The sequence below is a fragment of the Monodon monoceros genome, unplaced genomic scaffold (assembly GCF_005190385.1).
Source record: "Monodon monoceros isolate NGI ecotype Baffin Bay Population unplaced genomic scaffold, NGI_Narwhal_1 Super_Scaffold_15, whole genome shotgun sequence".
Taxonomy (NCBI): domain Eukaryota; kingdom Metazoa; phylum Chordata; class Mammalia; order Artiodactyla; family Monodontidae; genus Monodon; species Monodon monoceros.
The window spans coordinates 58824123-59103844 of NW_021703771.1; the positions used below are offsets into that span (position 1 = coordinate 58824123).

The 279722-nt window shown below is 38.4% G+C and overlaps 2 protein-coding genes, 3 non-coding genes and 4 pseudogenes across 9 annotated transcripts; 8 read left to right on the forward strand and 1 right to left on the reverse strand.

Annotated features, from left to right (window-relative positions):
* Positions 1 to 2982: 2982 nt before the first annotated feature.
* Positions 2983 to 6185, forward strand: LOC114895905 (annotated as a pseudogene).
* A 3749-nt stretch (positions 6186 to 9934) lies between these two features.
* On the reverse strand, positions 9935 to 37281 carry SLC18B1 (solute carrier family 18 member B1). Of its 5 annotated transcripts, none has more exons than XM_029224099.1 (14): positions 37078 to 37281; positions 35747 to 35886; positions 28447 to 28542; positions 28054 to 28127; positions 27185 to 27332; positions 25119 to 25275; positions 21000 to 21136; positions 17798 to 17899; positions 16408 to 16499; positions 13898 to 13993; positions 12126 to 12200; positions 11340 to 11433; positions 11191 to 11243; positions 9936 to 10964 (listed from the first exon to the last, which is right to left on the reverse strand). In XM_029224099.1, the coding sequence occupies exons 1-14, from the start codon at positions 37118 to 37120 to the stop codon at positions 10898 to 10900; spliced, it is 1374 nt and encodes a 457-aa protein (XP_029079932.1). In that variant the 5' UTR covers positions 37121 to 37281; the 3' UTR covers positions 9936 to 10897. The 5 variants fall into 5 exon arrangements, with proteins under 5 accessions (XP_029079933.1, XP_029079936.1, XP_029079935.1 ...); XM_029224101.1 differs by having other exon boundaries at positions 9937 to 10964; positions 36402 to 37281; XM_029224100.1 differs by lacking the exon at positions 16408 to 16499 and having other exon boundaries at positions 9935 to 10964; positions 12126 to 12241.
* Positions 37282 to 56425: 19144 nt separating this feature from the next.
* LOC114895869 (40S ribosomal protein S12) lies at positions 56426 to 59100 on the forward strand. Its single transcript, XM_029223521.1, has 6 exons — positions 56426 to 56520; positions 56650 to 56700; positions 56881 to 56997; positions 57946 to 58048; positions 58498 to 58599; positions 59007 to 59100. The coding sequence occupies exons 2-6, from the start codon at positions 56687 to 56689 to the stop codon at positions 59067 to 59069; spliced, it is 399 nt and encodes a 132-aa protein (XP_029079354.1). The 5' UTR covers positions 56426 to 56520; positions 56650 to 56686; the 3' UTR covers positions 59070 to 59100.
* On the forward strand, positions 57222 to 57295 carry LOC114896409. The gene has a single exon (XR_003793789.1). It is a non-coding gene; the product is annotated as a small nucleolar RNA SNORD101 (small nucleolar RNA).
* LOC114896418 lies at positions 58341 to 58417 on the forward strand. Its single transcript, XR_003793797.1, has one exon. It is a non-coding gene; the product is annotated as a small nucleolar RNA SNORD100 (small nucleolar RNA).
* Positions 58756 to 58885, forward strand: LOC114896417. The gene has a single exon (XR_003793796.1). It is a non-coding gene; the product is annotated as a small nucleolar RNA SNORA33 (small nucleolar RNA).
* Positions 59101 to 59123: 23 nt separating the features above from the next.
* On the forward strand, positions 59124 to 165226 carry LOC114895867 (annotated as a pseudogene).
* Positions 86677 to 89589, forward strand: LOC114895868 (annotated as a pseudogene).
* Positions 95292 to 96085, forward strand: LOC114895870 (annotated as a pseudogene).
* Positions 165227 to 279722: the final 114496 nt, after the last annotated feature.

Consider the following 279722-nt stretch of genomic DNA (forward strand, 5'->3'; position numbering starts at 1 on the left):
GTACATGTACTATTGATAAGATTTAATGTCAAATTTCAAAAAGACAAAATTCAAATATAGTACAATTGTACCCTTTTATTAATAGAAAATAGTAACTAAATTAACTCTCATGTGAAAAACCATAATACAACAAATCTCATTTATTAAATTACAAAAACTAGATAATAATTTTTTTCTGTTCTGTTGACAGATCTACATCATGTTTATTTTTAGAAGAGAAGAAAAAATTTAAAAATATTTGCTACTAGGAAAATGCAATACAGGGCAATATTGGGAACAAAATTCACCCAAGTCAACACTCTGACTTACCTAGTAAAGACTCTGAACTTGCACTCCATAAAAACAAGATTTTGTGTCCGGTTTGCTCACTGCTGCATCCTTAGTACCCAAAGAACTGATCCTCCGGGTGCTGGTCCCTGGTGTTTGGCCAGAGGAGAAATCAAGTATTTCTGCTAAGGGGACCCTAGCCCTCCGGGAACTAAGCTTCCTTCCTCCCCACTCCTTTCCACCCCATCCCTCTCTCCTTCCTCCCTTCCTTCCTTCCTTCTTTCCCTCCTTCTCCCCTTCCTTCATTTCTTTGGAGATAGATGGAAGGGAAGGGAAGCATCTCACTCCGGCTGGTGATTATAAAGATCATCTCTATTATAACCCAGATAAAATGTAATTTTCATTTTTGTTAGAGGCAAATAACCACATAAATGAACTTTAAAAAAAAAACGCATGTTACGTGACCTCTGATAACCTCCTAGGACATCCATATTCTCCCTTCCCCAGTCCCAATCCTATCACACAAGGGTTTAGTGGGGTTTTTCGGTTTTTGATTTTGTTTTTTAATCTGAGTCTCTTCATTCAAATACTTTTAGATGGCATAGAAGAGTAGAAAGAAATGAATAAAATTCTTTTATGTTTTCTCTCATACTGAGATAAAAGTCTTGATATAGGTGAGATCTAAGGGCTATAAATGAGGTCTGCTCAAACTTTCTGCTTTGAATAGAAATTTTTAGTAAAGAAATAACTTCTTACCTCTATAGAATAGAAAACTGAAAATAATTTTTAGAAAAATGGTCAAGGCTTTTAGTGGATAGTGTGAAGGGAAAGAGATTTTTATAATCTAGTTTTATATAGTAGATTATGAGTGCCTTTAGAGTCTACAGAGCATGTAACGCAAACGCCCACACTTTACAGGATAGGAACCTGAGGCATAGAGAGGAAGAGTGACTTAGAGCGGGGCGTAGGACTTTTCACTCCTGATTCCAGAATCTTCCCCGATACCCAAGACATCATGCGCGAGTCTGTACTCTGCTTTAATGTCTGCATCCAAGTGTCTGGACACTCACTTTCATCTTTTTAATTTATTTTTTGCTGCATTGGGTCTTCGTTGCTGCACACTGGCTTTCTCTAGTTGTGGAGAAAGGGAGCTACTCTTCGTTGCGGTGTGCGGGCTTCTCATTGCGGTGACTTGTCTTGTTGTGGCTCGCGGGCTCTCGGGCGCAGGCTCAGTAGTTGTGGTGCACGGGCTTAGTTGCTTCGCGGCATGTGGGATCTTCCCGGACCAGGGCTCGAACCTGCGTTCCCTGCACTGGCAGGAGGATTCTTAACCACTGCGCCACCAAGAAAGTCCCTCACTTGTATCTTTTAAGGAACCCCATTCAAAATGACCACCTTAGGAAGACCACAGATAAATCTAAATACTGAGTGAGTACTTGATGCAATTGAGAACTGTAAGCTCTTTCATTTCTACAAGTATCAATATAATTTGGATCATGATCTACTTCTTTGTGATTTAATCTCACCAATTAGTAATACTTCATTATCTCTTTTGCTCGTAAGTAGTTAGGTAAGCTGGTGAAGATAAGCTAACATCTTTACTTTTGCAGGGTAAGAACAGAAACAATCATATATGTCTCTCGCATCTCAGTGTCCCCAAATTTCCTGGACGTTTTTCTCTCTTTGTGGCTATAAACAAGAGAAATAGTGTCATGTTTATTCAGGTTTTTTGGCTGGAGGGCGAAAGGGGAAATGGTTTCTGATGCGAAGGCAAGGTGATTAAGCTCCTTTTTTTCTCTGCAGCGTTTCGAAATTGTCTCATAAAAACTGAGAATCTGAGTAACAAAGACAATGGCATGGAAGAGTCAGAAGCTAGTAAATGAAACAATAATTTAAATATGGAAAAATCCATAAGACATAAGGAAAAAAGTGAATATTTTTTACATACATTTGTCATAGAAGCAGTTGGTATTGTTTTAAATCTTCAGAGGTAAAAGACTAAATTCAGGACATAGAACTTTAAGAGTTTACATTTCTATGCTCATAAAGGTGGTTGATTAAGTAAGGCTTAATTAACTTCTTTAACTCTGTTATACAATAATGTTACCTGGCCACAGGGTACATTGATTAAGTATTAGTCGCCGCTAATAAGACCTATTTACTAATTTACCAATTTGTGATTAATGGACTTGATTACAAGGGTGAAAATTCCAATCAATTCAAAATTATATGGTCAAAGGGTCACTATAAAAAAAATAGACATAGTTCAAATATTTGTTTCTAACTGGGAATCTGATCATCTCTTAAAATAGTATTCAACTGGACCTGGTTTTCTGGCTGTAATAAGTAAGAAGAGTAGAAGTATAGTTTCTGCTTTGCACTCCACTTCTCTGAAACTCTATTTCTCACCTAAAAGTTCAGGTAATCATACCTGCTCCATCACCTTCACAAAGTTATTCTGAGAGTCAAAGACATATGAAAGTCCTCTGCAAGATTATGATGGGATGACAATAATTAACAAAAAGGGGAGACAATTTAGTAATGTAATGATCCTGACTCCATAATTCATCATTAGGTCCACAGAGCTACTATTGTTCGGCTGGACAAATCTGGTCTATCTGCGGCACTGTGCTGAGGATGGGATGGGGAACACAGCCCCTGGGCACTTACTCCTGGACCATGCCCAGCTGGGCCTGGCAGATGTACATCCTCGGCATGGCGAAGGCATCGTAAGAGCACCAAGGCCCCAGAAAGGCAAGGGGTGGCTCCCGGCTCTGATTCAGGCCTCAGGGCTTCCTGGTCTGGTCCCTCTCCCAGGTGTGAAATGACATTAACAAAGAGTTGGAAATAGCATGTACAGTCACTGATGGCGTTTCCTCATAAGCAGCAAAGATGACATCAAAAAATAAGTAAGCAAAAGAGAAAAACCAGGCCCTACTTTTTTCTTTTTTTTGCAGTACGCGGGCCTCTCACTGTTGTGGCCTCTCCCGTTGCGGAGCACAGGCTCCGGACGCGCAGGCCCAGCGGCCATGGCTCACGGGCCCAGCCGCTCCGCGGCATGTGGGATCTTCCAGGACCGGGGCACGAACCCGTGTCCCCTGCATCGGCAGGCAGACTCTCAACCACTGCGCCACCAGGGAAGCCCCAGGTCCTACTTTTAAAACTATTTTCTCTTAATACTGTATACCAACTATAGGATGATACTGTACCCCTCCCCCACCCCCAAAAGTACTTGGTGGTAAAGAACAATATTTCTGTCCCTGTCCGCATCGGAGACTTGCATTGGTCTTTAGCAAGCCTGTCTGAGTCAGCGTTTGAGAAAGGAAATGGCTGCTTGAGCAGAACCAGCCTGAGCTTTAACCATCTTTTGGGGCCACATCCCAGCCCAGGTGAGGTGCTCCTCCAGCTCTGGACTTGGATTGGTGTTCAGCTCTTCAGACAGTTCATGCAACTCAAACCAAGAGAGAATCTGAGAGAGTAATGATACATCACAGCCTGCTGCTCCCAAAATGGATGGAAAGGGTTGTGCCATAGGAAGTTGCTAATCGCCACCTGTTTTGGACCTGCGGCAACAGTGATTTCGTGTGGTTCAAACTACCCTTCTACTTTCTGCTGTTAGAAGTTTAGGATCGTGGTTTGCTGGGCTGCAGAAGCCCCTTTGAACTGGCAGTATGCTCCCCCATTGTCTGAAGGTCCCCACTTTCTCAAAAGAAAAATAGGAACAAGCTCTCTTCCTGATGATTTCACTTGCAAATCCTTTATTTTGTTCTGATCCAACTCTGCCAAAGTTCATTGACTTCACCAACAGGAGCTTCTGAAATGTCTGTTAGTTGGTGTCATAAACTGACCGTTTGCGTCCACCCCCCCCCAACAAATTCATATAATGAAATCACATCCCCCGTGTGATGGTGTTAGCAGGTGAGGCCCTTGAGAGGTGATTAGATCCTCAGGGTGAAGCCCTCCTGAATGCGATTTCTGCCTGTATACAGAAGACCGCAGAGAGCCACCTGCCCCTTCCACCATCTGAGGACACAGGACCACCATCTATGAACCAGGAACTGGGTCCTACCAGATCTGAATCTGCCAACACCTTGTTCTTGGACTTCTCAACCTCCAGAACTGTGAGAAAGAAATTTCTGTGGTTTTTAAGTCACCCAGTTGATGGTATTCGGTTGTAGCGACCTGAACTAAGATGATATTGGGTGATGGTTAGGGGTATGGACCCTGTAGCCAGAATGCCTGGGTTTGAAACACTTCCTATCTGTGTGGCCATGAGCAAGTTATATGTCCTCTCAGGGCTGCAGTTTCCCTCACCTGCAAAATAGTGATAAAATGTGCTGAAGGGGCTTCCCTGGTGGCGCAGTGGTTGAGAGTCCGCCTGCTGATGCAGGGGACATGGGTTCATGCCCCACTCTGGGAGGATCCCATGAGCCGCGGAGCGGCTGGGCCCGTGAGCCATGGCCGCTGAGCCTGCGCGTCCAGAGCCTGTGCTCCGCAACGGGAGAGGCCACAACAGTGAGAGGTCCGCGTACCAAAAAAAAAAAAAAAATGTGCTGAATAGTTTTTGCTGTTATTATTATCTCACGCCCACAAGATGGAGGCCCTATTGTGAGGGCACTGCCCAGTGCAGTGTTGACCCAAGTCTTTAAATCTCTCTGGTCAGATGCTCACCTGTTCTTGGCCACTAACTCACTAAAAGAATGTCAATTAGTTCACATTCTCTATTTTCTCATTGTTCTGTCGCTTTCCGCAAAGTCCTTCATGTTTCCTGTCTTCTATGTCAATCTGACCTGAATGGCTTCTCCAGGGATTATTAACTTAAAGTCCATTTCTACGAGCTCATCTGGATGGCTTTTCCTCCAGCAGTCCCACAGATTCACCCTCTGATCAACAACTCTCCCTATTTCACACATCATTCTATTTTTTTAAACCTCACACACACACACACCACACACACACACACACACACACACACACAAAATTTACCAAGAAACTGGGTTATTTCTGCGTTGCTGTTGGGAAGATTGTGAAATGATACAGCCACTCTGGAAACCAGCTTGGGAATTTCTATATGAGCTGCTTCTTCAGGTTCTTATAAGCTGGGCCATTAACCAAAGTGACTATATTCAAAGACAGAGAAGAAAAGCCAAAGTCTGCGTTTGTCTGCTTTGACCATCCAGAATCCAAACCTTATGCTTTGCTAAATGGAATTTGTTCATATGGAAGATCAATTCATGTGCAGCATCTGTTTGGGACTTCTTTTTTTTTTTTTGCGGTACGTGGGCCTCTCACTGCTGTGGTCTCTCCCGTTGTGGAGCACAGGCTCCGGTACGCGCAGGCTCAGCGGCCATGGCTCATAGGCCCAGCCGCTCCGCGGCATGTGGGATCTTCGCGGACCAGGGCACGAACCCGTGTCCCCTGCATCGGCAGGCGGACTCTCAACCACTGCGCCACCAGGGAAGCCCTGTTTGGGACTTCTTGCTCTTCTGAATCAACTAACCAAAGTCCTGAGAGCTGCATTAAGACACATTCACCAGGTACAGGAATGGAAAAGTGTGGGCAGATCTTCCTTTCTTATGCAGTTTTTTTTTCCAATTAATAATGCTGTTTCACCTCAAGAATATTTGCTCTTTCAGAGAGTTTTCAGTGACACGCATGAAATTAAATCCTGCAGCTTCCTTACTACCAGACGGCAGTGCCACTTAATGCACACCCCTCTTCTCACACTATTCGTGTTCCAGATCTAGAGGTTGGACCCAGCTCTTAGGAATGGACACATCGACAACCAGGTAACTCTGATCTTTATCAGATAAGTAAATAAAAGAGGCAAAAGCAAACCAGTAACAGCAAGAGAAAACAACAGAGGAAATGAATATAGCCATTCATTTCACTTAAGCTCTGAAAGTGAAAAGTATTAGTGTGATGTTTGCAAAAAATTAATAAACGGAAATCTCAATAAAGTTGGGAGACCAGAGAGGAAGCTCTCACACCCTGCGAGGATAGCAGAGCCCAACAGGGAAAAGAAAAGTTCATCTTCTTTCCTGGCAAGAACTCAACCAACGAAACACCATGGGCTGTTTGTTTACCAGAGCCCTCCCAACTTCCTTTTTCCATCTATAAAAGTGTTCTCCTTCCCTTGCTGTGTGGGCACTTGTACAAACCCTGAATTGCAATTCTCTATTGACTCTAAATAAACCCATCTTTGTTGAAGAAATATCTGGCTGTCTATTTGTTTCAGGTCAATATGTTCAAATGAAATATATACCTACACTGGTTTTAATTCTCAAAAGAAAAAAACCCTATTCATATTCATCCAAAAACTGATTTCATGGCTGTCATTTTTTTTTTTTTTTTTAGCCTCAATGGGCAGCATGTGGGATCTTAGTTCCCCGACCAGGGATCGAACTGGTGTCCCTGCAGTGGAAGCGCAGAGTCTTAACCCCTGGACAGCCAGGAAAGTCCCTCACGGCTGCCATTTCTGAAACATATAATAACGTGACTTAACTGATTTGGTATTCAAATTTACCTTAAATGACAAAAACTTAAAAAATGATAATAATATACTGCTTTTTGTACTTGTGCTACTGTTGACCATGATCAACCAGAAATGCATTTGGCTTATTTTAGTACTGTTGTTGCAATTGCACTAAACTATAAACCAGAAGTTATTACTGAACATCATGCTTTCTCAGATTGTCACCTATAAATAAACTGGGATTCGAAGTGGAGCTGCGGATTTTCTGAAAGAAACTACTGCAAATATTTTAAGAGTTGCAAGTTGTTCCTAATGAAAAACTGAATAAGTAGGCTTTTGTTTCATTTGTTAGTACTTTGGATAACATTTTATTTTTTCTGTCTTAAGTATGTTGTTTCTTACTCTCCTGCGTGTTTATTTCACAAGTTGAGGACATATGACAGTGAGACCAAAGGAAAGCTAACTATCATAGTCTTTGGATCATTTCCTTTTGCTATGATCGTATATAAATAAAAGATATAGGTTTTACTTCTCACTTATTAATTGTACTTAATGAAAATTAGTTGGCTATGTCAGTATTTATTACCCACCTCTTTTGCCAGCTAGATATGAGAAGGTATGTTTAACATATTTAAATCCTGATAACTTAATAAACAATAGAATATTGCATTGATGTATGATATTTAATATTTATTGTCCAAATCAAATTTCCCTTGTAAAATATATGGGTTATTTGGGGAAAAAAACTAATCATGCAATTACCACACAACTCAGCAGTTGTATTCCTGGGCATTTATCCCAGAGAAATGAAGACATCTTCACACAAAAACCTGTACATGAATGTTCATAGCATCTTAATTTGTTTTACCCACAAACTGAAAACAATCCAGATGCACTTCAATAGATGAATAACCAAGCCGTGGAATACTACTCAGTAAGAAATGAACTATGGACACATGCAACAATGTGGATGGATTTCAAGAGTATTCTGCTGAATGAAAAAGGCAATCCCCCAAAATAACATACAATAGATTCCATTCATGCAGGATTCTTGAAATGACAAAATTACAGAAATGGAGAACAGATTAGTGATGGCCAGAGAGTAAGGAGGGAGTGAGGGTGAGAGAAAAGTATGGGCATGGGCAACTGAAGACTGGGAATCTTTCTTTATCTCGACTCTACCAATATATCCTAGTTATAATATTGTACTGTTAAATGTTGCAAGATGTTACCATTGGGGGAACCTGGGTAAAGAGGACAGATGATCTCTGGGTATTATTTCTTACAACTGCATGTGAATCAACAATTACCTCAAACATTTTTTAAAAGTTTTAATTGAAAAAACGATTTGTGATTTTAAAAAGTTTGCCCTTTTTATTTTTCCTTGGGATTAGTCTGTATGTCATATATGTATAGGCTGCAACGTGACCTTAACATAAAAGATACTTTTTAATTTATTGTATTCTACATTCAGTCTCATTTTTTAAAAAGTGCTTTTAAATTGGGCACTTTGTTACATTTAGATGAATATAAATATATATAAATATAAACACATACACAGGTTTCCTTTGATAATTTTGACCTACCTTTTGGTTTCAAAAGGTTCAAAGTTCTGCTATTGTTTCTCATATTTTAAACTTTTTTTGTCATTTATCTTAATACTTCAAAATCATAAAATGAGGAAGGGGCAAAGTTGTTTTTGTACAAAGCGGCTTTAAATACACTGGCATCCACAGTAGGTACTGACAGCGGCGTGTTCGGAGGGGGAACAAAAAGTTCTCTAGCCAGTAAGCCTGGAATCTTTGCGTTGACCTTGAACTAGTCTCAACAGTCAACAGCGCTGGTAACGGTAATAGGCTGACAGCCCTGAGTGACTCCGGGACGCCGGGTGGGAACGGTGCGAGCTCGGGCGCCGCGGCTCGGCTTTGAGCGGCTGGATCCCCGCGGTGCTTTAATAGCGGCCCCACGTGGTACAAATGGGAACTACAGGCATTCGGCGGCATCCTCGGCCACTGGGCGGACGAGGGGCGGGCCCGCATTAGCCTGCATCCTGCGCCCGAGGAATTAAAGCCCTGGAGAGGGGCCAGGACGATTTAACCCGGGAGATCGAGGCCTGGCCCTTCCCGCAGTGCACACGAGTGCAGGGGGCTGGGGTCACACTCGTCCTGGTGCCGCTCCGGTAAGCGGGTGACAGGCCACTTGTGCTTGGCAGGCAAGGGACCAGCCTCTGGAGTTCTCAGGGCGAAGGGACTTGGGGGGAGGAGGAGAGTGAAGAGTTCATGGGAACTGTGAATATTCAGTTTGGGGAATTAATGCCAAACAGTCTTCCGAAACAGTCCGTGGTCCAGTTGCTGTTCATCTTCTCCAACCTGAGTATTGTGATCCTTTAAATTTTATTTATTTTTTCCTTATGGTGGTGTGAAAGGGCATGGTTTAATGTGCCTCTTCCAGATCTGTTTCTCTACCATTCTTCCCCGTTTCACTAAGAGGCACCAGTTGACCACCCATGCCCTCAAGCCAAATCTTAGGAGTCTTCCTGAATTTCTCTCCCTTTCTCTGTCCATTATCAGCAAACCCTGTTGGTTCTACTTCCAAACACATCCTTTTCTCTACTTCAGCACCACCTTCCTGATCCAAACCATTAATGTCTCTCTCAAAGCTTCCAAAGATTTCCCTCCACCCCTGGTAATCCGCATCCCCACTCACCTTGGCCATGCAAACACAATGACCTTCCTGAAATATGAATCAAATTCTAGAATCCTCCATTCAAAAGCCAGCTCCTCTCCCCCACCCAAATTCCTCAGTTTACTAGACTCCAGCCACGTGGGCCACGGCCTTCTCTTTGACCACGTCAAGCCGTTTTGCACATGCTAGGGAGGGCTCTCCCCTCAGAATGGCTGCCTCATTCTCATCCTTCAGAGCTCAGTTCAAGGCCTTATCTAAATGAGGATCCTCACATCTGATCAGCTCCAGCCAATTACTCTTTCATATCACCAGGTTTTTGTTTTTGTTTTCCATCATAGCATCTCTGCAAGATAACTAGAGATTCTGGTATTTATTTCTTGCTTGTCCCTTCCACTGGAATATTAGTTCCATAAAGACTAGACTCTGTTTATCTTGATCACAGCTAAATCTGTAAGATCAAGTGCAATGTCAATTCAGAGAAGGCATTCAATAAATATTTTTGAATTAATAAACAGATAAAAAACATTTATTCTACTAAAAAGGGGTGGGTGGGTAAATGGGGCTACTACAGCATAAAAATGGATCAGGAGGTATGAGAGTTGCACAGCAGAGATTCACTCACTTCAAACGAGAGCATGGATTTTACCTGAAGTCAGAGGAACCCCTTCCCTAACATAGAACAAGCATTCCTGGGGGCTCACTTGCTCTGGGAATGGGATACATCTATTGGGAGTATGTTTTTTTTTTAAAATGATAGAACTAAAACAGAGACATTAAGGGAAATGAATAATATTATACCAAGCATTATTTATAAATCCAGATCCTAATTCACAGCATGTTACAAAATTGGAAGTGTTAAGTAATATTATTCTTGTATCTTTCATACAAACAAAAGTTTTAGAAGAACTGATGGCCAGGGTATGCAATAGAGTTTTTCCATGGTAGGCTGGAATTTTGCCTTTTGAACAAAAACAAAAAAATCTTAGGACACAGAGAAAGCAAATATTTTAAAAACTGATTTCACAGTAATTATTCTGTATATTTTGAGTTATCTTTATATTATTGTTAAGCATCTCAAATCATTTCTTTCCCTGTTAATAAAAAGGGTACAGTCACAGAATCAGTGCCCTCAGAATAAAAAGTAAACAGAGGAAACAGGACACCTAGAGTCAGTAACATCCTCAGGGCCACATCTGGTCACTCAAAACCAAAAACTTTTGTTGATTTTCAACAACTCTTTGCATACTTAAGGTTTCAAATACGGCTGGTTCAGCAGGCCAGCTCTTCAGGACAACAGTATGTGCAGCCCAACACAGGATCATCCAAAACTATGTTAACAATTTCAGGATGCTGGTGTGGAGTCCATGGAGTTCTGTGTGTAAAAATTAGGAAAATCCTTCCAGCGATGAAGTTCAAGGCCAGGAGCATCCATCTCCCAGCCCCGTTTCAGTAGGCATCCCTAAGGTAAGGCTACATTTCATCAGGCAAGAGAGCAGTCCGTTCCTCCTCTGTGCCGAGGCTATTTTGAAGTTTAGATCTACGTTGAAGGAAAGAAGAGGCCAACCTCAGTATTTCTCACCTTAAAAAAAAACTCAGTACCTACATCTCTATCCAACTATTTCCGTAAATGTGTTTATAAAGTGATGAGGCTCAGAGTGCCCAGAAATCTCCAGAGTGGAAGAATGGATGTCAAATGGTGTCTTTTTTCCACTCCCACAAGCCAACTTTTAAAGGGAGAAAAAAACCTCAAGAGTTGACCATACCTCCTTCTTCTCCTTGAATGCTCCAGTAGATAAAACAAGCCCATCACTAGTCCCTTTAACACAATGAAAGGTACTGGTTAATGTCAATTATCCAAGTCACATTTCTCCATAAACATAAGGAAAATGAAAGTAAAAGACTAATTACTCACACTTGTCAGAGCCCAGAGACCCTGCAGAGCAGCTGCCCATTCAAAACCAATTTTCTCATACAGAAATCCTCCCAGCGTTGGTCCTACAAAAGCACTAACAATGAAAAGAAGAAAGAGGATTATAGTGCAAAAAAAAAGTTACTCCTTATAGGCTGCGTGACTGCTTCAATTCATTATATTGAAACTATAGACACTAACGAAAAAAGCCAATTCCTGGACAGAGCATTAGGTGTAAGAAAATAATTCTACCTGACAGTGATGTTTAAAATTTTTAAACAATCCTAAAATTATAACTGCTTCTGAAAAGTTGGTGCCTTATATGAAAATTTTTAAAAGATGATATACATTCAAAAGAACCTTTATATTATTCTCTCTACTCTTCTAGATATTTGTATTTAAAACAACTCAGTACACACTTATTGATGATAGCTACATGGCCAGCATACAGTTATCCCTCTGGTATAGTAGAGAGTTAAAAATAAATACACAAATGAATGAATAAATGAATACATTTCAAAACTGAGACAGGCTCCTGTTAAAGGAACTTTAAAATATCACTTAAATAAGACAAAGTATATGAGACCATTTTGATTATGTATTAAAACTGCTGGTATAACCATTGATCTTGAAGTCAGACAGCTGGATTAGAACTGTAGCTCTGCCCTAAGTGAATTATGTGCCTTCTGGCAACTCATCTGACCTCTCAGTGTCTCAATTTCTTCATCTGTAAAATGGGGATAGCATTTTCCAACTTGCAGGTGTGAACGAAATTCAATAGCTACTCACCCAACTGACCACAATGCACCAAAGAGACCTGACACAAGTCCCAAGGTACTTAATCCTTCTTCAAATCCATTTTCACTGCAAAGAGAAACGAGTGTGTCTGTGGTTAAAAGGGAAACCTGCATGAAACAAAAGAATAGTGTATGGTATAAAAATAAACCAGGGATAATCTGGATAAACCCAACAGCAAGAACACTCCATTTCTAAAATAAAAAGCTAATCTCATTTGAAGATATTACTCTAGTAATATTTCCTCCAGGGTTTTCTAAAAATACTTCTACTGCATATATAGGATACAATATTAAGAATTGCGACCCACTTGCATTAAATGTTTATTAAAGTATATAATTAACTAAGAAATTCTTCAAATGAGATGAACAGGTAGAGAGAACGATGGGCAACCTTTAGAAAATACAGAGGCAGCTCCTCATTGCTTTGAGGCTTGTTGAACTGACAACAGCAGAGCCATCAGTGTTCTCCCTGCTCAAGTTCACTTTGTGTTCTTCATCATTATGCCTATTAAACAAAAGACTGATGGCCAAGTGACAAAGATACATTTGGTCTTCTTCCCCATTTCCGGCACACAGCTCCTAAAACCCATGGAATTTCTTAAGTGATGAAAGCCATAAAAAAAAAATGTCTTTTGTTATGTTAACGAGATGACTTTGGGACTAGCACCCACGTTGCCTGGAGAACCAACATATGATTAGAGGGCTGGAACTTCAAGCCCCACACATCCCTCCCCCATAGAGAGAGGGGGTGGAGGTTGAATCAACCGCCAATGGCCAATGATTTAATCAGCCATGCATATGCAGTGATGCTTCCATAAAACCCCAGAAGGACTGAGTTCAGAAAGCTTCCAGCTTGGGAAGCCAGAATGCTTCCATGTGCCATTGTGCTGGGCCACAAACTCCACAAGGACAGAGGCTCTGCTGCTTGGGACCTTATTGCCCTATATATCTTGTCATCTGGCTGCTGATCTGTATCCCTTAATATCCTTTGCAGTAAGCCAGTAGCTAGTGAGTGAACTGGTTTCCTGAGATCTATGAGCTGCTCTAGCAAATGAAGAGAACCCACAGAGGGGGTCGTTGGAACCTCCGGTTTACAGCCAGTCGGTCAGAAACATAGGTAACAACCTGCATTTGAAACTGGCATCTGAAACAGAGGGCACTCTTGTGGGACTGAGCCCCTAACCTGTGGGATCTGGTGTTATCTCCCGGTAAATAGTGTCAGAATTAGTTGAATTGCAGGACACCCAGCTTGGTGGTGTGAGGGAGGAAAAACCCACACATTGGAATTGCTACTAGAATCCATTTACCTGGTCACTCTGTGCCCTTGTTGGACCTCCTCTATGAGAGGGAAATGAGGCTGAGGGCTTCCCACTGCGCTTTGGCTTTTTTTTTTTTTTTTAATTTATTGAAGTATTGTTGATTTACAATGCTGTGCTAATTTCTACTCTATGGCAAAGTGCTTCAGTTATACATATATATGCTTTGGCTTTTTAGAAGTATACCTATACCGAGGTGTAAACTAAGCCAAGCCTCTATCCACAACCCATTTTACCTATCATTGTATTAATATTACTATATATTATCATTTATATTATTGTATTTTTGCTTATACTATTTATAATCACAATATTGCATGACATGAAATCATGAAGATTTAGTATTGTAAAAAAATATCCAACATCCTACAAAATGAGAAATTCAAGGAAGCTTGTGATGTTTATTGCTAATCACGATACAGTTCTTCAAGCCATGGAAGTAACTTACTGTGCGCAGCTGAGAATCTCTGGGAAAGTTGAAATTAAACTCATTCCAGCAGAGGTACCATTTATGACTAATATCAGCACCAACAACCAGAGCTGACTGCAAGAGAGTTTGGGAGAAAAGTTAACATTTAAAGAGACAGCAAAGCTTCACGCCAAGGAGGGCGGGCAGGATCTCAGACAAGTTCGTTTCACGGATGACATGACTAGTCTGGTCCTTACCCCCATCTGATCCCATTTTGTTCAGTGAAAGCACCTTTTAACTCCTTACGTTTTTGAGGGGGGCCAATGATCAATTTCTCCTGCTATCCCAATATCTTTGGTCACACACGTCACATGCCCAGAGTCGACCTGCCTTCTTATCACCATGTAAAAGCCTTTCAAAGTTGGTTAAAATGTCAACGTTAATGTTGCTCCTTCAAGCACTTGGCTTTGAAATTCCACTGACTGAAAAATGGCACAGAAGGAAAATGGTAAAGGAAGTGACAGGAACCTGCTACGTGTTCCATGTCGGGCCCTACGTCAGTTACTTCATATCCATTATTCTACTGAATGCTTGCAGCAACCCTGCCATGTAAGTCTGTTAAAAATGATTAAGGAAGACAGTCTAGGTGATACAAACAAACTTTATTTAACACTTCATGAAGTGGATGGTCTCATTTTGGAGAACTGAAAAATGGGATAGAAGGCAGGAAGTTTTTACAGGATAAGGAAAAAAAAACAAGGAAGAGGGGCTTCCCTGGCGGCGCAGTGGTTGAGAGTCCGCCTGCCGATGCAGGGGACACGGGTTCGTGCCCCGGTCCGGGAAGATCCCGCATGCCGCAGAGCGGCTGGGCCCGTGAGCCATGGCTGCTGAGCCTGCGCGTCCGGAGCCTGTGCTCCGCAACGGGAGAGGCCACAACAGTGAGATGCCCGCGTACCACACACACAAAAAAAAAAAACAAGGAAGAGAAAAACAGGTAATATCTGATTGTCTGGGGCTACGCAGTCCATCTTGTTTGGGGTGAGCGGCCCACAGTTGGTGGCTTGGCGTTTGGGGGTGACTGGGTGACAGGATAGACTGCTTTTCTGGTCAAGAGGAGCATTTACAGGGACATGAAAGTTTTCTAAGTTTTGGTTTGCTGACATGGAACCCTGGGCTGGAGTCACTCTATCTTGAGCCTAGAAAATTATTTCAACAGTACTATTATTGGCTTTTTTGGTGGATAAGAAAACTGAGGCTCTTGGAAGTTATATTATTTGCTCAAGTTCACATACCAAGGAAGGGGCAAAGCCCAAATACAAACCCAAATCTGAAAGACTCTGAAATCATTCCTTTATCCATATCATGTTTTGTCCCAGAGGTACCTAAAAAGCTCTAAGGAGCTCATTTTATTTTAGAAAATAAATGATAATAAACAAGCTTGGGCTTCCCTGGCGGCGCAGTGGTTGAGAATCTGCCTGCTAATGCAGGGGACACGGGTTCGAGCCCTGGTCTGGGAGGATCCCACATGCCATGGAGCAGCTAGGCCCGTGTGCCACAACTACTGAGCCTGTGCGTCTGGAGCCTGTGCTCCGCAACAAGAGAGGCCGCGATAGTGAGAGGCCCGCGCACCGCGATGAAGAGTGGCCCCCGCTTGCCACAACTAGAGGAAGCCCTCGCACAGAAACGAAGACCCAACACAGCAAAAATAAATAAATTAATTAATAAACTCCTACCCCCACCATCTTCTTAAAAAAAATAAAAAATAAACAAGCTTTATTAAGTAGCTACCATATGCTAAGGATGATACAGAAACAAAAATGATTTAGTTCCCTCCTCAAGGGGCAAGAAGGAATAGAGAAAACAAAAGTATATTCTAAGAACTATCAGCTAAAGGTAGATAACAAATGCTACTTTTAAAATAAAGTGCAGGACTTCCCTGGTGGAGCAGTGGGTAAGAATCCGCCTGCCAATGCAGGGGACACGGATTCGAGCCCTGGTCCAGGAAGATCCCACATGACGTGGAGAAACTAAGCCCGTGCGCCACAACTACTGAGCCTGAGCTCTAGAGCCCACGAGCCACAACTACTGAGCCCGGGTGCCACAACTACTGAAGCCCGCGTGTCTAGAGCCTGTGCTCCGCAACAAGAGAAGCCACCGCAAGGAGAAGCCCACACACCACAACAGAGAGTAGCCCATGCTCGCCACAACTAGAGAAAGCCCGCGTGCAGCAACAAAGACCCAATGCAGCCAAAAATAAATAATAAAATTTTTAAAAATTAACTAAAATAAAGTACAAATGTGCAATTGAAATACAAAGGGAGAATAAGCATTTTTATCATTTGATTCAGATGTTATGCATTCCTGTTTGCCTAGACCACTGCTAGCATCCAGTAATACTGTCAGTAAAACAAACAATTCAATATAGTCCTAAATCTGGTAATTATTTAAATAAGATTCAAAGATACTAAGCATATCAGTGTTACACCAAAAATTTTTAAAATAATTCCTAATGTTATTTTGCCACAAATTCAAAAGAAGAAAAAAATTACCTCTTAATGTGCAAGAATGGGGCAGGTCCTAAGAGAATGTAGCACCCTGCTGTGATTAAGTTTCCAAAAACAAGAAGCCATTTCCTTAGATGCTGATAAAGAAAGACCACAGAAACTCTTAGAGGTAAAGATCTTCCATAGTTCAGGAAAATAAAGAAATCATTGAAGAACACAAGTCATGATATTAAAAAATCCAAATACATTGGAGAAAACAAAATTTTACATGTAAGAGAAAACACAAAAGCAAGTGCAATATACCCCAAGACAGGGGTTGAGCAAAGGACAAGTATTCCTTGGAAAGGGAATGTATTGTAGATTTTGCACGTGATAAACTGTTCCAAATATAACAATTTAAAAAGCAGTCACCACAAGGAATGACCAAGTAGATGCACTATCTAGGAAATTCACATTATTAAAAAGTACCAAATAAAATGTTTCCTTATAAACTACTCAAACACAGGCTAAAAGTTATAGGGGTATGGTATCTGTTCAGTTATATAAGGTTATGCCTTAAAACTAAGTTACAAACACTGTTTAAGACACTTGCTTTTTTCCACCTGGATTACCAAGTAATCTCCATGTAATAAGTCTTCATAAATATATACCCACATCTAATTAAGAGGGGAAACACAAAAATAAGCACTAAAGTCATAGAAGCTTGAGACCTGGCTAACAGTACTAGCTCTGTATACTAGTCATCTGGACTGAATGGTTTAGACCTAGTTAAAGGAGACTAGAAAGGATTTTCTGTCAGGATGGCTATGGGATAACTGAGGCATATTTACACGACCAATCCTTTCACTCCCACAGAAAAACTAAATTCTATCCTCTCAACTTGGTCAAGTCCTAACTACTTTTGGGGCTCTGCCCTACTTATTAAGGTCAAACCACTTTTTTGCATCAAGGGAACTTTTTCCTTTAGAAAGTCTAATCCAAGAGTTTTTCAACAGTTTTAGCATAAGACTCCTCCTCTCTTCCCAGATGAAGCAATTAAAAAGTGAACCTGTTCAGGGTGATGGCGGGTTGGCACATACTGAGACCTCACACTGGAACCTCTCCATCAGCTTAAAAAATTGAATATATTAAAATTTAAATGTTCTCACTGCTCTCCACCCCCCCCCCAAAAAGGTAACTGTGGTGATGGATATGTTAATTCACCAGGTGGAGGGAATCCTTTCTCAGGGTGTATGTATACCAAATCACCATGATGTATACTTTAAATATCTTACAATTTTATTTGTCAACTATACCTCAATAAAGATAAACATTTTTTAAAAACTGAATATTTTAATTCTAATCAGTGGACCTCTAGAGTTCAGGAAGTACAGTTGGACAACCACCAGTCTAGACATACAAAAGTAACTCTTAAACATCGATAAAGCATACATACTGGCATTTTATCACTGAGTAGGCCCACCAGTGGTGAAGAAATGGTGTAGGATAGTGCCAAACCCAGGAATACCAGTCCCACATATCCAGCTGGTAAATTAAACTGTAAAAGAAATCCTGTGTTAAAGTTACATGGTTAAGTCATTTTTTCAATAAATATCTATCTTTTCCTTCTACCATTTCTTCAGCTCTTACTATCTGCCATGAGGCTACTACTAACAGTCAGCAACCTGCCTAATTTTTGTCTTACTCTTCTTTTTTTTTTTTTTTGGTACACGGGCCTCTCACTGTTGTGGCCTCTCCCGCTGCGGAGCACAGGCCCCGGACGCGCAGGCCCAGCGGCCATGGCTCAAGGGCCCAGCCGCTCCGCAGCAAGTGGGATCCTCCCGGACCGGGGCATGAACCCGCATCCCCTGCATCGGCAGGTGGACTCCCAACCACTGCGCCACCAGGGAAGCCCTGTCTTACTCTTATAAACGGATTACATTTTCTCTATAGGGGAAAAAGCCTAACTACAGGTCAGAAGTCCTGGATGTTTTTGATTTGTAGCATTTGACATTAAATATAGTATAATTATCCTTCTATGAATCATAGCATTTTTACATGTCAATCAGTGCTTTGCAAACGTTAGTATGCACAAAAAATTACCTAGAGAACTTGTGGGTTTTTTAAAAAATAAATTTATTTATTTTGGGCTGCATCGGGTCTTCGTTGCTGTGCACGAGCTTTCTCTAGTTGCTGCGAGCGGGGGCTACTCTTCCTTGAGGTGCGTGGGCTTCTCATTGTGGTGGCTTCTCTTGTTGTGGAGCACAGGCTCTAGGTGTGTGGGCTTCAGTAGTTGTGGCACACGGGCTCAGTAGTTGTGGCTCGTAGGCTCTAGAGCACAGGCTCAGTAGTTGTGATGCATGGGCTTAGTTGCTCCGAGGAATGTGGGATCTTCCCGGACCAGGGCTCAAATCCGTGTCCCCTGCATTGGCAGGTGGATTCTTAACCACTGAGCCACCAGAGAAGTCTGGAGAACTTCTTATAAGAGGTTCTTGGATGCCAGCCCTTGAATTTCTGATTCAAAAAGTCTGGGATGAGGCCTGAGAATGTGTATTTCTAACAAAAATCCCAGGTATGCTCACTGCTCGCAGACTGAAGTGCACTGGTGTAAAAAACACTGACAATAATATCTATTCTATCCATCTCAAAGAGATATAAATTTCTAATTAAAGAATTAGATGGTATGACACATTTTAAAAGGCTTCTAAAGTAGTAAGCTACCTCATAACTCTGCTACTGTTACTGTTACCAACATGATATAAATGCCTTTCTTGGTTATCTGAGTTGTTCTCATTTTCCTTAATTTCCTTAACTAATCCTTAATTAAGCCTATGAGATCTATTTATACATCAGTATATGTTTGAATAATTTTAATGACATAACTCAAGCTAAAAATCAGCCGTTTAAAGACAGTTGCAAGATACAGAAGTCAGAAATGTCCTCTTCTGATTTTACAACGGGGGAGACAGGGTGGAACCCTCCTTCCCTAAAAGGCTGAGCGACTGGACAGCAAACAGCCAATACAAAAAACTGTTAAGAAGGCAGAAGAAGGGCAACAGGAACAAAAATTGGATAGAAAAACCAGAAAGTACCTTTCTAAGGATTTTTTTATAAGTTAGACACGAGCAACTTGGGTTTATGAGAGATTGGTTACAAATTTTTTTTTCATTGTTTGGACACACTTCTTAAAGGAACAGAAAAATGACTTAAAGAAACACGTTGTTGGGCTTCCCTGGTTGTTCAGTGCCTGCCAGTGCAGGGGACACAGGTTCAAGCCTTGGTCCAGGAAGATCCCACATATTGCAGAGCAACTAAGCCTGTGTGTCACAACTACTGAGCCTGTGCTCTAGAGCCCACGAGCCACAACTACTGAGCCCATGTGCCACAACTACTGAAGCCCACACAGCTAGAGCCTGAGCTCCGCAACAAGAGAAGCCACCGCAATGAGAAGCCTGCGCACCGCAATGAAGAGTAGCCCCCGCTCTCTGCAACTAGAGAAAGCCGCGTGCAGCAATGAACCCAATGCAGCCAAAAATAAATAAATTTATATTTTAAAAAAAGAGACACGTTGTTGATAATGTGAATGGAATGTGTCACCATAAATACAAAGTATTTTTCTTATGCATTACCTCATAGATGCTCACTTCTTAAGTGTGATATTATATTATTTTCCAAAACTTGGGTCCGGCACTAAATTAACAGTCCCCAAGTTTACCTGTGAAATACCCAAAACTGTCTTTACTGACTTGAAGGGGTTGTGTTTCTGGTAACAGTGCTTTTTTCATTCTAGGGCCTCAAATAAAGTGAGTATGGACTGCAGGTAGTAGATTTCTATCTTTATAAACACAGATTAATTCTCCAGGATAATTAACTATCAGACTTAGTAATTTATTGCATTATTTATTAATAATCTTTTTTCAAAAATATCTAAGAACAAATTGCTATAACATCAAACTTTAAAATTCAGTATATAATTTTCAGCATTAAGAAGATGGAGGGCTTCCCTGGTGGCGCAGTGGTTGAGAGTCCACCTGCCGATGCAGGGGACGCGGGTTCGTGGCCCGGTCCAGGAGGACCCCACATGCCGTGGAGCAGCTGAGTCTGTGAGCCATGGCCGCTGAGCCTGCGTGTCCGGAGCCTGTGCTCCGCAGCGGGAGAGGCCACAACGGTGAGAGGCCCGCATACCGAAAAAAAAAAAAGATGGAGAGAGATTCTTGGTTCCTTTCTCTCATCTCAGATTAATATAGCCCACAGTCTTTTGAATATGTATGCAATAGACTAAAAAGTAAATGGACCCAGAAAAGAAGGGACACCTCACGTTAAATGAGCCACTAAGTATCCCGAATGCCTCACTGGAATCAAAACAGAGGAAAGTATCCTTATTAAGCAGCCAGGATGTTGCCCAAGCCAGACCTATGATGACTCGAGCAAGGCCTTGGAAAAAGGAGACCAGATGAAAGGCTTCTTTCATTTACACCAAATCAGACCCCTAGTTATAGGGACATCACAGAGGGAAGGTACAGGCTGTCTTGGTGAGTAGCTCTCATTCTGCCTCCTTCTTGAAGCCACTCCTAGGATTTTCCATCAAGCAGGGCCCAAGAGCAAGCAATTATGTCCACCCGCTACAATGTGGAGGTCTGCATCACCAGGCTACTCACCTTCTCCAAAACAAAGAGGGACAGCGTAGGATCAAGGAAGCCAAAACCTGAGCTGAGTGAGGTAATGACGAGGGATATAAAGGCAACCTTGGGTAAAATGATGAGTTTCCAGAATGAGTGTTTCCCTGGATCAGACTCTGTGGGGTAAAAATAAAAAAAGAAATTAGAGTAATGAAAATTGCTTAACTTTATCTTTCAATCTATTTTGAAAAGTAAAATTGGTAAGGTCACCTTTATCCAGTAATCAAAATAAACACACGTTTGAGTTTGCCTAAAATTTGCATATAAGTTATTCAAACCTAGAGGCCATTTCAGTGTTCTTAAAAATAATTTCTCTAGTTCAAAAAGAATCAACTGGAATCAGAGTGTGAGGAGAAGAAGCAGTCTTGGTTACGGGTCATAACCTAGAAGTCAGTGAGGCCTTCCCAGATGGGGTAGAGAATATGTAAAGTTTGATTTGGTGCATAGGAAAAGCCAGACGCTTTATCGGGGAAAAATGTGTGTGTGCTGAGGAGGAATCTGAGTTAATCAAAGAATACAAAACAACTTTTTTCTGCTCGTGAAAAAAAAACACTGGATTGAAAGGGATGCTCGGGACTTCCCTGGCAGTCCAGTGGTTAGGACTCCCTGCTTCCACTGCAGGGAGCATGGGTTCGATCCCTGGTCAGGGAACTAAGATCCTGCATGCCGTGTGGTACGGCCAAAAAAAAAAAAAAAAAAAGAATGAGATGCTACTGAATCATGTGTACATTCCATTTGGCAGTAAAGGTCAGTTGAACAGCAACCTCATGTCCTGCCATTCCAACAGCAACACAACTTCTGCACCGTCCCAAGCACCAGGCATGGTTGTTTCCAAGCCGCCAATCATATCCTACAACTCCCTTCTTTTTCCCCTGCTAATTTTTCAAGTTCTATTCACTCTGTAAAGTCTGGCTGTGACTCTAATTACGCCACAAGTTTTACCTGTTTCCTACTGCACTTCTAATCTATACCATGTAATTTAGCACTTAAACTGTATTTCATTTTACGTGGTTTACTACTGTTTGATGACTTTCCTGTCTTCCAACTAATTTACTGAACAAAATCTATGCTGAGTCAGATACCATGCAAAATGCTGGGCAGACAAAGGCAAAGGAGACAAACCCAGACCCTGACCTCACAGAGAAGATACAGTAAGGCGTGGAGAGAGCTAGGATGGAGCTAGGAGGGTATGGATTGGAGCATATGAGAGGGTTGCCTTAAAAAAACAGGGAAAGCTGTTTAGGAAAGAATTTCCAAAAGTAGTAATATCTAAGTTCCTGCCTAAAAGATGAGCTTGAGATGAACAAGCAAAGAAGGAGGAAAGAATAATCCAGGCATATTATCCAGGAATGGCTCATTCCAAGACTCAGAAGTGAGGGAAAACTATTCTGTTTGAGGAAATGAAAGAGCAGAAGCAAAGGTGGAGGACGGAAATTGGAGGGTAGGGAAGAGAGATCACATTGGAGAAGGATGTAGTGATAAGATTATGCAGCACTTGTAAAATAGGCTAAGAAGCCCGGGAAATCACTAGACACTGCAAACAAAGACTGAGAATCAGATTTGTGGTTTAAAGAGACCCCTCCGTGGTCTCCTGGGAAATGCAGACAGGGGGACGAGTTAGGAGACTGTGCACTGAGCCAGGCCAGGAAGCTCTCTGAGGGCCAAATCAGCACTGACATATCCTCATTTCTCCAAAAGCACCCACCACAGTTCATTACTCAATAAATTCTTGGTGAATAATGATCCAGTAGGGAGCAAAGTACCAAAAAAGCATAAAGTGTGGTTCAACTATTTTAAGTACTACACTTGGACTTTGGCAGGATATGAGGGATAAAGTTAAACTGTGGTGTTAGTTTCTTAACTATTAGCCAAATATTCAATGATGAACCAATTGTGAGCCCAGCCTAGGATGTTTAACTACAGATCTGACTTAGAACGGGGATAGGCACCACCACGTGGCTCAGTGTGGCAGTGCCAGCAGGGAGACTTCACTGGGTGTGGATTTTGGACTGTATATTACAGATGTTTATTAGTCACCTTTAAAATATAAATGATAAAAGATCAACTGTAATCAATTACATTTATTATGCATATAGAAGGTATTATGGATGTATGGTATAAGACAAATTATTATGGCATAAATGGTCCCTTTCTCTAAATCCAAAGTGGGAAAGGGGATTATCGCAATAAGAACATACAGGAATGTACATGAAAATGAACACATAATGAGTTTAACTAAGCTGTTGATGAAGCCCAAGTAGGTGATACCTACTTCCAGAGGCACTTGACAAAATCACCTGGGAAGCTTTTCCAAGCTACTCAGGTATTCTCTCTGCTTCCTCCAATTCTGATACATTCTTCTTGGAGGGACAGGACTCCATGGTTGACAATGCCTGCCACAGGAAACTGCTCTTAGAGATGAGGAAGTGGTGTGGCCCTCAGGTGTGAAGGGGCAGGAAAAATGCAGAGCACTGTGGCACTAGTGACTTAGCATTTAGATCATTGATTGAGAAGGTTCAGAAAAACCTCCCAGAAGAGATCATACAAATTAAGTTTTGAAGGATGAGTAGGAGTTAGGTAGAGTAGAAATGGGAGATAGTCCAGCTCATGTGACTCCTCTGCTGACACCTAACAACAGCTCCTAGCGGCTTTCAGGATAAAGCTCTCATTTCATGGATTTAGGGATTTTTATTAAGAGGATTGTCATGTACTTGACTGTGTTTTAAAAATATTTCTTTAGTGCAGTATGGAAGAGGTGACTTGGTGAGCAGATATAAAGGATGAGAGAGAGGGAGGGACCGAAGTTGACTCTTAGACACCCAAACCTAAAGCTACATTGTTCATGGGTCTAGAAGCAGTTAAATGAGTGAGGTGGAACTTATAGAACAAAATTCTGCCAATATCATCAAAATAAAAGAAAATTTAATTTTCTAGCTTCTATCTATAAGCTTTCCTAAAACATTAATATTTAAAGGTACTCAATGGGAACCCCTAAATCAATATTTATACCCTTAACATTATCAATTTTTGAGATTTAAAAAAAATACCAGATTTTTCCATTCAATCTAAAGAGAAGATCCTTCTTTTGTTTTTTGTTTTGTTTTTTAGAAAATCCTTCTTTAGATAAACAGAAAGTTTGCCAAACCATTTTTAATGGGCAAAAGATCTAAATAGACATTTCTCCAAAGAAGATATACAGATTGCCAACAAACACATGAAAGGATGCTCAACATCACTAATCATTAGAGAAATGCAAATCAAAACCACAATGAGGTATTACCTCACACCATTCAGAATGGCCATCATCAAAAAATCTACAAATAATAAATGCTGGAGAGGGTGTGGAGAAAAGGGAACCCTCTTGCACTACTGATGGGAGTGTAAATTGATACAGCCACTATGGAGAACAGTATGGAGGTTCCTTAAAAAACTAAAAACAGAATTACCATATGACCCAGCAATCCCACTCCTGGGCATATACCCTGAGAAAGCCATAATTCAAAATGAGTCATGTACCACAATGTTCATGGCAGCACTATTTACAATATCCAGGTCATGGAAGCAACCTAAGTGTCCATAGACAGATGAATGGATAAAGAAGATGTGGTACATATATACAATGGAATATTACTCGGCCATAAAAAGGAACGAAATTGGGTCGTTTGTAGTGAGGTGGATGAACCTAGAGTCTGTCATACAGAGTGAAGTAAGTCAGAAAGAGAAAAACAAATACTGTATGCTAACACATATATATGGAATCTAAAAAAAAAAAATGGTTCTGATGAACCTAGGAGCAGGACAAGAATAAAGATGCAGACGTAGAGAATGGACTTGAGGACACAGGGCGTGGGGAAGGGGAAGCTGGGACAAAGTGAGAGAGTGGCACTGACATATATACACTCCAAACGTAAAATAGATAGCTAGTGGGAAGCAAACGCATAGTACAGGGAGATCAGCTCGGTGCTTTGTGACCACCTGGAGGGGTGGCATAGGGAGGGTGGGAGGGAAAGGGAAGAGGGAGGAGATATTCGTCTCCTACAAAAGCATAAAAATACTTAAATTTAAGGTTCTTAAAGTGAGTAATATATGAGGCCTTACCATAATTAGGTAAAATACACATGTTGAGGGGAACCATCAGCAGAACTATGCATCCCAGAAGAATGAAAGGCACCTCATAGCCAAAGGATTGATACAAGAAGCCACCCAAAGGAGGCCCTAGTACTAGACCCAGTCCAGAAAAAGTCTCAAGACTTCCCTACAAATGGGAAAACAAAAGAAAATTGAGTTAATATATTTTGTTTGAAAAATGAACAAAGATTTAATGGGCAGGATCTGAAAAAAATTCTATCCACTTTACAATTTATACACATACCACACACACACCCAAGATGGACCAAAAATTTAAACATACATATTAAAATCATATAAGTACTAAAAAAATTAAAAATGAGAGTTTTTTGTTTTCTAATCCTTATGGTGAGGTAAATTTTCTAATTATGACATAAAAACTTAGAAGACACAAAAGAAAAGACTGATAAATCTGATTACATGAAAATATGAAAAACTATGAATGGCAAAAAAAAATCAAAAGACAAATGAAGAATGGGGAAAAAATACTGACAAAGGACTAATTTCCCAAATGCATCATAAGAGCAACTACTAATCAATGAGAAAAATCAACAATCCTATGGGAGGAACTTCCCTGGTGGTGCAGTGGTTAAGAATCTGCCTGCCAATGCTGGGGACACGGATTGGATCCCTGGTCCGGGAAGATCCCACATGCCGTGGAGCAAGTAAGCCCATACGCCACAACTACTGAGCCCACGAGCCACAACTACTGAGCCCGCATGCCACAACTACTGAAGCCCACGCACCTAGAGCCCATGCTCCACAACAAGAGAAGCCACTGCAATGAGAAGCCTGTGTACCACAACAAGCAGTAGCTATTGCTCGCCGCAACTAGAGAAAGCCTGCGTGCAGCAACGAAGACCCAATGCAGCCAAATAAATAAATAAACATATTAAAAAAAAATTTAGAAAAAAGAAAAAACACAATCCTATGGGAAAATGTTGTAAATAGACTGTTGACACATAAAATGAAATACTCTAATGTGAACTGGCCATCTCTAAGTTGCAGGACAGCAAAGGCACACTCCAAACATGTTTTGCCACAAAACCTTGTCTTACAGAGCATGTCAATGGATTAGCATCCTTCTGAACCCTTCTTGAGAAATGTAAACAGTACACCTGTTACAGTGGCCACCACTGCATGGCAAATGACTACAGAACCTAAAGTGAATCTATACAGATATATATACATACATATATATATATACTTACATGGGTGTATAAATATATGTGTACATATATTTAATAAAAGTGTGAAGATTTATATTTATACAGCAAACAGTTTACCTGAGTGTCAAAACTTTCAAACTGTAGTATTAATATGGGTAAATGGGAGAATCCTTGGTACTGAGCTGATTAGACCCTGAGGTCTCTGAGGGTGGTGCCTGCTCTGCGATGCAAACCAGGAGTCCTTTGGGGATGTCTGGGTCCAGAGGAGTGAGCTATGGGAAAGGCTAGTTGGGATCAGGGAGACAGCAGCCAAGAGCTAGGACAGGAACCTGGTATGTCACTAATACCTGGTGTCGAGGCGCGGAGGCAATATATGAGAATGTACGCCAATACGATGCTACCAGGCTCTGGATTTTTTTGGTAAAATAAGAGGGCGCTCCTCAGACTGACTGCACAGAAGCATTTATGGACTTCAGAATGATCTCTAAGGTCCTTTCCGTGAACCTGGGAAAAGTGGAGGAAGGACTCTAGTATAAATCTGCTTCAGGCGGCCTAGCTACAATCTAGGCTATAGAGAGACAACAAAATACTATTAGAGAGGGTTTTTTTATTTTTTAAGGGGTAAAAAGAACATTTGGTTTTGCCCATTCAGGGGCTTCTAAGCCCAGGAAGAGCACCTAAGTAGACTAAGGGTATATTTATTGACAGCCTGCTGCTACAGGCAGAAATTGGGGTAAAAGGTAACAAAAACAGAAAGTAGAAAAAAGGCAGGTCTAGAAGAATGGGTCCCAGGTTTAACTTGAAAGGCCAAATAAATATTTTAGCCTACACTAAAAGGAAAATAGGAAAAATGTATAAAATACCTACCATTACTGTAGCCACGTTATTTGGAAAAGCCTTTGCAAGGATAGAAGAGGATGCGGTTATTGCTGCAGCAAAACTGATTGCGTCAATTATTCTCACTAGAAAACACATAGCAATAAACACGGGTCCTTCTGGAACTTGGTCCAATACACTAAAAAAAGAATAAGATGACTCTCAAGCGCCAAATTGATTTTGATTTTTTTTAAACTGTACTCACTGAAAACAATAGTACCTCAACCACAGTTATTAAAATAAATCTCTTTAGAATACAAATTTTTTAAAAGTTTCTTTGTTATATTTTTAATAGGAGGAATCTGAGTCATAATGACAGCCTCATTGCGCTTTTTTACTGATATATTTGATGCCCTAAATAATAATACTAAATAGGCCTTTTGAAAAATGTAGAGTCACTCTGATAAGAACATATGTAGAAAGCCTTCTCAGTTTTAGGTCTCCCCCCAAACATAAAAAAAACACAGGAAGAGGAAAGCAAAACCAGGAACCTGAGAAAGATTTCTGATGACATTATCTTAACATTTGTATCCTTATGTTCTTCAGCTGATTCTTTAGGTAAGAAATTCACCTTTCTGCTTAAGCCAAAAAGTTTTTGTGACTCAGAAAAGGGAGTTAAGTTTCTGTCTCTCACGATCACAGGAGTCCTAAAGAACAGATTCAGCAGCCGGCTTAATGGTGATCCCCTAGAGGACTCTTTTCTTAAGATCAATGTCATTCATTCCATTCACTGTATCATTCAACTCCCTTCAACGTTAGTCACATGGTATTGACTGATTTACATAAACCATTAACATTTTAAACTGAAGATAAATTATGAAATCTGTTCAAGCTCCCAAACATATCAGAACATGACTTACCCAAAGAGAACTGTAACTCCTCCTGAGACAAACATTCCTGCTACAAACATAAATTTTGCTCCAATATGTACAAGCTATAATAAATGTCAAAGAAAAGTGTAAATTGATGACTGCTACAAGTCTATAGTGACATAAACAAATCCACTGTATCAGGAAACAAAAGATTTGGGGAAGATATGTACAGTTAATAAAACATTATAAGTCTTTAATGGAATGACAACATGCGTTGCTTACAAACATGGAAGAAGTTAAAAATCAATCAACTTTAAGAATGGAACTGTCAACTGAAGCACGATTCATAAAATACAATGGTGGTTATTTCTGTATCAGTGGAAGTTCTAGGATAGTAAATTAGAATAACTCATTACACAATTTTAAAAAATTAATACTTACATATTTTCCAAATACCAAAGATGCCAGCAAGTTAAAGAAAGCATAACATCCAAAGATCATACCAATAACTGTATTGCTGGCTCCTTTCTTTTCAGCCTTTAAAGAAACAGAAAAGAAAACAAAGTTTGAAAGGCAAATTAGCACCAATATAGAAAAATGGAGCTATTAGATCAGAGCATCATCTTCTTGTAACCTTTATCTGTAGAGTAATTTCAAAGATTATTATTTTAAAATAAACAGGGTGAGGAAGGAAAGGAAACTATTAAACCTAGTCTCTGACATGAAAGTAATTCACCCACCAAGCCTATAAAAAATTTTTAGCTTTACAATCTTGAGAGAAAAAGGAACAAAGCTGGAGGAATCACACTTTTTGATTTCAAAAATAAGTTACAAAGGTACAGCAATTAAAACAGTGTGTTGCTGGCATAAAGACAGACATATAGACCAATGGAACAAAATAGAAAGCTCAGAAATAAACCCACATAAATATGGTCAATTGATCTTCCACAAGTGTGCCAAGGACACACAATGGGGAAGAGATATTCTCTTCGACAAATGGTGTTGGGAAAACTGGATACCCACATGCAAAAGAATGAAATTGGACCCCTATCTTACACCACTCACAAAATAATCTCAAAGCAAATTAGACTTAAACATATAATCTGAAACTGTTACGCTTCTGGAAGAAAACAGGGGGTGAGGGCTTCTTGACATTGATCTTGGCAATGATTTCTTGGATTTGACACCAAAATCTTAGGCAACAAAACAGACAAATGGAACTACATCAAACTAAAAATCTTCACAGCAAAGGAAACAATCAACAGACTGAAAAGGCAACCTACAGAATGGAAGAAAGTATTTGTAAACCACCTCTATATAAGGGGTTAATATCCAAAATACGTAAGAATCTCCTACAACTCTATAGTCCAAAAAACCACCACAAAGAACCTGATTTAAAAATGAGCAAAGAACGTGAACAGACATTTCTATAAAAGAGATACAAATGGCCACCAGATATATGAAAAGCTGCTCAAGATCGCTAAGTGTCAGGGAAATGCAGATTAAAATCATAATGAGATATCATCTCGCACCAGTTAGGATGGCAATTATTGAAAAAGACAAAAGATAACAAGTGTTGATGAAGATGTGGAGAAACTGGAACCTTATACACTGTTGGTGGGAATGCAGAATAGTACAGCCACTATGGAAAACAATATGGAGGATCCTGAAAACATTAAAAATAGAACTACCATATAATTCAGCAATCCCTCTTCTGAGTATATGTCCAGAAGAATTGAAAGCAGGGTCTCAGATATATTTGCACCCCCCATGTTCACTGCAGTATTATTTGAAATAGCCAAGATGATATAGAAACAACACAAATGTCCATTGATTGATGAATGGATAAAGAAAATGTGGTATACACATAAAATGGAATATTATTCAGCCTCAAAAAGAAGGAAATTTTGGCATTTGCAACAACATGGATGAACCTTGAGGAAATTATGCTAAGCGGAGTAAGCCAGTCATAGAAGAACAAATGCTACATGATTCCATTTATATGAAGTATCTTGGGGCTTCCCTGGTGGCGCAGTGGTTGAGAATCTGCCTGCTAATGCAGGGGACACAGGTTCGAGCCCTGGTCTGGGAGGATCCCACATGCCGTGGAGCAACTGGGCCCGTAAGCCACAACTACTGAGCCCGCGCGTCTGGAGCCTGTGCTCCGCAACAAGAGAGGCTGCGATAGTGAGAGGCCCGCGCACCGCGATGAAGAGTGGCCCCCGCTTGCCACAACTAGAGAAAGCCCTCACATAGAAACGAAGACCCAACACAGCCAAAATAAATAAATTAATAAGCTCCTACCCCCAACATCTTCTAAAAAAAAAAAAATGGGCAGAAGACCTAAATAGACATTTTTCCAAAGAAGACATACTGATGGCCAAGAAGCACATGAAAAGCTGCTCAACATCACTAATTATTAGAGAAATTCAAATCAAAACTACAATGAGGTATCACCTCACACCTGTTAGAATGAGCATCATCAGAAAATCTACAAACAACAAATCCTGGAGAGGGTGTGGAGAAAAGGGAACCCTCTTGCACTGTTGGTGGAAATGTAAATTGATTCAGCCACTATGGAGAACAGTATGGAGGTTCCTTAACTAAAAACAGAATTACCATATGATCCAGCAATCCCATTACTGGGCATATACCCAGAAAAAACGATAGTTCAAAAACACACATGCACCCCAATGCTCATTGCAGCAGTATTTACAATAGCCAGGTCATGAAAGCAACCTAAATGCCCACTGACAGATGAATATATAAAGCCATAAAATGGGACGAAATCAGCTCATTTGTAGAGATGTGGATGGACCTAGAGACTGTCATACAGAGAGAAGTAAGCCAGAAAGAGAAAAACAAATATCGTATATTAATGCATATATGTGGAATCTAGAAAAATGGTACAGATGAACCAGTTTCCAAGGCAGAAATAGAGACACAGATGTAGAGAACAAACGTATGGACACCAAGGGGGGAAAGTGGATGGGGGCATGAGCTGTGAGATTGGGATTGACATATATACACTAATATGTATAAAATAGATAACTAATAAGAACCTGCTTATAATAAATAAAATTAAATTTTAAAAAAGGAGAAACACACAGGAGGAAGGTTTGAATGCAAATCAATTAAAAAATCACTTTGCTGGTCAAAAAACTCAAGAACAGGAAGCTCCTTAAGCTGGCACATGAGTCATCCCAAGGACTGCTCAGTGTGGTTCTCTGTTTCTGACACCCACTCTCAACTACCTGACAGTTCAGAGAAGATGAAGTTTCCTTTCCTGACATCAATAACACAGATGAAAGAAGCTCCCCCAGCTCCCGACATTCTCTCTGTTCTCCTGAAACATTTGGAGTAGTTTATTGCCCATCAATGATCCCTATTAATATTTGTAGCCTATTCTATCAGTGAGCTCCTAAATTTGCTACAAATGATATAGTATTTATTCTAAATCTACTTCTTTTGAACTTCAAATGCTACTATTAGTTGTGATGTACAAATGAATAGACAAAAGGTTTGAAAACCTTTTTAAAACCCTGGAACTATGGTAGATCCTTAGATCAGGTTCTAGCTATAACCATGTAAGGGGTTAAAATATGAGTTTAATTTCTTAAAGATAAGATCGGCAACTTGGCATACCATGAAGCACTAAGCCTGAAACACACATCTGTCCTCTCAGGCATTCAGGAATCATTTACCGAGCACCTTCTATGCATCACGCGTGGTACCCAGAAGCCAGCAGTGAATAGCTATGGTCAGAAGATCCGACTTAGATTCATCCTTCTGCCAGAGCTTCAGCTCTTCCACAAATCACTTTACTCTGAATACAGAAATGCATGTGCATACACACACTCCCTTTAAAATCCGTCCTCGACAACAGCCATAATTCTATTTCTTTACCTTTTCTCCCTAACTACAATTTTAAGATAAAAATTTACTTTATTGCTTCCCATACGAAGTTATGATCATCATTCAAACCTTGTCTTTTAAAGAAAATGTTCTTCTTATGTTATTATGTCTCTAAATAAACCCTACAGTTCTCAAAGCAGCATACCACAGGAAATCAGATAGGTGAACTCTACTTTTCATGGCTAAACTATAGGCAGGAAAGGTCCCCTCACTCTAGGAAGCACCCCCTACCTCTGAAGTGTGGTCCCTAAGTGCCTGGTGGTGGGAGACAGTGGAGAAGTTGAACCCAGAGCATTGTAGAAACTGCTTGGGCAGGATTTCAGCCCATAATTCTATGAGACTCAGGATTAGCCATTCCCCTTCCATTACTAATCACCACATGAGATAATGGTGTGGAGAAAAGAGAGATCTCACTATGAACGATGCCTTCATTGGTATCCTAGCAAAAGGTTACACTGTGTGTAGACAGGAACACAGAGTCCACATTTCTACTACACAAAGGTCAGGTGGTGTTACGGGGTTCATTGTGTCCCTCAAACTTCTTATGTTGATGTCCTCTCAGTACCTCAGAACGTAACCTTATTTGGAGATATAGTTTTTGCAGGGGTAATCAGCTGAAATGAGGTCGCTAAGGGTGGAGTCTAATCCAATATTACTCGTATCTTTGTAAAAAGGGGAAATTTCTTCACAGAGACACGCGTAGAGGGAAGATGGTATGAAAGGACACACGGAGAAGTTGGCCATCTACAAGCCAGAGAGAGAGGTCTGGGACAGATCTTCCCCTCACGGCCCTCAGAAGGAACCAGCCTTGCCAATGACACCTTGATCTTGGACTTCTAGCCACCAGAGCTGTGAGACCATAAATTTCTGTTGTCCCCAGTCTGTGGTACTTTGTTACAGCAGCCCTAGTAACATAAAACAGGTACCTTGAAGGGAAGGTATCAACAAAGGGGTGAATTAAGATGTAGAAAGAACATTCATTGGTCAAGTCACATCCATGTTCTTTGCTTAATAGCTCTGAAAGGTATTTAATTCTAGAGTCTGGCAGAAAATATATAATAGTCACAGCAACTAACATTTATTGAACCCTCACTATGAGCCATGCTGTTCTATACGGTTTCTAACAACAATTAAATAAGGGATGTATTTTTAGCTGGCCCCATTTTACAGATGAGAACACAGACTTGCAAAAGTTACTTGTGTCATGGTCCCAGCAGTCATGACAGCTTCCATCTTGCACGGGTTCCCACATTCTCTGTGGAAGCAGGATGGTGACTTAGGATGTCCTAGAATCACATACCACAGCAGTAACTGAATACCACTTCTGGCATGCGGATCCTGCTTCACATTAGGACAGCAAGAACAGCTATTAAAAGCAATTTCTAGTTCACTTCTAATCCTCTGCCAAAGAAGGAGGGGCCAGAAAAAGGCTGAGTAGAAATAAGAATCCTGTGCCAGAAGTTAGGAAGGGCCTTGGGCTTCCCTGGTGGCGCAGTGGTTGAGAGTCCGCCTGCCGATGCAGGGGACGCGGGTTCGTGCCCCGGTCCGGGAAGATCCCACATGCCGCGGAGCGGCTGGGCCCGTGAGCCATGGCCGCTGAGCCTGCGCGTCCGGAGCCTGTGCTCCGCAACGGGAGAGGCCGCAACGGTGAGAGGCCCACGTACCACAAAAAAAAAAAAAAAAAAAAAAAGAAGAAGGGCCTTGCTCTCCCTTGACCTAGTTAGCTCTAGCTAATAGGAAGGTTAACAGAATACGAAGGAGAAAGAGCAAGTTTTGACAGTGCGTTTGTCAACCCTAAGGCTGTTATTAAAAATGAAAAAGAAGAGCCCACTCTTCAAATCTACACCTATTAAAGTTAGAACGCTCTCTCCCCTGCCTCTTGGATGCCAAAAACTAAATCAAAAACTTCAAGAGAAACAAAAAACAAAAAAGGCACACAGCAACAGCCTCCTTTTCCTTTGTCTGTACTCCACTAAGAGGAATCTAACACTAGGTGCCCTTGCTGAGTTCCAGCTGAACCGGGATACCCTTCTAACTTGATGGCCCACTTACTCCCGTTCTTCTCCATCGTAATTCTACAGGCTCCATCCATCACTATTTTTTTCCAAAACCGATATCTACTCAGTCTACTTACTCTGTCTTGCCCAAGCACCTCTGATGACTTCTTACTGACTACATCTTTGCCCTGCGTGGAAGGACCCTTGCATTCGAGCACCAATCTGCCTTCTCAGATCCTCTGCTCCCATCGGACCTCACTGAACCCCAGGCCCAAGCCCCACCTTCGTCTGTGCTTCCCTAAGAACACGCTATTTACTTTGCTAATCTCGTGACTATCCCCTGCGTGTTTCTAACCTAGAACACCTCTTTGACTCACCTTAGGGTTATTCGGCCAAGCCCCTTTCAGTATTACTCCTTCTCTCCTTCCCTTCCACACCAGCCAGCCTCTCCCGTGGCAAAATTAACCATTCCTAACATTTTGGACATCCTCTTCAAGGAGATCCAAATACTCTGCAACTTTTTTTTTTTTTTTGCGGTACGCGGGCCTCTCACTGTTGTGGCCTCTCCCGTTGCGGAGCACAGGCTCCGGACGCGCAAGCTCAGTGGTCATGGCTCACCGGCCCAGCCGCTCCGCGGCCTGTGGATCCTCCCGGACCAGGGCACGAACCCGTGTCCCCCATCGGCAGGCGGACTCTCAACCACTCTGCCACCAGGGAAGCCCCTCTGCAACTTTTTGTTGTCATACTTTTTCACTCCCAATGGACAGACGAGAGAGGGACATTTTCCTCATCTTTTTTCCAGCCCTAACACAACCAACGCCTAGCACACTCTAGGGTGGGAAGTCGTTAAACCTCCCATTCCCGTTCAGTAAACGGAATTGAACTGGGCCAGTCACTTAACTTCGGAATCTGTTTCTTCATTTGCAACATTATGAGATTCTGGCCATTCTGCCTATCTTATGGAGTTGTTATGGAAACCAAATGGGATAATGTGTGGGAAAGTACACTGAAAACTAAAAAGCACTTATGGCTACAGAGCTGTACTGCTTCTTTAGCAGAGAAGCCATGTTTCTCGTCTTTTGTAGCACACAGAAGGAAGGACCACATGTTATCAAAGAAGTCAGAGGACTGGGAGGGGCCCGTGCATCATGAGGCTTTGGCAAAGAGCATGAAGCAAAACACATGGGCAGGTTATCTCCACTCAGCCAAGTCAGTATCATTCCTTCCATACTATACCTCACCAACCTCCAGATTCCAGGTGGATTCTCTAGGGGTTATTCCTTCGAGTCTGTGCCATTATCCATAGACCCTAACACCACATAAAACACTATAATTAGAAGGACCTAATCAATACTAATCAGAATTCCTCCTTGGCACAAACACTGCCACTAGATTCCATATGAAATTCAAGCCAGAAAAGGGCATTTAGTGGACCATGCCTTCCTAATTCCAAAATATTAATAAACCCAAACTCCAGGAAACACTGTCTTCACGTAGATCTTTTGCAATAACGTTAAAATCTCAGTTATTCAGTGCACTTCCTTTTTTTTTTTTTTTTTCAGTTGCAGAAACCAAACAGATGAATCAAACTACATGGTAGGCAAAGTAATCCTCAGAAGGTCAATTATACTTAGGTGAATTACTTCCCAAGATGATGTAATTTTTACTGAATTTTTTTTCTGGTATCATATATTCTCTAAGAAGTCTTCTGTTGGCTGAAGTTCTATACATCATCTTTGCCATATGCAGATTTTTACATCCCCCAAATGAAATATTTCAAAGGCTTTTTAAAAACACTAATAGTTCATAAGGATATAAAAATGTCTTACCTCCTTGGGGAAAAAGGGTCCAAGGATAGAATAGCACATCATGGAACCTAAGTTAATGGAAGCTGCTGATATCAGTACAAAAATCTGTTCTCTTGAAAGCTGCCTGGATGTCTCCCTTGCACCTCCTGGAGGGCCATCACCTTGAAGGCAAACATGCTGCAATTACAGACATGTAATTGGGGCTACTGATCAAAGTACAGAAACGTCACTTCTGTGCACAGAAATGCACTCAGGATAACATCTGCTGAGCTAAGGGCTATTTTGAATACAGCACATTTGATCAAATGTAACACAATCCCTGTATATCACTGCAATTTTCAAAATATATCACTTTCATTTACATACTATTCCCTATTAGGATTTCAGTGCACAATTTATCAAACCATCTGCTTTGTTTTGCCTTCACCATAAGGTCTATTTCTTTCACCTTTAATAGATTCCTTCAAGAAGAATGAGGCCACAGGGTGCTCTCCAGAGTACTGTTCTCTGAAGTATAGTGTGCTTTCTCAAGTTACTAGCTTCATATGCTACACGGACTCAATCACATTTTAAGCATGTGATGTTAGCGGTTTATTAAGAGGGTACTATTGAAGTCAAGTGAAGTGTAAGTAGGAGAAAATAAGCTAAATCATTCAACTGGAGAATTAATACTTACAATGGCAGCTCCTGGAAAGACAAGTGCCATAAATCTGTAAATCAGTGTTTTACAATAATTACAGGTCTTCTGCATCAATTAATTTAATACTTATTCCCAGGGCTAAATTTCCATTTAATTTAAAGACACGAGGTCATTTACTCAGTTCCAAACATCCAGTAAATAAATCTATTTGCTATTTTTAAATTAAATGGTTTTGAGATAAAAGAAATTTAAGTAAGAAAAGTATATTTGAATTGCTCTATTTTTTCAGAGGTTGCTATTGCTGTCTAGAAAAAGAAATCTGTGCAACAGGAGAAAGTCTTAAGAATCTGTGTAAAAATTTTGGTAGTGGATGAGGAAGGGAACTGAGAGAAAGTTAAAGGGGCGAGAGGGACAACAGTGGGGCTCGTTTTCGTTTGTCTAACAGGCACACTTACTTGAATGCATTCTTAAACACATAGTACTTAAAAGTAGAGCTACAGAGAGAAAGTCATTAGAGGCCACATCCGCACCACCCCAGTGCGCAAATTTTAACCCTTTCCAGAGAGAAAAAACACGCTGACCCGAGCCCCACCGCCAGGCCCCTCCTTTTCGAATCTCTCGCAAACAAACCACGCTAAAGCTAATTCAATTGCTGTTAAAGAGACACGACCCAAGCCACAGAGGTACATCCGGCCTCGCTGCTCTCTGTAACCTCCTGGGGGGCGTGGGCCTTCGGGGTCCCCCGGCGAGTCCATGGGCAGTGCGCGGACTCCTGCGCCGCAGCTCCCAGGTCCAAGCCCGCACCCTCGGACTCGACCTTGAAAGAGCGGAAAGGCGGGCGGCGATTGCTCAGCCGGGCCCAGGCATCCCGGATTCCCTACGGGTAGCGCCCCCGGGAGCTCCACGCGGCCCTAGAGGATAGGGAGGAGCTCCGGGAGGCGGGGCGAGGGCGGGGCGGGGGCGGGCGGAGGGCGGAGCAAGGACTTTTGTTTTAAGGCGTAGGCTGTTTACGTCCACCACTTAGGATGTGCTGTACTTTTTCTCTCTGTATGAGAGGAAAAAAAAAAAAAAGGATGAGTCTATATTTCATATAGTTGAACCCCCTACCTTAAAATGAGTAAAATTTAGGAATACTAAGAGTAAGAAAGGAAGCTAGGTAGACACAGAAAAGATAGGGAACACCTAAACTTAAAAACACAAATGTGAATTAGAAAATTAGGTTCATAACGACCCCCTTTTTTTTTTTAAGTGAAAGCAAGTTTATTTAGAGAGATACACATTCCATAGGCAGAATGCAGTCCGTCTCAGAAGGCAAGAGCAGCCCAGATTTTTTATTTAAAGTGTGTTATTCTTCGTAGTGGGTAAACGATGTGGTGTTTGTAATCACCGAAGCCAGACATTAGTAACCTGGCAATGAATTAACTGATGTGAAGTACCCGGATTAGAAAAATATTTGCGGGAATTATAGTGAATGCTGAAGACGCATGGCCATGGCGGAGTGGCTGGGAGTATCCCCCTGGAGGCAGAGGCTTGAGGTTCAATTCAAGGCACTAGTCGGCCCTCTGTATCCTGCTTCTGCATTTCTCGAATTCAACCAAGGAAGGAGGGGACTGAAAATATATTTTTTAATTTTTTTGGAAATTTCCAAAAATCAAAACTTGAATTTGCCAAGCAGTAGCAACGATTTACATATCATTTAAATTCTGTTTACAACTATTTATACATCGTTTACACTGTATTGGGTATTATAAGTAATCTAGAAATGATTTAAAGCAAATGGAAGGGTGTGCTGTAAGATATATGCAAATTCTATGCCATTTTTTATAAGGGACTTGAGAATATGCACTGGGGAACCGATACCCTCTGTTACCAAGGGATGACTGTACTAGCTGTATGTGACTTTGGACCACAGGTCAGTTTCTCCATCTGCGTGACTGGGATTATAATGCCTATCTTGTAAGATGGCTGTGAGCACTGGTGATAAACTATGTGAAGGGCTTGGCACTCGAACATGACGGCTGCTCTGTTACTCTCACCCTCACAATTTTCTGGCACAAAAAAATAAGAGGCTTCACTTATCTTCAACTTATTTACTATTTGGGAAGGGTTAATGTTTGAAGACTGGGAAATTCTTAATTTGGGGCCAAGGTAAAATAAAGTAACTCAAGACCATTGAGTTACTACCTAGTGCCAAGCATTGCAAGTTCAAAGATAAGTGAGCCCCATCCAGCCTCTGCCCTTAAGTAGCATACATACCTCCTTCTAGCAGATAAAACAGACACTGATTAACAATTTATTATAATGCAATGAGTTCTATAAGAGAAACATATTGGAAGAACTGTTTACTTTGGCTAAATGAGTCCAGGCTGGCTTCCTGAGGAAGTGATGTTACAGTGGGTCTTGAAGATTATGTAAAAATTCCTGGGTGAGCAGGCAGGTTAGAAGAGCTTTTAGAGCCATTCTAAACAGGATTAGCTCTAGCAAAGGTTCCTTGAAGCGGCCTCCAGAATCTTTATGATCTAATCCCTTCCTGTTTCCCCAATCTTATTTTATTCTGCATTCTTGCTCCAGTCTAACATCAAGTCATAGAGGAGAATTTTTTTGAATTACTTCTTTGATGACTACACCCCCTTTTTTTTCTCTCTCTTTCTGGATTGCTCTTTATGTAGCTATTGCGTCGCTAGACTATTGGGTCCTCTTACTTATTACTCTTTTTCTCTTCTACTTTTCATCTCTTTCTCTCTTTGCTTCATCTTATTGGAAGTTTCCTTAACTTTATGTTCCAATCCTTCAACTGAATTTTTCATTTCTGTTGTCATGTATTTCCCTCTATCCCCGTTCCCATTCCCTCCCCATCAGCAATCCTTCTTGCATGTTTAATACAAATTTTTTGTTTTTATGTATTTTAATAAAATGCATGTTCTTGTTTTGCATCCATCTACTTTTTTTTTGGGGGGGGGGGTATGCGGGCCTCTCACTGCTGTGGCCCCTCCCGTTGCGGAGCACAGGCTCCGGACACGCAGGCTCAGCGGCCGTGGCTCACGGGCCCAGCCGCTCCGCGGCATGTGGGATCCTCCTGGACCGGGGCACGAACCCGCGTCCCCTGTATCGGCAGACGGACTCTCAACCACTGCGCCACCAGGAAAGCCCACATCCATCTACTTTTAATTTACAATAAGATTTTGTGGTACACATATTCATACTCCTATCTTCCTCTCACATCTAACCTCTCTTTCCCATCCTCCTTCCAGATCCTTAGTGTTATGGTCGAAAATATTATCTCATTCGTCTTCTGTGGCTGCTATAACAAATAACCACAAATTTGGAGCTTAAAATAAGCTGCATTCTGCAGGCCAGCAGTTCAATATCAATTTCACTGAGCGAAAATCCAAAATGATCTCTTCATCTCAAGATCTTTAACTTAATCACCCTTTTTTTCCAATAAGGTAACATTTATAACTTGCAGGGATTAGGATGTGGACATATATTTGGGATCAATTATCAGCCTACCACAATCATCTATTCATATTTTTATATGTTCATGTAGACATATATACACATGTGAAACATTTTTTCTTTACGAACTAAAATGGAATAATATCGTCTCTGTTTAAATGTCACTTCCTCAGAGTTCATTCTTACCCCATATCAAAACACAGACCCATAACCCTTTTTTTTAACATCTTTATTATAGTATAATTGCTTTACAATGTGTGTTAGTTTCTGCTGTATAACAAAGTGAATCAGCTATTCATATACATACATATATCCCCATATCCCCTCCCCCTTGTGTCTCCCTCCCACCCTCCCTATCCCACCCTTCATTTTCTGCTTAAATGAGCAAAATTTGTTTCTTTTAATAGCAACAGGGAACCCTGATTGCTACAAATGCTAGGAAGAAAAATAAAGAAGGATGAAGGGACAAAGGGTTACGGGAAACAACTTTTGCTCATTTAAGCAGACACTGAATGTATCACAGGTTATTAGGTAAGGTACAGGGTTATCAGGAGGATTATGCACACCACTTAGAGGCTACGTGCCTAAAATCACAGCACAGGAGCGGCCCAGTACCCAGACTGCATCAGCACTGCTGGAGGTAGGCACCAGACACTACAGTCAGAATCTCATCCCTACTCCCCTGGAATGCTGCCCTCCCTGCACCGGGGGGATTTCAGGTGAGGCCATCTACTTCCACTTACTTGCTTCCATCACTTGTCAAAGTCTGGTATGTTTGAAGTCAGGGAGTGAAAATTCTCCAACTTCGCTCTTTTTCAAGAGCAGTCTAAATATTCTGGGTCCTTTGAATTTCAATAGAAATGTTAGAATCAGCTCTCAATTTCTCCAAAAAAACCTGGGGGGGATTCTTATTGGGATTTTGTTGACTCTATAGATCAATTTAGAGAGAACTGACATCCAATTAATATTGTCTTTTTATTCATGAACATGATATATCTCTCCACTGACATCAATCTTCTTTAATTTCTTTCAGAAATGTTTTGCAGTTGTCATTGTAGAGGTATCTATGACATGCCTCACGTCAAGTTACTCCTAAATATTTTGGTTTTAGAAGTTATTAAAATGGATTTTTTTACATTAACTTTTCCAATCACTTGTTAATTATATATAAAAGTAAATTAATTTTTATATTAATTTTGTATCCTGCAATCTTGCTAAATTTCCTCATTAGTTCAAACAGTTGTTTTATAGATTCTTTTAGATTTTCTGCATAATCATGTCATATATGAATGAGTTTTACTTCTTCCTTTCTGAAGTGTATGCTTTCATTTTTCACTTACTTTATTGCACTGACTAGGATTACCAGGAAAATGTTGAATAGAAGGGTTGAGAATGGAGATACTCACTTTGTTCCCAATCTTAGGAAGAAAACACTAGGTCTTCTACCATTAAGTATGAGGTTAGCTGTCGATTTTTCATATGTACATTTTATCAGATTGAGGAAGTTCTCATATTTCTAATGTATTGAGGGACATTAACATGAGTTGGTGTTGGATTTTTATCAGAAGTGTCTTTTGAATTTGTTGTAAATGATTTTTCTTATTTATTGTTTTGATATGATAAACTGATCAATTTTCTACTGTTAATCCAACCTTGCATTCTTGGGATAAACCCAATTTAGGACATACAGTATTATCTTTTTTATATAAGGTGGGTTCAATTTGCTAAACTGGATAAGGATTTTTCTACCTATGCTTATGAGTAACGTTGTCCTGTAATTTTCTTTTCTTTTGTCAGGTTTTGGTATCATGGTAATCCTGGACTTGTAAAACAAGATGGAAGTTTTGCCTACTGCCAATATTTTCTGGATGAGTTTGTATGAGATTAGTGTTATTTTTTCCTTAAATGTCTGATAGAATTCACCAGTGAAACCACTTCTTTCACTTTCTTTTGACTTATTTTGCCCTTATTTTTTATACTTTAGAAACATATCATTGATGTTAGCCCTTTCTTCTTTTCTAATATTAGCACAAAAGGTTTTAAATTTCTCTCCATGCACTGCTTTAACTACATCCTGCAAATTATCATATAATTTGAAATATTTTCTAATTTTCCTTATTTATTTATTTTTCCCATGGATTAATAAGAAGTGTGTTTCTAATTTTCAATTATTGGGGGATTTTCCAGATATCTTTATATTATTGATTTCTGATTTAATTTTATTGTGGAATATTTCTATCTTGGAAATTTCAATCTCTTAAAATTTATTGAAAGTGTCTTATAGCATGGCATGCATTCCATCTTTGTAAACAGTATCATGTGCACTTGAAAATAATAATATTCTACTGTTGTTGGATGTAGTATTTTATAAAAGTTATTAGGTCAGAGTGATAGATTTTTTCATACCTTCTATGATCTTACTTATTTTGTCTAATTTTTCTGTCAGTTGCTAAGAGGGGGATGTTCAAATCTCCAACCATAATTTTGAGTTTGTTTCTCATACCGTTTAATTTCTGCATATATATATATATATATATATATATATATATATATATTTGTTATGTCTCCCCAATGAACTTGCTCATTTGTCATTTATGATTGTGAAATACCTCTATCATTGGTAATAGTTTGGAAGTATATTTTATTTGATATTAACATAGTCACTAGAGCCTTTTTGATTATTGGTTGCATGATATATCTTTTCTCATCCTTTTACTCTTCAACTATTTAAAAATGCATCTCTTCCAGTTTCAAGATTGGTTCAAGATGGCAGATTAGAAGGACATGTGCTCACTCTGTCTTGTGAGAGCACCGGAACCACAACTAACTGCTGAACAATCAACAACAGGAAGACACTGGAACTCACCAAAAAAGATACCCCACATCCAAAGACAAAGGAGAAGCCACAATGAGACGGTAGGAGGAGCGCAATCACAATAAAATAAAATCCCATAACTGCTCGGTGGGTGACTTACAGACTGGAGAACACTTATACCACAGAAGTCTACCCACTGCAGTGAAGGTTCTGAGCCCCACGTCTGGTTTCCCAACCTGGGGGTCCGGCAACGGGAGGAGGAATTCCTAGAGAATCAGATTTTGAAGTCTAGCGGGATTTCATTGCAGGACTTTGACAGGACTGGGGGAAACAGAGACTCTACTCTTGGAGGGCACACACAAAGTAGTGTGTGCATCGGGACCCAGGGGAAGGAGCAGTGACCCCGGGGAGACTGAACCAGACCTACCTGCTAGTGTTGGAGGGTCTCCTGCAGAGGCAGGGGGTGGCTGTGGCTCACTGTGAGGACAAGGACATTGACAGCAGAAGCTCTGGGAAGTACACCTTGGCGTGAGCCCTCTCAGAGCCCACCATTAGCCCCACCAAAGAGCTGGGTAGGCTCCAGTGCTGGGTCACCTCAGGCCAAACAACCAACAGGGAGGGAACCCAGCCCCACCCATCAGCTGACAAGTGGATTAAAGTTTTACTGAGCTCTGCCCACCAGATCAACACACAGCTCTACCCACCACCAGTCCTTCCCATCAGGAAGCTTGCACAAGCCTCTGAGATAGCCTCATCCACCAGAGGGCAGAAAGCAAAAGCAAGAAGAACTATAATTCTGCAGCCTGTGTATCAAAAACCACATTCACAGGAAGACAGACAAGACGAAAAGGCAGAGGACTTTGTATCAGATGAAGGAACAAGATAAAAACCCAGAAAAACAACTAAATGAAGTGGAGATATGCAATCTTCCAGAAAAAGGATTCAGAATAATGATAGTGAAGATGATCCAGGACCTCGGAAAAAGAATGGAGGCAAAGATTGAGAAGATGCAAAAAATGTTTAACAAAGACCTAGAAGAATTAAAGAACAAACAAACAGAGGTGAACAATACAATAACTGAAATGAAAAATACACTAGAAAGAATCAATAGCAGAATAACTGAGGCAGAAGAATGGATAAGTGATCTGGAAGACAGAACGGTGGAATTCACTGCTGCAGAACAGAATAAAGAAAAAAGAATGAAAAGAAATGAAGACAGCCTAAGAGACCTCTGGGACAACATTAAATGCAACAAGATTTGCATTAGAGGGGTCCCAGAAGGAGAAGAGAGAGAAAAAGGACCCGAGAAAATATTTGAAGAGATTATAGTCAAAAACTTCCCTAACATGGGAAAGGAAATAGCCACCTAAGTCCAGGAAGTGCAGAGAGTCCCAGGCAGGATAAACCCAAGGATAAACATGCCGAGACACATAGTAATCAAATTGACAAAAACTAAAGACAAAGAAAAAGTATTAAAAGCAACAAGGGACAAATGACAACATACAAGGGAACTCCCATAGGGTTAACAGCTGATTTCTCAGCAGAAACTCTACAAGCCAGAAGGGAGTGGCACAATATACTTAAGGTGATGAAAGGGAAGAACCTACAGCCAAGATTACTCTACTCGGCAAGGATCTCATTCAGATTCGATGGAGAAGGAGAAATCAAAAGCTTTACACAGAAGCAAAAGCTAAGAGAATTCTGCACCACCAAACCACCTCTACAACAAATGCTAAAGGAACTTCTCTAAGTGAGAAACACAAGAGAAGAAAAGGACCTACAAAACAAACCTATAATTATTAAGAAAATGGTTATAGGAACATACATATTGATAATTACCTTAAATGTGAATGGATTAAACGCTCCAACCAAAAGACAGGCTCACTGAAAGGATACAAAAACAAGACCCATATATATGCTGTCTACAAGAGACCCACTTCAGACCTAGGGACACATACAGACTGAAAGTGAGAGGATGGAAAAAGATATTCCATGCAAATGGAAATCAAAAGAAAGCTGGAGTAGCAATACTCATATCAGATAAAATAGACTTTAAAATAAAAAAGGTTACAATTATAAATATATATGCACCCAACATAGGAGCACCTCAATACACAAGGCAAATGCTAACAGCTATAAAAGAGGAAGTTGACAGTAACATAATAATAGTGGGGGACTTTAACACCTCACTTACACCAATGGACAGATCATCCAGACAGAAAATTAATAAGGAAACACAAGCTTTAAATGACACAATAGACCAGATAGATTTAATTGATATTTATAGGACATTCCATCCAAAACCAGCAGATTACACTTTCTCTTCAAGTGCACATGGAACATTCTCCAGGATAAAACACATCTTGGGTCACAAACAAAGCCTCAGTAAATTTAGGAAAACTGAAATCATATCAAGCATCTGTTCTGATCACAACGCTATGAGATTAGAAATCGATTACAGGGAAAGAAGTGTAAAAAACACAAACATATGGAGGCTAAACAATATGTTACTAAATAACCAAGAGATCACTGAAGAAATCAAAAAGTAAATTAAAAAGTACCTAGAGACAAATGACAAAGAAAACATGACAATCCAAACCTATGGGATGGAGCAAAAGCAGTTCTAAGAGGGAAGTTTATAGCAATACAAGCCTACCTCAAGAAACAAGAAAAATCTCAAATAAACAATCTAACCTTACACCTAAAGGAACTAGAGAAAGAAGAACAAACAAAACCCAAAGTTAGCAGAAGGAAAGAAATCATAAAGATCAGAGCAGACATAAATGAAATAGAAACAAAGAAAACAATAGCAAAGATCAATAAAACTAAAAGCTGGTTCTTTGAGAAGACAAACAAAATTGATAAACCTTTAGCCAGACTCATCAAGAAAAAGAGGGAAAGGACTCTAATCAATAAAATTAGAAGTGAAAAAGGAGAAGTTACAATGGACACCGCCGAAATACAAAGCATCCAAAGAGACTACTACAAGCAATTCTATGCCAATAAAATGGACAACCTGGAAGAAATGGACAAATTCTTAGAAAGATATAACCTTCCAAGACTGAACAAGGAAGAAATAGGGAATATGAACAGACCAATCACAAGTAATGAGATTGAAACTGTGATTAAAAATCTTCCAACAAACAAACACCCAGGACCAGATGGCTTCATAGGCGAATTCTATCAAACATTTAGAGAAGAGCTAACACCTATCCTTCTCAAACTCTTCCAAAAAATTGCAGAGGAAGGAACACTCCCAAACTCATTCTATGAGGTCACCATCACCCTGATACCAAAACATGATAAGGATACTACAAAAAAAAGAAAATTACAAACGAATATCACTGAGGAGTATAGATGTAAAAATCCTCAACAAAATACTAGCAGACAGAATCCAACAACACATTAAAAGGATCATACACCATGATCAAGTAGGATTTATCCCAGGGATGCAAGGATTCTTCAATATACGCAAATCAATCAATGTGATACACCATATTAACAAATTGAAGGATAAAAACTATTTGATAATCTCAATAGATGCAGAAAAGCTTTTGAAAAAATTCCACACCCATTTATGATAAAAGTTCTCCAGAAAGTAGGCATAGAGGGAACCTACCTCAATATAATAAAGGCCATATATGACAAACCCACAGCCAACATCATTCTCAATGGAGAAAACCTGAAACCATTTCCACTAAGATCAGGAACAAGATAAGGTTGCCCACTCTCACCACTATTATTCAACATGGTTTTGGAAGGTTTAGACACAGCAATCAGAGAAGAAAAAGAAATAAAAGGAATCCAAATCAGAAAAGAAGAAGTACAGCTCTCACTGTTTGCAGATAACATGATACTATACACAGAGAATCCTAAAGAAGCCAGAAAACTACCAGAGCTAATCAATGAATTTGGTAAAGTTGCAGGATACAAAATCAATGCACAGATATCTCTTGCATTCCTATACACTAATAATAAAAAATCTGAAAGAGAAATTAAGGAAACACTCCCATTTACCATTGCAACAAAAAGAATAAAATACCTAGGAATAAACCTACCTAGGGAGACAAAAGACCTGTATGCAGAAAACTATAAGACACTGATAAAAGAAATTAAAGATGATACCAGAAGATGGAGAGATATACCATGTTCTTGGATTGGAAGAATCAATACTGTGAAAATGACTACACTACCCAAAGCAATCTACAGATTCAATGCAGCCCCTATCAAATTACCAATGGCATTTTTTACAGAACTAGAACAAAATATCTTAAAATTTGTATAGAGGCACAAAAGACCCCGAATAGCCAAAGCAGTCTTGAGGGAAAAAAACGGAGCTGGAGGAATCAGACTCCCTGACTTCAGACTATACTACAAAGCTACAGTAATCATGACAATATGGTACTGGCACAAAACCAGAAATATAGATCAATGGAACAGGATAGAAAGCCCAGAGATAAACCCACGCACCTATGGTCAAGTAATCTATGACAAAAGAGGCAAGGATATACAATGGAGAAAAGACAGTCTCTTCAATAAGTGGTGCTGGGAAAACTGGACAGCTACATGTAAAAGAATGAAATTAGAACATTCCCTAACACCATACACAAAAATAAACTCAAAGTGGATTAGAGACCTAAATGTAAGACTGGACACTATGAAACTCTTAGAGGAAAACATAGGAAGAACACTCTTTGACATAAATCACAGCAAGATCTTTTTTGATCTACCTCCTAGAGTAATGGAAATAAAAACAAAAATAAACAAATGGGACCTAACGAAACTTAAAAGCTTTTGCAAAGCAAAGGAAATTACAAACAAGGTGAAAAGAGAACCCTCAGAATGGGAGAAAATATTTGCAAATGAATCAATGGACAAAGGATTAATCTCCAAAATATATAAACAGTTCATGCAGCTCAATATTAAAAAAAACAAACAACCCAATCCAAAAATGGGCAGAAGACCTAAATAGACATTTCTCCAAAGAAGACATACAGACGGCCAAGAAGCACATGAAAAACTGCTCAACATCACTAATTATTAGAGAAATTCAAATCAAAACTACAATGAGGTATCACCTCACACCAGTTAGAATGGGCATCATCAGAAAATCTACAAACAACAAATGCTGGAGAGGGTGTGGAGAAAAGGGAACCCTCTTGCACTGTTGGTGGGAATGTAAATTGATACAGCCACTATGGAGAACAGTATGGAGGTTCCTTAGAAAACTAAAAACAGAATTACCATATGACCCAGGAATCCCACTCCTGGGCATATGCCCTGAGAAAACCATAATTCAAAAAGACACATGCACCCCAATGTTCACTGCAGCACTATTCACAATAGCCAGGTCATGGAAGCAACCTAAATGTCCATCGACAGACGAATGGATAAAGAAGTTGTGGCACATATATACAATGGAATATTACTCAGCCATAAAACGGAACAAAATTGTGTTATTTGTAGAGACGTGGATGGATCTAGAGACTATCATACAGAATGAAGTAAGTCAGAAAGAGAAAAACAAATATCGTATATTAACACGTATATGTGGAATGTAGAAAAATGGTACAGATGAACTGGTTTGCAGCACAGAAATAGAGACACAGATGTAGAGAACAAACGTATGGACACCAAGGGGGGAAAGTGGTAGGATGAATTGGGAGATTGGGATTGACATATATACACTAATATGTATAAAACAGATAACCAGTAAGAACCTGCTGTATAAAAAAATTAAATTAAATTTTAAAAAATTGCATCTCTTCCAAAAAAAAAAAAAGGGAAAGTCCTGGCCATCTGCTTTCACTGCAAGGGCATGGGTTCAATCTTCAATCCCTAGTCGGGGAACTAAGATCTCACAAGACTTGCGGCCAAATAAATAAATATGCGTCTCTTATAGACAAAATATAGTTGATGTTTTAAAAATCCATTCTAATGATCTCTGTCTTTTAATTTGAGCAGATAGTCTATTTACATTTAAGATGAGTATTGACATGGCTGGATTTAAGTCTACTGTTTTATTGTTTTATATCTCCCCATCTGTTTTTTTTTATTAATTTCTTCTTTCTTTTTATTTAATTGAAAACAAGTTTTGGAATTACATTTTAATTTATCTGTTGTGTTTTTAGGTATGTCTCTTTGAATTATATTTTAGTGTTTGCTTAGGGTTTACAAAACACATTCCTAACGTTTCTGATCTATTTTGAGTTAATATTGTAGCACTTCATGCAAAACATAAGAACCTTACTCCCATATAGGTCCACTTATGCTGTGCCAGCTTCTAATCATTTATATTCTAGTTTTCATAAGCATTATGTCTAGAAATGATATAAGTCCATAATAAAATGTTATAATTTTTGCTTTAAATGTTTACATGTATTTTTTAATTAATGTATGTATTTAATGATACATTGCAGAGACTCTGGATTCTCTTTTATTCTTTCAAAGAATATTGATTTTTTTTTCTTTTTAAATTTCAGCAGAGGTAATCCACCTTGACTCAAACTTTATAATCCGTTTCTCCAGTGATGGGAAGTAGCTGAAATCTCTGTGTATTTTCTTTAGCTTTAATTGTGCTGCTTTGAGTTTACCCCATGCATGTGTAGCTTGGGGCCAGTCAGAGATTTAGCTGGGTCTATACACAGAATATCGGTCTACTCCTCTCTGGCTCTCTCCTTTCTGGGATTTCCCCCCTGCCCTCCATTTTCAGCAGCTGTGATTGCTCTAAACTCTGTCCTCTGGTTTTCAGGGCAGTAAAACTGAGGACCTCTGACTATTAGTTGTTCCATGTGGCACTGGGGGCTCCCCTCATACTAAAAGCCATAAAAATGGGAATTCAGCCAGTGCCATTCCTTTTCCCCGCCCTCCAGTTCTGTCTGCTTTCGGTCATTCTCCAGTATCTTCAGGTAGTTGTTTCTAAAATGTTTAGGCTTACATTTATTATCTGCAAGAGCGTTAGTCTTGCAGAACCAGTAGTAATTAATATTTATTGTATTTTATTAAATTATCTGTGACGGACTGGGTGAAAAATCTTCATTTAGTCAAACAGTTAGTCAGATAGTTTGAGAAGCACTAACTTAAGAGACTTTGTAAAGGTTCCTGTAACCAAGATCCCTGGAACTATCCTGTTTCTACCATTCCCTGAACCTGATTGCTCAGTAAACCCTTTTATTTCCTGAGCCACTTTTTTTTGTTTGTTTAATGTTGACCATAGGTTATTCTGTTCCATACATAAGGACTATAATTGATACAATATTATCCAAGTTTTCTATAATGAACATGCTTACTTGTCCTAATATTAAAAAGCAGCAGCTGGGACTTCCCTGGTGTCCAGTGGTTAAGACTCTGCCCTTCCACTGCATGCGGTGCAGGTTCAATTCCTGGTCAGGGAACTAAGATCCTCATGATGCGCTCACGGCCAAAAAAAAGGAACAGCTGTACTTACAAATAAAGAAATCACCTATAACCTGGAGACACAGGAGGGAAGCTGGCATCAGCTACAGCTCAGTGTCTTGTGGTTGAAGTCATATGATATCAGAAAATGACTATGGCAGACCACACAGATGTTCAACATTTACTAAAAGTTAAAATTATTGTTTCAGGGCTTCCCTGGTGGTGCAGTAGTCGACAATATGCCGCCAATGCAGGGGACACGGGTTCGAGCCCTGGTCTGGGAAGATCCCACATGCCACGTAGCAACTAGGCCCGTGAGCCACAACTGCTGAGCCTGTGCATCTGGAGCCCGTGCTCCGCAACAAGAGAGACTGCGACAGTGAGAGGCCTGCGCACCGCGATGAAAAGTGGCCCCCGCTCGCCGCAACTAGAGAAAGCCCACGCACAGAAACGAAGACCCAACACAACCAAAAATAAATACATAAATTAATTTAAAAAAATTATTGTTTCAAAGTGATGACACAGAATATCCAAACCAAAAGAGTGTTTAAAAGCATCTCATTCAATTCTCTACTTCATTTTACAGATGAAGCACTTGAGAGGCAGAGACTAGAAGTGTTTTGACCAGAACTACAGAGTCAGAAAACGGTAGAGAAGTGATTATGGAACTAGGACTTTTTTTTTTCTTTAATATAGCTCTAGTTTTAAGCACAGCAGTGGTCCTGGCTTCATTTCAATGATTCTGCAATAAGAACTGCAATTGTCAAACACATGTTAGATCATAAGGACCCATTTTTCAAAAAAAAGTTACACAGATAACAGCAGAGCTGGTCTATAGGAAGTAGCATTGGGATCCGGAATCCTGCACACCCAGGTCCTCCTTGTACCCCAAGTGAATAAATTTAATGTTAATTTAGGGTTTTCTCTATTAGCCACTATTTACTTCATTTATAAATTGCCTGTGTTGTTGGTTTATAATTAGTTTATTCATAAACTTTAAGTATTGCCTCTAATTATCTTCCTCGGTACGTTTTGTTCCTACACGTCCCGAATCAGCCCTGTAGTGAGCAGCCATGGTGCCCAGAGAGCTCTGCGTAGCATCTGGTAGCAAGAAAAACAAGGGCTGAGGAAACAATGTTAGTAATACTTAAGAACACTTAGGTGAGAATTACACAAAAACCTCAAAATATATAGGCTTCATACTTGGCAATACAATAAATTAGCCCCATTGTCCCGCACAGCCTTTTTTTTTTCCTTTAATAAACTGGGTTTTCAATGGAAGGCTTTAAATAGTAATTTTCCAAACTACTACTTACAGCCTTTATTAATCTATTCCACTCTTATTCGTCTACTTTATTTATTTTTTATTCTCTTCCCTCTCACCAACTTTCTCCTTTTCCTTTGATTCATCCCTTGATATAATAGGATTCTTTTTTCTTTGGCCCAAACCTTTTTTCAGCTACAACTATTTTTCTTCACTATGTTTAAAACCATATACTACATAAGCCAAGGCTAGACCTATATGTTCTGGAGCTGCAGCAGGATAATATTTTTGAGTTTTCTCCTGTTTCTTAACTTCCATTTCCATCCATTATATTTATTTCTACCCCCAAAAGTAGGAACATTTTAAAAGTTTTCAAATTAAAAGCGGTTTCCTGGGATGCCCAAAGCCTCCAGCTAACTCACAACAGGCACTCATTTATGACAATAGTTGCCAACGTGTTTTTATTGTTGGTGTGCCGACTACACAGATGCTTAATCTTATTTCATTCCATGAATTCATTCAGTACATGTTGGTTTAATGACTCCAAAATGTCAGTCACTGTATTAAATGCTAGATGCTTTAGGACAGGAGGAAGGTAATATTAAGAACCTTTCCATATATTCTCATGTGAAGTTCTTTATAAGGTAAGTAACTACTTAACAGGCACAGTGGCAAACACTTTCAACAACTATCTCTTTTTACTCCTCACGATATTCTAGTATTATCACCACTTTACTGATTCGGAAAAATAAGTCATTTGCCAAAGGCCACAGAGAGGGCTGGAATTGGAACTCAGCTCAACTGGACCCCACCACCCCATGATATAAAATCTTTCGTGTGTACTGGTTTAGCTTCTGTTACCAGTGCTGGTCTTTCTTTCTTTCTTTTTTTAAGTTAGTTTTTATTGGAGTATAGTTGCTTTACAATGTTGTGTTAGTTTCAACTGTACAGCAAAATGAATCAGCTGTACATATACATCTATCCCCTCTTTTTTGGATTTCCTTCCCATCTAGGTCACCACAGTGCATTAAGTAGAGTTCCCTGTGTTATACAGTATGTTCTCATTAGTTATCTATTTTAGACATAGTATCAATAGTGTATATATGTCAATCCCAGTCTCCCAATTCCTCCCACCCTCCTCTTCCCCCTTAGTATCCATACATTTGTCCTCTACGTCTATGTCTCTATTTCTGCTTTACAAATAAGTTCATCTATAACATTTTTCTAGATTCCACATATATGCATTAATATGCGGTATTTGTTTTTCTCTTTCTGACTTACTTCACTTTGTTTGACACTAAGTCCATCCACATCTCTACAAATGACCCAATCTCATTCCTTTTTATGGCTGAGTAATATTCCATTGTATATATGTACCACATCTTTATCCATTCCTCTGTTGATGGACATTTAGGTTGCTTCCATGACCTGGCTATCGCAAATAGTGCTGCAGTGAACATTGGGGTGCATGTGTCTTTTTGAATTATGGTTTTCTCAGGGTATATGCCCAATAGTGGGATTGCTGGGTCATATGGTAGTTCTATTTTTAGTTTTTTAAGGAACCTCCATACTGTTTCCCATAGTGCCAGCTCTAGTCTTTCAAGTAAACTTTTTGCAGTTCAACTCGAAGATCTTTCCTATCATTTAATCTGTTCTACATCCCCTTCTTCTTTCACATCTGTCGTGGGTTGAATTGTGTCCCCCCAAAATACAAAGCTTAAAGTCCCAACCTCAGCACCCCATATCAAGACCTTATTTGGAAATAGAATTGTTCTAGATGTAATTAATTAAGATGAGGTCATACTGGCATAGGGTGAGCCCCTAATCTAGTATAATGGTATCCTTATAAAAAGGAAAAAATTTGGACACAGAGACAGATATGTACACAGGGAGAACATCATGTGAAGATTGGAGTTACACTGCTACAAGCCAAGGAACACCAAGTTTGCTGGCAAACCTCAGAAAATAAAGAGGAAGGCATGGAACAGATTCCCCCTCATGGCCTTATAAGTAACCAATGCTGCAGATACCTTAATTTCAAACTTCCTGCCTTCAAAACTGTGAGAGGATAACTTTGTTGTTTACGCTACCAGTTTGTGATACTTTGTTCCGGCAGCCCTAGCTAACTTATACATCTACACTTGGATGATTCAGAAACCCAAATTTCTACTGCTCTCTCTTTTTCTAACACTCCAATATTCCCTTTCTCCAATTGCGTGACTTTTTAGCACAATAAGGTAGAACCAGTCATACCGTTGCCAAATGTAAGGTGCAAAGAGTTATCTTTGAAATCTATGATCTCCCTCCCACAGTTGGGCAATCATCCAAATGGCTGAAGGGTTAGAAGCACGATCTTTGAAGTCAATTGGGCTCAAATATCAGTTTCCACATTTACCGGCTGTATGATCTTGGGCAACTCTCTGAGTTTCTTTCCCTGTTAAAGGGGGCTAACGCCACACTACCACATGGAATTTCAATGATTAAGGGAGAAAATATATGATAATAATTTAGCACATAATCTGGCATGTAGAAAGTACTAAACAAAATTACTTATTATCATTATTGTTTCTAAAATAAACTTTAGAATTTATTTTTCATATGTATTTCAGATACACATTTGTGTACATTATGTAAGTATTTTTTTGATTATGTATGTAATCATTATGTAAGTAATATTATGATCTGCTGGTATGAGAGTGACTCTACCTATTATGTTCTATTTGGTTTGTCTTTCACCTTTGGCAATATCTAAAATGGAGAGGGTGTGACCTTAAAATAGTGAAGTAGGAGAATCTATATTAGAGAATCCTTGAATCACTAGTGTGCCCTTTAACTTTATCCCTGAGATTAGAACCAGTTATATAACTAGGACATCAAAACAAAAATGCAGCTCCAGTTCTAAGAAGGGAAGTTTCAAACTGATAGAAAAAGCATTTATTAAGGTGAAATATTAAGGCCCATGATACCTGAGTCTAAAAGGTATTTAATCATTTTTCCCCTATATAAATACGTTGTTTGGCAATGATTATTTTCCCATGTCTTTACCAAATTCCGTGCCTCCTCCTTAAGATTTTTTTGGGGTGGGTGGGTTAGAAATCTACTAATATGCTTAGCATATTAACTTTTATTAACTTCAGATGAAAAATTTGCTGAAACACTATCACATTTCCTTTCAAAAATACATGTTAAGGTAAAAAAGACAAGGGGGTATCCATGCCTTTGGCCTTACTCTTTTCTTCACTTAGAATAATTTCTTTCCTTCTACCCTTCCTGTTTGAAATCCTTTCTCTTTTTTCTTTTTTTTTTAGACAGTTTCTAACGCTGCCACAGCCTAAAGGCCTTCTCTTACCTTCCCACTTTGTACATCCCCTGAGGCCTTTAGGTATCCTCATCTTTGGCTCAAATCTTAATCCCACCACAAACATGAGAGCAGCAGAAATAAACATTCTCATCTTCATAAACTCTGCAGTATTTTTTAAAATTAATTTATTTATTATCTTCGGCTGCGTTGGGTCTTTGTTGCTGCGCATGGGCTTTCTCTAGTTGCGGCAAGTGGGGACTACTCTTCGTTGTTGCGGTGTGCGGGCTTCTCATTGTGGTGGCTTCTCTTGTTGTGGAGCACGGGCTCTAGGTGCCTGGGCTTCATTAGTTGTGGCACACAGGCTCAGTAGTTGTGGCTCATGGGCTGTAGAGCACAGGCTCAGTAGTTGTGGCGCACGGGCTTAGTTGCTCCGCGGCATGTGGGATCTTCTCGGACCAGGGCTCGAACCCGGGCTCGAACCCGTGTCCCCTCCATTGGCAGGGGGATTCTTAACCACTGTGCCACCAGGGAAGCCCCTGCAGTATTTTTTTTTTTTTTAAAGCAAAAGTTCAATAGTTAAATGAATAGGTAAAGTGAACAACTTTTTAGGATGAGTCATGGATGGAAAGAAGCAGTTTCAACACTTTTAAAATGAAAACTTAATAGTTAAAAATGAAAGATATTAATTTATTAGAATTCCAGTATATCACTATTCTGGCTAACTCTACCTCACACTCTTACCACGTTACACATTTTTGCCTTCTTCACAGCACTCAAGAATCTAACGTTATCTGTTTGCTCTTGGCTGTTCACTGTATGCACAGTGCTGGCACCTATGAACTGCTTAATTGCTGTCTTGGAGACTTGTCAGAAGAGGAAGACAAAACACTAGAAGAAGGACGGTACTGATTACATTTGGCTGTATTTCATGTGTTTGCGTTGCAAGTGCTGGTAGGGGAATGGCCAATAAATGCAAAATTCAGAATGTTGCTTCCCGGGAAAATCAGAGTTAAAACTGACTTCTCAGATTGCACTAACTCCGTCAGTCCTGGAAGGCGAAATTAACGCCGGATTTCTCAAAGACTACGTTTTCATCTCTGTATTTCCAGACCCTGTCCCTACGTATGGTACATTGCAGGTGTTTCAATGCACCTGTTAAATCCCGATTTGGACGGGGTTACGAATCCAGGGGACAATTTAGTGTTAAAAAGAAAACAAACAAACAAACCTTCTTTTAGAACGAACTATATTAGGAAACCGTAAACAACCACCGGGCTGGCCAGAGGTTCCACTTAACTAACAGTCGCCGGGAAAGTGGAATTTGCAATGCGCTCAGAAGTAGCGAACTTTGGTTTCATGAAAACAGACAGACGCGCGCGCGGACGAAGATCACCCACAGAATGAAAAATTCATGAACATTCAGAATGACTTAAAATTGAAGGGAGAGAGTGTGCAGCTCAGGGAGGCCCAGTTGGTGGGGTCGATAGGAAATTACAATTACAGTGTCAGAAGGGGTTAAAACTGGTGTTCCGACAGAGCCTGGGCTCCGCGGGACTTACAAGATCACGCAGACAGGAGAGCTTGGCCCTTCTCGCGCTCCGTAGGACGAGTTCTCTGGGCCTCCGCGGGCCCCGGCTGGGAATGACGTTGGGAGGCTGCCCGCGTTAGTGCCTGTTGTGCGGTCCAATGACCGCCGAAACAGAGTCATGACCGGTCCTGCTAGAAGGCTAGCAGGACCCCTGTCTCAGAACCACCTCAATCCGGAAACAGAAATTCTTGAGACCGGCACTGCCAGAGCCAGCTCTTGCACGGAAGGGAGTGCACATGCGCCTAGGGGTCCTGGGAAACCCTTAAATACCGTCTTGAGGTTACGTTCGTTCTCTTTTCCTGCCGCCGCGGAGCCGCGCGGAGGCCGAGGCGCGGGGTGAGTGGAGGAAAGGGAGGGTGGTGTTTGCGAAGCGTGGCTCGCTGTTTTTTGTCTGGAATTGACGATGAATATTTGCACTTAAATTGAATCTATTTATCAACCACTTTTTTGCTTTTTGTATTGTAGCGCATTCAAGATTCGGCTCCACCCGTAACCCACCGCCATGGCCGAGGAAGGGTGAGCCCAGGGCCCGGGGTGGTGGTGCGGCCCAGGCATGGGCTTCGAGCCGGTAGTGCGGGCTCTGGGTCGGCCGTGGTGCCTTAAGCGCGTCTGACCTACCTCGCTGATGACTGCCAAGTGCAAGGCGTTAGATGGTGTGCGGGAACATATTAATAGCTTAATTTTTTTGTTTTTCAGCATTGCTGCTGGAGGTGTAATGGACGTTAATACTGCTCTGCAAGAGGTGCTGAAGACCGCCCTCATCCACGATGGCCTAGCACGTGGAATTCGCGAAGCTGCCAAAGCCTTAGACAAGTACGTGTATCAGTCTCAATACGGTGGGGTGTTGGAACCGGAACAAAACTGCAGCCGAGGGAAGAAAGCGTGAAGTTCATGGTGTTAGCACAGAGGTTCTGAATGGCATCCGTTCTACAGGAAACCTAGGAAAAGGTATCAGAACTCAGATCTCTAATGACCCACCTAAAGCGTGTGGGTTTGGAATGGGGATGAGCACTTGATTCCTAAAGTGAAACTACAGTGTTTGAATGATGACTTAAAATTGTCGGATACCCCTTCACTCCTTTTATGAGTGAAAACTAATAGTCTGACAAACCTGTAGCTTTTGGGGCTAATTTCACTGTTATTTAGGGGATAGGTGGGAACTTTTATTTAGCACTTTGCAAATTAAAAACATTATAATCAAGTAGCAGAAACATCTGGTTTTGGTATGAACTTTGTATAGTAGCTGTGGAGACCAATGTGGGTGTGGGATAACTGTAAATTTACTCAGTGAGGTCTCTGGGTGGGTAACATTGGCAAAACAGCTGTTAACTATTAGAGCTGAACTTAAATGTCGTGAAAGGGTTATTAAGTTAGGTAAATTTAAGTCTATTCAATTTGGTGTAGGTTGGCCAGTTGAATCCAGTGAAGACAGCACTTGTTGGAAAGTTCCTGATACGAGTCTACTATTTGTACCTTGAAAATACTCTGCAATATTAAGGGTCTGGGCTAGTAACAGGTAACAACTTAGTAAACTAGTTCCTATATATAACATTTGAAGTTTTAAGAGTTACTGAAGACAGGGTGATTCTGTGGATGAAGTTAAGGAACATATGCCTGGTGGTAGCTACGTCAAACTAAAGTTGTATTCTTCAGTGGCTGCTTATGTTTTGCCAGTGTAGCCAGTGCAAAGATAACTCTTCTAAAGCACAGTAGTGGATTTAGATCTGAATTTTAACGTCTACTGTTGGATTTGCATTTCAGGCGCCAAGCCCATCTCTGTGTGCTTGCATCCAACTGTGATGAGCCTATGTATGTCAAGCTGGTGGAGGCCCTTTGTGCTGAGCACCAAATCAACCTGATTAAGGTAAGTTTTTCATTGAATTTGGTTTTTCTGAAAGCCAAAGTAGCTTAATGGAAATTGGGCCAGTTAGGGACATGTGTCCACATACATGCTATCCATAATGGTTTTTGTCATACCAGAGCAAATTTTGTAACGAGCTCTTTGTTTTTTGCAGCTGTGAAAAGCGTCACAAATTTGGCATTGTTGGCTACGATAAAACTAGTTCTAGAGACATTTTTATTCCTGCAGATTTAAATGCTAATTTTATGTTGGTACAGAACAAAAGATAGGTAGGGTGTTGATAGGGGGTCTTGGTGCTGTGCATGATGACAACTGGCTCCCTCTACTGAACTGATATGAGGAAACTGCCATGTCACCCTCTCTGACTACAGCTACCTTCATATAATGTACTGTGTTACCAATAGCATTAAAGCCTTGGAGTGTGGTGATCTTTGTTTTTATTCCCCCGATAGGTTGATGACAACAAGAAACTAGGGGAATGGGTAGGCCTCTGTAAAATTGACAGAGAGGGGAAACCCCGTAAAGTGGTTGGCTGCAGCTGTGTGGTGGTTAAGGTAAGTCGGTACCGGTGTGCGGGGTGAAGGCTGCGCTGGGTAGACGCGCTTCACTGTGAGTTAAGTCAAGAATCTCTTCGAAGCAAAAAATGCGTAATCCTCAGCAAACTTAGAAAAAGTTTTCTGCCTTGCAGAAAAGGGAAATAAGACATAATTAAGCCAGCCAATGCATCTGCTTACCTGAATGTGTTTCTGCAGAAATTTAGAAAATGCTGGCAATAGGAAAGCCGTGTTACGAGCCTTAAAGACATTGAAGTCTTTAAGGTCCCTGAAAATGGCTACAAGACATTTTAATGGTGGGAAGCATTTTCATGAGGCGTGCTGATTTTTTTAAAAGCTTCATTATAACTAGTGCTAACAATTTAGATGAGTTTCTAAATTAGTAAAATCACATATGTTTTTTTTAGGACTATGGCAAAGAGTCTCAGGCCAAGGATGTCATCGAGGAGTACTTCAAATGCAAGAAATGATCAAATAAAAAAACTAGGCTCTTGTTCCTCATCTCTGGTTTTTTATTTGGGGCAGTAAAGTAAGGTCCCTGTTAATGAAGAACAAAAGACATTCATTGCAAAATAACTGGAAGCATGCTCTCTGTCGCCTGGTTCTAAGTGAAAGCCTTTTCTCCCAACCAGTAAGTAACTTCAGTGTTGGCAAGTAGAAGAGCCCAAGTGAAGATAGGCTTACAGTGAGGTATTGGTGACAGGGTTTCTTGGGTGTGGACATTTATCACGACTATGACGAGGCCATCCTAGGACCAAGAGAAATGGGTTGAGGCTAGTCAGGTGTGGGTGTCAATAACTTAAAATCCTAAAGCTGGATTGGATTTAGGCTGTGGGACACTAGAAGGTACATGAAGTCCAGGTGCGCTTATGCACATGCCCATTAGGGAAGGTCAAGAGTGTCTTATTTACCTAAATATTAGCCACAGAAACAAGATGTGTTTCTATGTATTTCTAGTCCCTCTAAAAACTCAGTAGGGAGAAGTAATGGTGACCCATGTACTTCAAGCCTGGATCAATTTGGGTTTGTTTGTGTGAGTACGAAATGTTGAGCCAGGTAGGACTAATGGAAGTCTTAAAATTGGAATCCCTCGTAAATTGCCAACTGGGGGTACTTTTGAGTTTCTCTCCCCTGGTTTGCCTGTCCTACTATACAGTTAGAGGGCACATGTGAAGGGAAAATGAATTTAGTTTGCTTTTAATTGTGATTTCTTTATATCACTGTCTCCTTAACATTTTGAGTCCCTATGCTGTATTTGGTGCTGTTTGAGTCTGTTGATGCAGTGGAAAAACCATACTTTTGTTTGATCCTTTATGGGAAATTGTGTAATCCAGGCTAGGGAAAACTGTTGGATTACAGCAAAGTGCATTTTCATATTCACCCCTTTTTGAAATTAGTGCTGGGAAGACTTTTTGAAGTTAATCTGTTTGCTGAATGTTAACTCTGATTTGGGATTACATCAGCATTGGTTTTTCGATATTGCCATATCTGCTGTCAGCTGAGCTACAAAACACACTTAAAGAAATATTCTACCCTTGACCTTATCTTACTGTAGATACTACCTGGCTAAGTCCATTGTTGAAAATTAACTTTCAGTGTGTTTTCTGGCTTCTGTCTGCTAGAATGTTATGGTCACCAAGACACTTATGGTCAAACTAGCTTCTTAATGACCTTTTTCTTTCGCCCTCTTCCTGACTTCTTAGAAAATTTTATTTGTGGTCTACTTTGGCCTTTGCCATGCTGTACCTCAGTCCCTCTGTACCTCTGCCCACCCCTTCTATTGTAATAGTTCCAGAGTTCAGGCTGGTACTATTTACTTCTCTAAGGCCAGCCTGGGACAGTTTCCACTTCGTTTGTCTTTGATCAGCACTACACTAATGGTGCACACTAGACAGCACCCTGTGAAAACCTTCAAGTTTTGTGTGCCTCAGTGAATTTTATCTTCCCCTTAAGGTCAGTGCTTTTTGTGAGAGGAAGGGGAAGAGCTGTTGACCTGCTAATGTATGCCAAGCTCTGCACCAAGTTTTAACATTTTTTTGTGTTACTTCCTGTCGATTTCCCAAGCCAGAGCCCTCGGATGTCCTCTGCCCCACCTCTGCCTTTTATAGCCTGTAGACTCCAGGTGGCAATGGCCCCAGTTTTTCATCCGCACTGCTCAGTTGCAGAGAAGTGATAATCCTTTTTCTCATGACTAAATCTATTAAGGTCTTTCTGCCTTTGCCTGAAGTACCTTTCTTTTTTGTCTACCTGGCAGTCTTAAAAACCCAGCTCAAAGGAACATAGCTTTAGCCTTGAAATTGTGACTTGTCTATAGCTTCTATGGGATTCATCAGGGAGGCCATCCATGCAAAGGTGCCAGGGCAGAAGCAGATGTCTTCATTCTCTTACTGGGGAAAATAATAGTTTGAGGGCATCCCTCATGAGACTCCCCTTTCACTGGGTTGCAAGAAAACCTCCAAGCCAAATCCATTTTCTTTGTTCTTAACTCTTATACTTAAAAAATTTTTGCCTGGTCCTGATTTTATTAAAATTTCTCTTATGTGTATTTTTGGTAAACCACTTCAAATTCTTTTAAAAATAATCAGGACATCCATAGAAAAATTGTAAAAACGCTGTATTAGGTAGGTGTCCATTAAAAACAAGAATTTGTCTATCTTAAACTGGGTTGTTGAGGCAATGAAAACATAGGCAGAGGTGTTATGAACCCTAGAAATGTGGAAACATCTGTCTTACTGAAGACTAGCCCTTTAAATGGAGCTTGAATTTTTTTTCTTTATGGATGAGAGTGCAAAAAGTTGGGCTCAAGGAATATGTTAAGCACAGGCAAGCTTTGTGTCTTCCTGCCCTCTTCATAGAGGAGGAAGGAGAGGATATTTAACCAAGGAGGGGAAGTAAGAGCACAGCCTTCATTCCAGGCTGAGGGTGGGGCAGGGTGATGGCTCAGTGGGGTAGGGCATTGTCCTCCCAGCTGGGGTCCTCATAAAGCCCAATCCACAAGGCAATATGGAATTTGCAGGAGTAATTTCTAGCAAGAGCAATGGAGGCATCATGGCTGGGCTATGCAGGTACCCAAGAGATGCCACCAGGCTTCCCCAGCCTCCCAGAGAGAAACTTGGATGAAGTCTGACTCGTTGCCGGTGGCCAGGTGCTGGGGGCAGAGGGGGATGGTCACAGTCAAAATTGAAGAATAATTGTACAGAGGGTGATCAGGTATTTAGGGCTTGGGCTACATAAATATTAACACATCAGTGTTCAGAAGGATTGGTGGTACTGGTGCTCCCCAGGCAGAAATCAGTCCTTTTTAGACAACAGTGGCTTACACTTCAAATGGCATAAGCACACCTAAATTCAAACTTTATCATACCACAAGTGAGATGTCTCAGCCAGTTTTTTTACCCAAAACATAACAGGGCCGAGTCTGCTGATTAAAGTTGCATTACAACCTGGCTTTTGCTTGAAAAGGTTAGAAATGAGGGAGGTGGGTGACCCTAGGAATTATTAAGACCTGCACTAAAGGGGCAATCTTTTAAGCTCTCTTAGTTCATATGAAACATGCCTTAAGAATGTCGTTTCTTGACATTTCTTTTGCCTCTTGTTCACTGACCACTTTCATCACCGCATTCCTAATTTGTTTTCAGTGGCAAATTGGCTTTGGGAACGGGATAAACAAGAGTAGGGAAGTGCTTTTATAGGTAGAAGCTGAGTCTCGGGTTTCCTCTTTGGGAACTAAACTCAGTTGTGAAACGTGAAGGTGGAGACTGGTGGTTATTTTGTGGCCCTACCAACCCGGGAGGTTCTGTTAACCTTTCATTTTCTGATAAAGGGTGAGCAAAATTATAAAGCATCAATTTAGTTAACCCATTCATTGACCAATTACAAGTGAAAGAATGGTTATAGCTATAAGTATGCTTACTACAGAACTCTTGGTAGGACTTGGTTGAAGGAGGGGAACAATTACGTAAAATGTGATACATCTACATAATGGGGTATTATGGTGCCGTAAAAATGGACAGAATGGAAGGGTATTTGTCAGTGTATTCTTAAAGCAATAGTTAAAACGTACAGTAAGACCACATTTTGTAAAAAAAAAAAAGCATATGCTTTCAGAGAAAAGAGGTTGGAAGGATATACATTAAGGTTTTTTAATGGTCACTTCTGGAAAGGTGGGTATTTTGGTTTTCCTTTTTTTTTTTCTTTAATATGTATTGCTTTTGTAGTAAGAAAACATTCTTAATTAAAGAAATGAAAGAATGGGACAAGATAGTCTTAGGATTAATTTTAAGTAGCATTAATATAAAACTAAAAATTTTTGTATGTTTTGTGAACATGTGAATTTACTTGTCTAGTAAAATAGCACTTGGATACGACAGGGCAGCTTTGAGAGTTCAGACCTACCCAGCAGAGGGCAGTAAGAAGCTAGTGTCAGAGGGACCCATCAGTAAAAGAAGTGGAGATAAGCACAGACTATACAGCAGGCTCCCCTTAGGAAAAGATTCTCCTCCCACTCCTTGAAAATTGTTGGGCTTTAGTTTACTATTTCTCATTGCTCTTGCTCTTTGTCTTGATATTGTAGAATCCACACTCCCCAGCTGGTGAGGTCAGTTCAACTTGTGCTTTGGGAGGTTGTCAGTAGAGGTGACTAGTTATTTTATATACAGTTAAGAAATAGAGACTACATATTCCTAGAGGAAAAGGTTTTGCTCTGTGATAGTGGACTGTATGTTCTTGTTAGGCCCCTTTCTCTTCCACTAAATGAGAATTTGAAGCTACCTGAAGACTAAAAGGTTACAGAGCAGGCCTGTTCTGGAAAAATGGGCATAATTTGGAGAGCATCAAGGCAACAGCCATACTCTGGAGATCATAATCCACAGTATAACTCCATGGAAGCACTGACTTTGTTCTGTGCTGTAATCTCTGGTGCCTAGAGTAGTGCTTGGTGTAATAGGTACTCTTATTATCTGTTGGATGAATAGATTTGACCTGCCTATTTGTTTAGTCATTTAATTTGTGGGTTTCCTTCTCGGGCTTAAACTCCCCAGCCTCTTTTGACACTTGAATTTCTCATGTTCCTTTTTTTCTGGCAACAAAAGTGAATCTCAAGCTGGGCCTCTTCTAAACTAGAATGGTGCCAAGTTGTCTCAACTTCCTGTCCCTCCAGCTCTACTCTAGGGATCAGGGTAGAGAAACGTATCCTATCACAATATGGGGTACACAGCTCTAAGAGTCTGAAAATTTAAAAGCCAGTATGAGGCTTGGGAACAGTAAAAAGCATGTGAATTCAGGGAAACTCTTTTTACACTGTAGTAAATTTCTTTCTGAAGCTTGTTTATTGAGACACATGCCAACAGCACAGTATTGTATGAGTGATATGAACTAAACCTTACACAAATGTAGTATTTGGCTTTTTATTTTTCCTTCTTTCAACTCAACTGCTCCCAACTAAAATTTACAAACAGATAAAAAATCCTGTTTGTACCTGGTTGGCTTGTTAGAGAAATATGGGGTAAAAGACCTGTGATATATCACAGTGCTGCCACCAGGTTAAAAGGAGCAAAATGCACATAAATACGAGATCCGTAAGGGGAAAATAAAGTATTGACATACGGAATGCTGCAAATTAAACATTCTGTCTTCTCTTAGATTTGATGCTTGCATATACTTGGTGAGTTCCGGGGTTCAGCAGATGTTTTGCTAAATAGGTGCATGTTGTGTCTTGCTGGGAGGTATTTACCCACACATACGTCATAAAGTGTTGCAGTTACACCAGTTTCAGGAGGGAGTACATGTATAATTTTTAAGCAGAAATAAAAACCTTTTCTATCCCCACCCACAAGCTAGGGTTTTGAAATTAAATTATCCAATTCAAAATTTTATATTCCAATTTTCTGTCATGTAAAAAGTCAGAAATTTAATTTTCAAATAAACATGAAAATGATAATGTGGATGATACTAACATGCATAAGCAAAGTTCAGAGCCCTACGTGGAGAGGAAACAGTTTATGTGAAATTTTTTACATTTTAAAGTAACTTACCAAGGCATAAATATACTTATTACCTTTATTGTTGCCTAGTGTCCTGTGAAGTGAGGCTCATTCGAAGTGTCGCAGGTTGCATTGCTGCCATGTGGAGTCTTGGGTAATAGACTGCAGGGCAGATGGAGATTTAGCTAACGTTCAGTTACAGTTTGAAACTTTCCTTTTGGGTGGTAGTAAAAATAAAGCAGGTAAGAAATGAGCTGCTCTTCAAAGAAACTTCTGTGTTTTGGTAAAACTGCTGAGGGTGTTTCTCCCGTCAGAGCCGTATAACAGTGCGCAGCAGGTTTCTTCAATGAAGCAGAAACCTGCCTGCCTGATAAATCCCAGGACCGTCCAGGGCATAATGACCATTTGCAAGTAAGAGTACAGATTATTTGTGGGAAGTGAAGGCAACATTTTAAAAGCAAGCTGTATTTCTGAGGGGTGGGGGAGAGGAGTGGGGGGAGGAGAGGGAGACAGGGAGAGAGAAGGAAGGAGGGAGAGGGGAGGGGAGGGGAGGGAGGGAGAGAAGACGTGTTCAGTTGCCTATAAACTAGTACAAAGGATTGATTTATTCTACACATTATTTTCAGTTAAAAAAGAAAATGTGAACATTCACCTTTGATTTTGGAAGGTGAGCGTTCACAACATTATAAATCAGTCGAAAATAAGTATAATTGAGTTGAATATTAGCTGACCAGTTATCTTTTATTGCATTGGATAGAACCCCAGTAGTTATTTTCTTTGGTGAGTCTCAACTGAAATGTTATACTAATCAAGTGAACGTGCTCGTAATCATTGCCAGTCCCCAGATTTGTACTTGTGTGTTGAAATTTTTTCTCAGCAGCAAAGTAAAATATTTTACCCTACCTATACAGTTTAACTCTTGTCTTCCTAGTAAGGCATTCACATTTAGAAATTAACAGCCAGTTTGGATAAGAGATGCAAACTCTTATTTAAGGGAGAAGATATATTTAATAAGATTTATATTGCTTTATGTAGAGTAGAAAATAACCAAAGCAAAATCTCCCCAACATATAAACAATATGTAACAAACAAAACCCCTATGTAGCGTTGAGTGGAAGAGCATGTAAACTGTTCCTTTAACCCTATAATTCTGATTCCTTGATTTCTGCTTTGATACTTTGATAATGAAAGGTAAACAGTTGTGCAAAGAAATACAGCTATTTCTTTTAACATTTTACTCTCCTATGCGATTCCCAAACTGCTTCATGTTTTTGGTTTTGTTTTTGCCCGCACCACGGGGCATGGAGAGCTTCCCACCCACGCCCCTGTCCTTCAACGTGCTTCATGTTTTTTGTTTTCTGTTTTTTTTTTTTTTAAATTAATTTTTGGCTGCGTTGGGTCTTTATTGCTGTACACGGGCTTTCTCGTTGCAGTGAGTGTGGGCTTCTCATTGCGGTGGCTTCTGTTGCAGAGCGCGGGCTCTAGGCGCGTGGGCTTCAGTAATTGTGGCTTGCAGGCTCTAGAGTACAGGTTCAGTAGTTGTGGCGCACGGGCTTAGTTGCTCCGTGGTATGTGGGATCTTCCCGGAGCAGGGCTCGAACCTGTGTCCCCTGCATTGGCAGGTGTATTCTTAATCACTGCGCTGCTAGGGAAGCCCAACCTGCTTCATGTTTGACTGTAGTCCTTGGAAGAGGCCCTACCAGGAAGGGGCTCTTATGTAATTCTGGGCTCTGTGTAAAAAGAAAGTATGTTTCTATAATATCTACATGATTACCTCTCAAACTTAGTTTATTGCTAAATGATACAAAGTTTAGGGAATTAAAACAAATGATTACAGTCTTCTACTTAATAACACAAGTGATATTCTTTAATACTGTCATCTAAAGTAATCATTAATGATTATTGTGGTAAATTACTTTCTAGAGTTAGTAGTATCATTACTGGTTGTGTTATTTTCTAGAAGTAACTGACCTGACCAAAATGTGGCCTTGCTACTTTCTTGCTGTGTTTCTGGAGAAGATGCTCTGTCTTACCCAGAGAGAATTGGGCTGGGAGTTTAGGCCTGAAGTGATTGAGTCTCCCATTGCAGACTCTGCTTGCAGTTAGAATCTGAACTTTTCAGTTGGAAGGACCTGAAAAATGATCTCATTTGGTTCCCTCATTTTCCGGCTGAGAAGACAGAGCCTCCACACCCCAGGATATGCTCCAAGCAGACTTGGACATGTGGGTAAACTGATATAGAATTTGTCATTTTGTTGAAGATTAAAATATCCTATATTTAATATATGTGGAAGGAATATACTTTGTAAATTGATACGGGTGTATTGGTGAAGAATATCAGGGATGAGACTTAAACGTACTATGAGTCCAGAAGCACTTTTTTTTTTTTTTTGCGTTACGCGGGCCTCTCACAGCCACGGCCCCTCCCGCTGCGGAGCACAGGCTCCGGACGCGCAGGCCCAGCGGCCATGGCTCACGGGCCCAGCCGCTCCGCGGCACGTGGGATCCTCCCGGACCGGACTGGGGCACGAACTCACACCCCCTGCATCGGCAGGCGGACCCCCAACCACTGCGCCACCAGGGAAGCCCCAGAAACACTTTTTAGTGCATGAAAAATAAGCTAACAAGGGCAATTTATTGGCTTCCACAAGAGGTGTGTACAGATGTGGAAGAATGTTTATACAAAGCCAAAATACATAAGCATCATCTCCCACAGGTCATTTGCATTGTGCACTTTGAGTTTGTGCAGTGTTTTCCTGATCTGTACTTGTCCCATTAATTTAGGCCACCAACAGTGATGTAGAGCGATGAAGTCTCCAGAACTAGGGATCTACCACGGAACCCTTGTTGGGCCCCTAATACACAGGTGAACTAGCAGATCCGAGGATGTGTCTTTAAAGAGAAGGGAAGACAAGGGGAGGCATTTGTCCATAAGAGCGTGATTTGAAGAAAACCTGTCTCAAAGTGAATAATGAGTGTATTTTACAAAAGATTGCAGCTAGTTCTTTGCCTTGCCATTAAAGTTAATAAATTAATGTTAATTTTCAGAAGCAGTTATAAATAACTTTAAAGGAGTATCGTTATCTATAGTTGGTTGGTAGGGGAATTGGCCTTAAAAATAATCCTGGATTAGGTATCCATTCTATAGTGTTGGCAGAGAAGAACCTGCTTCTTAAAGATCTCTTTAAGATGAATGAGCATAAGATGCAGATTCTCTTCCTAGACTACAGTGCAGTTCCTGTCCACAAAAATCTGGGGAGACAATTGCATTAACACGCCAATGTTGCTGATTTATAGTTGATTCCGAGAGCAGAAGAAAAACTACTTTTTGGAGATACGGAATTCTGGTGGATATGTTTTCAGATTCTGAAATTTAGAGATGAACCTTTTGAAAACTTCCTTTATTTTCTTGTATGTGTGCTTCGGTAAAATTCCAAAGGAAGACTAATTTCTGTTGTTAGCTTTTGTCTTCCACTTACTTGCGTTTTAAAAAAAAAAAATGAACCAAATTTATTTTTGGCTGTGTTGGGTCTTCGTTGGTGTGTGCGGGCTTTCTCTAGTTGCGGTGAGCGGGGGCTACTCTTAATTGTTGTGCCCAGGCTTCTCATTGTGGTGGCTTCTCGTTGCAGAGCACGGGCTCTAGGGCTCGCGGGCTTCAGTAGTTCTGGCTCGCGGGCTCTAGAGCGTGGGCTCAGTAGTTGTGCACGGGCTTAGTTGCTCTGCGGCATGTGGAATCTTCCCGGACCAGGGCTCGAATCCATGTCCCCTGCATTGGCAGGCGGATTCTTAACCACTGCGCCAACAGGGAAGCCCTTACTTGCTTCTTTTTGAGTGTTTCTAAATTTGGACTCATTGGAGAGAAATCAATTTCCTGAGAATTCTTTAGCTAATATTAAAATTTAACATATATGATTGTTATTTTAAATGTTTTAAAATGTTTTAATGTTTTAAAATATTTTATTGTACAAAATAGATCATTACAATTTAGGTAATATGAAAACAATATTCAGAAAAGTCAACTACTACTTTAATGCTTAAATAAAGACTTCAGAACTTCTCTGGAATAGCTTCTATCTAAAACAAACCAAATTTAAAATTACTATGGCATTGCCATCTTGATTAAAATTGGTTTTAATTTACTGGCTTAAAAAAACCTTTATAATAAAGAGTGAACAATCTCTAGTTGTTAGTTTTATCCAACACCACTTTGCGTTCCTTTTGAGCGTCATTTCAGTACATTCTGTGCAGTGAACAGGAGAGGGCAGCATAACCTCAGCTGTTGGAAAAGCAGTGCAAACCAGTCTTTCTGAACAGAGAAGGCTGGGAGCTGATGAAGAGCAGAGTTATAGCAGCAGGTGCTGCAGTGTGTCTATCAAGCAGGATACACAGGAAACAAATGTGAAGTAAAACTGTTTAATGCCTCTGAATGCTGCGGAGTTGTACGCGTATTTTCCAGAGTAATAGCCCCTTCCCTTGTAAAAATGAAATGGGTCAGATGTTGAGATTTTTATGGGATTTAGAAAGCTGTACATGCCTAACAAAGAAGTTGGCTCTACAGCTGTGGGTTTTCTGATCTCTATTTTTTTTTATGGAGTAGTAATTTTCTAATAATACTAGACACACATCTTCCTTATTTCTTCTCAAATTTCTGAACGAATTTTAATAATAATAAGTGACCAGATCTCAGGTCAGTAAAAGTACATATATGCACCTGAACTGCTACTGTCTGTTTTGTTGTAGTATTAGTGCAGGAGAGAAAAGGTTAGATTGGTAAATCCATGGATCTCAAGGTCTTAAGACCTCAGCTTCTGTTTAACATCCAGTTTGGTACCTCTCCTTGAGGAGGCAGCTTCCAGGGAATACAAACCTGCAGTGTGCAACCTGGATATATTTTGCTGGAATATGTGTATATATGTGTGTGTGTGTGTGTGTGTGTAAATTACGTATGTGTATAAAGAACTTGTATTCTTTCTTAGCTTCCTTCAGGAAATTTAACCAGCTATTGGAAAAGTTCCTGGAGAATCAACATGTATTGGCTTTAAGAAAAAAGAGGAGAAAATGAAGGCCTAAATATGAAAGTTTTCTTGCTGCTTATGTTAGGTCTTTACCCTGGTTAGGAAAGAAAAGATTCAAAGGATTATTTTAAATTGACGAGTTGCATTCCAGCCTCAACTTTCACTTAAAAATTCTATATTCTTAGAAATCTCATTTAGGAGATAATTTCCAAAAATCTGACCTCTAAAATATGGATCTCTGTTGCTCATTTTCATTAACTTTTGAGCTTTAATTTCCTCATGTCTGCATATAATCTGCTTTGGGCAATGCTTGCTGTTTCTTCCCACACCCCACCAATTTGAGAAAGCAACCCTTTTGTAATGGCATAAATTTGACTTTTGTGCACTGAACAGAACATTTTTAATATGCTCACTTTCCATTAAAATCCTTGGTTAACAAATGCATAATACAGCACTTATGGATTCAGCAGAGATCCAAAGGTGAACCTGAAATTTCATCTACCGCTTGGTGGCTTATATCCCTGGCAGGGTTACTACATCAGAAATAATGACTTGAGTGTGAATTTGAATGAATGAAAACCATAGATGTTGAATCACAATGCAGTCAGAGGTTTATCCTGGCCTCCATACATAGTAGGGAGGGAATATCTAATTTTAAAACCCATTTCACCTTTTTTCAGTATGCTAGGTCTCATTAAATAATTGTGAACAAAGACACTGGTACTAATTTTCATCCCTTTTGACATACTAAGGACTTCAAAATGGGATTTGACAGGTTTTTGGTGTGTCTGTAGGGCCAACAGCTGGGCATCAGGTTGGTTACTATAGGTTGTTATAGTGTCTATACCAATCCCCTTGAAAAGGGGATGGCAGTGGTGCACACATGTGCGCGCACACACACACACACACACACACACATGTTGTAGTGGTTGTTCAGCCCACACTGGCTTTATAGTCGGGTAAGTGGGTGGGATCCTTGGGTGTGAATCCTGGCTTTGCCAGTTAGTGATTATGAGACCCTAGAAAAGTCATTTAGCTTATTTATTTATTTTTGAACTTATTTATTTTTGGCTGTGTTGGGTCTTCGTTGCTGTGTGCGGGCTTTCTCTAGTTGCGGTGAGTGGGGGCTACTCTTTGTTGAGGTGCACAGGCTTCTCATTGCGTTTGGCTTCTTGTTGTGGAGCACAGGCTCTAGGCACACAGGCTTCAGTAGCTGTGGCACGTGGGTTCAGTAGTTGTGGCTTGTGGGCTCTAGAGCACAGGCTCAGTAGTTGTGGTGCACGGGCTTAGTTGCTCCGTGGCATATGGGCTCTTCCTGGACCAGGGCTTGAACCCGTGTCCCCTGCATTGGAAGGCGGATTCTTAACCACTGCGCCACCAGGGAAGCCCTATTTAGCTTATTTAAATCCCAATTCTTTTTCTCTAAAATAGGAATACTAATACCGTCTTAGAGTTTTCTTGTTTTTGTGAAGATTAACTGAGATAATGTGTAAAGTGCTTAGTCCGCTGTCCAGAACGTAAACGATGGTGGTTATTATGGTGATAATAGAATTAGCACAGCAGATTTAAATACATATAGCAAGTATAATCAGACTACTTTTTCCTTCCAAATCCCTAACCTACATAAAGATAGTTTAAGATCTGTTAAAAACTCAGGTATCCCCTAAGGAATAGGTTATAACTTTTTGTTACACAGTGCTTGAGACAATATATTTGTGTAACCTCAGAAAAGTTTTATAAGTAGCTTTTATAGGCCATGGACTTTATTAGGGTCCCAATCCTATGGGATTCGTCGAAGCTGGTCTAAAGATTATTTAGGAAGATTGTAGAAAACTGTTCTGCCCAGTGGGAGTTTATGTCTGTTCAGACTCCTGTTCTTGGCTTCAGCTCTCAACTGTGGCTTTGTGCCTCCATAGATAGCATGTTCATTTAAGAGCATTGGTTGTGGCCATTTGGAGCTTTTATCCTGAACAATATTTCCCAAACAGGAAACTTTTGCACTATGCTAACATACTCTATGTTTAACACAATGTGTTCATTTTAATTCTATTAGAAGAATCTCTTTGTTGTTGTATTTACCTAAGAAACAAAATGAGTTTAAGTATTTTGAAAATCCAGGTCTTTTTACTTGAAAGCTCTTTGATTTTGGGTCCTTTGTGCTTTCTTTCAATTACAATTTAGGTCTTTGAGCAATGAGGTCAGATAATCATTCTTTCCCTGCCCTTCATTCTGGTTGCCCATTTGCACTGCCCATGTTAGCTTATAGATTGCATACTTGAGTTTCTTGAAGGTAGGAAACACTCTTCTTATGTGCTTTCCCTAATGCCTAATAAGATGTTTTGTTCAAATGGTGCTTAAAAAATGAGGATGTGAATATGAACTGTATATTTTGTGTATTAGGAATGTGAGCACCGCCAAAGATCCTGGAAAGATGACAACTGAATACTATGATAGGGAATATGTATGGTACAGATTAACAAACACAGTCTTTAATTTCAGCTAATTTAGAAAAGAAATTAAACAGCTACTTTACATATTGAGTAGATAACATGTTACTCCAAGAGGTGATATGGGCTGAAAAGAGTAAGTTTGGTTAAGTGTAGAGGCAAGATGTAGAAGGAATAGTTGAGGGAAGCTGTGGGTTTTAAGAAATCTGAACTTTAAAGCTAATGTGAGCTGCTGCCATCTTATGGCATTTCTGCCAAGATTGAGTCATTCTATTAAACTGGCAGGACCCTGGCTTTGACAGTAGGACAGTTCTTATATTTTTAGGAATCAAAAAGAAGGTATGTTATAATTGTTTTGTTCTTGTCCCCAGCACCCTTCATTCTCACCTAGCAAAACCCCAACCCTGGATAATACAATACTTCTCCTGGTCCATCCCTGCACCCACATAGCTAAACACCATCACAGAACAGCACACAACCAAACCAACTAGTTTCATGTTGAATATGGATGCAGGTAGGAGGTTAGAAATTGTGGTGGCAACTTGGTGTAATTCTTCCTGATTGTTTCTGTTTTCTCTCATTGAAATAAGAAAGCAAAGTTACCAGCTAGAATCAGCATGAGGGGAGGCGGTGATGAAGATTTGAGGTGAGAGGAGAGTGAATGGGCAAAGCATGTGATCCCACATCCCCTTCAGATACTGTCCCCATTTCTCAATTCCCATTTACAGCGAAACTACCCACAAGAGTTGTCTATGCTCTCTGTCTTCAGTACTGCTTCCACAGTTCATCTTAAAACCACTCTAATCAGGCAGCCACTCAAAATTCCCCTGAAACGTCTCTTGTCAAGGTCACTGGTGAATTAACATGCTGTTAATTGTCAATTCTCAGTCCTTAACTTTTTCTCAGTAACATTTGACAGTTGACCACTCCCTCCTCTGAAGTACTTTCTGGTCTTCTGTTTTTTGCTACTTCATTGGCTCTTCCTTCTTGGTCTGCATTACTAATTCTTCATGGTGTCTCTGACCCAGCCTTGGAGAGCTCAGCTTTCATTCCCTGGATCTCTTCTTATCCACCCACTCTCTTGGTGGTCTCATCCATATAGATGTGGAGGGCTTCCAATTTATGTCTCGGTCACAGACCTTTCCCTTGAACTCCAAAAGCATTTACCCAACTGCTCACTTGACATCTCTACTTGGATATGTAACAGGCTTCTTTAACCAAGCTTCTGATATTTCCTCAGAAAACTTACTCTGCTCCTGATTCCTCCCCATTGCAGGAAATCACAACTTTATCCTCTTAATTGCTCAGGATAAAAACTTGGGAGTCAAGCTTGCCTCCTCTCTCTCCTGTATATTCCACATTGAGTTCTGTCAGAATATCCTGTTGTTTTTACCTTCAAGATACAGTCAGCATGTGGTCATCTCTTACCCCTTCACATAGAAAATAGAGCAGCCAGATGTCACATGGTCCAAATCCATGCTGATCATCACAAAGGTAGGAACATGAATTAGGATACATTTTGGAGAAGTTGATAGACCGATGTTGCCTTTTTTTCAATATCAAGCTCCAGCCAGTCAAATGTTCACAGAAAGGTGATGATAATAACTCACTTTTTCTATTTCTTTGGCATCTACACTCCCCAACCTTAATATCTCCTTCATTGTTACATTTATTTAGCATGTCCTATGATTGCATGATATTGATTTGTAAATAGGATTAACAAACAGGCCACCACCAGTTCACCTGTGTCAAAATAGCTCTAAAGGAGAAGCCATCTGCGGAGGATAAATGAGAGGCACTTACATGGCCAGAGGAACCTAAAATAAACAGAAGGAAAAAAAAACGTGAGATGCTGCAGAACTTGGGAAGCAATTTTATATCAGTTCTACAAAGTTAGAGGGAAATTCAGGAGAAAATCTCATATTCACCTGTGATGGGGACAGCAGCAGGCTGGGCACTTAGGGGATCAGTAGGTATAGTTTTTCAAGTATGTGTGTATTGGTCTTGTGTTTGTATTTGCGAGTATGCACAGTGCTCATAGACTGGCCATAAAGAACAAATGGTTTTTTATTATGGGACTTTCCTGGTGGTCCAGTGATTTAAGACTCTTGGCTTCCACTGCAGGGGGCACGGGTTCAATCCCTGGTTGGGGAACTGAGATCTCGTATGCCATAAATAAGTACAAAAATATTTTAAAAATTAAAAAGAACAAATTGTTCTTTATTATAATTTTAACTTAGTACAGCACCTAACAAAGGGGTTTGCATATTAAAAATGCAAGCACTAGTTGAATGAATAAAAATCTACTGAAAAATGAGCATAAACTACAGCATATTAATAAATTGACACTTGTTCTCAGTGTAATGTTTTGCTTATTTAACTGATTGCTGTCTTGATTGAATCTGTTAATTGAAAATAGTCAATTAATAGTCAATAATTTGACCTATCCAAGAGATACATTGAGATACATATCTGTTTTCTTAGCTAAAAGTTAATTGCTGTGATTTCAAACACCTTTTGGATCTATCCCTAAAGAAGTTACAGAAAAATCTATTCATTTGTTAATCATTAATAATACAGCCATTGTGACTTAGGTGTATAAATATACAAACTAGATGCTCATGTTGTCAAGTTACTGCTTATTTATAATTTGGATCCAGAGTTTCCTTGGCCACTTCTAACCTGAGCAAAAGTATAGATGACAGAGCAGTGAAAATCCAATGCCTCTATTGGATGAACGAGTAAAAGATGTGTCTCCAAATGGAGGATCAATAACATCATTTTATGTATTTTTGAATTGGCACGTTAAAGAATTGTTTTAAACTGAATTGTTAGAACTTTATCATTGCCTCTGTGGTTGCTCCAAAAGCTGATTTTGTGCCGTCTGAAGTCACTAGGTAAGAGGAAAATGAAAAAATGTATTTCATGTTAGATTCATACGTAAATTGAGTGCAGTTGTAGGCTTCAGAAGAAACACTTGGCTCCTATAGAATTTTTTACATGGTGTATAATAAAAGTCTGCAGTATGATACCTCACACATCCCCATTAACCTCTGACACGGAATTTGTTCTATTCTGATTGTTTTTTCATTGATACAAGTGTTTGGTGAGGACTTAAGGAGCTTTCCTTCACAAATGTTTTGTTTGATTTACAGCATTTTTGGCTGTGATAGTCCTGGTTAGAATACTTTACTGTTGAAATCTTTAAAAAAAAAAAAAAAATTAGTTAAGTTCCCAGAGGATAATGCGCATCAGTTCTATGTTAAGCTCTTTGTTCAGATTTATGATTTCAGCCTCCAGAATGTGTTTTCACTAACATTATAGCGTGATAGATGAAAAAGTGTGTGCACAGCTTAAACCATTCGGAAATGCTTCTATAAGTTACTTTTATGCTGGGCAGTTTACTTTTTCCATAAAGGTATTTATTCCATACTCTACTGTTGCACAGGTTTCTGAAAGGTGAACATGAATTCCGTAGGAATTCTATTTTTGGACTTAGAAACTGGAGTTGTGTGGTAGACAGTTTTTACTCTTGTCTAATTGAATTGTCCAGCTTTTCCCCTTCTTGCTTACACAGGCACCAGTTTTATTTGTTTTTCCTTGAATATTTATGTGTGCTTCCTTCACTTACAGTACAGAAACCTCCCAGTTAAAGAGTTAAGTGTCATATTCATCCTTCATTTTTCATGCTGTTTCATTCTCCTTTTTGACTTTTCTAATCACCTTCTTTCCTCCATCACTTAGTAGTTGTGAACTATCAAAGTATAGTACCATCACCAAGACAGCGTACATCGCTAAGATGAATACCGCTTTACACCCCGGATCTGTTCTTCCCAGTGTGGCTGCCGGTAGCCCTAGGTGGCTGTTGAGCACTTGCAGTGGGGCTGGTCCAAACTGAGATGCGCTGAGTGTAAAACACACACTGGATTTCAAAGACTTAGTACAAATAAAAAGGACGTAAAATATCTTATTAATAATTTTTATGTTGATTACATGTTGAAATATTTTGAGCTTATTGATTTAAATAAAATGTCTTAAGAAGTTTTCTTTTTTAAATGAAGCTACTAGAAAATCCTTTGGAAAATGTAGCTACCAGAAAATGTGGCTTGCATTATATTTAGGTTAGACAGTACTGCTCAACATCAATTTTTCTCAAACCTGGTTACCCATCAGAAGCATCTAGGAAACTTAAAAAAACCCCACAGTTTCCTGGGTCCTACCCCAGACCTACGATTTCCAAATACTGGACATGGGTCTTAGGAATCTGTACTTTTAGAAAGCTCTCCTGACAGTTTTGAGGATGCCAGTTAGTAGAGCAGCGCTTGTAAACTTCTATTCCAAATGCCCCTCTTTTGCTACCTCAGGGCAACACTTCTTGGCCTGGATCTCATGTATTACAGGAAATCCTATTTTATGTGACTGAATATGGTGTGGGTAAATCACAAAAACAAGTCCCTACCTACTTGCTGAAGTAGTTCCCTTTCCCTAATGTATTTAAATTTAGAACTCTGAAAAGCGGCTTAGTGAGTAAGGGTACTTGAATAATGCTATATCTAAGTCAGTTGGGACCAGCAATGGTCATTTACTTTTCGTTTTTCTTTTTTTGTTTTTAAGACTTTTACTTTTTTAAGAGTGGTTTTAGGTACACAGCAAAACTGAGAGGAAGGGACATAAATATCCCATATACTCCCTGCCCGCACACATGCATCGTGTCCCCCGCTTTCAGCATCCGTTACCAGAGTGATGCATTTGTTACAATTAATTGATGAACCTATAGTGACACATCATCATCACCCAAAGTCCATAGTTTACCTTAGAGTTCACTCTTGGTGTTGTATTGTTTGCTTTCAAAAATAGCAACTGGGTAGGAGGGGAATGATATATTCACACACCAAACATTTTAACTTAGAAAATATGTACAGACATTCCATTGTCATCTTTTGATGTAGGGCCAGAGTGTTTTCTTGACATACTGGTCTGCTGATTAGAGCTCTCCAGTATCTTTCATAAGCAACATCCAAAATGCCTTCTTTACAATTTCCACTTGTATTTCTTTAAAATGTAGAATGATCTTAAATATACATATGAGGCAATCTACGTGCAGTACTTTCTAGATTATTGTGATCTTTTCCCCTAACCTTCTGTAGTTTTGTCACTTAATTCGGCAGAAATTGTTTTTCTACTTATCTTTCCAAAGCATTTCACTTAGCTTCCACAGAGATAACAACTCTGTTTTTGCTCTTAGGCTTTATAAGTTTACATAATATTTATTAAATTACAAAATTCCAATAACTATTACAATGGTCACAATCAAGTTTGGCAATAAGTTTATGTGGCTTTTGTTAAGCATAAAACTCAGTGTACAGGTTTCCGAGATGTAGGTTGCTGTTGAGAGCATTCAGAGTGCTGTGGGCATCAGTCTGTATGCTTAACAGAAGGAATGGATAGTATGGTGAATTAATCTGGCAAATCAGTTAATGGAAGGTCATTGAGAGAAGTTCTATTATAAAAACAGTGGTATTAATAATAGTAATAGTAACTGATATTTATTGAACATTTACTATGTGCCAGACATAAACACATATATATATTATCATACCTCACTTTAACTCACAAACATCCTTTGAGGCATGATTTATAATTAGCCTCCTTTTACGCTGGAGGGAATTGAGACTTGCAGAGGTTAAGTCACTTAAGGTCATACAACTTTCAGTTTGGAGATAAAATTCAAACCCAAGTCAGCCTGATCCCAGAGTCAGGGACCAACTTTTAGCTTCAAAAGCCTAACCTTGGCGAGAGGGTTCATGCTGTCCCTTTCTGGAGATCTCACTTGGCCTGACATTGATCTATAGGACTGGATCAAGGGCAGAGACTCTGCAAAGCAAACAGTCACCATAACAAATAACTTGCATGTGTGTCTTAGATCAGAGGACAACTCTATAAACCTTTTTTAGAATATGATGAAGCATCATGTAATTAATATATCTAATGTCTTAAACCAATGAGTAGATTTGGGTATTTTGAAGCAAATTTTGCTGAGAATATTATTTGAGCTAGAGCCCAGGCTTCAAGGAGATAAATTCTTATCCTCATTTCTGGACACTCTATCCTGGGATCCCAAAACCAGGTATTTATCATGCTGTCTGCTTCGTGGTGCTTTTCTTTGGTGTGATAAATGTGGCTTCCTGGAAAGGCTGCTTTATGCCAGCCTTGAGGCAGAACACTTTTAGCTCAAAGAAAAATAAACTGGCTTCAGAAAAAAAAAAATCATTGTCAACCTTTTAATCCTTCCTTTTCCATCTTCTTTTTCCTGACTGTGGCACCATGCATAGTTCAGTCTTCAGGGATCCATTGTTCATTTCTGGAAGAGCGTCAGGTGACCCACACGTGCACTTTGAGTGCCTTTTACATGCTTTGTCACACCCATATTTGTACGTGATAATTAATCATGCATGGATCAGTCAGCTACAACACTGCCCCAGGTTATCTCTGCCCCCACCACCACTTTCCTCCCCCAGGACAGCAGGGTGGATAGCTTTGCCAAGGTGTCATTTGGTAATAGAAGAGTTTTCCAAGATGTTTTCTAGTGAGCTGTGGAGCACTTACAGCGGTCTGCACCTATTTTCTTGTCTTTGCAAGCGAGTAATAGCGTTTACTTTCTTTGAAGTATAATTATGCCCGAAGAAGTCACTCTATTAATTTGGTGGCTCTAGATTTTCTGAGACTTTACTTTTGAACCTGCCCCACTGGAAATCCGTTTTTCTAATGATAATTTTGATCTGACCAAAAAAAAAAAAAAAAAAACAAGCTGTGTAGCTTCTTTTTTGCACTGGTAAGAGTAATCAGAATTATTCTGTAAAGTTTTCAGTTCATAAAAACTTGCTAGGGAAGTGAGCAACTTTGTGCCTTAAACTCGGTTGGACATAGATTGGCCGTGCCGTGTCATTTGAAGTTAAAAATTTCTGAATGCCAGAAAATAAGCAGCTGCCACACGTAGGTCCAAAGGGAATAAAAATACTGAAATTTCTCTTCTTTCAAGCCTGTCTCTGGGTGTCTGTGAGACAGTATTAAACATCAGTTTCATTTAATTTCAAAAACGTTAACTTTATGGTTAAATAGCCGTCACGATGAAAAGAAATTCTGTCATTGTTTTTCGCATTTCAGGGCTGCAAATCAAATTGAATATCAAGAGTGGATGGGAAGCTTGCACATAGCTTTGTAGATGGACAAACTCAAACAATTTGCAGAGGGCACCAGAATTTGGATAATGGCTCACATGTGTTTTGTAAAATAAATGCTGCTTGTGTAGTAGACCAGCAGCCCTCAAAACTGTGGTCCCTGAACCAGCGTATTAGCATCACCTTCATCTGAGGAAGGCAAATTCTCAAGCACCACCCAAATCTTCTTATAGCAAAAACCCTGGGGAATTCCCTGGCAGTCCAGTGGTTAGGACTCGGGTGCTTTTGCTGCCGGGGCCTGGTTCAATCCCCGGTGGGGGAACTAAGATCCCACAAGCTGTGCAGTGCAGCCAAAGAAAAAAAAAAAAACAAAAAACCTCTGGGGGTGGAGTCTAGTGATCTGAGTTTAAACAATCCCTCCAAGTGATTCTGTATACTAATGTTTGAGAACCACCGCTGTACACAATTATTTTGTTAGGAAGGAAATTTTGGCATCCTCTCTCCAAACTCGTCATTTAATAGGTAAAGATTTAGGCTCAGAGAAGTTACATAGTTCATCTAAGGTGGTGTTTCAAGTTACAAGAAACAAAGTCAAACAACGATTTAGTTAATGGACATTTTGTGTGGTGTCACTGATACCAAGTCTTAGAATCTATTGCGTGGACTCTGGCATCTTTTCCACTGTCTCTGTTATTTCTAATACTTCTGACTAAAGAAGGACCTTCTCTCTTTCTACCTCATGGCTTCTGCTTACATCTTTTCTTGCCTAACTGCTTTTGCTTAATGCCTTTCCTTTCCATTGGTAGTTTTGTTTTGTTTTGTCTTGTTTCTCAGGTTCTGCATAGTTCACGGCCTGTATCCCACTCTGTGTATTACTATTTAAAGTCCCTAAGAGAGATGATCTGGTAGACATTATAGAGTTCTTCCATTAGGCAGAGCTCTAGTGCCAGACCATCTCATTCATTCATTCATTCATTCAACAACTGTTTACTGAGATTTTGTGTCTGTCATTATTCTGGACTTTGGAGACACAACAAAGAAGATAAACAAAATATTCAGGTCTCCACAGCTCTTAAATCTTAGTTGGGAGGCTGGACAGAAAATAGACAAAGGATAAATATTTACAAGTCCACAATCTTTTATCTGCAATTCTGAAATTCAAAAAGCTCTTCAAACTGAAAGGTATTTCCTAACTCGGTTGGCAGCAAAACCTGACCTGACTTGAACTCCTCTGGCAGCAGAACGTGACCTGGGGAAAGATGAAGCTATTTGTAGTCTTTGTTTATCCCTCTTGGTATGAATTCCCGTGAACCGCATTGAAGAAATGTTAATGTTTGCTTATGAGGAGCTGTCACGAAACTTGATGGGAGTATGCCATAAAGCCTTCCTAAAAATTCTAAAACAATTAAATTTGGAAGCATAGATGGTCCCAAAGATTTTGGGTAAGGGATACAGATCTGTGGTCAGGGTTGCTAAGCGCTATGAAGAAAAATTACAAGGGAAAAGGATGAGAGACAAACACGGAATGCTATGTAGATCATAAACATTAATGATTGCTGTTGCCCTCAGCATGCATCCAGCTCTGGGAGCGCTCACTAACGTGCAGGGAATGTAATCACCAGTACAAGACAGAGGGGCTTTTGCAAATAAGTTATGCGAAAAGAACATGCTAATTTTGAAACTTCTAATCCATTCCCACCAAGTAATTCCTTAAATACAGTGGAAAATATTATTAAAATTACGGCCTGATGTAGTAGGACATTAATGCTTTTAAAGCATGTAGAGTCCAAGGAGATGGATTTAAATGATGCCCTTCGATAGTGAGGGCATACATATGTTTAGATAAATGATGACTAAGTGGATTAATTAGTGACATGGAGAAGAGATTATAAAGAGCAAGGGAATTTGAATTATCCCTCTGTGTGTGTGGTCCAATCTAAGCAAATTTGTGACCCTTTTTTATATGCAGAAATAGCATATGGAAATCTCCTATGCAATGTTAGCGATAGCATCAGTCTTGCCAACTTCAAATGCTGTGCCACTGTTTAAAATTTTTTCTCATCTTACACTGCATGCAATACAGTCTCCACCTGCTAGGAAGTATTGTTACTAAGCTGTTATCAACATGTTTCAAAATATAAGTGCTGTTGACTCGCCTTTCCTTATTATTTTATCTTAAGTGTATAAGTTGTAACAGTATCTAATGTGCACTGAACTGTATCATAAGCCCAGAATAAACTTAATGAATATTAAAGGACGGATATGCATCTTGTCATAGGCTGGATTTAAACTTTTAAGTGATTTCTGGCTTTTTAATCTCTAAAAATTTTAAATAAAAAGTTATGTTTGGCAAAGGATCACGCATGGAGATCTACAAAATCACACTGCTGGGTGAAAAGTTAAGAATTTCTTCATCATCCCCCTTGGCACATGATCACACGATCTCTGCTTGGACGCTCGAAGTACTAATACTCAGCCACCTCTATTTATTTTTTACCACTTCGTTTTTGCTCTATGTGGAGTAAAATATATTAACAAAACTGCTCGGTTGTGTTTTCTGAAGTTACAGAGACTGGTCTACTCTTCCAGTTTTTGATATATATCACCATAGTCTATCATCATTTTTCTTTGCCAAGTTGTCACAAAAATTAGCTCGTGTAACATTTCTTCATAGCTCATGGTTTCTAAACTGATTGGTCTCCAGTAGACACTTATTTTGTATTGTCTATTTAAAGATGTAACACCCAGATCCAGGCATTTAGTGTTGTTCTGATCCACATAGAATAGAATGACACTAAAAGTTTCCTACCTCTGGAACCATACTGTTACTTCACAGTCCTGTTATATATTTTCTTATTTATGTTCTTACTCGGAGCTGTTGTCTTTGGCACTTGCCTGGCACCTTGCTTGGGCTGCTCTGTATCTTAGAGTTTTTTACATCCTATCCTACAGATTCATGCTTGTTGGTATAAGTGGTAGGCAGAAATCAGCCAATTTACTAGTACGTTGGTAGGTTGATGTGATGCTACACCCAGGAATAGTTCCAGATTAACTGGAAAAACTCTGATTACATTAATTGGAATTGTAAAAGCAGGATTTTCATTCTGTTTTAGATTTTGAGGCGTAACCCAATAGTTAACCGTGCTGTTCACAGTATTCTCATTACTGTGTACCCTACATTTATTGATTTCGGAAAGTGTTGGTGGGGATCCATGTTCAATATATTAAGCCCTGAACTAACAAGTAATACCTTCAAGTAGTGTTGATGCATAAAAAGTTTTCCGAGAAAAAAAAAAAACACCTACCTTATCTTTGTATTTGTTTTCTAGAATTGACCATAAGGATGTTAGAGGGTCTTTTTTTTTTTTTTTTAACTTATGTGGTTAGAAGAATGAGTTACAGTGTTGATTACAGATCTTCATTGCAGACCCTCAGTTTATGAGGTTAGAGAGTGATTTATAATGTTGACTATAGGTCAGATTGTCTTTGAGAAAGCTGTGCTTTCAACACCACAGGATTAAAAGGAAGAACCGAAAGGAAAAACAGTATATTAAAAACGACTCTCCTCCCAGCTCCTATTCTCAAACCCCACTCTCCCCAATATCCTGGTTTATAAACCAGTGGAAAATTGATGCTGGTGACTGATGGTCTTTGCCTCCATGTGCTGACTGCCTTCCCTACCGTTTTACTTTTCCCAAGCTTCTCCGTCTGTGCTTATAACTTTCACTCACGCTGGTTCTATCAGGATTATTAAACTGGCTGGGTCCTGCTTTGTGGTCTCTTCGAAAGGAAACTCATAGCTACAGCCAAAGACAATGGAGGAAATGTCACTTTCCCGGTTTTAGCACCACATTGCTAAGGGAGTTACACTGTGTCATGAAAAATGGGTTGGTTACCCGATTTCCAAGACCTCACTCATGGATGTAGCCCTCAGGAAATATCAATAAAGGCAAGAATCCAAGAAAGCCATATTCAACTCCCCGAAGGGAGTTATATTTTTAAGATAGTAAACTTTGAAATGTATTATGTATGATCCTTTTAATCATTATAACTGATTTCCTGATTATAGAGAGTGAAGTGGCCAAAAACACAAATAAAAATACAGAAGATAATAGTTTGGAAAAACTGCCATTTAAGTATTCATACTGACTGGGTGTGGCAATAATGTGTACTGCATACTTTTTCATAAATTAATTAGACATTTATTTTAGGTTTTAAATGGTCTTACTTTTATTCCAACCTCTTCCCTCATCCTAGAGTTTTCAAATTGACAAAAACTTTCTTAATTGTATCTCTACCTAACATGGATAATTTAGAAATTAGAAATTCTAATTCATCTGGTATAGAACAAAGTTACCAACATAAATGTGTTATTATTTTTCAGAAAAATTATTCTCCTGGGGAAAACCTATTGACAATGATAAACTGCCCAGATTTTATTCTTATAGTAGGTAATATAATCAGAAGATTTGGGGGAGTCAAGTCCTTAAGAAATGTAAAATATTTCTTTGGAGGAGTCTAATTATTGGCAAATTATAAGGATCTTCAAATGTGCCCCACTGTACAAATAGGCTGTATTTCCACTGAACTTGCCTAATGACCTTGTAAACTAAAAAATCCCCAGTCGAGTGGTTTTTCAGTGTCAGCAACACTAAGTAGATAAAACTTGAGTCACATAAGAACTCCTTAAGTGTGTATATGTTTTTCATTATAATGATTTGCTTTTTAAAAGGCATATCTGTATTAAATGTATATGTGAAACAGAATAGCCTTCTGGAAAGGGCTAACCAAATACTGAAGTGTAGGCCAGAGATGATCTTGAGGTGTGAACTCTGGGTGGTAGAGGACATTGCAGGAAAGGCCAATCACCAGAGGGCTAGAGTGGCGTTTGGAATTATTGTTGATTGTCCCTCCTACCAGTTTTTAGTTTCTCTGATTCATTAGGTAACAGAGTGAAACTTTTTATTTAGATCAGGGGATAAAAGATCTGTGGCAACTCAAACATGGGCTAGATGTCAGTTCATCTTTGCTGTATGAACAAGTAGCTCATTAAAAGCAGTGAACAGGATTATAATAGAAATGTGTGCTTTAGCATCAGACTAAAAATCTTGCAGCTATCGAAATGAATCCTTCCAGGTAGTCACCGTGTTACTTACAAGTCTTCCCTAGTCTTTTCATCCAGCTGGAATTTTCCACTTAGAACTCAACACCTTCTTTCTTCCTACTTCTGAAAGCAATGCAACCCATTCTTAAAACCAAAACCAAACAAACAAACAAACAAACTTCTATAGTTTTGATACTTGCTTATGCCAGTGTAATGTACGAATTTTGTTTATTCCTAACATTCAAGTTCTCTATTTAGATCAGCTTTGCTCCTTTCCATCATTGCCTTAGATCCCAGTTCTGGGTGGCACAGGCACCAAAGCTTGGTGCAAGCAACAGTGAGGATTAGGGGTGGGCAGCGGTAGTGGGTAAGGGAGGCTCAGAAATGGGCCATTAGCCGGGAGCTAATAGACTCTCAGGTCAAAGTGACATTAAGGAAGTGAATCTTTTAACTCTTATGTCCCCAAATCTCCTCTCTTCCTAGTTGTTTCCCCACCCTGGGAGAGGGCCAGTTATGAGACCAAATCCAAACAGGGACAAGATAATATAGTAGTCCAGGTCCCCTCCAGCCATGGAAAACAATGGAAACTCAGAGGACTAAGATGGGAGCTGTCCAGGATTAAGGTGAGGGGTACTCAGTGTTAGAGGCAGAGCTGGATCCTTCAAGCATTTCTTTTGGAAACTGAGCTTGGAAAAAAAAAAAGAGAACAGGACCTAATCCCAAAGTTTTGTGACTTGGATAACAATGTGGGAACCATGAGGTATTTGGATGGGTAGGAAGGAATGTGGCTTCCTTGGGTAGCTGGAAGAACATACAATAACTTCTGAACATTGTCAAAACTCCTCATTCTGGTCCATGGTTAGTTCCTCTCCTTCCATGTCTCACTGCAACCCCAGAAGTCTACTAGATAATTCTTCTGTACACTGATTTCTGGATTTCTCCCTTGACATGGATGCCAAGATACTGATTTTTATTAAAAGAATTACAGTCAAGAAATACTGCCGTATTTTCCTCAAATACCTGAATAATTTTAAGGTAGCAAGAGGCCACCAAGAGAACGGTTTTAGTCTCATTACACGTTGAATTAGGGAAGGTAAGAAGGGTATGTATGCCCCCTCCCCAATTATTCGTAACTGAGGTCCTGTGTTGAACCTTTCTTTCAAAACTGCTGCAACACAAAAAAAGTGCTACCTCGCTTCATCCTCTTACCCATCTTACCTTCCCTAGGCCTTTGTCACCCTACCTGGATTTCTCCTCAATGGCTTCCCTGACTCCAGTTTTGCTACTCTCCAAGCCAAACTGCATTTCTGCTAGACAGGTAAATTTCCTAAACCTCTGTGATGACCTATATGCGAAAAGAATCTAAAAAAGAGTGGTTATATGTATATGTATAACTGATTCACTTTTCTCTACAGCAGAAACTAACATGACATTGTAAATTAGCTATACTCCAATAAAAATTAAAAAAAAATAATCTGGGTTTTGGGGAGTGACCATCATAGTGCTCCACCCTGGGAGAAGAAACCGACTTTATACATTTGGAGAAAGCTACTCAGTGTCTTGGTTTTGTGTGATGAATCTGCGTGACACAGCTAGTTTCATTACTGAGGCTTTGGGCTCCAGCTGGCTCCACTAACAGGCATTCTGAAAAGGTTTTTCTAAGAGATTAACTCCATGGAATATTGAGGCCTGTCACCTCTCTGTTGGTTCTAATCTTTCTGACATGATTTTACTTGCCAAGGGTATGCATGTCAGTTTTACATTCATCACTTTGGTTGAAAATGTTTGGAGCAGGAAAACCAATTCTATGGCTGGGGCTTTCTAGGTGCATGGATTTCAGTGGCCTCAGATGGTTGCCACACCATAATTCCTGTAAGCTCCCAAGCTTCTTGTCCTTGAAGTTCTTTAAAAGCAAGCCTCAAAACCCTAGGAGATAATGTAAGCAATTGGTCAGGCTTCTACTGTCCCCTCTTCTTGATCCTAAACTAATTTAGCGTGATCTCATTTATTCTCCAACTTTTTATTGACAGCCTATTATGTATCAGGTTTACCCCCATGGAGAACACAGGGTAGTGAGAAAGTCAAATAACCAGACTGACAATAAAATAAAGCCTCATACATACCAATGACAGGTGCAGTGTAGGTTAGGGCTCTGGGGCCAGACTGCATTTGAACTCTAGCTCTGCCACTTACTGGCTGTGTAATGTTGGCCAGGTAACTTAACATCTCTGTGTCTCAGTTTTGCTATCTGTAAATGAAAATAATAATAGCACCGCCTTTCCACACTACCCAGACAGGGGTCCACATGGCTTGTTCTGCATTCTCATTGTAACTTAAAGGGAAGCTCTCACAATGTCCAGAGCCCTTGATGTCCTGAAAATGAAGCAGCAGGATGTCCTCATTCCTTGCAGCAGGAACCTACTTAGGTGGCACCAACCTTGACTCCCAAATGGAACAGTACATCTACAAAAGGAAAAGTGATGGCATCTACATCATAAATCTGAAGAGGACCTGGGAGAAGCTTCTGTTGGCAGCTCGTGCCACTGTTGCCATTGAAAACCCAGCTGATGTCAGTGTCGTATCCTCCAGGAATACTGGCCAGCGAGCTGGGCTGAAGTTTGCTGCTGTCACTGGAGCCACTCCTATTGCTGGCTGCTTCACTCCTGGAACCTTCACTAACCAGATCCAGGCAGCCTTCCGGGAGCCAAGACTTCTGGTGGTTACTGATCCCAGGGCTGCCCACTAGCCTCTCACAGAGGCCTCTTACGTTAACCTGCCTACCATTGCTCTGTGTAACACAGACTCTCCTCTGTGTTATGTGGACATTGCCGTCCTGTGCAACAACAAGGGAGCTCACTCAGTGGGTCTGATGTGGTGGATGCTTGCCCGGGAAGTTCTGCACGTGAGTGGCACCATCTCCCGTGAACACCCATGGGAGGTCATGCCTGATGTCTACTTCTACAGAGATCCTGAAGAGATTGAAAAGGAAGAGCAGGCGGCAGCTGAGAAGGCTGTGACCAAGGAGGAGTTTCAGGGTGAATGGGCTGCTCCAGCTCCTGAGTTCACTGCTGCTCAACCTGAGGCGGCGGACGGGTCCGAAGGTGTGCAGGTGCCCTCTGAGCCTATTCTGCAGTTCCCCACTGGAGACTGGAGTGCTCATCCCACCACTGGTCAGGCCACTGAATGGGTAGGAACAACCACTGAGTGGTCTCAAGCTGCTCTTCCACAAACTCAAAATGGAAACAGGTTGATGGAAAATAAACAGTTTCTAAAGAAAGAAAATAATAATAGCACCTAATTTATAGGATTATCTTGAAAGTTAATTGAAATGATGTAAGAAAAGTGCTTAGAACAATACCTGGCGCAAAGGAAGTACTCAGTAAATATCAGCTAATATATTCCAGCCCAGAGGAAAGGTGGGGTGCAATGAAACAGAGCACGGGCCAGCCGATTATTGTTGCTACAGACTAGTACATATGAGAGTCTGATAGCCAGAGTCCACTTTGACTGGTCATGGCATCTGTCCTGATTGGTCAGTACGTCCATTTTTTTTTTTTTTTGCGGTACGCCAGCCTCTCACTGTTGTGGCATTTCCCGTTGCGGAGCACAGGCTCCGGACGCGCAGGCCCAGCGGCCATGGCTCATGGGCCCAGCCGCTCTGCGGCATGTGGGATCTTCCCGGACCGGGGCACCAACCCGTGTCCCCTGCATCGGCAGGCAGACTCTCAACCACTGCGCCACCAGGGAAGCCCAGTATGTCCATTTTGATTGGTGGGGAATTAATTGTGCTGTATGGGTTGTTTATTATTATTTATATCATCCCAGAGTCTAAATCATTGGTCCTGAAACATTAATACACACCAGAATAAGTGGAATGCTTGCTAAAAATGTGGTTTCTTGGACCCCAGCCCAGAGAGTTTGATTCAGTTAACATGGAGTGGACCCAGAAATATTTTATACAAGCACTGCAGGTCTGCTGTCTGAGAAACTCTGATTTGGAGGGTCAGGGAAGGTCATCTAGAAGAAGTAACATTTAAACCAAGATGTGAAATTCTAGTTCCTGTAGGCAAGGAGATGGAGAGAGCAGAATGGAGTAGGAGATTCTTCTTCTCAGAGGGAACATTGTGGGCAAAGGCACAGAAGTTAAGGGAGAGAGGTTCAGAACGGCTGCAGTATTGAGTACAAGGGTGGAAGCAATAGGAAAGGCTCTGGTCATAAAGGCGTTGTAAGCCATGGATTTTTATTTTATCTTTGGGATAACGAATAGGAAATCACATATTTTAAGGAAGGGTGACAGGATTGTATTCACACACCGGAAGAGCTCTGGTTTTGTGCAAGGAGGAGAAGTCCAGCAAGTCAGAGGCAGGAGGCCAGCCAGTGGGTTCGCTAGTGAAGACTGTTACCTTGACAGGTGGCCTGTCTTCTGTCCTCACTTTTGCACTTGGCACTCTCCCTGACTCCTTCCTCTCTCGACCCCCTGGACCTCTCTTGACTCGTTTAGCCACTCAGGTCTTATTGGCTTTCTTCACATCAGGTGTGGCCTCCCTGCTCCTGTCTCTGGCAAGAAAGATGCACTGGTCTCAGTGCCTGGTCACATGGGTGCCTGAGTAAGAAGAGAAAGAGGAGGGAGAGGGTGGAGGTGACTCTAATGTAAGATGTGAGAGGGCAGGTCATGTCCATCTCTTTGTGGCTACAGAAGTGGCAATGTGTAGCAATAGCGTCTAGGGGAGTAGTATATAGTAGGTACTCAGCAAATACTTGCTGAAAGAAGGAGAGCTCTGCCTGCAACAGTGGACCCATCCGTAAATACCCGAGGGTAATTCTAACTGCTACAACCTTGTCATTGTCAATTAGGAGTCATTTTAATTCACCCGTTTGATCATACTTTCTTCTCTTTTTTTCTCCTTATTCTTTGCATATTTCCTAACAGGGAAAGGCGGTTGGACATCATTTTTTCATTAGTTAGTCAACCTCAAAATATTGTTATTTTAGCGATGCATGTTATCCTGCTGTTGTATCTTTGGCTTTTTGGAATTACTTTGCCAAAGCAGAGAAAGTACAAATCCTAGAAACCTGTTACTCTCTAAACTCGCTTCATAAACCAATCCAGAGTCATTTTCCACAATGGGATTGAGAAAGAAAGAACAGTCAGCAAAGAAGCCTAGCACTTACTAGCTTACCCTTCAGATCTCATCCTTCAGCTAGCACTTTGGTGCAGGATCCCAGGAGGGCAAGAAGTAGAGAATGGGGGTTAAATAAACTTCAAAACTGCTATAATTTTCCAAGGACCATGCTTTGAAACCCTGGGATTAGTCCCTGGAAAATCATTTATTTAATTATTAAGACAAAGTTATGGATAATGCTTTTTCCTCCACCTGACTGGATATTTGCTAAAGCTGAGTTGTACCCATTGACAATAGGGATTAGGAGGCTTTCGCTATTAAGTGCCAACTGTGTGTTTAATTGTTACTGCAAGAAAAATAGAATTTACTGGTAAACTGTGCAGAATTTGAAACAAAGTACCCTTTTTACTTTTGTAGGAATGTGGATGCTAACCAAATGTGTCCGCATGGTTTCAATTAAGTGGAGGAATGTTAAATGTAAAGCTAAATTGATGAAAATAACCAAACTTTCTGACAAACCTATAAATTGGAGTCTAGAACTCATTGCCCATACCGTATGGCAGCCAGAGAAACATTGCTAGATCATCAATTTTTACTTAATTTTTTGAGTTAGTTTATACTTGAAAAGAAAAAAGGAGTGCTAGGCAAGTAATTTAAATTCTTCGCAGCTATAAACAGAATATGCACATTGGATGTGGACTTTATTCTTCACTGTATGCAATTGAACTGATTGTTTATTCTTTTAGTAATTTCCTCAGAGAAATTTTCGGAAACCTAAGACAAAGTTTTCAGGGAACTTTCATGTCAACATTTTGGCAAATGATCTGGCAAAATGCTAGTCACTGGACTATTTTTCTAAACTCCTCCGACTGCTCCATAGCAATCCTTAGTCTTTTAAAATAATGTTTTAATTTTCCTTCCCTCAAATTTTTTTACTCCTTCAAGTTGCTGTCATGGTGAGATGACAGTGTTCTCAAAAAATTATGAGTTTGGAGAAAATTCTAAATTTCTTGCTGAAGACAGGATAAAATTACACAGTCAGAATCTAACTCTGTGCACGTTTCTGCATATGTCAGAAATTTCTACTATAGAAATTTACCTCTGAATACGTCTTTTTATTTTGTGGGAAATGGCAGGAAAGAAAATGTTTAAACAAAAAAAAAATGTGGAGGCTAGGGCCATCATCTTTACTGTTGTGATCTTCGTGTGATGTGAAATGGGCTCTCCTCGCTGAATCATGGCCCGGGAACTGTCCCCACATCTTGGTCCCCATCACCCTACAGATTCAGAGGCCTCCTGAGATCCTCTTGCTTAGAAAGTAGAACTGCCGCCAAATGTAGGGCAGAGTGTCTTGGTTTTCATGGCCCTGGCTCAGGTTCAGAGATTGCCAGATGGACCCTGTGTTCTAATTTGGTGCATTCCCAGCCAAGGGCCTATTCACAACCTATTTTATGCTGTAATTTTAACAATTTTTGTTTTTAATTAGATGATCATTCAGCACATGTTTTTTGTGACCACTCAATAAGTGTTATTTTTGCCAAATTACTTTTTGGGCACTGTCATGAAATGGCTCCTTTAAATGCTTTCAGATCAAGTTTTCAAACCTTTTCTTCAAACTCACCCAAAATTTTAAATCAGACATAATTAAATATATTACATATTTACATTAGACTCTATTTCAATTTTTCACTACCTATTTAAGTGACCTCCTGAGGGGGAAAATAAAGTAATCTTGTTTGAGAGTAGGTAACACAGTTTTCCCTAAATTTACCTTTGGATCTAGTTGTTTCTAACGGTTCTGACTTTACTCAATTAATATTGCTGCTACCACCCCATTAACTGTTATATTTAATATGTATTAAGATGCTCTATTGATAATAAAGTATTTGAGCATTTTAGGTAATGATAACCATCCAAAAGTTGTATCATTTGCACATTTGACTAGCTTAAACCTCTAAGGTATTCATTCACATCACAGATAAAAATGTTGAGCATTTGAGTTCTGTGATGAGCCACTGAGCATCTCCCTCCAAGTTCAGCTGATCTGAAAATACCTATCGTGCATTCTCTGCTCAGCCTTGGGATGCAAAGATAAAGAATATTACATGATCTCTGCCCTATTTAGAGTTCAATAGGGATGATAGTAATGCGCTGATTGATAAATATATTCCAGCCAGCTATGAATCCATTTAATGTTGTATTCCTTAGGTCACATTCCTGATTCTTTCAATTTATTAAGTGCCTTCTATATATCAGGCAATATGATAGGTCTTGTGAAAAAATAAAACATGGTCTGTGATCATTATTTCATCTATAAATTTATCCTGAAAGACTGTATCAAGGGTTTTGCTATAATCAATATCCCCTATGCCAGTTGATTTAGGATAGTTTCCACCATGTGGCTTTACTAAATTCGGATAGCCATAGCTTGTAGAGAGCAAGCGTAACTCTCAAGTTTAGGATGGTACCTGAAGCTTTCTGATACTCTGTCTCCTTAGACATCCCTTTGACTTTATCAAGCTCTTTTGTAGGTTTTATATTTTTCTTAATACTTTATTTTTAGAAAACTCCATTGTATATTTGTATTTCTTTTTTTAATATATACATTTATTTATTTATTTAGTTTTGGCAGTGTTGGGTTCGTTGCTGTGAACGGGCTTTCTCTAGTTGCGGCGAGTGGGTCTACTCTTCGTTGTGGTGCGTGGGCTTCTTATTGTGGTGGCTTCTTGTTGCGGAGCACGGGCTCTAGTTATGCTAGCTTCAGTAGTCGTGGCACGCAGGCTCAGCAGTTGTGGCTTGAGGGCTCTAGAGCACAAGCTCAGCAGTTGTGGCGCATGGGCTTATTTGCTCTGCGGCACGTGGGTTCTTCCCGGACCAGGGCTCGAACCCGTGTCCCCTGCATTAGCAGGCGTATTCTTAACGACTGTGCCACCAGGGAAGTCCTGTATATTTGTATTTCTCATTCATCCTTTCTTCTCTAGTCTTTCAAAGCTCCCTGCTCTCCAGTTCTATCCAGGACTTCTCAATTTTCACACTAGTGTTCAACCTTAAGTCAATTTATCACCCATTCCAACATTAGTACTTTCAAGAGATATGTAAGGACATCTAATAAATGTGTTGGACATGATATTTATCAGTTGTTGTACATTATCACTCTCATTATACATTTGCTTTAAATATACCTGAGATCACTTTTGTCTCTAGCCAAAAGAAGTTGTCATGTGTAATATGGGGTAAGAAACGTAACTCTTTACACCACAGAATCAAGGCCTGATAAATGCAAGATGATTATGAGGATGATGGGGCAGTGTATTTCAAAGAGGGGTTTTCAGGAAGGTCTTAATGTAACATTCTGCACTAAAGAAATACCATTAAGCCCACTTCATCCAATTTGCCCTTCAAGGCCCATTTAGAGTACTTATGAACCTTCCTATCACAGCATAAAATTTAATACAGTTTAGAAGGTTTTCCACTTGAGGGATGGTCAACCTTTTTATAATCCTTTAATTACAATTCTGTGCTGTCATTTTGGTGCAGAAGTGATAACATTCGGATCCAACAATCGTTTATTATTGAGGGCCTATTGAGTATAGGCTCTCTGATAGGCACTTTCATAATAAATTGTTATTCTCTATTTCAACAAGTATATTATCTTGAGAACTTATTATGTGTCAAGTTTGTGTACTATCTGGAAGATTAGATATTTTGTCTAAAATCTTGGGAGAATCCTGTTGAATGTAAAATATGAAGTTAAAGCCTCTAAGAAAGTTCTTTGTGTTTATTTTACCAAAATAATTGTGTGAAAGTTTCTCATATTCCAGAATCTTAGATACAGAACAACAACAAAACAAAATGAGAAACTTTTATTATAGGAATATTGTTAATATTTTTATTTGATTTTCGCAACAGAATACAGAATAAAGCAAAGATCATGTATGAGAGGAAATACATACATTTTTCCTTTTTACATTTTTTCTTTTATTTTTGTCTTTTTTATGCTTGAAAGTCACAACAATGTACAATGAATATAAACATACAACATACCTAATAATTTTGTATTTTATATGAATTTTAATGTCAATATTCAAATTCAAACAATGGTTTGGATGACTCCAATATATATATGAATGACTCAACTTTGATCACCAGGAAACTTGTGTAACTCACTTTTTGGTGGATTCCCTTATATTCGCCTTTCAAAAGTGCTGACTTGTCAGTGTTGGTTAAATTCTAAAAAGAGATCAGCATGGAACTCAGAATAGGCTCAGAACTCAGATAAAAAACCTTGTTCCTAGTTCTAATTTAGGCTGTAACATTAGCCGTATTCTTTTGCTTCTCCATATTTAGCATTGGTAAATTTCTATTGAATAACAATCTATAGGGATTCACTAAAAATAATTTTAAGAAGTTTAAAATAATAATGATAATAAAAAACAACAACAGCAACATCAGTAATATTAGCTAATATTTATAAGGCTAATTGTTTTAAATATACCCTCTTTTTATCCTTAAAGCACTTTATGATTGTAGGTTATCAATATTATCTCCATTTTATAGCTGAAGAAACTGAGGTTTCAAGAGGTTAAATACCTGCCATGTTCTTAATGCATATTTTATTGAGCCTCCTTTGGATTTTTTCTCTCCATTTTATTTGTCTTTTATGAATATTACAGTGATAATAGGTATACCTAAAAATCTAAAACCAGTTCTCAACACCATTGTTTGAAAGGTTTTGTGTAAATATATGTGTGTGTGTGTGTATTCATACAAATGCTTACCTAAATAGTGTATAAAATCTGATGTAACATATAAAAATACTAAAGAAATGCTAGACTTGAAATTTGAGACTAAAAATAATATTGTTCAATTGTTAGTAGCGTCAAAGAAACATTTGAAAATAATATTATAGAAGGTTAAACAAATGGGAGAGGCGTTATAATCTCAGGCAGTTTTTGAGATTTAGTGAGAAACCAATAGGGTCCTTGGGACAACCTTTAGAAAATGCTTTTGCACAGGATGACCTCTTTTTTTTCCTTCAGGCTGTAACAAAGGGCATTTTGTTAATAGAGCAATTTATGTCAAATCCTTTTTTGAGCTCAGGAAGACCAGATTTTTGCTCCCAGGTTGTATTTCTCTCATCCTTCTAAGGCCAAGGTTTGAAAAAAATCTCTAAAAGCAAGATTCAATAAATACACGGGCTTGCTAGAAATATTTAGTCACTTGGTCTTGTGATTGCAGCAAATCATTCACTTGAGCAGAACCCAAAGGGCTTGTATTTCCCATTATGGGAAATACAATCTGGGTAAGATGGAGAAGGTTCTTTAAGGGGAGAGGTTTGTGGGTCACTTCAAAGTTACGCATGCTTACCTAGGTTTCTCTCCTTGAGGAAACTCTGTTAGCATCAGCATCCATATTTCTGTTTTTAGTTTAGAATGCTCATTTCTCCTCCTCACTCAGCCCTCCCTTCCTGTTTTTTTTTTTGTTGTTGTTGTTTGTTTTTGTTTTTGTTTTTCTGATAGTTTTGCAGACTCAAAATGCCTCTCTCGGGACACAGTGCAGAGGTCTGGGATGTGATGCTGAACCACCAGCGGTGATTTAGAACAATCAAGACCCCCTGGATGTATTTTTATATTTTACCAGCAGTTTGATAACTAAGGACTATAAACTTTGAACGGTGATTCCAAGTCCCCGTAGACTGTCAGGCTTACAAGTCACCTTCCACACTATTTTATAGAGAATGACACTAGCTCCTGCCTTTTTTAAAAAAGTAACTTCTGGTTCATTAGAAATATTGAAACATGATATGTTATAAATGTTGAAAAACTATGATGGTTGACAGTATTTTTATGTATAAATTCCTTTTTAGGATGGCCTTTCCTTATTTGTTACTTACAGTAGCAAATAATCAGCCCAAATAAGTTATTTGAACGTACATATACATCACATAAAACCCATTAAAAAACTCATCATAGCTCTTTCCCTGCCACCGCGGAGTCGCGCAGAGGCAGAGGCGTGGGTGCACTCAAGATTCAGCTCCACCTGTAACCCACCTCCATGGCCGAGGAAGGCATTGCTGCTGGGGGTGTAATGGACGTTAATACTGCTCTGGAAGAAGTGCTGAGCCCCGCTTTCATCCGCGATGGCCTAGCACATGCCCATCTCTGTGTGCTTGCATCCAACTGTGATGAGCCTATGTATGTCAAGTTGGTGGAGGCCCTTTGTGCTGAGCACCAAATCAACCTGATTAAGGTTGATGACAAGAAACTAGGGGAATGGGTAGGCCTCTGTAAAACTGACAGAGAGGGAAAACCCCATAAAGTGGTTGGTTGCAGTTGTGTGGTGGTTAAGGACTATGGCAAAGAGGCTCAGGCCAAGGATGTCACCGAGGAGTATGTCAAATGCAAGAAATGATCAAATAAACAAACTGGGCTCTTGTTCCTCAACAAACAAACAAACACACATAAAAACTCGTCATATCCTTTTGGTATAGAGTGAGAATAGCTTTTCTCATGCAAAAAAAAAATGGATTCTATTTTGATTTTTAAAATTTAACAGACATTCACTGAGAATTGGCTAAATGCCTTGTACTCTGCTAAGTGCTGGAGAGTAAAAAACAACAGCTCCTGTAGTCAAGAAGTTTCCAGGCTAGAATATTTCATTTCCACAAAAGTAGTGCTATGCGATTAAGATTACATTAAATATTATAACCAAAAAAAGACAGTGATTTTCAAGATACGTTCTTAGTGGAACTACTGTTTAAACTGCAGTGTATTAATAGGCAATACTGCAAGGAAGTGTTCTGCAGTCAAGTAAGTTTGGAAAATGCTGATTAGGCAAATTTAAATCGGATTCTTTTTGTGCCCCTCCTCCAGGAGGCAGGGTGGTGATCAGCCTCCCCAATTTACCTGAGCTCAGAATTATTAAACACCTCCAGGAGCAGGGTCTTGTGGAAAACAATTTTTAACAATGAAATATTCATTTTTAATAACTTTAAAACTTTTGTTAAAGGACACTTGCTGAACTAGAAAGTTCCAAGTGACAGTTCTCAGGGGACTGAAAGATCTGCTGCGTGACAGTTTGCTTTCATAGTTGGAGAGCGCCCTGAGCTTGTCAACTTTTTACCTGACATGCTACTCCTCAGAAAATCCCAGCTCCTGCCTTGCCTTGTTTCCTCAGCCATCCCATAGTCCTCCGATGATAAGAGATGGGAAAAATAGAAAGGGAGTAACCAGGAACGTCACAGAGCGGTGGCAGGTGCACTGACACGAGGGCAAATTCCTTGGCTTGATTTGGAGAGCAGCTGGGTCAGGCATCACCCTATGAATCTCCTGGGGTAACTCAGCTCCATGACACTTTCATAAACCTGAGTATTTATTTTACCAAGTGAAATGTTTCTCTGAGGCTTTGTTTATATACAGGGATAGTGGAGGCAGCTGTGAGGGACGTGGCCAAGACATTCCAGGCACCAGCCCTGGCCCCTTGGATTTTCCTTGAACACAGACGCCTGTTTTAGGGGAGATTTCTAGTGGTGCTTTATAGCTTTCAAAGTGCTTTTACATAGTTCATTGCATTTGATCCTTTTATCAACCCCCTGAATTAGCGTGGCAGGTATCCTTTCCACTTTAGAGATGAGCAATTTAGGTCTAGAGATGAAAGCACTTGCCTAGAGTTACATGCTAAGGAAATAACCAAATCAGCATTAGGACACAGGTGCACTGCTTCCCAAGAATCACCTTGAGATTTAGTAGGTCGATGATGTGGCCAGAGGTTCTGCCTTCCTAACAGTCTCCTAGGTGATTCTGATATGGCTGGTTCCAGCTAGACCATACTTTGAATAGCAAGGTTCTAACCTAATTGCCTTACATAAATAAAAATTAATTGAAAATGTATGGGCAATTTATTTCCAAAAAGCCATCTTCCAAGATGTCACTTGAGTAACTCTGACTCATGATGGCACTAGATGTGTCTCTCTGGTCACTTAGCTATGTTGCTCATTCTTTCAGCCATATCTGTCATTTCTTTGGCCAGGGATGCTCCTGCCCTATGCTTTGCATTGAACACTCTCTTTTCTATTTCATATTCTTTATTCACATCTGTCCATCTATCTCCCAAGTTTAAATAGTTCATCTCATCTTTCTACTAATTTGGATCCATCTAATTCATCAAAATTCAAAATATATCTTTACCAAGAATTTCCCCCAATTGAATTAAACCATCCAATCCATATCTCAGGGACTCAATTAATAAATCTCTACAGATATGATAGGTATTAAATTTTTTTGGTAGCCTATAATATATTCTATGTAATACACACATTTGTATAGAGTAATATTTACTATAAGGAAAGAATAGATTTTTAAAAATATATTTATTGGAGTATAATTGCTTTACAATGTTGTGTTAGTTTCTGCTGTATAACAAAGTGAATCCGCTGTACGTATACATATATCCCCATATCCCCTCCCTCTTGCATCTCCCTCCTACCCTCCCTATCCCACCCCTCTAGAGGGGTCACAAAGCACCGAGCTGATCTCCCTGTGCTATGCGGCTGCTTCCCACTAGCTATCTCTTTTACATTTGGTAGTGTATATATGTCAATGCTACTCTCTCACTGCGTCCCAGCTTACAATTCCCCCTCCTTGTGTCCTCAAGTCCATTCTCTACATCTGCTTCTTTATTCCTGTCCTACCCCTAGGTTCATCAGAACCATTTTTCTTTAGATTCCATATATATGTGTTAGCATACAGTATTTGTTTTTCTCTTTCTGACTTACTTCACTCTGTATGACAGACTCTATGTCCATCCACCTCACTACAAATAACTCAATTTCGTTTCTTTTTATGGCTAAGTAATTTTCCATTGTATATATGTGCCACATCTTCTTTATCCATTCATCTGTCGATGGACACTTAGGTTGATTCCATGTTCTGGCTGTTGTAAATAGTGCTGCAATGAGTATTGGGGTACATGTGTCTTTTTGAATTATGGTTTTCTCAGGGTATATGCCCAGCGGTGGGATTGCTGGGTCATATGATTGTTCTACTTTTAGTTTCTTAAGGAACTTCCATACTGTTCTCCATAGTGGCTGTATCAATTTACATTCCCATCAATAGCGCAAGAGGGTTCCCTTTTCTCCACACCCTCTCCAGCATTTATTGTTGGTAGATTTTTGGATGATGGCCATTCTGACCAGTGTGAGGTGACACTTCATTGTGGTTTTGATTTGCATTTCTCTAATGATTAGTGATGTTGAGCATCCTTTCATCTGTTTTTTGGCAATCTGCATGTCTTTGGAGAAATGTCTGCTTAGGTCTTACGCCCATTTTTGGATTGGGTTGTTTGTTTTTTTTGAGTTTTGTTTAGTTTTTTTTTTTTTTTCAGGAGGATAATGTAGTAATATATTTCATAAGGCAGAAAAAAACACATTCCTTGACCCAAAAATTCCATTATTTTTAAGGAAGTAAACAGACAGCTATACAAATGACTTTTTTTTCACACACACACACTGTATTTTATTTTTACAAGAGATAAATAGACTGACACCAAGCATTGTAAATGGATGACCACAACAAAAGCAACAATGATTGCAATTACCAAACACGAAACACACTCATACTAGGTCATAATATTGACATGTTATGTTGTGTTTCCCACTTAGTCCAGTAATGCTCCACTGTAACAGCTCCTTTACTTTGCAGTGAAAATTGATTTGTATATTTTTTGCCTCTGAGTCCTTGTGGGATTTTTTCTTCTTTTTATTCAAACAGAAAGTCACAAAAATTATAATCATCCTCATCAGTTCACTCAGTGCCATGTAATTAATTTTTTTTATCTTGATCTTTTGTTAGCACTTTTATGAGTTCATCAGTTTTCCATTAGCGTTCTGAAAAGGCTTATTCATTCAGTTCAGCAGTATAGTCAGCTACCAGAAACCTGTACTTGTCAGAGTCTTTTCCATGAATTCCTTGAAGATGAAACCCTTTTATAGGAACATTTTTGCAAAAGCATCACAGTCCACCCAGAACTGTCTGTAAATGACAAGACTTAAAAATGACCACGGTTAACGATTTGATGACAGTTCATAGTAATGCAATTGACAGGGAAATTTAGTTATTTCTGAGATACACATTTTAGAGTAATAACTAGAATTATGACTTATAACATTATACCAAAACATATAAGATTTTTAGAAATTTCATGTAATGTCTGAAACGTTTATATTAACATATTTCCATACAAATAACCCAAAGAAAGTTTGCTATTAGTTGTTTTTTTGTTGTTGTTTGCTTGTTTATACTGCAGGTTCTTATTAGTCATCAATTTTATACACATCAGTGTATACATGTCAATCCCAATCGCCCAATTAAGCACACCACCATCCCCACCCCACCGCGGTTTTACCCCATTGGTGACCATATGCTTGTTCTCTACATCTGTGTCTCAACTTCTGCCCTGCAAACCGGTTCATCTGTACCATTTTTCTAGGTTCCACATATATGCATTAATATACGATATTTGTTTTTCTCTTTCTGACTTATTTCACTCTGTATAACAGTCTCTAGGTCCATCCACGTCTCAACAAATGACTCAATTTCGTTTCTTTTTATGGCTGAGCAATATTCCATTGTATATATGTACCACAACTTCTTTATCCATTCGTCTGTCGATGGGCATTTAGGTTGCTTCCATGACCTGGCTATTGTAAATAGTGGTGCAATGAACATTGGGGTGCATGTGTCTTTTTGAATTATGGTTTTCTCTGGGTATATGCCCAGTAGTGGCATTGCTGGATCATATGGTAATTCTATTTTTAGTTTTTTAAGGAACCTCCATACTGTTCTCCATAGTGACTGTATCAATTTACATTCCCACCAACAGTGCAAGAGGGTTCCCTTTTCTCCACACCCTCTCCAGCATTTGTTGTTTGTAGATTTTCTGATGATGCCCATTCTAACAGGTGTGAGGTGATACCTCATTGTAGTTTTGATTTGCATTTCTCTAATAATTAGTGATGTTGAGCAGCTTTTCATGTGCTTCTTGGCCATCTGTATGTCTTCTTTGGAGAAATGTCTATTTAGGTCTTCTGCCCATTTTTGGATTGGGTTGTTTGTTTTTTTTAATATTGAGCTGCATGAGCTGTTTATGTATTTTGGAGATTAATCCTTTGTCCATTGATTCATTTGCAAATATTTTCTCCCATTGTGAAGGTTGTCTTCTCGTCTTTTTTATGGTTTCCTTTGCTGTGCAAAAGCTTTTAAGTTGCATTAGGTCCCATTTGTTTATTTTTGTTTTAATTTGTATTTCTCTAGGAGGTGCTTCAAAAAGGATCTTGCTGTGATTTATGTCATAGAGTGTTCTTCCTATGTTTTCCTCTAAGAGCTTTATAGTGTCTGGCTTTATATTTAGGTCTTTAATCCATTTTGAGTTTATTTTTTGTGTATGGTGTTAGGAAGTGTTCTAATTTCATTCTTTTAATGTAGCTGTCCAGCTTTCCCAGCCTCACCTCTTGAAGAGGCTGTCTTTTCTCCATTGTATATTCTTGCCTCCTTTATCAAAGATAAGGTGACCATATGTACATGGGTTTATCTCTGGGCTTTCTATCCTGTTCCATTGATCTATATTTCTGTTTTTGTGCCAGTACCATACTGTCTTGCTTACTGTAGTTTTGTAGTATAGTCTGAAGTCCAGGAGCCTGATTCCTCCAGCTCCGTTTTTCTTTCTCAAGATTGTGCTGGCTATTTGGGGTCTTTGGTGTTTCCATACAAACTAAAATTTTTTGTTCTAGTTCTGTGAAAAATGTCATTGGTGGTTTGATAGGGATTAAATTGAATCTGTAGATTTCTTTGGGTAGTATAGTCATTTTCACAGTATTGATTCTTCCAATCCAAAAACATGGTATATCTCTCCATCTGTTTGTATCATCTTTAATTTCTTTCATCACTGTCTTATACTTTTCTGCATACAGGTCTTTTGTCTCCTTAGGTAGGTTTATTCCTAGGTATTTTATTGTTTTTGTTTCAGTGGTAAATGGGAGTGTTTCCTTAATTTCTCTTTCAGAATTTTCATCGTTAGTGTATAGGAATGCAAGAGATTTCTGTGCATTAATTTTGTATCCTGCTACTTTACCAAATTCATTTATTAGCTCTAGTAGTTTTCTGGTAGCATCTTTAGGATTCTCTATGTATACTATCATGTCATCTGCCAACAGTGACAGTTTTACTTCTTTTCCCATTTGGATTCCTTTTATTTTTTGTTCTTCTCTGATTGCTGTGGCTAAAACTTCCAAAACTATGTTGAATAATAGTGGTGAGAGTGAGCAACCTTGTCTTGTTCGTGATGTTAGAGAAAACGGTTTCAGTTTTTCACCATTGAAAACAATGTTGGCTCTGGATTTGTCATATATGGCCTTTATTATGTTAAGGTAGGTTCCCTCTATGCCTACTTTCTGCAGGGTTTTTATCATAAATAGTGTTGAATTTTGTCAAAAGCTTTTTTTGCATCGATTGAGATTATCATATGGTTTTTATCCTTAAATTTGTTAATATGGTGTGTCACATTGATTGATTTTCGTATATTGAAGAATCCTTGCATTCCTGGGATAAACCCCACTTGATCATGGTGCATGATCCTTTTAATATGCTGTTGGATTCTGTTTTCTAATATTTTGTTGAGGATTTTTGCATCTATGTTCATCAGTGATATTGGCCTATAGTTTCTTTTATTTGTGACATCTTTGTCTGGTTTTGGTATCAGGGTGATGGTGGCTTCATAGATTGAGTTTGGGAGTGTTCCTCCCTCTGTAATATTTTGGAAGAGTTTGAGAAGGATAGGTGTTAGCTCTTTTCTAAATGTTTTATGGAATTCACATGTTAAGCCATCTGGTCCTGGACTTTTGTTTGTCTGAATATATATATATATATATTTATATTTATATATTTGTCGGAATATTTTTAATCACAGTTTCAGGTTCAGTGCTTGTGACTGGTCTGTTCATATTTTCTATTTCTTCCTGGTTCCGTCTTGGAAGGTTGTACCTTTCTCAGAATTTGTCCATTTCTTCTAGGTTGTCCATTTTATTGGCATATAGTTGCTTGTAGTAATCTCTCATGATCCTTTGTATTTCTGCAGTGTCAGTTGTTACTTCTCCTATTTCATTTCTAATTCTGTGGATTTGAATCTTCTCCCTTTTTTTCTTGATGAATCTGGCTAGTGGTTTATCAATTTTGTTAGTCTTGTCAAAGAACCAGATTTAGTTTTATTGATCTTTGCAGTTGTTTCCTTCATTTCTTTTTCATTTATTTCTGATCTGATCTTTATGATTTCTTTCCTTCTGCTAAATTTATTTTGTTGTTGTTCTTCTTCTTTCTCTAATTGCTTGAGGTGTAAGGTTAGGTTGTTTATTTGATATTTTTATTGTTCCTTGACGTAGGATTGTGTTGCTATAAACTTCCCTCTTAGAGCTGCTTTTGCTGCATCCCATATGTTTTGGGTTGTCATGTTTTCATTGTCATTTGTTTCTAGGTATTTTTTGATTTCCTCTTTGAATTTTTCAGTGATCTCTTGGTTATTTAGTAGCCTCCATGTGTTTCTATTTTTTACAGTTTTTTTTCCTGTAATTGATATCTAGTCTCATAGCATTGTGGTCAGAAAAGATGCTTGATATGAGTTCAGTTTTCTTAAACTTACTGAGGCTTGTTTTGTGTCCCAAGATATGATTTATCTGGAGAAAGTTCCATGAGCACTTGAGAAGAAAGTGTATTCTATTGTTTTTGGATGGAATGTCCTATAAATATTAACTAAGTCCATCTTGTTTAATGTGTCATTTAAAGCTTGTGTTCCCTTATTTATTTTCATTTTGGATGATCTGTCCATTGGTGAAAGTGGGGTGTTAAAGTCCCCTACTATTATTGTGCTGCTGTCGATTTCCCCTTTTGTGGCTGTTAGCATTTGCCTTATGTTTTGAGGTGTTCCTATGTTGGGTGCATAAATATTTACAATTGTTATATCCTCTGCTTGGATTGATCCCTTGATCACTATTTCTTTGTCTCTTTAATAGTCTTTATTTTAAAGTCTATTTTGTCTGATATGAGAATTGCTACTCTAGCTTTCTTTTGATTTCCATTTGCATGGAATATCTTTTTCCATCCCCTCACTTCCAATCTGTATGTGTCCCTAGGTCTGAAGTGGGTCTCCTGTAGACGGCATATATATGGGTCTTGTTTTTGTATTTATTCAGCCAGTCTGTGTCTTTTGGTTGGAGCATTTAATCCATTCACATTTAAGGTAATTATCAATATGTATGTTCCTATTACAATTTTCTTAATTATTTTGGGTTTGTTTTTGTAGGTCCTTTTCATCTCTTGTGTTTCCCACTTAAAGAAGGTCCTTTAGCATTTGTTGTAAAGCTGGTTTGGTGGTGCTGAATTCTCTTAGCTTTTGCTTGTCTGTAAAGCTTTTGATTTCTCTGTCAAATCTGAATGAGATCCTTGCTGGGTAGAGTAATCTTGGTTGTAGGATTTTCCCTTTCATCACATTAAATATGTCCTGCCACTCCCTTCTGGCTTGCAGAGTTTCTGCTGAAAGATCAGCTGTTAACCTTATGGGGATTCCCTTGTATGTTATTTGCTGCTTTTCCCTTGCTGCTTTTAATAATTTTTCTTTTATTTGAATTTTTGATAGTTTGATTAATATGTGTCTTGGCATGTCTCTCCTTGGTTTTATCCTGTATGGGACCCTCTGTGCTTCCTGTATTTGACAGACTCTTTCCTTTCCCATATTAGGGAAGTTTTCAACTATAATCTCTTCAAATATATTCTCAGACATTTCCTTTTTCTCTTCTTCTTCTGTGAACCCCATTATTCCAATGTTGGTGCATTTAGTGTTGTCCCAGAGGTCTCTGAGACTGTCCTCAATTATTTTCATTCTTTTTTCTTTATTGTGCTCTGCGTCAGTTGTTTCCACTATTTTATCTTCCAGGTCACTTATCCTTTCTTCTGCCTCATCTATCCTTTATTCTGTTATTGCTTCCTTCTAGAGAATTTTTCATTTCATTTATTGTGTTGTTCATCATTGTTTGTTTGCTGTTTAGTTCCTCTAGGTCCTTGTTAAACATTTCTTGTATTTTCTGCATTGTATTTCCAGGATTTTGGATCATCTTTACTCTGAATTATTTTTCAGGTAGACTGCCTATTTCCTCTTCATTTGTTTGGTCTGGTGGGTTTTTACCTTCCTCCTTCATCTGCATATTTCTCTGTCTTCTCATTTTGTTTAACTTACTGTGTTTGGGGTCTCCTTTTTGCAGGCTTCAAGTTCGTAGTTCCTGTTGTTTTTGGTGTCTGCTCTCAGTGGGTGAGGTTGGTTCAGTGGCTTGTGTAAGCTTCCTGTTGGAAGGGACTGGTGCCTGTGTTCTGTTGGGTGGGGCTGGATCTTGTCTTTCTGGTGGGCAGGGCTGCATCCTGTGGTGTGTTTTTGGGTGTCTGTGAACTTAGTATGACTTTAGGCAGCCTTTCTGCTAATGAGTGTGGTTGTGCTTCTGTCTTGCAAGTTGTTTGGCATGGGGCATCCAGTAGTGGAGCTTGCTGGCCATTGGGTGGAGCTGGATCTTAGATTTGAGACTGAGATCTCTGGTAGAGCTCTTGCCGATTGATATTACGTGGGGCTGGGAGGTCTCTGGTTGTCCAATGTACTGAACTTGGCTCTCCCTCCTCAGAGGCTCAGGCCTGACACCCAGCCAGAGCACCAAGACCCTGCCAGCAACACAGCTTAGAAGAAAAGGAAGAAAAAAAACTGAAACAGATAGAACCTGAAACCAAATGGTAAAAGCATAACTAAACAGACAAAACCACACAAAGAAACATATGCACACACACTCATAAAAAGAAGACAAACAAACAAACAGCAACAACAAAAAACGAACCGTCAGAACCCTAGAAAAAATGGTAAAAGCAAACCTAAACAGACGAAATCACACAAAGAAACACATATACACACTCAGAAAAAAAGAAAAAAGAAAAAGAAAGAAAGAAAGAAAGAAGAGAGCAACCAAACCAATAAACAAAGCCACCAATAATAACAAACACTAAAACCGAAACTAAGATAAACATAAAAACCAGAAACAAATCAGACGCAGAAAGCAAATCCCAAGTCTCCAGTTGCTCCCAAAGTCCATTTCCTCAATTTTGGGAACATTTATTGTCTATTCAGGTATTCCACAGATGCGGGGTTCATCAAGTTGACTGTGTGGATTTAATCCGCTCCTCCTAAGGCTGCATGGAGAAGTTTATCTTTCTCTTCTTTATTCACACAGATCCTGGAGTTCATCTTTGGTTTTGGTCCCACCTCTGCTTGTAGGCCGCCCTCAGGTGTCTGTTCCCTGCCCAGACAGGAGGGGGTTAAAGCTGCTGCTGATTAGGTTTCTCTTGCTCACTCAGGACTGGGAGAGGGAGGGGTACGGTAGTCATAATTGAAGTGTGGGCCAAGCTTTTGGCAGCTGAGGCTGGCGTGACACTGCAACAGCCTGAGGTGCTCCATGTGTTCTCCTGGGGAAGTTATCCCTGGATCACGGGACCCTGGCAGTGGTGGGCTGCACTGGCTCCCAGGGGGGTGTGGATAGTGACCTGTGCTTGCACACAGGATTCTTAGTGGCAGCGGCAGCAGTGTTAGCATTTCATGCCTGTCTCTGGGGTCCGAGCTGATAGCCGTGGCTCGCGCCTCTCTCTGGAGCTCACTTACGCAGTGCTCTGCCTTCTGTGGGTGCACAGAGGAGGAATCCCCTCTCCTCGGGCACCCAGAATCAATGGTCTCTTCCCTCTTCAGCAGGTCCAGACTTTTTCCCGGACTCCCTCCCAGCTAGCTGTGGCACACTAACCCCCTTCAGGCTGTGTTCACCCAGCCAACCCCAGTCCTCTCCCTGGGATCTGACCTCCAAAGCCCGAGCCTCAGCTCCCAGCCCCGCCTGCCCCGGCAGGTGAGCAGACAAGTCTCTCGGGCTGGTGAGTGCTGGTCGGCACCAATTCTCTGTGTGGGAATCTCTCTGCTTTGCCCTCCACACCCCTGTTGCTGTGCTCTCCTCCGTGGCTCTGAGGCTTCCCCTGGCCCCGCTGCCCACCCCCCGTCTCCACCACTGAAGGGCCTTCCTAGTGTGTGGAAACTTTTCCTCCTTCACAGCTCCCTCCCAGAGGTGCAGGTCCTGTCCCTATTCTTTTGCCTCTGTTTTTTCTTTTTTCTTTTGCCCTACCCAGGTGCGTGGGGATTTTCTTGCCTTTTGGGAAGTCTGAGGTCTTCTGCCAACGTTCAGTAGGTGTTCTGTAGGAGTTGTTCCACATGTAGATGTATTTTTGATGTATTTGTGGGGAGGAAGGTGACCTCCACGTCTTACTCCTCCGCCATCTTGAAGGTCTCTTGGAAAGAATAGATTTTTAACTGTAGTTCTCTTGTGGATACATTTTTTTCTAGGTAGGTGAAGTGTCTCGGAATTGTATCTTGATTTAGTAGATGTGTAAGGGGTACCATGGTACAGATAACAGTGTGAGGTAATGGTTTCTATCTGGCTTCTGGAATCACACAGGCTTGATTTGAATCCCAGAACTTCTATCTATGTGATCTGGGAAGTTTATCTAACTTCTTCTATACAACGAGAGTAAATGATAGTACTTATCTCTTAACATTAGATGTTTAATAAATGTTAGAACAACATTTTCTGTTTTACAGAGAATAATTGATGTATGCATGTTATTGTCAAAATATAATATGTTGAATTTCACTTTAATATCAATTTCATAAAATTGTACATGAGGATAAGGTGCTGAGTGAATAGATAAATGATTAATTGACAATTATATACCTTTGAGAGCTACAGTGTATGATCCTGGAGTCTTTGCTTTCTAAAGCTGTAAGATTTATTTTCTAATTTAAATAACTTAAGATTATTAGGTATATTTAAAAATCCCCAAATAGAATTCTTGAGTTTTCAAAATAAATGTTTATTATTTTTTTAAATTTGGAAGGTTCTTGTTAAAAAATTCAAAACAAAAATAATCTGTGACCTTTGTAATTATCAAGTTTGTTTTCAGTAAGGTATGAAATATCAAAAGAGGTAACTCATTGTCATAGTAAATTATATAAAGCCTTTCAAAATAATTCCAAAACTTTTTTAGGGGTCAGAAATCTAGAGAGAGTTTGAATGTACACCATATAGTAGAGAAGGGGGGACAGGTTCTAGGGGGAAACCATGTCCTTTTTAACCAACAACATGTCTCTTAACATTCATGCATACATTACTACTTCATGCAACCATAGTGTAAACATGACAATATTTATTATTGAATACATTTCAAAAAATAGTGATGAAAACTTGAGCAAGATTACTTATTCTTGATAAATTAAATTTATATTGTGTGAGAAAATTGGCAGTCTTCTTAACAAATAAACTTCTAAATTTCAGTAAGAGCAGTGTAGGAATAATTATAAAAATCATGTAATATATTGAGAGATTATAATCATAAAAGCATGTATATGGATGTGGATGAAATTTCCACTCTTCTAAGACCACCTTCTTCACTATATTGCCCTCTTTTTTTTGCAAGAACAAATTTCATCAATTCTTTGCTTTCTAATGAGTCATTCCTATCAACAGACAAACATGTTATTTCTTCAGTCTTAACCTGTTATGAAGAAAATCTTCCTCAGCCTCACTTTCTCTTTCAGGTTTTGCCCATTTTCTCTGCTTATAGAATAATTTCTCAAGAGTTGACTTGTTGCCTTTGATTCCTCTTTCCCCATGCCTCTTGAATCCACACTAATCAGCCTTTCACTCTTATCCTTTCACTCCACCAAAACAGCTCTGTTAAGGTCCCCAATGACCTCTACGTTGTTGAATCCAATAGCAAATTCTCAGTCTTTATGTCATTCAGCCTCTCAGTAACATTTGATGCACATGATCACTCCTGTGAAAAATGCTTTCTCCATGCCCCACACTGAACTCTTGATCTTTAAAACATGCTCCTCCCATAGTAAATGGTAACTCCATCTTTCCCATTACTTGGACCAAAATTCTTGGTGTCATCCTTGACTTCTTTCTTTCTCTTAAACCCCAAATCTGATCTGTTGTCCAATCCTATTGGCTCTATGATCAAAGTATATCCAGAAATATGGGCACTTCTACTCTTGATGGAAGATACCATCATCTCCCACCTGGATTATTACAAATCTCCCAAATTGTCTCCCTCTTTCCACCCTGTCCTTTCCTATGGTCCATTCTCCATACAACAGTCAGGAATGCTTTCAAGAAGTTAAGACATATAATATCATTTCTATATTCAAAATTCTCCAATGACTTACCACGTCATTCAGAGTAAAAGCTGATCTCCTCATGATGCCTATGAGTCCTGTATCATCTGGTGCCTGCTACTTCTGTAATCCTGACACCCCGATAGCTTTGATACACACGTGTCAGGGATATTGAACTTGTTGTGTCCTTTGCTTGGATCTCCTTGTGGCTCACTCTCTCAATTTCTTTAAGAGTTTGTTCAAATTTCACCTTTTCAATGAAGCTTTCCTTGACCTGCTTATTTAAAATTGTAAGTCCTAGCCCTTTATACTCCCAGCCCTCTTCCATGCTTTATTTTTCTTTACTGCACTTGCTACCAAATAACGAAATATATATTTTATGTAAATGCCATCAGAGTAGGGATTTTTTTCCATTGCTGTATCCCAGCACCTAGAACTTGTTCTGGCACATTATATGTATAATTTGATCCGTTCATATATATGAACGGATCAAATTAAAAATAAATTCAGCCTAATTTGGTTTAATAAAATTACTTGCATTCGCCTTACATTGAACATCTGGAATTTTGTTCATATTGACTGTAGAGTATTTTAGATTCCAATCCAGTGATAATCCAATGATAAATTTCAAAGGTTGTTTAAGGGGCTTCCCTGGTGGTGCAGTGGTTGAGAGTCCGCCTGCCGATGCAGGGGGCGTGGGTTCGTGCCCCGGTCCGGGAGGATCCCACGTGCCGCAGAGCAGCTGGACCCGTGAGCCATGGCCGCTGGGCCTGCACGTCCAGAGCCTGTGCTCCACAAGGGGAGAGGCCACGACAGTGAGAGGCCCGCGTACCGCTAAAAATAATAATAAATAAATAAATAAAATATACTTGGGAGGTATGGTTGGTAACTTTAAAAAAAAAAAAAAGGTTGTTTAAGTATTTTAAGAAATATTGGTTTCAATGAGAACATTACTTTATGGGAAGTATTCTACATTTGTAGTAAATGCATCAAGGAACTAGTGTATGTGAGAAGGCCCTGGCATGGATTATCAGTGATTATCAGCTTCTCAACAGTGTTCGCCTGGCTGTAAATATGGTTCTTTCCATAGTCAATGATTTAATGAGAACACTGTAGTCAAATGGAAAGAGCCTGAGATTTTAAGAAGCCTAAGCTACCCCTCATCTGTTGTGTGACCCTGGGTGAATTATTTAACCTCATTGGTCTAAAAAAATGGTAACAACAGCAGGTTAATTGTGATGATTAAATGAAGTCTAAAAAATTCTTTGAGAGCAGGGACTTTGTTTTGTTCACTGTTATATTCTCAGTAAGTATGACATGTGAACAGTGTGTATCCAGTATTTATTCAATAAAATGAATACTTGTTGAATGAATGAATAATGTGTGTAAAATACACAGACCAGTCCATGGCACAGTGTAGGCACTCAATAAATGGTATCTATATGATAGTTATTAGCAAATTAACTACATATCTTTAATTACACAGAACACTTGGAGATTTAAGGGCATATAGTAGATTCTAGCTGACTTTAATTGTTGTTTTTTATTGGATAGAATTGAAGATGTTTGATTGAGTTTATAAATCAGAATTTTAAATGTAGAGTTAGAAAGTATTTTTATTTGCTTTTCCCTTGATGACAAGAACCATTCAACACTGAAACTATAGCTGTGGTTAAAATAGAAGCTGCAATACATTTTTGTTAACAGTAATGTCAAAATACAATTTCCTTTGGTTTTTCTATGAATTTGATGGTAGAACTACAAGTTAATGGTCCTGATGCTTTTAACTGAGTTGATAACCCACGGTCTCCTCACATAGTGCTACCACAGCAGAATCCAGATGTAGCAGTTATCCAGTTACACCACCTTGTAGACAGATCTTTGCTCATGTGTTCAATGGTTACCAGCACAGTGTTGGCCATATATACCTCTAGACACAGAAGAGTTAACAGCAGAGGAATTGGAATTGAAATATCTAAATTCTAGTCACAGGGCTACAGTAAGTAAACATATGATGTTAAATTATTTGACTCAGTTCCTGATCTATTAAAGGTGGATAAAAAGTACATGCTTTATCCATATTTTAATGTAATTTAGAAAGGACAAGTACTTATTTACCCAGGGATGCTTTGGTTTCAAGCAACAAAATAACATCTAAAGTTTGTTTAAATAAAGGGAGAGTTTTAATAAGATAACAGGCATATCTCATGAAACCAAAGATGAGATGTGTCACTAAGGTGTGAATGAGGTTTTGGAACAGAGAACTAGAAAGCCCTCAGAAACCATAGCTCCTTAATCAACTGCCTCTTCTCTGCACCGCTTGTGTTCTTTATGTTGCTTTGTGTTTCTAATTCATTTTCTTGGTTTTCCCCATAGATTGGCTCTATTGTTTGGCTCTTTATCACACCAAGTCTTCAGTTGGTAGTCTTAGCCACTAATCTAGCAACTTGACAAGTAGAGTGCCCTCAGAAAATCAATTCAGTCTCTCTGTGTTCTACAGCAAATTCCCAGAAAAGAGAATCTCAGAGACCTTGCTTGGATTAGGTGTCCTCTCTGGTCCAATCAGCCATGGCTCAGGTTTGGGTTACATTTCTTGCTGCTCATTCAGTGGGTTCTGAGGGAACTATGGGTAGACTGTTTAAAAGAGTGTCAGTGTGCAAACAAAATGATTAGCTTTTCCAGTTCATGTCTAAACTTAATTGGAGATTAAAATTAAATATATGAAAAATTTAAATTGATCATCTGTGTGTTTTTCCCAGTATATTGACACTTGATGTAAAACATTTCTATTGTCAAGAAAATTGACTTGATTATCTATGACCTGAAAAGGTTAATTTACTCAGAGAAGTGTCTAATTTACAAGTATGGAGTGATAAAGTGGGGGGGGGGCAGTGTTCAGAGTGCTTCATTTGAGGTTTTAACACCACAACTTCCTTCTCCCAACACCTCAGTGACACCCACTCACTTAACTTTCAACTCCTTTTTTCTGATCTTAAAGAGAATATGAAACAGAGCAAACTAGCAAACAAAAAACTCTGGGAAATATTTAGATCCTTATAAAAACACAGGAAGAAAGAGCTTGCTGGAAATGTTTTCAAAAAGTTATATCTCTGGGGTATATGATCTATCTCAAATAATTTGTTTTTATTTCATTTTATGTAAACATATATATACACACTCACACTACCAAATTAATATTGACTGGAATCCAGTGTGTTTTTGGTTACCTGAGTACTCTGGAAAGTCTCTTTTCAAAGATTTCTAAATGAACTTTACTCATATCTCACTGCATATGTGGCTATAGAGAAAAGTTTGGGGCATATGGAATAGTATAAAAAATAGAAAAAAGCCAGAGATAATCACACTACTTATAGACACCAATTGTTCATATTTTATCATACTTCAGTATTTTTTTCAATATTTTTTATGAATTTTTTTCAGACTGCTTATATGCCTTGGTACCCTGTTTTTTCCACTTACTATTTTATTATGTGATGCTTCTGTGTCATTAAATGCTTCATAAACATCTTTAATAGTGTCATAATGTTCTGCCAAATGGATGTGCCCTGTAGTAAAAAGTTTTGTTTACCTTTACCCTAACAGTGGACATTCAGGTTGTTTTCTATTTTACTTTATTAGAACTGCCATATGTGACAATTTTTTAGCATACAGTTTCCCAATTTTTGTTATTACTATAAGGAAAATTGCCAGAAAAGAATTGATTGATCAAAGTTTATACACTTTTTTCATGCTTCTGAAACCATTTCCGAATTTCTTTCCAGACTCTCTGTACCATTTTACAAATTCATCAACAATGAAAAGATGTCTTTCCTTGTACCCTTGTAGTATAAAGTATAATCACTAGAAACAAAACAAATAAAAAAACAAAACAACCCTCTGCTACTTTTATAGGGAAAAATAGTATTCTGTTTTCTTTGACAACTAGCAAGGTTAACTTTTTTTTTTTCACATTTAGTCACTTGGATTTCTTCTGAGGAGCATCTGTTTGTATCTTTTGCTCATTTTTTATTTTGAGGTCCTGATGTTTTCCTTAACAACTTTTATGAACCTTCTATTTATTAAGTGTATAACCATTTGTCATATAATTTAGAAGTATCATGTTTTACATACAGATGATTTACATTTTTAGTTCATTAAATCTATTATTCTTACTAGAAAATTTTCCTTCTTTTTATTTAAAAAAATTCAAACTTACAGAAAAAAAACAAAAGAATAATCCACTGAGCCCTGTACACTCTTCAGTTAGATTCACTAGCTGACAATGTTTTGTCAATTTTTCTCCCCCACTCTTTCTCTCTCATATATATGACACATACATATATATGTATGTGTGTGAATATATATTTGTGTGTGTGTGTGTATACACACACAATGAAAGATATTTATTATTGTTGAACTATTTGAAAGTAAGCTTCAGACACTTGGCTGCTAAGTTCTTCATTGTATCTCTCTTAAGAATAAGGATGGGCTTCCCTGGTGGCGCAGTGGTTGAGAGTCTGCCTGCCGATTCAGGGGACACGGGTTCGTGCCCCGGTCCGGGAAGATCCCACATGCCGAGGAGCGGCTGCACCTGTGAGCCATGGCCGCTGAGCCTGCCCGTCCGGAGCCTGGGCTCCGCAACGGGAGAGGCCACAACAGTGAGAGGCCCGTGTACCACAAAAAAACAAAAAAACCCAACCAAACAAACAAAAAAACCCAAACAAACACAAAGAATAAGGATATTTTTCAGCATAACTAGCTACTAACTACTACTAACATACTACTAATAATACAATTAAGACAATTAGCAATTCTGTAATATCTAATGTCCATTTCATATTTGAATTTTCCCTCTTATCTCGCCAATAAACCTTTTATATTCTTTTATTTTTATCCAAAATCCAATCAAATTTCATATATTGTTTCTATCATATGTCTCTTTAGTTTATTAAATACTTAAAAAAAATTTAAGAAAGTCTTTTCCTAAAAAGAGATTAAACAGGTTTCACCTATATATTCTACTAGTTTTTTAATTCTTTTTTTTTAACAACAAATTTTCATATCCGATTGGAATTTATTTGGGTTACGGTGACTGCTGAATATCTCAGATTATTTTTTCTTTCTAAATAGCTTATTTTCTCCTAGCAAAATTTATAAATATTTCTTGAACTTCTCACTTATTTCTAAAATCTTATTTCTAAAATCTTAGCATTTATTAAGTTCATATACATATTAACTAGAATCTGTTTCAGATAATTTGTCTGCTCCATTGATCTTGTACCAGATCCATATGAATTTAACAGTTGTAGATTTGTAACGGATTTTAACATATGATGACTCTAATCATCAGTGTTCTCATTTTCCATTGGCTTTAAAAAGTTATTACATAAGTTTTGTTTCTTAAATAAGTGTTAGGATCTTTTTTCATTTCTTCCTCCATTGTATAAAGAATACCACATTGATATTTTCATTGAGATTCTAGTAATCCTTTAGAATTATCTTTTATTATTATTATTATTTTTATTTATTTATTTTTTTTTTGCGGTACGTGGGCCTCTCACTGCTGCGGCCTCTCCCGTTGCGGAGCACAGGCTCCGGACGCGCAGGCTCAGTGGCCATGGCTCACGGGCCCAGCCGCTCCGCGGCATGTGGGATCCTCCCGGACCGGGACACGAACCCGTGTCCCCTGCATCGGCAGGCGGACTCTCAACCACTGCGCCACCAGGGAAGCCCTAGAATTATCTTTTATTAAAGTTATATATTTCTCTTACTTGATAACTCTTGGTACTTATAGGAATGTTCATCTCTATATTAACACCACTCAATGGCCCCAAAAGCTTAGGTGAATATGTATGGAATATTGCTTGAAATACATGTTGTTTACCCAGTCATAGATGTTCTAAATTCTAAGCCAAGATTAAGTCACAGAGGGCCACAGTTCTGTACAATATTTATTATTACCTCTCTCTTCTGCACAAATCCAGCCTCACTGTGCTTATGAAATTGTACTTTAGATGAGGCCATTAGCTTTGATTATTAAAAAGATGCCTCTATTAAATTTGTTGCTGTTTCAACATTAAGGATGCTGTTTGTGACATTATGTAGGGTTTTACTTGTGAGAATCTGTGGGAAACTTTTTTCTCTAGCCTCACTATAAGGAATGCTTTTCCCAAATAGATGCTGTGTTTTAATCTTATGGATACTGAATCTTATAGTTTACTATATTTGAATTTGTACTTTTGTTGTTTGAAATCATAGAGCCAAATTTGTGAACCCCATTCCTTCATTTATTCCTTCAGGTCCCCAATCATTAATGAATGATTTTTAAAAATTCCTAATTTCTTGACTTTTCTTCTATGAGTACATACTTGGATCCAAAGGGAGTTTCTGATACCTGTTTAAATTGCTGCTTTAATTGGTTTATTTGTGATTTTTTGTCTTTCATTTTAACATATTGCACACTTACCTATAAACTGAAGGAATGGTTTCAGGGAGCAGTAAAAGAATGGAGAGAATACCCACTATGGTAATAATGAGCTTGAGTCTCATGTTTTAAAGAGACTGTAAGTTTCAGCTTTGCTCTGCCACTGGAGCAGGAGTGTTGTAAACACTTGAAAACGACTACATCCAGGCCTAAGCTGCCTTTGCTCCATTCATTCTATAAACCTTCACTCACGCCCTTCAAAATATGAGAGAATTGACCTCATTACTATTGATAGAGATTTTACTTCCACAAAAGCTCAAGGCTCTTCGGGGGCTCTTAGTATTACAGCACAGATTGCAAAGATTTAAATTAGTGCATTGTTATATATTCCAAAATGTTCTTTTAAAGAATGAGTGTACCACAGTCCCTCTTCCCCAATTCAAGGAGGAGAAAGAGTTCTGATCCCATATTTAAACAGCTGCCTGAAAGGAAAAGATATTCTAGTCACACTGGGCAAAGTCTCCTGACATGTCACAGGCCATTCTGCCTTCAGACAGAATAAGGTGATGGCAAACTACACACATGTATCAGGAGAAAGGGCTGTATGCTCCTTTCCCCTTCCTGCAACTTTCTCTTTTGATGAATGGCTTTCTTTAAAAGCTAATATCCTCATTGTAATATAAGGTGCTATAAATATATGTATGTGAACATATGTACGTGTACCTCTTTTTCTCTTGGTATTTTGTAATAAGTCAAAAGTCACATTTATCGTGACATCCCTTCATGTAGAACAAAGAACCTAGAAATTTTTTTTTAAACCATTGACTTGTGTACTTTATTTATTTATTTATTTATTGGCCATGTGGCTTGTGGGATTTTAGAGATTGAACCTGGGTCCTCAGCAGTGAGAGTGTGGAGTCCTGACCGCTGGACTGCCAGGGAATTCCCTAGGAAAAAAACATTTTATTTTGTTAATAAGTAGTATTGCTAGAGGAAATAAGATTACCTTTTCACAAGCTGAAGTAATAGGCTGATAAATTCAGGACCAGAGGTCGTGGAGACAAATGTTTGGTTTTATTCCTAAAAGGGCAGAATAGGGTTATCAAACCTCACACCATTGAGTAAGAGGTTAAGCCAATCCCTCTGAAGAGCTGGCAGACATTTTTCTTTTACACCTGGGGGTTAGGCCTCCATCTGGATTTTTTGTTCCTTGTGTGCTTTTTAGATTTTGTGTGTATGTAGCTAAGCTTTGAAGAAGTTCACTCAAAGTAATTATATCTCTGAAATTGTAGAGTGTTTTGGATTAAAGTCATAATTATTCAGTTGCCTAGTTTTTCTTCCAATAAAAATGGTAACCATCAAACTGATAAGACTCAAGAATTTCCAAAAAGCACTTGGCTGAACTATGTACTATTTGCAACTTTTAAATAAGGAAACCATTCATAGAAACATAAGAAGAAAGGTCTTTTTAGCAGACAAACTTTAGATATAGATGTTATTTTACTGTTTTGCTGTCAGTTTTGGGTTCCATAGCTAGGTCCTTGCTTTATTCTGAATAGGAATCGATATTTATTGGTTTAAGGTGATACTGTGTAGAAATTATGGATTCATTTCCTTGAAGAAACACCAAATATGAAGGGGTCAGGGTAGAATTTTCATTATACTTTATTATCAAAGAAGTGTATTTTATACTATTCAATAAAATTAAACTTTAACTTCATCATAGATTTTTCACACTAACAGCCAAGTGTTGTTACCTTTGGTGATCTCTGTAATGCCTGTTTCTGCCTTGTGATTGTTACCACTGTTAGTGGGAATTCTCCTTTAGCCACATAGGGTACCTTATTGGATGACAACGCCAAATCTGGAAGTGCCTTCTATCCTTCAAAAAAAAATGTGATGTGCATTTTGTACTTATTGAATGTTCTTGTAGCCCATATTTTTGAAAATGGGTAATATAAAAATAGTATATGAATCACTGATAGCTTTCTTTTCATTTTGATTGATTATCATATGTACATTTTTGATTTGTTTGATTATCATATGTACATTTCCCCAAATCTTCTGGGTAGGCATTTGCTGTAATTTTCTGTGAGTCATTTCCACATATGTGTCCATCCTTGACAAAGCAAAAGAAAGAACAGTGGCCAGATTTTTCTGAGCCAGTATCTGACCTGATTTCTTTCTCCCAAGGAATTATCTATCAATCAGGCTTGATTTGTAAGGCATGCTTTGTTGTTTGAAGCATAACTATTCACTACTTTTAATAGAAAAATACAGGAGCTGAAAAATGTTTTTTTAAATAGAGCCAGACCATGTAACTTATGAACATAATCTTTTTATAAAATATTACAAAAATCCTTCCTTCCAACTTTCACTTTCCAATTGAGCCTAATCACTTTGCAGGTTTTGATGATCCAGCAGGTATGAAGCACTATACATTAAATGCAGTGTTGACAAAGGAAATTCACTAGCAAGGGTTTCATTAACTGGGGATTAAGCTAAAACCCTTTCCCAGAATTGCCAATAAATGAGACTCTAATCTAAAATTTCACATTAAGTTTAGTACAACTAAAATGTGTGTGTGCACATATGTGTGTGTGCTTGCTGAATGAGTGTGTATATGAGTAAGGGCAAATCCTAAAATGAGCTTTTTCTTTAAATTTTTTAGTTGGCTGGAAGAGTACAAATTTTTCTGGTTATTTTGTAAGTATAAGGTACTAAGCAAGAAAAAGTTTTACAACTTAAAGCATACTCTGTAAATCTGTCCAGGCAGATGCAGAAATACATAATTGAGAGATTTGAAAGATGAGCTCTTTACTATGTTATATGGATGGATTAGGTCTGATTTGAAAAAATAGTTTTAATATTAATTTTATAGAATTCACTTTTTAAGAAGGATGTTTGTAAAGTTGATCCTGAAAATGCCATTCTGAAAGAATACTTTGCAATTTTTCTTGTATTTTCTATTATATTTGACTGGGTTGTAATTATTAAACTACCCTAAAGTTAGAATGAAGATGTCTCAGATCTTATTGATTTTTTTCAATACTGATTTAAGTAAAGATTTTTGAGACAAAATTGGTTGTAATTGCACATATGAATGGAAACCTAATTTTATGATTAAATTACAATAGTTGGCTATTTATTAACTGTATTTTTTAGTTAAGGGTATGAGCTTTACCAATTGTGGGTCTGAATAATATGAGCTAATACTGAATCCAATGGATAATGGCTTATTAAATTCCAGTTTGTGCTGTTGTGATCTAATTTCAATCATGAAGGCTGTGATAAGTTTGGAGATGTTTATCAATAATCATCCTGAGAGCTTCAAATCAACTCCATGGACAATTTGGTTTAGTTTCCCTACTTTGAGGCTGGTACCTTTTATCCCATCTGTGCAAATGAGTCAAAAAAAACTTTGAGAAGTTAAGTGACTTGCTTTTGGCCTTGCATCTTGTTTATATATTGTAAATGGGGGACTAGAATGCAGGTAGGTTTCCCATCATCCTGTTTAGAGTTTCCCTCATTGCATCACACTGCATTTTAATTAATTTATTAATTTTCACTTAAAAAGGTGAACTAATTCCAAATATATCCAAAATTACAGAATAGTATAGAAACCTTCATATACTCAACATCCAGATTAAATAATTATCAACTCATAACCAGTCTTTTTCCCATCTACACCCCAATTTACTTTCCTTCTCCCATATTATTTTGAAGTAAACCCCAGATATTACATACAACACACACATGCACACATATACAAAAGATGAAATTTAAGTTTATACTGATGTTTCCACAGGACTACAGGATTTTATTCTCTCTGGTAAATGTGTATCTCTTTTCTCTCAGGCTGAAATTCCTGGTTCTCAAGAGTTTGTTAGAAGTAGAATATGATCTAATTTGCTAATGACTAATTTGCTTTTACATATTACCCACATAACAGCCTCAGAATAGCAATACCAACAATATCACTGACAATATTATTGCTGAGAATTGTTTAATTTATTGTGTGTTTTTGTGTGTATGGGTCAGTGTGTGATTCTTTTTATCCTTGGGGTATAAATTATTTAATTTAATTCTTCAGTTACTTGGAGATGGCAATAAACCACTACAAAAATAAAATTAGGGCATGTTCAAGCATAGGAGAAAATTCTCTAGAGAGCCTCAGAAGTTTATATGGTTACAAAATTAAGCACAATGTGAGGAACTGTGTAGGTAATGAAAAGCAATTCCTTTATATTTTGCATTGGTCCGTTGTAGTGAAATCATAACCAGAACACCGTGCATACTCCCTAGTTCTTTTCTTTTTTTTTAATGTAAATTCATTAATATTATTTTTAATTAATGAATTGATGAATTAATTAATTTTTGGCTGCATTGGATCTTCGTTGCTGTGCGTGGGCTTCCTCTAGTTGTGGCAAGCGGGGGCTACTCTTTGTTGTGGTGCATGGGCTTCTCATTGCAGTGGCTTCTCTTGTTGTGGAGCACGGACTCTTGGCGCATGGGCTTCGGTAGCTGTGGAACATGGGCTCAGTAGTTGTGGCTCGTGGGCTCTAGAGCGCAGGCTCAGTAGTGTGGCACATGGGCTTAGGTGCTCTGCGGCATGTGGGATCTTCCTGGACCAGGGATCAAACCCATGTCTCCTGCATTGGCAGGCGGATTCTTAACCACTGCGCCACCAGGGAAGTCCCCTTAGTTCTTTTCTGGTGAGACAAATGAAACCATTACCAAAAATTTAAAAAGTATTCTTAGAGACTAGGAAAATACAAGTAGGAAGGACACTGGGGGCAAAAAAAACACTGGAATTACTCAAAATGGAGAAGTGAATCTTAGGGGAATAATTGTGTCACAATCCTCAAGTATGAAATATTTCCTTCTCCACTAAGAATAGAAAGCTGATGAAAATTAAAATCAACCAACATTTTTGAGTATTTTTATAAACCCCAAACAAGGGTTTCTCTTCTAAGGGAGGCAAGAATATATGAAACCTAGTTTCTGGTTTTAGAGTTAATGCTATAATAGACATTCTTGGGTTATCTTCCCAGTTCCTCTTCTCTGGCACATGGTCTCAAAGCAGGTGTCCCTGGACATAGCTCATTTGTTCAGAGGTGGATATATGGACCTAAGCTGGGGTAGTCATATTGTCTCTTTCAGGAAATATCAACTGAGACTAAAAGAGTTAGGTCTCCATCTGAATAAGTCTCTTAAACATTTTTATAAGTGTATAAAGTCTGGTATGTATGTATAAGTCTGTATAAGTCTGGTATGTATGGTGTGGTCATTTTTTGTTAGGTGGATAGAATTGCAACCAAAAGAAAAGAAGAATATAGAAGAAAGTAGGTGTACTGAGAGAAACAGTGAGAAGAGGTGGAAAGAGCAGTCCTCTGACTCCCAAGAGCCTCCCAGTTTCTACTTTGATTCCTTCTGGAGGCTTAGCTATATTTCTGCTATTGGATTCTGTGGGACACTCCTGCACACTCTATTTGTGGTTATCTGTTTATTTTATCCTTTCTTTACTCACAACAATATGTGAAGAACATGTTACAGCTAATATTCTAGGATTCACATGGAATTATGACCAAACTGATTATACTTTGCAATTGTACAGTAACTTGGTAGGACTTCTTGAATTCCCTGTGTTGGTGTTTCACACTTTTCACCCAACAAAGGATAAGAATGGATGCTAAGAAGCAAAAGGCATGTATCGTGCTGGGTATCTTCTGTTTGCTCCTCCAAATCTATTCGCTACCCTTCCTTCTCTCCCATAGTGCTGACCTGTATGGATTCTAAATAGACATCAATGTTCTTAACATTGTACAGTTTTTTTCCTTTCAGATTTCATTATTTTGTAAACTTTTCCTTCCCTCATTCCTTTGGCCCAGGATGGTAAGCTCTGTTTTACTGGACTGTCTTTGTTGGTGCCCCTATAGCGACACACTTGTAAACAGTATCAACTCTCCTTAAATTATGCTATGTCAAGTGTATCAGCAATTTCCTTGGGGACCCTAGCTAATGAAGATGGTGAGTAGTTTGGGATGTGTTGAATTGAGCTCTTGGAGATTTACATTGAGGGAAGTTCCAAAGAGAAGAGATGGGGAAAGGTCTGAACTGGTGACATACTTTTGGAAATCAGTAGCAGATAAGTAGAAGATGAGATCACCCATGTGGAGCACCAGGTGGAAGAGAGAATACTGGGAACACAGACATTGATGGGGCAGGCGTAGAATGGGGATCTCACAATGGAGGGGGAAGATCCACAGGTATCACATTATTGAGAGAACCAGGAATGTGCAGCATAAGGGTAATAAATGGGGTGGAGGGTTTTAAAAAGGGCTGTCATTATCAGCATCTATATGTGGCAAACAGAGCTAGTAAGATGATAGTTTAAAAAAGAAAACTCTATTTTATGTGGCAATTGCAAAGTGAAGATTGTGGAAGAAATTGAAAAGTCAGTATAGACCCAGTAGAGTTGTGGAGACAGAAGCTAGATTGAAGATGGTTGAGGAAGGGGTGGGAACTACCCCTTCCTCAAAAATAATAAGGGCTAAATATAAATACTGAGTATAGAATTGGCTAATTTGAAAACCCCAATCAGACATTTAAACAATGACCTGTAGGTGGGGGAAGATACAGTCAAACTTGAACCATTTTACCTAGTTACTAAATTGTTAATACGGAATAACTTGGGCTATACCAGATTAAATATATGAGAGTCATTATTGATCAGATGAAAGAAGGTGAAAATGCATTTGAAGAACATATTACATGGTGACACTTACATACTACTCTTGTACAAAACTTTTGGAAATAAAATGACATTTAAATAAAGAGGAGGGAAATTTCCAAAATGTTTGAGTAGCAGATCCAGTCTGCTGCTGTATATAATTTGAAAAATCACACACTTTACTTGTTTATTGTATCTTCCTAGTTCTCAGTACAAGTTTCTCTTTTTAATGTTTGGTGGGAAAACAGAAGTATCTGAGTTTTTACTTTGACCTTTTTTCGATATAATCAGTGGAATCAAAACTCCTTGGGACCAAAAATACATAAAACAAGTGTACATGAACAGTACTTTAAAATGAACTCACGTTCATTAGAGTCATAGCCACCACTCTTATTTGTGTCAGATAGAAAGGTGAGATGGCTTAAAAAATAATAAACATTTTTTCTCTCAACAAAAACTCCATTTTCTACCTCAGATAAGGGTGGCCTCAAGTCATCAATAGCTGATCTGACAGAGTAAATCTCAAATTGCTGTCACGATAATCCTTCTTTGGTATGACAGGCTGATCAGGAAAGAAATCACAAGCGTCTCAGAAATGAGCTTAGTTGGCGAACAATACTTTCATTATCATCTAATGAGGTGAATATAATCTCTTTTTTGCTTTATACATTAAAATAAAGTATTTTTTAAGGAACAAGTATGTTTATCTGGATAAAATAAATGATCACCTAATAATCTTTAATAATTTTGAACCCGATAGGAATAATTTAAAATGAATACATTTTGTTTGTTCTTTCATTTATTTAAATTGCTTATGATCTCTGTATGAAATGTCATTAAATAAAATAATAGTCATGTGAAAGTCCAATAAGGCTTAATGTATAAGTCTACCAAACAAAGAAGTGTCATTGTTCAAATGTCTCTTGGGGTGAAAATGGAAAACAATTAAGTTTTAATGCCCAAGTTTGGTTCTCGTCCCTGATTTTGTACCTAATGATCATCCTACCTGCCCTCTAGAACCATGTTTTATATGACATTTCAGAGCTCCCATAATAATACCATGATTATTGACTAAATCACAGGTCTAGTTGTTGAGATACATCAAAAGGCTTGATCTGGAGACTAGAACTAAAAGGCTTTTTTTTTTTCCAATTACAAAAAGTCTTTATTTTAGTTGCTTATATTTGGACTTAATACTTTATTTAGTACATTTCATTTTGGTTGTCTCAACTCCAGACCTTTGACTAGCTCAAGAAATTATTCCAACTAGAGTCACAGAGGGACTGTTTCAGGTGGATTAAAATATGATACTTGTAATATATGTTAAATAGCTTATGAGAAAACAGTATTTGATGCAATAAACAATTTTTTAAAAATATATGAGAAATGATTTAAATATGGATCAGATTTGAAAAGTACTATGTTAAAACCTCAGAAACAAGTTTTTTTTTTTTAATTCTAGGATTTTAGAAAACTCTTCAATAGCAAGCAATTACAGAATATCAATTTTTCTGAGCAATTGATACAGGTAAAAATCCAAACGTACCAAAAAATGGTACCTAGATTTCCTTGCAGACCAATTCATGTTAAGTTTCAAATCTAGCAAGGAAGACCCAAGTGTGTTTTTTATTAAAGCTTAAACAACCAGCTAGTGTAATGTTCCTGAAGTTTCATCCATCATGCTACCAATTTCTTCATCCTAGAGAAACATTATATTCTCTTGTTATGTCTCAAAGACAAGAAATACATTCAAGAAGTTTTGCAAGTGACGAATAATTGAGAGAACAAAAGTCATAGGCAGCATTGTGCTTGCTAGAAGGTGTTCAGAAGGCAGGGCAGAGATTTCCAAAGCATTTTACTGTAGTATGAACCATGTCCAGTTGCTTTTAAGTGGTGAAATCTATGGACTTGCTTTTGCATTTCTCCTGGTCCTGCAGAATTCAGAGCTCATTTGACAGTTAGCAGTGGAAATATTCCCAGAAATCACCATGTTTTAGGTAAGGAAAACATGTCATTATGGAGAAGGTGTAACACAATCGTAGACAATTAAGACAAAGTTTCTGTGAGAAATGATAGCATCATGTGAGTTTTGTAAGAGAGCTCATTGCCCTCATATTGTTGGCAGATTAAGAGTAGTTGGATGTTCCTTAAAAATGAGGAAATATTTGAAAATTAAAAATCAGACAAATGAGGTGACTTTTGCTACTGAAGAAATTACTCATTCTTAGTTCAGTGGAAGCAGGCTGCTATTCCAGACACATTCAAGAAAATTCACGTTTCCCACTGTTGCTGGCCCTGCTCTGGGTGTCTCATTATGTGAAGTAGAAAGTTGTGATCTCAATATTTTAAGACTGTACTACTCTGCCATTTTAACTCAGAAAAATAGTCTCGATAAGTAATTAATAAAAAGTAAAATGAAGACCAAATCTGCACGCAATTCTTTCCCTAACCCAAATTTAGATGTACAAAATGGGATCAAAGGACATTTTTCTTAGAGAAATAACAGTTACAACATAATTTTAAAAAACCAAATACGCACAATGACTTAGGTAAAAATTGATATGGATAAAAATACCATAAATTAGCTAAATCTTCATTTATAATTTATATTGTAAAATTATTTTGAAAATAAGTTCAGTAAACAAAAAAATAACAAAAAATGGAATGGTTAACTGTGCCACTTTGAAAATTATCAGGGGATTAAACAGACAATAAATTTTGTAAAAAAATCAGTGTATATAAATATTGATCACTAAAGGTAAAATCCTAATTAGGACGCTTATTTTCATAAACATGGATTTAGAGAGCACTCAGATACAATATGGTAGATCCAAATGACCATAAATTGTAATATTCTATATTTAATTTTATGAATTATTATTCACTTACTGATACAATTTAATGCTAGTTTAACAATTACTTGTGAGGATAAGACCAACCAGTTATTTCTGTGTTTCACTCAAAAAAGTTACATTCTGTAAGTCACTCTCATCCAGTTTTGATTTGGTAAGCATCATGATCGTTTTTCATAATCATGGCATTCTGCCACTGTTTATTTTTAAAGACAAGAATAATTTATGCCTAATCAATAGTCTATTTTGCTAGAGCTCATAATAAATCCAAAGAGAATTTCTGCATTTATTTGAGTGTTTAATTCAGAAAAAAATGGAACTGTAAAATTTAATTCCAGCAGTCCAGGACAAGTCCCATGTTTAATAACTAAATTCTTACTAATAAGTCCGCTCAGTGTATAATATTTTTAGAATATTTAGGACTAGGATTTATTTCAGTTGGCTTTTCACCATTTTCATGGTTATTCAGTCTTGAAAATTTAGTCATCTTTATTTTCTCTCCCTTATTTTTAATAACCTCTATGTCATCAATCTCTTTATGTATGATTAATATCTATTTTCCTCCCTTTTCTCACAGCCACAGTCAGCCTGGGTTACTGATTGAAGAACACTTCATGCCTGGATTACTCTGATTTGCCTGCATTTAGCCTTTTCTCACTGCTCACTATCGTTTATATTGATTCCTTTCAGCCTGGATTTCCTTTAAGTAACTAAAAATGACTCCTTTTATATCAGACTCAATCTTCTGGTTCTAGTATACAAAATGTCCAACATCTGGCTCATTTTGCCATCCGATATTCTCTTCTCCACTTAAGCAATCTTCTTTAATCAGATCACTGCTCTCGGAATTCCCATGCAGGTGTCACATCCTCATTTTGTTCACACACTGTCTACCTCTCTCCAACTAGAATTCCTCAATCTTTTAAAATTAATCAATTAAGTGATTTATTTTGGCTGCATTGGGTCTTCGTTGCTGCACGCAGGCTTTCTCTAGTTGCGGCAAGCGGGGGTTACTCTTCGTTGTGGTGCTTGGGCTTCTCATTGCAGTGGCTTCTCTTGTTGTGGAGCACAGGCTCTAGGCAAGCAGGCTTCAGTAGTTGTGATGCATGGGCTTAGTTGCTCCACAGCAAGTGGGATCTTCCCGGACCAGGGTTCGAACCCGTGTCCCCTGCATTGGCAGGCAGATTCTTAACCACTCTGCCACCATGGAAGTCCTAGAATTCCACATTTCTTGTTATTATCACTCTATTATTTCACATCAACCCAGCTTTGAATACATATTTCAATTTCTACCTCCCCCTTAGAGTATTTTGTGGACGACCCCAACTTATGCTGAAACTCTGCATTCAATTGTCCCTCCACTACAGGATTAACCATGGAATTTTCTTGAATTGCTATTTTAAAATGAAATCTTTCTCCCCAGATTTTAAATTCCAAAAGGAAAGTTAACAATGCATCAGCCTATGCTGAGCAATGGAAATCATTAAGTCAGTGAGTAATAGATGGATTTGAAATGAGGTAGTGAGACCTAAAGAATCAAAGTGGCTTAAAGCATACTCTATCAGTAATACCAAATATATGCTATGGTCAGGTTTTACAGACCTTAAATTAATAAACAAAAGAAAGGACTTAAAATGGAAACTTAAAGTTCAGAGATTCACATTTTCCTTTGTAATTACATAATATACAACACAAATAATTTAAATTTAACATGGAAAAGTGTTATTCAATAAATATGGCTTTTTCTACAAAGAAATTTATTTTATAAGAAAGTAATTAGAATTTAGATCAAAAAAGGACTCCATAGATTCCATATATATGTGTTAGCATATAGTATTTGTTTTTCTCTTTCTGACTTACTTCACTCTGTATGACAGACTCTAGGTCCATTCACCTCACTACAAATAACTCAATTTCATTTCTTTTTATGGCTGAGTAATATTTCATTGTATATATATGTGCCACATCTTCTTTATCCATTCATCTGTTGATGGACACTGAGGTTGCTTCCATGTCCTGGCTATTGTAAATAGAGCTGCAATGAACATTTTGGTACATGGCTCTTTTTGAATTAGGTGGGATAGGGAGGATGGGAGGGAGGGAGATGCAAGAGGGAAGAGATATGGGAACATATGTATATGTATAACTGATTCACTTTGTTATAAAGTAGAAACTAACACACCATTGTAAAGCAATTATACTCCAATAAAGATGTTAAAAAAAAAAAAAGGACTTCACACTGAGTTTAGGAACGCTACTACTTGATGTAAGTAAGGTTTTTACAAACAACAAACTTTTACAAAATTGTGTCAGTATAAAACTATCTGACAGTACTGTAGCTATTAATTTGCTTGAGAAGGTGAAAGTCATAAATTAGACTTAAAAGTGTTTCAGTTTCTTCATCAATTCTTTGAGAGACTAGGAAGAACAGATAAACTGAACAAGATTTCTCTTAATTCTTATCTCCAATTGGATTTATTAAGATCAACCACTTAATTTCAGTGTTTCCTACAAAAGAATTTTCATCTCATATGGCAATTAAAGATACATTTATTGACAAGCATGAAGAACTACAATCCTGCAGCCTGTGGCATGAAAACCATATTCACAGAAAGATAGACAAAATGAAAAGGGAGAGGACTATGTACCAGATGAAGGAACAAGATAAAACCCCAGAAAAACAACTAAATGAAGTGGAGATACACAACCTTCCAGAAAAAGAATTCAGAATAATGATAGTGAAGATGATCCAGGACCTCGGAAAAAGAATGCAAGTAAAGATCAAGAAGATGCAAGAAATGTTTAACAAAGACCTAGAAAAATTAAAGAACAAAAAAAAGAGATGAGCAATACAATAACTGAAACGAAAAATACACTAGAAGGAATCAATAGCAGAATAACTGAGGCAGAACAGATAAGTGACCTAGAAGACAGAATGATGGAAATCACTGCCATGGAACAGAATAAAGAAAAAAGAATGCAAAGAAACGAAGACAGCTTAAGAGACCTCTGAGAAAACAATAAACACACCAACATTCACATTATAGGGGTCCCAGAAGGAGAAGAGAGAGAGAAAGGACCCGAGAAAATACTTGAAGAGATTATAGTCAAAAACTTCCCTAACATGGGAAAGGAAATAGCCACCTAAGTCCAGGAAGCACAGAGAGTCCCATACAGGATTAAACCAAGGAGAAACATGCCGAGACACATAGTAAACAAATTGACAAAAATTAAAGACAAATAAAAATTATTAAAAGCAACATGGGAAAAATGACAAATAACATACAAGGGAACTCCCATAAGGTTAACAGCTGCTTTCTCAGCAGAAACTCTACAAGCCAGAAGGGAATGGCACGATATATTTAAGGGGATGAAAGGGAAGAACCTACAGCCAAGATTACTCCACGAGGCAAGGATCGCTTTCAGATTTGACAGAGAAATCAAAAGCTTTACAGACAAGCAAAAGCTAAGAGAATTCAGCACCACAAAACCAAGAACAAACAAAACCGAAAGTTAGTAGAAGGAAAGAAATAGTAAGGATCAGAGCACATATAAATGAAATAGAAACAAAGATCAATAAAACTAAAAGCTGGTTCTTTGAGAAGATAAACAAAACTGATAAACCTTTAGCCAGATTCATCAAGAAAAAGAAGGAGAGGACTCAAATCAATAAAATTAGAAATGAAAAAGGAGAAGTTACAACAGACACCGCAGAAATAAAAAGCATCATAAGAGACTACTACAAGCAACTCTATGCCAATAAAATGGACAACTTGGAAGAAATGGACAAATTCTTAGAAAGCTATAACATTCCAAGACTGAACCAGGAAGAAATAGAAATATGAACAGACCAATATGAACAGACCAATCGCAAGTAATGAAATTGAAACTGTAATTGAAAATCTTCAAAGCCTGAGCCTCAGCTCCCATCCCCCACCCACCCTGGTGGGTGAGCAGACAAGCCTCTCAGGCTGGTGAGTGCTGGTCGGCAGTGATCCTCTGTGTGGGAATCTCTTTACTTTGCCCTCTGCACCCCTGTTGCTGCGCTGTCTTCCGTGGCTCCAAAGCTTCCTCCCCACCCACTCCCTGTCTCCAACAGTGAAGGGGCTTCCTAGTGTGTGGAAACTTTTCCTCCTTCACAGCTCCATTCCAGAGGTGCAGATCCCATCTGTACTCTTTTGTCTCTGTTTTTTCTTTTGCCCTACCTATGTACGTGGGGATTTTCTTGCCTTTCGGGAATTCTGAGATCTTCTGCCAGTGTTCAGTGGGTGTTCTGTAAGAGTTGTTCCACATGTAGATGTATTTTTGATGTATTTGTGGGGAGGAAGGTGATCTCCCCATCTTACTCCTCTGCCATCTTGTAGGTTCCCGCCACTACATACATTTTTGATCCGACCTTCTGCATGTGATGCAGAATGAAGAAAAGGTTCATCTGTGTTTACTAGAGAAAAGAAAAATCAAGAGACAGGAAGTTTGGATGAGTTTACAAACCTTAGCCTGCATGAGATGTTCTTTATCTATCTTTCCAACTTTTTCCATCACTGTTGGCAGCAGTACGTTTGTAGAATTCGTTTATTCAACTGTGTTTATTGGGTGCTTACTATTTGTTAACCCTCCATACACCATTAAGACACTTTCTAATGGTCATGTGATAATATTCAATTATTTCTAAGAAGTGTCAAAATTTTGACCTGTTACTCTCTGATTTAGCACTAATCTATTACCATTAAGTCCACTGAGCACAAATATGAAAAAACATTAGAAACAATAGTAGTATTATTGAACACTTGATAGTTTTAAACAAATATTATCATTATTCTCTTATATAGCAATCGTAAGAACAAAATGCAGATTAATCTCTACTTATTATTCTTTCCTCAGTGGCATATCAAAACCAGGGTGGTGGGTGCAGTCTGCTTTGAGGGAAGGCAGACAGGGCTGTGCTGCCCTTAGAAAATTTAAAAATAATAATACAACCAACTTTTAGTCAATCTGGTTTTTACTGTCACCACTTGCTAGCAATCCTAAATAAAGTTAGCTATAAAGTACTCCTCAAAAAAAATCTTTTGTCTAAATTTAAACAATTGATACAGTTACTGTTCAGTTGTAATTACATACATGTGTGAGCTTCAAATTAGCACATTTTAATTACTTATTCTTTGATAAACATAATTTTCTATGTAAAAGTTCATTTGGAAAACTTCCAGTTTTATAGTCCAGTCCCAAGACACAGAGACTCAGCACTTTGTGACCGCCTGGAGGGGTGGGATAGGGAGGGTGAGAGGGAGGGAGACACAAGAGGGAAGAGATATAGAAACACATGTATATGTATAACTGATTCACTTTGTTATAAAGCAGGAACTAACACACCATTGTAAAGCAATTATACCCCAATAAAGATGTAAAAAAAAAAAAACACATTCATTTTTAGAGCAATTTCTTAAGGGTTCCAAATCCTTCTAGCTCAGTTTGGGCACAGTTTGTGTTCACAATTCCTGTGATACTATGTACTCTTTTTTTTAAAGCACTGGATTAGAAATAAATGATGAGAGGATGGTGATGGCTAAGAGGAAGAAATAGAACTTGAATTACTTTAATTCTGTCATTCTGTGTATTCACTTAGAGTTTTTATTTATATTTAAAAATTTCAACCTGTGGAAACATATGAAAGCCTCTAAACCTGATTCCAAGGAAACAAAAGCAGAACTGCAGTTTCTGGAATTTATTGTGAATTGGGATTTTTATGATTCTTTGTCACACTTACCCTTATGGTTAAGAATTTTCCCATTTGTATATTTGTTTCTTTATGTGAAAGACACTTTCCAAAGATAAAATTAATAAAATTGTTCTTTAATCAACTCCAAGCAAAGATAGATTAAAAAATCTAACTATGTTCCTTATGATTACTCAAAGGTCAATTCTGATACAATTATTTACAAGTTTACAGAAGTTAAGCTTCCAAAACAGAAAATGTGCTGTTTATTATTCACTATTGTAATTGACTAATATGCACTATTGTAATTGACTAATTGACTAATATTTTTCTTTTTCAAAAAAATACATTAGTTTATAAATATACAGTTAATGTATAAAAATTTTAATTCATTACATTTTCCCATATTTTGAAATTTAATATTTATTTTATTTTTAATTTTTTAAAATAGCATGAATACATATACAAATTTCAATAAAAGAAAATTTCACTACTTACATTTTTTCTCTGATCATACTTTTGTTTCATTACATGATTACAACTGGGGATAATTTTGTTGATGGGGGAGGTGTTAAAAATGATTTGCTCCAAGCATGTCACTGTCTCTTCATTAGTAGTTTAGATACCTAAAAGCAAATGAGAAAAATAAACGGTATATTTCAACATCACTCCAAAGGATACCAGGGAACTGAGGAAGAAGCCCTACTCTTTTTTAAAAAGAGTTTAAACAAAATACATAGACTATCAAAAGTAGACATTTTTATTTTAAAAATTATTTTCTTGTTGACAGACAAGAAAGAACTAAGCAAAGAGTTCCATGTAGAGATAACTACCAACATTTGAATGGCTAATTATCATTAAAATAATTCCAGGAATTGTTAGGTATTATAATTGGTGCCACAAAAAATTTTCCCCGTCTTTAGGAGATGCCAGTAAAATGATTGGCTATGGAAATTTTTAAAGAATATTTCAAAATTGTGTTTAAAAATTTGTTTAACCCAGGTTAAAAAATCCAAAGCAGACACTAATAACATCTATTTTTCTTTAGTAGATTTTATGATCTAAAAAACAAAACAATCAGAAAACATTTTTTATTGAAGTATAGTTGATTTACAAAGTTGTGTTAATTTCTGCTATACAGCAAAGTGATTCAGTTATACATATATATACATTTTTGTTTATATAAGAAAACTTTTTTTGTCCAAACATGGTTTAGTTCCTTATTTTCGATTCCCCATTCCCTAACCACCTCCCCCAATCAGGGAACAAGACTAAACTAGATTAAATCTTTTTTTGGGGTGTGGGGTTCTCTCTAAACCAGATTTTCTCTTTTACTCTGGTGAAGCTATTGATATATGAGGAACCCAAAGCAACAGAGAAAACTGAGAGCTAATTGCAAGTGTTTGTACTGCAGGTGAGAGCCCAAGGCCAAGGCCTACAGCTTCCAAAGGCAGAGAGACCTGTCTTCTGGTTGATCATATTGTTGTTTCTATTTTTTAAGCCTGGACATCTTTCTTAAGTGATTAAATACCCATGTAACATACCCTGTCTCATCAGGACACACAGATTTTTTTTTTTTTTAAGTTTGAATATCCCAGATAACACAGCCCATGCCACCAAGGTCATGAGGAAGACTTCAAGGTAAGAACAAGCCTAACTCCTTCCAAAATGCTTGGAACTTCTTTAATGAGAAGTAAAAACTTTCACTCTAGAATTAAAAGAAGGCTTAAAAATCAAGGGATAAGTAGTTTGCATCTACTTTCAGGTGCTTTTTCTGAGTATAGTTTTTGCTAAGGAAAAAGTTACTAGCTGTACAAAGGGACATTAGATACATGACGGGACACATATGAAGGGGATGGCATGAAGGGAAGCAAATTTTATTTTTAAATAAATTAATTTTATTTATTTATTACTTTTGGGGGGGCTGCGTTGGGTTTTCATTGCTGCATGTGGGCTTTCGCTAGTTGCAGCGAGTGGGGGCTACACTTCATTGCGGTGCGTGGGCTTCTCATTGCAGTGTCTTCTCTTGTTGTGGAGCACAGGCTCTAGGCGCACGGGCTTCAGTAGTTGTGGCACATGGGCGCAGTAGTTGTGGCTTGTGAGCTCTAGAGCACAGGCTCAGTAGTTGTGGTGCATGGGCTTAGTTGCTCCGCAGCATGTGAGACCTTCCTGGACCAGGGCTCAAACCCGTGTCCCCTGCATTGGCAGGTGGATTCTTAACCACTAGGCCACGAGGGAAGTCTCTGGATCTGTTTTTCTGGCTCATTTCAAGCCCTAGAACACTCATGTCCTCCTAAAATCAAGTTGACTTTTGCATCTGATTACTCAAAGAAGGTCTTGAGGAATAAGAAATGACTAATCTGAGCAATGAAATCTCTGCCACAGTGATGATTTCGGGGTATTACCCCATCCCAGCCATATGAGTCTGTGTATCCTGAAATTCTTAATACAGAGCCATTCCAGTGGGCAAGTAGGAAGAGAGTTTGTTTGGAGTAGGGGCAAATTCCTTAAACAATTCTGAATCAGCAACTTCTTACTCTGCCTATGGATGGGGCTGGCCCTGTGTCTAGATATTCTATAATAGTATGGAGAAATCTACACCAGACTCATGCCTTTTGCGGCCAAGATGAAGACTTTCCCAATAAACAGGAGTCTTTGGTATGGATCTAGTGGTCTAGCATCTCAACAGAGACTTAGAACATTTTATTAGATCCACATACTTTCATGGCAACTTAAATAAAAATAAATATCTAGGGTATCATAGGCATTGATTTAAGTGTTTTACATGCATTAATTTTGCTAATCCTTACAATAATCTATTGTTATTATTCTATTATCCCTATTTCATAGATAAAGAAGCCATGGCAAGCAGAGGTTTGATGACTTGAACTGGAGTTGCTGGAATTTGAAGCCAGAGAGTAGCTTGTACCAAAATCCATGGTGTCAGCCACCACTCTAAACATCCCTCTGCCCATGACCTAGGGAATGCTTCATTCACTGTTAAAGGAGATGAAACCTCAGGCAGGTATCCCCACAACACTGTTTATCTCTGTTATTACAGTTGCCACATCATTCTGTAAATTTAACATTTCTATCCCAATGGTGTAGGATCTTCTTGAAGACAGCTATTTTACTGTATTTATCCTTGTTTACTGTTCACATCATTTGTTTTGTGGCAGCCAGCCAGCGGGACAGGTCAGAGTTACCTAAAAGATCTGACCTGTGTCTGAGGAGCCTATACATTGCTGTCACAGGACCCCGGAGCTGTTTTGTAACTGGTTTCATAACCAAGTCTGAGCTGGGCTTTGCTCTCACAGTAATAAGACAAACATATAATGTACCTTTCAAGACCCAAGCATTTGATGTCTTGAAAAAACCTTCAAAGCACCAATCTTTAGCAAAATGAAAAAAACTAACCAGAGTATACCAAGTTCCTGAGTACAACCACCCAAACACAGGGGACAGAGGAACTTAAACCGCCATAGAGATACAGTCAGCAATATCCAGCATATGAGACACTGGGCAGGACAAGTGACTAGGGCTCTCCCATAAATAAAATAAAGGGAAAAATAAAGCTAGAAGGAGAACGTATAGATTTTTATTTTATTTATTTATTTTTTCACTTTTATTTTTTAAATTTTATTTATTTATTTTTTTATACAGCAGGTACTTATTAGTTATATATTTTATACATATTAGTGTATATATGTCAATCCCATTCTCCCAATTCATCCACCCACCTCCCCCCAACCCCCCCGCCGCACTTTCCCCCTTGGTGTCCATACGCTTGTTCTCTACATCTGTGTCTCAATTTGTGCCTTGCAAACCTGTTCATCTGTACCATTTTTCTAGATTCCACATATATGCGTTAATATACGATATTGGTTTTTCTCTTTCTGACTACTTCACTCTGTATGACAGTCTCTAGGTCCTTCCACGTCTCTATAAATGACCCAGTTTTTTTCCTTTTTATGACTGATTAATATTCCATTGTATATATATGTACCACATCTTCTTTACCCATTCATCTGTCAGTGGGCATTTCGGTTGCTTCCATGACCTGGCTATTGTAAATAGTGCTGCAATGAACATTGGGGTGCATGTGTCTTTTAGAATTATGGTTTTCTCTGGGTATATGCCCAGTAGTGGGATTGCTGGATCATATGGTAGTTCTATTTTTAGTTAGTTTTTTTTTTTTTTTTTTGCGGTACGCGGACTTCTCACTGTTGTGGCCTCTCCCGTTGCGGAGCACAGGCTCCGGACGCGCAGGCTCAGCGGCCATGGCTCACGGGCCCAGCCACTCCGCGGCATGTGGGATCCTCCCGGACCGGGGCACGACCCCGTGTCCCCTGCATCGGCAGGCGGACTCTCAACCACTGCGCCACCAGGGAAGCCCTATTTTTAGTTTTTTAAGGAACCTCCCTACTGTTCTCCATAGTGGCTGTATCAATTTACATTCCCATCAACAGTGCAAGAGGGTTCCCTTTTCTCCACACCCTCTCCAGCATTTATCTGTAGATTTTCTGATGATGCCCATTCTGACCCATGTGAGGTGAAACCTCATTGTAGTTTTGATTTGCATTTCTCTAACAATTAGTGATGTTGAGCAGCTTTTCATGTGCCTCTTGGCCACCTGTATGTCTTCTTTGGAGAAATGTCTATTTAGGTCTTCTGCCCATTTTTGGATTGGGTTGTTTGTGTTTTAATATTGAGCTGCGTGAGCTCTTTATATATTCTGGAGGTTAATCCTTTGTCTGTTGATTCATTTGCAAATATTTTCTGCCATTCTGAGAGTTGTCTTCTCGTCTTGTTTATAGTTTCCTTTGCTGTACAAAAGCTTTTAAGTTGCATTAGGTCCCATTTGTTTATTTTTGTTTTTATTTCCATTACTTTAGGAGGTGGGTCAAAAGGATCTTGCTGTGATTTATGTCAAAGAGTGTTCTTCCTATGTTTTCCTCTAAGAGTTTTCTAGTGTCTGATCTTACATTTAGGTCTTTAATCCATTTTGAGTTTATTTTTGTGTATGGTGTAAGGGAGTGTTCTAATTTCATTATTTTACATGTAGCTGTCTAGTTTTCCCCACACCACTTATTGAAGAGACTATCTTTTCTCCATTGTATATCCTTGCCTCCTTTCTCACAGATTAGTTGACCTTAGGTGCATGGGTTTATCTCTGGGCTTTCTATGCTGTTCCATTGATCTATATGTCTGTTTTTGTGCCAGTACAATATTTTCTTGATTACTGTAGCTTTGTAGTATAATCTGAAGTCAGGGAGTCTGATTCCTCCAGCTTTGTTTTTTTCCCTTCAAGGTTGCTTTGGCTGTTCGGGGTCGTTTGTGTCTCCAAACAAATTTTAAGCTTTTTTGTTCTAGTTTTGTAAAAAAATGCCATTGGTGACTTCATAAGGATTACATTGAATCTGTAGATTGCTTTGAGTAGAATAGTCATTTTCACAATATTGATTTTTCCAATGCAAGAATATGGTATATTTCTCCACCTGTTTGTGTCATCTTTGATTTCTTTCATCAGTATCTTATAGTTTTCTGAGTAGAGGTCTTTTACCTCCTGAGGTAGGTTTATTCCTAGGTATGTTATTCTTTTTGTTGCAGTGGTGAAGGGGATTGCTTCCTTAATTTCTCTTTCTGATCTTTTGTTGTTAGTGTATAGGAATGCAAGAGATTTCTGTGCATTAATTTTGTATCCTGGAAATTTACCAAAATCATGGATTAGCTCTAGTAGTTTTCTGGTGGCATCTTTAGGCTTATCTATGTATAGTATCATGTCATCTGCAAACAGTGGCAGTTTTACTTCTTCTTTTCTAATTTGTATTCCTTTTATTTCTTTTTCTTCTCTGATTGTCATGACTAGGACTTCCAAAACTATGTTGAATAATAGTGGTGAGAGTGCACATCCTTGTCTTGATTCTGATCTTAGAGGGAATGCTTTCAGTTTTTCACCATTGAGAATGATGTTTCCTGTGGATATGTCATATATGGTCTTTATTATGCTGAGGTAGGTACCCTCTATGCCCATTCTCTGGAAAGTTTTTATCATAAATCGTTGTCGAATTTTATCAAAAGCTTTTTCTGCATCTATTGAGTTGATCATATGGTTTTTATCCTTCAATTTGTTAATATGATTTATCACACTGATTGATTTGCGTACATGATTTGCATCCTTGGGATAAATCCCACTTGATCATGGTGTATGATCTTTTTTTTTTTTTTTTTTTTTTTGCCGTACGCAGGCCTCTCACTGCTGTGACCTCTCCCGCCGCGGAGCACAGGCTCTGGACGCGCAGGCCCAGCGGCCATGGCTCACGGGCCCAGCCACTCTGTGGCATGTGGGATCCTCTCAGACCGGGGCACGAACCCGTGTCCCTTGCATCGGCAGGTGGACTCTCAACCACTGCACCACCAGGGAAGCCCATATGACCTTTTTAATGTGTTGTTGGACTCTGTTTGCTAGTATTTTGCTGTGGATTTTTGCATCTATATTCATCAGTGATATATGTCTGTAATTTTCTTTTTTTGTAGTGTCTTTGTCTGGTTTTGGTATCAGGGTGATGGTAGCCTTGTAGAATGAGTTTGAGAGTGTTCCTTCCTCTGCAACTTTTTGGAAGATTTTGAGAAGGATGAGTGTTAGCTCTTCTCTAAATGTTTGATAGAATTCACCTGTGAAGCCATCTGGTCCTGGACCTTTGTTTGTTGAAGATTTTTATCACAGTTCCAATTTTGTTACTTGTGATTGGTCTGTTGATACTTTCTTTTTGCTCCTGGTTCAGTCTTGAAAGGTTAAAGCTTTCTAAGAAATTGTCCATTTCTTCCAGGTTGTCCATTTTATTGGCATAGAGTTGCTTGTAGTAGTCTCTTATGATGCTTTGTATTTATGTGGTATCCGTTGTAACTACTCCTTTTTCATTTCTAATTTTATTCATTTGAGTCCTCTCCTTTTTCTTGATGAGTCTGGCTAAAAGTTTATCAATTTTATTTATCTTCTCAAAGAACCAGCTTTAGTTTTTTTGATCTTTGCTATTGTTTTCTTTGTTTCTATTTCATTTATTTCTGCTCTGATCTTTATGATTTCTTTCCTTCTACTAACTTTGGGTTTTGTTTGTTCTTTTTTCTCTAGTTCCTTTAGGTGTAAGGTTAGACTGTTTATTTGAGATTTTTCTTGTTTCTTAAGGTAGGCTTGTATTGCTATAAACTTCCCTCTTAGAACTGCTTTTGCTGCATCCCCTAGGTTTTGGATCATCATGTTTTTGTTGTTATTTGTCTATAGGTATTTTTTGATTTCCTTTTTGATTTCTTCAGTGATCTCTTGGTTATCTAGTAATGTATTGTTTAGCCTCCATGTGTTTGCGTTTTTAACGTTTTTTTCCCTCTAATTGATTTCTAATCTTCTAGTGCTGTGGTCGGAAAATATGCTTGATATGATTTCAGTTTTATTAAATTTACTGAGGTTTGATTTGTGACCCAAGATGTGATCTATCCTGGAGAATGTTTTGTGTACACTTGAGAAGAAAGTGTATCTGCTGTTTTCGGATGGAATGTCCTATAAATATCAATTAAATCTGTCTGGTCTATTGTGTCATTTAAAGCTTGTGTTTCCTTATGAAATTTCTGTCTGGATGATCTGTCCATTGGTGTAAGTGAGGTGTTAAGGTCCCCCACTATTATTGTGTTACTGCCAATTTCCACTTTTATAGCTGTTAACATTTGCCTTATGTATTGAGGTGCTCCTATGATGGGTGCATATCTATTTATAATTGTTATATCTTCTTCTTGTATTGATCCCTTGATCATTATGTAGTGTCCTTCCTTTTCTCTTGTAGAATTCTTTATTTTAAAGTCTATTTTATCTGATATTAGTATTGCTACTCCAGCTTTCTTTAGACTTCCATTTGCATGAATATTTTTTTCCATCCCCTCACTTTCAGTCTGTATGTGTCCCTAGGTCTGAAGTGGATCCCTTGTAGACAACATATATCTGGGTCTTGTTTTTGTATCCACTTAGCAAGTCTGTGTCTTTTAGTTGGAACATTTAATGCATTCACATTTAAGGTAATTATCAATATGTATGTTCCTATTACCATTTTCTTAAGTGTTTTGGGTTTGTTTTTGTAGGTCATTTTCATCTCTTGTATTTTCCACTTAAAAAAGGTCTTTTAGCATTTGTTGTAGAGCTGGTTTGGTGGTGCTGAATTCTCTTAGCTATTGCTTGTCTGTAAAGCTTTTGATTTCTCTGTCACATCTGAAAGAGGTCCTTGCTGGGTAGAGTAATATTGGTTGTAGGTTCTTCCCTTTCATCACCTTAAATATATTGTGCCACTCCCTTCTGGCTTGTAGAGTTTCTGCTGAGAGAGCAGCTGTTAACCTTATGGGAGTTCCCTTGTATGTTATTTGTCATTTTTCCCATGTTGCTTTTAATAATTTTTATTTGTCTTTAATTTTTGTCAGTTTGTTTACTATGTGTCTCGGCATGTTTCTCCTTGGTTTAATCCTGTATGGGACTCTCTGCGCTTCCTGGACTTAAGTGGCTATTTCCTTTCCCATGTTAGGGAAGTTTTTGACTATAATCTCTTCAAATATTTTCTCAGGTCCTTTCTCTCTCTCTTCTCCTTCTGGGACCCCTATAATGTGAATGTTGGTGTGTTTATTGTTGTCCCAGAGGTCTCTTAAGCTGTCTTCATTTCTTTACATTCTTTTTTCTTATTCTGTTCCATGGCAATGATTTCCACCATTCTGTCTTCTAGGTCACTTATCTGTTCTGCCTCAGTTATTCTGCTATTGATTCCTTCTAGTGTATTTTCCATTTCAGTTATTGTATTGTTCATCTCTGTTTTTTTGTTCTTTAATTTTTCTAGGTCTTTGTTAAACATTTCTTGCATCTTCTTGTTCTTTACTTCCATTCTTTTTCTGAGGTCCTGGATCATCTTCACTATATTAATTATTCTGAATTCTTTTTCTGGAAGGTTGTGTATCTCCACTTCATTTAGTTGATTTTCTGGGGTATCTTGTTCCTTCATCTGGTACATAGTCCTCTGCCTTTTCATTTTGTCTATCTTTCTGTGAATGTGATTTTCGTTCCACAGGCTTGTAGTTCTTCTTGCTTCTGCTGTCTGCCCTCTGGTGGATGAGGCTATCTAAGAGGCGTGTGCAAGCTTCCTGATAGGAGGGACTGGTGGTGTGTAGATCGAGGTGTTGTTCTGGTGGGCAGAGCTCCGTAAAACTTTAATCCACTTGTCTGCTGATGAGTGGGGCTGAGTTCCCTCCCTGTTGGTTGTTTGGCCTGTGGTGACCCAGCACTGAAGCCTACAGGCTCTTTGGTCAGGCTACTGGTGGACTCAGGGAGGGCTTACATCAAGGAGTACTTCCCAGAACTTCTGCTGTCAGTGCCCTTGTCCCCACGGTGAGCAACAGCCACCCCCCGCCTCTGCAGGAGACCTGCCAACACTAGCAGGGAGGTCTGGCTCAGTCTCATATGGGATCACTGCTCCTCCCCACTGGGTCCTTATGTGCACAGTATTTTATGTGTGCCTTCTAAAAGTGGAGTCTCTGTTTCCCCCAGTCCTGTCAAAGTCCTGCAATCAGTTTGATTCTCTGGGAATTCCTCCTCCTGTTGCCAGACTTCCAGGTTGGGAAGCCTTATGTGGGGCTCAGAACCTTCACTCCAGTGGGTGGACTTCTGTGCTATATTTGTTCTCCAGTATGTGAGTCACCCACCCAGTGGTTATGTCTTTTGACTTTATCATGATTGTGCCCCTCCTACCGTCTCATTGTGGCTTCTCCTTTGTCTTTGGATGTGGGGTGTCTTTTTTGGTGAGTTCCAGTGTCTTCCTGTTGATGATAGTTCAGCAGTTAGTTGTGATTCTGGTGCTCTCGCAAGAGGAAGTGAGCGCATGTCCTTCCACTCCACCATCTTGAACCAATCTCCAGAACCTATAGATTTTTAAATGACACAAGTGATGAATCGAACTAAATCCTCTGTGTAGATCCTAAGAAACAAACTGAAACAAAAGAAAACACTTAAGTGTTTGAATAGTGATAGTGATAGGGAGGTTTGAATAGTGATAGGATATTTGGTAATATTAAGGAAATGTTAAAGATTATTGTGAATTTTTCTTTTAGATGTGAAAATGTATTGTCATGACTTAAAAAGAACTGCTGTCTTTTAGAGACACACTCTGAAGTATTTAAAAATGAAATGATATGTCTTGGATTTGCTTTAAAATTCATGGTGGATTTGCCATGAGTTGATAATTATTTAAGCTGGGTCTTGGGTACATGCATGATAGATAGACTCATTTCTCTATTTTTGTATGATTTAGACTTTTCCATAATAAAAAGTAAAAAAAAACCTGTTTTTTGTTTTGTTTTGTTTTTTAGCAAAATACCTAAATAGTCCAGTATGGTTTTCTTATATGAAAGCTTGGTCTGGAATTGAGCACTTGTCATTCATTAGTCAATTATTTGCTCTATCAGTTACATATGCTCTTTCCCAAACCACTCTAAAACTTAGAGGCTTAAAATAACAACAGTCATTTATTTTGGTCCCCAATCTGCAATGTGGGCAAGGCTGGCAGGGACAGCTCTTCTTTGTTCCATGCAACATCTGATGGGGAAGTTAGCTGGGGTCTGAAGGATTTACTTTCAAGATGACTCGTTCATATTGGCTGTGTTAAAGAAAAGACTATTCAGTGACATTTGTTAATGTTGGTAAGGCATAGTTTATTCAGGACTATCACCATAAGGATGGGAACTATTGCAGTGGGCTTTAACACTGGGGGAGAAAGTTTGGGCTCAACTCTGAATACAGCACATGCAAGTGGAAATTTGTAGCCAAGGAAAAGGGTTGAGGGCAGTGGATGGAAATTTACTAAGAGGAAACATCAGTGGTAAGGGAGATACTGGCTAAACTAACCTAACAGGATTCCCACTGAAGACAGGCCAGGGTGATCAGACATCACCTGGGTAATGATGGCAGATGAGAAACCTGATCAGATATCAAGGGTGATCAGATATCAGGGGTAGAGGAGGTTCTGGTTAAACTGACTTAGCAGGGTCCTTCCTAAAACTAGATTTTACAAGGAAGTGCACAGGCAGGCCCAGGAAAAAGTTCAGGAGCCTGACTAAAGTTTGTTCAAGCAAAGAATCTTTGTTAGCTGGCAAGATGGTGCTGGCTGTCAGTTTAGGAGTTCAGCCAGGGCTGTGAGCTGGGGCCTTTAGTTCCTTTCTATATGAGCTACTTGAGCTTCCTAGGGGTATGGTGGCTATGTTCCAAGAGCAAGAGTCCCAAGAGACAGGAATTAGAAATTGCCAGTTTCTTAAGGTCTGAGCACAAAAGCACAGCAGCATTTCCTCTGGCTGTGGGTCAGGCAATCACACAGACTAGATTCAAGAGAGAGGAACATAGACCCACCTCTCAACAGGAGAATGTCAAGAATTTTGAGTCCATGTTTTAAAATTGACCTACCAGGCTTCTTTACAGTCCATCACAGAACCTCAGGACAGGTGTCAAACTATGGAACTGTCTTATGGAAATGACTAGAATGAATGTTACTGATGTTTGGGGCTGGAAATATAAGTGGCTCTCCTGACGGTAGGCCCGGCCTACGTGTACAGATGAGTGTAGTCTTCACATAGATAGCATTCAGGTTAAGGTAAGAAAGGGTGAAACGAATCACTGGAATTGTTTGGCATGGCTGGAAGTTAAATATGGAGGCAAGGAAGGTAATCTATTGCTGAAGCCCTGAAAGTAACTGCCCTCCCAATATCCCAGCTGAGTCACAGAAATGTCCTCAACTGGCTGGGCCATCAGGAACTGGCCTCTCATTCCTTTTTTCTACTCTAGTTTTGTGATAGTGCCAAGTAGTCACTGCCACCCACTTTTGCCCATGAATGTGGATAGAAACGGGATTTGGAAGTAGGGTGACAGGTTGACAACGGACACATTTTTGGACCAGATCAAAGACTAAAAAAGTGACTGGGGCAAGTGTGGGTAAAAGGTAGGGGGTAGTTGGTGTACTCCTTGGTTTATACCAGACAATGAAAAACTTATATTTTCCACCACAAGCCTGAACACATTCATCCACCTAAAGTGTTCTCAAGGTTAGAACCACAAGTAAATAATGATTTGAAATATAAATTTTTCTTCTGAGACTTTTTTAGGCTAATTTTTAACTATGTTTTGTGCCAACCATATTTTCTGGGAATCTTTTTCCATTTAACTGATTTCCATCCACCATTAAGGAATTATTTTAATTGATACATTTGCTTTGTTACCTGCTTCGGATGGAACTGTCATTTTAGACACCTCTAGATTCAGTTGTCCGTTAGACATACATTAAGTATATCCCATGAATTGTACTTGGCCTTAGAGATCCTGGCTATTGAGATTTTAAATGAAAAATATATTTCATGAGAGAGGTCCAACAATGCTGTGGGAACACAGTGAAGAGGAATAAGCTTTGCCTTGGGAAGTTGAGGAAAGCTGCATAGAGCAGGTGACATTTGAGCTGAATCCTGATGGATGGGTAGGAACCCGCTAGTTGGAGAGAAAAGAAATAACATGTTCAAATGTCCAGAGTTGTGAAAAATTCATGGTATGTTGTGTGATAGAGAGAAGTTTGATGAACTGACTCAATGGGGAGCAATGTGATTGGTGAGGTGCTCTTTCTCTTGTCATTTTTTTTTCTGATCTAGAGTGAGAAGAAAAAATTCTGGAGAAGTAAAGCACTCTTCATCACAGACGAAAATCAGCCCCAGTAAGAATCCCCCATGCCTGTCTTGGGTACTGTAAAGAACCACATATGCTGTACCAAGGAGTTTGAACTTCCACTTACAGGCAAAGGAGTGGGTGACTTTAAGCAGGTGGATGAAATGATCGTATGTCTTGGACAAGGCAGTGGCTAGGAGGGGATGGGCTATATAGATGTGACAGAAATGGAGGACGCAGAGTCAACATAATTTACTGTTTTATTGTTTAAGGAGGAGACTGAAAGAGAGAAAGGGAGGCATTGAGTTTGGACACTTGGTACTATGATGATGTCGTTTGCGGACAAACAAGGAGGAGATTTTTGGAGGAGTGGGCAGTGAAAGAGACGATGGGCTAGTGCTACCTGAAGAGTCTGAAGTATGTCCAGGTATTGTTATGGGTCAGATGCCCAGGAGAGGTCACGTTGAAGTTTGTGTGCATGTAGGGCAGTAACTGTTGAAGTCATGGAAACAGATATCTTTTAACATTCTTTTCTTTCCAAAATACTTTGAACTTAACTCCTTCATTCTATTTAAGATAATGCTTGTGTACTTTACGTATCTTTCTGGACTTTAAATTGAGTTTTAAATAGATTCTGTACAATTTGGTTGATTTGACAATATATCAGTACTTCTCAGAACGTTGCTTCCTGATAACTCTTTTGAAGATGGTTTGGGGAAGTCACGTCCTTTTAATGGTTATATACTCTCCTTTTAATCTCCGGGTTCAATGGTGCTTCACCCGTTCTTACCTCATTCCCTTGACAAACATTTTTTTTTTTCTTTCAATTTTCTCTTTCTTTTCATTCTCTTGACTCTTACGAATGATTATCTTTAGTCTAAGGCTTTTCTTACTCTGTTGTATGTCTCAGAAACCAGTCATTCTTAGTCATCTTAAGATTTCTCTTTAAGAAATGCTTCTTTCCTTTTTCCATATTGGTGAGCTGTCCACAGGCCTCTGGTTACTATTACTTGTTTTGGAATTAAATGAGTTTACATTGTTGAAGAATTCTCTGCAACCTATCGCCATTATTCATCTCCTTATAGAAATGCCAGTAGAAGTTATAGGAAAGTTGTAGCTATTATATGCTGTGCTCCACTGGGCATGTTGGTTTCAGTAGCAATAGCAGCAGTAAACAAAGACCTGTATATGTTCCAAGTACAACTTTAAGGGTGATATATATATATATATATATATATAAAGTCACTTGATACTTACTGCAGTACCATCAGGTAGGTATTATTATTTTTCCCACTTTACAGCTGAGGAAAGTAAGACACATCGAATATGATGTCCAAGGTATCCAAACTAGTGAACAGTCAACAACCAGATTCCTCTCTGTACACCAAACGTGCCTTTTGCTTCATCACCTTGGTACCCATAGGTTGTTCTTGTTCAATCATAGTGTCTTGCAAACATGCAGCACTGTTTTTTAAGTACTGTGGGTGCTTGGCACCTTTTCTAAAATCTAGATAATGTCACAATCACATAAATGCAGTAGGTAGTCTCATTTACCTAGGTCAAACTCACAAATACTATGGATGAATTGTCATAGGAAACAAGTCCTTGAATTTGACCTCTGTGAGCTCCATGTATGCTCATCACCTGTGGCTTTTTCTCCTAAAATCCCATGTGGCTGAGGAACTCTTATTGAAACCTCATTCAATGATTTAGAGGAAGCCAGTGAACACTTCCTGTTAACTCTGCCTTCCCAGTGTCAAAAATATGCAAAAGCATAGATGAACACCGTGATGTTTGTTGTCTAAGACACTTTTATGAAAGTATCTACAGAAACTACCCTTCTGAATTATCCTGAGGATTTAATTGGGTGGGTAGTCTATTATTGGTCATTCTGATCACAGCATAAATTATTATGACCACTAAGCCCTGATCAGTATTATGAAGATTATACTTCTTTTTGTTAGGTGGCCAAGGGCAATCTGTTTAAAATATATTCCCTGATGAATATTTCATATTCTATCACCGTGCAGCCAAATGACACTTCTGTGTGAAAATTTGGAAATAGCAAATTTACTATTTTTTGGAGAGTCATGGTAATTAATAAACATGACTTTTTTTTTTGCAATGTGTCTATTATGCTTAACTATTTAAGAAAAATCTTTGCTTTTTAATGTCTTTTTTTAAAAAACATCTACATACAAAAATAAACTTACTGTGCCAATATATTGCACTTGACCAATTTCAGTTACTGGTTATGAGAGAAACCATTTCAAGAGCAGTATCAAAATTCTATACATTCTATGAATTGTATTTCTGATGATGGGAGTTGAAATGTGAATGGTCAGTAAAGATTTCCTCTATTTTCTGATTCTATCAGCTGCGTTAAAGGCAAAAATCATGTGGTCCACTTTCTTATTATTATAGGAAACAAGATCATCTAGACTATTTTTCTCTCTCTTTTTTAAATCTTATGATTCTCCAAAGTATATCAATCACTGCATTACATCTTATTTTTCATTAAAAAAAATTGCCAGGGGTTCTTTTTCAATTTTGGTCAAACAACTCTGTACTTGATTGCTTTAGGTCAAATCCACATAGAGTTTCTGAAGTGGGCTCCACACTGTCTCCATACCTGAGAGAATACTAGATTTCCTGCTTCCTCATTTACATGAGTTCTCAAAGTCAGCATTTTGCTAATGACTTATAATGAAAACGATCCTTTTAAAAGGAATGTCTTGCTATTGCTATGGGCAGGAGGCATTTTGGGTGACTGAACAGTTTAAGCCATCTTTCTATTTGAGAATAAATGATGAACGGGAATTTGAATGGGTTACCAAGTTATAAATTAATCTTGAGGTACTCAACTGATTGTAAACCACCTGAGCTTTCCTCTCAGCTTTTAAATCATATGATATCAATCTTTGCTCATTTTCCTCTGGGTAATTTGTTATTATGCTTATGGTAACCAACTCCACGAGACATTAACCGGCAATCCACATTACCAGTGAGTATACATTACAGTGCTAAAATAAAAATAAACTCATTGAAGAAATAGCTGGAGACCTCAACCATGCTTTTCCGTCTGCAAAATGGCATGACAGTTTGGGGATTTGTAACTGAAAATAAATTTAATTATGTCACTACCTTGCTGCTGCTAATTAGTGCCTGAGATGTGTATCAAGAGGGCAGCACAGACCCGAGGTGGAAAAGAGGGCTCATTACAAAGCAGGATGAAGAAGTGGGCTGCCTCTCTCACTCTTACTATCTGAAGGAACATTTAAATTAGATCCTGGAAATTCCCTTTTCTGTTTATATTAGCGAGATATTTTTGTCTTTTCTTTAGTGGAATAGGGAAACAGCTTTATAACGTTTTGCATCGCCTGCATGAAATGTTTTGCATACCTGTAACCTTTCAATTAATGTTATTTATGTTTCAATAAACCGCCATGCTACTTTTCCAGATGTTCTAATCCTTCATGTAAATGAATTTATTAGATCCAGCCACCAGACTCAATGAAATCTGCCAAATTCACTGTCTGGGCCACATACCATGGCGTTTAAGCTATATTTGCATAAGCTTGTTCTGTAAGTGTAATCTTATGGATCATCTGCGGAGTTAAAGTTTCACGAATGTAAATCCCTGACAAATCAAATACAGATGTAGCTTTTTGCCCTCAGGGTTGAGCCTGTCAATTCTCTGCTCTCACATCGACCTCCTCCTCTTGGCTTGGGCACCCCATCCTCAACGTTTGTTTTTTTTTTTTCAAGAAGACTAATCTTTTAAAATTGTTTATGTAAATACATTGCAGGTACTAAACATGGTAGTGAGCAATGGTTGCCCTGATCTTGTTTTCGTCATTCTGCAGACTGAAATAAGTTTGGCAAGTCATTTGAGGGGAGGTGGCTGTACCACCTGGAAAAATTTGCCCTGCCAATCAGTGGATGGCAGACAGATTGTTTCAGTTTGCCTAGAGATGTTTTAGATAAGGAGGAGTCAAGCTCAATAAATGGATTAATGTCAGCCGGCAAATTCCATAACGTGGCCAAGGTAAATTCAATAATGGGCCAATAGGGAAGCGGGGGGGTTGGCTTGAAGAGGCTGGAGTGGGGTTGGGGGAAGGGTCCATCTATTCGTGCCCAGTCTTTTTGGTTATTGTCACAACCTCAGTGAAAGGCAGGCTTCTACTTTAGTTTCAGTGATTAGCTTCACAAACTCTTGACAGGTTTAAGCCCTGTATAAAAAGAGGGAAAATATGACTGCTGAATGTGGAAGGTGTTAGTGTTCTTTGGGTTTGTTTTTGATTATTTTAAAGTCTAAATATGTTTCCTCTGCTGGTGCCCAGTTGCTATTTATTTGGCTTTAGCCTTTGATCCCCCTTATGCTGGCACATCATAAAAAACATATTCCTGCTCAAGTCTTATATTATGTAGTTTGTTTCTGCTCAGGGTGTTCACCAGGCAGGGCTGTACCCACTGAATAAACCTCTCTTTGTTTTTGATAGACTCCAGGTGTTTATCGCTATAAGTTAGTAATGGAGTGAACCGCAAGAAGCTAACTGGAAAAAGAAGGAATTGAGGAAAATTCTGAGTTTGATAACTTAGGAGTCTGCCTTCTGGCAAAACCCTCAAGGGAATAAATAGTCTAAGAAAAGGGGGCCTTGCTTCTGCTTCCTAATCTAGTTGGATGAAATTGGGGTTTTAGTAGGCATAGATGTTCATTCATTTTATTTCTTCTGTGAGTCTCTCTGAAAGTGGCCCACAAGCCTTTTTTCCCCCGTGCATTTTCATCATGGTACTGAAATGAATAATGATGGTGATTCCAGAAGAGATTACTGATATGTGTATTCTTGATCTCAGCTAGAGGGATTAATGCCAGAAGCAATTTTCTACCTGTGGTAACTTTTTCTTTCCTCTTTTGAGGTGGGAGGACAGGGGACAGCAATAATATTGACATGAATGTCTAATAACTAGTGAAAGTAATCAGAACAGTTCCCCTCTTTTCCTTTCACTTTTCAATTGGAATTCTTATTTTTGCATTTCTTTTCTGTTCAAACAGGCATGCTTTTGGGGGTTAGAGGGCAATTTAAGGACATTTTGTGACTGTGAACAAGATTATTGAAAAGTTTGCCCATTTGGAAATGTCTATTTTCCTTTCTCTGTTTATACAAACATATATGGTTCCTTCTGTGTTAAGGATCAAAGCTATATTTTGGACACCTTCAGGACCCAAGAACTAAGGTCAAGTCCTCTTGGAAATGCAAATTTGCTGTCAGTAAACTCAGACTCCTGATTTTTCATAAATTATTTTTTCATCTGGTCTAAGTATTACAGTCTTAGGCATAATAAAAATTTGTGGGCAAATAAGAAGATTGTGGGGTTAAAAAAGCATTCAGACAAAGTGTATTAAAAAAAGATACAGAGTCTAAGGAATATACATTCCATAAAGTACTACTATGATGAAATAAGAAAGTACTACTTTAAGAAAATTTTGAGCATGTGCTAGACATTGTTCTAATATCTTTCCATGAGTTAAGACATTTAATTCTCCCACTGACTGATCTATGAGGTAGTCACTAATATTATCTTTATCTATTGAGGAGGAAACTGAGGCATAAAGTACTCAGCTCGTTTGCTCCAACAACAAGAGAATGGCATAGACAGGAATAAATCATAGGCAGTTTGGCTCTAAAGTTTGGGTTTTGTGCCAGGTTTGTGTAAGATGCAAATAAGAATGGGTTAAATTTCCTAACTTCCAGAAATGTATGCTGCTTAAACAGAATTTCTAGTTAACAATATTTTATTTGAAATGTTTAAGAGAAATAAGCTTCATAAAATGGATAATTGGATGCTAAATGTTCTATTATCTTGCTTGATGTTTTTACCACACAATATATAGTGGGACTGACATGATACGTCAACTCAGAAGTTAACATGTTTGACTTTCTCTGCACAGAGTTTTATAATATCATTTAAAAATTCAATTTGGTGTCTACTTTCCATGTCTAAATAGTGTGAACAATAAATGTCTATATTTCATCTCAACCAAAAATAGTACTCATAGAAACACAATTTAAAGACACAAAAATCTATTCTTACTTTGATCTTTCCAGAGCAATAAGTTGTTTGCCCTTTCTTTCTTTCTTTCTTTTTCTTTCTCTCTCTCTCTCTTTCTTTTTCTGGACTACAGTGTTAATCCGATTGAAAGTCGTCAACCTCAAATTAGATTTTTTAATTCCCCAGATAAAAAATTAAGAAATTCCTATTTCTTTATTATCTTAGAAAGAAAGGGTAGCTATTAAGTAGAAATTGGAAAGAAAATCAGACCCTAAAGAAACTCTTCAGTTAGCTGTCCCAAAGGAAAAGGAATATTTAAGACACCAGCAATCGGGTTGGGCATTTGAGTCCTCTGTTTATGTGCCAATAAAAGGACTAGGTTGGCATTCTTTTAAATGAAGTTTTATTTTATTATTATTATTTTTCTGGCTGCACCACATGGCATCTTAGTTCCTGGACCAAGGATCAAACCCGTGGCCCCTGCAGTGGAAGCGTGGAGTCCTAACCACTGGACCGCCAGGGAATTCCCTTGGTTGGCATTCTTAATAACCACATACCCCTACTTATTGAAAATACATTTTCCTGTTTGGAGCCATGTGGTTGAGAGGGAAGGATTGAGAAGGTAGCAAAAATTTTGTTTTTAGGATGCACTATTTGGAAGTACTGTGTTCTTGGGCCGTCTTCACAGACATTTCTGGATCCATTTATATTCTATTTACAAAGACACATAGTCCTTTTTGGACATGCTCCCACCTCTCTACTCCACAACACACAAATTGTTTAAGAGTGTACGTGAACAATGGCAGAATATGGCATTTCTTTCTTTCTTCTTTATGTTTCTCAGAATATATATGGCGGTATTTACATGTGTGTGGAGCAGGTCTTCAGGCATCTCTGTAAAGGTCAATACAAAGGGGTTGAAATTGCCCCTGGACAGTCCATGCAAGATGCCCTTTTAGGTACCTTGCCGTTCATGAGTTTTACCTGGCTAAAGCTTTTCCCAGGAGTGGACCTGGGCTTAGCATGTAGGTCAACAGAAAATCCGCCATTTAATCAGCTGGAGCCCTATCCAGCAGGCTTTGAACTTAACAATTCTCCCATGGAGAGTACACACAGCTGGTGCCAAAAGACCAAGGGTGGCTCCAAACAAGGCCAGGGTTGCCTGCTCATTTGCACCGTGATGAAGAGTCGAGGAATAAATCACTTCTTCTCTCACTCCAAGCTGCCGCCTACTGCAATGCCTCCCACAACAGTGATAACAACACCCACCACCAGGGCAGCAACACCGGCAGAAAGGTGCACACCCCTAGTCTCTCCTTGCATTTATCGCTGCCTCCCCTTTTCCTCTCCAGCTGCCCAATTCTTATCATAGATTTTTGTCTCAAGAAACAATATTTGGAGAATAACACCCAAAGGATATGCATTTTATCCATGTCTTCAATTTTTCTAACATTTGCCAGTCTACCAGACAGTTGTATACTTTACCAAACTATTTTGTCACCCAGTGGAATTTACTGAACTGTATTTGCCATCATGCCCTCAGTAAGCACTGAGGCAGGTGAGGAGAAGCATTCATAAGAAATGATTGTAGTCTTTTTTTTCTTTTAATTAAAATTTTTTTATTTTATTTTACCTTTGGCTGCATTGAGTCTTTGTTGCTCTGCGTGGGCTTTCTCTGGTTGTGGTGAGTGAGGGCTACTCTTTGTTGCGGTGCACAGGCTTCTCATTGCAGTGGCTTCTCTTGTCATGGAACACGGGCTCTAGGCATGAGGGCTTCAGTAGTTGTGGCACACAGGGTTAGTTGCTCCAAGGCATGTGGGATCTTCTTGGACCAGGGCTCGAACCCGTGTCCCCTGCATTGGCAGACAGTTTCTTATCCATTGTACCACCAGGGAAGTCCCTGTAGTCTTTATTGAATCAATGTTCTTAAGTGTGTTGTTTATCAGTGTCTTCTTTGTGAGTCCCCAAAGAGGTATTTCTGTTAAGCCTAGGCCAGGGAAGGCTGTCCTCCTGAACAACTCGTATATTCCTATCTTACGGACAGGAGGCATCTTATGACTGCTAACTCAACAAATATTCAAGTAAACAAAATCTTCTTAAGATCGTAGCAAGAATATGCAACTTTCATGTTGCTGCCAATTATTTCGTCAAACAAATGAGCTCCAATTCATTTGAAACAAAGCTGTTCTATCACTGATCATGAAACATGCCAAAGTCTTTAAATGCTGTGGGGAAAATTGTCTGGGTTTTAGCATTTCCATTCATGAGAGATATCTATGCTTCCAGGTAGATGAGAATGGTGATGATGATGATTTTTTTTTTTAGGAGATTTTGTTTTTTTGTTTTTTCCTTTTTTAATCTACTCATATGATTTCAAGGATTTTTGCTTTTGGTTAATTAGTAAGAAATTGGAGGTACTGAGGAGGTAAATGGTAATTTAGAAATTCTGTTGTGCTAAGGCAGAGAAATTTATCAAAGTAAAGAAAGAAAATAAATCCCAGGGACTACCAGGCTCCAGAGATTCTACTGTAGTATTGAAATTTTAATTGGCTGATTTACTTTATATCAATTTCATTTGAATCAAAAAGGCATAGGCTTTAAATTGGGAAAGACTGGACTTTGAAAAATAAAGAACAAAAGACTTGAAAAATTAGGGACAAAAATTAACCTCAGTACCCATGGAATAGTGGTTCTGGATCAGCAGCCTCAGCATCACCATCACCTATGGACTTGTAAGAAATGCAGATTCATCTAAGACAATACAAACTCTGGGGGAGGGGCCAATAATCTTTTTAGTAAGGCCTGCCGGTGATTCTGATGCTCGATATAAAAGTTGGAGAACTGCTGCCCTAGAACAAATCTAAAATTACCCTATGATGATGGTACTGAGTCAAACATTCTCTCACCCAGAATGATTATTCATAGGCCTGATCTCTCAGAAGGAATTGTTCCAGGCTATGGTATAAAAAAATACTACTTAAGGAAGTTTATAGCAATACAATCCTACCTCAAGAAACAAGAAAAATATCAAATAAACAACCTAAACTTACATCTAAGCAATTAGGGAAAGAAGAACAAAAAAAACCCAAAGTTAGCAGAAGGAAAGAAATCATAAAGATCAGATCAGAAACAAATGAAAAAGAAATGAAGGAAACAATAGCAAAGATCAATAAAACTAAAAGCTAGTTCTTTGAGAAGATAAACAAAATTGATAAACCGCTAGCCAGACTCATCAAGAAAAAAAAGGGAGAAGACTCAAATCAACAGAATTAGATATGAAAAAGGATAAGTAAAAACTGACCCTGCAGAAATACAAAGAATCATGAGGGATTACTACAAGCAACTATATGCCAATAAAATGGACAACCTGCAAGAAATGGACAAATTCTTAGAAAAGCACAACCTTCTGAGACTGAACCAGGAGGAAATAGAAAATATGAACAGGCCAATCACAAGTAATGAAATTGAAACTGTGATTAAAAATATTCCAACAAACAAAAGCCCAGGACCAGATGGCTTCACAGGCGAATTCTATCGAACATTTAGAGGAGAGCTAACACCCATCCTTCTCACACTCTTCCAAAATATAGCAGAGGGAGGAACACTCCCAAACTCATTCTACGAGGTCACCATCACTCTGATACCAAAACCAGACAAAGATGTCACAAGAAAAGAGAATGACAGGCTAATATCACCATTGAATATAGATGCAAAAATCCTCAAAAAATATGAGCAAACAGAATCCTACAGCATATTAAAAGGATCATACACCATGATCAAGTGGGGTTTATCCCAGGAACGCAAGGCTTCTTCAGTATACACAAATCAATCAATGTGATACACCATATTAACAAACTGAAGGATAATAACCATGGGATAATCTCAATAGATGCAGAAAAAGCTTTTGACAAAATTCAACACCCATTTATGATAAAAGCTCTCCAGAAAGTAGACATAGAGGGAACTTACCTCAACATAATGAAGGCCATATATGATAAACCCACAGCCAACATCATTCTCAATGGTGAAAAATTGAAACCATTTCCTCTAAAATCGGGAACAAGACACAGATGCCCACTCTCACCACCATTATTCAACATAGATTTGGAAGTTTTAGCCACAGCAATCAGAGAAGAAAAAGAAATAAAAGGAATCCAAATCAGAAAAGAAGTAAAACTGTCACTGTTTGCAGATGACATGATACTATACATAGAGAATCCTAAAGATGCTACCAGAAAACTATTAGAGTTAATAAACGAATTTGGTAAAGTAGCAGGATACAAAATTAATGCACAGAAATCTCTTGCATTCCTATACACTAATGATGAAAATTCTGAAAGAGAAATTAAGGAAACATTCCCATTTACCACTACAACAAAAAGAATAAAATACTTAGGAGTAAACCTACCTAAGGAGACAAAAGACCTGCATGCAGAAAACTATAAGACACTGATTAAAGAAATTAAAGATGGTACAAACAGATGGAGAGATATACCATGTTCTTGGATTGAAAGAATTAACATTGTGAAAATGACTCTACTACCCAAAGCAATCTACAGATTCAATGCAATCCCTATCAAACTACCAATGGCATTTTTCACAGAACTAGAACAAAAAATTTCACAATTTGTATGGAAACATAAAAGACCTTGAATAGCCAAAGCAATCTTGAGAAAGAAAAACGGAGCTGGAGGAATCAGGCTCCCTGGCTTCAGACTATACTACAAAGCTACAGTAATCAAGACAGTATTATACTGGCACAAAAACAGAAATATAGATCAATGGAACAGGATAGAAAGCCCAGAGATAAACCCACACACATATGGTCACCTTATCTTTGATAAAGGAGGCAAAAATATACATTGGAGAAAAGACATCCTCTTCAATAAGTGGTGCTGGGAAAACTGGACAGCTACATGTAAAAGAATGAAATTAGAACACTTCCTAACACCATACACAAAAATAAACTCAAAATTGATTAAAGACCTAAATGTAAGGCCAGACAGTATAAAACTCTTAGAGGAAAACATAGGCAGAATGCTCTATGACATAAATCACAGCAAGATCCTTTTTGACACATCTTCTAGAGAAATGGAAATAAAAACAAAAATAAACAAACGGGACCTAATGAAACTTAAAAGCTTTTGCACAACAAAGGAAACCATAAACAAGACAAAAAGACAGCCTTCAGAATGGGAGAAAATATTTGCCAACGAAGCAACTGACAAAGGATTAATCTCCAAAATACACAAGGAGCTCATGCAGCTCAATATCAAAAAAACAAACGACCCAATCCAAAAATGGCAAAAGACCTACACAGACATTTCTCCAAAGAAGATATACAGATTGCCAACAAACACATGAAAGAATGCTCAACATCACTAATCATTAGAGAAATGCAAATCAAAACTACAATGAGGTATCACCTCACACCGGTCAGAATGGCCATCATCAAAAAATCTAGAAACAATAAATGCTGGAGAGGGTGTGGAGAAAAGGGAACTGTCTTGTACTCTTGGTGAGAATGTAAATTGATACAGTCACTATGGAGAACAGTATGGAGGTTCCTTAAAAAACTAAAAATAGAACTACCATATGACACAGCAATCCCACTATTGGGCATATATCCTGAGAAAACCATAATTCAAAAAGACACATGTACCACAATGTTCATGGCAGCACTCTTTACAATAGCCAGGACATGGAAGCAACCTAAGTGTCCATCAACAGATGAATGGATAAAGAAGATGTGGCACATATATACAATGGAATATTATTCAGCCATAAAAGGAAATGAAATTGAGTTATTTGTAGTGAGGTGGATGGACCTAGAGTCTGTCATACAGAATGAAGTAAGGCAGAAAGAGAAAAACAAATACCGTATGCTAACACATATATATGGAATCTATAAAAAAATGGTTCTGATGAACCTAGCGGCAGGACAGGAATAAAGACGCAGATGTAGAGAATGGACTTGAGGATATGGGGAGGAGGAAGTGTAAGCTGGGATGAAGTGAGAGAGTGGCATAGACATATATACACTACCAAATGTAAAATAGATAGCTAGTGGGAAGTAGCTGCATAGCACAGGGAGATCAGCTTGGTGCTTTGTGACCCCCTAGAAGGGTGGGATAGGGAGGGTGGGAGGGAGTCGCAAGAGGGAGGGGGTATTGGGATATATGTATACATAGAGCTGATTCACTATGTTATACAGCAGAAACTAACATAACATAGTAAAGCAATTATACTCCAATCAGGATGTTAAAAAAAAAATTACCACGGACTTCCCTGGTGGTCCAGTGGTTAAGACTTTGCTTTCCAATGCAGGGGGTGAGGCTCTATCGTTGGTCGGGGAGCTAAGATCCCACATGCCTTATGGCCAAAAAACCAGAACATAAAACAGAAGCTGAATTGTAACAAATTTAATAAAGACTTTAAAAAATGGTCCATATCAAAAAAAAAATCTAAAATAATAAAAATAAACAAACAAAAAAAGCATGAAATCATTGTACAAATCTTCCAGCCTCCCCAGCCCCAGGGAAAATATTTCTCAGAGCATCTTCAGGGCAACTGAGCCCCAGTTTTCTACTGGGGTTATTTGACTATTTGCAAACTTCACTGACTTTTCTCCCATCTCACGTCTCTGATTTTCTCATGTAAGTTTCCTGGCCTCACTTTCCCAAATAAACCAGCTGTACCCAAATCTGAGTCACAAGGTCTGCTTTTCAGGAAGTAAGCTGGAAATCAAAAAGACAATGCTGGGCTTCCCTGGTGGCGCAGTGGTTGAGAGTCCGCCTGCCGATGCAGGGGACACGGGTTCATGCCCCGGTCCGGGAGGATCCCACGTGCCACAGAGCGGCTGGGCCCGTGAGTCATGGCTGCTGAGCCTGCGCGTCCGGAGCCTGGGCTCTGCAATGGGAGAGGCCACAACAGTGAGGGGCCCACGTACTGAAAAAAAAAAAAAGAATGCTGTAAACAACAAACACATTTAATGAGACGTAAATTAAAAAGAAATGTAAAAAAAAAAAAAAGAAATTACCAGATGAAGGAAGTATCACTGATCAATTTATATATTCCCCTGCATTACAAGGTATTGATTCAAACAAACAGAGAAGTTATACAAATTTTATGAATCATCAATACATTTATCTCCATATGGTACTTTTTCTTCAAAGAGGGAACAGTTTGCTATGATCTGGTGAGCTTTTCGGTGTGTATGTATTAGCTGTGGCTGAACTGGCTGAACTGTCACGCCCAGAGGTCTCCTGGGGGAAAGGTCAGACCTTGTGATTTAGAATTGCTGAGCAGCACCTCTAGAAACATGGAGTATTCATAAAAATGGAAGTTAATCATACAATACCTATTAATTCTGTCTTTTGCTAGTTTTGAAATTATGAAAATAATAATGTTCATTCTATAAAATAAAAACATTATAATATTTTTTCAAAGGAATATTAAAGTCTCTTATGGTTCCCATCACTTCTCGCCATCTTGCCAAAGTCCTGTTTACTTATTTATTCTTCAGAGGTAGTTACTGTGAAGTCTGGGGGTCTAGTATCTTTCTAGAGTTTTTCCAGCCTATGGAAATGTAAAAATATAACATTTTTTAACACGAATTAAAATATATATCCTATTTTGCTACTTGTTTTTTTTCCATTAAAGCATATTGTGGGACAAGTTTCTGTAGCTAGAATTTTCAGAAAATATAATTATGAAGAATCCATCAGTGTACAAGGTACAGTAGCTCAAGTTGCTGTGTTACGAGAGGATCAAATTATTTGCTCTCTGTAGGTCTATAGTGTGGTTAGGAAAAAAGCACTAATGTTAGCGAATCAGAACAATTAAGAGCTGAATTGCCAGGGATGACTTTATGTGTGGTTTGGTAATGAAGACATGTGAGATATATCAGTTAGGCTTGATTGCCAAAAAGTTGTTTATATAAGAAGAGGCAGTTAAAATGCAAAGAATCAGGACAAGTAAAACAGAAGTGGTGGTGGGATGGTCCTAAATGTTGCAGCTTTTCACAAGCAGGAGCAAAGTCATAATAATAAGAATGGCAGAACTGAGCGAGGCATCTGGAAGGATAAATTAAAAAGACTGGTCTGGGGCTTCCCTGGTGGCGCAGTGGTTGAGAGTCCGCCTGCCGACGCAGGGCACACGGGTTCGTGCCCCGGTCCGGGAAGATCCCACATGCCGCGGAGCGGCTGGGCCCGTGAGCCATGGCCGCTGAGCCTCTGCGCGTCCGGAGCCTGTGCTCTGCAACGGGAGAAGCCACAGCAGTGAGAGGCCCGCGTACCGCAAAAAGACTGGTCTGGAGGGAAGGCGATTGTTTGGGATTAGTGGGAAACCCAGTGGATTAGTGGGAGAGTGGTAGTACATTTGACATGAAGGCAGATGAATTTAGAATTGAATTTAAATGTTTAAATAAAATACTTAAATAAAAAGAAAAATGAAGACATTATGTAATATGGCCAAGAAAGAATATCTTTCCTTTTCACACTTATCTAATAGATACCTCAGCTTTTTGAAAAGCAAACACACATACACACACAGAGCCCTTCCTTTTCAAGCAGTTTCATAAGAAGAGTAATTTTTAACAGTATCTAATTTTGTAGGATGCATATTTCGGTAATTAATATTTAAATTTGAACTAGCATGATTTTATTATGTGATAATCAAGAAACTCAGCTATTGATTTGCATAAGAGTTAAACCCAGGGGACTAGATGTATGGATTTAGAAACTATTTCGGGTATGTGTTGAAGTATAATTTGTATTTATATTTTTTCTAATAAGATGGTTCATTCTGAACCACAATCAACTCACCACTTGTCACTCATTAACTACCATTCATGGTAGTAGTTTTATTTTAAAAATATACAAATGGAATAAGGCATATGTTTGGTAATTTTCCAAGACGAAACTTTTTCTGGCAAAATTATATATGTATATATATTTTTCCTTTGGCCCACAGGATTCCTGAACATTATGGCATCAAAGTATAATCATCGTTGTCTAAGATTCCAGCACTGGATAAGCAGTGTTAGCTGGTTTTGAAACTGACCGAACAGTTAGCAAGATTTGTTTACTTCTGCTTCTCAGATGAAGATCAAATGAACAAATTCCAAGCAAATGGTATAATAGAAGGAGACAAGAGAAAATGAGTAACAATATTCTGCTGCTGACTTTTCCCCCTGTATTAAGATGTGATGTTCAAGGATAAATATGATTTTCCCAAGGAAAGCAGCAGAATGTTACGGAGTTACAAATGTGTATTTTTATGCCCTTAAGCCTTGTATAATGTGGTTGATTATCTTCATAAGAGAAGACAGCACCACACTCTTCATAGGAGAAGACAGAACCTCTCCAGGCTTTATATAATAATAAAAGATGTTGGATGTGTTTTGTTTATTCCCTTTCTAAGTACTATACAAATTTAAATATGTGATTTGTTTAAAAAAATTCTGAAAGGATGAATTAAATCATTTTCAATAGGATGGAAACATCTTAAAGGCAGAAATTTGGAAAAAGCCAAAGATAGCCTCAATCTACACGTACTGCCCAATCTACCTCAGCCTTGTTTTTCAAAATCCAGCTTGTATTTTAGGATTTAAAAGTATTATACCTAAAACTTTCCTCTCTCCCTCTTTCCCATGTTTCTTCCTTTTTTTTTTTTTTTCAAGCTTTAAGCTGTTGAGCATTTGGTCTACAAATCTGGGGCAGTTTATGGGCACCATTTGTTTTGGTCTACTAATCTTTCCCAGGCTCTCCCTATTTTTAAGACACATTCTAATTTGGAGTCACATGGATCATTTATAAGGAAATGCCTTTTTGTAATCCACTTGCCCCTACATATATTTTTATTCGTAATATTTACACAGCTAATTTGACCAGAGGAGAAACTGCTCTTGGAACATGAGTGATTTCTGCACAGAGAACAAATTTAGTTCCAATCAAGATCTCCGTGATTAGGAACGGGTGTGCAGGGTAATTTGGAATTCAGGGCAGCTACCAATGCAGCACACACATAGATTTTTAGAGGTGGTGGTGAACTGTTGAAAAGAAACTGGCTATAAGATTTGAGCATCATTTGAAGTGGGAAAAAAAAAATAGCTTGTTTTGGGGCTTCCTGCCATTTTCTTCCTTTGGTAACTGAAGATTTTTTTTTTTTTTCTGTTTTGGAAAAAAAGTGAGGCACTGAGGACTCTAATCATAACAAAAAATTGTTCCTCTATAAGCAAGGGATATCTGTCCAGTACACCTCAGAAAAATCAGATATAGGAAATTATAGATGGACTCATTGCTAGGATTAGAATAAGAGGAATAGAAGATTACAGTGTTCTCTAATCCAAAATGTTTGATACTGGGTTGTTTAGAACTGTTTTGGCTGCAAGTAATACAAACCTGACATAAACTGGTTTCAGATAAAAGAAAATGATACTATTACATCCCAGAAATCCCAGAAGTAAGTGAGACTTCAGGTCTGGCTAGTTTAGTAACTTGGAGACGGCATTGGGACCAGAGTTCTTTGCACTGTCACACTCTGCCTGGGACCATCCAGGCTGTTTCCTCTCCTGGGTGTGAGAGAACAGCCAGGGGTAGTCAGAACTATCCCTTCCTGGGTCACTTCCAGTGGCAGAGAGACAAAAATAATCCTCTCTTTCAAACAGGGTAAGGATCTTTCCCTTCAGTCTGGCTACACTTTTGACTCCATAGGAACAGTCAGGAGAAAGTCACGTGCTCAGGGACTCAGAGTAGTTGAGATCTACCCTAGGAGCTGGGCTGAGTGTCAGCTCCTGTTTTGTTCATTGCAGTATTGAAATACTATCTGTTTGCTGCCATTTGTGGAAAATATTTTTGTGTGCCACAACTTAAATTTTATTCTTATTGGAGAGAATGAAGTTAGTACTGGGAAGTTAGTACTTTTACAGTATAGGATTGGGAACGGGGAACAAAGAATAAAAGTAATAGAACTATATGATATATAAATTGATTTGTGGGGTTCATCTGGGAAGCCAACCTCCTTTAAAAGTACCGCTTCTGTGGAATAATGCATTCTAAATTAAAAAAAAAATCAACTTCCAACTGAGTAGGCTGTGTTTATTCCCTATATTTAACACAGAGTCTGGCATGGGAATAGGTGATCAATAAATATATGTTGAAAACAAGTATGACTTTGGGAATACAACGCATTTTTAAATTAAGAATGGCTGTCTGGGGGGCTTCCCTGGTGGTGCAGTGGTTGAGAGTCCACCTGCCGATGCAGGGGACACGGGTTTGTGCCCCGGTCTGGGAAGATCCCACATGCCGCGGAGCGGCTGGGCCCGTGAGCCATGGCCGCTGAGCCTGCGCGTCCAGAGCCTGTGCTCCGCAACGGGAGAGGCCCGCGTACCGCAAAAAAAAAAAAAAAAAAAAAAGAATGGCTGTCTGCAACTCAACCCCTCTTTCAAGGAACTTTCATTGGGAGGTACGGCATATATAAGAAAGTATTAGTGATCAATAGAAGGAAGAGTATAATTAAACACTAAATCGAATACTACCAAGAACTCCAAGTATACAGTGTAGCCATTAAGATCTAAGAGCAACAAGGGACAAAGATAGAAATTATTGGCAGAATATGTAGTTTTTGGAAGTTAAAGGAATGTTGGACCTGAAAAAAAAAGGGACAATCAATATTTTATAGTATTTTAAAAACTATAACTTAATAAACTGAAATTTAGAAGAATTCTCACCCTATGTTTGGTAGTTAGGTTCTATAGCTACAGGTGTATGCTAAAAGTATCAATAATAATTTCTTAAATCAAACTGGTATTGTTAACATGTGGTCAAATATTTTTTCAGCCATGTGATTGCAATATGTGTTAGAATTTCATCAGCAATAATTTTAAGAAAAATATTTTTCAGTTTGAAGAACTCACATCGTCAAGGACAATGTCCTAGATGTACTTTCTTTCTTTAGAGCATAGCAGGACCTCGTCATGTTGGAGTAGGTCATTGCCGTTGAGTAATGAATTGAGGAACCTAGGAAGCCTCTCTTGCCTCAAAATATCTCTTCTATTCTACTGTCTCCCTAGCACAGTGTCACCACCAAATAGTCATTCCTTTGAGTCAGCCTATGTGCTCTTTTGAAAAGCTAGTCATTCATCCCTTAATATAAAAATAGCCCTAATATATTCTTCCCTCTCTATAATTAAACCTGGTCACTGGGGGGATTCATTAACACATTACAGTTGACTGACACCTGCCATGAACTGGACATTATGTAAATCTCTTGGTTACAAAGATAGATGTAAGCAGTCTCTCTTTGCTTTTTTTTTTAGAAGCCCATCATTTAGTTAAAAGGCAAGCTTAAACACTGTGATGTGATGGGAGGTGTTGCAGGGACGGCAGTGCTGATACACATACTAGGGAGGAAGCAGTGACTGTTTTGTGAGGATTTGGAAGTGTAGCATAAGGCAGATGGCGAAAAGAAGGCTCTGAGTTTTGGTGGGATGAAATTTCTAGGATAAGGAATAGGGACAGATGTGGCAAGATGAAGTAAAGATAGCACAGGTCGTATCTTAATTATTTAAAAATAATTTTATACGTGAAACCTTTTATTAAAATCATCTCTTAAATTGAGACCTTCGTGTAACATTTGTTTTAAATTTAGAATCAAGACTGTAGTCAAACGGGGGCCGGTCCTCGCGGATGGCGGCGGCGGCGGTGATGACGGCGGCGGCCCGCTCCCTCTGCCGCTTCCCAGGCTGCCTGGCGGGAGCGCTGCTCGGGGACTGCGTGGGCGTGGGCGTCGTCGACAAGGCGCGCGACACCGCCGACCTGACTTCAGTCCCGCGTCAGGTCCAGGACCTGGAGCCGGACCCCGGCTCGTCGGGGAGCGCACGGCCAGAAGCACTCTGCTACACCGACGACACGGCCGGCCGTGGCCGGGGCGCTGGTGCAGTCTCTGCTGGCCAAGGGGGCCTTCGACGAGGTGGACACGGCTCACAGGTTTGCTCAGGAGTACGAGAAAGACCCTGACGGGGTTATGGTGCTGGAGTGATCACCGTCTTCAGGAAGCTCCTGAGCCCCAAGTGCCGTGATGGCTTTGAGCCGTCCCGGCCCAGTTTAATGGCAAAGGCTCCAACTGCAACGGGGGCGCCATGCGGGGGGCCGGCATCTCCCCGGCCTATAACAACGTCCAGGATGTGCAGAAGTTTGCCCGGCTCTCGGCCCAGCTGACACACGCCTCCTCCCTGGGTTACAAGGGTGCCATCCTGCAGGCCCTGGCTGTGCACCTGGCTTTGCAGGGTGAGTCGTCCAGTGAGCACTTCCTTGAACAACTCCTGGCCCGTATGGAGGAGCTGGACAGTGACACCCAAGAAGTGTCAGGTGCCAGGGAGTTGGGCATGGAGGAGCGTCGTACTCCAGCCGACTGAAGAAGATTGGGGAGCTTCTAGAGCAGAACGCAGTGACCAGAGAGGAGGTGGTGTCCAAGCTAGGGAATGGCATTGCTGCCTTTGAATCTGTGCCCACCACCATCTATTGCTTCCTGTGCTGCATGGAGCCTGACCCCGAGATCCCCTCTGCCTCCAAAGGACTCTCATCTATTCCATCTCACTTGGTGGGGACACAGACACCATTGCCACCATGGCTGGGGCCATTGCTGGCGCCTACTATGGCATGGAAGAGGTGCCAGAGAGCTGGCAGCAAAGCTGTGAGGGCTATGAGGAGACTGACGTCCTGGCCCAGAGCCTGCACCAGGTCTTCCAGAAGAGTCTGTGAGGGCCACAGTTGCTGGGGCTCCGCCATACCCAGCAGGACTAACTACAGCTCCGATTGGAAACCCTGGGCTCCCTGCCTTGGTCTTCCTGCAGTGTGGCCGGAGTGCACCCTTGGGGCTGGGGACTCCTTTGGGGAGGTCACTGAACAGTGAGGGAGGGACGGGTGCCTTCTGGTGCTGGGTTCCTGGCTTCTGCAGAGCCTCGGTGCTCCTGGCTCCTCTGTCAGACATAAGGGACCGGGGCCGGTTTTATTTTGGAGCAGTACTTGTGGCGTTTTCCTTTATTATCTAGGACATGGGATTTGGGGAGGTGGAAATGATCTGCAGCATCATTTCTCCTTGTTGGGATTTAACCAATTTGCCAGGAAGCCTGCCTTTGACTGCACAGGGCCCCTGAGTGCCAGGTTTATATGGATCAGGAGGTGGACACGTGAATCTAGCTGATCTAGATGCACACCTGGCCCTTGGCTGTCATGGGTCTTGTTAACAGCTTCCAGACGAAGTCACAGAGCAATAAACAGTTTTTTAAATCCCACCCCCCCAAAAAAAAGATTGTAGTCAATTAATAACCCTTGACAACAGAATGTGTTAAGACAAATATTACAAGATATGTCTGAATTTTGTGGTGATGTCACTCTTGTTCTCCTTCATCTCCCAAATACATAACAGATGAAGGTAAAGTGACAGACATGTACACAAATGATGGTAATAACTGTAGGAGTTGAAGTTACTCATGACTGACAAACCGTCAGAACATTCCTTGCTTTTTTTCCAAATAGTCCTCCTCAAGTCAGCAACAATTTCCTGTGCAAAATACCAGAACAATTTCTCCCAAGACTCAGGCTCACAGTCATCACCCAGACATTATTTCTAAATTATTGTAAATATTAATTTAGACCATAAGTTCTGATGGTAAGATACATGAATGTGTATGTTGATTGGTCAATAAACCTGATTCACAGCACTATCATCAATCATAGATTACATTTATGTGATTGTCAACCCATAAGAAACCACCATCCATGTCTGAAGGCTGAGCTGTAAGACTTACATCTCAAAGCACTTGCAGGGTTCCCAGTCCTCCCTTTAAGTATGAATCATGGGATCACAAGGTTTCTCAATCTTGGTACTTATTAACATTTTGAGCCAGATAATTTTTTAGGGGGGTGAAGGGGACTTCCCTTAGCAACATCCCTTGCCACTACCCACTAGATGCCAGAAGACCACCCTCCCCCTGACCCCACCAAGTTGTGGCAACCAAAAATGTCTTCTGACATTGCCAAATATCGTCTGGGGGGCAGAATTGTTTCTGGCTGAGAACCACTGGGTTACATACCATACCAATAGTCACTCTTCAGTAATGTAATTGATATTGTTTATAGATATATTTTATAGGGCCATAATGTGTTGAAAGGAAGTCTACATATGACTCATTGAGAAAGAATGGCAGACTAACCAGATCAACACCCATAGCCAATAATACATCAGAACTCACTTGACCACAGATGACGGTATATAACTCAATCAGGAGGAAGTGAAGTGGGAGGTGAACCACGTGGTGTGATACAACAGATTTCTTTCTGTGTGTGACTTATTTTCTGCTTTTAAAAGTAACACGAGTCCGTTTTTGAAAAAAAAAAAAAACATACATAGGAGTATGAAGAAGAAAACAAAAATTAGCCCTATTATCACCACCAGGAGACAATGGTTATTGTGGTAAATTATATATTTTTTCTAACGTTCACTGCTTTCCCATGTGATGTGCAGGGTCTTCTCTGAGAGAGATTATTCCTCTGGCCTCAGTGAAGCCAGTCTTGTCCCTAGGGCTTGCTTTGGCCGATGAAATATGAGCTACTTCTAGGTACAGTCTTTAAAATCATCACATGGTTTCTCCTTGGCCCTTTTCTCTCTGCCACAAGAAAAACAAAGTACTAAAGAAGGGATGTTCTTTAAGAATAAATAGTAGGACAAAGAAGACACATGAAGGAGAGCTATACTGACTCTGCTGGCATGAAATTTAACCTTTACTGTTGTAAAAAAAAAAATTTTTTTTTTTAATGTGGACCTTTCTTTTAGTCTTTATTGAATTTGTTACAATATTGCTTCTGTTTTATGTTTTGGTTTTTTGACTGTGAGGCATGTGGTATATTAGCTCCCTGACCAGTCATCGAACCTGCACCCCCTGCATTGGAAGGCTAAGTCTTAACCACTGGACCACGAGGGAAGTCCCACCTTTATTGTTACACCACTAAATTTTAGGATTATTTGTTACTGCAGCATAACCTCATAAAATCTAACTTATAGTATATTTTATTCTAGTCTTCTTATATACATATGTGTGAATAATGAATAAAATATAAATATATTATTTAAAATATGTACATTTCTATACAAATATATATTTATAATTGGGGTAATTTTCACTTTACATGTTTCTTTGTGATTTTTTTTTCTTTTTGATAATTTTCAGGTATAATTATCCCTCTGTAACATGAATTTTGATAAATGCCTGGCATTCCATTGTACTAAGTCAACCCCCCCTACGTTATTATACTTTTACTTTATTTTCAATTAACACTCTTACATATAACATCCCTACACAGAGGTCTTTGGTGCATCTCTGATTATTTTCTTAGGATAAGTCAAGGAAGTGACATTGCTGGGTAAAGAGGGTGAACATTGGGAAGGCTTTTAGTAGAGATCAGAGTTCCTTACCATAATTATCACACTCATGGACTCCGTCCTGGGTGGATCAAGGTGTTATTTCTTCACGTCCTCAGCAACACTGAAGATTGACATAAAATTCAAGAAGAAGAACTTTGAAAATGTCTGGGAGTAAAATACTATCTTTTTTTCAGTTTCTTTTCCTGACTTGCTAGTGAAATGATTTTTTTTTTTTTGCATGTCATTTTAAATGCTCTGCCCCTTATTTTCAAGATCAATAGGAAATAAGTTTATAAAACATGATTTTCCTACTCAAGTAGGATGACTAACATGGATAGGACCAAGGGTCAAAATCAATAATCCAATAACAAGCTCCAAGTAATTTGGAACAATAAAATACAGTGGAAATGTCAGTATAGAAAAAAATTCAGGTAAAGATGAATTTAAGTGAGCTTGAAAGGAATGAAAAGGCTGAGAAGCAATGCTATATGTCACTCATTCATCCATTAATTCATTCAACAAGTAAGTGGCTAGAAAGAGCCAGGGATTATACAGATGTTGAGGACATGGTGTTGTGCAAGATAGACAGGCTTCCTGCCCTTACACGGCTTGCAGCCTAATGGCCAAAGACAAACAATTATACCACCAACAGCCATTCAACTTGATAGCACCCTGATAGGATAAAGTCAGAACCAAGAGATTGGGTGGCAGGAGTTCCAAGAATGCCAGACGCCATCTTCAAAACGTTCCTGCGAGAGAACATGCCTTTTAGCAAATGGCAGATTTAAGATTCGAAACCAAGTCTCCTTGATGCTCCAAGTCTGTATTCAGCCAAAGATTTGTACAGTATAAGTTAGGAGGGCAGTATATAAGATATGTAGAAAGAGCAAATATGTTGACAAAACAATATCACCTTATATTTCAGGTCCATATATGTGTATCTCTAGTCTAGAAAGTAGCATGTGTCTTAGTTCTTTACTGATACTGCTTTGTTAACATTTCTCTCTGATGGTTCTCTGTCATGATCATCACTTCCTCAATGATTTCCCATATGGGACATTGGAAAGTTGAGTTCTTTGACAAAAATTATAATTACCATATGTTTACATGCACAAATATATTTATTTCGTCTTTATGATTAAATGCTAGTTACCAAATCAGAAATGGATTTTTATAACAGGGATGGCTGTTCAGGTTTGTAAAGCAAGTTAAACCTGACAGTAAGGCATGTGCTTTAAATTTCCTTGGTTTGAGGCACTGTTTACTCTGGTGGCAGCGCTGTATGTAAGTCAAGCTTTCTTGCTTTCCCCCATAAACTGTTACATGGTAGAATGATTTCGACCAACCCTGAAGGAAATATCTGAAAACAGCACATTTATTTTTGATTTAATACTGATGAATCATGCCTCAAAGTTCGTCATTAGACTGTGTGGAAAAGCTTTCAAAATCTGGGAGAACATCGTAACCTGGGTCGCCAAAATTTAAACATTTTCTAGAGAGGATACCATCATAATTTAAGTGTTACTTTGCAAAGTTGGCTCTTGTTTACCTAGCTCAGGGTCTCAATGTCTTCATTAGCTTATTTCAACTGTATCCTAAAGCAATGGTTCTCCAGATAATAAAAAATATATATTTTTATCATTTGTCACATTTTACATTTTAATTGATGGTGTTGATTAGTCTTGATGTTTGAGTCTTGGCTAAGCAGAAAAGGCATGTTTTATATGTATATATTTGTTTTCTTTATTTGTGTGTGGCTGTACGAGATAGCTCCTCAGTTAAACACAAACTTAGACAAGAAGGATCCTTTGAAAGGTCAGATAACTTCTTGAACAAAATGAAGCCTTAATAGTTTTTCAAGCTCTTAGATAATTTTGGTGGGAGATGGGATTCTGCATGTCATTATGGGAGGAATGATTTTCTTTTTATTGAAGTATACTTGATTTATAATGTTGTGTTCGTTTCTGGTATACAGTAAAGTGATCCATATATATATATATATATATATATATATATATATGAACATATATATATTTTTTTCCAGGAATGACTTTTCTGCTTATATTTTCTAGACCCTGTTCTGTGCTTTAGTACCACTCTAGCTGGGTGCTTCCACTCATTTCCAGCCAGAGTCTCCACCAAACCAAGCATTTTCAGTTATTCATTTGTTCGTGCATTTATTTGTTCAACAAATGACTGTGGGCAATCTACTATATTCTAGTTCTTTGAGTTTCACTAAGGCTAGATAAAAACTACCAAAAACCATGCCTTTGATTCATAGCCTAGAAAATCATACTTACGTGTGTGATGCATTGTGGCTTACAGAAATATTCACTTGCGTTATGTCATTTGATTCACAACAACCCTGTGAGGTAGGGAAGACAGATATTGTTTGCATTTCACAAATGTGTTTTTAAGTAGAATTTTATCTACTTAATATTAATCTAGCATCATGAATTGAAATTGTATCTATATGGTACCTACAAATGTTGACCTGGACAATAGCTGTCTCAGTGGAGTGGTGGGGAGGAAAGGATCATTGGCTGAGGAGACAGGAAAGTGAGTAAGTGGAGACAAAGACTACTTAGAGACCTCTCTTGAGGAAGTGGGGGAATAGGGAGACAACTGAAGGAGGACATGAAGTCCGGGGAGGTTTTTCTTAAGGGTTTTTGAAGAATGTTTCACATGCTGATGAGAATAAGCCAATAACAGTAAGTGTATTCATGGTATAGGATAGAGAAAGGGGAAAATTGCAAGAAAAAAAATCTCTGAAGAAGCTGGAAGAGGAAAAATCCGGGGTGAAAAATAGTCTTAGAAGAAAAAAAGGAGTTAATTCAGTTTAACAGGAGGGAAGACAAAGAGGATGGGCATGGGTAAGTAGGTTGGTAAATTTGGTGGCTGTAAATGAGATAATTTTCTTTTCATTGGTTCTACTTTCTCTGTGAAATAAGAATAGTTAGATAAGACTGAGGAGCAAGCAAATGATATTTGAATTATATGGAAAAAGGAAAGGTATAAGACAGTCATTACATATTCTGTTTTACTTTTTTTTTTTTTTTTTTTTTGCGGTACGCGGGCCTCTCACTGTTGTGGCCTCTCCTGTTGCGGAGCACAGGCTCCGGACGCGCAGGCTCAGCAGCCATAGCTCACGGGCCCAGCTGCTCCGCGGCACGTGGGACCTTCCCGGACCGGGGCACGAACCCGCGTCCCCTGCATCGGCAGGCGGGCTCTCAACCACTGCGCCACCAGGGAAGCCCTGTTTTACATTTTTAATGTAATAGTTTTTCCCTTCAATTTCCTGTATAAAGATAAAAAAAACACTGACTCCTAGAAATTTATATAATTGTAAAATCTTCACTATTGTCATTATTATTTATTTACTTTATATCCATCCATAGGAATGCTTTACCTTGATGTAGGATCATATAAACTACTTGAACATCTTGCCTCATGGAACAAATCTACATTGCGGCACATGCAAAACAGTGCTTAACATGTCAAACATTTTATTGCTGATAATGACTACTTGCTGGTTTTGAGGTCAAAATATTTGTTGAATTAATAGTGGTTGTGTTTGTTGCTGAACTCTGCAATATGTTTTATAGAGTTGAGTGATAGTCCTTAAATATGTTTATATTTTTAAAGACTACATCAAGGGATGGATATTGTTCAGGTCAACTCTCCATGGCATTTCTACAAGTCTTGTGACAGCTTTTGTTCTATACTATCTTTTCAAGGCAATTTGCCATGAACAAAGAGAGATCCTTTTGGAATAGAGGGCAGATTTGTTTTCTAACTAGGATAATAAAGATAAGAGCTCCCTCTAGAAAAGGTTGGGTAGATTTTTTAGCAACTCCTTATAAGACTGGGGTTTTCCTAAGCTTAGAATTCCTCAGTTGTGATACACGCTCACTATGCATGCAGCACCCACCTAGACCCATCTACATCACTCCCATGGGACTTAGGGCAAAAGGTGAACTAACATGAACATGAGATTCATGCTACCTGCTGTGCTCTGAGTAATGAAGTCTTTTGTCTTTGACCCAGGAGTCTCATGTCTTCTGACAGCATATATGAAACTGTGACCCGCTAACCCGTTAACTTACAAGTAAACATCTCAGACTTTTCACAATTCCTGACATTTCAAAAGGTGACATCAGCACAGCCATTTAATATCGTTTAAGATACAAAGCACTCTTCATTTATTTTTTGGAATTCCACTTTTAACCCTAATCTTTTCCTTTTCCTATTTTCTCTTCTTTTTCTTTTTATTTCTTTCATCATTTTTAGTTTGCAGGATGGAATTTAAGCACTTAATTATCTCATTCAACATTTAAGACATATAATATGTTTTAAAGTCCTTCAGTAATAATGTTTAAATGTTTCGCTTTTAAAAATAACAACTTTTCCTAAATTTGTTTTGTTTTTTTTAAAGGATAGTTATTTCAGAAGAGTTTTCTTTTGGGTGGGAATAGTAATTGCTTCTGAGTCACAGTAAACAATGGATTGAATTTTAAACTCTGAAGATCACACTCCAGCCAAGATATTTCCCAAGGAATAGAAGCCCATGTACCTCCCTAAATATTAAGCCAATGACAGCAATAACTAATAGGGGATTGCTCTGAATCGATGATGGAGAGCAGCTCACTGTGGTTTACCAAATTTCGACTTGGGAAAATGAAACCTAGTAGGTACAGGTACAATGGACACCAGGATCAGTCAATGTGGCTGGTCAGGGAGGGCCCAGATGTATTCTTTCAAAGGACACAACCAAAGAGAGGGTCTTGGAAGCCATCAAAGAGTGAGAGACATGAGCAGAATAAAATGCTCTGAGACGGCAAGATAAAACTACATCCTGTGTTTTTAGACAGCAGGATGTGGGTTGACAGAGTCAAGCATGGAACTTTCCAACTCAAAATGAGTCAGGAGATAAGAGTGGTGATCAAAGGCAGGAAGTAAATAAAGGTCCCAATGCAGCTCGGACCCATGATGCACAGTGAAACCCAACTAATTGTTTCCCAACTGGTAAGAAAACATTGATGAAACAAGTGAGAGTGTGCCTAATTCTGGAAAACTTGGTGGGTCTTGGTTGGGCCCCCTGAATTGCCCAGGTTAACACTTTACTAAGTATAATTAACTAATTATTTGAATAGGAAAATATTCATCTGTTTTAAAGAGTTTAATATAAGTTTGAGGAATTAAAGTTATAGACCATTAAAACACTCTTATTGTAAGATGTACTAATTGAGTACTCATTGTGTTACATTTCTTCCTGAACTCATTAAAGTAAAAAAATATTCATAGAAAAGATAAGCTTACATAAGTATTATTTTTGGGTGGTAAATAAAATGTCAAATAAAGCTATTTTATTGTGCTATTTCTACCTGTTTATAAAAGCACTTGGACTTGGACATCTATTTTGCATAATTCTAGATGCTAAGCCTCTTTAATTGAAAAAGAAGTCAGAATGGATCACTAGTGTTTAAGTGGCTTTCCTTCGTGCCAAATGAAAGGAAGCACAAGGAGAATCTTTATTAAATTTTTTAATACTCATTTTTATAGGATGTTGGCTGCTCCACCAAAAGAGGTTCTTGAAGAAAAGGCAACCAAATAAATGCATGAGTCTGAAAGTGAGAAGTTGTATGAAGTTTGCTCCATCTGCTATTTATTTAATGAATGTTTAAGGCAAGACAGGAACCTATCTGTCTGTCCTTACGGAACTTACATTATGGCAGGGGGAGACTGACAACCCACAAATCAAATAATACGTCAGGCGGTGATAAGCGCCATGGAGGACAAAGGAATAGGAATGTTGGGAGTGAGATGGGGATGTTTTCAGTCAGATATTTTGAAAACACATCTGATTTTTTTTAAAATTTATTTTTGGCTGCGTTGGGTCTTGGTTGCTGCACGCGGGCTTTCTCTAGTTGCGGCGAGCGGGGGCTTCTCCTCATTGCGGTGCGCGGGCTTCTCACTGCGGTGGCTTCTCTTGTTGCGGAGCACGAGCTCTAGGCGCGCGGGCTTTAGTAGCTGTGGCTCGCGGTCTCTAGAGCACAGGCTCAGTAGTTGTGGCGCACGGGCTTAGTTGCTCCGCGGCATGTGGGATCTTCCCGGACCAGGGCTCGAACCCGTGTCCCCTGCATTGGCAGGTGGATTATAACCACTGCGCCACGAGGGAAGCCCCAACACATCTGATTTTGATGTTGCTTTGTTCAAACCCTTCAAAGCCACGCCATTACCTTCAGCACCAAGATCGCACTTCCAAGCCTCATATACCACACCCTGTAAGGTTTGACCCTTGACAAACTCTCCATTCTCAACTCCTTCAATGCCACCAGAAACACTCTTCATTTTGGCCATATTTAATTACACAAATTCCCAGATTAGGTCGTGCTATCTCATGCTTCCATGTATCTCCTTTATGCGCCTGAAAATACCTATCCCTTCCTCCCCAATTCTGTCTACCTAGTTAACTGCTTCTTATCCTTTGACTCAGATCTAGCATCATATCTTCTTAGAAGTGCTTTCTGATCCATTTTGTCTGCTATCACAAGTCAGTTTCAAGCCCCTCCTTTTTTCAGGGCCCTGTACAAAGACTCCCCCCAGCTATACAACCTGCTCACAATTCCACAACAGTATACTCTGTGCTTCTCTCTGTTCTAGCACCTTTCACATTGTGTTGTTATATACAGAAGTTTGGAACTAGGGAACTAGGTGGGCATCAACAAATGATGTCCTCACTCACTTTTAATCGGATCTTCTCACCACAGTGTGAATTACTTGAGGAAGGGTGTGCATATATTTGCATTTATACTCCCTGCGTGATCACAGTCCCTGGTACACGGTGTACATCTCACAATGTTTGTTTCATCAATGAGTTTTATACATCAGCTTTCTAATCAAGCTCTAGGTCTTGATTGATTTAGTGACAAAGATCCTTTATAGTATTTTTCTACACACTAGTATTAAGATATGGTTACATGGATATTTCTACCCCAATTTCTTTTTTTTTTTCTCTTTTGCTATTGTAGATGCCATGTCATATTCTGAGGACATAATAATATCTAACATTCATTGAATTCATACTATGGCCATCTTGCATGGGCACAAAAATGCTTAAATAATTCGTCCAAAGTCAGTCACATAACTAGGTTTCCAACCCCCAGTAGCCTGACTCTAATTTTTTGTGTTTTCAAGCACTACGATACCATATTATCTAGTTATCTAGTTTTCATTAAGCTTCAGAAAGTTATGTTATTCATTTCCTAAGAGAGGGAAAAAGAAGCAGCTGAGAAATACTGGCAGAGAATTTGAACTACTGAAATTTTTAAGGGTTGTTGGGTTTGGTGTGGAGGGTGCAGAGTACCTTAGGAATTGTGCCAAAGCTTTGAACTTAAACCTCTAGGCACAGTAAATTAGACACATGATATTCTTGTCATCTGCTGTCTTCGATAATAATTCACTTAATCCAGTGAAGGATAGTAAATGCTTTGGAATAAATACAAGATGCTGTGGTTTCCATGGGTTGAGGTAAGAAGATATAAAACAAATACCCAACTCTTTGTGGCCTGCAAGTAGTTTTTCCACTATATACTATATGTCCTGTTGGTCTAGTAACAACAAACATTTGAAGAGCGTACTCACATGCACTATTTCATTTGATTCCTTCCACAACTCTGGAAGGTAAGTAGCGCATAGATGATCCATGTCTTACAGATGCAGATTTAAAATGTACAAAGCATGAGTGAAGCATGTGAATTACATTACTTCTTTTTTTCCTCATCTTGATTTTTATAACTACATCAGATAAGAGTGTTTAATTGCAATGACTGCTATTTATCCAATATAAAATGAGATCAAAATTGGTAGAGTTTTTCATCATGATAAGAAAATGATTCATTGAGAAACCACTCCTGAAGTGCTAAAAATTAATATACAGACCATCTCTTAACTTTTAGGAGCTTTTAATTGCTGGTCTTACCTACCAGCGTTCCAGCTCTTCTATGCCCGTCCTTGGAGTCTCCTGTCTCCTACATTCCTATCTGGGGAGAGAATGGAAAAACCAAGAATGGTGATTCTTAGAAATCTGTGTGAAGTTCTTAATGATGTTTTAGTGATAGTGATCCACAGTTTTCTGGAGAAAATAAAAACCTTCATATCTTTTAACACGTTGGATCATTATCACAACCCTCTGAGGTATGTATGTGTGGTAGATGTTAGTGTTCCAGGTTTACAGATGAAGAATTGGAACATAGCTGGGTAAGTGATTCCATGTTCTTTTCAAAGATTTCCCATTGGCCTCTCCGTATATGCTCTGTGAATTTAGGTCTGCTCTGAAGCGTGAGAAAAGGTTTTTCTTCATAAACCTGCTCCTTCTCACTTTCCCCATCTAAATAAACAGCACCATCATCTACCAGTTGCTTGAGGAACCAACCTGGAAGGATTTCTCTCCTTTTCTTTTCCCCACATCAAATTCATTGGCAAGTCCTGATGACTTTATTTCTAAAACAACCGGAACCTGTCAACTTCTTTACGGTGTAAACGTTTTGGTGATTTCATTTAGGGCTACATTCCTAGGGCCTAGGAGATTCTATGTTATTTCATAGGTGCTCAACGAATACTTGTAAAATGAGTGTTTCCATTCCTACACAAGCAGTTATATTCAAAATATTTAACAATATATATGGCAGGAGTTTGGACCGTTAGCAGGAATACTGAAGTCTGTAAGTTCTCTGCTATGCCAGATCTTCATTCCTCCATTACTCCATCATGAGGCAATTTGGAGGTCCTTTATCTGTGTGTGATGGCCAAATACCAGCTGTCACTTAGTCTAAGCTGCCATCACTGCTCCCAGGGCCTCTTGGTTTCCACTATCTTCCTAATTTCTAGAGTGATGATTTAAACACAATAATCAGATCATGTTATTCCGTTATTTGGAATGCCCCAAAGGATTTCCCATTACCCTTATAATAAACCCCAAAGCTTTTCAGCCTTCCAGATCTTTTTGGATTCCTCGACTCGAAGTCTTTGAACTAGCTATTTCTTCTCGAATCCTTATGTGGCTGCTTTATCCTTATCTTGGGGAAGAACTGAGCTGTAATCGCACTCCGTTGTAGAGGGCAACTCTTTTGACCGCTCAGCATTAAGGAGCTTTGCCAGCCATTCTCTCTCTCACCTCCCTGTTTTAATTCTCTGCCTGGAACTCCTTGCTACAAATTGTGTTTGTATATTTAGCTTCTGTCTCACTCTTCCCACTTAAATTAAGAAGAACACTGGGGATTTATCTCCCTTATTCATGACAGTATTCCCAGGACCCTCTAGAACAGTGCCCAGCACACAGTAGGCTTTTAACAAATATTTGTCTCTTGACTGAATGAATAAACCAGATGAGCATCATAAGTCAGGGTGTTGCGATTCTTCACTTTGGTATCACCATTTCTCAAGTGTTAGGAGATATTTAATTTCTCTCACTATTTTTCTTTTTTTTTGGGCACGCCACATAGCATGTGGGATCTTTGTTCCCTGACCAGGGATTGAACCCACACCTCTTGCATTAGAAGCACAGAGTCTTAACAACTGCACCACCAGGGAAGTCTAGGAGGTATTTAATTTCTATTATTGTACTTATGAATATCACAACAGAAGTAGTATATGTACCTAGATTTGGGAGATGATCCCTTCAATAATTCACTAAAATTGAAGTATTTAAAAAACTATAAAGATATTAGAGAAGAATGTAAAATACTTCTCTTATAACAGAAACAATTTTTTACCTGAATTATGCAGTTTGGGAAATGCTGCTGAAAATGTATCCTTTCTCCAAGAAAAGGAACTTGAGTTACTTATCTCATTTTATAGAAAACAGTCTAGTAGCCAATATAATCACCTTGCAGCAATAACAAATGTATTTACCTAAATTATTCAATCATCATGAATACTCCCTAGATTACAAAAAGATATTTAGGGACAAAGATTAGGAATATAAAGTACTTTATTAAAATAAAGCAGAAAGAAGAAATATGGTAAACTTTTTATTTTATTTTAATTTTTACTTTGTTTTGTAAATTCTAAGTAGTATCAGACAAGAGTGCATTATTGCTTTATAATCCAGCAGCTCTGTGATTTGTAGACTATTTATTTACTACATCAGTAAAAGACTGGACAAGCAAAAAACCCTGTGAATCCTGAATTCATATATGAATGTGAAAATATTACTACTTTGCTAGACTTAACGTGTCCTCAATTTCTCGGGAATAATCAGTTTGAGAGGGTCCACGGAGAGCTTTTTCTGTTGCGGACTTTCTTTGTCTGTTTCCGTCAGCTGTATCAGATAGGAGTTAGGTTAGAAGTGAAACATGACATTCTGACAGTGAACCCAGCAGACAGATTCTTGGCTGCATTCTCAGCTACACTTGAACTTCTGCTAAGTATGTGATGAAAGAGTGTTTTCAACTGCACCAGCTGTGGAGAGGTTAGTAAAACAAAAGAGGAGAAACAAAAGTGCTCACAGCAGAAAGCTTCTGGCTTTGCTGATTTTTCTGGTTACAAACAATATGTCAGAGAGCTGTAACTGCTGTATTGTTTTAGCCTTAAAATCGTTTGAAACGAGTTGAGCTTCTGAATTAAAAGTTGCAGAAAAATAAAGAAGTTCTACATCAGATGCCATTTCCATACTTTGGTCCTAGAAATGGAAAATTCTTACTTTGCTGTAGACAACTGGAAAGTAGAAAAATTGTATTTATTTTACTGGTAAACTTGAGAGCTCCTCCCATCAATAAAAAACAATGCAGGCTTTCTGACTCTCAAGATATGCGGAAGTCACGATGGTCTTAATGACCTGGAACCAGTGACTTGAGTTTTCTGTCCCTCTCCCTATGTCCCACTGCTCCAGGACAGGACCATGGATATGGAGCCTTGCCCAGTCTGCGTCTCAGAAGGTGATTTCTCAATCCTGTTTTGTGTAGAGTAGGTCAATTGCTGACCCATGAACAATTGAAACTGGGAAGAGAAATTAAGCAATGCCCTAGGAGACCGACTGCAAAGGCCTTTCCCTAAAAGTTAGAGTGTAGACTGTGGGACAGGAGAGCCATTCACTACCTTTCCTGTCTCCTCTCCCAGCCCTCTACTTCCCCACAGCTAACTTGCAGTGGTCAGTGTGCTGAAGTCAGCTCTGCTATACTTGCATTCCTGGAAGCTGAGGAGGGTGGGATAAGGAGTCTTATCACCTCACACAGGCTTTTGCATCAGGAGCAGAGAAATAAAACCAACCTTTTACTGTCAACTTCACTACTGGCTGTCAAACTGGAGACCTGTTATATATAAATGTTTGGGGGCATCATGAATGTGATTTACATAAGTCATCTGGGAGACTCGGTGTTTATTGAGTTGAATAGGGGCAGAAAAAAATTATGGATATCTAAAATTTGCAAAAATGGAAAACAACTTTATTATTCATTTATTTAGTTTAACATCTTTATTGGAGTATAATTGCTTTACAATGGTATGTTAGTTTCTGCTTTATAACAAAGTGAATCAGCTATACATATACATATGTTCCCATATCTCCTCCCTCTTGCGTCTCCCTCCCACCCTCCCTATCCCACCCCTCTAGGTGGTCACAAAGTACTGAGCTCATCTCCCTGTGCTATGCGGCTGCTTCCCACTAGCTATCTATTTAACCTTTGGTAGTGTATATATGGCCATGCCACTCTCTCACTTCGTCCCAGCTTACCCTTCCCCCTCCCCATGTCCTCAAGTCCATTCTCTACATCTGCATCTTTACTCCTGTCCTGCCCCTAGGTTGAAAGAAACTTTAAAGGTTATTTCTCACCCTAGTTTGTCTACTATCTATCTTCATTTCATCCACCGGTGACTTAGGAAACTCAGAGATTCAGAAATTTCGACTGAGATAAAATGGATGTGTTGGAGACTGTTTCTGAATAGCAGCAGGACTCTATCCAAGTCCTAACCCTGACTCCTTCCCCTTCTCCTCCTGACCCCCAGGCCTTCAGCTGCTCAAGCACTCCATCCTCTCTCTCTGCCTGTCTTCTCTTCACTTGGGCAGCTCCTCCAGGAACCTTCTCAGTGGCTCCTGGTCTTTTCTTAATCTCTCAAGCACTGGAGCACGATGGAAGCAAACACATGTGCTCTGCACCAGAAGACAATCAATTGTACCAGCATCTTGATTTATTAGGTTTGTAAATTAGAGAATGCTTTATCAGAGTGCTGAGGAATCTGTCCTTTTAAGTTGTGTTTGCTGCAGGATAATAAATGTGATTTGTTTCATACAAATGTAATCTGCAGGGAGGTCTGTCTCAGACTACTCTAAGTCAGGGGTCCCCAACTCCTGGGCCGTGGACCGATCAGGTCCACAGCCTGTTAGGAACCTGGCTGCACAGCAGGAGGTGAACAGTGGGCTAGCGAGCGAAGCTTCATCTGATGCCCTGCATCGCTCCCCATTGCTTGCATTGCCGCCTGAACAATCCTCCCCGTCTGAGGAAAAATTTTCTTGCATGAAACCAGTCCCTCGTGCCAAAAATATTGGGGACCGCTGCTCTGAGTCACAGAGTGAAGTATACCTTGCATAAAGATAACTAGAAGAGAATATGGAAATAAATTTATATAGTAATAATTTTATAAAAAATTTGTAAATGACATAAAGAGAGCAGTTGAACAAAGGTGGGGAAGATACTGAGTTGGTGGGAACACTACTTGAGATGCTCAGTTTCCTCTGAATTCCGTACGGTGGAACCATGAAACTATCAAATACTGATCTTCATACCAAGGTAATGGTAATTTTCACTTCTCCTTTTTCACTCTGCAGCTAGCCTACGAAGAAGAAAGCAACACAGTAGTTTTCCATTCCCCACCTTTCCCTCAAGAACTCAGTTATCCAAATAACATGACCTTTACCTGTGTATCACTTATGAGAAGTCACTGGCAATTGAAGAAAGAGAACAAAAAAAGCAGTTTCAGGGTGAGACATCATCAAAGATCACATTTAAAGCATCATTCTTAGCATCCAAGCAAAACTGTATTTTTAACATGAGTAACATTTTTCTGGACTTCCATTTTCATCTCTAAAATAAGACTAAGAGTGTCTGGCTAAATGTAAAGAAGAGAATTCAATATATGTGTAAAACCAAGATACCTAGCAGTGAATATGCAAATAAATTTAAGGTTCTGCATCTGTCCATATAAGAAATATAACACCTACTGAATTTGATAGCAGAGGTGAGTAAAATTAATTCCCATAATACAGTCTTTACAAACACGTGTAACATAACAACCCAATAAAATTAGCTTTGAGACTCTATGACATAAATCACAACAAGATCCTTTTTGACCCACCTCCTAGAGAAATGGAAATAAAAACAAAAATAAACAAATGGGACCTAATGAAACTTAAAAGCTTTTGCACAGCAAAACATAACAAGATGAAAAGACAGCCTCAGAATGGGAGAAAATATTTGCAAACAAAGCAACTGACAAAGGATTAATCTCCAAAATATACAAGCAGCTCATGCAGCTCAATATCAAAAAGACAAACGACCCAATCCAAAAATGGGCAGAAGACCTAAATAGACAATTCTCCAAAGAAGACATGCAGATTGCCAACAAACACATGAAAGGATGCTCAACATCACTAATCATTAGAGAAATGCAAATCAAAACTACAATGAGGTGTCACCTCACACCAGTCAGAATGGCCATCATCAAAAAATCTACAAACAATAAATGCTGGAGAGGGTGTGGAGTAAAGGGAACCCTCTTGCACTGTTGGTGGGAATGTAAATTGACACAGCCACTATGAAGAACAGTATGGAGGTTCCTTAAAAAACTAAAAATAGAACTACCATATGACCCAGCAATCCCACTACTGGGCATATACCCTGAGAAAACCATAATTCAAAAAGAGTCATGTACTACAATGTTCATGGCAGCACTATTTACAACAGCCAGGACACAGAAGCAACCTAAGTGTCTATCAACAGATGAATGAATAAAGAAGATGTGGCACATATATACAATGGAATATTACTCAGCCATAAAAAGAAATGAAATTGAGTTATTTGTAGTGAGGTGGCTAGACCTAGAGTCTGTCACACAGACTGAAGTAAGTCAGAAAGAGAAAAACAAATACCGTATGCTAAGACATATATATGGAATCTAAAAAAAATGGTTCTGAAGAAACTAGGGGCAGGACAGGAATAAATATGCAGACATAGAGAGTGGACTTGAGGACACGGGGAGGGGGAAGGGTAAGCTGGGACAAAGTGAAAGAGTGGCATGGACATATATACACTACCAAACGTAAAATAGATAGCTAGTGGGAAGCAGCCACATAGCACAGGGAGAGCAGCTCGGTGCTTTGTGACCACCTAGAGGGGTGGGATAGGGAGGGTGGGAGGGAGATGCAACAGGGAGTGGATATGGGGATATATGTATACACATAGCTGATTCACTTTGTTATACAGCAGAAACTAACACAACATTGTAAAAGCAATTATACTCCAATAAAGATGTTAAAAAAAATTAGCTTTGAGGAGACATTTGACTTTTAATTCAGAGAAGACTTCATCTTTGCATTTTCTTCAGAATTTCTGAATGTGTTCAGTGGGCAATAAGCAAATGGAAATTTCACATCATCTTCATCTTGGTTTGGAAGAGGTAGAAATAGCACAACCCTTGGCCACAGAGGCTCTGTGGCTTTCCCAAGAGATGAGATGTGCTGGGCATGGAGCCTTAGATGTGAAGGAGAAAGATTACAGGGCTTGGAACAAAATATTATTCTACATGGCCCGACAAGGCATGTTATCAGATACTTAGTACTGGCTGCCTACCTGGGCAGCGCACCAAGAGAGAGAAGCGCGTGGGGTAGAGGAAATAATTATTTGGAGGCTGTTATTCAACACTTAAGACCCATGTGAAGGAGCTAGAGTACAATGTCTCTACTGCAGTTTGTATTAAAATGTCCCCTACTTCCGGTTTTAGGGACATGTCGTTTGATTCGAATAATTATTTTAAAATTTTAAAATGAAAAATATAGGATAATAGGAATAACAGCATTAGGTTTAGCAAACAGAAGGTGTCATCTATTGTCCTTTTTAGTGTCAACCTTGGGGAGAGACATTCTGAGTTGAATCAGTGAGGGGCACAAAAGGGTCCCCATTTCCCAGCTGTGATTCCCTGGTCCCAGGGCCCTTCTCCCCTGGAAAGCGAGTAAAGTGTTGAACACATAGAGAGACGACTGGCTGCTGGCAAGGTTACCTTTGGCTTAGAACTAAACAAAATAAACAAAACAAGGCACCCATTGCAACAATGGAGAACTTTGCTTCATAACCAAAAATCTAAAAAAAGGTTTACCGGATAGTTTCACCAGTTTGCTCTCCCACAAGAGCTTGCTATCCTGCTTGCCTTAGTCTGATTTTTTGCTTATTCTAAAATTGTCTCTGAGGATAAGCATTTCTATGTATGGACCATAACACATAGAATATGTGCGTGTCTTTTCTTACCAGCGCTCAGATTCTCCCTGGAGTACCTGCTGTTTAAAATCATGAAACAAATACAACATGGTAGAATGAAACTTGACAAATAACTTTCTGGAAAGTACATTGTGCAGTAAATTTCAAATGCTTCATACTCTCTGCTTTATTTCCATTTACTTCAAATGGTGAACTATTAAAAAAGAGATTTTATGTTTTTTTAATCATGTAGTGCAAAATGAAAGACTTTGGGGAAAACATTTTAACAGACTAATAAATCCCTGTAAAATTCCATAAATTGCTTTTTAAAATTATTTATTACATCAAGGCTGAATATACATATTTATAGATTTATCAGATTAGTGTCTATGGGTCTTGTTTTAAGAGTAAAGTTTTTCTTTTCCCTTAGAAAACTTATTTAATGAAACACCAATCTCATTTCTAAATTGCTGTTACCCTTTACAATTTTCACAAACGTTATTTTGTATTAGTTATATCTGCTATTAAGATTTACCCCAAAGTTTGGTTTTCTCCTCTTCCTCCTTTAATCAATGAGAGATCTCAGTAACGTCATCATCGTCATTGTCATCGTCATCATCAATCCTCATATCACTCACTGGGAACCCATTATGGGCCAGGCACTTTGTGTATATTATTTTGTCAAAACAACCCTGCAGTGTTTACAGATGAGGCTTAGAAAGTTAAATGAAGCTTGAAGGACACAAGGCTAGTAAGTGATGACTCTAGTAGAATTTGAACTCAGCTTCGTCTCTTTCAAAATTCTTCACTTTCCCTAAGTCTAAATAAAATAGGTAAAATTATCAAAATCTAAAACACTGGCTAACTTTGCATGGTAATAGTATATTTATAAGCATAATATATCCAGTGGAGCAAATCCTTTGCCTTTTAAGTGCCCTGTGTTTGTGTCAGAATCTCTGAGGATCTGAGACACCACCACACCATAAACACTACTGGTTTTTGTTCTGTTCTCAAAGCACTTAATTCTCTGCCAGAGAATAGTTCAAACATGTTGGAAGAATCAAGCTTCCAGAATTAGGAAACACACAGTTTGGCTTAAAACTGATATAACAATTGGAAATTCTACTTATCCACTGAATCCTATTGATTACACACTAGAGTCTTGTTTTTATCCTAACCACACTCATCCAATTTTTTTTTTTTTTTTTTTTTTTTGGTACGCGTGCCTCTCACTGTTGTGGCCTCTCCCATTGCGGAGCACAGGCTCCGGACGCGCAGGCTCAGAGGCCATGGCTCATGGGCCCAGCCGCTCCACGGCATGTGGGATCTTCCCGGACCGGGGCACGAACCCGCATCCCCTGCATTGGCAGGCAGATTCCCAACCACTGCGCCACCAGGGAAGCCCTTTTTTTTTAATCTACTGGATTCTCATAGTCTACAAAGCAAATTTCAAAACAGATATTCAAAAGGATGAAAGGGCTTAGGTAACTTGATAAAAATTATAAAGAGGAAATCAAATTCAAAGATAACTATAAGTATCTGGAATATATAAGAAGCATCCAAGTTCTTGATAATGAAGTCATGTTACTTTATATTTTCAGAAAATCAAAAGAGAAAAAAAAACTTAGAATAAAACAAAAGTAGAGATAGGTCTAAAAGTGGAAAGCAGTTATGGAGATAGAGTGAAAGACACAAAGGAATGCTTAGAAAAATCAGAAAACAATGATCTGAAAGAGACAACCCTTGGGACAGAGAAACATACAAAGATAAACACTGATGGAAAATAATCAGAGCACAAAGTTATAATTCAAAGTAAATTTCCCAAATTGCATATCCTGTTTGTAATGTGTGTCTTGGAGTTTTACATGAGCCTGCTGCAGTGGGAAAGCACACTGGATTTAGAATCAGAAGTCCTCAGTTTAGGTCTGGCTCAGACCTTTGTTATCTATGTTTTCTTGGATGAGCCACTCAAGGCCATGTTTTCTTATGTACAGATCAAAGAGATGCTATTGAATGCCTGCTATTGCTAAAGAACTCCTTTTAGCAATGAGTAGAATTTAGAATGACACCTTATTACATGGCAAGATATCGTTTTCTTACCATTTACTGATACTCTACAGATGACAAGCTGCATTAAGGCCCAATAGCATTCAGAGAACCTATTCTTTTAAATAGTTGCTTTACCCTGTCACTGTCATAACTATATTTTGCCAACATTATGCCAACATCTTCTCAGATTTTATTGTATACAGTGCATATTTGATCTTCCTTACTATGCAAATAAAAGGTTGATATTTTAAGGTCTGGTGCTGTTCCTGAGGTCTAGATTAAATCAATGTACAACTGGTCACTACTATAATTTGGGTCCTCTGTAGAATATACTTTAGTTTTTTGCTTAAATTCTCCCTATAATTGCCAAAGCAGTAAACCCTTTAATTACAAATACACAATAATGCATAAAAGTATAGTGCTATAGTTAGAATAAATTTTAAGATGGCCTAATGGAATGCATGTTGGAAAAAGGGCAGGGTGAGTTTGACATTGTAATGTTCATACAGGCTTTAAGGTAACATGGATGGGTTTTTTTTCTTCTGGCAATGAAGAAAAAGAGATCTTTTTTTTTTTTCCCCATCTCTTTTGGTGCTTTTTAAATGCAAATAACCATCCCTGCCTGTACACTTGAAAAGTATAAAAATAAGTTCCCTCTCCCTCTGTCTCTCTGTCTCTGTCACACACACACACACACACACACACACACACACACACACACACACCACACCCCTGAGCACATCAGTGGAAAGTACAGGCATGTCTCCTATGGGGGATGATCACTGAGGGTTGTGACTGTTGAATTGGACTTCTTTATGCACTAAGGAAGGCTGGTGTTAAATATGGGTTCACGCTGGAGTTTGAAAGGCTGGTTTGAGGTAAGGAAACATAGAAGGGAATCAGTATTACTCTAAACAGCACTATACTTTGTCTTCTAGTACCATAAGTTTTAGCTATACAATCTTACAAAAGCACAGTATCCTATTCTGTAATGGGAATATAAACATAGTAACTTTGTTACAGGAATATCAGTAATAAATGAAAATATGCACTTTCGTGCTCTGTAAGCTCTCAAAAAAGTAACCTGTTTATTCTGCTTTTGGAGGTGGGTGGGTCGACTGTTTTTTATCAAATGAAAATAAGGGAATATTCAAATGAATAAAAGTTAAAAAGGCAAATGGGAAACATTTATAAGGATTATAGGAGAGATTTTTGAATTCTAGACTAACAGATGTTTAGAATACAGGAATTAGTAAAAATCAAGTCATGAGCAAATCAGATCCTTTCATCTTCATAAAGAAAAACGTATATAATTAATTCTCCAGGAAGTATTTACACAGAAGTCAGAAAAAAATAACTTACCAATGAGGCTGAAGCACATTTACAGAAGTGGGGCTAACAAAGGCTGGTCCCTTTGTTCCCTCAGAGAGTTTGCAAAATCAAAACTGTCCCCTAGAGCAGTGATATCTAGTTAAAACTATTCTTTTTTTGTCAGCTATCTTAACTGGGAAGAATTTCTTTCTTATTGGTTTACTCAGCCATCATTGCATGGGCAGATATTAAAAGTTCTCATGTCAGCTCATGTTAAAAGACTCAATAACCAGTCACAAAACCATCAGTAGGAGAAGGCAGAAGACAGTGAAGTAGAGGGACCCCATGTGCTTTATCTCCAAGGTGGGAGTAGTCATGGAGGGGAAGAACCTAGGTCAATGAAGACTCTTGTTTTCCACTCACTGCCATTACTCAAGCTTTAGCAATTTCAGGACCCAGGGTGGGTGAACAAGGCAGTGGTTCAGGATTAACGAACTTCCAGTGACAACGGGGAGTCTGGTCAGTCTCCAACTACAGAGGTACACAGAGAACAGGTACATGGCTTGCTTAAGGTGATTGAAAAAGTGGAGATTCCACCATGACATAGATGACATGGGGCCATGATATAATAAAGAGCCTTTTCTACCATATCTCTCAGCTGTGGGATTCTTGAAAAATATCACGGCCCTGTATTTTTACTAATCTTTAATATTATTCTATTATACCTGAGGGTGTGAATTCATGTCCATTTATGTTTCTCATAAACTAAGCAGCCACTTTGATTAATTCAAATGTTGCATAATTAGAACCTTGTTTTATATAAAAGTTATTTTTATATGGAAAATATGGTTATGGGCAGAAAATCAGACAGTCTCTTAGAAATCAGGCTCTCGAGTATCTTACAACAGTGGAAAAATACAAGAAATTGATAGAAGTGTAAGTTTTATATTTATTTTTGGATACTTAAATATCATCTACCCTTTCAGTTTGCTTCTAGGGTGCTGATTAAATTAGTTTTGCTATATAATTTGAGACTTTTAAAAAGAGGTCTAAAGCTTATAAATATAAAATCTATATTCCTTCTATATTATGAATTGTAATTTCCACAAAATGAATATTATCCTTGCCTCTCTCTACAACATATATAGGCAATTAGGGAACACAGACAAGAAAAGATGGTACGTTGGTTTATAAAACCCTCCTTTATTTGGACTTATTTAATGCATACCCGAAGCACACATTATAAAGGCAATTTATACACGCTGCGTATAAATAAAAAATAAAAGCAGACATATTGAAGGAACAAATAATAAAAAAGTTACAGCATTTACCAGATTTCAGAACTGTTGTTTGCATTTGTTTTGATAATATTTTAAAATATTTTCCAAAATGTACAGTATAAAATGTTTGACATTGTACTGAAGGGAATTTGCTTCAAGTAAATGCTTAAGACGCAAATGCTTAAGAAGCAGGAAACATCCTGTAGTTTGTTGTCACACCACAATAAAAATACTGTTATTTACCTAAAGCATAAATAAATACAGGTTTCCCCACTATTTGAAACTGTATCGTTGATTTGAAACCTTCCCGAAGCCGAAATGGTATAAAGCAAAGAAGCAACTGCTGCTACCAGGAACTTGCCGTGGGAACATCGATGTGGCTTTTCCCAAGGTAAGTGAACTGGGTGCATCTTTATTTTCATACTATGGTCTCTCTCTTTCCTCTATAATACTTCTGTTTTTCTGTTTTCTGTGTGTGTTTCTTTCTTTCTTCCTTTTTTTTTTTTTTTTTTTTAACAAGGCTTCATTAGTTACAGTCATGAGAGAGGGAATTGATACCCACCAGAGGAAGGACTCTGAAGAGTTTTCAGGATAATAACTAACATTTTTTGAATGTTAGGTATCAAGTACTTCATTGAATCCTTCATCTGTAAAGGCACTCATTCTTTTCTCTATTGTTCAATGCCTTGGACACAGAAGGAAGTTTTATCAAAATTCACAAGTGACACAAAATCAGAAAGATTAGCTGAAGAGTTGGAAAACAAAAAGAACGAACCAAACGTATTTTATGAGGTAGAAAGATTGGTTGGAACGAAGAAATTGAAATGTAACGGTACAAGCAAAATAACCCCTTACATTTAGATTCAAATCATCAATTTCTTGTGTGGACAATGGTACAAATCATTTGCTAGTAAGTGTAAAAATATTTTAGGTTTTAATGAAAGTTCATGTAACCCAAGAGTGTGGCTTTGTGCTAAACACCTAACTCAGTCGTATCCTCTATTCATTGCAACATAGCATCCACGTCAAGGTGATTATTAGTCTAACCTCCTTTGCTGCCAGTCGCACAGGAAGTGCTGTATGGAGTCCTGGACACCACATTTTAGGGGAGAAGTTGACAGCAAACTGGACTGTGTTCAAAGGAGGGATGGTGAAGGGTCTGGAAACTATATCACATAAGGAATAACTGGAGGAATGTGTTCATTTAACCTGAGAAAATGACAAGTTGTGTTAAAAATGTCAAAGGCTGTTCTACAGAAGATGAGGTCGATTTTTCTGCAGCGTTCCAGAACTAAAAATGAATGGGGGTAGTCACAGGGTGGTAAGTTTGAGCTCACAGAAGAAATTACTTTCCTGACAATTCAAATGATCATCCACAGGCTGTGACAATAACAACCAGTTGCTGGCTGCTGGGAGTGTGGGCAGGGTCAGTGTGCCCACCTGTCAGAGCAGTAAAAATGACAGTCAGGTCTGCCAAGGCCTTTGGAGCAGAGGTAGAATCTAGGACAGTACTTTTGTTTACTTCCTCTAAGAAGCGTAGTCAGGGTCTCCCGCACAATTTTCTCCTTTAGTAATGAAGGCCCGTTTTCTTTTCAGTGATAACCCACTCAGGATACTTTTAGTGGTTCCCTAAAGCCGAGGCTCCTTCCGACACACACGGACACAGAGACACACACCCACAAACACACTGCCACTCTACACTTATACTTTACATCTATCCTCCTTTGCCGTCTCTTAGGTTTTACAAAGGGGGACAAAGTCGGTAGATGAGTAACAGTAGGATACGTTTACATCAAAGTCATGTTCAGCAACTGTAGCAGAAATATGTTCCCCAGGTGTATTTCTGGTTCTAACTGCAATGGTTCACGATCCAGCGTGGCGCACATCAGGCAGGCTGTTGCCTCGTCCTTTGTGTAGGAAAAGGGGTCCCGGAGACAGAGTAAGATGTAAACATTAACGTTTGTTCTATAACGAAGTCATGAAGGTGTGACATTAAATTACAAAAAATAAAGTTGCAGATGTGTATCTTCTTGGGGATTGTAGGGTGGGAACAACATATGAAAAGACTAAAATGTACTTTTGTCAGCATCTGTCTTCACCCAGTTCTCTAAGGCTCTGGGGCCATGTGTAATAGTGCCTATTGTATTCTTAGTGTAAATCCTTCATTGACGCTTAATGGGAAGAGCAGGTCATGTATTGATGAATTGAGAAATAGACACGGTGGAGGTGAGATTTTCTCTTGGGTCGGCTCTCCATCCCTCCCTCCCTCTCTCCTCCTCTTCCTCCAGCTCCTTCTCTTCTTTCTCTTCTTCTAACAAAGGGGCACAATTGTTTTTTGAGCGTCTGCCCCTTTCCCCCACTGGTCTTCGGTCTAGAGATTAAGAACACTTTTTGGGGGTTTAGGTCTGGCCTTTTAACTTTTTCCTGTGCCTGGCTGTTTGCTGACTCCACAACTTTACGGTGTGTATTATTTTTTTCTTTTTATAAAGCAAACAGGACAGCGTAAACTATGGAGAAATTATTAATAAATTTCAAGAAGTCGGCTCAGCACGTGTTGAATAATGAATGCGGAATGTTTTTCCTATTGCTGTGTGGTTCCGCTGGGCAGCCCTGGCCAGAGTGGCTCAGCCCAGCTTGCACTGTGCGGTTTGGGGCCTTTAACCACGGGGCAAGTCATTTACCGGCAGGTGAAGCAGCAGCACATTTTTCTGTTATTTTCAAACCACAGCAGCCTCTGTGGAATGCAAGAGCCATAAAGACATAGGTCTGATGCTGCCTGACACAGGCATAATTCATGAACTCTGTACTTTAAAGGGATTTCAAGGCAATTGTAAAACGAATAAAAAATGAAATGTTTTGGGGGAACACTGGTAGTTTTTTTAATCATTTGATGCTACGCATTCAAAAATACCATCAGCCTGGTAGCTCTGTGTGTGTGTGTGTGTGTGTGTGTGTGTGTGTGTGTGTGTGAAGATAAGTCAGATTAAATCTGATGCCAATAGTTTCAAGTAAGTTCATAACATGGCTGTCGGACCCAAGAGGAAAAAAAAAAAGAGAAAGAAAATCCCAGAACAATTTATGGCCTGTAGCCAGTAACAAAGTGTTTCTCCCTGTACCTTTTTATCATTTCCCCCTCAAATGTTGATTATGCCCAAGTTAAAAAAAAATTGGAGGGGGGGTAACTTTCTATAAGGTTTAAATTTCAGTCTGGATTGTTAAAAAAAGCCTCAAATGAAAGAGTCTCTTTAATCAGATAATTGACTAGTCAGTAATTTTAGCCCGTCTGTGACACACCAGTTGGCAGGTACAGAGGTATGCAGTCCTGAGCCTTCGCCTCCTTTCCCCCTTCCCTGCCCCCTGGGATGATCACAGAGCTTCCCTGTCTTACTGCCGTGTCCCCAGAGACTGTCCCCAAACATTTTGATGTTCAGAAAAGGAGAGCCAGCTGTCAGAGGTGACCAGGCAGATGGCACAAAAGGGACTCCATTCCTCCATTACCCACCTGGGGAGAATGTAGGGCCCCGCCGGACAGCTGTCTTAGATCCACAGCACCCACATTTCCAATTGATCCCTGGTTTCCTGAAATCCTGGTTCTGAAGTTGTTTGGGAGGCTTTGGTGGGCCTTTAAATACAAGCACATTACCTGCTCTATTTTAACTCCCCGCCATGAGTAATGGCAGTTCAAATATGCCCTCTATAATGTCACGTCACAAAAGGTTCAGAAAATTATCCTTTACCCCTATTGTCTGCCTGTTTTCTTTTATTCCTCCTCTACTCATCACGTTCCCTGGCAGCCATGAATGAAATGTAACATGCTAAATGACTGACATCCATTAAAGCTCCTCGACAAACCCTGGACTGGGTTTTGAAAGGCCCTTGGAAGAAAAAGGATTGTGTGCTCTTTGAATCTTGGTCTGCTGAATGGCTGCCAAGTGAGGTCTGTTCCATTCAAAGGGCCGAGTGAATAAATGAGAATAACATCCTTGGGGACGCGCAGGATCGACTTACTCTGAAAATGCTCAGCTTCACAAAGGGTGAGAGTCACAAGGTAAATGAAAATGGCTAGGAGGGGGCTTTGATGGCCGAAACATGGTAACAGTAGAGGACTTGAAAGAAAACTTTATTTAAAAAAATAAAAAAGAAGAAAAAGCAAGAACGGGGGTGGGGGAACTGCAGAACTGTGAAGTCAATTGATAAGAGCAAACACTTTGACAACGACATCCAGGCATATTGGTTTGTAAGTTACACACAGGAGGTATACAAACAAGTATATATGCTTACAAAATTGTATAAACTCCCCATCTGTCCACGTTTGCAAACATCATGAATTAATTTTATTTTACACATGAATAAAAACTGGGTCAAAGCCTGTTAGCTCAATTTCTTGGTGGGCTGTGACCTGAGGACTTGAATTTTCCTCTTGGCTACAAGTGATAAAATCTAGTGAGCCACCAAACGTGCCATTTCTTTGGATCACTCCTTGTTTTTTTCTCTATACGCTATTCTCAACTGGAATGATTTCTATTAGAGCACTTTAATGAAGGTGCATTAGAAGCAGTTTCTAGGCAAGGATGTTAGAAGAACCACGGGAATTCTTGACACGTTTCCACAGAGACCCTCCCTGGTACCTGTCATGGGGTTACTCCTAGGCTCTTTGGCCCCTGACTTGTTCAGATCATTTTTAGACAAGTAGGCTGTGGTGGCATAAAGAAATCTTACAGAATGAGTTACATCAGATGGTCTGTAGTGAAGGTGCAAACGGAGTTCTCTTCTCTCCTTTTATTCAGCAAATGGCAATTTATGATGTAGGCTGAAGAGGATGAAGACTTGTGGAGACTGGCTGCCTTTCCAGTAAAGCTGAGATGTTATCCTACAAATTCAAGTTCAGGGGGTGCAGTGGATTGAATGGGCCTCCCACTGCCCAAGAAAGATATATCCACCCAGTATCTGTGAATCTGAGCTTATTTGGGAAAAGGGTCTTTGCAGAAGTAATTAAGTGAAGGAATTCAAGATAAGATCATCGTGGATTAGGGCATGCTCTAAAATCCAATGGCAGGTGTCCTTATAAGAGAAGAGGGGGGAGAAGGAAATTGAAAGGCAGAGCCAGAGATTGGAGCAATGTGTGTAAACCAAGGGATTCTGAGAGTTGCTGGCAGCCACCAGCAGCTAGGACAGAGGCATAGAACAGATTTGCTGCAGAGTCTCAGAAGGACTCAACTCGCTGACTCCTTGATTTTAAACTCCTAGCCTCCAGAACTGTGAGAAAATAACGTTTTGTTGTTTTAAGCCACCAAGTTTGTGGTAATTTGTTATGGCAGCTCCAGGAAACTAAGACAGATGGCAATGGCCATGTGCTATCACAATCACAGAGTCGTCCAGCTTGGGCTTGCTGCTTTCCAGTAAGAGGGAAATTACAATAGTGCCTGGTGAGGCAGCCCATTGAGTTATTGGGTCACTCTGCCCACGTTCTCCCATTAGCATTTTCCCAGAATGCTTCCTGGTTTTCAATAACAAAACATGCATATATCCTCGATACAACAGTATTTAGACGACGTTTGTAAAGGAAAAAAAAATGTTCCCCCAAACTCATAAATGTGTGGGAGACGACTCATGTAATATTCCAAATATAATTGGTGTATAAAAGCTGCTGGGGTTAAGGAAGGCCATGGTACTCCACAAAGCAACTGTGTGTTAACAGCAAAATTAACTGCTCAGTAATTAAGAAGTGATGTTTTCAGCATATTATATTCTAACGTACTCGTTTGTTATTTATATATAGGGGTCAATGCATTTTGATAATTTGGTTGGTGTTTGGGGGGTTATTATGTAGCATGTTTTAATTTTTTCCATTTAAAATAATGGGAAATTGGCTTTTAGTTACTATTTTCTTTCAGAATGTCTGATTCTCAAGAATGGACAATGCATGTTATACAAGAGAGATTGGTACTTCCTTTTATTTGTACACGTACACATTTTAAAGGAGCATGACTGTACCCTTGGAGAAAATCTTTTGTTAAAAGATGTGAGTTACTATATTTACCTAAGTTTTGGATTCACAGCTTTAGAGAGTGACCAATTTAATTTAGATTTAGGATCCTTCAGTATTTTCAGATTCTGGTAAATTATTCTTTGGTTTTCATTTATGATACTGGCTAAAAGAAACTTTTGCATAAAGGTTAATTTATTTAAATAGACAGTTTTTAGGGCATAAAAAATGATAAAAGAACACATTAATTAAGCTTGAGTTTTTGGGAATTAGATTGATAGCCCCAAATGCTCTCTATTTATTATAAAAATTTCAAGGAATACAATATTTGAGAAAGAGTTTCAAGGATGACTAATTATCAACAAAAAGTTTTTAGGTTTCAGTGGCCTGAAAAAGTTAATCTGTTTTCCTACTTTAATAATTCCCAAGGAGTAAGATATTGGAAAAAGTGGCCAAAAGTGTAATTTATAAAGCAGGAGTTATAACCAACAGTAAATATGTAAATGCTTGGTTGTTTAAAATTTGTATGTGGAAGGAATCCTAGTTAAAAAAAAGAAAAAAAAACCACATAAATTATCCAGAGTGGATTTATCACAATTATGTGTTCTAAAAATCCTATCTTTTAAAAAAATGCCAAAGAAAGCGGACACATGGAATTCATTACAGTCTAGCTAATGGTTTCAATCAAATTTATAACAGAGCTGAGTAGGTAGCAAGCATTTCTGGACCTGTGTCTCCAATCACAGGGTACCCAGAGACACAGGCATTCACACACAGAGGAAGTTCAGTGCCCAGACTACTGAAGGCCTCTGACACCCACACTTTTTACTCCAGGGATAAAATAAGTTTTTATTTTTAAACTTGGGCTCTATGAAAGGCCAAAATAAAGAGTTGGTAGGATAATTTTTTTTTTTTAGCATGATAAGTTCATAGTAGAGTTGGTTAGAATGGAGGGAGAATATTACATTTCTTTTTTTGTGGCATGGCATGGTACGTTTTCAAAACTTGGTAGTTTATACATGGAGGAAATAACAAAGATTTATTGACACTGGCGGTGCAAATGTGTGTTCATTCTTTTTTTTTTATGCATTCAAATGTGATTTAACATTGACATTTATCTAGATAGACTTTGAATTCTAATTTTTATTCCGAGTATTTGGTGAATTCTTCATGTACTATTTAATATACTTTGTTAACTTGGACAAATGAACTATCCCTTTTACTTCCTTTGGGCTGTAAGGGTTGGCGAAGAGGAGAACTCTATGTGAGTGTTTTATTTTGTGTATTAATTTCTTTTCACAAGGTTACTTTGAAAGGAATCAGCGTTTGAAACTTACAGTCAGCTATGGATTTTGTTGGTGGGATGGGGGAATTCTTTGCCTGTGTGTACAGTTTTGGCCTTCAGGGGGCAGCCAAGCGCAGAGAAGCTAACTGAAGTGGCATGCACTGCCCCGTTTTTATGCTACCTGAGTAACCCTAGTTCAAAAAAAAAAAAAAAAAAAAGCGCAGCAAAAGCCAAAGTAAGCACTCCTTCTCCATCTGTCACTGCGTGGAAGAGAGCTGAGGCAGCCATATTTAATCAACGCTGAAGCCTCCCCCTGGGTGATGTTCGTGCCCTTCTGTAATATTTTATTCTAAGCCATTTCCCAGACAGCATTATTGATTCTTGTCATTATTCTCCCCCAAGCTCCGGGAGCTTGTGCAATGGGATACCAACTGCAGTTCTCCTCGTGAACATAACCTCAGACCAAAAAGTGAGGTGACTGCTTCCAACATTCAGGCTCGCCCAGATGGCATATTATGCAGTGTATCATAGACATTCTAAACTCTTACACTCTGACATCAACTGTTTATAATGCCTTTGCAAAAATCGAAAATTACCAAAAAAAAAAAAAAAGGAGTTTGGCATTTGTTTCTTTTTTCTGCTTTTTTACTTCTTTGACTTATGCTCATCGTGAGAAGATACTGTACTTTAGGTATTTTGCATGGGTGGTTAGGATGAGAAACTCCCCTCCCCTGGAAGACTCATTAAAAATAATAATACATCTGATATTTATCTTGACTAGAGTTCTGAAATTCTCTCCTCTCTCTTCTGTCAGAGGCAAAGGAGGACGGTGAACATTTTCTTTTTTCTTAATAACAGATACTGGGTTGTAAGAGGAGGACCTGCTAGTTAAATGAATAAGTGAGGGAAGGAAGGCAGAAAGCAAGATAGGAAGGGAGGAAACAAGGAAAATCCAGTCACTTTCATTATTCCCCAGATCTCTTCTTGCTCTCAGGAAATGGCTTATTGATCAATTTTCTCAAAGCCATTTCAATTTTGAGTCCATCAGCATCCTTCAAGGTGTGCATTTTTTTTTTTTTTTTGCGGTACGCGGGCCTGTCAGTGTTGTGGCCTCTCCCGTTGCGGAGCACAGGCTCCGGACGCACAGGCTCTGGATGCACAGGCTCAGCGGCCATGGCTCACGGGCCCAGCCGCTCCACGGCATGTGGGATCTTCCCGGACCGGGGCACGAACCCGTGTCCCCTGCATCGGCAGGCGGACTCTCAACCACTGCACCACCAGGGAAGCCCCGGTGTGCATACTTTTATTTGCCTTTTAGATGTGGTGTCCTAAAGAGTAACAAACCTCCGCAGCATCTCTTACCTGTACCCCTACTCACGTATCCTGGCGTACAAGGTCTGTAAAGTACTACCTAGAGATTTGCAATGCATCACCAAGTTTTGATTTTGTCTTGGGCCCAAGGGAGTAATGGAAGTTGAAATACCCATTCTTTTCTTCCTCCACCAGCAATATTTTTCTAATTATTGTATAAAAAAACAGCCCCTGTAGTACTAGCTCTGCATTTCTGGTTGTATGCACTTCAGGAATCTTTCGGTCTAGTTCAGTTTAAGTTTACTATTGGAATTTATTTCTGTACAATAGTCATTGTCAATCTAGCATTCTGCTTGCCACTTTCTAAAACATAAAGTTCTTATGGTAATAATTTGCCTGAATTCCATGATAGAGAATAAGTCAAGATTACAGTAATCACAATACTACCAAATATGGAACATCTTCTCCGCTTCAGACACTGTATTAGGCAATTAATTTACATTAACACCCAACCCTCACAAAAACTATAAGAAGTAGTTATTACACCCAATTTGTATATGTTTAAACAAAAGCTCAGAGAGATTAAGTCATTACTATTGTTTTAACTATACCACTCAAGTTACTTCAAGGAAGGTAATTATTTTCTAAAGAATAATTATATAATAAAGGCAGGATGCTTCTAAGAAAAAAGTAGTGCAAGACACTTGCCTTAATAGGTATGAAACTATATGATAAAGACATAATCATTAAAAGTAAGTTTTTGGCACAGGAATAAGCAGATTGATAGGACTGAAAAGAAAATTCAGTAGTAAACCCAAGAACAGCTAGTAACTATTTTTACTGAAACTTCCTTAATGAAAGATGCCTGGATAAGTGTTCTGTATACTTTTTAATCACTTAATCTTCATGTGATCCTAGAAGGAATTATTATCTCCACATTTTAGAAAAGGAAACTGAAACTTGGACAGATAGATTTAGTAACTTGTCCAGAGTTATACAGTTAGTCAGTGTGAACATAAGTCTTTATAATTCTAGCACCAAACGGCTTTACCCTTATGTGCACAGTTTCTCCAGTGCTTCATGGAATTTAGTACACTATAAAAAGTAGCATTTTAAGTCAGCCAGAGGAAAAACAAAACATTATTCAATAAGTGGTGCTAGGATAACTCTATCAGTTGAGCATTTAGTTTAATCACACCAAAATAAATTCCAGATGGATCAAATATATAAATAATGAATCCATAAATGTCCTAAACGAAAATTAAAATGAATATTTTTATATTCTTGTGAAGAGTATTTTAACTATGACAAGAGAACCGGGAATCGCAAAAGAACATGTTGATAAACTTGACTGTAAAATGTTTTAAACTTTTGACTGTAAATAATTTAAAAGGCAAACAACTTACTAGGAAAATATTTGCAACATATATGCTAAGTGAAGTATTAATGATCTTAATATGTAAAGGATTGTTCAAATCAATTTTAAAAATCAATAATTTAATAGCAAAGTGGGAAAAGTTTAAGAACAAATATCTCTCAAGAGGAGAAATACAAACAGCCAAAAAATGTCAGTAATAATCAAGGAAAAGCAAATTAAAACAGGAATGAGATAGGAAAAGATCAGTGCTTTCTGTTAACAATGGTTTGGGAAAATTTGGTATCTTACGAAATGTAATTTGTTAATACTACTACTGAATCAAAAATAAAAATATATACCATTGGTTCTAATGATTCCACTTTAAAAATCTTAAGTTAAAAAAATACTTATATAATTAAATAATAATATGTTACAAGATATTTAGAATGTTCAAGTAGATTTATTGCCATATTACTTATTATAGAGTATAATTGGAAACAATATAAATGTCTATCATGAAGGCATTTCTGTTAGAGTTTATGTTATATGGATACAGTGGAAAACTATGAGCCATTAGAAGTAATATTACAAAGTTATATTTATGAGCATGGAAATGTGTTCATGACATTTAAGTTGAAAAAATGCAAGCTACAAACCAGCCGTGAAAAATCATATGTGAATGCTTTTCATATGTGTAAAGAGAGGTCTAATAGCTATTCAACAAAACATTATTAATATTACTATAACTGTTTTTTTTAATCTTTATCGTATTTAAATATTTTGTTTGCTTTACGACATCTTATTTTTACTGCTAGGAAAGCAGCAAAACTATTTTCCTTTTGGGAAACTTGGGAGGATGTACATGGACTGGAGCTGAATGAAGTGGGATGAAAAGAAAGTGATTCTGAGACTCCTCAGGCTTCCCACAGGCTTTACAGCCTTATTGGAGCATCTCTGCTTCTGCTGGGCAACCACTCTGTTCTCCCTTTTAATGCTAATGTGCTGTGCTCTGCCATTACTTTGGTTTGCCCATGGCTTTGGTTAGTCATGACGCATGCCGTCATGGTGCCATTTCTGCATTTATGGTAACTGGTCTTACTGCTCTCTGGGTATTTTCTTCTTAAGATCATGGAGAAAAGGAATCATTGACCCAAGTTATCTGTTCTTCGACCTAAATTCTGTCAAAATGTCATTGACAGGCTTGTGGCTTGGTTATCCTTGGATCAGGTGCTCACTCAATACAATTACTGGGGCTGATTAGGGTATTTCAAGACACCCAGGCCACCCAGGCCAGTCCCTCAAATAGCTTGGAAGCAAGGCCATATCCTTTACAAGGGCATTCTGGTGGGCAGGCAGGGATCAGCCATTTGGCAATTAAAACTATAGTATAGTGACTCTTATTTACTTCCTATGACTATTCATTTAACAATTTGGGGAAGAACATATCAGAATTTCCCTTATATAACTGGGTAACCTTGGAAATCTGGAAAGAAGAGGCAACAGAACCATATTCATCAGGGAAACTGGTTTTGCTTAGTTTAGGAAAGTTTGGCATTGAAATAATCAGATGTCATTAGCAAATTTGACCTCAGGTGCAAAACACGCAGATTATTTAACACTCTGGTATATATTTTTGAGAACCAGAAATTCTTCACAGGGTGTGTAATATGATAAGTTTTTGCTTCAAGAAATGTAATAGGTAACTCTTTACAAAATTAAAAAGCAAAAAAGATGGAAAAATAGCATTTAAGATGACAATTTAAATAGTGTTGTCTAAATCTCTTTAATAAAAATTTATAGCAACATTAATTTGTCCACGTATCAATTAAAAATTTGAATTTCTTATAAATTCTAAATGACAACGACCTGTGTTGGCCAATTACTATGATTTATTGTCTCTAAATATCTTATTGCAAGTCACAAATCTTACTGATTCATAAACTGAGATAAGAAATTTAAATAATGACTTTGTTCAATTCACATATTTAATTATTTGATTGAATAAAACAAAATTGAATCTTGTGCGATTATCCAGAGGGCTAATTTGCATGGCCAATGTCAATAACACTGTGAAAATTCCCTAAGCAAATAGAATACATGTTGATATTACCTCATAAGGCCAGTGTTTCAGCCCAAATCTGAGGATTAGATTCCATAATAATACTTTTTCAGATTATATTTATGAAAGGTTTTAACGCAAGTAAACATAATCCTTTTATTTTCTCATTCCATTATTTCAAAACCATGATTAAAATTCCCAATGTGTCTTGGAGTATGCTAGCACTAGGGCTAGAAATTTTTAAAGATACAACCCCTAATATAAAGGAACTTAAAGTTTAGTAGAGGAGAGAGACAAATAAAGAGATTACAGCATGTACTTTCCTAGAAAGTGCTCAGGATGTTACGGGAAGCCTAGACATTATTCCCTTCCTCATTCTGGTTGGGAGTCATTTATATGTTAATATTCTCATGAACATTCAAATGTTGCAATATCCTGGTGTTGAGTGTCTTTTCAGGGTAGAACCATAACACGGTTTTGGAGTTAATACATAGTCTACACGTATGCACACAAGCCCTTAGGCATAATTTCTACTGATATGAAACATGACTTTAGATTTCTTGCCAAACAATACTTCTGTAGTGTTTTTTTACTCGATGAGAACTGTTGTGTTGAGTTCTGACAGCAGTAAAGGTGTTTCATCAATCCATCTCATGAGGTAGTGGTACCCATCTAATGCAACCAACCAAACACTTTATAAAGTTTAATATTCTCATTTCATTTCCAAACACTCACTAAATATATGGTAGATTTTTCTTTTAACACACACATTGTTGATTTTCTATGTAGGGTAAAATGTAGGTGCCTTACTCAGGAATTGGTATTCAGTCTCCTACATTTACCTTGTTTAAAATTCCTTTTTTTTCTTACTCTCTGTTATCAACTTACAAGTCATTTTGTAGTGCCCTAGGTCATCTTATTTTGTAGATAAAAATCACTTAATTCAAAAAGGAGAGAAAAGAAGGAAAAGATGAATTGGTACATGAGCTAAACATTTCCTTGATGAGTAGTGCAAAAAACCTAAGGAGTTTCCTAGATGATCTATTTCATTTCCTAGTTATACAACTTAGAAAAAGATAACCTTCCAAAAGATCCACTGACAAAGTGCTCTTCTAACCTAACTTCTTCAATTAAAATAGGACTTTTCTCCACACAGTCTGAAATGAAGAATGAGACTGGGATCTCTCTTTCTCAGATAAGGCTGTGAGCCAGCAAGACGGCCATGAAGGATAGAAAAATGGATAGACTAAAAATGCTGAATCTTCAGAAAATGTGTTACTACTCGAGATAAATATCATGTAGGAGAAGAAAGATATGTTTTTCAAATATATAAAACGCAATTTACAGCCACTTGCTTCAGCCCAGCTAATAGAAACATAGACTATGGAAAATAAATATATGTTTTTTTCAGAGATCAAAATGCTAAAAGATATGTGAATTGTTAGAGAACTGAAAGCTAAATGGTCATGTTATATCCATATTTTGACTTGTGTAGTACTTAAAATTCTCCTGATTTGAATCATTTTTCTTTCTCCCTCCCTCCCTCCCTCCTCCCTCCCTCCCTCTCTCCCTCTCTTCCTCCCTCCCTCCCTTCCTTCCTTCCTCTCTTTTTTCCTCTTGTTCCTCTTTCAATCTGTTGAGAGAGAAGAGAGCGGAGGCATGTTTTCACTTGTGCCCCATGTCTGCCTGTATTTATTTCATTTTTAAGCCTGGGACAATACCCACTTACCCACCTGGAGGTTCCTGTCTGAATTAAAATAGTATCATTGCTGAAGCTTCCTTTTAAAGAATTAGAGTAGTCCCTGTTATCTTTAAGTTTAATTAATTCTTATGTATGCTGATTGGAGACCTACTAAGGTAGAATAAAACTATCTTTGACCTACGTGTTCCTTTGAAACACTTTCAATTGAATTGAGAGAAAATGTGACAATAAATGGAATGAGTAAAGAAGTTTTCTTACAAGGAGTTTAAAAAGGTTTACCAAAGCTCCTGAGAGGATCCGTGGCCTGTTCCTAGACCCACAGCTCGCTTTTGCAGGAGTCTGCCCTTGATCTTGACACTTGCAGGCTACGTTTCCCAGGTGTTGGTTTTGGCCAGGTTCTGGCAGGGCTTGACCAGTGGGAGGCTCGGTGGGAGACTAGAGGGCAAGAGAAGAGAGAAGCCAGGGTACTTCTCAGCCCATCTATCTGCCTCTGGTGGCATCTCCAGCAGTGACTGCTTCTCCTCCACATTCCAGCTCCTACCAGACGTACCTGCCACCGCTGCAGCTTCTTCTGAGTAATTTTGTCCCCTGGCTTCTACAATAGGATCTTCTCCCTTTGTCTAACCAGCCTAGCAGTGGCAATGCATTCCTTTGATTACTAATCTCTGGGTTTCCTTACTGTCACCTATGTAACCAATTCCCTGCATTAAAATCACCTGAACTAATTTCTTTCTTCCTGGTTAGACCTTTCTTGATCGAACTTATTTTTGTAGGTCACTGTTGAATAGATTTTCGAACAGTTACAAATTTCAGGGGGAAAAAAGTCTAGGTTATGCCGATAATATTGGCTAAATATTGCAAAAGTTACAAAATAAGTCAATAGCTATTTTTTCTACATGAGACCGAAGAGCTAGTTGAATAGATTTATTTTCTTCCATAATTGAGTACTCTTTTGGATTTCTGTTGGTGTAATTTTATCCCATAGTTGCTGTCTCCCCTGTGGTTACTTAGAGTAAAGCTACTCAAAGCATAAAATTTGGAATTGAATGTCCAATTGGCTGTCTACAGCTTCCTGGGGTCATTTTGGTCTCGCTCATTCCAATGGATATGTTGCAGACAAAATGGGTATTGGCTGTTGGAAAAATTTGAAATGGTCATATTTACCGTGAGTTTAGTTAAGAAAAGGAAGGAGAGAAGGTGAGAGGAGAATAAAGGAAGAGAAGAAAGACCTAACCCGAAATGCATGGGTGTTGTGAAGCCTGGCTCTGTCACAAACTGCTACTTCGGGCACATGATTTACCTCCTTTGAGCCTCAATTCAACAGAAGGGGCTTTGCATGAGTTCAGATGCCACTCCGTGAATAATAGAACAGTAAACTCATACAGTTTAAATTTTAAGGACTATTTGTTATTGCAAATGACAAAAGTCCCCAGGTGGGGGCTTCCCTGGTGGCGCAGTGGATGAGAGTCCGCCTGTCGATGCAGGGGACACGGGTTCGTGCCCCGGTCCGGGAAGATCCCACATACCACGGAGCGGCTGGGCCCGTGAGCCATGGCCACTGGGCCTGCACGTCCAGAGCCTGTGTTCTGCAACGGGAGAGGCCACAACAGTGAGAGGCCCGCGTACCGCAAAAAAAAAAAAAAAAAGGCCCCAGGTGGAGCTGCTCCAAGTCATCCAGGTCTGGTAACTCGGGAGTTCACGGCATCCCCCCAGGGTGGGTTCCTTCCATTCTTCTCTCTGCCATCCTGGATTGCCCTGCGGTCACAAAGTTCAAGGCGGCACCTGCACAGGAGACAAAATCGAGCAGAAGAGATGCCTTCTCTTCTTTGAGTCTCTTTTTTAAGAATGAAAGACCCTTTCCCAGAAGGACCCCAGGTGACTTTTGAAGCTGGAACAAATCACTCTGAAATTTGGACACATTTTAGAAATAATTTTAACTGCTGTATTTTCTTATAAGTCTTAGGAAACAAGAATCGTATAAAAGTTTCTGATAAAAATCAGAATTTTTAGATGATGTAGCAAGGAAAACATATCTCTTATTTCTTATTTGCAAACATTTTTTAGGGTTGATACACAGAGAATGGCTTGGAATTTTCCTCTCTAGGAAAGAGTGATAATTACTAAAGTTTATCGAGCATTTACTATATGCCAGGAGATGGAGTAAGCACTTTAATCTCATTGCTCCTCACAAACACTCAGTGAAGTAGGTGCTATTAATATCACCCCATTTTACAGATAAGACATTGAGGTACAGAGAATTTAAATAATTTTCCCCCTGTTCCTCTACTGGCAAATCTGGTAGAAAGCTAGGATTTGAACTCAAAGCTTTTAACAGCAGAATTCCTGCCTCCCAAAGCTATAGGGACGCCAACACACATTTTATCCAGAATTAACCAAACAGAAATCTTGGGGCATTATGGATTTTGCAGCAGTTGTTTGCGGCTGCCTTGAAACATCATAATCATTGGAGGTTTTATCTAAAATGCTTTTGATTTTACCCTTTTAAAAAGTGAGTGTGGGGCTTCCCTGGTGGCGCAGTGGTTGAGAATCTGCCTGCTAATGCAGGGGGCACAGGTTTGAGCCCTGGTCTGGGAGGATCCCATATGCCGCGGAGCAACTAGGCCCGTGAGCCACAACTACTGAGCCTGAGTGTCTGGAGCCTGTGCTCCGCAACAAGAGAGGCCGCGATAGTCAGAGGCCCGTGCACCGCGATGAAGAGTGGTCCCCGCTTGCCACAACTGGAGAAAGCCCTCGCACAGAAACGGAGACCCAACACAGCAAAAATAAATAAATAAATTACTAAACTCCTACCCCCAACATCTAAGAAAAAAAAAAAAGTGAGTGTGTATATACATATTTTCCCCCTCCATTACATAATTTAGCATCCTCTCAAGTCATTCATTAGCTCAGTGCTTCTCAAACTTAAATATGCCCAAGAGCCACCTGGGGATCTTGTTAAATGCAGATTCTGACTCAGGAGGAGGGGTGGGGTGGCGGCTACCTAGCTGATTGATGCAGATGCCGCTGGACAGAAGACCACAGTCAGAGTGGAAAAGTATTAAATGGCCAATCACAGGTGCTGGTGGACCGCAGTGTGCTGGAGCCAGCCTCTACCGGATCGTGAGAACCAATTGTTAAGTTTTCAGAAATATTCAGAGCGGGTCATTAAGCACAGTCATTATCAACAAATTACATAAATGTCCAATTAAATAAATTGTAAACAGAGGCAATAAATACTCATAACTCACATCTCACTAATCATTGAACGACCTTTCTCAATTACTGATGTTCTTGACATTTTTATGTCGATTGTGGAATTATTCTACAATGGTATGACACCACTCATCTCTTCCCATCTCTGCATTCAGTGATGTCATGTGGAAAGCTTGAAATCAATCACGGTGAGGAAATTTACATCACAGAAACTGGAAAATACTACAAGTCAGGGCTTTTTCCCTCCAGAGAGCCTATTGTTAAAACATTTACCAGCAAACCAACTCTGGTAAATCTATGTTGCGTTTACACTTATGTTTATTGATTTAAAAAAAAAAATCTGGTTGTCATTTCAAACCTAAAACTAGTTTACATGGAGCTATATTTGCTTGAGTTTACAGGTTGGGTGAGGGTTTGAGGGAGGGTCTTTTAGGTTCAAGCTGTAACTTAGCTGGACCATCGTTCCTGAGAGCACATATCTGTGTTCTTACTTTGGGGAGGGGTGGGCTCGGAGCTCACGCTGTACCTGCCCTTCAGGTGAGTTATTTATGAGAGGGAAGAGGGTACAAAAGGAGTGACATTGGACGTGTCCCGTCTATGATCACACGGAAGCTGCTACATATGTGAAATGTCAGCTCTCTGGATCGTTAGTAATAAGCATCCCATCTTCACAGTCATTTGCTCCGCATGGTCCGGGCACAGATCCATACGTTTCCTTTGGCAGCTGAGAGCTATGATTGGGCCCTACAACATCTGTTTCAACAACAGCAGGTTCCTGGTCAGAAAAACTAATTAAAAGAGAAGTCCGAAACAAAACGTCATGACTTATATGTAGTACATCTACGGTAAACATGGTTACCGGTAAAAGAAAGAAGATACTTTCATATGGCTGGATTTATTTACAAAACTATGACACGTGATGATAGGCCTGAAAAGCCGTTTTTAAGTTGGAGGCTGCAGGAGAGGATGCTAACAAGCAGGCTTTCCTGATCCCGGATGCTTTGCAAAGGCTGTGCTAGTCGGCAAGATCCTTCTCCAACGTGATCAACTGTATGAATGACAAAATGTGATGGGTCCCCAAACATTCGCTCAGTCCTCCTGGTTCCTTCTTCGATCAAATTTTCACTCATCAAGAGCACAACGTGCTGGTGATTTCCTGGAAGGCTAACTCGTTTTTCCTAACCTGGCAGCAGCAAGAGCAGTGATGTTTACAGTGAGCTGATGAAATGCAAGTACTAGACAAAACACAGAGAGATGTGGAACCAGGAACCTGTAAAAATTCCATCATTTTTTCTTTGTTTGCTGCCTAAGAAATGATGGGAAAAACTCAAAATCTTTCCTTTTTCCTTTCACATCTATAGGAACATGCTTCTTACTCTCTTATTATGAACAGAGCCTCAGTGATGTTGAGAATGCTGTGTGTGTGTGTCCAGTTTTGAGAAGTACAAATTTCTTAAGATTTTGAGCATTTAGAAGCAAACCAATGACTAATGCTAAAGGGATAGTTTTTAAAAACCAATCAATAAATGTCTCTTCTATAAACATTTTCTTTCCTACAGGGGCTGAGGCAGGGTTGGGTCATGCTTGCAATTGTGCTCAGTTGTATTTTAAGCCTCCTTAGACCCACAGAACAGCTGCACGAGTGTCGGGACCCCTGGGGAATACAACCCACCTGGTTCTGTTCTTTTCCTCCCACCCAGATGAAATTTTTAGTTTTTTGTAGTTGCTAACAGGGCAACTACCCATTTCCATGGTGCACTGCCTTTAGCCTAGATAGTTTTGAAACTGGTGATGCTTTAACTTAGTGGTTGCTTCTTGCACTCATTTTGTGTTTAATGGTCTGTATCAGCATGACTCCAAGGCAGTGGTGCATGCAAGGGTGTCGACTACAGGTACAGCTAAACTAGTGGGTTAGAATCCCTGTTCTGCCACTTACTAGCTGTGTGATTTTGGATAAAACATTGATTTTTGTTTGTTTGTTTCTAAACAATCGCTTATATGGAACGTCCTATATGTCAGCACTATTGAAGAAGTTTACAGATGTAAACTCATTTAAGTTTTACAACCTGGGGTGAGTACTTTCATTATTCTCCATTTTCCAGATGGGAACACTGAGGTAGGAAAAGCTAGTAGGCTCTGGAGTGGACTTGCCTGAGTTAGGGTTCCAGATTTGCTGCTCTTTGGCTGTGTGTGACCTCAGGCAAAAAACCAATACATCTTACCTATCCCATCACCATAATTCTAGAGATTTTTTTTTAATACCAAGAGAATGACACATATCAGAATAAATAACAAACTTGTAAGTAGAATAAATTTAGTTTTTTAAACAAACTACTACGCTCTCCTAGCTTTTCTTACTTTGTAATGAACCAGTAACAATTCTAGCTTGATCTTGCACCAGTATGAACTGGTGTTTGGGAACCTATCTCACTAGGATATCTCTAGAGTATCACTGTTACTGTAATTATTACTATAGTATGTAGAGAAATAATCATTGCATTGCTATCATTATTGGCCCAATCTGCTAAAAAATGAAAAAAGAAAAGGCAATATCATTCAGACAAAGAAGCACAAAACCCACCTACTCTTACTTGGAAAGTAATAGTACATATTCCATAACTTCCCTAATATATATGGAAAATTCTAAATTTAGTCATTCCAGAAAGTACATATTCACACCATAAATTCCACCTCCCTTAATTTCTGGATACCACAGAGCACGTCTTTGAGCAAACACAGTGTATCTGGGATTTGACGAGGTTCTGCTCTGCAGGTGTGTGCCAATCTGTAATGATCCGTGGCTGCATACACTGTGCCGTAAGAGCCCAGCTGTCAGCCAACCAGAAAGCCCCAGAGACTTCTCTGGACATCTGAAAACACTGCTGTGAGGGGAGGCTCTGCCTGGCTGTTTGACTTTCTTCCTGGGAAATATGGCCAATTTATCGCTGTCTTGTTCTGAGGCCGCAGAAGTGTGGTCATCTATTCTTCTTCTAATGGACGCTCCATAAAGTTTTTCACCAAGAATTACTAAATACTCTTCACCTTCATCAAAGAGTGGTCTTTTCCCTCAGACATCTTTCACCATATGAAAACATGTCAAGATAGGATGGAGACTGTAGAGCTTTCGTTTTTCTTTTAGGAATTGACTGGGATGCGGTACTTATCTCCTGGGCAAACAGTCTTAGCAATGGAACTGATTTGATAGATGTTGCATATTAAGTAAGTGGTATTTTTATTGTCTTGTTTAGAAATTGTGAAAAACAGCAGGTCGTTTATTGTTGTCATTCCCCTATGTTTTTTAGTTTTTCTTAATTCACCCTTTTTGGAATTTCTTGGATTGTACATTTATTCGTAGAGCCCTTTTAACATATACATTGAAAGGAAATATGTGGGCGTACGTGGCTCTTAAATTCCCACTGTGGACATCAACGGACATTAAAAAGAATCCATTCATGCCTTGAGATTAATGGCAAAATCAGTGCTTTTCAAAACGATTTTATTTCCAAGATGTTTTCCTGCCAAAAACTGAATATGATTTAGTGTAGGTAATTCAGAGTTATGTGTAGAGGGAGTTGGGGTGAAAGGCTTATCAGACTCACACTCCTGTAGTCTGAAACCTTTGGTTTGTGTGCTGTGAAAATGGGTGGGCAAGCATCGTGGTCAGAAACCGTTATGGGCTTCTCCATGCACTGGTACAGGCCACAGTTCATATCTTCCGTTTCTGTGGTGAGCGTAGATAGTTGAGAGTCCAAGTGTCTTTTTAGTTTTTACTTTTCCTACTATTCATGAACACTTTTGTTTCATTTCTTTATAAAACTCAATAAAGTGTATTCACACAGGAAGACATTCTGGATCTTCCTTTAGGATCTTAGGCCACGTTGGTACCAGTGACAGCCCATGTTGTGTGGCGTTGTTACTAGGGCTTTAGTTTTCTAAAATTCTAACAATTTAACTTCTATTATTCTCAGCAGAGGAGCAAATTGGAAAAAGAGAAATAACTTTGATGGAATAATCTGAACCAAACACAAGGTAGTAAATCGACGTATGTTCATAATTCCCTTCATAATTTTTGGCACCAGGCACGTTTCAAGTTTAGAATTATATGACATCATGGGGGAACTTAGAAACCAAACATTTCTGCAGCAGGACACACATTCATAAAAAGTGAGATCAATAAAAACGAATGCATTGATATTTCTGCAGCAAAACATGAATCTATACAAACTGGGATAAAGACCAAGACATCATGTTAGTTAAGATCCAGTTTGCTGCCCATGCTTATGAAAAATTTTCTCTTCTCAGACTTTTTTTTTTTTGGTTTTTGGATTTCAGAATTATAGATAAGGGATTATGGGCCTATCTTAGAAAAGTAATTGGGGTACAGAGAGTGGAGATCAGCATTAGTCTTATTTACAGGTTTTTATTGGTATTTTCACCAGGACATAAAATGGGAAATTAGGCATGATAAGTATCCACTTGATTTTATAAAACATCTTAAACCTTCAGATGAATTAAATATGGATGGCATCCACTGACTGCCTCCCCAAGTAGAATTGAGTACTCTCTCATCTCTTCTCCCATTATGCTAAACAAATTCTTTCACTCAGTAGGTATCTATTGAACTTGTACTGGGTGCCAAGTGCCTGAATTAGGTAATTAAGTAAATGGGGATATAAGAGTAAATATGCCACTTACTTATCACTGTCCTTATTGAACTCATCAGTGAAGTAAGGAAAAGGGGCGTTATGCAAGTGTTTGCAAATTAGCAGAGAGATTTAACCTAGTCTTGTGGTTCAAGGAAGAACTTCCTGAGAATAGACATTTAGGCTGAAATCTGAAGGCTGATGTGGTGCCAGCCACATGAGGAGGGTAGGGGAGAGGCAGTGTTCCAGGACGTGAACATATGTAATGGACACAGATGGGAGGAATCTCCACAGTAAGCTCCCCAAATCTAGTAAGTTTGGAGCATAGAGAGAAAGATGGACAGTAGCTAGAGAGGTGGGTTAGGGGTCAGAGAGGAGAGGATCATAAGCCATATTAAAGAGTTTGGACTTGTTGGCTACCATGTTGATCTTCTCTACAGATGAGCTGTTCTTTGGGCCATATTCTATTCTTTATATCCCGGAGCTCATCACAAAGACTAGCATGTGGTAAAAGAATATTTATTGAAGGAAGGAAGAAAGGAGAGAAGGAAGGAAGGAAGGAGAGAGAGAAGAAAGGAAGAAAGAAAGGAAAGGAGAAAAGGACAGGAATGAATTTAAGAATGGATGACTAAATATAAACATTGAAAAATACTTGAGGATGAGACATGGTGTTAACCATTTTTAAGAGTAGGGTTGGTGGTCTCTAGGCTAAGGGTTCAGAATCTGGATTTTTAAATAAAGCTTTGACCTGTTCTATAGCTTCAGGCAAATATCTTTGCTCTCAGGATCTATTCCCTCTTATGCAAATTGAGGTATTTCATGTATCATTTCTAGCTTGCAAATTCAATAATTCTATAAAAAGAGATTTCAAATGAGTGTGGAGGCAGATTTCTGTCATTCAGGGCACAATTGGTTGCAAATTGCAGTGTGATTCTTGTGGATATGCCACATCATGAGGACAGGATCATGGGAAGAGTCTGTTTTCAGGAAGGTATGTGCCCACATACACAATCTAAACTTTCTGATTCATCTTTGACTGAATATTCATCCTACTTCTAACAATATAGTAGGAAGAGTTATTTTTCTTCAAATTTATATTCAGTAACGCCCCCAACATTTCTTAAATTACTAGTGTCAGTTGAGACAAGAACAAAACAAGAATGTTAAAAATACATTGTGTCTCTATGCCATTGCCACAAAAACTGAACAGCCAACTTGCCAGCAACGGCTTTCTTTTCAGGGAAGATAATTTGCATGTGGGGCTTCATTCAAGTACTTTGAAAATATGTCCAAGGAAACGTAGCAATTGAAATGATTATCAGAAACTGGTTGTATTTCATCCTAAATCACTTATTTCCAAGACACTTTTGGGAAGCTAGAGGACAATCAAGGGAGACTACTTGGAACCTACTCTTCTCCTCAAACATACACAAAACTTTTGATTATTCCGTAGTTTGGTCTATGGCAACTTGATCTATTTCCCCATTTTACTCCTCCAGTGATCGCAGGTAAAATTCACATTATTAGGCTTAGAACTGAGAAGAACCTTTGTGGGTGTCTACATGTAAGGCAATGTTGGTATTCAGTAGACATTGTAGCTGATACTTTGGAGAACAAGTTTGGAAGTCTGTGGAGCCAGTGTGCTTGAACATAATTTATTTGAACTGGTTTTTCCACAAGGGAGATGCAAGAAAAGAGGCCAGATCAGTGTCACTACAGGTGCAGACAAATCTCAGTATCTTAGCATTTATGATATGGTTGAAATAGTGAGCTGCTGAGGCAAGAATGGAGAGGTTGAAGTCCAATGTCATCTGCAAGGTCTTGATTGAAGTTGCATGACCCTGGGGAGTTTACTCCAGCTCTCTGGGCCTAATTGTCCTCTTCTGTATGATGAATGAGTCAGACCACAGGAAGCCCAGGAAGCCTCATTTCTAAGATTCTCAAGTCTTATTTCCTACAAACTCAGAAAGACGAATTTATTTACATACAAAATTTTTACAGTAGCCTATTCTGCTTCTGAGGTAAAAATCTCAGAGAGTCAAGCTTATTCTAATAAAAAAAATATTTACACCTTTTATTTAAGGAAAGACTGTCAATTTCAGTCAAAAGAGGTATAATAGCTTCTAGATCATTAATTATCTTCTTACCTTGGGAGAAACTTTGTTCACTTTCCCCAGTGAGTGTGTTTTTAATCCCAAAGCCCAAATGTGATGAATCAAACACTGTAATTACAAACATATTTGACTGTTTTCTTCACACACACACAATATGTATATATATGTGTATACATATAGTGTGTATATATATATATATGTAATTATATTTACATATTTATATTTGGTTCACTATTTGAAATATATTTTTACTATTAAGAGCTTACAGCTAATTCATGGTTTAAGGAATAATGTTTTCAGGCACAAGCATGCACAACAATGTTATTCGTTTGTGAGAAATGAAGGAGAGACACTGGTACAATCTGGAGTTTCTAGGAAATTTCCTCCAGAAGGTCAGCATTCCCTAGAGTAAACTTCCATCTGTCCACGTTAACACTTCACCAGAGCCACATCATCCAAGTCTGCTAGACTCAACTCTAGAGGCTTCAACATATCGTGACATGATTAGTAGCAATGAATTATTGTTCGGAGTTTGTTTGTTTGCTAGTTTCTACGCTGTACTCCTGGTATGACCTTTTGCTTCACACTGTACTACTCCAGAGTAGGTGTCTCGATTCCTCTTCTATAAAATGAGAGGAAAACGGGATTCCGCTCACAAAAGAAAGAGGCTGTAAGGAAAACATTTCCAAAGTATTCTTAATTCTCAGGGGAAGGCAATACAAACTATAACTTGTAATTAAAAAAACTGAATCTCCACTGATGATCAGAAAAGTTGATGTGGCTTATAGTAAAATACATAAGGGCAATAAAATGGAAGAAGTATTAATACAAGAGCGAAAAGAACCCATCTGTAGGAGAGAAAAGAGCAGGAGTCTTTTGTTTGTTTTCGAAGTTGTTCTGTTCATTTTTTTCAAAGGACTGAAGATCAAACATTGAATTATTACTCTCAGGAATTTTTACGTACTGACAAAATTTGTGTCCCTGTGGGCCAGTGCTGTTCGGTGGCATTACTACAGGATGTGAGAGTCTCTGTCTTGGAGGCTGCCGAGCCTGGCAAGTAGCGACTATCAGCAGTTACCATCTGACAGTTATTCTGTGGCTTAAGAAAAAATGGCTTGTGGTCACAGTCCAGTTGCTGCTGGACAGGTATCCACATCATAAGAAACCACCACTAAATGTGGCACCGAGACGAACTATTATTGGCAGCAAAGAGAGAAGGGCCTGAATCAGCGTTCAGACTTGAGAGCCATGACCATCTAACCTGGTCACTCCAGGTCAGGGCTGAGGGAAGCAGGTTTGTGGGGTAAAATGGGAACAGGAAAGAGCTCATTGCCCGAGAGCCTTTGACGGTCTGCGGATAAAAAGATCATTCTGATTTCCAGGCTTTCTTATCTGACACATTTCATGTGTTTAGTTGCATAAAGAAAAGGAAATCCCCTCTTCCTTTATAATGAATATGATTTTTAGCAGCCAATTTAAAACTACGAGCAGACCCTACAGGCACTGTTACTATAGAGCAGTGTATCTAAGCACTCAGGGTTGTTTTCAGCACAGTCACTGCTGAGAGAGCTCACGTTTTTACAGAATAGCAAAGTGATGATGAAGAAAAGCAAAGAAATCTATGCCCAAAGTTCCCTCGGCCATGAAAGCGTGCCTCTCAGTGAGCTGGCAAATTCATGGGCATTTCCTGCTGTGCATCTCAAAGGCAACAGAAGACCTATGGTGGGTCTATCCAGAGAGCAGACTCCTCAGGACCTTTTTCTTTTTTCCTTTTCTTTTAACATCTTTATTGGAGTATAATTGCTTTACAATGGTGTGTTAACAACACACCATTTATAACAAAGTGAACCAGCTATACGTATACATATATCCCCATATCTCCTCCCTCTTGCATCTCCCTCCCATCCTCCCTATCTCACCCCTCTAGGTGGTCACAAAGCACCTAGCTGATCTCCCTGTGCTATGAGGCTGCTTCCCACTAGCTATCGATTTTACATTTGGTAGTGTATATATGTCTATGCCACTCTCTTACTTAGGACCTTATTTTTTCTTAAACTTGATGTCCTCGTAGGCCCTGGTATCTACTGCAGAGAAGTATAAGTGACTTATTCTTCCAGTAGGAGCTCCCTTTGCTTCTTCCTCTTCTCTATATCTTGTTATTTTTAATCAACACACAGTTAAATACATCCCTGAATGGAGAGAGCATACTGATGGATCAAAGATGTTCCAAGGGCATTGCCACCAATATGTCAACAGTGGAATTTATCTGGCCCAAGAGGCCCAACAGTCATTAAACAGGGGAGCAGTCTGGGGCACCAGTGAGTTCCCTGGCATTATAGTTAACGTTGACCCCAGTAAGGTGGGTGCACCTCCTGCTGGTCAATAAATGAGTTAAATTTAATGGCAGCCTTTGAGGTGAACCAATGTTTCATTTCTTGGCCAAGGCTGAAAACCGTGGCTGGCCATAGGGAGCAGAGGGTGACATGTAGGGGTGCGGAGAGGCAGGCAAAATGCTCAAAAAGAGCTTGGAAAACACTTAGAAACATGCTTGAGAAGTGAGGAGGCATTGGAAACCAAAGCAGATATTCCAAACCAAATCTCTGAGATGCAATTATATTTTTCTTTTTTTCTTTTTTTTTCTGGAGACAAGCTCTGGTTGAATTGTGTGGTACAACTGCTAACAGCCTTTTGCCAGAAGGAGTCAAGTAAACATGGCAAAAAATGTTTTTCTCCTTTAGGGAGTATTGACTTTTGTCTTTCCTGTAACTGCTTTTTTTTTTTTAACCCTACCTGGAAACAGTCATAGTTGTTATAATCATATCCAACTAAATGCATGAAATGAATTAGCCTTGAAAGGACTTAGCATAAGTACATGGTGGGGTCAACACAGAATAATTAAACGTTCGTGAGGTTTCTCCTTTTCCTTCACACTGTATTTGCCTAGTTTCTTTGGATAATTCTAACTTTTGGCATTTAAATTAAAGATGTATCGGCTTTTACACTAAATCAAAGACAATTTTTTTACTACCTTTCAATACAGTTTCAAAGGGAAAGGAACAGAATACAGTTGTAAACAAAAGAACTAGGACTGACATGTTGTAGGCGAATATAATCTAATTGCTAGATTAAATGTAAATTATCATGATTGAGGGTAGAATTTAATTCCCAATGGCGCACGATACTTAAAATATATTTACCTGTCTTTCCACAACAAAAAAATGATTTCCTTTACTTTTTCATCTTGCCTGACTTTTGACTCTCAGAGTTTTCCCTGTAAATGATTTTTAAACTGAAGGAAAGGTATGGGGAAAGCCTCAGTAAACTTCTAGTGCTTTGTTATAACCAAAATCTATATTTAGGAAACATCGGAGCATATATAATCTAATATTTCTGGTAATTTAAATTAGTCATGTGCAAAGGGAACTCTTGGCCTTTACTAAACGCTTAAATACTTCCAATTTTATCTATTTTCTCACAATAATGAAAGTAGAAGTCCTTGCCTTTTTAAATCCTTCAACTTGAAGCAGGCTAGGAGTTGACAGTGTTTATGCCAATAAAACATCTGATTAATGCTACTTCTTTTAAAAGTCAGCATGCCCCTTTAAGCCTCAAAAAAGCAGTGTGTTAAAGCTATAATGTAGCAACGGTGGGTGGATTGCTTTTCCCCCTGGTGAACAGCAGACAGGGCTCTACCGGGGCAAGTTCCCACAGTTAGCATTCTTACCTTCAAGGCCCACGTGGGAAAGCGAGTGTAAAAGCTCTAGGCACCACCAGGGGGCGCCAAAGAACAGCAACTGTTTGCATAATAGGCTAAAGGGCACTACAGAAAGAGAAGAGAATTAACCCGAAGGGGAAAAAATCGGTAATTGGATCCACCTTGGGCCGTAGTGGAGAAGCTTCTTATGATTTGTGCAAAGATTCTTCAAATCTAAAGATAGATGGATCATTGAAATCATATGGCAAACCTTATTTTATAAAGGGGTCTACTGAGACCTAGAGAGATTAAGGAACTTGTCCAAAGCTCCCACTGGGAGGCTGTGGCAAAACTGGGACCAATACTGGGATCAAAACTGAAGTCTCGGGCTTCCCTGGTGGCGCAGTGGTTGAGAGTCCGCCTGCCAATGCAGGGGACACGGGTTCGTGCCCCAGTCCGGGAAGATCCCACATGCCCGCGGAGCGGGTAGGCCCGTGAGCCATGGCCGCTGAGCCTGCGCGTCCAGAGCCTGTGCTCCGCAATGGGAGAGGCCACAACAGTGACAGGCCCGCGTACGGCAAAAAAAAAAAAAAAAAAAAAAATTAAGTCTCTAGATTCTTCCTTCAGAATTTCTTCCGCTCCCCCAAGCTATCTCCTCACAGGAAAATGCCACAAGGGAAGTCCACACACTGCATTTGACCTGGTTCCATTGTTCTTTGTAACACCTTGGTGGATGGAAAATCATCTCCTTCCTGAACCTCCAGGTTTTAATGAAAAGATATTGAGAATTTTCCCTTCCTACCCCCTCCGTAGAGATTCTTATAGAAGGGAACAGAATTCACTCTGAGGACTTTGTGTTCTGTTTAGGGAAACCACATTCCTATTGGAGTGTATTCTAATTCTTTCCTCAATTTTTTATCTCTACTTTTCCAGTGAGGGCCAGCTGCAGAATCTTTCTTATTTCTATAGTCAGGACCCTGTTGGCCTCTTGTCAAAACTAACAAAATCACTCATGCCAAAAAATACATTAGGAACTAATATTTAAAAGTATATTAAAATGTCTGTGTTATAATGCATGCTAAAAACCCATTCTCAACTGATACAGATCCAAACTCTCCAGATAAAACCTATGTTCTTGCTTTATGATAGAGCCTCTGCTTTCTCCGTAAACAACCAATTTCAGGCCCATATTATGGATCTAGGTGAAAAGCCCACCTCATAACATCATTTAGAATTGGAATCATAACTGAAACCTTTTAGAGTGTCTATCGATTTTAACATGCCTGGTCCATAGGCGACTTCAGTGAGTCCACTTCTTCCTAATTTGACAGCTGCTTTGCTATGTCCAGAGCCTGGACTAATGAGGTTACAGCTGTCAGCGTTAATCAACAGATCCAAATATGAAGTAAGAATTGGGTAGCTGGTTTCAGTTAATTTGTGCAAATGTACAGATTGGGTGGGCAATATTTACACTGGTGACTCAAAACAAACTTTTAGGAATTGAGCCAAGTATGATCTCACCAGTTTTCAGTTCTACTCTGGGGAGATAAGGCACAAATTACAGAAACAGGAGACGGAATACGAAAAAGTTCAGAACTCTGAACTACCCATGAAAAGCCCATTTATCTCCAGCATATTTTCCTCTTAATCGAGGATCTAATTTAATTTCCAATACTTGAGTCTGGTCATTCCTGAACAAGTTCTCAAACCGTCCTGATGATTCACCTTGGGATTTGTGCGTCTTTTACCCTTGCCATGGGGCTTTATGTAAGAGCTACCCCTCCCCCGACCTGCGCACTTATGAGAGCATCCAGAGTGAGTCCCTGATTGCTGCACATCCATTTTGTTATGAAAACATCATTCTATTAATATAAATACAGGCTGCATTTGCCAGGGCTAACTAGAACAGGTGCAAAGTCTTTAGATGCTTGCTGGTACTGAGAAATGAAAAGGGTGGACAAACAGTTTTCTGTGGTGGAACTGCTAGTGTCAATGTAACATTCATCTCTGTTGCATTCCTTGATGTTCATGGAAGGTAGCCCGGGAAACTCAATCCGACCAGCTTGTAGGGTGGAGAGGGAGGAAGGAGGAAGAGAAAGATAGCGATGACATGGTCTCTAGGATTCTGTTTATGCAAATACTCTCCTCTTGATCTGGGGCTCACATGGGTTACGTATAGAGTGCCTTCTGTCAAATCTCCTGCTGCGAGTTACGGGATGCTGCCAACATAAATATTCTGCTGATGCTGAACTTAGAAAACAGCTTAAAGACTGCTGATGTTTCCATGCTTCCTTTTTTTTTTTTTTTTTTTAATGTCATCCATGTGACTGGCACTGTGTTGCTGGTGGTTTCAAATTCACTTTGTAGTTTTCCAGGCAAGAGAAAGTCATCGCTGAAAAAGGCACATCTGGGGTCCTGTCCCTGTCGTTAGACTTATCTCCAAGTTTTCACTTGGTTTCATGGCGTGAAAGCCTTAAATGCGTATGCCATTTGTGGAATAGTCTTAATAAATAAGCAAGAAATTCTCTATATGATAGTTGTGGATCTGAAGTGTGGAATTTTACACTTTTGGGGATCCTATCCTCAGAAGTGAGTTCTAAAGGGTATGAGTGTGTCATATATATATATGTGTCATATATATATATGTTTGTCATATATATATATATGTGTCATATATATATATGTGTCATATATACACACACACACGCACACACACACACACACACGCTCATATATAGTAGTTTGGGATTAATTGTTGACAATTCCGTCATGATAGTCTTTCCTACAGTGGTAGGCAGAATTCTAAGATGACTCCCAGGATTCCTGCTCCTCGGGGTACACAGCCTATAAAATCTCTTCTCCTTGAGTATGGGTAAGACCTGTGAATGTGATGGGATACACCCCTGAGATTATCTTGTGTTATATGGCAGAGGGGAAGGCATTTTAAAGATGTAATTAAGGTTCTTAATCAGTTGACTTTTAATTAATTAAAAGGGGGATTATTTCAGTGATATGACCTAATGGAGTCCTTTAAAAGATGGACTGGGGCCTGCCCTGAGGTCAGAGATTCTCCTGCTGGCTTTCAAGGGATCAGCTACCATGTTGTGAGAGAGCCCATGCGAGGCCGAATGGCAAGAACTACTGGGACCTGCAGGAACTGAGATAGACCCTCAACTGCCATCTAGAAGGAAACAGGGACCTCAGTCCTACAGCAGCAAGGAACTGAATTCAGTCACAACCTTGTGAGCTTAGAAGAGGATCCTGAGCCCTGGATGGGATCACAGCCCTGACAGGCACCTTGATTTTGGCCTGGTGAGGCCTTGAGCAGAGAAACCAGTTGAGCTGTGAAATGCTAAATGAGCGTCACTTTAAGCAGCTACGTTTATGGTAATCTGTTCCACAGCAATAGAAAACAAATAAACCCAAGTTCAGTACAAATTGCATCTAGGCTTTGAGTATCAACAGGACTGGCATCCTCAAGAAAGGGAAAAGTGTACCCGCACTGTGCATCCCACAAATTACCTGCTACAAAGAACATCCGGTTATAAACGGTGGCAGTGGTTGTTACGTTCTTCTTATCAAACGTCTCATTTTCTTCTCTGCCTTAGGGTTAGTATCTACTCTTTCATTTCTCAGAAGGGAGAGGAGTTTGAATTCTGACTGAAGGCTTCAAAACACAACATCATAATCAAGATGTATCATAGTTTTGTTATGGTGTTAAATAATTATTCGCGAGGATTCCCAGCTTTTTCTCTGTGCTGCCTTCCAAGAACAGTCTGGCTTGTCTCTAATCTTTTGGCTTTATAATAAAGGACTAGAAGGAAAGGGAGAGGAAAGGATGGCAGGAGACACACACACCAGGGTTGGATATTTTGCTTGGGGGAATTTGTCATGGCAGGGACCTTCCTGACCATGAAACCAGGAATCCCATACCACTGGTCCAAGGAGCATCGTCTAAGGTGTAGTTGGGATTAATAAACAATTTTTAATTAACTGCATTAAACAAAGACATAGATGGCAGACGAAAACGGGGATTTTAAAGAGGCATTTTCTGCTTGGCAAATCCCCTTCATGGTATTAAAAACTGAAATAAATGACTGAAAAATTTTTGAAATGACTTTTGGGAACTGTTCTTTGAACTCTGACACCACTCAAAGTCTGGATCATGGGGATGAGAGATTTGTAAACATAAATTGGGCACAAAATCTTGAGTGCTTATGACATGCCTGGCATTGGGCCCTTATGGTCACCATGATGTATAAGATGCAGGTCCTGCCTTAGTGCTTCCGGTGTCGTGGGAGTTCATACCAGGAGATCCACCTTCACCTGTTTTTGCTAAGAGTAGCAGGAGAAGGGCCAACTCGGACAAACCCACAGGCTTCAGCACAGGCTTCTCCAGCCACACTCTGGATAGGATGTGCAGTAGGCCTGCAGCCTAGCCATGACCAACTGGTTCTCCTGAGCAGAAGTGAAACAGAAGAACCACCCAATTTTTTCTTTACTACAATGAATCGTTGATGTTCTCAGCCCTGATTTCATCCCACGATTTATAAATCCAATTTAATTACTACTATTCTGAATCACATACAGGAATGTAAAGCTTTAAGGAGAAAGGAGAAAGCATGGTTTATATCTGTAGTGATTTTTAAATAAATCACCAACATACAAAGCTTGGGTAGTGACATATGAAAATGGAAAGCTGCTCATTCTTTTTAGAATAAATGTTAGCAAACCACAGCCTGTGGGCCAAAGCCAGCCAGTCCCCTGCTTTTGTAAGTAAAGTTTATTGGAACCAAGCCATGTTCATTTGGTAACATAGTGCTGACAGCTGTCTTTCTTTTTTTTAATTGAAGTACAGTTGATTTACAATGTTGTGTTAGTTTCAGGTGTACAGCACAGTGATTCAGTTATACAAATAATATATCTATGTGTCTATATATCTCTATGTCTATCTACTTTTTCAGCTTCTTTTCCCTTATAGGTTATTACAAGATATCGAGTACAGCTCCCTGTGCTCTACAGTAGGTCACTGTTGGTTAACTATGTTATGCATAGTAGTACGTATATGTAAATCCCAAACTCCTAATTTACCCTCCCCCGCTTCCCCTTTGGTAACCATAAGTTTGTTTTCTACGTCTGTGAGTCTATTTCTGTTTTGTGAATAAGTTCATTTGTAACTTTTTTTTTTTTTTAGATTCCACACATAAGTGATATCACATGATACGTGTCTTTCTCTGTCTGGCTTACTTCCCTTAGTATGGTCATCTCTAGGTCTATCCATGTTGCTGCAAATGGCATCATTTCATTCTTTTCTTATGGCTGAGTCATGCTATAATGGCAGAGGTGAGTAGCTGAGACACAGACCACCCAGCAAAGCCTAAAGCATTTCTACTAGTTCCTTTAGAGGAAAGTTTGCTGACCCTTTTGGAAAGACTTCCCTTATTTTTGTTGTCATGGAAAGCCATAGGAAAAAAATCTTTGTGGCAGGAGAGTATGGTCATTTAGGAAGATTTAGGGAAAGAAGACATTTATGTGGATCAATTTGTAAAATGTCTAGCTCTAAAAAAATATTACCAGTAACTGTGCTTTCTTATAACCAGGCTAAGCGTTTTGCAAGCATTACTCTATTGGTTCCCATAATAGCTCTATCAGGTCCTGTTATTCCCATTTTACTGATAAAAAAAGTCGAAGCTGAGGTGGGACAAGGAACTGGTAAAAGACTGTTGCATCTAGGATTCAAGCCCATGTATCTATGTCTGTTTGAATCCAGAGCCTGTGATCTGAATATCATGCTACCATAAGGTATCAAGGTGATAACTACTGGTATCTCCTACACAGGCAATGAAAAGAGAAGAAAATCTTCCTAATTTAAGCCAAATGCATATTTTGGGATTAAAAATGAGTAATATAAAAAACAGTGTGGAGTAAAAGATTTATTTCACCCTCTAACATGCCCTTAACAATATAGCAGCTTTTCAGTATGTCTTGCCTGAAACTTCCTATTTTTATTTCCTGTTTTTGAGGAATAAGAGCCATTCATTGACATAGTAAACATTTACTGAGTAGTTACTGTGTCAAGGCACCCCACAGCCTTGGAAGATGGTCCTTTTCTCCAGATGGAATTATGTTTACTCACATAAACTTTTATTTTCACCCTCAGGACAAGGAGAAGATGGTGCTTGCCAAACTGACACATTTGTTAGGCAAAAATTTCCAGCTACAAAAAGGCGGATACCTTTTTGAGGCCACTCTAGTAAGATCCATGTGTCAAGGAGTATCCCCCTTGATGTGTGTTAGTTTCCTCTGCCTAACCTAGAAGGTCAAGGTGAAGCCCTCAGTAAATGGTCCTAGAATTGAATAGGATTGGCTAGCCTGTGAATAAAACAAGACTTTTGTTACTAAGGTTTGGAAAGTCTCTGAAGGCCATTGAAAACCAGGGATCACGGAATATCAATTGAAACTCATTTTTTTTTTGCATTACAAGATTGCAATTGCTCCCTGAAAATATGTTTAGAGCAGTCATTCTCAACTGGGGGTAAGGTGGGTGGTTTTACCTCTCAGGGGATATTTGAAAATGTCTGCAGACATTGTCACAACCCCAGGGAGAGGGTTCCTGGCATCTAGTGTGTAGAGACCAGGGATGTTGCTAAATGTCCTACAATGCATAGGGCGGCTCTCAGCAAAGAATTATCCAACCCATAATGTTAATAGTGCAGAGGTTGAGAAACTGGGGCTTAGAGGTTTTATTAGCTTCTGAGGGCACTAGAACACTTCTCTTGCCTAGATAGTCATGCAGGTAGGAGAAATCAAGTCCAGTTTGCTTGGGAAGAAGCTTATGTTAACAGCAGAATGTAACCCATAATTGTGTTACTACCACTGACTTATTTGTTGGCATAGAACAAATTTTCAGATCCATTTTATTTTTTTAATATCCTGGTACTTATTATTAGAATTTATGTCCCTGCCTTAGGCCTGCTGTAACAAAGTACTACAAACTGGGTAGCTGAAACAACAGAAATGTGTTGTCTTCGAGCTTCTGGTGGTGTGCTTGTCATCTTTGACTCCTCCCGCACCATCCCGATCTCTGCCCTCACCTTCACATGGCATTTTCCCTGTGTGTGTGTGTGTGTGTGTGTGTGTGTGTGTGTGTCCACTTTCCCCTTTTTATAAGGACACTGGTCATACTGGATTAGAGCTCACCTTTAACGACCTTATTTTAACTTGATGACCTCTGTAAAAGACTCTATCACCAAATAAGGTCACATTCTGAGGCATTGAGAGTTAGGACGCCAATCTCTCTCTTTTTTTTTTTTGGTGGAGGGAGCAATTCAACCTGTATAGCACCATAGGCCAATCCTATTTTAGAAATAGCCAGTTCAGTAGTTATGCATTTCCACAATTTACTGAGTGTCCAATTTACTCTTTTTCCTTTCGAAGAGACTGAGTAGGAGAGATTTAAATGAACGTTCCATGGTCAAATGGTAAAATTGATATGAAAACGAAGTAGCGTTCAGTTCATTCATGGCACCTTTCTCTTCCACAATAAGTGATTTTAAAACTCCTTGTAAATATTCAGCAATATCTAGTATACAAGCAATAAAGAAGAGGTTTGCTTGCAGAAAAGCTGCATTTCTCCTGAAACTGAATCTGAGCAAGTTCATTTGTGCTTAAAGAGAGACAGAGTCGGGCAGACTTGCTCCTCTTATCACCTACTTTCCTAAACGGACTCCCCTCAGCTTCTGGTCCCCTTTGGTGGTCAGTGGGAGGCTTCAACAAAAGAGCCCAATGTGCTGGCTGCAATTCTGCCACCCCGAAGTGACCAGCCCAAATTACCTGTGACCTTTCCCAGGAGTGTGTGCAGAAAAGCCTTCTGGAAAGAGGGAGCGATAAAGAAACTTGGACTTCATTCTTTCATGGGTTTGCTCATAGGAATGTTTATGGGCGATACACTAAGAATAAACCCAGTTACTGAAGAGGGAGCTGGGAAGTTGACAAGCATGGCTAAACCCAGCAGAGAAATTTGATGAGGAAATTAGATGCTGTGTCGATGGTGTGTAGTGATTAGTCTTCTGAAAGCCAGGATTATTATATAAGTAAGTGGGGGAAGGGCAGCTTATTGTGTCCAACAGATCCTGTTTATACAGATATTCTTCCAGCTAATTAGACCCATCAGGCTGCATTTGTATATAAGTTTCTCACGAACCCTTTTCCATGGTGTACTTTAATGAGATGAAACACCAAAACAGCAGCAAGTTCCCCTGAAAAGTAGATCTGAGCAAAAGGAATTAGGATTAATAAAAATGTACAGCTAAAATCTATTCCTGTAATAGAGTAATCCAATGCATTTTAAACTTTATGTATTCATTATTACTTAAGCCAATGCATTTTAAACTTTGTATATTCATTATTAATTAAGGCAATGCATTTTACACTTTATATATTCATTAATATTTGGATTTGAGTGTACCTATGGCAATGAAGAATCCTGGTCCTACAAACATATAACACAGAGGAAAAGAGATGCATTAAAACCCTCCTCAAATGAGCATTTAAAAATCTTATTCAGTGACTTCTATCCCAAGCAGCACAAACAGCTCATCTCTGCAACCTCCAATCCTCATATAATTGTTCATTCTGAAAGGCTTTTCTAATTTTGCTTTTATTCAATTGATCTAATGAGATAATAGGTAATGGGCTTACCTAGTACAGTACCTGGCACATAATAAGTGCTCAATAAAGTGGATTATCTTCTCCTCATTTTAATTCCCGTCTTCACCCCAGCTCCCGCTCCCATGGTGACACTTGGTAAGCAAAGGTACCATGTGTTGGCAAGAAATGGTGTAAAAACTCGCATCTGGGCTGTGCACACCGTGTGACTGTGCCGGTGCTTTGCTCAGCACCCTCTGCACGTCACATGCGGCCAGACCAGCTGCAGATTAAATGGCTTGTTTAAACTGCGGTAAACAAATTTTATATGTGGATTTCTTTGACAGCCATTATGACCCTTTTGTGGGAAAAACTCAACCTTAGCAAAGTAAAAATTCAAGTGAGTGCAAGTGTGGTCCATGTTTCCGATCGTACAGACCAATTTTTCTGTCCCAAGTTGTGAGATGCAGGGAGAAAGCATTTTCCTGCCTGATTTCAAGCATGCAACTAGCAAAACGATTTCTTGGGGTGTCTCCTCAAACCATTTAATCCTTGAGTTTTTAAAATTATGCACTTCATATGGCCTGTAGTCATTGCTTTAAATGAACTACAGCTGGCCCTCTGTACCTGTGGGTTCCTCAATTCGTGGATTCCACCAATGAATCAAATATTTGGAAAAAAATTCCAGAAAGTTCCAAAAAGGAAAACCTAAATTTGCCGCGTTCCAGGCAATTGCTTACATGGCATTTACATTGTATTTACAATTATTTACTTAGCATTTACATTGTATTAGGTATTATAAGTAATTTACAGATGATTTAGATTATGCTAGAGGAGATGCATAGGTTTATGCAAATACAATGCCATTTTATACAAGGGATTTGAGCACCTGTGGATTTTGGTAGATGTGGGTGTCCTGGAAACAGGGGATAACTGTATTTGTTTTTGCACGTTACTGTTTTTTTAAACGATATACCCACCAGATTACCCAAAAGAGAAGGAATGTAGACTAGTAATGAATTAATTTTCTGGAGCTTAATTAGCTAATAAGGACAATTATACCCAGAGTCTTCCCCAATCCCTCTGTGTTGAAATTGCATACAATTGGCTTAGAGACCATCACTGGGTGACAGATGTCATCACCATCACAAATAGATTTTTCTCTTCTTTCCTAAATACAATCCAAAATTTTGTATATACAGTGAGAAATGAGGCACCCCCCGCCAAAAAAAAAACCCACAAGGAGTTTCTTAGTAAGGCTGATGTGTTATTTAAATGAAGTTAGCTTGTTTAATGTGCAGTATACTTGATGTATGCTCTACAGATCTTATGAATGCATGCCGCTTGTAATAATAATAGCACTCAAATTGCACACATTGCAAAGAACTTCTTAGTTCTTTACATATCTTTACTCACTTTTTCTTTAACAATCTGATGGGCAGAAAATATTTTTAGTCCCATTTTACAGATTAGGAAACTGAGGACCAGAGAGCTTAAGTGATTTTCCTAAAATCACACAGCTAGCAAGTGGCAGAGCTCAGATTCAAACCCAGGCTCCAGATCTCATGTTCTTCAACACCATACTACCTCTTAATGAAAAAAAAAAAAAAAGAAAGAAAGAAAGAAAGGAAAAGAAAGAAAGAAATAAAAAGAAAAGAAAGAAAAAGGACTTGTAATAGAAGATCTCAAAAGAAGAATAGTCCCAAATCAACTTAGCTTTCACTTTAAGAAATTAGAAAAAGAAGTGTATAATAAACCCCAAATGAAGAAAATAATTAAAAGATCAGAAATCAATGAAAGTGGAAGGAGAAAACAACAGAGAAAATCAATGGAACAACTTAGACATGAAACTAAACAAAAGAGTTTGGGTCTATTTATGCATTGCATTCAGATAATTGATTTTATTTTTTTAATTCATAAGGTAGAAAATTCATTTTTAGAATCTTCATATAATATTAGCCCTTGCACATCATATCGAGTCACTGTATTTATAAACTACTTAGAAGTTTATATTATAAGCTTGACTGTTATAATGAGAGTGTTTTTTAGCCCAACAATTTTATATTTAAATAAAAAGCATGTATTTTGAATATGTATTAAAATTTTGTGCACACCCTTTCTCCATTTCACAGTGGTTTCACATATTGCTGAATTAATTGTTTTAGGCATAAAAATAATCAGCTTTCGCTGAAGTGAACATCTTGCCTTACAAAAGATGCGGAAGAAGTACAGCGCCATTGAATTAGTCACGAATGCTTGCTTTGTTTTTCTTGCAAACTCTGCCAAACCAAAAGTGTTTCAGGGGTTTATTTTACCTTTAAATGGAAGGACCAATTCCTCAGAGGGAAATTATATTTTGCACATTACTGTTAAAAATTATGTTTATTTTATTTTATTTTTGCATCAGAAGTATTGTGACAAAACAGTTTTCTCTTTGCAGTCATTATTTGCCAAGATAGCCTTGAAAATGTTGCTCATTTTCCTTTCTGAGGACTCTGTTATTTCAAGTATGTTTTCTCTCTCTCTCTCTTTTTTTTGCCAGCTGTGCAAATTTTCGTAAAACAGCTTCAATATGAATCTTTTATGACTGTTCTTCAGTCATCTGAGTTATACTAAGCACGAAAGACATAAGAGATATCCACTTTGGATACTGGCTCAGAGAGAGGAGAGCATGCTATCTACACAAAGGAAACTCAATCCTCTAACAGCTAATTAAAAAAGCATTACTTTCCACCAGGGCTGACCTCCAGCCATATAAAGGATAAAGATGGCTGTCTGTCAATCATGTTTACCTAACAAATTCTGGCACGGGATCATGATGAATGGACAGATCTAAAAAGGGATGATACTGCTCAGAACTCCTAGGTACTCTTAATACCACCTTTAAAGAGGCAGAAGACTTCATCAGTAATTTGAAACCCCTGCCTCAGTGCTAGGGATACACCAGGGCTAAATTTGCCGAGGACGGCAGATACCAGATACAAGAAAGTAGGAGAAACATATTTTCACATCTGCAAGGATTTTGATGTAAGGGTACTTAAGATACCATAGTGAGTTCATGTACCTTAAAGTTTTTATTCAGATATGTTAAAAACTTTTCAATCACTTACTTAAGGGTAAACCAAAGACCTAACAGTAAACGAATTTGTTTTTCCCTGTAGTTATCGCAAAAGCAACCAGCAGGAAGGAGTACTTGAAATCATTTAGTTCATCCCCCTGTTTTCCTGCAGGCCAACAATATCCTCTTCTCCTTCCGTCATAAGAGTACTAGGAAAAGGTGGGTCCTTGATTTACTTTGCTGTACTACTACAGAGACTGTAGGTTTTTACAGCCCAGATATTTCTCCTAAGACTAAACTACCATTTTCTACCGTTTTCAAAGCAGCATTTCATTTTGCCCTTCATTTAAAAAAAAAAAAAAAAGGCAGCAAATCTTTACCATCAGCCATAAAATATCCCTTGACAACTTTCCACTCTGGGGACCACTTTGAAGAGAACCCTGAGAAAGAAAAAGTTCACGTGTGGGAACAGTAGGGCACCTGGATTCTCCCTATCAAGTAAAGGTATGGCTGTCTCCGCAGGCTTTCTGACCTGTGTGTTTCAGCACAGTCGTTACTTCATCCGAGCTGTCCTTGTCATTCTTGCTGAGCTTACCTTATCCTCCTTAATACTGACTTTGGACCTCAACAGGGAAAGTTGATTTTTCATCATTAATCATAATAATGGAAGTAACAATAATACTTCCAGACACAGTGCCTGGAGAATAGGAAACATAAATTTACTAGCTATTTGGATGGTTTTTACCTGCACTTTTGAGCTCCAGGTGCTGTATACCAAGATGGTACAATGGCAAAGAATAATCTGAACACGTATGGTGGTAGGACATCTTTATGGTTCTGACCGCTTGGGGTTCTATTTATGCTTTTTTGATTTATTTTATTTGGTTGAGACTGTGATCTATCATATCTCTTTTTCTGTATCATCTTTGTACAGATTATTATTAATTCATTTCTCTCATTTATATAACCTCTCAGTGCCTCAGTTTATCACAAGTAATACCATTGTAATAACGGTACTTTCTCATAGGATTGTTGTGAAAATTGCAAAGATTGATGCAGTGCTTGGACAATTTCTAATATATAATAAGCACCGTAAATATAGTTATCAAGAGCTAACCACCCATTTAATGTTGTAATAATATCATTCGAAAGTCCAAACAGTTGATAAAAATACAAAATTCTTTGAAGTTAATTTCTATTTTTTTTCACCATTTCATTTGTCATATGTGTGCCTCTTTTCCTCCCCTCTGAGTGACAGTCTAGTATAAGTAGTTATTCCTTGATCAGGAACCCTCTCAGGTGTATGCTCCTTCATAACCTGCAAAACTACATTATCCCAGTTCTTGCAATGCATTTATGGGACACATTCAAATAATTGTTTGTTAGAGTCAGCTTATCATACCTATTTTCTTCTGCTTGTTAGATTTGCAGTTCTTTGAAAAACATTATCAGGCTAATTTGTTTTATTGATCTCACTCAACACATTAAAATTTTACGTAATTCAGTGGTTTTGATCCTCGTAAATAAATTTTAGGTAATGAGTTTTAATATATTTCCAACCCTTTGTTTATAATTTTAAAGGCCATGACTTGTTACATGCCCATTCTCCTTTAACTGGAGAATGTATCAGTGGTCTTTTTTCCAATTGCTAATAAAAGATTATGTTGTAATTACCTAAATATTCTGATTGATGAGATTATAGCTCTTTTTAAGAATTCTTGCATGTCCACAAACCCATTACCTTACTGTGCAAGGAAATGAAGATATCGGGGAATTCTACTTAGTGACATGAATTCAGTGTCATCTTGGGACTGTGTGTGTGTGAGGTTTCCTTGCTGCTTCTAAGAAGGGAAAGAAATTTTCTATAATTTATGACATATTAATGATGCTTCATTGAAATACATCTGTAACTTGTAATATTTAATAGTGGTGAGAAAGTTTAATTTGCCCTTTTACTCATATTATAAAAAAGAAGAATATTTGAGTTGAGAGAAACTGAAATGCTAAGCAGGGAATATTATGTGACTCCTTCTTTTTATTTGCTTTCCATGAGCTTTACCCTAAAATTCCTCTAAATGTCTGTCTTCATAACAGCTTTTGGCACTGTTATTTTTGGGTGACCTAATAAAGAATGCAACACAAGAAGAAAAGGGTAAGGGCTTTGGGCCCTGTGGACAAATACCTGCAATCAATCATGAAATTTACAACAGATACTAAAAGGAGACACGATTTTACAGAGAAACGATCTAGAATGGCATAATGTCATCATAGGAAAAGACTCTAAATGGCCTTTAATTCCAGTGTACTCCAGAAGTGCAACTGATATTCCTTAAATCACCTGCATGTCATTTAAAATGAAGTCACTCCTTTGAGAATGGTGAGAAACAAAGCTGTCTCCTACACAAAGCTTCATGATAGAACTTGTTTAACCTCAGAAAGGCCATGGTAGAAGACATTTTGAAGTGTTCAATCAGTGGCTTGTAGACTTCAAAATCAGAGAGTTTCTTTCCATTACATGCAGCTCTTACATGATGTGACCATCAAACACCATATTGGAGGGGTCGGGGAAAGAGTAGGCCAGTTGTCCAGGTTAAACTTCCAGGAAGGGGAAATACAGTATGGCAGAAAGTGGACTGGCTATCAGACAACCCATAAGTTGGCCATATAGACATATGTAATGCATTATATGAAAAATGTTAAATGAATATTTCAGTTGAGGCCTCAAGACAGTGCCACAGCTCAAAGAGAGCTGTGAGAACATGAAGCAGTATTTTCCCTTTTTAGTTCCACGGAAAATTCCCCCCAGATACTGACAGAAGTTGATAGACTAGTATAGTGGATCCTTAGTATCTATCACTTGGCTTCAACACAGGACCAGTCTTGCTTCATCTCTAACTTCATTTTTTTTTTTTTTTGCGGTACGCGGGCCTCTCACTGTTGTGACCTCTCACTGTTGTGGCCTCTCCCGTTGTGGAGCACAGGTTCCGGATGCACAGGCTCAGCGGCCATGGCTCACGGGCCCATCCTCTCCACGGCATGTGGGATCTTCCCGGACTGGGGCATGAACCTGTGTCCCCTGCATCGGCAGGCGGACTCTCAACCACTGCGCCGCCAGGGAAGGCCTCTAACTTCATTCTTGAAACAAACTCCAGACATCATAGCACTTCATCTTTAAATACCTCCTTACTAACATGTAAGGACTATTTGATGTTTGACATTGCCACAATACCACTATCCCTCTGAAAACTTTAACTTTATTTCCTTAATATCATCAAATATCCAGCTGGGGCTTACATTTCCCTGATTGTCTCATAAGCTTTTTTTTTTTTGTAGTTAGCATGTTTGAATTAGGATTCAAAGTCCATGAATCAGAGTTGGTTGATATGTCTCCTCAGCCTGTTTCAATTTATAGCACCCCCCTTCTTATTTTCCCCTTTTGTAAGTATTTGTTGAAAAAACTGAGGTATTTTTCCTATAGTTTCCCACATTCTGGATTTTGCTGATTTTGTTCCTGTTTAATAATTACTCTGTTCTCCCATAAACTGACAATAAGTTTTAATGGCTTGAGTAACACCACATTTTCAAAGAAGATGGCCCCAAACTAGCCCTCTTAACCCTTCACTCACAAAGAGGGGCGAAAGAGTAAGGGTTAGAAGTGGGAGATGATGGTCGAAAAGAGGAGTTGGTATGCTATGAGTCCTTTTCACCTCAAATCAAGAGAAAAGGGCCTTCAGGAGACCACTCTTCAAGCTTAATATAAACCCCTGCAGGGACTTCCCTGGCAGTCCAGTAGTTAGGACTCCGTGCATTCACTGCCGTGGGCCCAGGTTCATCCCTGGTCTGGGAACTAAGATCCCGCGAGCCAAAAAAGTAAAATAAAATTAAAAAATTAGCATCCTGGATTTAGTCAGTGTTGAGTCAAGGAGAGCTGGCTGCATTGAGGTTAGCACTCCAGAAGCTTGTCAGACTAGAGGATGTGTGAGGTCATCTTGTGGACCGTAAGTGTGAAAGGGTGGTATAGGATTAATTTAGATTCCAACAAGAAGGCTACCAGAAAGAAGGCACTGGATGCCCGTGGACAGGAGGAGTGAGAGACTGAACAGAATACAGATGGATTTGCCCTTGGTAACAGAACGTGAAGGAGACATCTGAAGGCTTTGATGTGCTGTGGTTTTTAGGTTTTTAGTTCTCCCAAGAACCAAAGAAAGTTCCTAGGAGTACAAGTCAGATCCTGCCTTCTGTCTATTTCACTGTCCAGAGAAGCAGAGTTGAATCTTTGCGGTTGGAGCACATAGGAAGAAAGACTAAAGTTACAAGAAATAGACTCATTGCTTAAATGCCTTCAGTACAATCCCAAATCATGACGATGGTCTACAAGACTGTCAACATTTTCACCTCAGCTTCCTCCAGTCCTCATGGCTATTACAATGGCTTTTGCTCCATTTTCTTTTTAAAAATACTCAGGTTGCTCAAAGCTCAGAACGTTGGCACTTATTGTTGGCTTGTTAATAAACATTTTCTAAAGATCTTTGCATGGCCATTTACTTCTAATCACTTGGGGGAGAGCTCTGCTCAAAAGTCATTTTTTTAGAAAGGCCTTACAATAGCAATCTACAGCAGCCCCTTCCTCCCTTCCCCAGTCAGAATCTATCACGTTATCGTACATTGTTTTCAATGTACGATACCTGAACTGAATGCTTGTTCTTTGGTTCACTCCACCCCAGTTGTAACTAGAGGAGATCCATTATGGACAGGAACGCTTGCCTACATCACCAGCAGCTATTACAACATGCCTGACATGAATAGCTGCTCAAGAAATATTTGTTAACTACTTTACTCATACTTTAATCATGTCTGAATTAAATCTTAATTATTGGTATCACTTCAGAAGTGCTTTGCAAAATTTATATAATGACCATAAAATTGATCTCTTTCGCATTCTTTGGAAGAAAAGAATATACGAATTGCTTAAGTTTTTAAAATTTACTCTAAGACATAGCTCTTAGAATTTCAAAAATTGAAGAGAAAATCAACCTTCTTACTTTACAAATGAAAGACCTGAGAGAGGATAAGTATCTTATCCAAAGGCATAGAAAATCCATTAGAATATAGTTTTTTAAATCAAATGAGCTATCTACAATTTTTTAAATTTGAATTAAATGTGTTTTATTAATTAGATTGTAAGCTTGTTGTTGATTCACTGATTTATACTTCTACCACTGTTTCTATCCTATTGCTGGGCACATATGATGTCTTCAAAAAATACAAGTCGCAAAAAAAAAAAAAAATACAAGTTGCTCAGTTGATTTATTGAAATATCAGAATACCTCTTAATATCAAGATAAATTACATTACAAAAAATGTGATTTTTATCCAAGTCTCTCCTTCCAACATTTAAATATTATTACAATGATAATTATTTTAAGTAAAATATTTTATATTCAGAACTGTCTTTACATGAGTGTGTAAAGCCAAGGTATTCAAGAAAACATTTACCCAGAGTTCTGTTTTTGCTATTTGAGCCATGGTTTTCCCCTTGGGAGAAATAAAGGAAAATAAAGAAAAACTTGTTTAGAAACTTATTTTTATTATGACGTATAAAACATCAAAAGTTCTGAATAATTCTTCACTAATAATGCATTTAATTTAATGAAATTAGTGTCAGTTTCAGGGTTGATTTATAGACCTGATCTATCATGAACTAGCTGTGTAATACTGGGCTTAAAGCAGCTCTATATGCTTTTAATTTCTCATCCCTACTATTTCTGTGCAGAGCTGAGTGGGTAAAATAAGATAATAAAAGTAAAAACAAGTTTGAAATGATAAAAGTGTGTTGATACAGAAGGTTCTATGTGGCTACATGAATTTCTCTACTTAACAGCAGAAAAGAAAAAGTCATGCTCCAGCAACTATCAACTATTTAGAATCATACATCTCAAAAGGAAAAGAACATTCAAAGTGTCTCTGTATGCTCAAGTGTCTTTTACAACAAGTTTCCTAAAGTTGAAATGTATACCTGGTGATACTTGAGGTGCCTTTAAATGGTACATGAGTGAATGTTCTTAAGTTATGTGCTTATTTTAAACTATTTTAGAAAAAGATAAAGCACCAAGACATCAGACCTTTAATAGGACAGATATTATTGATTTCAACAGAATTTATTTAATCAAAAAAGTTACCATTTTAATGTAAAAAAGTAAAACATGGTACATAAATATAGTGAATTCATGATATAAGATTTTAAATTGACTAAAGCTGGGGAAACGCTTTTCTACAACCATCTATGAAGAATAGTGGTCACTTGACCTCTGTTTGACAAACCATCTGGAGATAGAAAATTCTCTGCTGGACCAGGAAGCTTACTCTGTCTTTGGAAACCTCTGAACATCTCAATATCTTGCTCTTATCGGTGCAAAATCCACTTCATTGTTGGCATCCAACATTTGATGTCAGATTGCAACATTTGGTGCAAAATGAGGACACCCAGAACAAGTCTAATTGCTTTTCCTCACCTGTCCTTGGTCCTTTACCTTTCTGCCCAACTAAAATATCAGTAACTAAAGAGGGCTTAAATAGTTGGGCTTTAATTATACAGATTGGTGAAACTGTCATGGTTTAGGTTTCCAGATTCTTTCCAGACCTTTTTATATATTTTGATTTTGGCCAGTTTTACATGGACTAATAATTTCCTTTTCAAATATAATTTTTTTAAATTGTGAGAAAAGTATTCATATGCTTTATTACCTTAGATAATTCCAAATTTTAAAATGATTTTTCTGCGTGATATTTTTACCCCTTTAAAATTATAGTTTGTTATTTACTGAAGGCAGCTAAGCTTGAGTATTTCAGCCTCTCATTATCTTCTAAACTTGATTTACATTGGAACTTTTGTCTTCATGCTTTCATTTTGGGGGGAGATGTCACTTATATTAGGAAAAAGAAGAGAGTTAGTTTAATTTGTTAAAAACTACATTAGCATATTTTATTCTCTATCACTTCCTTGGACTGAGACTTCTGAGATTTCATGAACACAGCAGCTTTTGACTTTTTCCCATGTGTGCAAAGGAACTAGGAAAGAAGAATAATGCAAAGGAACAAAGCTAGGACATCACCTCTCTAAGAAATACTGCTTTCTGTCTATCTCATTGTCCAAGTGAGAGGAGCAACTTGATTGGAGAAGCAGAGTTGATACCCTGTGACTAAGGCATATGGAAAGAAAGGCAAGTTGCAATAAATGAAATTATGTAACTTATTTATGTCTAAATCACTCAGGCCCACAGTCATTATAATTCTGCCAATCCCATGGCAGTCCTCATGAAAAGTGGGCTGACCAACTTCCCAAAGCAAGCTCGCAGACCATGAGGGACCTTGAATAACCATCGACTTCTTGTGAGTTTTTCCAGTGGAAATGAGTTTCTCCTCTAAAAATATTATTTTAAAAAAGAAACTCTTACTACCTTGATGGGGATTGATACTAAACTTATGACCACTAGAGCAAGAAAGCCTACAAGGTGACTCTTATAGCTGAGGTGAACTTCTGTTGCATGCCAGAACCCCAGTAACAGAGTCTAGTTGGGATGGAAGAGGCATTGAGGCTAAAAAGGGATGGTGGAGACAGGGAGCTGAGAAACCAACTTGGCTAAAGGAACTGGATCCCCAAAGTGAGTAGCAAGAACTTAAACATACATTGTACGAAAAAGTGGAGTGAACTTGGACTTGATTCTGTCAGATGCTAATGTCATAGGTTAGTTAATTTAATGGATGGGGCAGATCAAGGAAGTGGGTGATATATTGAAGTCAGTGAAGCAATGACACCATAAATCTGGGAGTGACCACTCCATTTTCAGTGCACCCTCACACACACCCGTAATGGTGCATTTTCACGGCCCCCACGATATCTGACCTCTCTTCCTCTTACACCACCCCCCACCTTGGTTCAATCCTTTCCAGACTCACTGTCTTCTTTGATGTGTTCTGAACACACGAAGTGTGTCCCAATTCAAGTCTTTGCACATATTATTATGTTAGTGATGCTTTTATGGACTACCCTATATTAAACTTGTCCTGTCCTCCATTCAGCACACACTGTTTCTCTTCCTTGCTTTATTTTTCTTCACAGAACTTGTCCCCTTTTGAAATGCTATGTATTTCGCTCATTTATTGTATTGGTCTTTTCATGCCAAAATGTAATCTCCCCATGACAGCATGTCTGTTTTATTCACTGCTGTAGTTCCAGAATCCCAAAAGCACTTGGAACATAGTAAGTGCTCAAATATTGGTTGAATTTCCATTGAAATACCCCTTGATACCTGACCTTCTTTGTCTCCAGATTATTTCTTCTTCTTAGTTTTCTTTTACCTTAAAACTGAGGTTAATCCGTAACAACAGTTTGTTCACAGATTCTATCTTCCTATAAACTTTCTCTGGACTTCCTGTTTTTTTTTTTTTTTTTTCTTGTGGTACGCGGGCCTCTCACTGTTGTGGCCTCTCCGGTTGTGGAGCACAGGCTCCGGATGCGCAGTCTCAGCGGCCATGGCTCACGGGCCCAGCCGCTCCGCGGCATGTGGGATCTTCCAGGACAGGGACACGAACCCATGTCCCCTGCATCGGCAGGCGGACTCTCAACCACTGTGCCACCGGGAAAGCCCTGGACTTCCTTTTAAATTTGCTTCTGCTTTCTACAACCTGAATCCTTTTGTATTTCATAGCCTTAATTACTGAAACAGACTGTTCAAAATTAATTCCTACTGGGACACTTTTTTTTGTCACCAAGCCACTGGTCAGTCTATAAATTGACTTTCTTGGATCCCACACTGAGACCCTTCAGCTGTGGCTCAAGATTCAAACCATGGCTATCCAGGGCTATCTGTCCTCCTTCCCTTGCTTGAGGCAGATACCTAATTTATTTAGGTGTTAAAAATATTGGTTTAGTTTTATAAGATCTGGAAATGTGATCTAAGTTGGATATCAAAGGTTTTCAAAATGTTTTCATGTGCATTACACTTTCTCAACCTACTTATGGTTAATTCTCTTTCTTTTTAAATGTTCTTGATCTCATGCAATGGCTGGCCACCCTGGCTAGAGATCTCAGTCCCTATAAAAGATGATAATCCCTTGTCAATTCTGTTTTTGAAAGATCTCTTGAATGTGTGTCTTTCTCTGGAGTCCCACGTATGCTTCTTTAGTTAGATTTCTCTAGACCTAACTTCCCACTTCAATTCATATTATGCACCTCTACCAGAATACCTTTTAAAAATACTAAGAAACCAAGTCATTTTTCTCTTCAAAATCCTTGCATGATCCTAGGTGGTTCAGTAAGACAAGAAAAAGAAATAAAATCTTAAGAAATTTGAAAAATGAAGGAAAATGTAGATTACATGATTGTGCAAACAGAATCCAAATAATCTAATAGAATGAGTAAATTTAGAATAAATATGCAAAAATCAATTATTTTAATCTATTAGCAACAATGAAAAAAATTATAAAACAAAATAATTCCATTAATATTAACATCAAAAATTAAGTACTTAAGAATATATTTAATAAAAGATGTAATATCTCTACACCAAAAATTATAAAACATATTAGTCAATGTCAAACAAATGTTTATCAAATTAACACCAAATACTTGTGTCTAGAAAATACTCTCCAGTCACTTTTGGAGATGTTACATATACTTAAACCAAAGTAGAAACACAAAAGGTGGTGTCAATTTACTTGGAAATACAAATGTGCTTTGCTCATCTTCAGTAAATAGATTCTTATACTCTTGTGGGGATTGCAAGTAATTTTAAAAATATCTTAGTGACAGTCCACATATTAAATTTTCTTTTCTTTTGTCTCCATGAATAGTAAATACATAAAGAAATAAAGCTAAGGATGGGGCACATTTCCATACATTTGAGTACATGTGTGGGAAAACAAGCCTCAGATTCAAAGAGTTATTTATATTTCTGGCAACATGCTTGCTTCATCAATAACCCGTGATTCCATAACACAGGTCTGTTATGGAATTTTGTCAAAATTCCAAAATGACAAAATTATCAAATTAAATAGAATTTTTAAAAGGGGCATGAAACAAGATTTGTTCGCATTTTCCTTGAATGGGGCCTTGTCAAGCACTTGATTGGGTCCAACTTTGCTGAAAGTTTGCCCTTGTTTGTGACTGCCCTTTACAAATGTAGGCGAACAGCCAGTTTCAACACATGATTCTTGGGGTTCATTTGGGGTTTTGATGGCAGGGTGCAAATAATAATATATATTTGTTGTTGGTGGTTAAATATCTCAGTTGGCATCTTTCTAGATGTTGTCTGACTATACAAATTATTTCTGGGTATTAAATCATCGGAAGAAGCATCTCCTATTTTGAAGAAACTAATTAGGTTGAAATGACTAATTCCCAGTGGCAGTGTCATGACCACAAAAATGATTCATGGAAGTAGGAATGACTTCACATCCAGGACATGGCAACACTTTATTTGTGTGCATTTAAGGAAGAGAGGGGCAGAAAGTTCATTTGCTGCACCTGTTACAAAAAGTTGTGAAGGCAAGTAATAGTCTGGAATCATCTGTACATCATGCCCAGTGGCACTTCAAGAATGACAGCATCTGCCAACCACACATTGGCAAACCTCCTTCTTCAGAATTACCATGACACACACAGTTAGTACTGAAGCAGGAAGGAACCGAGGGGAGGGACTCAAAACCTCCCCTAGAATCAGGGTTAAAAGAGGAGGCTGTCGAGGTGAGGGCTGAAAAACATACTTTACTCTCAGTTTTATAGCCAGTGGTAGGTTTGCACTTGTTGATTTAAGAATATGTATGAAGTGTATACATTATTCTCATTAGTTATGCTTCTGAATTTGAACCAGGGGTTATCTGCATCCCACACACATATATATATACATTTTTTAATCATTGGCATTTTCTAAGAAATTCAAGCCTAGGGTTTTAAACAAAGTCTTGGTTCATAATATTTTGTAACTTTTATCTGCTCTTCCCTGTAAAATGCAGGGCAGACAAGCATTGCTTACTGAAACTGCTATGTATATGGTAGGGCTTCTCGGCTGAGAATCATATGCTTAGCGAACACTTATGGAAGTGTTAGAGGTTGCATATAATATGCCTTTCCAGAATGCTGCAGTGGACATTGGTTTTGCTTTGCTTTATTTTATTTCACTGCCCACTATTCATTTTTCTTTACATTTCATTTCTTTTTATTTATGTTTGTAATTGAGATATAACTGACATATAACATTGTATTAGGTTTGGGTGTACAACACAATGATTTGCCATATGTATATATTGCACAGTAATCACCACAATATATATAAGTTTAGCTAGCATCTATCGCCACACATAATTACACATTTTTTTTGTGTGTGTGAGAACCTTTAAGATCTACTCTCTTAGCAACTTTCAAATATACACTACAGTATTGTTAACTATAGTCACCATGCTGTACATTACATCCCCAGGACTTATTTGTCTTATTACTGGAATTTTGTATCATTTGACTACCTTCCCTCATTTTCTTTCCTTTTGTTTTCTTTTTTTAAACAGCTCCCTCACTGCTATCATCTGAAGCCTGATATCTTCTGGCCAAAGACAAAGTGAAACCAATTAGATGCTCTGTTTTAGAATTTTAATCTTGAGTAGGAGAACAAACAAACCAAAACGCTTAGCTTTCTTCCCTCTTCTGGTGAGGTCCTCGTCATCTTTGCTCAGCTATGACACTACTGTGGTTGTTCCTGCTTCCTCACTTTGGGAGCTGACTTGCTTCCTGTGTATGCTGAAGACTTATTCTTTATCCTCTGATACACTTTGAAATCTTCCTCCCTACACCCCAATATCCTTCCAATAAATTCTATATCTTTATGCTTCAATCAAAGAGATTTCACTGATATATGACTTATAATTTCATTTTTACAATTTCACATGGAATGCAAATAATCATAATGCAAGTGACTACGAAATAAGAAGCAAATAACTCATAAATATTTTATATTTATCGTTAATGACAAAGTGTAATTATCTCACAATCATTGAAACAAACATGAGTCATAACACTGTGGTTGAAAAATTCTGATAGTCTTAGAAGGTACTGCTTAGTGGCAACCTGTTTCTCATTAAGTTTGAGTAGAAATGGTCTCAGATGCTTTATAGGTCTAGGGCTCTGGGAATTTGTTGACAACATAATCACACCATTCGTAGGAACCTACTGAAGTTGGGGGAAGTCTACTCAGGGGGAGCCTTTTGCTAAGCTGAAGTGGGAATGGAGTAAGGAAGGTAGGATGTATCTGGGAAAGGCAGGAGCAAGAACCTCAGGGAACCAGATTGGAGTAGGTGGAAACAGAATAATCAGCTTTATTATATCGATTTGGGGGTTTCTCCCTTGGTGTGTAAGTCATATTACTGGGTTTTCCAAGAATGGGAATGTACATATAGGTAATTCAAAACTATAGCCATTATATAAAAGAACTGCCTCACTGAGAGAACCTGCTGAGATAGTGTTCATTCTCTATAGGAATGGCTGCACTCCATGCTCACTGATGCCTGGACTGAGGGGAAAGTGATGGGCAACTAACACTGGGGCAGCCAATCCACAGTCTGACTAGCGGCCTATAGAGATGGTCTGGTATGTCTGCCTAAACAAGGAATAATGGTCATCAGCAAGGAGAAGCCCTCTTTTTGCTGTTTTGTTTTCCACATGTGGCATGTGGAATCTTAGTTCCATGACCGGGGATCGAACCTGTGCCCCCTGCAGTGGACGTGCAGAGCCCTGACCACTGGACTACCAGGGGATTCCCAAGCCCTCTTTTCTCCTGCGGATATAAATAGGGAAATTTATGAAAAGATGTAAATGGTAAAAAGAATGTATTTTTTAGCAGGGGCCATGAAGAGCCAAAGCTCTGGATAAGCTGAAATTAGAAGTAAGTAGAAACCATAAAGTTAAAAAAAAAGAGACAGGTGAAGTAGACCAGAAGATTTCCATTTCTGGCAACATGCTGGATTAGACAACCTGAAAAACCTTCTGTATCACCTGGAAATACAAAACAACAAATACCAACTCGTATATACTTGTATATCAACTTGTGTATATACAAGCATACACATATGCATACATAAAAGCAATTTCTGGAAGCTAGAACCCAAGGAGAAAATGAAAACCAGAGGGTTAAGAGAGAATTTTTGTAGGAGTTGTCTGGGATATTTGCCAACTTTAGTATCCAAGGATTGGTTTTTAAACTATTTTAAATTAATTAATTTATTTTTGACTGCATTGGGCCTTTGTTGCTGTGCGTGGGCTTTCTCTAGTTGCGGCGAGCGGGGGCTACTCTTCCTTGCGATGCTCGCCATGCTTCGCATTGCGGTGGCTGCTGTATCAGTTGAGGTACTGGCAGCAAACAGCTGGTACCCTGAAAATTCTAATTTGAAGAGATTATTAAAGGAGCTATTTATAAAGATGTGGGCAGATTTAGGGAAAGCAATGATGGTTATACAGGAACCCAAGGCTACAAAGCAGTGGCGGTGGAAGTTTTATCACCCCCAAACATGAGAGGCAAGGAGAGAGTAACATTATGGGAGCTTGGGGAAGATCTCATGAGCCACATCACAGAATATGTGCTTTTTGTGTAGGGACGCAGTCAGTCCACGGAGGGAGAGCCTGGGGAATAATTACCCAATGTCACTCTAGTCTTTCCCTCCTGTTAGTGTCCTCTATTAGTTCAAACCAAGCAGGAGCCAATGGACAAGAATACATCGATCCAGTCTATTCTGCTCAGGACCAGTCTCCTGGAACACAGAGCCAGGTGGAGAAGGGCAGAAAGCAGATCTGGAGGGGCAAATGGACAATATTCAGTGCACCAGGTTACACCTAGGAAATGAAAGACAGTCCTCTATACCTATGGTTTCAAAGTGTGTTCCCTAAACAGCAGCAGCAATATCACCAGGGACTTATTAGAAATGCAAATTCTCAGGCTCCACCCTAGACCTATCAGATCAGAATCAGTCATTGGGGGGTGGACCCAGAAATCTGTGGTGATTCTGATGCAAGCTAAACTATGATACCATCATCCCATATTCTCAAACATACAAAATGTGTCCGAGGCTTTTAGTTTTATCTCCCCCACCAGTTCGTCAGCCCTGCCTCTTCTGTGGTCCTGGCCGCAGGGCTGGGGACAGGGTGCACTATTCCTGCTGGGGACATTCATCAGTCCAGACTCCCTGGCTTCCTCTTCAACTCTCATACTCTCCTTTTCAGTCCAAAGATCCTCCAAATGAATTATTTATGCACTCACTTTATTACCTAGGTCATTCAGGGCCTTGCCTTTTGACTCTCAAATGTTTTGAGTCTCAAAGCCTTTTTCTTGCACTTTTGTCTGCTAGAAGTTACAAAAATTTAGCACTTTTAATAAGGACCAAACTCTGATCTGATTCAGGCAGCTGGAATGAGGGCTCAAAAAAAATTTTAAGGGGTTAGTGTTAGAAAGAGGGGTCTTTTAGAAGTCTTACTGTATGATCTTTTTCTGGAGGCAAAAATAGCTTTAGCTATTTCTTAAAGAGAGTTGAAAGTCACAAATTAAGAGAAATTGCTGGACCAAAAAGCACAATATTAAATAACCAAATATGATGCTACACTATAATGGCAGAGGTGACCGGTTGTCTCTCGAATGGAGCTTGAGACGGATATTTGGTTCCTAATTCAAGAAGTTCCTCTCATCTACTTTGAGGTATATTCACTTTTAAAAGTAAAAGAAATTTTAATATTAATTTTCTTATTTCAAAAGTAATATATATGGTATCTAGTAAAAGATGGAATAAAAGGCACATTGATTCCATTTGCCTGATTAAAACATACTAATATAAATCAAAGTTAAGCTCTGTATACTTCCTCCATTTTCAATGAAACCAGAAAAGAGAGTCATTACCTTAAAATTCAGTCTCCAAAAAATATCTGCTCAAGACAATGATTCTGAAATTAATAAAAAAAATAAAGACATCCAAAATCTTTTACTCATATCTCTCTCCAGGTCTCAAGGAAGGGATAGATTTCTATGAGAGAGGAAACTCTGAGCTGCTGGGACTTAATGAATTATTCTTTCATTAGAACAGCAAGAAAGGGGTGAGGGAGGATGACAGAAAACCAGCTTGGAAGAAATCTTCCTGTTACTGGGAATGACATCCATTCATTTACCTATAAGATAAAGAAAATAAGAGGGTCCACAAGAGTGCACCCCTCACAGTGGTGTTGTGAGGATTAGATGAGTTAACACACGTAAAGTGCTTGGCTTCATGGATGTGGTAGTAGGAACTCAGTTGATATTAGCCGTAACCACAGTTCATTGTGACGAAGAGTATGGACTCTGAAACTAGGTTGCGTGGGTTCAAATCCCAGCTCTGCTGCTTGTTAGGTGTATGAATTTAGGCAACTTACTTAATCTCTTTGTATGTGAGTTTCCTCAGTGGGGATCACAATAGTACCTACCATATAGGGTTATTGGGAAAGTTAGAAGATGTAGAAGGATAGTTTATGTGTTAGGTATTTTTATTTATTAAAATCAAATAATGCATATTGTTGGACTTTTTGATGTTTCTGACATTGATCATTATAACTGCTATGATGGATATCTTTGTAAGTAAATCCTTGGACCTCCATTCCCTGAGCAGAATTACCCAGTTGAAGATATATGCGGTTTAAGGGCTGTCACTTGTTACTAAAATATTCCAATAAGAATTTACTCTCTCATCAACAATGTATAGGTGTCCATTTCCTTGTATTCTGACTTTTACCAAGTTAAAATTCTTAAAAATATTTTCCAATTTGTAGGTTGAAAATGTGAATCCTGTAGAAAACTCACCCTCCCCTCCACTGGCTAACTGATTTCTAAAGGACTCAGGGAAGCAAAGTCTTAGATAATTCGAGCATTCTATGTTCCTGCATTCTCAGCTCCCTAAACCTTTTGAACCTGAATTATTCCCAAGTCTGCCATTTTTAAAGCAATGTAGTTTTAGCCAAGACACCTTGAAGACTTGGAAAGCGATGTCTGTTCTAAGAGGAGCCAATAGATATTTATTTCTCATTATTTTTAGGTAATGAAGAAAAGTTGAATTTTCGGGCCCAAATCTAGAAGCCATAATTCAAAACTATAAACTTCTTTGATTAGTTTTTTTTGCAAGAAATGATATGACAATCTTCTTTCCCTACAGAAAAAAAATTTTTTTAACATCTTTATGGGAGTAAGAAAATTTTTTTAAATGTACAAAAGTCTTCAGTAGTTTGGTTTTATTCCTTTTAGATAAACAGCCAAAAAGTTCAGAAGCCCAATCTAAAATTATTCTTGGTTTTCTTTTGCCAAAAGATCAGATTAAATATCGCATAAGAATAGGCTTTCTTGGAAGATTTCTGGTTCAGGACTTCCTGGCTTTGGCATGAAACGAGGACACCACAATATTACCAGTAGTTGACTTAGATTGGAGTTAAGCGGTACCTAGAAGTCTAGAATCGAAACACGATTTGCATCTTCTATCTGAATAACTCATAAGGCTTTATTTTTTTTAAATCTATATCTATACCAGTATCAGATTTAAAGAACATCTTGCTACCTAGAGACCTTAATTTAATAGTAACGAAAAACATTTAACGGCTTGAATGTACTTGTTTGTCTAAATGCTGTTTTTCAAGAAACAATCGTTGTGCTTAAGTAGAATACATACCCTTTAACCGCTTGATCATTACATTTCTTTTTTCATGCTTCTGTGTGGTATAATTTTTGCACTTTAAATAGTACACTATTAAGACATGTGGAGGCTATTTTTAACTGTATCATACCTATGGGTATTTGGTTTTTAAACATAATATGGTCTCTTAAAGAGTCTGGTATTGAAAAAACAAATTTAGAATAAAATTACTCTCTTAACCATATCCCTGAAATGGCTTGAATTCTAGCTGTGGATAAATCCTAGTTCCTTTAGAGGTTACCTCTCCCCCTTAGACCAGCTATTCCCAGCAATTAGACTGCCAGTGCACTCTTGCTGAACCTTCCTGCATTGATTTACAGGGTTTAGAATTAAGGAATTTTTCATGAAGGATGATTGCTGAGTGTTTCCTAAAGCCTCCAAGTGCTACAAAGACTAAGTATTTTAAATTTAGTGTTTATAAGTTTTAATCCATACCAGATATTTAGATTTCTTTTTTCTATACTTTACATCAATTGTTTTCTAATTACTTACTTTAGATTTTTTTTTCTCTTGATGAAGCACACCAGTCTGAAAAGGCTACGTATTGCATGATTCCAACTATATGACATTCTGGAAAAGGCAAAACTATAGAGACAATAAAATGATTGGTGGTTGCTAGGGGTTTAAGGGAAGGGAAAGGGATGAATACGTGAATCAAAGGGAATTTCTAGGGTAGCAAAACTATTCTGTATAATACTGTAATGGTAGATGCATGATATTAGGCATTTGAAAAAAAACCCATAGAACTTTACAGCTCAAAGAGTGAACATATATGTATGAAAATTTTAAAAAGTTACTTAGGAGTTTGGGAGATCCAGGAAAGAATGCAGACTGGAAAAGAGAATATCTGTATTACAAAGGTATGACACAACCTCACTGAAGGGAAAGGGGGGTAAAAGATGCTGACCTAAATAACTTTGGAAATGAGTAGTCTATAAGACTAAAGGTGAAAGGCACTGCACATAAGTCCTATAATCTAGTTGATAAAGTTGCTTTTTATGGAGTTACAGGTAAACTATTCTGATACTGACATATGTATACTGGAATTGAAAAATTAAGTAAATGGGTGGCAGATGGTGGGAATGAGATTTTTTCTTGTTGGAGTGGAATCTACAGATAAACTAGGAGAAGAGGCTAAAGTGATCCATGTGGTAATAGCTGAGAATTGGAGACGAACAGTATGAACCAATGTTTAGCTTTATATAGATATGGTTGATTACATACAGAAATATTTATAGATATTTGTATATACAGGGGTTAGTATATATACATGTGTTTCTTTGCTCTGTGAGGTGAGAGGGCCTAGAAGCGATATCCCAGTAGCAAAGAGCATATCCAGTGCCCAGATCTTGGTTTCTAATACCATTCTCCAATAAAAAGAACTAGAGCTCCTTGGAGAAATGGTTGATTCTACAGCTGGGGAAGGAAATATGCAAGATAAGCCTAGAGAATCTTGTGGTGCGAAAAAGTAATGAACTATTCACCGAAAACAAAAACAAAAAATAAACAAAAATAAACACAAATGGAGGTATGTCTAAGAAGTACAGGAGTCAAATAAAAATGCTTCCAATGGCCAAAGTGGTACAATATGAGTAATAAAATTAATAAAATAGTATTGGTTATAACCCAAGGTATACAGTAAATATCCATGAGTCTGTACTTATACAAATAAATGATTGAATAAATTAATAACTGTGGAGAAGTGACAAATCTCCTGTGTAGAAGAATTCCAAATAATTTATGTGGATACTCTGCCCTCAAGGAGGGGAGCATAACCCTCCACTTTTTACGTGTGGTTTGTGCATAGTGACTTCCTTCCAAAGAGTACAGTATAAAAGGGGGGAGGGGCAGTGTAACGTTACAGTGGAGGAACCTGACAAATGCTACTTCAGCCAGGTGATGAAGGTCAACATCAACAGTCAGAAATCATGTTGATAGTATTTACCTTTGACATCATGTGATGAAAATGACACTTAACCTTTGTGATCTTCCTCCCCCAAATCCAAAACCCCAGTCTTTTTTTTTTTTTAATTAATTAATTTATTTATTTTCGCTGCGTTGGGTCTTTGTTGCTGCACGCAGGCTGTTCTCTAGTTGCAGCGAGCAGGGGTTACTCTTCGTTGCGGTGGGCAGGCTTCTCATTGCAGTGGCTTCTCTTGTTGTGGAGCATGGGCTCTAGGTGCGCGGGCTTCAATAGCTGTGGCACGTGGGCTCAGTAGTTGTGGCTCACGGGCTTAGTTGCTCCACGGCTTGTGGGATCTTCCCGGCCCAGGTCTTGATCCCGTGTCTCCTGCATTGGCAGGCAGATTCTTAACCACTGTGCCACTAGGGAAGCCCAAAACCCCAGTCTTATCATGAGAAAATGTCAAACAAATTCCCAAGAGGGACACCCTGAAAATACCTGATCAGTACTGCTCAAAACTGTCAAGGTCATCAAAAATAAGGAAAGTCTGAGAAACTGTCATAGTTAAAGAGAGGTGGCAATTAAACGTCATGTGACATCCTGGATGGGACCCTGGAACAGAAAAAGAGCATTAGACAAAGCTAAAGAAATCTGAATAAATTATGTACTTTATGTAATAATAATGTATCAATATTGGTTCATTAATAGCAACAAATATACCATACTAATATACACAAAGGGAAACTGGGTGTGGGATTATAGGAACTCTGTATTATCTTCCAATTTCTTTGTAAATCTAAAACTATTCTAATAAAATAATGTCCACTTAAAGAATATTGTACAAGTAGCACACGCTTTGATTAAAAAATGCATTGAAGCAATTGAGATGTATGGAAAGTATAAAATGAAAACTCCTTAGCCCCCTTTTCCGTTTTAATCTCTAGTGATAACAATATTAATAATTTGGTTAGTATCTCATCTACTTTTCTAAAAATTTTCTGGTCATACATAATATAAATGTGCGTGTGTGTAGGTATGTGTTTGCTTTTCTTATAGAAGTGGAATTCTATTAGGACATATTTTGTAATTTGCTGACTTTATTTGACAACATAATATGGACATTGTTCTATGAGGTATATGAATATCTATTTCGCTCTTTTAATGCCAGTATGATATTATATATTACGGATGTACTATGTATATGTACAAAATATGTCTCATCTTTGGCTGCTAGAACTAATGATACAGTACACACCTCAAGAATACATTCTTATCTATATCTGCCACATCAGTCTGTTTCTTAGAAGAAAAGCTTAAAGAATATAAAACTTCTCTCATTTCTTTGCATTATGATTTTGGATTTAGGTCTTGATTAGGGAGATTACAGAAATAGTTTTAATATATTATTTTCTATTATTCAATACTTTTCATTTTCATGTTAGGATGTTTAATTCATCTGGAAAGTATTCTTTGCAATTTATTGTTCTCCTAAATGGATATATTTTTTAATAACATCATTTATTGAATAGCTCACTATCCTCTGGGATTTGCAAGGCTACTTCTTAAAATATACTAAACCCTTATATAAGTATGGAATTGCCTACTGTCATCATTTTATCCTATTATTTGTCATTTCCTTTATCATCAGAGTTTTCATTAATGTAGCCTTATACTATGTTTTTTTAAAAATTTATTTATTTTATTTATTTATTTTTGGCTGCATTGGGTCTTCGTTGCTGTGCACGGACTTTCTCTAGTTGCAGTGAGCGGGGGCTACTCTTTGTTGCCGTGCACGGGCTTCTCATTGTGGTGGCTTCTCTTGTTGCGGAGCCCGGTCTCTAGGCGCATGGGCTTCAGTAGCTGTGGCACGCAGGCTTCAGTAGTTGTGGGTCGCGGGCTCCAGAGCGCAGGCTCAGTAGTTGTGGTGCACGGGCTTAGTTGCTCCGCGGCACGTGGGATCTTCCCGGACCGGGGCACGAACCCGTGTCCCCTGCATCGGCAGGTGGACTCCCAACCACTGCGCCACCAGGGAAACCCTATAGTGTGTTTTGATAGCTAGTGAGGATGATTTTCTCCTTATTATTCCCCCTTTTATAAAATTTCTTCCTTATCACTTTGCAAGAAAAAATTAAGGATTAACTAACAACGTTATTTTCCATGTTTCATCTCTCTCCTTGTTCCCTTTCCTCCTCCTGTTCCTCTTCTTTCTCTTGCTCCTCCATCTTCACTTTCTTGTCTTCATTGTTGTTGATAAGTTTTGCCTAGCAGTTTGTGTTGGGTTGTTTACTTTGTTTTAATTTTTGTGGGTGGCATTTTAAACAGGATCTTTTTGTAAACACTTTTCTTTTCAAATTGACTATTGTTATGAAACATGTGCAAAAGCTATTTATTTAATATTTATAATTTAACTGACTACCTTACTGAAAGCTATTTTATTAGTTCTAGTTTTGTTGTCTTACTCTTGGTTTTTCTATTTGGAAAATGATACCCAATTCAAATAAAGAAGATAATTAACTCTGCCCACAGAGTGAATCTTATGGCAAGAAACCCATCAATAAGAAGGGCACTATCCCAAATCCACTTAATTTACATATTCCTTTGAAGGTTGTTAGTTTAACCTATTAATTGATTTATTTTAGTGAAACATATTACATTAAAGCAATGGTGTTCATTTGTGTTTGTAATTATAATTAATTTTTTTCTGAATGTGGCATGAAGTCACTTTTCTAGACTAATGGGTGACTGTTTCATATGGAACCTACATTCTGATTAAATTTAAGTATTTACAAATGTTGGGCCAGGATTATGTAAATGATTTTAAACTTGTACCATTCTGTCCTGAGACAAGAGTCTGATTGTTATGAGAAAGCCTAGTTAAATCAAACTAACAGATTACCTTGATTAGAGCATAAGCACTTTGACAAATAAGATCTCATTTAATCCTCATAATAACCTTGTTAGTTTGATATTATTATTCTCTATTCTTCATAATTCCCAGGTAATCAAGTTAAGAAAGAGACAAAGTCAAACAACTCTTGGTACACATGTAATTCTTTAATTCATACAAATGTGGAATGGTTTTTTGCTTTGGGTAAAGGCAATAGATCTTCATTTGGTTGAGATTTTAAAGCCAGGAATCTACTTATATGTTTCAAAGTCAAATATTTTTGTCCTCCTCTCCCAGCAATGAGGGTTTTCAGTGGGGGCATGGTGGCATAGGGACCTAAGAGAAAGAGAATGGAGAGTTAAAAAGGGATGAAATAGGAAGAGGGCTGTTAGAAATGGGGACTCGGGAGCAGCTGGGGAGGAAAGTCTTGGTAAGACATGACAGGTTGGTCTCAATAAGCAAGTATAGATGGGTAAAATTATGTATAGCGATTGGTAATGATGTATAGTGATTGGGTAATGATGGGTAACATTTGATTCAGAGAGATTATGAGTCAATTGTAATGTAATATGTCTCAAATTTACTGCTATATGATGCTGAAAGACAATCACAGTTTCAGAAACTCTATTGCTGCCAATATTAATTAACATATAGAATCTCCTGTGCCTCCTTTCCAAATGATACTGCAACATTTCAACAGAAGCATTGCCTTGTATGTACCAGTACTCATCCTCTGTCATCTCTCTGTTGCCCTAAAACATTTTTGTTGATTCCTCGGAATAATTTAATGAGAGGATTCTTGGTGTTGATATTTATATTAAAACTCATTGTGTCTATTGATATGAAGACAGACACTACTGATATTAGTTAATATGTATTCAAATGTATCTGGGAATATGCATATTGGAGGAAAGGTGGTTGTTCTAGGAATTTTCCATGAACTGTGTTACTGTTCTTAAGGCATTTTGGTCTCAACAGTGAAGTCAAGATGGTGGCAAGATTTGTTATAGAACTTTTTCCAGAAATCGTCACTCCTGAGAACTAAGAAGGAAAAACATAATAGAAACAGAAACACTTTATGGTGAAAAACACTTAACTAGAGATCATTAGAAAGTACAGTTGGGATGTGGAAAGCATTCATTTTGTTCATTACCCAAGTACTGCTGGGCGCAAGAAACTGCATTATTACCATCAAAATCGTGTAATTCTACCCGTTTAGGAAATTATAGATTAATTGCCATCTAGTCTTGTGCGTGTGTATTCATATATGTGTTTGTGTGTGTGTGTGTGTGTGTGTGTGTTTCTCCACGGGAAAATTGACTTACAGATAGGAGTGTTACATTAGCATTCTTTTTTGTAGCATGTGGTTATGGGGACATATCCAAGGGTTAGGAGTTAAGGGTGAGGAGGTAAGATATAAGAAAGGTTTGTTGTTGGGCACTGCTTCATTGAAGTAGTCAAAAGGAGTCAGACTGGGACTTTCCTGGTGGCACTGTGTTAAGAATCCACCTGCCAATGCAGGGGACACGGGTTTGAGCCCTGGTCCGGAAGGATCCCATATGCTGCAGAGCAATTAAGCCCATGTGCCACAACTACTGAGCCTGCGCTCTAGAGCCCACGAGCCACAACTACTGAGCCTGCATGCCACAACTACTGAAGCCCGTGTGCCTAGACGCCGTGCTCTGCAACAAGAGACGCCATCACAATGAGAAGCCCAAGCACCGCAATGAAGAGTGGCCCCCGCTCACCACAACTAGAGAAAGCCCACGTGCAGCAACGATAACCTGAGGCAGCCAAAAATAAATAAATTTATGTTAAAAAAAAAAAGGAGTCAGACTTGGAAGGACTGATACCCAGAACCAAAACTGCTGGAAAGACGGTTCAGATGGTGAAGAGACAAATTCAACCTTATGCTCTGAGAGGCTGTCCAGTCCAGCAGAGTGAAGATAGCAGTTCTGACATCAACCACTTCAGACAAGTCAGCATCCGGGTGTTTGACCTGGAAGGTGAGTCAGAGGCTGTCAGCCTCGGGATGAGTATATGGGACCTCAGCTATGAAAAGGGGCTCAAGGTCAGAACTCTTTTCCACAGGATGGATGCTGGCCAGAGCTGAGCACATTATCAAGCAAGAGATTCAGGCATAAGAAACAGCCAAAACTCAAATCTCAGAACCAGGATAAAAGCACTGGACTGCACTGGTGACATGATATTGAGTCCTTGAAAAATGGCTTCTTTCTGATTACATACTCAAGGCCAGAACTGACCTTAGAGATTTGATGTGGTCTAAGCATGCAGGATATAGATTCAGCTGAGGGGAGTGGAGGACAAGACAGATCCAGACATAGCACAGTTTGAGTTGAAGATTGTTTTATGTTGTCGTTTGTTTGTTTTACATATCAATGTATGATGAGTGGTGAAGACCATTTAGGGATGTATAATTCAATTATATATTCAATTTTAATTTTAAGGGGATGTATTTTATCAGGTTTGGCAATAAATTTATGCTTTCTTTATAAAATGAATTGGAGAGATTTCCATCTTTTTCTACGGACTGGGATAGTTTAGTGATGTTGGAATAATTTAAAAATTTGGCCTTTTGCAGTGGCAAGCTACTTTTCTTAGTATTTTGTACTTATTAAATTTATCTCTCATTTCTTAGCAATTTGAGGAAATACACATAATCCACTTTCTTACACAAAAGGTATAAATTGGAAGGTTGAAAAATGGAAAAACAACGTTGAAGACTCACAAGAAAAGAGCAATTGAGTCAAGGCCAGACAGCATCTTGAGGGCTATTCTATAAATACTTTGGGGCTTTTCAAAGAGGCATTGCTTAAAGGGCAAAAATCCTGTCTTTTCTTTTGATTTTGACCTAAGCACTCTTTATCTAAATTACATGATAAATATAATTTATTTATATTTATTTAAATAATATGATTTTTTGGGGGTAAAAAAACATTTTCAATCCTAGAAAAGCAAGGCTCTGGTAACCACAGTAACCTTGGCAATATATAAATGCAGTTCAGAATCACTAAAAGAAGGTGGGAGGTTCCACAGGTTTTAAATGATTTGTGAGTCATGCTTCCTTCTTATAATGGGATGACTTTGGCCAACTATATACATGTAAAAACAGGAAAATGACAATAGACTTTGCTTTTAGTAAAGTTTTAACAATAGATTCTTTCTATTTCTTAGATACATATACACACAAACATTTTCTGATGTTCAGAATCTAAAATATATATATGCATATTAACACATAACATTTCATTTCTTTTTTAATACAGGAATTTAATACACGAAAAATTCTTCAATGCCAGTTATGTGCTATATTTATCATTGTCCATTAAAAAAAAAAATCTCTACATAGGCTCCTAGACTGAACATGAAAAGATACAGTTCATGTTTACTCTGGTTGAATTTAGGTAGGAAAATTTAACCCTAACATTACTTAAAGAGAGACTCTGGATTTATTAAACCAAATTTCTTAACACAAACTGTATTAAATTTTGTTTAATTTTTTGGGGTGGCAAATTTAAAGCCTACTTTACTTTTAAAGTGAAGGAAACTATCAACAAACAAAAATGCCACCAACTGAATGAGAGAAGATATACACTTGACAAAGGGTTAATATCCAAAATACATAAAGAACTCACACAACTCAACATCAAGAAGCAAAAAATGCAATTAAAAAATGGGCAGAGGACCTGGATACACATTTTTCCAAAGAAGATATACAGGTGGCTAACAGGCACATGAAAAGATGCTCAACATCGCTAATCATCAGAGAAATGCAGATCAAAACCACAATGAAATGTTACCTCACAGGTGTCAGAATGGCTATTATCAAAAAGACAACAAATAACAAGAGTTGAGGACTTCCCTGATGGTGCAGTGGTTAAGAATCTGCCTGCCAATGCAGGAGACACGGGTTCGAGCCCTGATCCAGGAAGATCCCACACGCCATGGAGCAACTAAGCCCATGCACCACAGCTACTGAAGCCCGTGTGCCTAGAGCCCATGCTCCGCAACAAGAGAAGCCTGCGAACGGCAACGAAGAGTAGCCCCCGCTCACTGCAACTAGAGAAAGCCTGCGCACAGCAACGACGACCCAATGCAGCCAAAAATAAACAAGTAAATAAATAAATTTTAAAAATTAAATAAAATAAAAGAGTTGGTGAGGATCTGAAGAAAAGAGAGCCCTCATTGGTGGGAGTGTAAGTTGGTGGAGCCACTATGGAAAACAGTATGGAGAGCCCTCAAAAAATTAAAAATAGAATTACTATATGACCCAGCCATTACACTCCTTGGTATTTATCTGAAGAATGAAAACACTAATTCGAACAGATATATGCACACCTATATTCATTGCAACATTATTTACAATAGCCAAGATATGGAAGCAATATATATATATGATGGAATATTACTTAGCCATAAAAATTTAGAATGAAATCTTACCATTTGGAACAACATGGATGGACCTAGAGGGTATTATCCTAAGTGAAATAAGTCAGAGAGAGACACATAACTCTATGATTTTACTTATACATGGACTCTAAAAAACAAAACAAATGAACAAACATAACCAAACAGAAACAGAGTCCCAGATACAGAGAACTAACAGGTAGTTACCAGAGGGGAGTGGGCTGGGGGGTGGAGAGAAATAAATGAGGAAGATTAAGAGGTACAAACTTCCTGTTGCAAAATAAATGAGTCACAGGTATGAAATGTACAGTGTAAGGAATATATTCAATAATTATATAATATCTTTATATGGTGACAGATGACAACTAGACTTATCATGGTGATCATTTTGAAATGTGTAAAAATATCGAATCACTATGTTGTGTACCAGGAACTAATATAGTGTTGTAGGTCAATTATATTTCAAAAACAAACAAAAAAACTCATGGAAAAGAGATCAGATTTGTGGTTACCAGAGGTGAGGGGTGGGAGAAAGAGGGAACTGGATGAAGGTAGTCAAAAGTTACAAACTTTCAGTTATAAGATAATTACTAGGGATGTAATGCACAACATGATAAATGTAATGAACACGGCTGTGCTTTATATATGACAGTTGTTGAGAGAGTAAATCCTGAGCTCTCATCACAAGGAAAAATATACTTTTTTCTATTTCTTTAATGTTGTATCTACATGAAATGATGGATGTTCACTAAACTTATTGTGGTAACTATTTCATGATGTACGTAAGTCAAATCATTATGCTGTACGCCTTAAGCTTTTACAGTACTATAAGTCGACTATATCTCAATAAAACTGGATGAAAAAATATACATATTTGCAAGGATTACAAGATATCACTTCACATCCATTAGAATGGCTATTACCAAACCAAACAAAAAAAAACCAGGAAAGAAGTGGTGTTGAGAGAATGTGGAGAAATTAGAACTCTGTAATTTTGAACTGTTTCTTAATTCTCCAAATCCTTCATTCCTGCTTTTCCCTCTACCCAGCACTGTGTGCCTTTCTCCCTTCTCTTTGCCAGAATGATTCCTATTAAATCTTTAAGACTTGACATAGTTGCTATTCTCTCCAGGGAAATATCTGAATATCACCCATACCTGCCCTTGCTTCTTTTGTTTTATTTCCCTAACACTCAAGCATTACTTACTATCAATGGACTTACCACTTTACACTGTAATAATTATTTTGTCTCCAGAGGCTCCTCAAAGACTAGATTCATATTAGGTATAACTTTTTATACCTAACTTAAGAATGTTCTCAATGAAGTTTGTTGATATAAAAAAAATAAAGCATATTTTAATTAAACAAAACGAGAATCTTTTCAATATAAATAATGAGTTGAGGGAGAAAATAAAAATGGCTTTAAAATTTTCTCTGTGTTTTTAACTTGTATGTTACTCATAATACTACGAGATTTTCTGTGTGGAAAAGGCATAAGGCTGTGGTCTTGGGGACATGGATCTGTCAGCATAGCTAACTCAGGCACAGAAGGAACAAGTCTTTTTTTTTTTTTTTTGCTTTAAGGCAGTTTCAATTTAGAAAGGAGTTGTATATATTGCTTGCTTTGTCTTTATTGTTCATATTGCCAAACTTGGGTTATGATTTCCTTAAAGAAGACAGAAAAGTGAAATACACAATTAAAATGCATTTTCTAAACAAGACTTAAAAACAGATTTTGTATATTATATGTACTTTTTACTTGAGAAACAAAAGGCTGAAGCCACTTGACAATATAGATATTTCTATTTTGATTCTTTGTCCGTAAATTCCACAATTTAGGAGCTGCACACATATTTTTTTAATAATACTCTCAAGCAAACCATTTTTAACCAGTCAGAAAACACTTTTAAAGGGACATACTTCTTTTGGATTTGAACAATGTTTTGCACGTGGACATTGCCTCTAGTGTTGAGCCTCTGAATGTGTTATTCAGGTTAATATAAACTTTGTGTTAAATGTGATTTATGTTTAGGAGCTAGGCATAAGCTCAATTTGAATTCCTCTAAATATCTATACAGTATTATAAAGTATATACTCTTTATATATCTTCTGTATATAGCACAATTAAAAAATAATTGAAAAAATAATTGAAAGACAACTGTGCTCTTCTTCCGCAGAGTGGATATTGTTGGTTATTTTCTCAGCATCCATTGTCCTACCTAAGAATCCTTCCTCAGAAAGCCCTGATATTCATGTATGTATCCACCGCTCTCCTGGGAAGCCCCGGAGCTTCAAAGAAAGCTCATGTCTGGTCCAAGGTAATCCCATTATACTTGTCACAGGAATGGGTTGAAACCCAGGGCTAAACCAATGAGGCCACAGTAATTATTTCACTTATGACATGTGATCTAATTTGGGCCCATGAGCTATGAGGAAAGATTGCTGAGGTCTCCTGAGAAAGAAGTCTCTTCTCTTCTAAATATGTGTAGCGGACTAATGTGAGGCCTAGAACTTCTGTAGAGCCATTCAGCTACCAACTTGTGGATGCAGCTCACACACAGGGGCACAGCTAAGACACAGCAAAGAAATGGAGACTCAGTTGCTAGGTTAAGCCAATTCTATCATTTGCTCTGCCTCCGAAATTCATTATGTAAATGTCCACATGGCCTAAGCCAGTTTGCATTTTCTCATCAAAAACGTCCTAAACTCATACACTTACAGATGCAGAAACCACCCATCTCAGATTTTCACCTTAGTTCTATTCCCTCCAAATGAATTATTTTTAAGAAAGATAATTCAGTAAGTGTCAAATTAAATATGATTTATTTTTAAACATGTTAAGTGCTGATATATCTATATAAATCATAAGAATCATTTGTCAGACCATCTAGTTTGATTTGGGGTTTGAAAAGTATGACCTCCAATTTTGGAGCTAACTTATTGGTATGATACTTTCCAATTTTGGTAAGATATTGGAAGCACAGCTTCAGAAAATCATTAAAACATTTTCCCATATATTAATGGTTTGTGGTATCCTTGCTTCAGTCCATCATGAAACAACTACTTTTATATTGTAGCTCCCTTACTGTTCTTCCAATCAGAGTTTCATTAACAGAAGCTACTGTTGAGTAGTGAACAATAGTACAATTTTTTGTACACGTTAAGCTGAACTTTTTCATTCATTCAACATTAGATTATTATTATTTTTTAGTAGACTACCCAGTCTGGGCCAGCACTATGCTAGCCATTGGTATTAGCCACGTTGCAGATACAGACCCTGATGTCTAGGGGCTTATTCATTTGTGATTTAGACAGAAAAGCAAATGAGCAATAATTCAAAGTGATAAGAACACTATGGGGATAAGTATAGGGTCTTATGAAAACACCTGGTGGGTGACATGTAATCCAGACTTGGGTATTCAGAGAAAGAGACTCAGAAAAAGTGCTATCTAAGCTGAGACAGAAAGGTCAAGTAGGAAATAGGCATTTTAACCATGTGAAGTTCTCAGAGGAAAAAGGAAGGTATAGAAGTGGGGTTCTGGGTGGAGGAACAGTACAGAGGCACAGAAAGAGGAGAGAACATAGCACAACTGTGAGTAATTCAAGTTGTTGGGACATACGTAGAGCATCCTCATGTCATCAGAGGCCTGGTAATGAAGGGTCTTGGAGACCTGTTAATAAATTTCGAGTTTATTCAGAGAACAATGTGAAACTTAAAGAGGAAGAAACTTTTAAACAGGATGAGTGAGAGGATATCTTTACCTTTTACCACAATCACCCAAGAGGCATCTAGATTAGAGGCAGAGATACCAGTAAGAAAGTGTTTGCAGTGATTTGGACAAGAAATAATGGTGGCTTGAGTTCTTTCAGGAAGAACAATTAACAGGATTTAGTGATTAATTGGGTATTGTGGAAGGTTAGGGTGCTAACTTATATTGATAGGTGTCAGATCCCACAAGATGTACTTCCATGGAATGCCTTTTGATTTGAACAGGAGTTTTATTCATAAAGTTATTAAGATATCTATACTCCAGGAGAGGGAGCATGCAGAGAACTGCCATATCAATATAATAAGCTGACTCCATCTTCAGAGTAATTGAAAAAAAGAGTCTTGTGTCTGAGCACAGGTGGACTGGGCAGAAGGCATACAAGAAAGTATGAGTCTCATCCCCAGGGGCTTCTAATTATCACAATCTTATCAGTGCTCTGAGGGCTGAGACAGAAGTGACACTTGGCACAAATCCACAATGGATTAGTAGCTATGCATGTGGTTTTGAACTTCAGAATAGCAGTGAGGTAATCACTGTTAGGACATTTTAAAGTAATAGAAAATGGGAAAATGTGAATTTCAATTTATAATGAAAGGCATTTGAATTAAGGCTGTGTCGGAGTACTTGTAATCTGAGGACGTTTTGAGAGAAAAGGGGAAAACTAAAGACAGAAGGTATAAACTCAAAAGCAATTTGCTCAAATGAACTAAGACGCAACAAAGGAAAAGGGAGAGGTTAATACGTTCTTATACTGAATTTCTGTTGCTTATGTATGGCAGTGCATCCTTGTAGTAGGTTGGTTTTTCTTGTTTTTTTCTTCAATATGTATTCTCTAAGTATAAGAGGAAAGGAAGAGAAAATAAATAGCCTCCTTCCAAAAAAAAAAATTATGGTAACAATATTTTGCTACTCAATCTCTTAACAAACTGCTAAAAAATAAACCCACCCAAACCAAAACAAAACAAAACAATAAGCATGTGAATTCTGTTATAGCCATACATAAAACCCTTTTTTTCCAAGATGAAATATTCTACACTTTACATATTATTTTCAGACTACTTACAGTCTGAAAAGGAAAATAACAAAAGATGATCCCTACAAAATTTTGACCTTCAAGCTAAAATCTATTTTTTTTAGATTAGTTGAGATTTTAACTTTTGATTATAAAATATAAACACATACAGAAAAGACACATGGAAGAAAATTGTTAAATTCAATGATTTATTACAAAGTGAGCATCCTGTAATCATGATCTGGGAAGAAATAGAAAATTGCCAGGACCCTGAAACGTTCTTTGTGTCACTATCCCTTACTTCCTTCTCCCCCAAATCTCCATATAATTTTATAATAATCACATTCATGCATATCCTTATAGTTATACCACATACAGATGCACCCTTTAATGCTATAGTTTATTGCCAGGTTTTTGACATTTATGTAAATGGAATCGTCGAGTATGTGTTCTTTTAGTTTGGAGTGTTTCATTCCACATTATGTTTGCAAGGTTCATCCACAGTATTGTTTGCAGTTGTATATTCATACAGTTAATAATAATTGAATGGATATACCTGAATTTGATGGGCTTTTGGGTTGTTTTCACTTTGGGGTTATCAGAAACAATGCTACTGTAACACCCTTGTGCAAGTCTCTTGGGGTGCATGCACTCATTTCCATTGCATGTATACATAGGAGTGGAATTGCTGAGTCAATAGATTATGTGTAAGTTCAGCTTTAGTGATTAGTGCCAAACAGTTTTCCAAGGGGTTATACCAATTTACACTCCTATCATCAGATTACGAGGATTCCATTTGCCCTACCTCCTCACCAACACTTGTGACTGCCGGTCATTTTCTTTTTAGCAGTTCTTGTTGGTAGGTAGTGCTTCCTCGTTTTGTTTGTTTGTTTTTGTTATTTTTATTTATTTATTTTGGCCACACCGTGCAGCTTGCGGGATCTTATTTCCCCGACCAGGGATTGAACCCCGGGCCGCAGCAGTGAAAGCACCGAATTCTAACCAATAGGCCACCCCCTCATTTTGGTTTTATTTACATTTTCCTGATTACTAATGTAATTGAGCACTTTTTCATGTTTATTAAGCACTTTGGATTTTCTCTTCTTGGTAGTGCCTATTCAAATCTCTTGCCCATTTTTCTATTGAGATGTCTTTTTCTTATTGATCTGTTGGCGGCTTCTTATACGATAGATTCGATATGTGAGCCCTTTGTCATGTACATGTATTACATATGCTGTCTCCCAGTGTGTGGCTCATCTCTTTACTCTTAAGAGTAATTTTTGATAAAGAGAGGTTGTTGATCTTAATATACTCCATTTTATCTAGCTTTTCCTTTATGATTAGTGCATTTTTTGCCATTTGAAAAGTTTTTCCTTACTTTAAGCTTAGGAAAATATTCTCTTAAAGTATCTTTTAGAATGTTTGTTATTATTTACTTTTCACATTTAGGTATAAAATCTACATGGAATTTATTTCTGTGTATGTATGAGGTAGAGGGTAACTTCCATTTTTAATATTGGTATTAATTGTCCCAGCACATTTCACTCTCCCCTACTCTACAGAGCTAACCTTCTCATAAATCAGCAGTGTGTTTATGCAGAAGTCTGTTTATGTGATTCCCATTCTAATTCATTGCCTTAATGTATCCTTGCTCCAATAACTATTTTAATTACACATTATTATCATTGTTACATACAGTCAATATTCATTTAGACTTACCCATATGTTTGCCCTTTCAATTGCTCTCTGTTCCGCTCTGCATCCCAAACTTCCAACTGAACTTATTTTCCTTCTGCCTGCTAATTATCTTTTTTGTACAAGTCCTCAGGAGAGGAATTCTCTCAATTTCTGTCTATCTGAAAAATACTTGTTTCTCCTTCATTCTTGATGTATATTTTTGTTGGGTATAAAATTACACATTAGCAGTTATTCTTCTTTTTTTTAATATAAATTTATTTTATTTATTTATTTCTGGCTGCATTGGGTCTTCATTACCGTGCACAGGCTTTCTCTAGTTGTGAGCGTGGGTACTCTTTGTTGTGGTGCGCTGGCTTCTCATTGCGGTGGCTTCTCTTGTTGCGGAGCACAGGCTCTAGGTGCTTGGGCTTCAGTAGTTGTGGCATGCAGGTTTCAGTAGTTGTGGCTTGCGGGCTCTAGAGCGCAGTCTCAGTAGTTGTGGCACATGGGATTGTTGCTCCACGGTATGTGGAATCTTCCCGGACCAAGGCTCAAACCCGTGTCCCCTACATTGACAGGCAGATTCTTAACCACTGCACCACCAGGGAAGTCCCAGCAGTTGTTATTCTCAACCCCATAGTTATTCCACTCTCTTGTTTTTATTTTTTTTCCTATTGAGAAGATGGCTTTCTAATTATTTCTCCATTGAAGAGAGTCTGTCTTCTTTTTTTTTTTTTTTTTGGAAGGGAGAAGGTTTCAGTGAGTTTGCTATAATACACCTAGGTATAAATTTCTTTTATCCTGCTTAGGGTTTGTAGAGATTCTATAAAATTCTCATCAATTATTTCTTCAATTATTTCCTCTTTCCATATTTTCTCTCTTCTCTATGCCTGATGTTTCAAATGCATATTAGAATTCTCACTGTTATCTCTAAATCTTGTATCTACTATTCTATAGTTTTTCTCTCTCTCTCTTTTTCTAATTTATTCTAGATATTTTTCTCTTATTTTATAACTACTAATTCTGTTTTAGCATGGTCCAATCTGCTGTTATTACCTGTGCATTAGTTTTGTAATCCTGGTAAATATTATTTAAATTCCAAAATTTCCATTTACTTGTTTCTTTTAACTTCTAGCTCCAATTCTCAATGTTGTCTGTTATTTGTTTAAACACAGAAAACATAGTTATTTTACAGTCTGTGTCTTATATCTCCATATAGCATCAATATCTGGAGACCTTCTGGATCTGTTTCTTGCTTTCGTTTCTGCTGATTTCCTTGAATGTGTTATTTTCTCCTAGTGTGACGAGTTACTTTTCATTGTGTGCTAGAAATTGATTTTGCAATATTTATACAGAAATCATTTGAGGCTTAATGTGTTGTTATTTTTCTCCAGAGAGAATTTACGTTTGCTTTTGCCACGTGCCTGGACAGTACTGGCAATGTGAGATTCACCCAGTCCTATTTCAAGAATTTCATAATTTAAAGCTATATTTCAGCCACAGTGGAGGTCTCCTTCCTTTTAGTTCACCTTAAGGTATAGCCAAGCCAAATCAAGGAGCATCACCAGGACCCCATCATTCTGATAGGCTCTAACTCCAATTCCTGATCCTAGTTTACTAAAAGTATAGCTCAGCCTCACAACTGCACCTTCCAGAATCAGGAAATGTTTCTAGGGATAAAAAACGGCTTTGAATGTCAGACTCCCTTTTCCAGGCTCCTATACTCTCCCATATTCTGTCCTAATAATTCTTCGCTATGTTGGTAGACTTCCCTTTCCTTTAAGCATATCTCTAAAAACATTTTGTCCCGTTTTCTAGTTTTCTTTATGTTGGAGGGTTGGTTGGAATTACCTGTGTTTGGAGCAGAGTGGTTCTTCTAAGTATGTACTAATTGCCTCATCTTTTTAAGAAAAACACATTTATTAAGAAGTAAAATTATGAATACTTCATAACTTAACTCAAAGCTGGGGAAGTGGCGTAGATAATTTGGGGGAGATTATGAAATATGACGTTTTTTGATTCTGACCTAATCATTTTATTCACTGTATTCTTTTCTTTGTTTTATTAAAGCTACTAACAAAATATAACTGGAAACTCTATAAGGGAAGTCACTGCTAGCTGAATGAATAAGAGCTTGGAAAGTATGCTTTCAACTGGCAACAGAGGGAAAGAAAATGTCGGATTGTAACTAAAATGCCTTTAGGATTCTAGACGGAGCCAGGATTTTAAATGCACAATTTGGTTAACATGCGAAGGGAAAAAAAAGGTATTATGGTAAATTATGTTTTCCTGACTACAAATTCTGAGGCTTTATTAGTTGTGGGTTAGATGTAAGACAAGAGAGGTAGAGAGAATATTTTGTATTTGCTCTAGAAATAGAGCAAAGCAAGAAAATCATAGTAGTCAAATGGAATCGTTCAATATGGGATTTAAAGTTGATATGAGCTATACAGTACTTAAATACCAAAATGGCTTTCATTTTTTCTGTCTGGCTATAGGCCAGAATTGCAAAGTGAAAACAGAATGGTAAACTATTTGAGAATTTGCTAACTAAATTCTCAATTGTTTCACATTAGCACTGTAGTCGGCTTTCTCTCTATTCTTATCTTGTGATAAAATTTAATTAGATCAAGGCACAAGTTATGATGACTAGGCTCATTTGCTTTTTGCTTGTAGAATAAAAGCGGCAGAGAAAGAGCTGTAGTTTCAGGAGAAGGGTTAGAAAATCATCAGCTGGCAATCTTTCATACTTCCTTGTCTTGGACGATATTTAAGATTCTTTAAGAATTCTACACCTAAGGGATTAAAGTGACTGAAGTGATAGGAAGGAACAATGCATGGCTGACAGCAAGTGCTGCATGTTTTATACAAAGGAAAGTAAGTAGTAATGTAGTTTGAGAGCCTACTGGGCTCTGTCCAGATCTGCGTACCCAGGGCTTTGGCTTCGGTCAATGTGGTAGACCAGATACTGTGAAGGACTCTTCTCGGGAGAAAAAAATGAGATCCACATAAAACATTTTAATCGGATCTCTGGGCTTGCAGGAAATAATAAAAACTAAAGAAGCTGACACATGGAAACGAAAACACAAAAATACCTTCTGAAAATGGAATCATAAATAATCTCAAAAGTAACTTAGCCTTAAAGATGTATGTTTATATTAGTGCTGCACTGGAATTATCAAATAACAAATATAAAGTAACTAGGTAAAAATCTTTAAATAAACCAAAATGAATTTTGCCTCATTAACTCTCATGTAGTGGTTTGTGCACCACATTATATTCTTTCAGCCCTACCTCTTCTCCAGTCATTGATGTGGTGACCAGTTCCACATGAGACGTAATCAGATTTGTGCAAGTGCACCCTTGTCAGGATGCAGACCCTATGGATCCTACTTCTTGCTTCCTGCCTTGGAACTTCTCTGGCACCACAGCATAGGAACCCACTTGGTATTCATGAATCCACTACTTGGGGTAGTTTGTACCTATGGTAACACTTTTGACCAATAGAAATAATTTGAATGCAGTCAAATTTATCAATTTTTATAGCTAATTTTTTTCTGTCTTATTTCATAAAAATTTCCCATATCTAAAGGTTTGATCTTCTCTTATATTGTCTTCTAAAATTTAAAAGTTTATCTTCCACCTTTAAGCCTTTAATCTACTGGAATTATTATTTGGGGAGGAGATGGCTATGGCATAGAGTAGGGATCTAATTTTATTTTATTTTTTTCATGACCACTTGTCCTAGCCCTCCATATGAGTCTTAATCTGGGATTTTCATTCTGTTCAATGGGTAAATTTATCTATCTCTGTTCTAATACTACAGTGTGTTAATCAATTTCATTTTATAACAGAGCTTGATAGCTGGTAGCACTGTCTCCTTCTTTATTCTTTTTGCTTAGTTTCTTAAACATCTTGGCTTTTCTTGGGTCTTTGCTCTTCCATATAAATTTTAGAATTATTTATCAAACTATTGAAAAAGAACTGCTTACGGTTTCTAATTGGATTTATAATTTTGTGGGAGATAATTTATATCCTTACGATTTGGGGTCTTCATAATCTTGAACATGAGCTATATTTTTAAATATTTAGGTATTTTTTAAAAGTGTCAACTATAAATGATATCTTTTCATGGATTATACTTTATAATATTATCTTCTAGCAAATAATAATGCAATTCTCTTTGTATATTGATCTTGTACCTAGCTACCTGGCTACAAACTCTTACTATTCTTATATTTTATCTGTATGTTCTTTGTTTTCTAGGTAGATAATCATGTCATATGCAAATAATAAAAATATTTTCTTTCATATACTTAGAACATTGAGTTTGGCCATATGACTTGTTTTTTTCCAGTGGGATATTATTGAACATCATGGGAGCAGAGACTTAAAATATGGATGCACAATTGGGCTCATCTTCTGAACTCCTGTCTTTAGCCATGAGAAGCCCCTGTCTTGAATAACCATTGGTCCAAAGAAGATGAAAGACATGAGTTGCAGATCTGTATTCAATCCACAGCTTGGAGTAAGCCCAGTAAAGCCCAGACTACATCAGCCAAACCTCAGCAAAGTGAGAAATAAATGCTTATTGCGGCATGTCACTGAGATTATGTGGCTGTTTGTGGCAGTAGCAGATTGATACAATATTTAACCCTGAGTCATGGGAGAGTGCTCCTATGTCAATAAATATTTCCAACCAACCTTACAATCTACTTCCCTTTATATTCTGCCCTTTCTAGTTCTACATTCTTAAAAACCATTCTCACATATTGTCTCCTGGTTCCTGCCTGTATATTTTCAGTTTAGCCGTCTTTTGTGTGAGCTATTTTCTTCCAAAGCAGTGACTTTATTTCCCCATTTGGGCTATGCTGAGACTTGACTCTATTTTTTGTCCTGTAGACAATAAGTGATGAAGGGGTAGATCTTGAGGAAGATAAGCATCATCTTGTAAGGCACTTGCCTCAGGTAAGGCTTCTGCAGGAAAGGTAAGGCTGCTTTCCTCTCTCAAAGGGGAAAGGACTTTTGCCAGTTAGTGGATTCAGTGGATTCTGGGTGTTTAAGATTCTCAGACTCATCCACCTAAATGTCCCCATTATGGATTGCTGAGTCCCACTCTTTTGCTCTTCTTGACCTTAACAGAGGAAACTGTCAAGGCTGTATATTAAGTCTTCTTTGTAGTTTTGCCACCCTTATCATTAAGAAATGAACTGAAGCATAAGAAGTGTCTGACATAAGTGCTTACTATGAATTGGCACTTGATTAACTTTCTTACATGCTTTGGCTTAATCCAGTCAATATGTTTGGAGTATGGATAGCTATTATCCTCATTTTTTAAATGAGGAAAATAAAGCTTATAGAGATGAAGTAACTGTACAAGGTTTCAGCCAACAATGGCAGAGCCCCAGTTTGAAGAATCAGGTCTATTTGACTTCAAAGCCCACGTGACGGTGTATGGTATGACCATGGACATGAAAATGAATGGAGTACCAAAATAGTTTCTTATTTTCCAAAGATTTTTTTAACCAAAAATAATTTAAATAAGAAAATTTAATTGCATGTGTTTTGAGAAAAAATATCACCTTTAGAAGCTGGCAAGGTTAAAAGAGCCAGAAATTATGAGAGATATAACACAGGTTGACAGGGATAGTTATTCACATGGTAGGAAAAACATTGATTCCTGAACAACCATTAAGTTCCAGACATTATTCCAGGTGCTTCCTACATGCATCTGCTTGGGAATTTCCTGGTGGTCCAGTGGTTAGGACTCTGCGCTTCCACTGCAGGGGACCTGGGTTCCATCCCTGGTCGGGGAACTAAAGATTCCTCAAGCCTTGTGGCGCAGCCAAAAAAAAAAAAAAAGACAAAAGGCATCTTGCCCATACTCTACTGTTCTAGGCATTTCCCAGAGCTGGTAAGTGATTTGGGCTCAGCTCTGGCTTCCTACCTATGTCTTCTCTACTGGACCATGTTTATCAAGTGTGCTACATGGACCAGCATCATTAGCATCACCTGACAGATTGTTAGAGATGCAGCGTTTCAGGCCCAATGCAGGCTTTCTGAATCAGAACCTGTATTTTACCAAGCTTGCCAGGTAGGTCCTATGCACATTATACTTTGAGAAGCACTGCATTTTTGCATATAATCTCTGAACACATGTATACTGGGAGGACTTTAAAAAGTTTAACAATGGACCCTCAGGAAATTGATCTTAAAAGAAGCTTGATAAATAGCAATAACTTAAACTTTCAGTGGTCTTAAAACAAGATCTAAATGGAGCTTAGTTTTATGAAAATTCTGGCTAATTTTGTGTCTAGGTCTTTCTTTCATCCATACCAGAAAACCTCGATTATTTCAATAAGGTATAGTGAAAGATGTTTATTAAGAAGCCCCTGTATACTGAACATAGTTGTAAGTAAGACTAAAAAATAAGACAAGTTCCATATCCTTAAGGAGCTTTTTCTATAAATATAAAAACCAAAAAAACCCCAATGAAACCAAAATAACAGAACATGGAAAAAAACAACAAAAAAGTACATAAACAAGGATCTAGAATAAAAGTAGGCATACAACAGAGATATTTGTTTTACGGGAACTGCTGAAGGTGTCAGTGACCAGAGCTATATGAGTTTAGGTTATAAGTCTTCCTGCAAAGGTGATTCTAGTCAGTGTTTTGAGGGAAGAAGAACTGTGGTTCATAAGGAAGTGAATACCAAGGTATTTATTAAGTAGAAATGGCAAGAAATATTTGCTTGGAGATGGGGCCAAGAAAACCATGATTCGTTATGTAGAAGTGAAGATATTTGCCCAGAGAACAAAGGATGAGTTGAGCTAGGGGTCTATATTTGACTGAATGTGTCAAACATGGGAAAAGAAAAAAGGAATAGTGGAGAAGACAAAGAAGGGAAGAGGGGAAGAATACTGTATATACAAGTATTAGTCTGGGTTCCCCAAAGAAAGAGAACCAATAAGATGGAGAGAGAGAGGGAGAGAGGGATTTATTGTAGGGAATTGGTCCATAAAATTATGGGGTTGGCAAGTACAAAATTTGCAGGGCAGGCTGGAAGGATAGAAATTCTGGCAAGAGTTGATGTTTTAGTCTTGAGTATGTAGGCAACTTGAAGGCAAAATTCCTTCCTCTTATAGTGACCTCATTTTTTTTCTTAAGGTCTTCAACTGGTTGAATAAAGGCCTCCCATATTATGGAAAGTAAGTGCTTTACTCAAAGTATACTAATTTAAATATCAATCACATATAAAAAAGCACTACATAGCAACATCTAGACTGGTGTTTGACCAAACAGCTGCATACCATGACTTAGACAAGCTGACACACAAATTAACCATTGCAACATATACAAAGGCACTAAAATTGATTAAGGTGTCCTTTCAGGGCTAGTGGAATAGGGTGATTAGAGCCAACATTTCTACCAATGTCTGCAGTGCAGGGTGTGGCCAAAGAGGTTGAACTGATTATTGTTATAATTAGAAAATGTTTTTAACTGAATTTTGACTATTAGGTTGGTATTAATAGATATTCAGTGTCAGTATCACAGAAGTTGACATGACATCCCCCATGTTATTTAGCAAAATTAGAGTTCTTTATTCAGTTCTGGACACCATGATTTGAACAAAGTAGTGTTCATCAAGAATAGAATAGAATGTCCAAAATAGTTCACTCTTGAAATAAGAGGGTTTAGGTTGATTGTAAAGATAACACAAGAGGAAGTTAAACTTATTCTACGTTGCTCCAGAGTACTGATTAGGATCCATGGGTAGGAAAGATATCATATAAGTAGAACTTCCTGACAAGCAGAAGTTTATAGTTGCTGAGCCACCTATCTAGAAAAGCATTCCTGGAAGCACTGAGCTGAATCTAGCTTACACTCTCACAGAGGTAGCATGGAAGAGATTCCTGGGTAGGATTTTTGTTGTCTATTCTGCCGCTAAGATGCTGTGATTCAAAGGCAGTTCTTTCTTAGTCCTTTTGCTGCCAGTTCCATGGCTAAATAAATATTTGCATATGAACTATGTAAAAAGGAACCAGAAAACTTTGGTGGCATTTATCTGCTCTTTTGATCTCTGTGTTTACTTTTAGATCAGCATTTAGGAAAGCGAGTAAAGTGGTAGATCTATGGGTAATTTTTATTTTCTTTATGCTTTTCTGTATTTTTCCAAATTTTCTACAGTGAATGTGTATTAATGTTATTTTTAACAAAGCAAAGGGAGTGGGTACAAGGCTACAGTCTACTTTATGTTGACCACAAATGAGCCCGTGTATAGAAGCCTTTCCGGCCCTTAGAATAGTGCAGGGGTCTGTGAGACAGTAGCCGGGAGACAAGAGGAGCCAGAACTTTGCGTAACCTCTTATTTTTTTAAAAAAGTCTCATCGTGGTTTTGAACAGTATTTTTTAGCATACAGCTATTCCAGGCCTCCTATTTTCTAGCAGATTTATAACACCAAAATCAACATGTGATTTTGCTTTCCTTTCTTAAGTTGGAAATGTCCAAAACTCAATGTCCCAGGGTGTGTCAAGGAAGTAAAACTAGAGGGTGGTAGAGACTCTGCTCAATGTTCCCTTTTCTGTAATATGACAGTAAGTCAAGGCACTAGATAGGGCCCAGCCTCTGCAGACTTCAGTAAAGTATAGTTGGAATATGGAACTTAGCAGAGGAGAAAGCTTCTAGGGGAAGGAAGATCGCTCACTTGAATGTGTCTTTTCCCATTGGAGAGATCACCGACCAGATATGGGAACGCATTCTGAGGAAGCAAGTGGGCTATATTCTTAGACCAAGGGCTTTGTATCCCACTCTACTGCAGTTTAACTCTGCAAACTCTTCCCCTAAGGATGGGCAACAACATGTCGCTTTTAGCTCCTGTTTTCTTTTGAAAGAGATCCTGCTGGAGATACAGGGACATAAGACTTGAGCATTAATATCTAGTAGAATTTACTGTTGACTACATGTTCATAAATCCCAAAAAAGACTTCCAGCAAGAGACTGTATTAAGACTTGAGAGAGCTACTGGCACTAGAATTTTGAAACTTTTCTTAAGAACAGCAAGGTGCCCCAATTGGTCAACTAAAAGTTGGCTGTGACTTTTCAAGCTCTCTATCTCAGCATCAAATGAAACTGAATAGTAATTGGTCAATAAACTCAATCTTGTTCTTTTGATCCATCAGAAAATGCCAAGCTAAAGTTTCTTTCATTTATCATTTATGTAATATATTACAAAGCATATATTCAAATTTTGAAAAAATTATTCAAGACTTTTCTTAATTATGAAGATGATGAGAGATTAAAAGAATAAATCAGGTTGGAAAATTTAATAACATTGCCATGATCGGAGCTGAAGAGAGCAATGTCTGTACTTTCTCTGGTGTAAGGATGGACTAAGTGTTTCCATGCTGAGGCTAAGACCCACATGCCAACCAGAGGGTGAGCTTTAGGAAGGGTGGAGGTGGAGCAGGGGGTGAAGTACTTGTAACTCTCCCTCTGTCTTACTTCTGATGTGGCTTGAGGTTAGAATCTGTGATATTATTACTTTTGTTGCCTAGTTTACTGTTGATGGTTTTGATAATATAGATTAATCTATACAGACAAAATTGTTGTGAGGATTAAATTCATTAATATATATAAAGTGCTTAAAACATGGCCTGTCATATAAATGTTCAATAAAATTTTAGCTATCATTGTTGACACAATCCAATTATCAATGCCTTTCCAGTCTTTCTTCACAGTTGAATAACTTGCTTGTTTTTTTTTTATCTTGGATGTTTATATTTAAATCTGGAAGAAAAGTGACCAAGAGAAGAAAGCATAGAGGAAAAGGAGGATAAAGATTTGCCCTAAATGTAAGATTTTCTTTGCAGAGTGTGATTGCTGCTTTTAAAATGCATTTTTCCAGTTTTGTTGAGAAATAATTGATATACATCACTGTGTAAGTTTAAGGTATATAGCAGGATAGTTTGATTTACATATACTGTGAAATGATTACCACAATAGGTTCAAATAACATCTATCTTCTCATATAAATACAATGAAGAAAATAATTTTTCTCTTTGTGATGAGAACTCTTAGGATTTATTCTTTTAACAACTTTCCTATATATCATATAGCAGTGTTAGCTATAGTCATTGTGTTGTACATTCCAGCCGTAGTATTTATTTATTTTATAAGTGAAAGTTTATACCTTTGACCACCTTCCTCCAATTTTCCCTTCCCCCACCTTCCACCTCCGGTAACAAGTCATCTGTTTTTTTATGAGTTTGATTTTTTTCTTTTAAAGATTCCACATGCAAATGAGATCATACAGTATTTATCTTTCTTTGTCTGACTTACTTCACTTAGCATAATGACTTCAAGGTCCATCTGTGTTGTAGCAAATGGTAGGATTTCATTTTTTATGGTTGAATAATATTCCATTGTATATGGAATATATGCTATCTTCTTTCTCTATTTTCTCTTTTTTGTTAGTCTAGCTAAGGGTTTGTTAATTTTGTTTATCTTTTCAAAGAAACAACTTTTAGTTTGGTTAATCTTTTTATTGTTTTTCAGGTCTCTATTTTATTTATCAATATTTCTTCTCTAATCTTTATTATTTTCTTTCTTCTAAATTTGGGCTCACTTTGTTTCTAGTTCCTTAAGTCATAGAGTTAGGTTATTTATTGGGAATCTTCCTTGTTTCTTAATGTATGCATTTATTGCTATGAACTTTTCTATTAGAACTTCCTTTGCTACATTCCACAAGTCTTATTATGTTGTGTTTCCATTTTCATTTGTCTCAAGAAACTTTTTTACTTTCCTTTAATTTCTTCTTTGATCCATTGGCTGTCCAGGGGATTGTTGTTTAATTTCCATGTGTTCATGAATTTTCCAGTTTTCTCTTCTTATTGATTTTTAACTTCATGCCATTGTGGCTAAAGAAGATACTTGGTATGATTTTGATCTTCTTGAATTTGCTAAGACTTGAGTTGTGGCCTAACACCTGGCCTCTCCTGGAAAATGTTCCATGTGGTCTTGAGAAGAATGTGTCTTCTGATGTTGCTGGAGAGAAGGTTCAAAATATGTCTGTTAGGTCGATGTGGCCTGTAGTGCTGTCCAAATCTACTGTCTCCTTACTGATTCTCTGTCTGAATGATCTAGCCATTGTTGAAAGTGGGGTATTAAAATTCCCAGCTGTTATTGTATTACTGTTTACTTCTCCTTTTAGCTCTGTTATTTTTTTTTTGCTTTATAGATTTAGTTGTTCCAATGTTGGGTGCATAAATATTTACAATTGTTATATCTTCTTGATATATTGATCCCCTCTATCATTAAATAATGATCTTCTTTGTCTCTTTTTACCATTTTTAGTTGAAAGTCTAATGTAAGTATAGCTGCCCCTGCTTTTTTGGAGTTAGCACTTATTTGAAGTGTCTTTTTCCATCCCTCACCTCCAGTCTATGTGTATCTTTAAGACTGAAGTGAGTCTTTTAGAGGCAGCATATCGTTGGGTCTTGGTTTTTTATCCATTCAGCCGTTTTAAGTCTTTTAACTGGAGAATTTAATCCATTTATGCTTAAAGTAATTATTTACAGATAGGGACTTACTATTGCTATCTTGTTAATTTTTTCTTCTTGTTCTATAAATTCATTGTTTCTTGTTTTTTATCCTGCTGTCTTGTTTTGTGTTTTGATGTCTTTTGTATCAGTATGCTTTGGTTTCTTTATCAGGTTCTCTTCTGTAATTCCTACAGAATTCTCCCTTCTAGTCTCCATGAGGCTTACATAAAATATCTTAAACTTTTAAACTGATAACAACTTAACTTCAGTAAACCTTACACTTTTACTTCTCTACTCTCTCACATTTTAGGTTATTGCTGTTGTAATTTACATGTTTTTTCTGTTGTGTAACTAATAATAGATTGTTGTAGTTTGTACTGTGTTTTTTTAACTTTTAAACTAGAGCTGTATGTAAATTATGTACCATTATTACCATATTGCAGAATCTAAATATGACTATATACAGTTGACTCTTGAACAACATGGTTTTGAACTATGTGTGTTCACTTATACACAAATGTTTTTTCAGTAAATATTTAGTATTGCAGTACTATACTACTAGCTTGGTTTCCTACCTAAGTAAGACTGTAGGATAGGCTCTGTGGTTGCCTGGATTTTCTGGTCAGGCTTACTAGATGGTCAGGATTGGGTACTATATTCAGTAGTAGATGGGGCTATGAATTAGCATCCCTGCCCTGGCAGGGGAGCAGAATGGGACTCAGGGTCTGTATAACTTATTGTTTGGACAAATCAGGCCAGCGTGTGCACTGAATTCCCTGGTCATGTGAGGCTGCTGGTTTTGCTCTACAGATGGGGGAAGCCACTGCTGTGCTCTCTGTTCAATGTCACTGTATGTATGGCTATTGAATGGGCTGTGTAGCTTCCCCTGTGCTCTGGCTAGGTGACAGGCTGAAGACTGTATTCAGAGATGAGGGGAGCTATAAATTAGATTCCCTACCTGGGTACAGAGGGAGCAGCAGCTATTAAGCTGGTAAAGCCCTTTGTGCTTTGTAGGTGCTGGCCTACACCCCAAGTTTCTGACTGAACAGGGCCACTGGCTTTGCTCTGCAAACTATCGGCTCTGCCTGTCTGCCTCTTGGCTTGAGTGCTACTGGAGTTGTTTCTTGCCCTTCTGCTCAGAGGGAGAAAGAGGACACTCTCCACAGTGAGTGGGGCTTTGTCTCAGCCCCCTTTCCTAGGCAGGATGGGGAGGGGCTACTCTCAATTTCCCAAACAGGCTCTCCAGTTGGGAGCAGCCAGGAGCTACCCTCAGCCTTGGCTAATGAGTTAATTCCCCTTGCCTGTGTGTAGCACAAGAAGCATCTAGGCCTGTACTGGCTTTGCTCTGGGGGTGATCAGTTCTGCTTGCCCAACTCTTGGCTTTAGTACTGCTGGGCTGAACATCTTTCAGGAGTTGTTGCCCACATTTCTGGTCAGATGGGGCTGGAAGACACTCTCCACAGCCATGTTAAGTTATCCTCATTCTCTTGCTGTCTCCCTTGAAGATGGGAGGAGGTATCATCATGATCATCTTAAAGCTGGAAGTCTACTGCAGGCTCTAGGAAAGCTTTTCCTGTCCTAATACAAGGGACAGAGGTAGTTGCCATTCATTCTCTCCTCTGCCTCTTGTCTTGACTATGGATGTGACTCCTGGAGCTGTGTTAGCCATTTTGTGACTATGAATTGACAAGGATGAGGACAAAAGCCCAGCACATTAAAAATGGTGATATGAAAAGAAAGAAAGCACCTGAATTCCTCATGGCATCATTGAGCAGCTGAATCTGCCTGCAACCACTCACCTCTGGGTGTCCTATTATGTGAAAAAATTAAAACCTATTTAAAACAAATAAGACTGCCATTGTTAGTCAACGTTTCTCTTACTTGTAACTGAAAGTATTTATAACTGATTTGCTATTAAATGGCCAAAAATATATGTTTCATAATAGTTTTTAGAGTGTTGTTCTAAGCAACTTAAATGTACATTAACAGAAAGCTGATTAAATTACTTATGATCCATTCATACAATGGGTTACAATGAAACTCTGAAAGAGAATGAAAAGGATCTATACATATTGAGATGGGACAAGCACCAAGACACAGTAAGTGAAAAAAGCAAGGATGAACTTCTGTATGAATACATACATTTCAATCCCTCAAATTGAAGGTGACAAATATTGACAAAAGCAAAAGATTAAAATTTAAAATTTACTATTCAAAATTTAAAAGACTAAACAAGTATAAACAAGATTTAAATTATTAAAAATTTTAATGTTTTTCTGAATATAACATTTATCCTCAGATTACTAAAGCTTAAAATTGTAGCAAGACTTTTTGGACAATGCATAGTATGCTTTACTATATTAAGAAACAAAAAGATAGATAATAGATAAATAGATAGATGTAAATACATATACATACATGCACACATATACATACACAATTTCTTATATATATATTGGCTTATGTATAAAATACCTCGTATATAATGATGACCTAACCTGGTTGTCCTAATGGATAGCTAGAGGGAGAGATAGGCCAGATTGTGGGACTGAGGTAAAGGGGATGTAACTTTTCACTATATACTCTATTGCAATGTTTGAATTTTTTACCTTGTGTTTAAAATACCTTAGAACTACTATAGTATTTTTTGAAAGTATAAAATGAAAAAAAATGCTGTGTGAAGAAATGATTTGAGAGGAACTTTCTAGTGTAAGACAGAGGCCACTTAGTATGTTCTCCCCATCACCAGCATGTCAAAAATGCAAAGTACCTACTTGTGAGATGGGAACACCAATGAGCTATCCCAAATGCTCCTTATCTAAAAGGGTCTGCCTTGGAGGAAAGGGTCTGCCTTGGAGGAAAAGATCTGCTGTCCTAGCAAGAGAAAGAGGCAAGCAGAGAGTTCTATACCCAGAAACAAAAGTCCAGTTATCATCTCAGCAGGGTATAAGAATTCTGGGATATTTATAACTTTCTATGTTTGTTACTTCTTTATTATCTGCTTTCCACCCACTAGTCAAATGCAATAAGCCAGGTGAAAGAGAAAAGATCTTGTCCTTGGTGACGATATAGAAGGAGAATACTTGGAGGACCTCACCTGCTCTGTAGCAAGTCTTGTGTGAAGGTGGGGTTGGTGGAAAACACAGTGGGTAGAGCTGAAGAAAAGGAGAGCAAGCTGAGGTTCTCTGGCTTCTTAACAGGAGGAACATACAGCCCCGAGATAGAGAAGTGGTCCTCAGATTTAATTGTCTCATGTTTGCCCTCTATCCATGAGGTCTGGGTGATAAATCTTTGTTTTAGACTTGTCAGGTTTCTGCTCCTTGGCCCCCTTTTGTGGGTAAGTATTACCACGACTTCAGTTACTTTCTGCAGTGATCATTCTCAACTCAATATCTCTGCCCCAGTCAAGTTCTTCCTCCTGGTGAAGCATTATAAACTAACCAGAGGGCCCCCAGGGCTCTCTGGACCACACTTGGGAGAAACACTGGCTCAAATGATGCATGACTAGGAAATAAAATACAGTATATCAAATAGTCGTCCTCACTTATCATACCCAAATTGTGACAGTTACAAGGGGAAAATATGGAAAACCCAGTAACACAATACACTTACCTTACATATTACATCATCTTTCAGTAAAGGCAGCCACATTTTTGTGATGTATGGCATGTATCTTAGTTAAGTGAGTTCTTTGCCCTTGGGTTTTGAGCTGTGGTATGCCATGGTTGAAAAATGGAAAAGTGTAATAGGCATTTCACTGTATCAAAAAAACGTGTGACACCTCTTCTCATATTTTGTGGGGACAATTTCTATACAATTTTCTGTCCTGTTGGTTAAGAGAAAATGCATTTCTATAAAAACTATGACATCATTTAGTACAATTATTATAGGCCTTTCCATAAATAATAATCTGGCTTTTAGAGAGTCTAAAACCACAGCTGTCTACGAGCCGTGAAAAGAGCTCTCACCAGTATTTTTGTTCTGTGGTATCTGATTTTGACTAGAACATGAGTGGAATTATTTGTTAAATTGGTCTTTTTTTAAAATCAGTAGCAGCAATGAAACATTGTATATTCTAGTGAAACATATCAGATTTCCACACAGCAACACTAAATGCTCAGATTAATTTCCAAGAATGTAGTATATCTGATGCTATACATATGTGTATTTGGAGGAAGAAGATATATGTGAATTTGTGAGTTCATAATGGAAAAGGGAATTTTTTCTTTTGCTGGTAGGTAAACAACGTAAATATCTGAGATCTTGCTAATAGGCTCCTGTGGACATCATTTTTCCCATGTGTGAATGCCTAATCTAAGAAATGAGCCATTGAGAGCTTGTCCCAAGTTTTGAATATTGAAGCCCTAGCCCCTCAATGTGACTGCCTTTGGAGACAGGGCCTGTAAGGTGGTAATTAGAGTTAAATGAGGTCTTAAGGATAGGGTCCTGATATGATAGGATTGGTGTCCTTACACAAAGACACACCAGAGGCCTCATTCTTTCTCTTTCCCTCCCCCTACTCAAGCACAGAGGAAAGGCCACGTAAGCACAGAGCTGTCTACGAGCCACGAAAAGAGCTCTCACCAGAAACCTACCCTTTTGGACCTTGATCTGGCTGGGACTTCTAACTTCCAGAGCTGTGAGAAAATACAATGCTGTTATTTAAGCCACCCAGTCTGTGGTCTTTTGTTATGGTAGCCCGAATGGACTAATAATACATATGCCAAATAAATATTTTGGGTAATAACAAAATGTTATATAAAATTTAACTTTCGAGGTACCCTAAAACTTTGTGCATTTTAAAACATGTTGACAACACAAAATATTTTCGACACTTAATTTTTATTTGAATATGTGCCTTCTTAAAAGTTCAACTTGTTTAAATAGTGTATCTTCCAGATAATCTTCTCTCAAGAACTAGTAAATTCACTACATAATTCATTACATCTCTTAGCTTTTTATTTGAAAAAACAGATTATTGGAGAACTACAATAGAGGGTTGTAAAGGTCAGATATGAATTTAGTGTGGAATATTTTTAGTAATGCTTTGGCTGTCTGTCCACAGGGTAACCAAACTAAAGAGCCTGCACATCATTTTCCCCACCTTTGAGCACCTGATCTAAGGAGATGAGCCACTGAGAGCTCTGAGAATAGAGGCAACCATTCTGATCTCTTGACTGTGTGATTTATTTCTCAGAGATTTAATAACGATTTTGAATCTTAGTGAAATTAATTTAGTTTTATTTGTTAGCTGTTCTTCCCCTCCAGATTTCTTAAGTATAGTAGGATGTATCTATCTCCTATCTCTGTCTCAGCCTCTACTTCACCCCTACATCTGCATCTACCTCCACCTCTATGCCTGTATTTAAATACATTTTCCTGAAAGATCCTAGTGCCTAGTTTTCAAGTATGCCACAATCCCCCTCTCACCTCAGGCCTCGCTAAATCTGTTTTCTACTTGATCTACAGGAAATTGAAATCTTGAAAATAAAATGCAGGGTGGTGACTTCCCGTGTATTCCAAAAAGTGTGAAAAAAGAGACAGAAATCAGAGGAATAAAGAAGCTTGATCAATATTTTCTCAGAATATTATTTTACAGCTCACCATTGTGATAGTTGTTTGACTCTGAAACCCCTTATAGGTCTTAAACATTAGCTCCGTTTTCCAGCTGAGGTTTACGCCAATGCATTACTGATTTGAAAATGCATCCATATCTCTAGCCTCGTGTTGGACACAGCAAAACTCTGGAATCCTTCTCTCTTCTTTGAGGGAAAGGGAGGACTCCTCATGCACTGGCTGTGACCAATCAAGTTTTGCTTGATGCCAAAAAATTAAACACAGTAAGGCCAGACCCTGTCAGCAATGAGTTGATTGCTTTAAATAAGGGAGATTTCCTGAATGTTTAAATTGAAACTTCGACTTTGATTAAAGCAAAGAGAAGTACCAGGATGGCTTCCTAACTATTTAGTTCCTAAAATTCCTGTGAGGTCTGGAGATGACAAATTCAATTCTGATGTGCTGTGTTTTACACTCTGCAGGCTGTAGTAAAAGGGAAAACTAATCAAGCTTGGTTTTCCCATGGGCTGAGCTTTAAGATGTTTTCCTATTTAAAGCCACGGAAATATGTTAAAACCCACATAGGCAGGATGAAGTTTACACAAGGCAAAATCTATGTGACCGTGTTTTTGCACAGTGTGCATAATTTGACTTTTCATTATTTTTGGTTTGCTTAATCTTTCATTCTGTTTAAAATTATATTCCTATAAAGATGAGAAAAATAGTTTAAATACATTATACAAAAGTATATAATATATATTGCAAAATAATTTTGTTGTCAAGTAGAAAACATTACCTTGAATTCAAAATTTCTATTAAGAAGGAAAAAATAGAAAACTAACGTATGACCGACATATAAATATATGGCTACATATCCAGACATGCCGAGAAAAAAATTAAGGATTTATTTTTAGAGTCAGTGGCATTATCACATAATTAAAATATTAATTACCATATAAAAATCATCAAATGAGAAGAAACGAGAAAGGGGAATCGATGGATCCCTATGACATCCAAACAAGCTAGACATTTCATATAGGAACAAGGGATTGCATTTTTTTTTTTTTTTTTTTTTGTTCGCGGGCCTCTCACTGTTGTGGCCTCTCCTGTTGCGGAGCACAGGCTCCGGACGCGCAGGCTCAGCGGCCGTGGCTCACGGGCCCAGTCTCTCCGCGGCATGTGGGATCCTCCCGGACCGGGGCACGAATCCGTGTCCCCTGCATCGGCAGGCGGACTCTCAACCACTGTGCCACCAGGGAAGCCCAAGGGACTGCATTTTATATAAACCATTATTTGCAAACAAATCACAGTTAAAGATAATGCTTGTTTCCCATTAGAAGATGGAGTAAGGGACTTCCTTTCGAATCTCTGCTCCACTTTAAGCTGGTCATTCGGTCAGTTTCTCATTGTCTTATGTTTGTGAAATCATAGGCAAAACTATAAGGATGTTAAATATGTTACATGAGTTTGTGTGTGCATACACTCTATCACCTATCTATCTATCTATCTATCCATCTATCCATCTACAGTTTTGGGGGGGGCAGTGTTTTTAGAATGTTAGAAACAGAATGGCTATTTGCATTGGAATTTTATGCCATAGGAGAATGGAAATTTCTTGATAAATATACACAGCAAAGTTACTAAACTTAATTTTTGACTCTTTTCTCAAACTTAATATACAAGTCAACACAATCAAAAAAATTATATCATTTTTCAATCCTCACCATATGGAACACTTAATTTTATGTTTTGGCAAGGAGTATAGTGCTCAGCTTTTGGAAGTATGTTAACTCTTTGAGGCTATATGAACTCGACAGGTTACTCCTGTCTCCTGAGAAGACGTAGTCAAAATACATGTTCATTAGTAGCGTCCATGGCTTTTCAATTATATCTGTGTTAGATGACAGGATGGGCATATTTGACAATGAGCCATAATTTATACTTTTAAATAACCAATCTTGGTGTTCTCTCTTTTTGTATGTTAGCTTTGGGGGAGGTAAAACATTTAAAATTGAATTCACTAGACGCTTAATGGAAGCGGCTGAATGATGCAGATAGCATTGGTATAGACAAAGCTGATTGAATGAAAATTGGACAGGGGTTCCTTTTCCAATTAGACTCTGAATTTTCAAAGCGTCTTTGCTCAGTTTAACAAGTGACTAGTCTTTTAAATTTTACAATATTTTCACTAATAAGTCAAAGCCTATGAGGAGCCTTGGAGTCAATTTTTTCTTATTTCCAAATTTTATAGGTAAAGAAATTGAGACCCAGAGATTTGAAATGTATTCTGCAGCTGGTCAGTGGCAGGTAGGGGACAGTCCCTGAAACCCGTTCTTGGCTTCTGCACTGATGTTCATCACTGCCCACTGCCTCCCTTTCAATGATTTCTTAGCATTTATCATTAAAACCAGATAGCACAAGATAAAATAGCAACTTAAAACATGCAAATCATCATGGAAAATCCAAAAATCTTTTGGAAGAGGTTTTATTTTTCATAAAAAATGTCTATCAACAGTTTACATAAAGGGTGGATGCACGGTTACTATGGGGTTGCCTGTATAATCATTTTATTTTTTTTTAAATATAAGAGTTTTTAAACAAACAAAAATAAAAGTTCGGTAATAGAAAAATATCATCTTGACAAACTTTTCCACTATAGTTAAGGATAAACTTGGCTCTTGTGGTCTTTGAGGAATTCATACTTGTGTTAGAAGGGAAGTTAAGGACGTATTTATGTGAATACCAAAGTAGCTGTTTCAGAAACAAATAAAGTCTATCTTTTCGAAATGAGAATGTTTGAAGGCACGATTATAGATCTGGTTGGTTTTGATCTTTGGAATTTCACAGTGAATTGCACTGCAGGATCTCCTGCCAAACTACACCAGGACCTGATGAGCAGTTTGACTTTACAACCATAATATAAATGTGAGTTTAAAGTTCCTTATTTTCTTTTTTTTTTTTTGATATTTAATTGGCAGGTATTTTATTTTATTTTTTATTTTTTTAAACATCTTTGTTGGAGTATAATTGCTTTACAATGGTGTGTTAGTTTCTGCTGTATAACAAAGTGAATCAGCTATACATATACATATATCCCCATATCTCCTCCCTCTTGCATCTCCCTCCCTCCCACCCTCCCTATCCCACCCCTCTAGGTGTTCACAAAGCACCGAGCTGATCTCCCTGTGCTATGGGGCTGCTTCCCACTAGCTATCTATTTTACATTTGGTAGTGTATATATGTCCATGCCACTCTCTCACTTCGTCTCAGCTTACCCTTCCCCCTCCCCATGTCCTCAAGTCCATTCTCTATGTCTGCGTCTTTATTCCTGTTCTGCCCCTAGGTTCTTCAGAACCTTTATTTTTTCCTTAGATTCCATATGTATGTGTTAACATATGGTATTTGTTTTTCTCTTCCTGACTTACTTCACCCTGTATGACAGTCTCTAGGTCCATCCACTTCACTACAAATAACTCAATTTCGTTTCATTTTATGGCTGAGTAACATTCCATTGTATATATGTGCCACATCTTCTTTATCCATTCATCTGTCGATGGACACTTAGGTTGCTTCCATGTCCTGGCTATTGTAAATAGAGCTGCAATGAAAAGTTCCTTGTTTTCTTTATGGACACGTTAATTCGGATTGATAGGAGTGAGTGCACTTCACTCAGAGAAATGGTCAGTGGAACGCTTGGGCTCTGTGCATTGGCAAGTATTATCTGAAGTAGAAAATATGTTTATGACAAAATCATATCAGATTATTGGGCAACTGGTAGGAAAATACTGTTAAACATCAATTTTGTGTTAAGTTTAATTGAAGTTTTTTGCTCAGATCATAGTATAGTACAAGACTTCAATTGGATTATCTTATCTGTTATCTCAAAAAGTGGGGTTTTGACTTTGTTTTTATTATTTTAAGCTTATTTAAATGATATAAAACTTCTCTTTGTTAATTGGTTCATTGACCCAGATGGTCCACTAATAATATTCTGTAGTTTGATGGTAGCATCCCTTACTGTGTTAAGAATTCTGTAGACCTATACTGTCCAATAAGATAGCCTCTAGTCATAAATGACTAGTGAGCATCTGAAATGTGACCAGTCCAAATTAAGATATGCTGTAAGTGTAGAATACACACTGAATTTCAAAGACCTGGTTAGGAAAAAAGAACATAAAAGATCTCATTTTTTAAAATGCTGATTGCATTTTGAAATGATAATATTTTTGAAATATTATCATTGTGTTAAATAAAATAGTGTTCAACTAATCTCTTGTTCCTTTTTTACTTTTAGTAATGTGGCTACTAGAAAATTAAAAATTACATTTGTATCTCACATTGTATGTCTGTTGGACAGTGGCACCTAGAAAATCTAAAGTTACGTATGTGACTTGCATTATACTTCTATTAGATAGTGCTGCTGTGTATAGTCATTTCCATACATAGAGTCTTTGTCACTTCTCCTTTAGCATATTAGAAAAAATCAACTTGGAAATTAATCACCTAAACTGTATCCTGAAGGATGCATAGGCATCACATAGAAGTCAGTGGGCACTCTAACCATACTGAGTTCTCTTCTTAAAAATGTTCTGTTACTCACAAAAGAATCATAGAGTTAATTCAGAAGCCAACATCAGTGGTTTTTTAGTCTTACCCTTTTAACATTTTTTCTTACTCAATCCATGAGAATTTATTTTTGTTCAAATTAGATACATTTTATCTCCATTTTCTTCCAAGAACAGAAATGGCATAATGAACCACTGCAGGTCATAATAGATTCTCCTATCCTTGCTAAAATTAGAGTAATAATTGCCTTACTTGAAATGGCTGAAAAAGGTTAATGCAAGGGTCATTTAGCTACAGTCTAGCTCCTCCATAGGTAGCCTTTTTATCCCACAAGGTAGAGAAGCAGAATCAGCATATGCCAGTATTTTATTAGTGGGAAGCACAAACAAAATGCTAAACCCTAGAATCAAATAAAAGTGTATCCCTCATTTGGCCATTCTTTTGAAATTCGTATTGATTCTGAAAAATTTAAATGGCCATAAAATGATTAACAAGGAGCTACTGTATAACACAGGGAAATATGCTCAATATTTTGTAATAACTTATAAGGGAAAAGAATCTGAAATATATATATATATATATGAATCACTGTGCTATATACCTGAAACTAACATGATATTGTGAATTACTATACTTCAATTAAAAAAACAACCGTATAATTGAATATGAATGAGATGTTAAGTATCCTATTCATCTTTATTTTCCCACTACCCCAGCCCCACATCAAGCATATATTAGGAGTCCAGGAGGTTTTTGTTAAATGGAGCCGAATCATTCAGAAGTAGGAATGATAATGAAAAAGCTGATTTAGGGAGA

Coding starts and splice junctions, on each gene's coding strand:
- SLC18B1 (XM_029224099.1), bottom strand. CDS start 37,120: ATGGACTCGCCGGGGGACCCCGAAGGCCCACGCCCCCCAGGAG. Junction 35,887..37,077: donor AGGCCCACGCCCCCCAGGAG/GTTACAGAGAGC, acceptor TTTGCCTTCAAG/GTGATGGCCCTCCAGGAGGT. Junction 16,500..17,797: donor TACTCAGTGATAAAATGCCA/GTATGTATGCTT, acceptor TTTCTTTATCAG/CATCTAAGGAAATGGCTTCT.
- LOC114895869 (XM_029223521.1), top strand. Junction 56,998..57,945: donor GCTGCCAAAGCCTTAGACAA/GTACGTGTATCA, acceptor TTTGCATTTCAG/GCGCCAAGCCCATCTCTGTG. Junction 58,049..58,497: donor ACCAAATCAACCTGATTAAG/GTAAGTTTTTCA, acceptor TTCCCCCGATAG/GTTGATGACAACAAGAAACT.